This window comes from Protopterus annectens, chromosome 8.part0 (assembly GCF_019279795.1).
Source record: "Protopterus annectens isolate FY-2018-M chromosome 8.part0, PAN1.0, whole genome shotgun sequence".
Lineage (NCBI taxonomy): Eukaryota > Metazoa > Chordata > Ceratodontiformes > Protopteridae > Protopterus > Protopterus annectens.
The window spans coordinates 177,807,938-178,096,295 of record NC_056741.1 but is presented as its reverse complement, the minus strand read 5'-3'; positions in this window follow the sequence as shown (position 1 = coordinate 178,096,295).

The window sequence follows — 288,358 nt, the reverse complement described above, 5'->3', positions numbered from 1 at the left end:
ATCCACATTGGCCACATCTACTAGAGACAATCATTAGGCTTATATCTAGGGAACAGGTTACCAGTGCTCTCTTCAAGGCATAAAATATAGCCTCCACAGGACCCAATAACATCCGAGGCTGCATCCTACATGAATTCAGGATGGAACTTGCAGCACCATTAGGCACCGTATTCAACCAAAGCCTGAGTACTGGCTTTGTCCAAGCTGAGTGGAGGACAGATACCGCCATCCCTTTACACAAAGGTGGAGCATCCACCAATCTGGGAAATTATAGACCCATCAGCCTAACTAGCCTGATCTGCAAGGCCATGCAACAGATTATCATGGACCTCATTAATAAGGACATTGGCAACCTCCAAACACTTGATCCCACACAGTTTGGCTTTGTCAAGGGGAGGTCATGTCTGCTAAATATGCTAAACATCTTTGTGACAATTACCAAAGCCATGGACGAGGGGAAGACGGTACACACCGCCTACCTTGACCTGGCCAAAGCCTTTGACACTATTCCCCACTCAGGCATAGTAGAGAAACTCTCTCAACTAGGCATCAATCCATATGTTACCATATGGGTAGCAGTCTGTCTCACTGATAGAACCCACATAGTCAAATTAGGGGAAGCCACGCCAAGCAGTAGACCCGTAACAAGCGCTGTACCCCAGGGTTTGGTCTTGGGGCCTCTGTTATTTTGAATAAACTTTTCTGAGGTACAGGCCAAAACCAGTGAGCTATGACTGACCAAGTTTGTGGATGACTGCAAGCTGGGTACTGTCATCAGTTCCCCTAGTGATATGGACATCCTCCAAGTGGGTCTCACACAGACAAATGACTGGTGCCAGAAACATGGCCTCAAGCTGAATACCAAAAATGGATCATCATCCCCTTTGTGGAGAGTGATGTCCCCACAAATTATCACATTAATAACAATGTCCTAAGCACTCAATCAGTTGTGAGGGATGTGGGCACCCAGATTGATAGCAACCTGACTTTTGACCACCATGTTACTTCTGTTGTATGGAAAGCCTTCTACATGGCCCACCTCATAAGTAAGGGTATCTCATCCAGGGTCAAGGAGGTCATAACATCCATGTATTCATCCCTTATAAGGCCCATTACTGAGTACAGTGCCCCTTTCGGCATGTACCTCGCAAAGCACATGCAGCAGCTGGTGAGACCACAAAGGTTCCTTACCAGGAGAATCCAGGGCCTGAAACATCTACCATGCACAGATAGGCTAAAAGCCCTATACCTCTACTGAGTTTCATACAGACTCCACAGAGGTGACCTCTGCCTGGCATACAAGTTAATCACTGACCCTGATGAGACTGCTGCATATCTGCAAGTAAAGCTCCACTTGAGTAACCCACATGTGCAGCCTCAATCTGGTCTGTGACAGCAACAAGACTTGACAGCGAGAAAGATTTGTGTCTCAGAGACTCCCCCATCTATGGAATAGACTCCATCTCCACATAAAGCTGAGTACGTTATCCCTTTTTAAGCACAACCTGGATAATTGGATGGGAAACAGAAAACTTATCCCTGAGATTCCACCCATGTCCTTTCTGGGCAGGGCATTGAGTGCTGATTTGTCTAAACATGGGCTAAACTCTTGGCTAGGCTTATAAGAGCATCAGCGCCAATAGCCTAGTAACCTCCTATGATCCTATGATTATGTGTAAACCTGTGTGGCCAAGTCTGTGTGCCCACTTTTCACCCCTGAGTATGTACATTACATGTTATGACTGATGTGCTACTAACTAGATACATAGGTCTGCCTGATGGAAATGATACTACATATATATATATATATATATATATATATTTGCTTGGAGTTTATGGCGATTAGTATGCCACCAGGCATGTGTTTGTAATACCCTCTTGGAGGATACTGACATAACACAGAGACTCTATGAATGATCATAATTAGCAGGCATCAGCGAACATTATTAGCCACAGTCATTCAGTACTCATGTGTATTGTGGGCAAATGCAGTCCAAGCAGTAGAGGACAGGGGACTGCACCCTGTTGAGCAATGCTGCTTACAGATCAGCTATTGGAGTTGGATGTCCCTATGTTGCATATGTGTGCCAACAATGGGCAACTTAGTGACCCCTACGGTGACAGTATCATGGATGCGTAAGTGGGTGCTTTTTAAATGTTGCATTTGTGGGTGGTATAGTCAGACAGCTTTGCTCAGTCTGGGGATTCTACACCCTATCATACCCTCACCCATGTCTTTGCTGACTACATCAGAAATGTCCACCACATGTAACAGTCATGCACCCCCTGTCACACATCCAAAGTGTGTACAGTCAACTGTGTGTAGACCACGTATATGTATGCTGATCAGCTTTGTGATAATTGCCTCTACAGGCATACAGATATGGATACTTAGACAAAGAGTTGTATAGTTATGTTATCAGTGGATGCACTACCTCAGTCCAAGGGTAGAACAGGTGCCATTGTCCACTCAGCTGATGTGTAGGTAGTGGTGTTAATATAATTGCAAGGGCTTCCTAGTGGTGTTAGTACGTTCATCAGATCACATATGGGATTCAGCCTGGAATGTTAACATGTGCAATAGATGCTGTGTGCCTTCCATTGAGAGGCCAGTTATGAACTGCTCTGTAAATATGGCAGTTATGGGACAGGTTGTAGGAATATCATGTGTCACATGTGGTGGGGACAAGAAAGTGTACTTGATGCAGACAGTGTGGGTGTAGAGGTGAGCTGTGACTACAGACCAATCATATGTGGCATCATGACGTCTGCTGTCAGCGACTATCTGGGCCTGTCATTTGGGGTACACATGCAACTACACTGTGTGCTCTGGCTCTGCTTTGTGTGGGTGGCTACTTTTGTCACTTACCATGTCTACACGACATCACAACAACACTATGTTTTGCTCTTACCTGAGGAGGTTGTGCCTCCATGTTAGGGTGGCACCCTCACCCCAACTGTCAAACAGCAATATCCATCTCTTACTGCACAGCCTGCTGATGGCACTTGTCCACCAGTCAGGTGTGCTGAGCCATGATGAGCCTGTGTCCATCCTGTCCTGTACAGCTAAGTTCATGCAGTTGTAATGCTGCTGACATTATGCATGGGTGTAGAGCTCTGCAGACACACCTGCCCCATCTGAAGGGTGAAGTGCAGTCATGCTATGGCAACTATCAGAGAGGAGGTAGTAAATGACTTTCTTGAAATAATTGTCTATATTGTCTGCAAGGGGGAGTACATGCTGGAAGTTCTAAGGAGACTGATCTGTGGGCAGATCCCACCAGGGTGGAACTCACATGGGGGGGCTGTAGTGGTAACTCATATTGCTACAGACATGATGCTATACGTTGGTTCTCTGTGTGGGAATGTCATGGTAGTGTTCCAGGGCAGTGTAGGCAAGGACCTGGACCATCCTTTGGACAAGTGAGCTGCAGCATGAGTAAGCAACACAGTGTGCACATATTACACTTCCCTAATGTGTTTGTTTGTGCTCTGTACAGACACATTGCATGACTCTCTTTTTGCAACATGCTGGAAGTAACTGCAATAATTACTTGCACAGACGTCAACTAGCATGTAGTGCCAAGCCATGTCCCCAGATCTCTGAGTCATGTCACCTGAAATGCCATGATAGAGGTTAGCATGCATACCAGCACTAACACTCTTGTACACTTATTGACACTGGACGAAACATTGAAGGGTGAAGTGCTCAATGCTAGACCATGGCTACTGACTATGACTGGTGGAGCCCTATGACTATTGCACTACACGATGGATGTCAGACAGCAGTTTCACTCCACCAACCTTGGCTTGACAAGGTATTTAGGAATATTTGGGCAGCAGGCTATGCCAAAAATTGTGTACATCATGCACAGAGTGGTAGGTCAGCTGGCATATAGGCAAGTGTTTGAGAGTCATACTCTGGCAACATAGCATTGGGAGACCTATGCTGCACCGATGTCACTCACCAGTGGAGTCCGCCATCTACCATTATTTTCATTACCCTTCTAGCTATTCCCTCTCTGCAGTCACAATCACTGTAATTGACCTCTGACTGGTACATTAGTAGGTGGTTGCATATTAGTAGTCGTCACCGACTCCCACACAGAACCAACAGTTATCCAGGATGGCCTAAGACACAGTCAGTTGTTGTCTGAGCCACTGACACAGACTGCACAATATTATCCTGTGGGAAATCATCCACCCCAGCACAATATTGTAGTGTCCGCACACCACACACACTTGAGCCATGACACATGAAGGTATGGACACACAGTACTGAACCTTTTAACTTTCTCTTTTTGTTAGGAGGTGGGGATGCATTCACTATTGTACCACCTATACCGACAGGTTTCACTCAGACTGTTACAAAACTCAAAAAACCAAACCAACTGTGGAAAAACACACCAGGAAAGCCGCTCTAAAACAAACAACACCTGCTTTAATGACTTTAAACGCACTTTACACAAACGTTTTTCATCTCACTTAATAGTAAAACTTCTTCAGAAAATTACAACAACAAGGGGCTGTTAATAATCATAATAATAGTAGTAATAATAATATACCAAGACAAACTCAAATATTCCAAACAAGCTGGTTTATTTTAACCAACAACTTAGTGCTGCGTTTTCATCAATATTGTGACTTCATCAGTAATAATAATATGGTATCTGTTATACAAAATTTAAGTATTAATAATGAAGCTCCGCTAGATCAGATGAATTTAAGAGAGCTATCGCAGATGCAGAATTTAAAAGATTGGCTTATTTCACCTATAGGTCTGTTTAGATCTAATCAAGAGACAACTGAACAGTCTAACACACAAAATGATCACATTGTGTTGCCAAATGTGCTTAATGAATTAGATGCAAACATGTTGAAATATAAAAAATTGACTTTAGAAATTGAATATTTTCAACAATGTTTGCAGGCGGAAATAGTGCCGAAAGGCCTTAGAAGTTGGCGTTATCCTACAGGCTTAATTCCGGGGTCGCAATTTCATAAAGATTTGTTAAGTTTATTTGATCAGCAAGGATTTCAATTGATGCAAACAATGATCAAACATTATGCTACTTTTACTAAAGACTTGGGGGACACAATAGAGAAACTGGCATCAACTATTAAGCAGCATAATGACTTTATAAGATATAAGTATGATTATATTAGAAGTTTTCAAAGTATAGAACAGCATATAGAAAAAATGAGGAAAACAAAGATTAAAAAACTAGAAAGAGATAGAGCACAATACGAAAAAGGTACAGCTTACCCAGTGCCACCACCCACACAAGTATGGCAAAACAAGCATTTAGATTCTTTAGATGATTTTACAGAGCATAACAATGAAAATGGATTAAACACAATTAGTACTAATAATAACAACTCCAACAATGGGAATGTGCTTAATCCTCATGTACCTGTAGTGCAACCACAACAACAGGAAACTAATGTCATAGAACAAAACCAAGTGAGGCGAAGTGAATGGTTAAAAAGTCATAATAACATTAATAATTCAAGAAATGAAACTGTTAATGGGTCAACAACTAACAGAAATCAGGGTTTTCGGAGATATCCACAGAGAACTCGATGAAACAAGAAGAGAAATCAGAACAACCGGAGATGACCCAAATTAATTTTGAACAAAATTGACCTGATATTATCAAAAACAAAAAGAATGATTTTGTTGTATATAATTTTTCTTCTTTTCAGGCCACACAGAGTTTGGCTGACACGCTTTCCAAAGGCCTTACTTTTGTACCATCGAGTAGGATGAATGTGGCAGAGACAATTTGTGATCTCAAATTGTTCGTTAGAAAACTCAATTTAAAACAATTGTTAGGAGTACAGCAAGAATATGTTAATAATGAATTTAGAATATCTAGTTATTACAATCCTCCTTTACACAATTCTCTGGCTATTTTTGAAAAAATATGTGAGCTAGATTTAAGGAAGTTAAGTCAAAATAACATAAACTTTATTGATAATTTAAAAGAAGAAAGAGACAACTTAGATTGTATGTTAAAAGCTAATATCAGAATAATGAGCCCAGATAAAGATGGGGGTTTAGTTTTTATGGATGTTCCAGATTATATGCAATATATCAGAGACATATTGGCAACTGATGTTTATCAGATGGCATCGATTAATGAATATAATAAAGCAAATTAATTTGTTAAAAGTTTCATAAATGAGCTGTTTATAGAAGCAAGAATAGATATTCAAACATTTCATTTTTTGTCAATGCCAATACCTAGAGTACCATGTATATTTGGAGTGCCAAAAATCCATAAGAATTTACAAAAAACCCCATTTAGACCTATAGTAGATGGGAGAAATTCCTCAACATATGCATGCACAAAATTTATAGATGTTATATTAAAGAAATATGTAGTAGAAGAGGAATGGATTATCAAGGACTCTTGGACTTTCTTAAAAAGATTGGATAAGTTGGAATATAAACACGATTATAATTTTTTAACAATTGATGTCAGAGAATTGTATGCTAGTATTCCACATAGTGAAGGAATAGAATGGGTTGTGGAAAGAATGCGTCAAAAACAGGCATCAGCCTCTGAAATGTCTTTAGTACAAGAAATTTTGGACATAATTTTATTATATAATTTATATTTTTTGATAAACAATATTATGTGCAAAAGAAGGGGTGGTGATGGGATCACCATGTGGCTCAAGTTATGCAAACATGGTGATGTCACATTGGGAGAACACATATGTTTTCCCTAATGCCTTATTCCAGAAAGTAGTGAAATTATATGTCAGATTTATAGATGACATTTTTGTCATAATCCAAGGAATGGAACAAACAGCTGGAGAGCTAGTTTCCATGTTTAATCGGACAACTCATTTTTTAAGTTTTACTCATACATTTGATAATTTGTCTGTGTCATATTTAGATATAAAGCTCATTAAAAATAAGCATTTAAAACAGTACAAAGCTCTTATTTATAGAAAGCCCACATATTCGAAAAAATTCTTGCATTTTTCTAGTGCCCATCTGTTCCACCAGAAATGGTCAGTACTTAAGGGACAATTTGACCGAGCGGCAAAAATGATAACAACAGATAAAGATTTTGAAGAAGAATGCACCAATTTAAAATCCATGTTTCCCAATAGAGCATACCCATCCAGTCTTATTGACGAAATAATGAAAGAAGTAATAAGAAAGACAAGTAATGGGGTATACACACCCATCTGGTATACACACCCATCTTAAGTAAGAGAAATGGAATGGATGCAGAATTTATCAGTGGAGAAATCATGGAAGTAAGGGATAGGATCGATGCATCTCAAGAGAAAAATAATTTCAATTTAGTATGCATCATGAGTTTCAGTTCTGATGCAGCATATATAAAATAAATCATCCTAAAAAATTGGTCTTTATTGAATGATGATGTCACTTTGGGGTATATTTGTAATTTTAAACCTAAAATTGTATTGCGAAGGACAAATAGTTTCAAACATCTTTTTCAAAAACAAAAAGATACCTTCGTAAGGAATCTGGGCATGAAGCAATGTGGTAACTGCTCATTATGTTATCTAATGGACACAGGTTATAGAATTAACATCAATGGATATAAAATTTACCTAAAAGGAAGGTACAACTGTAATTCAAAAGGAGTGGTCTATATAGCAACATGTCAAGAATGTACATCATTTTATGTGGGCAAAATGGACCGTAGATTGAGAGACAGAGTCTCGGAACATGTAAGATGTATTAATCAAGGAAGAGAGGAAAACGCTTTAGCTAGGCACATAAATATGTACCCTGAACATAAATTTAAGTTTAAAGTAATACAACAAGTACATTTGGATAGAAGAGGGGGACCATCTGGTTTATTGTTGGAAAAATTAGAACTTATTTGGCAAATAAGGCTTAACGCATATGTTTTTCCAGGTATCAATGAAAAATGTTCTATTATGTGTTTATTAAAATTGAAAAATTTAGATAGATTAAATATAATGAATCTATAAAAGTACCGATAAAATAATAACAAATTTTATATATATATATATATATATATATATATATATATATATATATATATATTTTTTTTTTATGAATTCATTATGTATTCAAACAGATTTGGGTGAACTAAATTTAAGTTTAAATTTAAATTTTTTAATTTTAAATTTAAACTTATAAGAATTCATATTCATTTATTCTTATTTTTTCATATATATTAATTATATACATGTTTTTTAAAACAGTTTAATTTGTTCATTAATTTTAGGAAAAAGTAGTCTAAGATATTTATATACTTTTGTTATTTTTCATAGTAATAATATAATTTTTTAATATACACATATATTCATAAATTTGTGATGTTGATTTGTTAAATATTGTTTAGTTGTTTGAGCAATTTATTTATTTTATTTTATATAAATATGTGGATATTTTCTAACATTTTAATGCACTTAGAATCCATTCAGGTGTGTTTTACAGTATTTTTTTTATCATATGTCCGTAAGAGGGCTTATTGAATGAGAAATGCAGGCTATGTAGCTTTAAAATTGCGTCATTGATTGAGGCTTTGCCTTTGGCACCAAATTTAATTTCAAGTTTATATAAAGGGTGAATTTTTTGAATGTTGTAATTTTCTGAAGAAGTTTCACTATTAAGTGAAACAAAAAAACGTTTGTGTAAAGTGTGTTTAAAGTCATTAAAGTGGGTGTTGTTTGTTTTAGAGTGGCTTTCCTGGTGTGTTTTTCACTCAGATTGTTACTGCTATACTGAATCTTCCAGTTAGCACATCTATGATTGTGTGCAATGGCACCCTTGCCATGTCACTACACAGGCATATCGAATGATTGTAGCAGCTACACAGGTGCCATGGTACACCAATACACAGTATAGATAACATTTCCTATGGAGCCCGTGTCATGACCATCCATGTGTAGTCTGTCTAATAAATGCTTTGAAAGGGATGTGTATGTCCCCATACTGGGAGTGGTCAGATCCCACTGTGTAACTCCCACATTGCCATGACAGTAGTAATACATGTCTCACCTGTTCTGCACACCTATAACATCACTGTGGTATACCTAGTACATGCTGGGGAGACTGGTATGTAAAACAGACAGTACCCTACATGAAACAGACCCCCCATGCATGTAAAGCACACATCTGCTATGACACACATCATGTGCAGGTTACACAATGAGATGCAGAACAAGACAATCATAACTGTTGTCAGCCAACTCTGGTCTGCTCATGATTGGCAGTGGATTTTACGGTGCTGAGTTGCCAGCCCGACGCCCAACCTTCAACGAAGGCATGCCCATTCACACTCTCACCTACCTGCATGTCTTTAACATCACTCAACTGCGAGGAGGACATGCAGACTCTACACAGAAGGCACTGCAGCCAAGAACTGAATGGGAGAACCTCTTGCTTTTAGGTGACAACACTAACCACTGCACCACCGCGGCTACTGGAACTTGTAGATGTGTAAGTTCCCAAAACCCAAGTGACATGTATCAAGGTTAGCAGACCTTATCACGAATAATGAATGCATGAGTATGCTGAATGTTGCCATTGTCCTTGCTGGATTGTTATACACATATGAGCCTATGGAGCCATGCACCTATAATGCTGTACCTTGCTGAAGACATATTTCTGCTGTGCTGACATGCCATCCTGTGCCGCTTTATTGTCGCTATGTTTCCATAGGTTATCCCCTCAGACTCCCGAAACAGAAACAGGTCCATGACACACATGTCATTGTGTAACTATTCCACCAGTACAACATCATAAAATATAAGTTACACAAAAGTATGTGGCATCGTCATGACAAATGCCAGCACACAGTATCTGTTGGTGACCACTACATGTGGCATGGCAAAACAACACTGCATTACACAAATATATGCAAATACATGTTTCAATGCCTAATTTTTTTATCATCAACCTTTCATTTTTTAAAAGGCATGTTGGGTTAATTGCCTCATGTCAACCAGGATGGTTATTCGCTCTTAACTGTAACTGCAAAAGTGTTTCTTTTCATTCAGCTACAATCCTGTAATTACTGACTCTAAGAAACTTAGGTAACTGTTCCAGAATGGAACATAAAAACATTCTCCTTTGGTTACACATGAAATTAAGTTTAAATAGGACATTATTTTAGCCCTTAACTTTAATATCATATAAATGTTCCAAAACAAAACAGTGTCAAGCTTACCAGGAGCAGGCAGGACACCAGCCTTGGACAATACCTGATGGACCTGTTAAAAGTTGAAGCTGAGGTAATGTCAGTACCACCGCATGTTGCAGCACAACAAGGTAATACATGCACATATCTCACATGTACAGTAGCTACTGTGTTACATGTTGTATTGGCCACATTCTGAATATGAGAGTACAACTGAGGTTAAATCCCACCCCCCCAAAGAACAAAGACCTGACACCCACATAAAAGTATGTACAGCTTGACACAATGACTGCTACAGCATTACAGTTGTGATCAGAGTAAGCTTACCAACATGCTCCTCTGCTGTGGAAATTGTGGCACCCACATCCATGATGTATGGTGTGATGGATGCCTGGGAGCTGTTGTGTGTGCCTAGGTTCACCGGTTATTCCTCAGTGGACAAGAGTGGTTGTTTCACTGCAGGGCCTCCACCAGTGATCACACGATCCCTGGCTACATCTGCTGCCCTTCATCATGCAGTATTCACCATGTCTGTTGTGCAGTGTAGAACCTGCTTATAAGTCCTGTCCTGGCGGCCCATGCCATTCACATCCTGGACAATGCTGCCTACTGTTCCCTGTTATGCCTCTCCCTGGACAGTAGGATGTGATGATGCTGCCTTAGTCCTTCCGGTATTATTCCATTCACCGTAACCGAGAAGGGTGCATGGCATCTACAGTACATTATTCCTGAAAGACACCAACAGGGAACACATTACAGGATCAGACACATGGAAGTAAACTATGTAGACATACAGCAAGGACAAAATGGCCGGCACTATCCACTGCTTGCTTACAAATGTCATACTCCACAGTGTGCAAACATACTACATGTGTGGATACAACCGAGATAGTAGCAATACTCAGGTATTACCCTGTGTGCCATGACAGATATTGCTGTACGATCATACACCCAGCACTCCAGTCTACTGTGCTGTGTCCCTAAGGGCAGCCACTCAATAATATGTCATAAGACCAGTGCCAGCCAAATAGCAGTGTGCTATTACAACCAGTATAAAGGGAAGTCCAACAAGACCAGTGTGCCACAATGACAAAAGACAATGCACCCTTGATATATTGTACATCCCCTGTACGTGTAAGAAAACAGGATATCAATGACATGTCATTACCACAGGTTTAAGGCTTAATGCTGTGATCCCAATTCCCCATACCTATATCCTCCCATCTGCATCCTGTTATACACAAAGAGTTACATACCTTCTGGACTGTATTACTCCTCTGTTGAAATGTGCTTCTAGTAATGTTTTCACAAAGGCATGCACTGTGTGAGGAAAGTCTCATACAGACTGGTTCCCCATAGCCAGCTGCTTGCCTTTTAAACATGCTTTCCATCAGCAGGTGATTGCCTATAAACCAATCTGTGGGTCTGAAATGCTAATTGTAGCCAACACAGCTGATTTGCACTATCATCAGCCAATGACATACAACCAAAGTAGAATATATAAGACCTTCATGTAGATTAGGGCCCCTTTTTGATGTGTTGAGCTGGACATTACTGGGGTGAGGAGACTGCATTATCGCAGAGGGTAGGTTTGCAGCAGACACCTTTACATAGAGATGGGTGTGCTACAGGCTGCAGCTACTGCTGCAGATAATAAACATAGGCAGACAACAAGTTGTAGGAGTAAATGTGTGAGCTGTGTCAGCCTTGTTGTAAGGCCAGGGCCAGAATGAGGGTAGCCTATACAGTCCATCGAAGGCATGTGTTTAAGGTAAGTATGCTAGGCAATTGTATCAATAACAGAGTACTAGGCAACATGTTTGGTGTATCCTTGAGCAAGATGGGGTATATATATATATATATATATATATATATATATATATATATATATATATATATATATATGTGAATATGTCCATAATTTGGTCACCTTCCAGGTGATGTATTACAGTCTGGCAGTTATTTGCATCAGTCCTTGTTACAAGCAGGGACTTGAAATGTGTATGTTCAGCTGTGGTATTCTGCGCTGTGACTTTGAAAGGGTTGTGTGGTGCACTTTGATATGACTGGCCCTCATTCACAGTACCTGAGTTGACAATAAATGTATATTACTGCATGGTGTGACAATTTATTTATTTAGCATTTGTTTACCGGGAAAGTCTGACTGGAAACAGGTCCTTTTTCAGAGGATGCCCAGGGAGAAAAGCTCGACTTATGGGTAGTAAGAATTACATAATAAAGAAACACATATTTGTTTATACAATTAGAGTAAAAATATAAAAATAAAAGCACATTTTATAAATAGTTGTCAATTATACTAGAGCAAATAGATAGTCAAGATATGTAGGTAATATATACATGATGAGATACATAGTAAAATAATTTTGTGGTTAGAGCAAGTAACTATGTTTTGAGACATTCACAATACATATGTAGAGAGTTAAATGCTGGGAACATACTGATGTCTAGAGGTGAGTAATCTTAACTTAAGCATGATTCTGTATGGTTCAGAGAGATAAATTATGCGTAGATGGCACCAAGTTAGTAGAGTTTGGGTAGTCAAAGTTTAGTAATGCTAACAGTGGGGTTAGCCAGGTTGGTTACAAGGGCAAAGCCATGTGTCATATAAATGTTGTTTTAGTAGGGTTTTAAACTGTGTCAGAGAGTTACTATTGGTTATAGTAGATGGAAGGTTGTTCCAGGTTTTAGAAGTATAATAGAAGAAAAGAGATTCACCTGCTGAGTTGTTGGCTTCTGTAACATCTAGGAGGAGTTTACTGTTTGAGTGAAGGGATCTAGTGGAGGTGTATTGTCTTATAAGATTTTGGAGAGCTGGGGTGTTATCTGGTTTGTATAGGAGCTTATATGCAAATGTTAGTTGGTTGAAGTTGAGTAGATGAGGAGGTTCTAGCTAATTTAGTTGTTTAAGTGATATACAGTGGTGAGTTTTGTAAGGGGCATCAGTTGCAAATTTGGCGATTTTATTGTAACATGAGTTTAATTTGGAGAGGTTGGCTTTGCAGAGGTTGTTTAGTACAGGGGAGGCATATAGGAGGGTTGAGAGGAGGTGAGTATGGGCAATAGTAGCTTTAGTGCTGGCAGTTAAAAATGACTTATTCCTGTATAATAGACCTAGCTTTTTGTGGATCTTTTATATGACTTGAGTGAAGTGGATATCATATTTGAGGTTACTGTCAATTTTGACTCCCAAAGGTTTGGTATGAGTGGTTGGGAGGATGGCAGTTTTGTTTTTGGAATGGATCGTGAAGAAAAGTCAGGGAGGGAGGGAGAGGGAGTTCCCTCCATTTAGCTTTTCTATAGGGATATGTGAAGTCCGTTCCTACCTGCAGGCCTGTGACTTGCATTATTTAACTGCAGTCAGTTCATGCATTTTGTGGATAGAGTGCATTGCTCAGTCATTAATTGCTGGCTTCAGAATACTGAAAATTTAGTGCTACACATCATTGGATTTGAAACCAGGACTGTGTGTGGCAAAATGTACTGTTTACTAGGCATTTAACAGACTGAGGTACTGAGTCACTGCTATAGCAGGTGTATTTGCAAGATATATGTGTACACCTACAGGCTGTGACAATCATGTTCTCCATCCATCAGTATGTGCAAAGCTTTGTATGGATGTATTTCTGCACCAGGGTTCCAGCTGCACATGTATTTTGCTATAAATGCCTTAGCAGGTGTCTTTCTACATGTTGCTGATAAAAGGGCACATTTACCTGCTATCAGAGGCCTCACTTACATCCATTATTATGTCCTTGGCTTTCTAGTAGTATACTATTGCACCAGAGTCCCAGCTACACTCTCATTTTTCCATTAATATTTACTCAAGTTTGCTCGATGCAGCACACAGCTCCAATGAAATGTCCTTAATGACTGTAACTGGCAATTACTATGTTTTTTAAAAGCACCTGTTTTAAGTAGGAGTTACATGGCAGGTTAATGCAGTGGTCTGGAGGTGTGGTGGTCATGATTTTGAAACATGGAACAGATGTTTATTTTGTAAATGTATATTAGAATTTTAAAGACACATATAATCAATATAGCTCTATTTAGCTGAGCTTAGTGAAGTTGAGAGATGTGACATTGTGCTAAAAAAATTATAAAGAAAAGAAAAATGGGGAGATAGGAAAATCATGAAATGGGGTGCAAGCAGGAGGGAAAAACATAGTGGAAGGTAGATAGGGATTTGCAGGAAGGGTGTAGGAAAGAACCATAGCTATCCATTTTTTGTATAGCAACAACTGTGCACTTTGACAGAATTTGTACATGGATCTAAACTCTCACCCCCAAAGAGAGGGGTGAGGAAACATAACTGCATTGTCAAGCCAATTGGACCAAATTAGGTGTGTCCAGTGGACACATGGCCGAAATGCAGAGCTATGTATGTGGTGAATTTTTTTTTTTGGGACAGGTGCCCTTTTTTTTAAGGTGTGAGTGGAATATAGGGAAAGGGACATAAGTACATGTGGGGTAGGTAAGTTGGGTAGGTGAGGATGCATTTGCAGACAGACAAGACAGACAATACAGCAGACAGGAGTGGTGTGTGACACATGAGGAGGTTAACATCTTGGAGAGGGAGGGTGTTGTGGAATCCAAGTCCCATGTGCCTCTACAAGGCAGCAGCATGACTCACATCCCCACCCATGGGACTGTTGGCACTGCTCCTTCACTGCCTTGAGGGTGGCAGTGTTGAAGGCTGGGCACCGGGGTGAGGCTGTCCCACCAGGCCAGCCAGCAAGCTCTCAATCTAGTACAGGCATCAGTCAAACCCACGGTAGACTATCCTGCACAATAAGACTGGCAACTCAGCCTGGGTGTCAACTCTCCCTCTGTTACTGTTCCTGGGGGGGCCCATCCTTTTCCTGTGGGGCAGCACTACCCAATGCCACATGTAGTGCAGGGGCAACAGAAAGGGCACCACTGGTCTGGGTCCCAGAAGTGCTGGGACCCAGTGCCATGGCCGGTTAAGGCAAGGTAGGGGGATCAGATGGAACCAGCCTACTTTGACATATTGTGGTAAATAAGGTATAGCAATGAGTTATGGTTAGTAATAAACAAACCATTGGTAGTGTTAACAGAATGGAACATCATGTTAATTAATCCAAGTACATATTCATGTACAAAAACAGGAATGCAGGCAAGAGGGCTTGAGGCACACACACAGTAGTAGTTTCCAAAGTTTATTCTTCAGACTTTGCTTCAAACAAACGATAAAAACAATAAAAAAAAGTAACCATAAAGCGCTTTTCGTCTCACCCCTTAGTGAGACTTCGTCAGACAGTTGCAACAAGAATGTTTCAAACAGTATATAAAAGTTCAAACCACAACAACTTCCTCCAAGCAAAAGGCAAACCCGCCCCCCAAGGTAAGCAGGAAAGAACAATTAACCCATTGTATGGTTCTTTAAAAATCCAGCTTCTTATAAAACAAGTATGCATGCAGTAAATACATTTGTATATGTGTAAATATAAATATAGCTCATCAGTTCGAAAACACTCTTAAAAGACCTTTTAAAAGTATATTCAGAAAAATGCAAAAACCATGCTAACATTAAAACCAATAGTTAAGGTAACAGTAAAAAGTGAGAAGTCAAGAATGAAGTGTAAAATTGAAAACAGTATAAAATAAAATACTTTACCACTGTGTGAAAAAGTATTAAAATCTTAAATAATTTTCAATAGTAGTTAATAATGACAGTTCTAAAAAGTAGGATGAAGAAATATATAACAAAACACTTATATTAGCCCCATGTTGTCTGAATTTAAAACCATCAAGCTAAAAAGCTATAAAGACTGGAGCAGAGAAAACCATCCTGTAAAGGACGTCCGGTGAATATGATAAAAGATGAAATAAGAGTGTACACATTCACATAAACAACTCTAAATGCAAACACATTCATGTATAGATAACAACTAAGTGAATGTGAATAACCATGTATATGTATAAACATGTATATACCTAACTGAACAAATAAGTACATTTTTGACTATTTAGATAAATATTTAAAATACCGTTTAAGCAAAAATATGAAACCTTTCTTGCATGCTGAAGTGAATAAGGTATATATTCACGTCATTAAACTCTTTAGCTTAAGAATGCAAGATATGGAATAAACTTCATTCAGTCCTGGTGGGTAGCTAAAAGAAAGGGTTTACGAACACCTTTACAGCATTAGAACATCAAAGCAGGAAAATGCTCTGGCTAGACATGTGAGTGCTTTCCCATTACTCTCTTTTAAATTTAGAGTGATTGACCCGGTTATGAGTGATGGGAGGGGTGGCCCTAGTTCATTATTCCTAGAAAAACTGGAATTAATATGGCAACTTCGTACCAGGGCCTTCTACCCGCCAGGACTGAATGAAGTTTATTCCATATCTTGCATTCTTAAGCTAAAGAGTTTAATGAGGTGAATATATACCTTATTCACTTCAGCCTGCAAGAAAGGTTTCATATTTTTGCTTAAACAGGGTATGTTAAATATTTATCTAAATAGTCAAAAATGTACTTATTTGTTCAGTTAGGTATATACATGTTTATACATATACATGGTTATTCACATTCACTTAGTTGTTATCTATACATGAATGCATTTGCAATTAGAGTTGTTTATGTGAATGTGTACACTCATTTCATCTTTTATCATATTCACCGGACGTCCTTTACAGGATGGTTTTCTCTGCTCCAGTCTTTATAGCTTTTTCATAGGTTCATAGGTTCAAACTAGGCTATCTGCCCTAGGGCATTTATAAGCCTAGCCAGAATGTGTTTGGCTTTTGCCACCCATTTTAAATTAATTTTGCTATGCCCTTTTTCGAGGTTAGTTTACTGTGCCTCTGTCTAACAGTGACACAGAAGTGATACCCAAGGTAAACCTACGATCTCCCATCCACTCATCAAGATTCCTCTTGAAGAGAGTCAATGAGGGACTCTGCCTAACATGGACTGGGATTTTATTCCAGAGTGAAGGGAGCCTCTGGGTTATGAATCTGTCCCTCCAGCATGTCCTATTTATTTCAGCGCTGAGGTTCAAGTCTCTTGAGCCCGTAGCTCGATGGGATTTGGATTTTCTGAGGTGCAGCATGTCCATTAATTCCAGGTTGGACATGGCTTTATAAGTCAGGCACAGATCGCCTCTGAACAGGTGGTATGCCACTGAGTAGAGCTGGAGTTTCTTTAACCGGGCAGCATATGGCATCTGTTTGAGCCCTTTGATCCTCTTGGTGAGGTACTTTTGGGGTCTTTCCAGTTGCTGCAGGTGTCTGGTAAGGTACATCCCAAAAGGGGCATTGTACTCAATTATGGGCCTGATGAGGGATGAGTAAAGAGGCACGATGACCTCCCCTGATCTAGATGTGAATCCCTTCATGATTAGGTGGGCTATATAAAATGTTTTGCTAGCCACGTAGGCCATGTGGTTGTCAAATGAGAGATTGCTATCAACTTGGGTCCCCAGGTCCCTAATTACTTCTTCTGTACTTAATGGATTACCACCTATGTGGTAATTTGTGGGCACTTTGTTTTTGCCAAAGGGGATGACTATACACTTTTTGGCGTTTAGCTTGAGGCCATGGCTCTGGCACCAGTTGTCTGTTTCTATGAGGCCCTTTTGGAGGATGCTTGTGTCGGTTGGAGAGTCGATTATGGCACCCAGTTTGCAGTCATCTGCGAACTTGGTCAGCCACAGTCCTTCCGTGTTGGCCTGTACCTCCGAGAAATATATACCGAACAAGAGAGGTCCCAGGACTGAGCCTTGTGGGACGCCACTTGTAACTGGTTTGGAGTCTGACATGGCTCCAGCAATTCTAACCATGTGGGTTCTGTCCTTGAGCCACTTTGCAACCCATCTAGTGACATAGGGGTTTATATTTAAGCTGGTGAGCTTATCTATAATGCCCGAGTGGGGTATTGTATCGAAGGCTTTTGTGAGGTCCAGGTAGGCTGTGTGGACAACCTTCCCCTCGTCAATGGCCTTTGTGACTGTTTCAAAGAAATCAACCAGGTTTAAGAGGCAGGATATGCCCTTAACAAAGCCAAACTGGGTAGGATCCAGTGTCTGTAGGTCCCCAATATCTTTATTTATGAGGTCCATGATGATCCTTTCCATAGCTTTGCAGACAAAGCTAGTCAGGCTTATGGGGCGATAGTTTCCAGGATCCGTTGAGGCACCACCTTTGTGAAGAGGGACCACTGTTGCTGTATGCCACTTTTTGGGTACATATCCTGTAGTTAGGCTGAGATTAAACAGTAGTTTTATGTTTGGGTTTAGCTCTTCTTTGAGTTCATGTAGGACGCAGCCTGGGACACCGTCTAGTCCCATTGATGCTGTGTTTTTTGCTTTGGAGAAGGTGGCTCTTACCTGAGCATCTGAGATGTCAGGGGGCCAGCACTCTGCTGGGATAGATATTTGCCCTTTTGGTGGGGGGGGGGAGTTTGCGCTGAACCTGTCAGCTAGGATATTGGCAATGTCTGTGGGTTTGGTGTATTTTTTGTCATTTTGGACTAATTCTGAGCATATCTGGGAATTACCACCCATGTTCCTAACATAACTAAAGAAAGCCTTGTGATTATCCTTAGTGTCCTGTGCAATTTTTCTCTCGAAGCTGGCCTTAGACGATTTTATGAGTGCCCGTAGTTTTTTGCTAATACTGATCAGAGATGCCTTCCCTTTTTGGGATTTTGCTCTATCATTTAGTAGCTTCCTCCTTCTATTGTATAGTTTGTTTATGGCTGGGGTCTACCAGACAGGGCATCTGCCTTTGGAGGATTGGGTCTTGGTTTTATTTCGGATCGCATGATCCATGCATTCCTGAAGGTGTTCATAGAATGCGTTTATAAAGGATTCTGCGGTCTGAGCCGTATTTTCCACAGGCCCGGGGGCTTTGAAGGATTCCACCTCAGTTTTGAGGAGTGTGAAATTTGCTTTAGAGAAGTTTTTCACTGTGGTTTTCTGGGCAGTGGGTGGGGTCGGGATGTGAATATCCAGTGAGATTAGTTTATGGTCTGATCTTACCAGTGAGGGATACACTTCTCGTCTGGAGCATAGAGTCCCCATGTTGGTGATGAAAAGGTCCAGTATGTTTTCCCCTCTTGTGGGAGTGGTAACAAGTTGTTCCATAGCATTTGAGTTTGTAAATTCTAGGAACCTTTGGGCTAGGGTGTCGGAGCTAGAGTAATGCTCCCAGTCTATGTTTGGGTAGTTGAAGTCGCCCAATATAATGGTGTTTGGAGAGACCTTCATATTTTCCAGTGTTCTCAGGAAGGCCGAGTGGGGTTCCTGGGTTTGGGAGGGTGGTCTGTAGCAGGCTATAAACAGGAAGGCCATTTTACCACTGAAGCTGTGATGCTTCATGCTGTGCCATCAACCTGGAGGTGTGGGTATCTTTGACGAATATTGATACTGCCCCTCCTTTTGTGGTTGGGTCCAAGTTTTGGGGCCGAAAATCATGGTATGCAGTATAACCTGGTAGTGCTGGGGTGCTCTTGGGAGCCTTGAACCAGGTTTCTTTTACTGCACAGATATCGATGTTCTCCATGCTAAGGAGAGTTTCGAGTGCGTGCATCTTGAGGTTTAGACTTCTGGCATTGAGTAGCATTACTCTTAGTTTCTTATCCCTTGTGATACCTATGGAGGTGGGTTTGTCTTTTGAGCCTTGCCTAAAAAAGGCACTATGGGGGTAGCAAGAGCCTTTGCCAATATCGGAAAGCACAGGGGTGACAGGTGCAAGCCGTCCCTAGCGAAGCATCGTGGCTTGTCAAGCATGTCATCCCAGGCTGACAGGCATTGGATCCCCTTTGAATGGCACCAATACTTAAGCCAATTGTTGAAATTGATCATCTTGTCTTCATATTGTGGCATCATTCTTGGTGAGGGCAAGATGCTACTCAAGCTCAGGGTCATACCGGCCTGGGCCACATGCTCAGAGAGCTCCTCTATGTCTCTTTTCATGTAGTCCAGGGAGGTACGTCTCAGGTCATTCACACCAGCATGGACAATGACTGAGTCATATTTGTACTTGCCTTGGAGTGACCTGAGTGCTTGTGTTATGTGGCGGATCCTAGCGCCCGACAGACAGCTCACTGTGACCTTCTCCTTGTTCAGCCTGGTGAGTGGGACGTCAGTGTGCCTGATGATAGAGTCACCTATTACAAGTGTATCAGGTGTGTTGTTTAGCCTTAAGGGCTGTGACTGTTTGGCACACTGGCTTTGTGAGCTATGTGTTGCACGTGTTTTGTTTTGGGGTAGCGGTTGCTTGGGTGTCTGCTTTGGAGGTCTCTGCTGCTTAGGCAGATTTTTATTTAGAGCCTCCGAGTATGTTTTTGTGTGTTTATGTGTTTGGTTTGCTGTTGTGGTAGGTCTATGTGAGACTAGAATTGTAGTGAGTGTGGTTTCCTTCTCCTCCTGACTGGGTACACCAGTACTGACTTGAGAGAGCTTAGCCTGCAGTTTGGCTATATGGATGCATCTTTCACATGTGTTGGAATTTGTTGGGAGGAGGAGAGGGTTGTCTGTGTACATGAGGCAGTTGTAACATTGCCTCAAGATTCCCAGATTCACCAGCTGGACCGGAGTGGAGAATGACAACTGATCTTTGGACATGCTAGAATAGTATTGGGAATTCCTTTATAATTGAAAAAAGGGCCAATGGGGAACAAGGTACTCAAGGGGAGTTTGTGAGGGTGTAGTGCTTTTAATTTTATAGTGCTGACTTATATAATTGCTTTAGTGAGCAAGTGCCAGGTAACTTAAATTCAATATGTTACAGGTAACTTAAATGCAAAACGACAAACAGTAACTTTCTTTTAAGTGAAACAAGGAAATAAGTACAGTAAGCAATGGAGATATCACTAGGGATCCACAGAAGCGCTGAAAAGCCACATTTTAGGTGGTATTAGCGTTTCAGGGAAATAACAAGCAAACAAACAACAAGCATGAAAACAAAGCTAGATTCAGCAGGCCTGGATCTAGTCTATGCTACAGCAAACAAGGTGTACCAATTTCAGTAAGAAACAGTTGAAATATGCAAGCACTATAAGCCTGTAACCAGAAATTCCCAGCTCAGAAGGGCAGAGTCCAGCCTCTCCTCCCACAAGAGTGCAGGCCACGAACCTTCTTAATGTAAAATAACTGGCCTGAAGCCCAAGTGCTTAAACCAGAACTAATACACCTTTAGAATAACAGACACTGAGCCCTCCATCAGCAGTTCCCAACTTAGAAGGATGTAAGCTACCTGTCCTGCCACCACAGTGCAGGCCACAAACCTTCCTAATGTAAAACAACTGGTCTGAAGCCCAAGTGCTTAATCCAAAAGACTTAGAATGATAGCTACACATTAATCAAGTTGCTACCAAGCAGTAATAAATACAACTGAATACTTTGAAGAATGCCTGGATTAGTGCTCAAGTTATACAAACAAAGCTAGATTCAGCAGGCCTGGATCTAGTCTACTCTACAGCAAACAAGGTGTACCAATTTCAGTAAGAAGCAGTTGAAATATGCAGGCACTATAAGCCTTTAACCAGAAATTCCCAGCTCAGAAGGGCAGAGTCCAGCCTCTCCTCCCACAGGACTGCAGACCACAAACCCTTTTAATGTAAAATAACTGGCCTGAAGCCCAAGTGCTTAAACCAGAATTAATACACTTTTAGAATAACTGACACTGAGCCCTCAATCAGCAGTTCCCAACTTAGAAGGATGTAAGCTACCTGTCCTGCCACTACAGTGCAGACCACAAACCTTCTTAATGTAAAACAACTGGTCTGAAGCCCAAGTGCTTAAACTAAAAGGCTTAGAATGAGTTACACCAAGCAGTAATAAATACAACTGAGTACTTTTAAGATGACGCAAAAGCAAAATAAAGTAGGAAGAAACACAAATACAGTAAAAGCAGATAATTTTTTTTTTCAGAAAAGTAGCAGAAACAGCAGTAAAAACAATTCACATGCAGTGCAACCTGGCACACTTGAGTATGTAGCAATATTAGTCCACACACAGTTTGAAAAAATGTAATTAAATTAAAAAGGACTAAAAGCAAGTGCAGAAAGGGTTTATTAGGTAGAATGCGGTAAAGAGATGGGACTGGAGGAGTGTCCTAGATCAAATCTACAGTGAGGTGGGCACTGCAAAAGCCACCAAATTTAAACTACAACCAAGGACAGGTAGGGGGGATGGGGAAGACAGTTTCAACAGAGCTAGATATGAGGAATCACAGTGCAAATTATAAAACCACAAAATATATATTCTGATATCTGTATATTTGCAGAACAGTAAGACAACAGATATCTAAGCAACAATTTAGCTCTATAATACAGAATAATACAGAAAAATATACTCAGCTCTATATAATTGTAGATAGTCTTGTAAGGCTGTCTCTCAACAATCCACTTTAAATGCAGGCTGATATTAACAGCAAATTAAGGGAAGCTTGAGTTAACACACAAGCTATAGAAACTAAAATAAGGGGGGGGCAGTTTCAACAGAGCTAGATATGAGGAATCACAGTGCAAATTATAAAACCACAAAATATATATACTGATATCTGTATATTTGCAGAACAGTAAGACAGCAGATATCTAAGCAACAATGTAGCTCTATAATACAGAATAATACAGAAAAATATACTCAGCTCTATATAATTGCAGATAGTCTTGTAAGGCTGTCTCTCAAAAATCCACTTTAAATGCAGGCTGCTATTAACAGCAAATTAAGGGAACCTTGAGTTAACACAGAAGCTATAGAAACTAAAATGAGGGGGCGGGGAAGACAGTTTCAACAGAACTAGATATGAGGAATCACAGTGCAAATTATAAAACCACAAAATATATATACTGATATCTGTATATTTGCAGAACAGTAAGACAACAGATATCTAAGCAACAATTTAACTCTATAATACAGAATAATACAGAAAAATATACTTAGCTCTATATAATTGCAGATAGTCTTGTAAGGCTGTCTCTCAACAATCCACTTTAAATGCAGGCTGCTATTCTTTTAGCTTGATGGTTTTAAATTCTGACAACATGGGGCTAATATAAGTGTTTTGTTATATATTTCTTCATCCTACTTTTTAGAACTGTCATTATTAACTACTATTGAAAGTTATTTAAGATTTTAATACTTTTTCACACAGTGGTAAAGTATTTTATTTTATACTGTTTTCAATTTTACACTTCATTCTTGACTTCTCACTTTTTACTTTTACCTTAACTATTGGTTTTAATGTTAGCATGATTTTTACATTTTTCTGAATATACTTTTAAAAGGTCTTTTAAGAGTGTTTTCAAACTGATGAGCTATATTTATATTTACACATATACAAATATATTTAGTGCATACATACTTGTTTTACAAGAAGCTGGATTTTTAAAGAAGCATACAATGGGTTAATTGTTCTTTCCTGATTTCCTTGGGGGCAGGTTTGCCTTTTGCTTGGAGGAAGTTGATGTGGTTTGAACTTGTATATACTGTTTTAAACATTCTTGTTGCAACTGTCTGATGAAGTCTCACTAAGGGGTGAGACGAAAAGCGCTTTATGGTTACTGTTTTTTATTGTTTTTATCATTTGTTTGAAGCAAAGTCTGAAGAATAAACTTTGGAAACTACTACGGTGTGCATGCCTCAAGCCCTCTTGCCTGCATTCCTGTTTTTGCAGTTATCTGTTACATATTCATGTACATTATGTGTAACACAACATGAAATAACATAACAGTCAGTATGATAAAACATGCCAGTAAGAATTAAAGCATATGACCAACGAAAGAGTTAGTTTAACAAAATAAGTTAATATTGAATCATAATAACACATAACAATAATGAACCACATTTTCCAAAATATAGTTAGTTTAACAAATTATGTTAATATTAAATCATAATAACACATAATGGTAATAAATAAATTAAGATAAGGGGTAGGGAGAGAGAAAAAACATTCCATTAGTGACATTGCAGATTATATCCCTGAAAACACTGATAATATATACTGATAATATATACTCTACAGGCGTGTAGTGTCTGTTTTTGGTACGGTGACTACAATTATCCTATAGCTGATGTTGCAGATACATACCTCTCAAGCTGCTAGCATGGGTCAGTATGGGTCAAGCAATGGCAAATGCAGGTACACAATGACACGGAACTGTTTTACATAGTGTGGACTTATATAACTACCAAGATGCTCTGTAAGCAGATTTAGTAATACATTGCATTGCAGATAGCCTTTCTCTGGTAATCCTGTGACAGGCAGATTATACAGTTTTAATTACACTACGAGAAATTGTGACACTTGAGAGGCATGTTTGTGTACAGTACATAAACTAGACAGCCATGATGGCTTAGTTGGCAGGCATGGGAATAGAACCAAATAGCTGTGACTGCAAGGACATTTGCAAATAATGTAATAATTGACTGCAGCAACTTAGTACAGCCATGCAAGGAATATAGCCATACTAGAAATAGACAGATTAATTTATGAATCAGCAATGCTGGTGAAAACTTTATTGGTATTGATTTAAGTCTGTGACATCTAAACAAATATCTGCTCATAATATGGGCTGCCTCACCCATATACCTTTTGCTTCTGGGGAGTGAGAAAATGTGAGCATTACATGACTGATACTGGCCTGGAGATAGCCTTGAACCATTCTATGAATTGAACAATACAAGTTACAGGACATTCTTTTTTGCATTCTAGAACTATTACAGTGTTATAATTGACTGCAGTGACAGTAGAACACACATGCATGGAATACAGCCATAATGCATATCTAGCGACAGCTTTATTTTAGAATCAACAATGCTGGTGAACACTTTTTATTGGTATTGCTTTGAAATATCTGTGAAGTCCAAACACGGTATCTGCCCATGAAATTGGCTACCTCACCCTTATACCTTTATTACCTGGATTAGGAAGAACAGATAACATTATGTGACTGATACTGGCTTGGAGACAGCCTTGGATAATACTATGAGTTAAGCAATACAGTTTCCAGGCCATTAGTTTTACATTATACAGCTATTACAGTCTTACACTTGACTGTGGCAACCATACCATAGACAATCAATACATACAGCTGTACTGCAATAGTTATAACAACACAATCCTGCTGTACACCATTTTGCATTCTGTTATTGGTATTGTTTATCCTTTATTGAACTACAGTTGTTATTGTTCATTTATTTCACTACAGCTCTAATTTCCCATTTATTGCACTACAGTTCTAGTTGCCCATTTATTGCACTACAGTTTTTCTTGTGTATACTTTATTGCAAATAACTGTTTTACTCTTTTTTGCTTATTGCACTACATTTAGCATTATAAATCTGTACTCACCACTCCCATGGTGCAATGTGGCCAGGCACCTGGCATGGGACTCAACATTGCGAGCCCTCTCAGCTGCAGCTATTGAGAGAGAAGCACACCATTATGCTTACCAGTTTTTCAGACATTCAGCTTGCATTTTGATAAGACACAGGACAAAATACTTACATAGTTGTGGGGCATTCCTGTCCCGTGTCTCTTGAACCCAGGTGTCCAAAGCTCCCTTCTTTCTCCTTTTAAGGTCATCATAATGGTGATGACACTGCTCACCTGTGTGGGGGATACCAGGAGCACTGGTGAATTCCCTAGCCAACCAGTCACAGGCCTCCACCTTACACTCCGAGGTATGGTACCTATCCTACAACAACATGGGTTCATGGTATCTAACTAGAAGCCCAACAAAGACCCTAGACTCCAGAATGCCCCATCTCTGTGCCCGAAAGCATGCACTTTCACCAGAACCACCTGCCATATCCACAGTTGATTGAACTCCATAGACTGATGCAGAATTTCTGCCTTTTGACCTTAATATAGGTTGCTTTTCTACCCCTTCATGTCATTGAGCACTATTTAAAAAAGTGCCACGTTGCTTAGCAGCACACAAACCAGCTAAGCACAGTTAAGTGGCATGAAAACTTGCATAATCATGGTTTTAACACTGCTTAGCAGCATGCAAACAATGGTATCCGTTAGCATGTTTAGGCAGTGCTTAGCATGTTTAATAACTGCTTAGCATGCACAGCATTGTCAAATATAACAATTTTTTCTTTAAATTAAACTAAAAGGTTCATGAAAGTACAAACATGTTATGACTGCTATGGACTCAAACCCAGGACCTACTACATACTATGATGTAACTCTACTCATTTAGCTACTCAGATAATATAAAAACTAATATACCTTCACATATACTGCTAGGCTACCTATGAGCCTTGCTGAGCAATGCTGTGCCGCACAAACATACTTAAACAGACTTAGAATTAAATAATTCATTACATCCGATTTCTATTTTTAGATGTCTACCTGGTGTCTGCTATATCTGTATGAGCACTGCTTGGCTTTGCAGCACACCACGCTGCACTGTGCAAAAAAAAGTACTAAAATTTAAAAAAAATAAAAAAAACACCATTATGATAATTGATTACATCCAGTTTCTATTTTAAGATGTGTAGCAGGTGTCAGCTATCTATATGTAAGCATGGTTTGTCATTGCTGCACTTCGTGATGCACAAACATGCAGGAAAAATAAGACATATTACACATTTGACACACTTCACAACATTTTAACAGTGGTTAGGAGCATTACAGGGAGCCTCACACTCTACATAACATCTGCACAGGCATCTGCAGCCATGAATACCCACTACACTTATCCCTACCCTGATTCAATATCCCTGTTCCTGTGCTCTCCCTCAGTAGAGCATGATCATTAATATGCAAGGTGTGTTGCTGAGGAGTAACTGTGGTTGTGTACATGGATACATTCCGTGTAGGCTCTAAACAGACTCTACACAGATTTTATTAAATCCAAGGGCAAGTCTTTCAGGTTTGTAATACCATGACGGGAATGGTCTCCATTCCTAAGTCAAAGTATTGTTAAAGTTCATAAAATCGGTATTGTTTCAATCTTTGATGTTAGCCAAAAGTGATCTTTGCAGCACCTGAAATGTGCCCAGTATTCATACAGTTACATGAATCAGTAACATATCTAAGTACAACTGTAGATTCTGTTTTTATAACACCCATTGCTCTTACTACTATTGGAAATGTCTGGATATCCTTCTTCCACATTGCCCTCATTTCTGTTTGCAAATCATGATATTTTATGACTTTGTGTGGCTTTACATGTAAGGCAGGTCTATATTACCACGTTGAAAGACATGTTCGCTGAAATCGTCTTAATCAACAAGAAAATATCAACCTGTTAAAATCCTGAATGGCTGTCAGTGATTTTTTTTTCCCAGGAGGAAAACAAATCTCTCAGCTGTACACAAATAAAAACACACTTTTAAACCCTACAAAGTGGGGGGCTTTACCCTCCACGCCCCTGATGTGGGAGGCTATGCCCCTACACACCCCTAAATAAATATACATAGGTTCATAGCTTCATAGGTTAGTACTAGGCTATCAGCCATAGGGCCTATACAAGCCTAGCTATAACAATTCCCCTGGATATTTCTTCCCATAATATTTACTTCTCTGGACCCCTGTCTAGCAGGGTGACTGACATGATCTCCGGGGTGAATTTCCTATCTCCCATCCAATAATCAAGGTTCCTTTTGAAGAGGGCCAAGGAGGCGCTCTGCTTGACATGTATGGGCGGATCCCCTTTGAATAGTCGACATTTCACAATGTCGACATTCATATGGCCAAGACCATATGATCGACATTAGAAATGTCAACCATGGGGAACTGGTGTCTCCCTACAGTGCGGAGTGGAAATATTTCCCTTTCTGCACTGTAGTGCAGTCGCAGAGTTGGTATATTTAAGATCCAAGGGGTGTGGGGGGCTAGCAGCATTAAGGTAAGTTTTTTTTATTTTCTACTTGTATGGTCGACATTTCAAATGATGATCATATGATCTCGGCGATATGAATTTCGACATAGTGAATTGTCAAACATATCAAGTAGACCTGTATTGGCAGTCTATTCCAGAGTATGGGGAGTCTCAGGGTCTGGAACCTATCCCTGCAGCATGTTTTGTTCATTGTGATGACAAGGTTTAGATCCCTGGAGCGTGTGGCTCTGAGGGATTGGGATTTCTTTATATGGAGCATGTCCAACAGCTCAGGGCTTGACATGACCTTGTATGTTAAGCAGAGATAACCTCTGAGTAAACGATATGCCACAGAATATAGCTGGAGTTTTTTTTAGACGGTCAGCGTAGGGCATCTGCTTTAGGCCTGTGATTCTTTTAGTGACATATTTCTGAGGACTTTTCAGCTTTTGCAGATGTCTTGTGAGGTATATACCAAATGGGGTGTTGTACTCTATAATGGGTCTAATGAGGGATGAGTACAGTGGAACACTGATCTCCTTTTTCCTGGATGAAAATCCCTTAGTGATGAGGTGTGCCACATAGAAGGATTTCCTGACTGTTGTTGCAATGTGGTTATTGAAGGTGAGACCACTGTCCATATGTGTCCCTAAGTCTCTCATCACACTTTCAGTGTTTAGTGTACTGCCACCTATGTGGTAATTCATGGGTACATGTTTTTTCCCAAAGGGGATAACTATACATTTCTTGGCATTAAGCTTGAGCCCATGGCTCTGGCACCAAGCATCTGTTTCTATAAGGGCCTTTTGTAGAATATGCACATCATTTGGGGATTGAATAATGGCTCCCAGTTTGCGGTGATCTGCGAACCTTGTTAGCCAGAGTCCCTTAGTGTTGGCCTGTACTTCAGAAAAGTAGATGCCAAACAAGAGAGGTCCCAGGACTGAACCCTGAGGTACTCCTCTTATTACTTGTCTGGAGCTGGATTTGGAGTCAGCTACTTTTACAGTCTGGGTTCTGTCAGTAAGCCAGTTGGCAACTCATCGAGTGATGTAAGGGTTTATGCCCAGCTTAGTAAGTTTATCTATGATTCCAGAGTGGGGGATGGTGTTGAAGGCCTTGGCAAGGTCCAGATATGCTGTGTGGACCGCCTTACCCTCGTCCACAGCTCTGGAGACTGATTCAAAGAAGTCAATCAGGTTCAGGAGACAAGATCAGTACTTCACAAACTCAAACTGTGTGGTGTCCAGTGCCAATGTCTTTGTTTATAAGTTCCATGATAATGCGTTCTATGCCCTTGCAGATCAGGCTTATCAGACTGATGGGATGGTAGTTCCCAGGATCCAAGGTGGATCCCCCTTTGTGGAGTGGGATAACTGTAGCTGTGTGCTACTCAGTGGGCATGAAGTCTGAGGTGAGGCTATGATTAAACATGGCACTTAGGTGAGGTGCCAGTTCATTTTGTAGTTCATGTAGTACACAGCTCGGGATGTCATTTGGTCCCATGCGTGCTGTATTCTTAGCTTTGTAGAGTGCAGTTTCTACCTGTGTGGCTGTGATTACTGGTATTTGGCAATCTTTTGGTATTGAGATGGGCAATTTATGGGGTGACACTGGGTGAAGTTGGCACTAAATCGATTTGCCAGGATATTGGCAATATCCTTGGGATCAGTATATTTAATGATATTCTGTTGTAGCTCAGAGCAGATCTGAACATTGCCATTGATTCTTGCCATAACTATAGAATGCCTTCTGGTTGTCTTTGGAATCTTTGGCAATTTTATTTTTGGAACTAGCTTTGGACTATTTTTTGAGGAATCTCAGCTTCTTAATGAGGCTGGTAAGGGAGTTTTTTGCATCCTGGGATTTTCGTCTTTTCTGCAACAGTTTCTTCCTTCTGTTGTATAGTTTGTTTATCGTAGGGGACAGCCATATAGGCTTCTTTTTTTTGGAGGAGAGGACCTTGGTTATATTTGGGATGGCATGATTCATGCAAGAGTGGATGTGCTCGTACAGTGCCTTAATGTAGGATTCAGCAGTCGAACATTCAGATTCCGTCTGCATGGGTGTCATGACGTTTGTCACTTCTGACTTGAGTAGCATGAAGTTTACTTTGGAGAGTTTTTTACAGAGGTTTCTTTACTGGGGGGTGGGGGTGGGATGTGGATGTCAATGGTGATTTGCTTATGGTCAGACGTGACCAATAAGGGGTTGACCACTGGTGTAGAGCATCTATTTCCCATGTTGGTATTGACCAGGTCTAGGTTATTGGAGCCCCCGGTGGGACAATGGATTATTTGAACCAGGGCTTGGAAATTTATGAATTCCAAGAACCGTTGGGAAAAGGTTTTGGTACCCGAGTAGTTTTCCCAGTTAATGGCAGGGTATTTGAAATCACCCAGTATTAGGGTGTTTGGTTGTATCTTAATATTTTCCAGTATGTTTAGAAAGGTATAGTGAGAATCTTGGGGCATGGTGGGGGATCTGTAGTAAGCTACAATTTGGATTGCAGTCTTACCTAGTGTTATTTGCACCTGGAGAATTTCAGATGCATTGTGTTGGGCAACTAGCCTGGAGATGTGAATATCCTTGGTGAATATGGACACTCCTCCACCTTTAGTGTTTTGGTCTTGGTTTGGTGGCCGAAAAGTGTGGTAAGAGTTGTAGCCTGGTATTGCAGGGGTGTTCTCTGGAGCCTTGCACCAGGTCACAGTTACTGCACAGATATCAATGTTCTCCATATTTAGGAGTGCCTCGAGAGAGTGCATTTTGAGGTTTAGACTTCTAGCATTGAGTAGCATTACCTTCAGATTTTGCATGCTTGTATCTGTTACAGTGGTGGTTTTGTCCTTTGAACCTTCCCTAAAAAAGGCACTATAGAGGTGGCAAGAGCTTTAGCCAGTAACCTGAATCCCAGGGGTGACAGTTGCAGACCATCTATGGCATTGCATCTTGGTTTGTCGATCATGTCTTCCCCTTTGAATGACACCAGAAGCTTAGCTAATTGTTGAAGTCAATCATTTTGTCCTTATACTGTGGCATCATTCTGGGCGAAGGTAGGCTGCTACTCAGGGCTGGAGTCATACCTGCCTGGGCCACATGATCTGAGATCTCTTCCATGTCTCTTTTCATGTAGTCCAAGGAGGTACATCTCAAGTCATTCACTCCAACATGGACAATGACAGAGTCATATTTGTACTTGTTGTGGAGTGACTTGAGTGCATGTGTTATGTGACGGATCCTGACACCCGACTGGCAGCTAACTGTAATTTTCTCCTTGTTCAGCCTGGTGAGTGGGACATCAATGTGCCTGACTATAGAGTCACCTATGACTAAAGTGTAGGTACCATTGCCTTGCATTAGGGGCTGCTGTTGGGTGGCACACTGATGTTGTGAGGTATGTGTCACTTTGGTTGTGACTGGTTGTTTGTGTTTCAGCTTCAGAGGTCCTTGTTGCTTGGGCAGGTTAATGTTAATGGCCTCCACATATGTGGGTTTAGTGTTGCTATGTGTGGGTGTTAAAGGTATGGGTTTTGAAGGGCTATGTGTTGCTTGAGGTGTAGTGCAGGTGTTAACCTTCTCCTCTTGACTGTCTTAGCACAATCTTGGCTGGAGAGAGCTTTGCTTTCAGTTTGGCTATGCAAGTGTATCTCTCGCAGGTTGTAGTGTTGGGTGGTAGGAGGAGAGGGTTGTCTGTGTACATGAGGCAGTTGCTGCATTGCCCCAGTATGCCCAGATTCACCAGGTGGACAGGGAAATCACCGGAAGCTGACCCTTGGACATGCCTGTTTAGGTGCTTTTTGTAAAGTACAAGAGCTGTTTTCCCTTACCTTTGCAAGGTACTTTGCAACTATAGGCTGTTTAGTGCCTATGATTAATTCCCCTTATTGACAAGGAGAGTTGAGTGCTTGTATCTGCTTAAGGCTTCTTAGTGCTTTCCAGCTGGTTCTAGAGCAAGTGCTAGTCACAGGGGTTCAGATTTTAGTGCTACTACTGAGAAACTAACTAGTTCTAAGGGAAAATTTGAAGAGCAGACTTTCTGGTACCTGGAGTAGTTTAACCGTAGCCCCACGGTGCTGCACGATGCAAAAAATGCACAAACATATGCGTTTTTAAGCCAGAAAGTTGAAAGGGATAGGCATCAGCCCAAGAAGGCTAATAAAATTACAATTTCTGAGCTGGAAACCACTCCTCTAGTGTTAGATAGTCAGTACAATGCTCACCACTCCCACAGGTAAGCAGTAGGACTTCCCTCTACCACAGCAAGGTCTGGATAGCTATGAACACAGAAAATAATGTCTTGAGACAAGCAAAGCCTGGGATCTGGACTATACTAGCTAGGAAAGGAGGAAAGGTGGGAAACGAGCAAACAAGATAGTATTTATTTTTTATTAAAACAGGCTAAACAGTGCAATAATGCAGTAAATAAACACAGAAAAGGCTAGCGCACTTGAGTGTGTAGCCCTAAACAGTAAATGCAATTAAAACTTTACAAAATTAGCAATTTAAAACTTTTTAAATGAAGCAAGGCAAGTGCACAACTGAAAAACGATTTAAGAGGCAGTAATACAGTAGATTAAGTAGCTAGTCTACATATACAGAGAAATCTATATATACAGAAAAGCAGCTAAAACACACAAACAATTCAGATGCAGTGCAACCTAGAGCACTTGAATTGTAGCAATATTAAGGCAAATACAGTTTTAATAAATGCACTAAAATATACTCTATATTTCCAAAATGTTTGAGAAGCACAGTCAGAACACAAGGATATTCAGGAAATTTTTGTTTAATGAAAATGAGAAAGGAGGAACAGAAGGAAATAAACTAAGTGGGTTGGCCTTCTCAGATGCTCTCTCTGTATTAGGTAGAATGAGCTAATGACACTAGACTGGGAGGAGTGTCCCAGATCAAATTTACAGTAGGGGGCAAGCAACTGTAAAGCCACTAAGTTTAACAACAAGACACCACAGGGAGGGAGGTTGGGGAACAATACTAAAGCTATTAGCCTACATTCTTTTAGACAGTAAATACTACAGAAATCTTTATAACAGCAGTGAGCCACAAAATGAAAGTTTTACCATCTCTGAACTCACACTACAGTGGGGAAAAAGGCAAATCCCAATGACGGCTGAGCATTTTTTCCCCTGGGAAAAAAATTTGCTGAAGCGGCTATTCGGGATTTTAACAGGTCAGTATTTTTGTGTTGATTAAGACGTGTTTGGTGAACATGTCTTTTGACATGGTAATATAGACCCCCATAAGGCACTGTAGTCACTGGGTGTAGCAATTTCAGTGATTAGTACTACTTTTGTCTTCTTTTAATGGACTACTATATTTGGTTTTCTTTCATCTATGTATTTTTTGAACTGTTAGTAATGAGTGATACCATGTAATATAACCTTCGTCATTTTCTGTAATGCTTTGTGGCTCGTGGTTCTAATGCTTTTCAGCTTCTTCAATATTATAATGATTGCACAATCCCAAATATAACAGTCTTGCCATGTTATTATGCTTTTCAGTATACAGCCCTTCTGCCATAAGTATATCACAACCAGCAACGAGGTGTGCAACTGTTTCCAATTCTGCTTTACAAAACCTGCATTTGTGTGTTTCTCCAACATGTTCACTGGAATTTGTAAACCATTGTGTACATAGCCCACTACTTGAATGGCTAATTTTAATCTTTCATCTTTTGTTTTAAATTTACCTCTCCTTAACTATTCCTGCATTTGATCCTGATCAACATGAGCTTGTTCCAATAGTTTTCTGTACTTGTAACTATATGAATTTTCCACATTCCTTACCTTTTCATCTAATCCTTCACCTTCTTTTGTTTTTTGGCACATTCAGTTGCTGCTTGATTTTTATTTACTTCTAGTTTGATTTCCATTCCCACTTGACACTGAAATGCTTCAGCTAAACTAAGCAGAGAAGTCATCTTAGACTTATACTCCTCATGTTTTAAAACGTTTGTATGTATGTTTGGGTCTTGTGAGGTCAGCAGATATCAATGCAGTCCTACGACTGCAGATCTATACATGTAATCAATTTCAAGGAGGCCCATATCTCCTTCAGAAATGGTATACACAGATTTTTCTAAATCGTTTTCTAATCATGGAGCATCCTCCTTGTTTTCCTGTCTAATTGATCCAACACCTTCTGGGGCCAGTCAATCACTCCATAACTGTAAGTTAGGACAGGAAGAACAAATTGGTTTATAGCTAAGACTTTGTTACTAGGTGTCAGCACTGTTTTTAGCATTAATTTTAGGCTTCTAAAATATTCCTAAGTTTTATTCACATTTGCTCATTTTATTGTTGATTCTTCATCAGTTCCAAAATATTTATACGCTCCCTTTTGCTAAAGTTCTTTTATACCACATTCCTGCCTCGGGCTGCTGTTTTTTGGTGCTGCAGCTTTCCTGCTTTAATTGTTGCTTTTGCACATTTATCAAGACCAAATGACATTCTTATATCATCAGAAAATGTTTTGACCACTTTGCAGTTGCACTTTCAGTTCCTCATCTGATGAACTATACAGTTGTAAATCATTCACAAAAATAAGTTGAGAAATCTTTACACTTTGTTGTTTTCTAAGAGCCAAACTGTAGTCATGCCTAATCTGTTAAGTAGACACTTAATGGGTTAAAGACAAGGCAAAAGGGCAGCAGTGACAAAGAGTCACCTTGGAATATCCCCCTTTGAAATTTTTATCCCTGGAATAATAATTTGTCCTTTATCAAGGCTTAACCGCAAAGTGGTTTGCCACTGTTTCATGGTTGCTTTAATGTAATCGATCAGTGTAGGCTATATCTTATACATTTTTAAGCACTCTTTTATCCATGTATGTGGGATACTGTCAAATGCTTTTTTATAGTTTATCCATACTGTGCCACCCCGGCACTGGCCCAGTAATCGAGGAGCCTCTATTCTCACCACGGGCAACAGTGAAGGATGTACACAATGAAAGGATGACAAGTACACACACTGCAAAGTGCAATTTCCCTTAAGAGCACACAGTGATCACAGTCAGTCTGGGGCTGGTTTTTCTCTCTCTCTCTCTCCAGATCCCCAGTAAGACTCCCCACTGGCACAGCTATAGAGTTGAGTCCTTAGCCAGGGTTCCAAGCCATGTCCTTCCAACACTCTCTTTGTCCAACCAGTGCTTTGTGTCCCTGCCCAAGTAGCTGACACACACACCCACTTTGAGATTTGATTCATATACGAGCACATACACACACACACACACACACACACACACACACACACACACACACACACACACACACACACACACACACACACACACACACACACACACACACACACACACACACACACACACACACACACACACACACACCTGGGGAAGGCTGGCCCAGGTTTACTAGCTATGCCCCCTTCTGCCCAGACTATAAGGTAGTTATTACTGACACTAGAACCCCTTATCAGCTACTTTATGGCCCTTCCCAAAGTGTGACCAATCCTACTGTGCAATGTTACTATTATCCAAATGGTAAGTGCGACCATGACTTGCAAGGCTATTTTAGGAGTGGCTTGTACAATGTCACCAAATACATATGCAAGTACTCAAAGAGCTTAAATATGTCTCACAAATATCAGCCACAAAGACAGGTTTAAATATATTTAATAATTAATAATAAAAGAACAAGACAATACTCAATCAACACAGTAACTGCAGAGTTAAGAATCACAGAAAATAGTTTAAAACAACTTTGCAGGACAGTCTCAAATAAATACAGAAAACATCTAAACTAATCTTTACTATATTCCTATCTATATCTAAGAGACAAGCTATGCCCTCTTACTTACAGACAACATACAGGCAGAAGTGCTGCTGATGGATGTTTCCAGGTCAAAGACAAAAATACAAAATGCCCAGTTTCTCTCTGAGAGTTCTTAAATTAATAATAAACCTTACTGCTGGGACAGCCTGGGTGACATCACTCTTTGTCACCTGCCTTCAGTTCCCAGGCTAACAGAAACTAACATGTTTGTGTTTAAAGTACACATCTCTCAGATGTTTGCCCAGAACTAGAAGTCATAAAACAAACACTTTTACATTTGAAACCTAGTAATTGTTTCTGTTTCAAGACAATACAAATATATCTAGTTCTAGACATTGTGTCTGCTGCTGAGCTGAAACTAAGAGATAACACAATCGTAAAACACTTTAATTTCAACTTATTTTCTTGAAGTTTTGCAAGTGAACTCTGTATGTTCCAGCTTCTACTATTAAAACATACATTTGCACAGGTATATAGTTTATATACATTTCTGTTCTTTTCTAGTAGGGTACACTGTGGAGTCATCCTTGAAGCTCAGTACTGTACAAACCCTGTTCAACCCATACTTCTGCACCAGTAGTTTAATATACACATAAAATTGTTATTCTATTTAAGTTTATATTATTGTATAATTCTTTTTTTTCAAAACATTTTTATTTGAGAAATTTAATATACAATAAAGTTAAATGAAATGAAGTCATTTTTTCATTTTTTTTAAAAAACAAATAAAATAAAATGAATTTTACATGAAGTAATATAACAATAAACAATATATGACTATATGCAATATGTTCACCATAGATCAATACATTTAAAATAATTTATAAATATGTAAATATTTACTATAATATAGAACTACTTTTGTAAAAAATCATATATTTTATTCCAACTGTGAAGAGAAGAAGTATTTTTAGAAATTATATTCCCGATGGCTAGTTTTTCCAAACAAGAAACTTATTAAGAAGATTTTTAAATTCTTGTAAAGATGGAGAGGAATTAGATTTCCAATTTCTAGTGATAATTTTTCTTGCTTTGGCTGTCATAGACCAAATCAAAGGGTAATCAGATATCTTATTGTATAATTCTAGCAGCTATTGAATGTTATTTGTAACTAATTAAATATTACTCTACTAATTCTTGTATGTTCTGGAGCTTTTCTCCCTGGGCATCTGCTGAAAAAGGGCCTTAGCTCAGTCGGACAATCCCAGTCAACAAATGTAAAATAAATAAATTAAATAAACCTATAGTTCTCTTACATTTGTAAGGCATGTATATGAATCATATCAATATTCATAAATGACGCATAATTATTTACAAAATTCCAGATAGCTGGGCTGGCAGTGTCACACATGCAATACTTAGATTCTTTTCCCTTTATTCAATTATCCATTTTGTCTTTATTAAACAACAAATGATCCTTTGTTCTATGTGACTTTCTTTTGTTACCCTTTTTTCTATTGCCATGATTGAGTTTTCTTTTTAAATGACTATAAACTCTGCATTAACTCCAGTGTATAGTTTATACACTGTCAGAAGGCAAGTTATTGGTTTATATATATATTTTTTACTACAGATTCACTCTTAATTAGGAGCATTGTTTTTCCTGTTGTTAACCAGGTTGGCTCCTATTCAGGGTGTGCATAGAAATACTTCTTACTCATGGCTAAATATTTACACAAAAATGTCAATACTTTAGCCAAAAGTTATGTACTGCAACTGGGCATGAGGTTTTCCAGTTAGGAGCTTTTCTTTACTTTCTTTCAATTTCTCTGGCAGTACTCCATCCCATTTAATATCCTGTACATTTGAACTTCTTATTCTTTCTTTTATTTCTTCTATCCATTCAGCATCTTTGTTATGTCCCACAGGATCTTCATAGATGTTTCTCTAAAATACATCTACTTCTTCTTTTAGTGGCATTTCAATTCATTTTGCCTTGTTTCCTAATTCTCTATAAAACTTTTTTGAGTCATCAATAAATTGCTTATTTTGCAATTTTCTTTATATTTATCTGCATATCTTCTAAGTTTTTCTGACTGTGCTGATATTTTTCGTTTATTATTTGCAATAGTGCATAATAGATCCTCATCTGTTCTGACACTGTGCATTGCTTTTGTCACATCTATCTTTCTGAGTATTTTGTTGATCTGTTCCCTCTTCTGTAGTCTTTTATCAGTGACACTTCTTGTCTAAATTGCTTTCTAGTTTTCTCTATTTGATACTTCCATGATGGCATTTCATATCTCCCCTTCCTTTCCCTTACTGCCCTGTGTTTTTGTGGTAACACTTTATTGATTATTAATTTAGTGGCACAGTAATATATCCTATTTACTTCTATTATATCACATTAATTTCTATAAACAGTCCTAATTAGTGTATTTATTTGTTTCATTTTGGGTTTTATTGACTTTCTGTAGTCTATTTCTTTCATTGATTGTAATATGTCCGCCCATCTCTATTAAATCAAGTAACTCATCTCTTAGATCATTTTCTTCTAAACTGAGGACACATTCTTTTTTTCCATTTCCTGCGGGCATTCTACAGAAAATTCTAGAGCATCTTCCTATGCCACATTCTCTTCAGTTTTATCATGTATCATCTGTTGCTCTTTCATATGGGAACTCACTGGTCTGTCACTCCACAGCATTGACTGCATCAGATTTGCCAGAGTTTCCTGTAACTTCCCTTGCTGTGCAACTCCAACAGAACTTTTGTACTGGTTTCCTATGGAAGTTTCCAAAGTATTTTCATATGGCAAATGATTAGATGTTTCCCACTCCACTGGTTTCTCCTTAATTTTGGGCTCCATTGCTCTATCCTGCTGTGGTGTTATCAAAGTTAGATTTTCTGCACTAAATCCTTCACTTTGCATGTAATCCGTAACCTTAATTTCTATTTCTTTAACCTCTCCATTACTAATCTCTTTATTTTCTTTTTTGTTTCCTTATTTTTTGTATTGTAAAATTTTCCATAACCAGGTTACTTTGCTTGTATTGCTCTTCATATATCTTTGGTACTGCTCTTTTTGTATTGATTAGTTTTGTGGTTTCCTTTGCATAAATATTGCACCATATTAATTATCTTTTCTATCCCACTTCATATTTCTTTTTCAGATTTCTCCTGCTCCTCCTGTTTCTCCTTACTTGGGAGACACATTGCTCTATCATGATGTGATATAACCTGTGCTAAACTTTCTACTCTAAATCCGTCACTTCATATTTATTCCATAACTTCAGCTTCTACTTTTTTTAACTCCTGCTTTACTACTCTTCTATTCTCAGTTCCCTTTCTGTGATCTTATTTCTTGTATTGTGAATTTTTCATATTTGTATGCCTTTGCCTATATTTCTCTTGGAATATCTTTGGGGCTGTCTTTTTGTATTGATTAATTTGGTTTTATCCTTTGCATAAACATTGTACCATATCAGATCTTTTTCTTTCTTTCCCATATACATATTTCTTTTTATACCTTTTAAAAATCGTTAGATTTTGTTCTTTATATTTTTACACTTCCACAGTTACTTCTTTTTCCAACTGGTCCTAGGTTTAGGATCATAGGAGGCTACTAGGCTAATGGCCTTGGGACCCTTACAAGTCTAGTCAAGGGTTTTCCCAAAAAAGAAACCTCAGTCAGCACTTGTCGCCCCTACCACGGAGGGACACAGGTGGAACCCCTAGGGCAAATTCATGGTTTCCCATTCACTCATCAAGGTTGCACTTGAAGAGGGTCAGCAAGGTGCTCTGTTTGACATGTAAGGGAAGTCTATTCCAGAGACAAGGCAGACCCTGGGATACAAACTTGTCACTCCAGCAGGTTTTATTGATGTGGCATATTAGATTCAGGCCTTTCAAGTGGGTAATGCATGAGGAGTTAGACTTATGGATATGGAGCATCTCTAGTAGGGCAGGGAACGAGATTGCCTTGTAGGCAAGACACAGATCACCCCTGAGCAATCTGTACAATACCAAATAGAGTGATAGTGATTTGAGCCTGTCTGCATAGGACAGGTGTTGGCGGCCATGGATTCTCTTTGGGAGGTATTTCAATGGCCTTCCCAGTTGGTGCAGATGTTTGGAGAGGTGCATACCAAATGGGGTGTTATACTCAATTATTGGCCTAATGAAGGAGGAGTATAGAGAGGTAATAACCTCCTCTTTTCTGGGTGTAATCCCTTTACTTATGAGGTGAACCAATTAAAAGGCTTTTTTGACCACTGCCACTACATGATGGTCAAATGTGAGGTTGTTATCAACCTGAGTGCCCAGGTCTCTCACCACAGGTTGTGTGCTTAGGGGGTTGTCGTTGATGTGGTAATCAGTAGGTGCCATGTTTTTGCCAAATGGTATGATGATGCATTTTCTATGCATTTAGCTTGAGGCATTGACTTTGTTACCAGTCATTAGCTGCTGTGAGACCCTCTTGCAGTATGTTAACATAATTTGGGGAGTCAGTGACAGCACTGAACTTACAGTCATCCACAAACTTGGTCAGACACAGGCATTTTGCCTTTGGCTGGACCTCTGAGAAGTAGGTGCCAAACAGTAGGGGTTCCAGGACAGATCCCTGGGGAATTCCACTAGTGACAGGTCTGCTATCGGAGGGGGAGGAGCCTATTTTGACTTTGATGGTCCTGCTAGTGAGCCAGTTGGCCACCCACCTGATGAGATAGGGATTTATGCCAAGTTGTGTTAGCATTTCAATGATGCCCGAGTGGGGGATTGTGTAAAAAGCCTTGGCCAGGTCAAGGTAAGCTGTATGCACTGACTTTCTCTCATCCAGGGCCTTGGTGACAGTCTCAAAGAAGTCAACCAGGTTCAACAGGCAAGATCTGCCTTTGACAAGTCTGAACTGGGTGGGGTCAAGTGCTTGGAGATTGCCTATGTCCTTGTTTATGAGATCCATAATAATATGCTCCATGGCTTTACAGATCAGACTTGTCAAGCTAATGGGGGAACAGTTTCCAGGGTCAGTAGTGGCACCACCTTTGTGTAAGGGGATGATAATGGCAGTTCTCCACTCTGCTGGAATGAAGCCTGTACATAGGCTGCGGTTGAATAAGGTGCTCAATGGCAAAACCAATTCTTGTTGGAGGTGGTACAGAATACAGCATGGGATACTATCAGGTCCCATGGAAGCTGTGTTTTGTGCCTTGGATACGGCCTTCACCACTTGATCTACAGAGATGTGAGGTGCAGGACAAGTACTAGGGATGTTGAAAGGTCCTTTAGGGTGGGACATGGGGCTAAAGTATGCAATGAACCTATCTGTTAGCAGGTTGGCTAAGTCAACAGGATCAGTGTAAGTGATACTGTTAAGTACTAATTCAGAACAAACCTGGGCTTTGCCATGGAGGTTTCTGATGTAACTGAAAAAGGCTTTGTGGTTTCCCTTTGTTTCTGAAGCTAATTTCAATTCATAATTGGCTTTGGAGGCTTTCACTAGTGATCTAAATTGTTTGTTGAGGCTAAGGAGGGAGGTTTTCCAATTTGGAATATGTTCCTTTTTACCCCTGGACAACAGTTTCTTCCTTTGTTGTAAAGCCTGTTGGTGGAGGATGTCAACAAAACAAGTTTGTGTTTCCTTGAAGAGCAGGTTTTAGTTCTGTTGGGTATGACTGAGTCCATGCAGTTATAAAAGTGCTTGTATACTACACTGGCGTACTGCTCAGCATTGTTGTCTGCATCCTTTGAGAGGGGCGGTAGTGTGAAGCTATAGATACCCTCCCTTAAGAGGTTGTAGTCAGCTTTTGAGGTGTTTGGGATAGAAACTTCAAATGAGACAGTCCAATGATCTGATATCACCAGGGAAGAACATACTATGGGAGGGGGTGCAGCTGTCGCACATGTTGGTGAGAACCAAGTCCAGAATGTTATCTCTCCTTGTGAAGATGAGATGAGCTGGTCTAGTGTGTTACAATTGATGAAGTCAAGGAATCATTGAGTGAGTGTATTAGTGCAGGAATAGTTCACCCAGTCTATGGTGGGGTACTTGAAGTCACCAAGGATCAGGGTGTTAGGGGGTACCTTAATGGAGTCAAGTAGAGCCAGGTAAGGAGAATGGGTATCCTTCATCATGGAGAGGGTCTATAGCTGGCTATAACTTGGATGGGTGTCTTGCCAACTGCCAGTTGCACCTGGAGTAGTTTTAATGCATCATGCTGGCAAACCAGTCTGCAGGTGTGCCTATTCTTAATGAAAAAAGAGACTCCACCATACTTATTCTTCCCGACTTCATTTTGGGATCAGAATGTGTGGAATGAGGTATAGCCTGATAAGGCAGGGGTGTTCTCCGCAGCCGTGAACCCAGTTTCTGTGACCGCACAGACATCAGCATCTTCCAGCGCAAATAGAACCTCCAGTGAGTGTATTTTCAGGTTAAGGCTCCTAGCATTAATGAGCATGACTTTCAATTTGCTTTTTGACAGATCTTTCATGTTGGAAGATTTGTCTTTGGGACATTGCCTAAAAAAGGCACAATGGGGGAGGTGAGAGCCTTAGCCTGGATCTGGAAAACCAGTGGTGACAGGTGGAGGCCATCTCTGGCAAAGCATTGAGGCCTGTTGACCATGTCATAACAGGTAGACAGATACTGGATCCCCTTGGAATGACACCAGAAACTAAGCCAGTTGTTGAAGTCAATTATTTCTTGTTTGTATCATGGTATCATTCTTGGTGAAGGCAGGATGCTGCTTAGGGCTAGGGTCATACCTGCCAGGGACACCTACTCTGAGACCTCAATCATGTCTCTCTTCATATAGTACAGGGAGGTACATCTCAAGTCATTCACACCAGCATGGGCAATGACCGAGTTGTACTTGTACTTGTTGTGGACAGACTTAAGTGCATGCTTGATGTGGTGGATTCTGGCACCAGACAGACAACTGACTGTTCTTTGTCTATATAATGTTTTTTTATTAATCAGTTGTATTAATGAACACAAATCTGCATTTGAAGCTTTTTACAGTTTTTCGTGTGAAGGTATTTTTCTTTCCTCTAATTTCTCACTTAATCTTTCTGTATATCATCTGTCCATAAATTCTGGCCTTCTTGCATAATAGCAACATTTCATAATTGAGTCCACTCTATCATCTTTATGGATCTTTTTTTTTTTGGCCTATAAGATTTTCTGATTTTTGTGGACTACTACTTCTTTCTACAACATGGTGGCCATCCTCCTCCCTGAAGCTGGCCTATCAATATTGTGGAAATGTTTCCATGTCTTGAGGATTCTACACTATCATTTTGTTTTCCAGTCCTGGCAGCAGTACACCTACCAGGATTAGACACATTTTTTATCCTGGGACTTGTGCACCCAGCTATTTTTATTATTTTTTAACCTGCTTCTATCCATGATATATGCAATTCGAAACACGGTCTATATATCAGTGTCGTCTTGGTGAGATTATTGTGAAAAATAGGGTTTATCTCATGAAGGTACTCGCCAAGATGTGAAGATGAATTCAATTCCAGCAATACTACTCTCCTTTGCTTGCTGATTTATCATTTCTCCATTTGGACCCCGTTTTTACATTGAATTATGTCAGGTAAATCAATTAATTTGGTTCCAGACTGCACACCCTTTAAAGATATTCCAAAAAAACATTCACTACAGAACTGGTAACATTAGTTGAACTATTGTATGTACTTCTTTCATTTGCATTGAAGTCTGTGTCATTTACACTGGTGTTTATTGTATTAGACTGATCTGTTTCTGCAGAATTATTCTTTGCAGTCTGAGTCCCCTTCAGTGTAATATTTGTACCACCTTTTGAAAATAACAAACTTAAATCAATTATATTATGAGCATTATTTGTATGTGAAATCATGCTGATGACATTCACTTGAGGAACTGAAAATATTTCCTCTGTGCTCTGTCCAGAAATTTGCATGTCATGTGAACTGGTTGTATTTATATCTGACTGATCTGTATTTGTAATAAATTAACTCTGAATTGTGATCTACATGTGCTGTAGCATTTACACTGATTTCTAAAGACTGTAAACCAGAATCTGTTACAATATGTATGTTATTTAAATCAGAAACCATACTGATATCATAAGCTGAAAATGCTGTCTTTTCTGTAAACATTGATGTATACTGTAGATTATGAAGTCTCTCTGTAACCTCACTCAATACAGCTTGCTTCTGCTTCTTGACCAATATGTGTCTGTGAATACTTAACATTTCCAAACTGATAACATTAAAATAAGCATTTCTGGAACACATTTTTAGTAGATTCTTCATTTCTGTTTTACCCAATTTACAGCCTTAAACCTCTCATTTACTGGTACCTTTACTGTAGAAGTATTTATATTTGTCAATACTTACTGTCTGATTTATACTGCGGTGGTGGTGCTGCGGTAGCATTGTCGCCTTACAGTTAGACGTTGCCCATTCAATTCTCAGTTAGAGCGTCTTCTGTGTGGTGACATGCATGAATGGGCATTCCTTCATTGAAGGTTGTGTGTTAGGCCCGGCAAGCCAGCACATAAAAATCTACTGCCAATCATTAGCGGACCGGAGTTCCGCTGTAGCGACCCCTAACCGGGAAAAGCCGAAAGACACAAACAAACTTACTGTCTGATTTAGCTATAAAATCCATTGTATTAAAAATGGATGCTTATGTAAGGTAGTGAATAAACACTGAGTTGGTGGCATATGCCTCACAACTTTCAGACTTCATCTTGTAAGGATTTCCTTGCCTCAAACATCACACTGAAGGTTATTCACTAAAATAGCCTTCTGAAAGTGCATTTACTAAAGCCACAAAAAAGGGAATAAAATTAAGATATAGGCCTCCTTTAAAATGGTTGCATTTCAAGGCTATGCAAAGAGAATACTCTGTCAGGAAAGAACATCTTCTTCCTTGGAGATTCTGATATCTATTGCTGCAGGTATACTAAATAATCCTACTGAAGTAACAGTGCTGTTCTTTAAAACAGCCTGCTCATTATCATTGTAGATTTACAACACTGATACTACGTTCTAGTAATTACTTTAACCATACTTCAAACTCCCCCAGCCTGTTTATGTGCTATTGATAAAATCAATCTGCTCTATTTATCTGACCAAAAAAGTGCCAGATCTCACTGCTATACTCTCCTAGCCCTTTTCGTAATAAAAGTAACGGTCTGCTGGTCGTCTAATAAATGTGGTTTAGTATGAAGTAAATACAATGCATGTAGTGAGTAACAAAATGCAAGAAGTTTGGCAAGTGTGTTATAACACTGGAGATGGAATGATGGTTAGCAGCACCGATACGTATCTTATAACTGAACCTATTTAAATCATAATCCAACAGGATCCAAACAAATCAGAAATCAAGACTGAATCTTCAAAATGAACTGGACTGATTTCAGTAACTCTGTAACTGACTTCTGTCTAGAAAGTATCTATCTTAACATCAAAACTCTGAAAATTTCCTTTGTTCATTTTACATGCCATTTTAAAGTTAGTTACCAAGCTTTATACCATCAAAATAAGATTTATTATTGCAGCTGCCTAATCTGCAAACATCTCCTAATTGTCTGTTTTTATCTTTCAGCAAGTACTTTCTAACACATAAAATAATTTCCCTTGACTCTGCACATCTTGTAATGATCCCTTGGAAAGCAGTAAGCTCTATGCATCTCATGATTTTTAGTCTTGTGGCCTGAAGGTTATTCACTAAAACATCCTTTTTTCTGAAACTGCATTTACAAAAGTCACAAAAATGGAAAATATAAAATTAAAATACAGGCCTGCTTTAAAATGGCTGTATTTCCAAGACAATGTAGAGAACACTGTTTTTATATTTTGTTATTATTTATTTAAAATTCATTAACCAGGAAAGACTGACTGGGACAAAGCCCATTTTCAGCAGAAGCCCAGGGATAAATATTCCAGACACATGTCTTTCAAATGTGGGAGGAAACCAGAGCACCCAGCGGAAACCCACACAAGTGCAGGGAGGACAAGCAGACTCCACACAGAAGGCCGCCCACCTAGAATTGAACCAGAGAACCTCCTGCTGTGAGGCAACAACATCAACCGCTGCACCACTGTGTCACTTTAATTATTTAGTCTAATTCAGATTTATTCTAATGAAAGTGTTTTAATTTAAGACCTAACCTTACACTCGACATTGCTCTGAGCTTTTCCTTAATGGAAAGCTTCTATTTTGACCCCTGTGTCATTGCAAATATACTAGCAGATAAGTTCTCTGCTAAATTCACATGCAAAGCACCTATACAAATACCAGTTATCCAAGAATCTTTTATACAACTACCATCACTAAAGGCTATTTTTTAAGCTGTTATCTAAAAAAACAAAAGATACTTCTTCCATGGGTCCTGACAACATATATGGGTGGCTATTAAACAGTGTCAGACAGAGTCTTACTGAACCTCTCCTTAAGTTTTTAACCTCAACCTAGTCACAGGCTTTGTTTCTTAAGCCTGCCACACTGCTCTGCTTATGCCCCTCCATAAGGGTGTCAGTACCATAGACTGTGGTATTTACAACCATCATTCAGACTTACAGGTCTGGTCCATAAAGCTATACAGCTAATCATCAGTCATCTTGTTAACAATAATATCAGCAAACTCATTAGGTCTGATATCCAATAAACTGACTTTATCAAAGGGAGATCATACCTGTTGAATCTTATCAATATTTAAGAGGGTTTTGAAGCTGCAAACAGAGGTCATGCTGTTTATATACCATTAAATACCATAATCCATGCTAGAAATGTAGGGTAACTATCATCCTTAAACATAACTCCTTATCAGGTGAAATGGATGACCAACTACTGGAGAAACATGTCTTATGGAGTTCTTGTAGCAGGTACATCCTTAAATCATGTTAAAGTGACCATTAGGGGTCCCCAGGGATTTGTAAGTGAAACAGCTCTGCTAACACTACAGACAGAGATGTGAACCTTCATCAACAGATAAACATAATGTGATGGAGAGATTCAAAACCTAGTGCTGCCAACTTCTCTGGAATAAACTTCCTCTGCAGGTTAAACAATGCAATTCAATATACTCCTTCAAATATAACCTGAATGAATGGATGGGTACTGTTAAATTTGTCCTAAGACAAATTGGCCTCTCCCTCCTTGAGAAAGGAGGCAAAGCTTGAGGGAGGCTATTAGCAAGCCGTACATAATTAAATTAATCATCGTTTTCATTATCATCATCATCAATCCATTTTTTTCCCATTTCACACACTGGGGTTGGGGTGTTGCTTTAACTGTCATCAGCTCTCTTTATTCAATGCCACTCTCCTACATTCTTCAATAAGTATAACTGACTGTTTCAGGTCTTCTCTCAGACATCCGATTCATTTCTTTTCTAGATGGTCTTGTTTCTTTGTGCTTTATTTTTGTCTCTCCCACATTTTCCTCATTAACTCATCTTCTGTTTTCCCACACATGAGCATGAACCACTGTAATCTGTTGTCTTTTACTTTCTCTGTAATTGAAGCTATCTCAGCTTTTGATCTGATGTTATAATTTCTTTGTCTATCCCACAGTGTGCATCCTATCATTCATCTTACAGACTTCATCTACATCACCTCTAGCTTCCGCAATTGCTCCTCCTTCAGTTCCAGGTTTCTGTATTATAAAAAAAGTACTTGTGACACCACTGTTTTGTATACCTTGCTTTTTAGCTTCTTTAACATTCTTCTGTCACACACTACCCCTGGTAGTTAGCTGTATCCCCTCTGACTCTAGCTTTGACCTCTTCATTCATACTTGCTCCTCCTCAATCATCCCTCTTAACTACTTGAAACTGTTAATTCTGTCTCACTGTTTTCCCTTATATCCAATTTCTAGCTTTGTCCGATTCCCCCATTTTCTGCCATGACAACTGCCTTGTCTGTGCGCAGTTTCTTTACATGAGCTTTACATTTTGCATTCTATGCTTCTATCATTTGCTGAAGCTCCTAATCAGAGTCTGTTTGTAGTGCTTCATCTTTTGCACAAAGCAGCTTTGTTGATCTGTCCTCTACAGCTTGAATGTAGTCTATCACCAATAGAAACAGCAATGGATTCAAAGCTGACTTCTGATGCACACACACATAGCCTTGAAACACCTGTGAGTCTTAGGGATCCTATTTTGGAGATTCTAACAGTTGTACAAAGTCAAATGGCTTTAACGGAAAATTTCAATAAGACTCTGCCATAGACTGCCGTCAGGGAAATGTTAGCTTGTTTTCTGCTTTCTTGTAATTTGTATGGTGTCATTACCCTCTTTTATGTTGAATATTATGGTATATTTTCATTGCACTATGTTTTTATTGTATCCTGTTTTCAGTTGCATATAAACTAGGAATGACACCAGAGATATGTCTCTTGTGAATCACACAGAAATTGGAACTGGTCAGTTAAGGTTAATTACCTGTGAACCGAAGGAGGAGCTAGAAACTAAACTTTGTGTTTAATGGGTAAAATCAGATGTTTCAAGGCTTTACTGGAAAAGTTCATTCAGACTCTGCCAGACTGCTGTAGAGAAAAGTTAGTTTGTATTTCTTATAATTGCATTATTGTAATTTGTACTGCTTCATTGCCTTCTTCTATTTTGTATAGTGTGGTTTATTTTCTTTACATTGCATTTTAGTTATATTCTGCTTTCAATTGTATATTTAAAGTAGGGAAGAGACCAGAACTGTGTCTCTTCTGAGTCACACAGAAATTAGGACAGGATGAATAAAGTTAATTGCCTGTGAACTGAGGGAGGATCTAGAAATTAAACCTTGTATCTAATGGGTAAAATAAAACATTTTAAGGTTTTACTGGAAAACTAAGCCCCTGCACAGACTGTTCTGAGGAAAATGTTAGTTTGCTTTTCTTATATTGCATTCTTGTAATTTGTATTGCTTCATTGCCGTCTTCTGTTTTGTGCACTGTGGTGTATTTTCATTATGCTATGTTATAAATGTATTTGCTTTCAATTGCATATTTAAACTAGGAAAGAAACCAGAGCTGTGTCTCTTGTGAGGCACACAGAACTTTGAACAGGTCAATTAAGGTTAACTACCTGTAAAGTAAGGGAGGAGCTAGAAACTAAATATTATAGTTATGAAGGAAAATAAATAATTTTAAGGCTTTACTGCAAAGCTCACTCAGACTCTGCATAGACCTCTGTGAGGGGAAGCTTAGTTTGTTTTTCTTTTACTGCTTTTTGTAATTTCTATTGCTTCATTGCCTTCTTCTGTTTTGTATATTGCCATATATTTTTGTCACACGGTGTTCTAATTGTATTCTGCTTTCAACTGCTTATTTAAGTGAGGAAAGAAACTACAGCTGTGTCTGTTGTGAGTCACACAGAAATTATATTTTTCACCACACTCCTACCCTGTTGCTGTTGTGTTTTTAAATTCAACTGTTTCTCTAGTTGCCTGCTCCATTATGTTAATTTGACCACATATTTCTTTCCCTCTCCCCTTTCTCTGGCTATTGTCAGAAGCCACAAAAATTATCATTTTGTGAAGTCACTCCCCTTCATCTATTAAAACCTAATGGCCATCCTACTGTATTCCATAGATTCAGAACACGAATTGTGTAACCCCATCCAATCTGTCTTGCTCTTTTAAAATTAGTGGCTCTCCCCCAGGATTGCTAAAACTTGAAGTATTCCCTCTTTCATTTCTAACTGCTTAGTGCACACTGCAACTCTTAGGATATTAACCTATTTTTTCCATCTTACCTTTACAATCTGCAACATCTGGTCCAGGACCACCATTCGGTCTCTTAACAGTCATTTTCAGATTAGTACTTTTATTTTGCTCCTGTTGAGTGACAGAACAGAGGGTATTGATTCCTGATGGTTTCTGATTGGTCTGGTTGCTATTCAAGCCACATATAAGAAAAAGGCTACTGCAAGCCTATAGACATGTGCATCAAGTGTGACAAGACTGTTGATCATCAAAGAGCCAGTGGCCTGCTTCTCATCAAGGGATTGGTGCTACTGTTTTGCTTCTGGTGAAAGAATTAGCAAAGAGGCATTGTATCCCAGCAACTTAAAAAGTGATGAGACCAGCACTAGTTGTAGCCAATTAGGTGAATCCCACTGTTCATTATTCTTGACAAAGTTAATTCTTTCTTTCTCTTTTGTATTTCTTTCTTTATTTCTTTTCAGTAAACACTGCTTGATTAACTGCTGTCATAGGATCATAGGAAGTTACTAGGCTATTGGCCCTGAGGCCCTTACAGGCCTAGTCAAGAATTTAGCCCATGTTCAGACAAGTCAGCACCTGATGTCCCTGTCCAGCAGAGATACAGGTGGAATCCTAGAGATGTATTTTCTGTTCCCCATCCAATTATCCAGGTTGCGCTTAAAAAGGGTTAATGAGGTACTCTATATAGATGTAGGCACTTTGAGTTAACATTTTCCTGTAAAAGCATCCTTAAATTTACACCAATACCATGTTACACACAGGGCAACTTGTTTGCAATGGCAAGTATTGCCCCCAGAGTTGCAAACCAGATTCTTCTGACATTATTTTATATTCTCAGTTCAACCAACTAATCAATAAAAAAGGGCCTGTTGCCATGGAAATCAATGTTGCCACTATCTCCATTACCAATTTAGTAGATATGCAAATCCTGTGGCAATGTAGGAATTGCCTGATGTTTACAGACAACTAGCTAATTCTCGAACAAACTGAAAAGGTATGTGAGAAATGTTATTTACACAATATCACTGAGGTAAAAGTTTTCTCATAAACGCACTCCCCATGTCAATTATATTGTCAGTAGTACACAAGCTGCACCTACCACATACAGTACAAAGCAGGTACTTAGACCCAAATATGTTGAGGCAATTAAATGTAACCTTCCTAAACCCCAAAGACCTCCTAAATGAAGTACACACAACAAATGCACTCAGCCACCCAAAATGCACTCTTTCAAAACAATCTCTAATCAACACATGCAGCCACATCTCATGGAGTCTCTACTTTCAAGCTCAGAAGACAAGCCACCACACAGTCCAACATTTTGTTCACTGGAGACTCCATTGTCAAATACATAGCTGTCCCTCAAGCTAGACTAAGCAATGAGAAAGTGACAGTCAGATATTTAATGGGGCCAGAATATGGTGCAGCGGGTGGCGTTGTTTGCCACAGGCAAGAGGTTCTCCCGTTATACATGAACTTAGGTCAGTGAAACACAAGTACCAGTATAATTCAGTCATAGTCCATGTGGGTGCAAATTACCTGAGACATACCCCCCCCCCTAGACTATATGAAAAGAGAGACCAAGGAGCTTTCAAAATATGCATACCAGGCTGGTATGAGTGTAGCAGTGAGCAGCATTTTACCTTCTCCAAGGATGATGCCACAATACAAATAAAACATGACTGACTTTAATAATTGACTTAGTTCTGGTGTCATTTTAAGGTGGTACAGTATTTCTCAGCATGAAAAAAATGGTAAACTAACACTCTGCTTTGCCAGGGATGGTCTGCACCTCTCCCTTCTAACCTTTTAATTATCAGCTAAAACATTGTTCTCCCCATAGTTCCTTTTTAGGCAATGCCAAACTGAAAGTACTTCTGACATAGGAAATAAAAAACAAGAAAATCTTAAGGTGCTACTGCTCAGTGCAAGGAGTCTAAACAAGAAACTCCACTTACTGGAAGCCCTCCTCACCCTGGAGAATGCTGACATCTGTGCTGTCACTGAAACATGGTTTAAAGCCACAGAAAGCACACTGGCAGTGCAAGGCTTCAATGTCTTCCACACATTTAGAACAGCTATTTCATAGACAGGGACTAAAGGTGGAGGTGTCTCCATTTACTTAAAAATAGTTAGACGTCAAGGCTGCTCCAACAGGGCAACGCACGTAAGCATTTCCACATTCAAATCACCATAGGCAAAATCCCATACCACTTCCTTGCAAGCTATAGGTCACCCTGTATCACCCAACAAACCCACAACATGTAGTTATGCTTACTCTAAACACTCAACATCCAATCCAATAACATAGTCATTGGTGACATTAATTGCCCTACTATTAACTGGGAATCATATATGAAAACAAATGTGCAGGCACAGAGATTCCTGGATTTTGTAATTGCAACCTCTCTGGATAAGAGGGTCAATACCCAACAAGGGGCACAGACATACTGGATCTAATCCTCACCAATATGAGAGAGTATTACACACCCTAGTGTAATACCCTCTCTGTTAAGGTCAGACCACAAAATGGTCTCAATTGAAGTAAAAATAAAACCCAGAACCACAGCTAACACTGGAATGTTCAGGAACTACTCTAAGGCTAACTTTCTACTATTAAGTGACAACCTGGCAAAATTTCAAGCCCCATAAACCCTGAAAACACTGCTGTCTATGTGGAACTGTTCACAGAAACTATACAATCATGTTAATAACTTTATAGAGGCAGCTGTACCCACCAGGAATAAGTACAGAACTAACTCAAAAATAAGCCACCCTGGTGAAATTGCAACATCAATAAACTGTATAGCATAAGGAAGAAAACCATTGCAAAAATTAGGAGATGTAGCACCAAGCAGCATAAAAGAACTCTTGTCAAATTAAACAAACAACTCAGAGGACAAATAAAGTCTACTATAGCCAAATCTGAGGCAAATTTGGCCTCCCATTCCAAGGAAAACCACACAGCATTGCTTAACTATGTCAGCAACATGAGGCACTACACAATGATGTGCAGAACTCGTTGTTAATAGAGCCATGAATACTGAGTCAAGAGATCTAGCAAACCTACTGGCAGATAAATTTAACTCTAACTTTACTTCTCCACACCACTCAACATCCCCTTAGGAAATATCATCAAAAACTCCCCCTCCTGTCACTAGGGAATAGGTCCTCAATGTTCTGTCTAAGGACAAACGCACTGCATCAGTGGGCCCAGACCATATATCAGGATGCCTTCTAAATAGCATGAAACATGACTTATCGGGATGTCTGGAATTGGTATTTAACTGGAACCTCCAAACAGGCTGAGCCTCATGAATGCAGAACAGCTACATTCATCCCTCTGCACAAAGGTAGGTTATCTACAGAGCCTGGAAACTACAGACCCATAAGTCTCACTAGTCTCACTTGCAAAGCCATGGAAAGAATTATCATGGAACTGGGATATTCATGCCTACTCAACCTAGTGAACATCTTTGAGAAGCTCACCAACACAATGGATGAAGGAAAAAATGGTTCACACTGCCAACCATGAGCTGGCCAAAGTATTTAATACAATACCATATTCAGTGATTGTTGATAAACTCAAGAGGTGAGGTATAAACTCGTATGTAACCCAGTGGATAGCCAGCTGGCTTTAAGAAAGGACCCAGGAAGTTAGAACTGGTGAACTTCTCACCAGTCTGAGCAACTGACAGTTTCCTTGCACCATTGGACTCATTTATTTTTAATTTTGCCTCATTGCCTCATTCTGGTACCATGACATGTTCAGTGCTTTATTTCAGGACAACAGACACTTGGGAGACCAAAATGAGTGTGTGTTAGTTTTGTACATTTATTTTCGATATCAGTTAAATGCACACAGTCATAAAGGACAACATGTCTGTTGGTTAAGGTTATAGTCATCTCAGTATTATCTGCTATCTTCAGTTCTGCCCATGTATTATCGATAACATGTTTTTAGGCTTTAGACAGATATAATCAAACATCAACTATCTTGCAATTGTTTACCTAGACAGTTGTTTGCTCTAGATGTGTAAATACAAAACAAATTCAAGTCTCTAGCCATTAGAAGACTGGACCTAAGACATCAGCAGTTTAAGAGGAAAACAGCGGTCCTGTAAAATCTGCATCCACACATCCCAGCTTCTACTAGAACAGAAAAAGTCCTGAACCCTAAACAGAAAACATGCAGCAAGACTTAATAAAACAATATATTACTTCACTATTATATCACAAGCTAGTTAACGGTGATGAGGTCTTTGGTAATTTCCTGTAATTAAGCATCATGTGGTTTTTTGTACTACTCTTTAGGTTTCTTATTTTATAAAAAAATATTAACCAACAGTTAATGGCAAAGACCTAAATACTCCAAATAGGTATTGCATGTTAAGTCCTTGTAAGTTGAAGTATTATCAGTGTAAGAAGTCAAGGTCATCCACAACAGTATTATGAAACAGAGATGTTATAATTACTTTTACAAGTATGAACCAGGTCATGTTTCTATACTGCCAAACTCTCACAATATGAGCAGAAATTAATTCTAGTTAGCTAGTCATATATTACTCAGAGTTTCAGAATACTAGTGATAGTTCTCTGCAATAAAGTTTTTGCCACCCTTAAAAATAATTATTTTCTATTGATGATATTCCTGTTAATTAACATGGTGGCTGGTAATGCAATGTTGACAACTATCTGTCTGAAGAAAAGTTGGACCAGGTTGCCTAGAGACACAAACCATGCTATCTGATCCTTTTATGCGCTGTTATAACATATGTAGACATAAATAAGAAAGAATCACAATTCTCATTTGATGATTTTAATTCTATACAGTTTTCTCTTACAATAAACTTTGATATGGGATGGGTAACGGAAGAGAAATATGCTTTAAATGTATTAACTATTGCTATGTGCATGTTCAAATAGACAGACCCATATATGTTTGAATGTGATTTTCTCATTAGGTTATTAACAGACACCATTAAAAAAGAAATAGGTTTCATACTGTCACATTGTAAATTTGTGTACTAATCATTTATTTCCTGTCTAGTAATGTAATTATTTGTTTAAAACACTGCTACAGACATTTTTCCTGCATTCAACTCCTACAGGTTTATGTGCTTTACACATATTGTTGATTGCTGAAATTTTCTCATAAACAGTCCTAGTTACCCTTGCAGCTTCTTTCAACAAGAATTCTGGACAAAGACAAATCAGTGAGTGACAAAGACAAAAAAATGAAGGACAATTTTTAAATATTACTCTAATTCACATAACATTTCATATAATTGCTGGTTTTAGATAAACATGTATTTTCTGAACAATATGAAACTATTGTTTGGTATCATTGATTCACTTTGAATGACAGTACTTTTGCAGACATTTGATAGGTACAACCTTGAAGGTCGATTGATCTTGGATTCAATACATTTGGGTGGAGCAAAACCTTCTTCTGGCAGTCAGTAAAACAATTAGATGGATATGAGTCTTTCAACAAATTCTTGAAGCTAGCATTGCAATTTACTTACATTTTTCATTGTACAGCTGTTTTATTAAATGCTTAAATATTGAATTATCATGACCTGGTTGACAATTGCTCTACTGAAGTTGTGTGCCACCATCTATAAACATTAAATATATCCTTTCATAATGGGAGTTTTCAGTTGACACTAAAACTGTATGGAATATAGGTTCTGCAACTTTGCTTCTCCATGTACATATTAAAAGATGGATTACTAGATATTTGATATTTCAGTTCCAGAATGATCATAGCAAGAAATGCTGTTATCTATCTTGATTTTGTGATTTCTAACCTGAAGCTGTCTTTTTGTAATCTGTGATGAACCTGGCTCAATTTTCTTTCTCTTAAATATGCCTGAAATTAAAACTGTTGAAAGGACTGGACACAGACAGACCCCAATGATGCCTCAATTATCACTTTCCTTATTATTGGCATATTCCATTGCAAAACAGCCCTGCGTTTCTCAACCTTTATTTCTGCAGCTTTTCAGTTCCTCGGTCTTGGCTTTACACCAACTCTGCAGTGTTGCTAGCAGTTATCTAAGTAGGACCAAGTCAGAGAATGTGATGAAGGCCAAGAAGAAATGTCTATTAGTTCTCCCCTATCAATTATTTCTCTAATCCGACCTTCTGAGTAATACACTTAATGGCCAGAGCCGCCTCTTCCTTATTGTCCTGTACACTGCTGTATTCAAGAAAAGAGCAAGCCTGACCGTCAGGATTATCTGCATGATATTTTTTCCACTTCTCCTAAAACAATAGTTTAATAGTTCCCTGAAAATGTTCTGTTCCATCTTGTATAAAAGTTCAGTTCTTGACTTATTTCAGCTGGCATGCATTTCTATACTGGTCAATGATCTGTAAATGGTTTCCGTTAATTTATTCACTGGCACAATGACTAGATTCTTGAGAATTCTAGGAGGTATCCCGCCTGGTCATGTTGTTAGACTGTATTAAACAATGAATGAAGATTGAAGGTAACTCTACTACAAGTATGCAAAATAAATAAGGTATAAAATAAAGCTTGCTTAAATGTAGAAATAGAGTTTACCAAAGACTTAGCAAAAACGTAAAAAAATAGGATGTATGCATTTCACATTGTCAGCAAGAATGCTAACCTGTTTCCTAAAAGAATGGATATGTTACTAACAGGAAAATAATATGTATGTATTTTTATCATATGACATTGTTAAACAAGGAAGTTTGAATGGACATGCTTTTCTCTACATATTTTCTTGCAAACATCAGCAAACATATGTCTCAATACAGGTCTAAAATAGAACACCAAGAAGAAAAACAGGATGTAAAAACACTATAAAGAGACTATAGCAGATAAAATTGTTAGAGGTATTTGTGTAGGAACACTCTTGTTCAGAGGCAATATTGTATCTCTCATAACATCCATGCTGTTTGAGAAGTAAAGTGGTACAGTATAACTAAAGCTACAACAGTAGTACGTGTGGTCTGTTATAAGAATAAGTTATTTATTAGTTACTGCTCTTAAAGTAACAGAGTGTTGTGCTGCAAAGTATATATTTTCATTGGAGTACATCCTGCAAGTTTCTGTGTGCAACAGACTGTAAATGCAACTATAACTAGACTTTGATTTTAGCAGGACTCAGCCAGCAAGATTTAGTGTCTTGAGAAGACTTCATTCCAGCAGAGTAAGCAGCACCTTGATAATTAATTACTCTAGTTGTATGCAGCTTGCAGCAGTAAAGTTTCTCAGACGTCTGAATCCAGATTGAGCCTGCAGTGCAGGAAAGTCACAGTGCCATAAATTCTCCAAGAAAAGTGAACACCAACTTTTCACAGCAGCTCACTGCCTGCTGTGTTTCACCAGCTTCTCGAGTGACTCCAAAAAATGTCCAGCCATCTACAACAACAGTCTGATTATCTGTTTTCTTGTTAAGTGGTAAGCCTTTTTTCTCTGTTACATTTTTTAGTATGGATGCTATTAGACATAATTCAAGCAGGCATAAGCTAAGCTTTACTCTTAATGTAGCAGAACAACCAGATAAAATATGGAGTAAACTGCAATGTTGGTATACACAGCACATTAGTAAATGTAAAACCTTATCAGGACAAGTTGATAGTAAGGCATTATGAAACTGTATTACAATATTTGACAGGTATCTCAAAGGAAACCATGTGGGGTATGACAAATGTTTATTGTGTAAATCATATGAAACTGCATTCTGTGTAAAATGTCATAAAAATACAGTGCATGACATTATTCAAAGGTCAGATTGTACAGACAAACATTTTAATGGTAAAGAACCAGAAAAAGTTAATATGCTTATATTATATTCAGATGTTGAACACTTATGTCCTGTCACCACATGTGAAAGGTTTATTTCAGAGTTACAACAATAGTCAAATAACTCATTAATAGAACCCCCAGTACATCTTGTTACAAAAGAATTTAATAAACTTCTAAAAGACAGGCACAGTGAGTTCAGGCAGTTTACAAAGGTTATACACACATTTTTCAAAAGTGCATAGGAGTTCTAGATTCAGCAGAACAGGTTGATAAAAATATCATGAAGACCATGCAACATTACAGGAAACTCTTGAACAGCAGTTATGGGATTAAAAAAATTAATTAGCTAAACTGACATTGACTGACTTCGTGCATACAATAGCTGAGCTTAAGAAAACATTGCAAAAGAGCAGGAAACCACAGCTGATCTGTACAAAAGAAATATATTATACAATATACTTATGTTTTGAAAATAGTTAAGCATACATAGCTGGATCTGATGTATGGACAAATCATTCTCAAATGTTTTACTTTCATTCAGTTAAAGCAAGACATTTATCAGTACTACAGTAAAGTAGAACATATGACTGCCATTCTCATAGCACAGTCAAAAGATAAACAAAACAGTTCTAGTGCATAAAAATAAAATGAAAATAGTTAATAACAGTAAAAATCTGAAGTCACAAGACTGACATGCATGCATTTTCTTTTCATCTAAAGCACATCTGTTTATAATGCACAAGAGAAAAGGCAGATGACAAAATGTAAATAATGTAAATATAAACATGTTAGTTAAGCTAATATCTATTTTGTTTTTTATAGTTTTTTTTATTTTTATAGTAACACCACACCAAACAGTTAAAAGCTCTGATATAAAAATTTAAAAAGAAATAAAATCACAGATAGTATTAGTCAAGCAGTCTTGCAGTTAAATAAAATTAAAAAAATGCTGAAATCCAATTTAGAAATATGTAAGCTAATTGTAAGTGTTTTTACAACTGCATTCTAATATCAAGCTGCAAGTATATTAACAGATGATTAAATGAAAAATGCTAAAAGGGTTAACTATAGGTTACAGAGTCTGAAATGTGAGCTCAGACCTTCCTAGACTGGATAAATAGTTACAGGAAAAGCTGAGCAGAGAAAGTAAAAAAAAAAACAAAGCAAGACTGATTGCCAGAAAAGTGGCTTGCATTTTTCTAAAACATTATTGTTATTAAAACATAATTGTTAAATGTTCACATGCAGCACTATTTGCATAAAAATGTGCATACATGTAATTAATAATCTGTCTGCAGGTAAATATTAAAAGTAAAAAAACTCAGTTACATCAAGTACAGCCAGCAAATGGGCCATAGTATACATACAATTCAAATAAATTATGCAGAAGGGTATAATACCTACTAGCAGTGGTAAACAGCAAAAGCTTTATAAAAAATGATCAAATCAGACAAAGGTACATAGTTTGTTAGTAACCTATTAAAGCAAATGTATAACCAAAGTGTTGGGCTTATATACATTCTATTCTCACAGCATAAAATAAATAAATAATACTGCAATACTACAGGGGGAGGGTACTTTCTCAATTTTACATTGACTGTATAAGCAGTACTGCAGAAAGGTCTAAAATAAAGCTACAGGAAAAAAAAAATCTCATTCCTTCTTGACAATACTCTTTTAGGGGTGAGGGGAAAACAGGTATTAGTGCATTATAAATACTGGTAAACAGATTAAACCTGACAGGCCAAGATATTTTACAACTTTCTAATAGCTATTATGCTAATTAATATTGTATTTTTTAATATGTTTTTGGCAAATAAATGTTGGTATGCAAAAAGCATAAATGTTTCTGATTATTGGATATGTAGTTTAATACCTAAAATACTAGGGATTATGCATCTGGTGCCAATTCCACTAGATACTTCTAAAGAGGCATAAACATTTTCAAAAAGATTTTACTTGATGTTAATGTTTCTAAATTTGTAGATTAGACTAAGTGTACTTTGCAGTCTTTGTACAAATTCAAAATAATTCAGTATGAATAAAATGAATGTCTAATAAATATGTGTAAAAAACTATATTTAAAAAATGGGTCTACGGTACCTACTAAATTGGAATGCATGAGTAGCAAACAATCTGTGTAAATATATACTGTATAAAACACATTGTAAAATAACAAGTTCAAAAGTAATTTCTCAATTTGTAATTTTATCACTGCCACCATTTTATTCATACCAATATTGGTTACCCCAGTTAGAGGAAAAGTGTTTTAAAATATTGTATTCATACAGCTAATGGACTAATATTCAACAGTTGCAAAGAGTTAATGAAAGAGTTCTAAGTCATAAATTAAAGTTTGTGATTATGAAAGAATAAATTAATCAAGTTAAAAAAAATAAAACTATAGCAGACACAGCCCATAACTGATGGAATATTTTCACAGAATGGTCTGCAAAATAAAAAGTTGTTAGATGCATTCATTTTTGGTAGTAATACTTGATATCATTCTATTAACTATGTAAAATTGCATTTTGACTTGTTGTATCAAAAGAAGACTAAAGGTTTTGTTTCCTAATGTGTTTTCTATTTGCTCTGATCAAAAATACATATCAGTATAAAGTGCTTTGAGTATGTTTTAAAAATAAAAAGAGGGAATTGTTAGAGTGTATTTAACAATGACTGAAGGTTGAAAGTAATTCTGCTACAAATATGCAAAATAAATAAGGTATAAAATAAAGCTTGTTTAAATGTAGAAATATAGTTTAGGAATATGTAATTAGCATCCATACTAAATGACTGTGCCTTGAAAAATAACAAAAGTGCTTAATGGACATGTTTTCTTACAGACTTAAAAATGTAAAAAAAAAACAGGATGCATGCATTTCACAATGTCAGCAAGAAAGCTAACCTGCTTCCTTAAAGAATGGACATGTTACTAACAGGGAAATAATGTGTACATGTTTTTATCACATGACATTGTTAAGGAAGGAAGTTTGAACTGACATGCTTTTCTCTACATATTTTCTTGCAAACATCAGCAAAGAGATGTGTCAACACAAGTCTAAAATAGAATACCAAGAAGAAAAACAGGATGTAAAAACACTATAAAGAGACTACAGCAGTTAAAATTGTTAGAGGTATTTGTGTAGGAACTTTCTTGTTCTGAGGTAATATTGCATCTCTCACAACATCCATGCTGTTTGAGAAGTAAAGTGGTACAGTATAACTAAATCTGCAACAGTAGTCCATTTGGTCTGTTATAACAATAAGTTATTTATTAGTTACTGCTCTTAAAGTAACAGTGTTGTGCTGCAAAGTATATCTTTTCATCAGACTACATCCTGCAAGTTTCTGTGTGCAACAGAATGTAAATGCAACTTTGATTTCAGCAGGACTCAGCCAGCAAGACTTAGTGTCTTGAGAAGACTGCAGTTCCAGCACAGTAAGCAGCACCTTGATAATTATTTTTTACATGTATTTCATTATCCTTTTACATTCCCAGTCCCACCCCTCTTCCTATCCTATTATGCATTTACATAGGTTCATAGGTTAATAGGTAGGTACAAGGACATCTACCCGAAGCCATTTATAAGCCTAGCCAGAATGTGTTGGCTTTCACCACCCCCTTAGATTAGTTCCCTGTGTCTCTGTCCAGCAGAGCCATTGCAGTGATCCCTGGGGTAAACATTCTGTTTCCCATCCACTAGTCAAGGTTTCTCTTGAAGAGGGTTAGTGAGGAGCTCTGCTTAATGTAGATTTGAATCTTGTTCCAGAGCATGGGAAGTCTCTGGGACAGGAATCTACCCCTCCTGCACATCCTATTTGGTCTGCTGATTCTAATTCCAACCATATGGCCTCCCATTCAAGTCTCTTTAACCCCAGATGGATTTTTAAGTCCTCTGAGGAAAATTTGAACCCTCCATTTTCTGAGAGTTGTACACCCCCAAGGCCTTTCTGGTTGTCTTCTTGGTTGCTGGTCTGTGATGCAGCTGTGACTAAGGCTGCAATCATTTCCACTTTAGTCAGGTTGGGATGCATCAGTCCTTTGGCTTGGCACATCTCAGCCAACTGGCTCCTTGTCAGCTTGCCATAATTCTCTGCTGACATCCTTCCCTCCTCTCCCTGGCTAACTAAGCTAACAAAAAAACAAATAAAGATATTGTGATATGAAACTCTGAATATCTTCCATGTGGCTGCTTGAGAGTACAAACACCTTCTTTAGTGACCACTGTTTACAGGCTACAGAAGTTCAGTATCCACACCACTGAATCCCAATATGTGAAGTGATGATCCCACCACTGCCAGCCAAATGTGATGTGGATATTCCACCACTGCCAACCAGTAAGTGGACATCCCCCCAACAAGTGCCAGTGGTGAGGATTGAGGAACCTTGATTACTTGCCCAGTGGAGGGTCATCACAGATACTTCATCTCAGTCTTTGTAGTATAAAAGTGGAAATGACACATTGAGACAGAGTTAGGTAAGAGTATAGCCTCTGACCCAATCATTGTGAAGCCTGCAGTGTTTAAAGGGGAGCACTACTTGCTTTTGCAGTCAACTCCAATCTGAACTTCAAGAGACACCCCATTCCAAATACCTTTGGCTAGGGTTCACCTTGACTGGGAGGGTTGAAAAGGAAGCAAGAAAGTTGATGCATTTGAGGATATTCCTGCAGGTGTCCAGATAGGGAATTATTTTTGATAATGTAGTACCTTGTCTGCATACAGTTACACACAGTCAGGCTTGGAGACATGCATGTGGGTCTGATTGTTCAGGGGGGGCACAGACAGATCGCACACTAGAAGCCAGGACTGGTGAGATGGTTACTTCAGAGAGGGAGCTACTCTGTAGCAGTGAGACTGAGGGTGAACCACAGCTTTTGGTGGGTACTGATGTTCCCTTGGACAGTGACTACAAGAGCAGAGATGAGTAGTGGTACCCAGGCTGACAATGAGGCACCTCTCTCAGAGGATATCAGACTTCATGTGGAAGAGGAGCTGGGAAGAGTTACAAAGAGAGAGTTGAGACAGGCTTAGCTCTCAAACTCTACATTATAGGGCTTGAGAAAGGTAGCTAGAGAGTCACCTAATTCTCAAGGAAAAGGGGAATCTGTATACTGGGACAAAGGGTTACTGTAAAAGAGTGGACCCCTGAGGGAGGGTTAGAGGGAAAGAGAATATAGCAGTTGGTAATGCCCAGAGCCTACCATCTGGCATTTCCAGCCATAACTCACGACATTCCCTTTGCAGGTCATATGGACATAAATCATACAAAAATATGTATTATGCAGAACTTTTATTGGCCTGGGATTTTTAAGGATATAACAGGGTACTGCAGGACCTGTGAGCAGTGCCAAAAAGTAGGCAAGGTAGGAGACAAGGTCAAGGCTCCTTTGATGCCTTTGCCTGTGACTGACAAATCTCTTCAGAGGGCAGCTATGGATATTGTGGGGTGTCTGAGTATCCCAAGTTCCACAGGGAAGAAGTATATCTTAGTGGTAGTAGATTGTTCTACCAGATACCCTGAAGTGGTGGCCCTGTCCTCCATTGAGGTAGAAAAGGTGGCAAATGCTATGTTAGAGATTTTCTGCAGGGTAGGTATCCCAAAAGAAATATTGACTGTCAAAGGTGGCAATTTCATGTTAGACCTGCTGACTTGTCTGTGGAAGCACTGTGGGGTGAAGCACGTAAAGACCACCCTCTACCATCCTCAGTCTAATGGTCTGGTGGACATGTTAAACTATACACTAAAGATCATGTTACAGGCATTTGCAGACCAGTTTATGAGAGAGTGGGGCAAATATTTGTCCCATCTGTTTGCTTACAGAGCGGTACCCTAGGAATCCACATGTTTCTCACCTTTTGATTTGCTGTATGGGCATAGGGTGAGTGTTTTATTGTTTTATGACTTCCAGCATCTGCCAAAGATCTGAGAAAAAAACCCTTGTATGAGTATTTTTATATGAAGATGCTAAATTCTGCCAGCTTCAGCAGTGGGGGTTTTGCCTGAGAACCTGAAGTCAGAAGACAAGAAGTGATGTCATTCTGCAAGCTATCCCAGCAGCAATATATTAAATATTAGTTTGGGAAGTCTCCAGGCCATTTTGTATTCTGTCTTGGGCCTGACAACAACAAGGGACCATTCACCAAATCATCTGCCTTGCTCCATAGTAAGTAAGTTTCTAGGGAACAGTATAATTCTCAGATTCAGCCAGGAAATATAGAAAAGTTTAGTTTAGATGTTTTTCTTTATTTGTATGAGCCTGTACAGCAATGTTATTTTAAATACTTCCTGTGGTATTGAACTCTGATGTCACTGTGAATATATATTTAGTATTGTCTTGTTATTTTATTATTTATTATTAAATATATTTAAACCTTCACTGTGGCTGATCTGTATAGAGATATTTAAGTTTTGAGAGTACTTGCATATTTATTTGGTGACACTATGAGGGCCACTGCTAATAGCCTTACTCTTGGTCAAACTACCATTTGTGTTAATATTAATATTACACAGTAAGATTGGGTGCCCTTTGTTAATGGCCTTAACGTAGCTGATAAGGAGTGACTGGTGGCAGTGAAAACTATCTTATAGTCTGGGCAGAATGGGGCATAGCTAGTAAACCTGTGCCAACCTTTCCCAGGTGTATATGTCTGTGTGTAAATCAAACCTCAAAGAATGTGTGTGTCAGCTACTTGGGCAGGGACAGAAAGCACTGGTTGGACAGAGAGGGTGCTGGAGACTTTGGCTCAGTCACTTATCTGAGATCTCATCTCTATAGCTGTGCCACTGGGGAGCCTTATTGCTGATCTGGAGGAAGAGAGAGAAACAAGCCCCAGACTGACTGTGATCTCTGTGAGCTCTTAAGGGAAATTACAGTTGATGTAGAGAGTTGTATCTGGAAATACTGTGTATGTGTACCTGTTATCCTCCCAGTGAACGTCCCCCTACAGGTGCCAGTGGTGAGTATTGTGGCTGTTTGATTACTGGTCCAGTGGATGGTCATCACAGTATCCATTCAATGTGTTTGCTATTTCCAGTCCCACAAGACATCTCTTCCATTCTTACTAAGCCTAAATAGGTCTGTACCTCTTTTCTTCCTTTCTAATATGTGTGCATAAAGTTTATGCTCCTCTTTTTGGCCTCTTCCACTAATATGCAATTGAACTGTGCCTTTAGTGGCTTTGTATACATTTCTGACTTTCTGATTCCCTAATGTACTGTGCCAACCCATCACTCCATTCTCTTATTTCAACTTCTTGTTTGCCCTATATTTTATCATGCTTGTTAACCCAATAAGCCACATATTCCTAGAAGCTAAATTGGCCTATCAGTTTCCCTGAGAACATGACCAAAGACACATCCCCATTGATTGTTGCTACCATAATTTATACTCAAGACCTTAAACTCAACTTTGATGCACTACTTTAGCTCAGCATAATCCACTTCTTTAATAATCTTATAACTTTTGCTTTAGTTTTTTATGTTACCTTTCCTTTTTACTCTATGTCTTACAAAGACATGATCACTGCTGGCTAAAGATGACATACCCTCTGTTTTAGTCAGGAAGAAAATGCACAATTAATTAGATTTGAGAATGCATAACCTATGCTTAAAACATTGATATGCCCTTTAAAGTTAATTACCCAGGTCATTTAAATCTGTCAACTGCAACACATGGAGTGTATGTCAGGAAAAAAAACAATGGTCATACAAGGGTTTGTCAGCTGAAGATAGCAGTGAGTACTGCAACCTTCATATAGAAAAGCTGAGATTATACAAGGTATTTTTAATTATGTCTAAATTTAAATGGTTATTATCATTATTTAAAAATGTTTATAGAAACTAATATAGTACTTGCACACATTTAGTTTCTGTGCTTTAGGGGTTACATTTTATATTTTTCTTTACTATGTGTCATGCAATGACATGATATTTGCTGGAAAAAATTACATACCCTCTGCCTTGGTCAGGAAAAAATGCAGAATTAAAACTGCAGATGATTCCTGCATATGGCAGCTACTTGTGACAATATTTATCTTGTATGTTACAAAGCATCTTTTACAGAAAAAGTACAACAGAGGTAATATTGAAATAAATCATGTCTAACTGAATGGTGATGTGACTTTCATTACAATGAATAGACATTTTAACATTTTGACTGTTTTATTTTCTTTGTGGGAAGCAGTGTGTCCCATATATTATGAATAGTGATATATCTACAGTATTAAACTGATTTTGCTAGAAGAGACAGGTGTGTTATTTCTACAAAATGAGCAATTGTGTACCCCGTGCCTGCAAATGTAGATATGGATTGCAAGTACAAAGTTGGATTGCATATGTCTTATCCATTGCATGGAGGTAGCCAGATTGCATGGTCAGGATTAATGGTGTCATAGGGGATACCAGCAATAGATTATCTAGTTACCTGTGCCATATAAGAAAAGGAAGTTATATATAGTTTTAGGGATCCATATTACATATAATAAACTAATAATCATTATTTTGTCAACCTACAGATGTAATGTAAAGTTTATCATATAGCTATCTATTTATTAACCATATGAAAGTCACACTATTATCTCGCTAGTAGACTGCATTAAATAATAAGTAATCAATTGGCAATACTGTTTAATGGTAATTGAATTCAAGCACCCAAATGTATATGACTCTTAAAGATTCATATGAATTTGATTATGAACTATTACACCTGCCATAAAGAAAAATAACTTTTTATCCTTTGTTAGGTATAGGTGCTTCTCAGCTCCATTAAATCTTATCAGGATATTCAAAAATACTAGTACAAACAACCTAAAATTAAATAGCAAACTTAGACTGATACTTGTTTTTCCTTCCTAAAGCTCCAGAAACACAGGAACATCTGGTAAAGAATGGCAGGCAGCCAACAAAACTGTTAATCGCCCTCATTATCACAGTGATCGTCCTGCTGACAGTGATCATAGCCTTGATTATTTGGAGTAAGTCTCTTCCTGCAAATGCAGTTTTAAAGTAGTTATTATTGTGAACATGCTTTAAAGATGTGCGGCATTAGCTGACCATTGTCAAAATGTTTATTACAGTTTTTTTTTTATTTTAGAAATGAATGCAGTTATACTATGAGCAAAGTGACAAATAACATCAAATATATTAATGAAACAGTAAGGATAACTGTTTGCATGATCATGTATTAACAAAGTTGTTATTTTGTTGTCAGTTTATATAATCTTAGTAAAATCATAATATAGAAACAATACAAACTAGCTTTCTGCTTAATGTAGCAACATTAGTTTTCAATGTACATGTATATATAATTACCTTATATTTCCACACAGGCATAATTAGAAATCATGTGGCCTAAAACAAAATTTGAAATGAGCCTTCCATAATTATAGTAAATTTCTGAACCACTCTTAAAGTTACTCGTATTTACCAAGATCTATTCCATCCTCAAGTCCAAATTTCTTTCCTCTGTGTAATGCTACAGTCACACATGAAAGCAACGGAGAATGTACTTTTAGCTCATTCTGTCAAGAAAATAAGATGTTCCCTTATATTGTGTTGAGATGTAATTTTTATAGATACATTTTGCAGATACATGCTTAGAAGCTACACAGCAGGACTTTATTACTGATCATGATGTAAAGAAAATGGAATTTTTAATTTGCCCAACTCCCTGGAAATTCTAAATACTTAGTCAAGACAATCATGCATATAGCATATTCAGTAAACGTCAAAAAATCTATATGCATTGTAAGATGTAAATCCTAAAGTTGATTGATCTGATGTGGCCAATCAATTTCTCTTTTTACCTCTAGTACCAACATTAATGTCTCAGAGACTGTAAGAAAGTGTCTGGTAATATAGTTTGCAAATATACAAGTTAACAATGTACTATAAAATTATATTTATTAAATAATTATTAATTTTAAAACTCCCTGCATGCCATAGCATTCCCCAGGATTCAATAAACTCTGTGTAGGAATGGTGTTATTCCTACACAGAGTGAATGCTGTTCGCATCCACATAGCCTTCTCAGCAGTGTGCCTTTCATATTCATGAAGGTGCACTACTGAGAATGGATCTGCAGACACGAACACTTGATGAGTGCAGGGGGCATGTTTGCAGTAGTGCTCACAGATCCAACATGCCCCCTGCACTCTGAAAGTGCCATACGGCACTTTTTAAGTGCTTTCAGTGTTCACAACACTGAAAGCTACTAATAAAAGTAAAACAGTGCCTGCGGACACTGAAAGAGTTAGTAGAACTGGAAATATATGTAGGGGGTGTGTGACAGGTACTGTCACACACACACTGTATTGTGAAAGTGCCAACACTTTACAGTACAATTTGTCCTCAGACACACAACCATACCTGTAAACCTCTTAGTGGCCAATCTCTGGACAAAGGGCAACCAAATGGGGGGGAGGTCCAAAAATAGGGACATATGTTAAGTACAGCTCTCATAAACTTAGAATGTTGAGAGAGAAGCAGGGTTTGTATTAACATGATATTTTCTGAAGGATTAGAAGTCTGAAACTCAAATGTATGTCATTGTTTAGTGACTTCAATCCTGATATTGCTCATACAGACTTAGAGAGTTGATAGAATGACAGGTAGTACATTACCAAATATGAATTGCTGTTAGTATTAATACATGTAATTAATGTGCTTGTATTGATATTATTTTCCATTATAAGTTAAGTTTAAGTGTAGATGAGTGGGTTAAACATCTCATAGGAGCTAAATACAAATGTATAGCTAAAATCATCAATGGTGAGATAGCACAGTGGTTAGAATTCTGGCCTTTGCAGGCAGGAATTCACAGTTCAAGTACCAAGACAGGCCCCTCATTTTTACATGGGAAAGCATTGTTATAATAATTTTTATTTTAAATTATGTAGTAATTGATATTAGTAATTGATATTTGTTAACCAGGGTAGTGTAGGTGGTCTAAAATGGAAGTGTCAATGGATAAAACGTGAAATCACCCATGTGAATACAAATGTCCCATACAGTATAGTCACACCCTATGGTAATGTAATGAAAGCACATAAGGGGACGTCATGTAAATTAAATCATATACACTTAATAATATGTCAGTAATGATTAATTAATTTGCAATTCTGAAATATTTTCTTAAATGAAAACTGAGCAAAGCTTAGCAGTGGTTAGCTCTGTTCAACCGGTTGCTTATATGTTAATTCTAAGCAGCAGTCAGCTCAGCTAAGCAGATTTGTGCACCACTAAGCACTGCTCAGCATTTGCCTCTTTAAGCCCTGCTCAAGTCGGCTTAACATACTTGTGCACCATTAAACTGTGCTCAACGTTTTCAAAATGGTCCAATGATGGCAAAGGGTGGGAATATGACCTTATTTAAACTGCACTGGTGGGAATACAGCCAGAACCTGTTGTAGTTTTATCTGTGCAGGAACAATGTCTGGTGTTGGAGAGGGAATGCACTCTCGGGTGCAGTGCTGGGGCATTCTGGAGTCCAGGGTCATGGCTGGACTCCTTATTGAACACCATGATGACAGAATGCTGCAGGCCAAGTACCAGGGCTTACAGTACAAAGTGGAGGCCTGGGACTGTCTGGCATGCAATCTCACCAGTGCCACTGTAATCCCCTGAACTGTTGAGCTGGTACGGCATCATTATGCTGACCTAAAGCATAGGAAGAGGACACTCTTGGCCCAGTGGACTCAAGATGTTCAGGCACAGAATACTCCAGTAGTTTGTGAGTATCTCATCCACAGCTGTACCATATTCTAGCCTGAGTGTGTGATAGACAGGTATGCATAATGTTTGCCCCCCCCCCCACAGCTGAAGTGGAGTGGGCTAGAAATATGGAGGCCCATGCGTACAAACTGTCAAGGCTGCAATGACAGGCTGCTGAGTACAGATCTATCTTGCAGTATATAGTGCAATAAATAAGGAGTATATTGTTTACTGCCAGTAGGTATAGTGTGTTCTGTGTCTACTGAATAAAGTTTGCCAGACTAATATTGATCTACAGGATATGAAGTAGTAAAGCACTGTGTCATATTACTAAAATAAAGATTTATACCACAAACTGTTTTGTTTACTCTGGTATGTTGTTGTAGAAATAGAATATGCACAGGTTCTTCACAGCAAATATGGCTTTCACACATTAACTGACGTTGTTCTGAGAACCAGCTGTTATGCAAAACTGTAGATTGTGGAGCTGTAAAACAAGATATAAATGAAATATGAAATATGTTATGCACTAAGATCTGAACCCTGAATAGTAATGTGTAATGTATTATAGTGTGTCACCTGCAGCACTGCCTTGTGTTAAACTTTGCTTTCCAGATTTTATTGTTTCAAAGGATTAATACACAGTGCACTAACTATCTGTCATGCATGAATTTCAGGATTACAAAGACAGACTGTTTAACCAACATACTATTAGGCAGGAATCACTCAAGCAAGAGACAGCAGTTCCCTAGTAGCTCAGTGTAATGAGAAAAAGTTTAGTTTTTCAGTTTTGCACACCCAGACACAATCTGAATCCAGGGAGTGGTACTGAGATGTGTGCATATATATACTCAAGAAATCTTAAATATTTGTATAAACAGTCAGATAGTGTTAACAGATATTTTCTCCACAGGTCTTACAGGTAGAGAAATGTTTGTAGTAGCTGTATGAATGGTATACTAATACACCATGTACAACTGTTCCACTGTCCAGTCCCATGCCTGCGAATGACAGGAGGATAGGTACATACACCATGCACTCTTCCTGATACATGTCTCTCAAATGTCACAATGTCACTGTTAGTGGTCACTGCTGCCAATAACCTTGGACATAAGAATCCAGGTGAAGTATGCCAGTAGCACACTCACACAACATCATTGCAGTGTACCCCTTCTTTGTCAGATATGTAACCTTGACATGTACGAGTCCCCACTAGTCATGTACCCAGAGTTGTCACAGTTTGCCCCATACAATTCCAGGCTGGCAGTTTAACAGGTATGTATGTGCTACAGAAGCTATGGGACATAGGTAAATGTAAAGAGAGGGTAGACATGTAGAGTATTGAGCAGCACTGTTGTGAAAAATAGAAGCCTATACAGTTGTTAATGGACTTTTTTCTCTCCCCTCTTATCTGCATCACTAATTATTATTCATATACTATGGGTGTGTTGTTTTCAAAACCTAATGTTGGGACTTGTGTTCTAGTATTGTTCATATATTTAATTGGTTGCATATTAACATACCTTGTTCAAATACTATTGTTGGTGGTCTGTTGCAGTCAATGTAAGTGGCATGCTGTTACAATCCTTACTGTTGTCCCATTTATGCATGCGTTCTGTTTGCTATGCAACTCTTTCAAATCTGCTGTTTTGGGTTAATTGGAACACCTACTCATGCTGTTATAACTGCCTGGAGCACCACAAGGGGGAGCCTGCCCCTGCTGTCCAGCCCCCAGCACAGACACCTTTGGGGCCATGAAGGTGCAGTAGTGATTGCTCATGGGTGGGGATCTCAGTCCCACTGTATCAATTTGGAGGCTCATGGGCCTCTAATTCCCAGCCACCCTCCCTGTCCAAGTGTTTACCCCATCATGTGTCATATACTACCCCTGTCTGCTGCCATGTGTGCCTTGTCTGTCTGTGAATGCAACCTATCCTACCCAACCTACCTTCCCAAACATACCTACAGCCCTTCCCTAATATCCCACTCTCACCTTTATAAAAAAAGTGCATCTATCCCGCAAAAAAATCATTACCCCATACATAGCTATATATTTTGACCCCATGTGCAGTGACGTAAATCAATCTTCACTCAAATTACTCTACAAATGTATGTTGCCAACACCCCTCCCTGTGGGGTGTGAGGCTGTAAATTCCAAATTTTCCACATCATTCACAGCTGTTACTGCAGATAAAATGTAGAGCTATGGTCCTTTCCTATACCCATCCTGCACATCCCTAGCTGATTTTTGTCATGTTTTACTCCCTGCTTGTCCCCATTTCACCACTTTCCTATCACCTTTTTTTCTTTTTCTTTATTTAAAATTAGCGTGGGTTTAAGCAGGAATAAGTGTGGCTAAGTGAAGCTAAGGGGATGTAACCATTTCTTAGCATCACTTAGCTTCATGCAAAACTGTGCAAACCCACTTACAACTGCTTAAAAGTGCTTTAATAACTGTGTCTCAATCAGCCCTTGTTCTGTCCAGCAACAAAATAATTAGCCATGCTAAGTTTCAAACCCAGGACCCAGTGCACTACAATCACAACAACATACCACTACACCATCTGAGCTGCGAGAATTAATAATGCTTTTACAAACATATGCATTACAGTCATTTAACATATGTGGAAAAACACACATCCCTAGCAAGTCTTAAACCCAGGACCCTGTGCAGTCCAGTCACAGCAGCTACCACTATTGTGAGAAGTAGTAACGTTTCAGTAAATATGTCATGCAGGATGGTCATTCAACATTAGGGAATAACCTGTAGAATTAGTAATGTGATATACAGATATATATATATATATATATATATATATATATATATATATATATATATACTCAACCTCTTAGTGCTAGACATCTGCACAAAACCTGACAAAGTGGGGGGACAAAGGCCAAAAATAGGAACATATTTTAAATATGGAGTTTATAAGCTTAGAAAGTTGCTAGAGTATCACAATTTTTAATATACATTTTATGACATATTTCAGGTCAGAAACACAAGTGATTGTCATTTATTTAGTGGTTTCAATGCTCACATCATCCCAATGATTTGTCAGACATGCACAACAGTTATGGGGAACAGACCAGAAATATGAGCCACACATCTGGACAGTGTATGGAAATCTGAACAGTGGAGAGGTATGAGTGCAGTCATGTAACAGAAGGGAGAGGTATGAGTGCAGTCATGTAACAGAAGGGAAAAAAAATGAGGGCTGCCAACCAGTTCACCCAGCACCTTATGAACTACAGTCAGGCCAACACAACATAAACTAAATCGGTTCTGGGGAATTACTTATGCATTTGCAAATATATCATGCAGTGCAGGGATGTAACTGTAGGGAAAAACAGACATCGGTGAGGAATTGTCTACCCCCAACCATTTGCACCACAGTCACAACAACATACCAGTAAGCCAACTGACCTCTACAGTATAACGACTGTTTGATCAAACATATCCTGATTGCCCATCACACACAGTACTCCTACATATACTGGCCTAATTCACAGTGTACTTGGACTCCTGAGGTGTTATGGGACATGTCTCAGTCTGCCCCTGCAAACATACACAGCTGATAGACCACCAGCAACTGTAGCAGCATGCACAGTCAGATAGAAAAGGGATCTATGACACTCACATCTGCCCCTCTCTCTACTCAGCCCTACAAACATTTACACACTACACTGCTACACAATCTTGACAGTCTGTTAACAATGGCCAGACATGTCTAACTCTCAACTGTACAAATTTCCACAAAATGTCCAGGATGTGGGACCATATTTATGGTCACTGCCTCAGAACATTTCTGGGAATCTGCCAAATCACTGGGATGATATCAGGAGTGAAGTCACTAGATAATGATATACCAAACCTCTGAACCTCTTAGTGCAAGACATCTGGACAAAGCCTGACATATTTGGGGGATAGAGGGCCAGAAATAGGGACATATCTTAAGTTATGGTGTTATAAATTGAAAAAGTTGCTGGAGTTACAAAGTTTGTTGTAACTTAGCATTGCTGAAGGATATGAAGTCTGAAACATGCATGGATGTCATCATTTAATGACTTCAATCCTCAGATTATCCTACTGATTTGCAAAAAAAAAATAACTGTCTGAGGAACAGACCAAACAGAAGAGGCAAACCTCTGGACATTCTGTGGAAATCTGCACGGCTGAGAGGTATGTCACATACATATCACTGTCAGACTTCAACTCATGCAGAAAATGCATGTCCAGACAAACCCTGTCAATCTAGCAATTTCCTAACTGTATAACACTAATACTTACAATCCGTTTCTAATTCTGGAACTTTCTCCCCCATTTTGTTGGGCTTTCTCCACATGTCTTGTTCTAAGAGGTTTTTCCACCTACCCTCCATGATGCTGTAGCCCCCACACCTCCATAATGTCCTTCTCACAGGCAAGGAAAAGGGGCAAGGCCCACATGAAGGACTTAATTATAGCAGTGTGTTGCCATTCCATTGGCTAATGGAAAGACAACACAGCTGTTCTGGATGCAGTTAGCAACTGGGAGACACCAATTGGTGAACAGGCCATCACCTGCTCATAAGCATTACCTACAAAAGGCAAGCTGCTACCTATGCAAAACATATCTGAACCCTTCTATGTAAAGACAGACTGTGACTACAGAACCCATACATCTTCATTAGTAAGAGAAAACTCTGCACCACTATAACAGGTTTGTCAAACAATTAAGCTTGTAATGAAATGCAGAAGGGAAGATGTAAGAATGGGAAATAGGAAGTTAAACAATAGATTTCAACAAGACTTGCTAGACTGACATGTTGCTGTCCAACACCTACGTCAATCCCTGCTGGCTCTGTCTGCAGTGACATAGATCACAGCTCTGGCCCCTGCGCCACCCCAGCAAAGGTCAGCTCACAAATTACTTCTGGAGTGTCTGTTGTACAGTATTGACTGTGACACTGCCAAGCCAGCTACCTCAGATATTATAAATATTCATATGTCACTTGTGAATGCTACTATGATACCTATGCTTGTCTCACACATGTAAGCAACCTATAAAGGGTATGTGCATAGTAAATAACTGATGCAGAGGTGAGTTGAACTGTATGTTATATACTGAGCTCATACCTTTCAACTGTCCAGTGCTTTGCAGACTGACTACATATTTGCTTCATATTTGTAGTCATTTTCTCATACAGTTGTGTTTTGTCTGGCAAATCACTGGCAAATCAGTAAAGACTGAAGTCATAATATAAATAGGATACATTTGAATGTCAGATTTCATATCCGTATATGCTGGGGACATAACTTACTACCTCTTACAACAAGTAATCTTGGGAATGGCTTTATGGATGGTGGGTTAAAACACCCAAAATAGCAACTGGTCTCATACATTGCTCTTACATACCTGGACAATTGATAGAGTAATGGAGTTTGTATCAGCATGATGTTTCAGACAGGTATGAAATCTGATGCTGACATGTCTATCACTATGGTACCTGTGAAATATTTGGCAATGATTACTCATACATGCCCATTGTTAGGGGATATAGATCACATATAGGTTGCAAACATCTGGATATTCCATATACATCTGTACAGATGACTGTTATAGCCTGTACAGTTTAACATGGTGCATGCAAGGCAGATGTCATTAACTGCCTCTTTAAAGTAATGCCATGGGGAGGGAGTCAACAGGCCTTAAAATGGTATACCCAATGCATACAACAGCCACTGGGGATATGCTTCACACACAAACACACACCATACTATAATTGCCAGTATTGAGATTTGAACCCTTATCTATTTAATTATTTGTATTATAGAATTACACAGTTATTGCATGTGCCACAGAGCTTATAGGGTTGAAGAGTGTATATGTGTACTTCTAAAGTGAATAGCATCAGTGGGCCTTATAAAGTAGGGCAATGGGAAGTGTACTGGGTGGAACACACCTCAAAATGGCATAACCCACACCTCCAGCAATATGGTTCACACACTACACACACACACACACACACACACACACACACACACACACACACACACACACACACACACAGATTTACATTTGGCAGGACTGAGATTAGAATCCCTACCTATCTAATTATTTATAATACACAGTTATTACATGCACCATGAAGCTTGTGGGGCTAAGGGTTGTCCAAAGTTACTTCTAAGGTAAATGACACCAGCAGCACTTGTAAAGTAGGGCAATGGGAAGGGTACTGGGTGGGAAAGTCCCCAAAATACTTTAACATCCATACTTGCAAACACTTCTACACACACACACACACACACACACACACACACACACACACACACACACACACACACACACAAACACATTTGTCAGAACTGATATTAGAACCCCTGCTTATCTAGTTATTTCAACAATACTGTTATGTAATTATCACACATGCCACAGAGCTTACAGGGCTAAGGGCTGTCCAAAGGTACTTCTTTGTTGAATGGCATCAGTGTCTCTTGTAAAGTAGGGCAAAGGGAAGTGTACTGGGTGGAACACGCCTGAAAATGGTATAACACCCCCCCAGAGGATATAGTTGTCACCCATACGCACACAGGATGTGGTTCTCACACACACACTATCACAGTTGCCAGTATTGAGTTTAGAATCCTGACCTATATAGTTATTTGTACTACAGTGTTATGCAGGTATTGCAAGTGCCACAGAGCTTATAGGGCTAAGGGCTGTCCAATGGTACTTCTAATGTGAATGACAGCAGCAGCCCTTGTAAAGTAGGGCATTGTGATGTGTACTCATAGGAAAGACCTCGAAATACTTTAACCTACAACATGCACACTTATTCACATGCTTATATGCACACGCACATTTGCCTGAACTGAGATTAGAATTCCTATCTATCTAGTTTTTGTACTACAGTGTTACACAGTTATTGCATGTGCCACAGAGCTTATAGGGTTGAGGGGTGTCCAAACATATTTCTAAGGTGAATGGCAGCAGCAGCCCTTGTAACGTAGGGCAATGGGATGTATACTGGCTGGGAAATGCCTCAAACCATTTAACCTACAAACATACACACTTACAAGCACTTATACACACACACATATCAGCAAGAACTAAGATTAGAACTCCTATCTATCTAGTTATTTATACTACAGTGTTATGCAGTTATTGCACACACCACAAAGTGTATAGGGCTGGGGCTGTCCAAAGGTACTTCTAAGGTGAATGTCATCAGCAGCCCTTGTAAAGTAGGGCAATGGGAAGTGTACTGGGTGGGAAGGCCTAAAAGGTTTTAAGCTACACACACAGACACACACACACACACACACACACACACACACACACACACACACACACACACACACACACACACACACACACACACACACACACACACACACTTGCCAGTATTGAGTTCAGAATCCCTACCTATCACGTTATTTGCACTATAGTATTACACAGTTATCACATGCACCACATAGGTTATAGGACTGTCAGGTGTCCAAAGGTACTTCTAAGATGAATGACATCAACAGATCTTGTACAGTCAGGCCTTTGTATATGTATTGAGAGGGTACTGCCTCATAATACTTTAACCTACAAACACACACGCACACACAAAGGCTGATGATGTGATATTACAATCCCCTACCTCAGTACTATTACACAATGGGGCTCACCTTCATTCTGGCACATTTGACTGGTTACAACTGGTATGTAACTGTTCAGAGCAGGACATCACTCTATGCCTTTCAAGATATCCCTGTCTATGACTCACTCTCTCTGTGTCTCCCTGTGTCTCTCTCTCCATCACTGTCTGTCTCTCTCTCTTCCCCATGTCTATGCATGAGTATGCTTGAAATATTGTTCTACATTGCCCATATATATTTCTTTGTATCACACACAACAGATGCAGATATATCACATATGGGCTACCTACAGCTAGCTGAGGGTACTCCTGTCTGACAGGTGTGGGTAGAAACAGTTAAGGTGTACATAGCTGTATGTATGCAAAGACATCTATGCACAATACAGTTATATACTCTGATGTGGGTTTAGACATGGACTGTAATCCTCTAACTGCATGAGCATGCCCAGTATAACCTTTTATAATAAGAGTGGGACTCCTCTCCAGAGTTAGTTGTACTCCAGTCCGGTGTTTTGTGTGCTACAGCTATATCTGTCAACCTGTTAGTGCAGGAAATATGGAGATAGCCTGCCAAGATCTGGAAGCTTTCTTTGCTAATGTAGACAAATGTGAAGAAGGCCTTATGATTGTCTGTCTTAGATGTGGGCAATTTGGACTTGGAAATGCCTTTAGAGGATTTTAGTGGTGCTCTTATTTGTTTGTTCACTCTAGGGGTAATGACTTCCAATTGTGCACTTGCTCCTTCTCAGTCCTGGACAACAATGTCATCCTTTTGTTACATAGCTCCTTTATTGCAGATGTTTGCAGACTCTCCCTTTTGGACGATGATGTTGTCCTATCAGGTATTCCTGATTCCATGCATCTGTATATATATATATATATATATATATATATATATATATATATATATATATATATATATATATATATATATATATATACCATGTAGACAAAAAGTTTGTTTATGAGACAAATGTCAAAGAATGCAAAATCAAGGGTTAGTACGTTTTGTGGAAACTGTGTTTATTGTAAAGTGGTATCCAGAACTAAATCTTTCTCATTGGTTAACACTATGAAGGTATTTGATATTAAGATTCTGATTATATGTAACACAGATTAGGTAATATACATGGCAGTGTGTAAATGTGGATCATTTTACGTGGGGCAAATGTCAAGGCCATTAAAACAAAGAATGGCTACACACATTAGTGATATTAATTGCAAAAAAGTGCATAGTGCATTATACAAGCATTATTTAGAACATGCTGGGGCACACTTTATTTTTATGGGTATAGATAGAGTTCAGGTGAGTGGACAGGTGATCCGCTGTGGTGACCCCTAACCGAGAAAAGCCAAAAGAAGAAGAAAAAAGAAGAAGATAGAGTTCAGGGTGATGGGTTATTAATAATGAAAAAAACATAAAATCTTAGATAGGAAATAAACAACTTGGGTACTTAAACTAGGGGCACTATATAAACCAGGACTAAATGAAAATGTGCAATTATTAATAATGTTATGTGTTTCTATGGTATTTGGGTTACGTTGAAAAATAAAAAACGGTTACTGTTGGCTTAAATGGAATGTGTATATAACTAAGGGATAATGTCATTTCCTGTATGATTTTACACTGATGACACCTATATGGTGAAACCAGTTTGTGCTTGTTGCTGAGCTTTATTTAGAGCCATTATTTTGTGCACTAAAAAGTGTATTTGCTCACTATCTCATTAAAAGCGAATCCTTAGCTGTATGCAGTGGTTTATTACAACGGAACATTTATCTGAAGCAAACTGGTGCTGGGGAATTTGGTGTGATAACTATTGGCTGTCTGTACACAGCTTACATTTGGACACTGGTGCCTGATCCTCCAGTGGAATAGGGGGCTGTTCAGCTGTTTACACCATCCTTCTGGTGGTTGTGCTCAGGTTGGGGATATTTTAGTTTCACCATGGCTAGAGGGGGGGTCATGAGAGATGGTGATATCGAACAGGGATGCTTTTTTGTCAGATCTTACCAGGGAGGATGATGCAGTGGTTAATCATGATGGTTACTGCCATCCAGATCTAGCAGACTCCAAGCATGTAAATATTGTAATCATCTGAAAAAAAAATTTTTTTCTACTCTGTAACTTTTATTGTATTGTATTACTCATGGAGCTTATTCTCACCTTGCGTTTTAACCTTTATTGTATTGTATGTCACTTTGTAACCTGACTTGTACTTTATCCTCTATTGTATTGAATTGCTGATGGAGCTTTTCTCCCCTTGTATTTTAACCGTTATTGTATTGTATTGCTTATGGAGCTTTTCTCCCTGGGCCTCCACTGAAAATGGGCACTTCTTGGCTAAGTGGACTTCCCCGGTAATCTAACTGATAATAAATAATAAAATAAATAAATAATGTCCAACATATATATCACATCTTGTGGGGGTTTGAAGTAGCTAACCTAAAGATTTAGCATTGATAAGATGCGGGAATCTCTGTGCATTTCTGTTCTGGCATGGTTGGTTTTCCAGTCAGTGGCTGGATAATATAAGTCAGCCAGTATCAGGGTACTGGGTTGAATCTTGATAGATTTGTAAAGGACACCAAAACAGGAGCCAGGATACAGCAAAACGATTTATTGTCTTCTGATACCTCGGCTATAGAATGCCTGTGAAGATTCATGTGAAGGCTTTCTATAGCCGAGGTACCAGAAGACAATAAATCATTTTGCTGTATCCTGGCTCCTGTTTTGGTGTTCTATATTCATATTTTGTGTTTTTGTATAGATTTGTAAAGGGCCAGATATGTGGGGTGGGTACCCTGTGTCAGATATGTTTGCCTGCAGCTACCTATAATTTGCATAGAGGTCTTGTCATCGGTTGACTGCACTTGAGTATCTTGTGTGTGTCAGACTGTTTGACCAGCATGGAGGTGTGTGTTGTTCTAATATATATTTATACTCCACCTCCTTTGGCTTTGCTGCCCACATTTTAGGGTCTGGCTGTGTGATAGGATGAGTGATCAAGTAAGGATGGGTTGCTCCCCGCAGCTGTGGTCCAGGTTTCTGTGAGTGCACAAATGTCACCATCTGCCAGGGTTACAAATGCTTGCAATGAGTGCATTTTCTTGTTTAGACTCCTAGCATTTAGCAGCATGCCCTTTACTTTGCATTTTGTTGAATATTATATGTTGGTAGGATTTATTTATTTATTTTATATTTGTTGACTGGGATAGTCTGACTGGATACCTGTCCATTTTTGACGGAGGCCCGGGGAGAAAAGCTCCACAGATACATACAAAAAAACTGTTACGTTAACCCCCATTGACCCCATGACATTCCATAAAAAGGCACTATGGGGAGGCAAGGGCCTTTGCCAGAGGCCTGAAGGCCAAGTGAGACAGATTCAGGCCATCTCTAACAAAGCAGTGTGGTCTGTCAGTCATATGTTCCAAGGCTGCCAGTCGGTGGATCTCCCTGGGATGAAACCAGTAAGTAAACCAATTTCTACTGACAATAATTTTCCATTTGTATTGAGCCATTATTCCAGGTGACAGTAGAATGCTGCTTAAGGCTAGGGACATACTTGCATGGGAACATATTCTGCAGACTTAATCATGTTTGTCTTCCTATAGTCCAGGGAGGTATATCTGATGTTGTTCCCACCGCCATGGACTAGGCCAGAGTGATAACAGTACCTGTTGTAGAGTGACCTGAGAGCATGTGTTATGTGGTGGATTCTGGCACCTGACAGACAAGTGAGCATGACTTTTTCCATATCCAGCTTGGTGAGGGCATATCAGTGTGTCTCACAATGGAGTCTCCTATGAGTAATATGTTAAGTTTATTGTAAGGATTTAGTGGTTGGGAGATACTGGTGTGTGGATTATGCATGTTCTGTGGTGTGTAGGTTTCTGGAGTTCCCATGTGTTTTTGCCTCTGAGGTTCCTTTGTTTGGGTTTTTGTTTTGTTGTGGACCAACACTTACTTGGGTGTGCATTGCGTAGTTGTGAGTGGTGTTTACTTACTCCATACCCTGCAGGGTACCTATGTTACTGCACAATTTGTTCTGGTCTGCACATTTTCCATTTGTCTGGCCAGTGGTTCTCCTTCCCCTTATGTCTGTCTCTTTGTCCTATTGTAGTCCAGTCACAGGCTTTGTCTACACTGGTTGCTGTTATGTATTTGTATTTCTGGTGGGAGCGGGGTAGATGCCATAACATCACACATAGGGCTATGGGTTTCACACCTCTGACTGTACCAGGTTGTCCATCATTGCACCACTACATCTGCTGTGGTCCTCAGATGGTTTGTGTTGCTATGTAATTATGAGGCTACATATTGGCCCTAGCTGTCAACCTGTCACAGACTGACATCTGGACAGGCCCATATATGATAGTCAGACACAGGCCCACACATGGGGACAGGGTGTTAATAATGCTCTGCCAACCTTAGAAGCTGTGGAACTGGTTTGGTATTTGCTTGCTTTTTCTTATGGGTATGACGCCTGCTTCTCCACTGTCTGACACTGATGTTTTGACATGGACCTTTCTTGTTTTGCAAATAGTTTGACAGGCAAATGCAGTGTTAGGACAAGCATAATGGATATACGTGGCATACCTGTGGTTTGTCTGTAACAGCCTGTCATTCCAGGGATATGAATGGTGGCCAGTGACTTGTCAGTGCTGACACAGTCATGCGGCAGCCATGTATAACCTAGCAGTACACTAATTTTCAGGTACCTGCTGTCCTACTAGACACCGTACCTCTCAACCTCTTAGAGCCAGAAATCTGGTGAACGCCATAAATAATTGGGTGACAATGGGTCAAACATAGAGACAGGTGTTAATTATTGCCCTTACAACAGTAGATAGCTGCTACAATAACAAGTGCTGCATTATCATACATTTTTCTAAAGGGTATGAAGTCTGAAACTAAAATCTGTTCATTTTTTCTGGCTTTAGACTTTCATGATTTGCCAATGACTTGCAAGTAAACTACAATTTCATGATAAACAGCAAACTTATTATGCAAAACTGTGGACATTCTGCAAAAGTCTGTACAGTTGAGAGGTATGCTTGGCACTGTGTAGGTTACTCTGAGCTGTGTACTGTCCATATGAGTGGCCCTGGTCCCTGACTTGTCCATCTTTCCTGCAGCAACTGATATTGACTTCTGGACAATGTGTACAGGTCCTACTGTAGGTGTAGCTGACATGTAAAATAGTTGACACAGAAAGTCTTGGAACATGGACTCTGTCAACCACAGTGCTGTATCTAGGCCATGAAGCAACTACAGCCAAGTGTAAGTGCTGCCCACTTCCTGACAGTATTAATCACGCATACACATGACTCATTGACCTCTGCATATTGTGGATGTGCAACAAGTTATCAAGTTTATTGGAACAGCCCTGGGAATGTGTGCTCTGCTGCTATTACTCTACAAACATACATGTTACTGCATTTCTATGGGGACACAGGTGTGTTGCGGGGGGCATACCTGTCAACTGTACACATTTGTACAGACTGTAAAGATGTTGGCTTTACCTTTTGACTCCATTTAGCATAGTACTGAGCCTGTCTTGGAGAATACTGGCATATCACTAAAGACCAAAGGTTAGGATGTAATTGCAAATATTGGGTTTCAGACTTTCTACCCTTCAGAGACTTCATACAACTGTAAGACCTGCTGTGATATTGCTGTGTAAGTCTGTAAGAGGACTATTTCATCATTGTCCCTATTTGTGGGCCTTTGCCAGACATTTCTTAATGGATTTCTACAGCTGACTTGCTGGGAGAGGCTGAGGGTGAGTATGGGACCCCAACAGTGACATCCATGCATGTGACCTATGACCCCCCCCCAGTTTCATTTTCTCCCACATACAGTGCAGTGAGTTTTGTCAGCTAGTGGACTTTTGGAAGCTAGTATTGGGCAGACATTTTCTGTTGTCCCACATAGCTGTCAGTTGTCTGCTGCTACCTTAGTAGGCCACCCCATTCTCTTGCATACATGCAACAATGCCTGAGATATGCTACCAAAACATACTACTATATTCATCTATTGTTGAGAAGAATGACTTACCTTGTGCCTGCGGCAGTTTTGAGGACAGTGCTTGAGGGCTGACTTTGGAGGAAGCACAAAGTACACTGGCTATACATGGCTAAGGTGCAGGTAGTGTGATGTGTGTGGTATCCATTTTACTGTATGTGTGAGTTGGAGAGAAGTGTCAGTCCCTGGGTCCCTAGGGTGTCAGTGCATGTGCTATGCATTCCTTCTTTGCCAAGGCCAGGGAATACTGGGCATGCCTATGTCTGCCTAAAGTGCAGGCTCAGTGGGTTCATCCTCTGAGTCCCCCTGTGCCTGTCAAGTCCTTGGCAATGGTGGGGGCTGTGTGCCCCTTCTCTGTGATGTTCCTGCCACAGCTGTTTCCACTGGGTCATATTGTGTACCATGGCACATACCATGAACATGTGCACACATGTGGCTTGAGAGTACTGCAAGGCTCCATCAGATATGTCAAGGCAGTGGAACCATGACTTGAGCATCCCAAACACATGCTTTATAATGTTCCTAGTTTGTGAGTGTACCTCATTATGGCTTTCTTCAGTGGGTGTGTGTGCATTTCTGATGGGTGTCATCATCCTTGTTTCCAGTGCATAGCCAGCATCCCCCACAAGATGGCCATATGGGATACCCTCCCGGAAAATGCCTGGTGCACCTGAGAGGCATGCCAGATGTGGGAGTCTTGATATCTGCCAGGGCAGCCAGCACACACATTCATGATAATGCCCTGGGCATTGCATATGACCTGGCAGTTGATGGAGTGCTAGCCCTTGTGGTTGACATACACTCTACTGTCTTCACCGGGTGTGCTTTGATTTAGACGTGAGTGCAGTCTATGGCACCCAGTACCTCTCAGTAGTCTGCTACATGGTGGAAGAGATGCATATTGCTGGTCCTGTCCTCATGGGTGCTGGGGAAATAAATGTGCTTACCAGCATGTGGTAGCGTGGCATCCAGGAAATGGTGGAGTACCCTGGATGCAGATGCCTGTGAGACCCCCATGATGTCCCCAGTAGGTCTTTGGAAAGCATGTGTAGCTAGTATTCTTAAGGCTACATATACCTTGGTTTCAACTGGGATGGGTTCTTTTCTGTTGGCTCTGGGTCTGAGGTGAGGCTGGCAGAGCTTGGTGAGTTGCTGAAGTATGTCCCTGTCCACCACTCTAGTATCGCCAGATCATGTAGCCCCTGGAAAGTTACCCTGTGTCTGAACACTCTTCTCCTCCTTGGTCTAGGCCAGTTGTCAGCATTATCCTCTGCACCACTATCAGTCTGTAGCACATACAGATGTAGCAATCCAGCAGCACCCCCTATCATTTTGTCAGTTAAAATTCCCAAGTGTGTATACACCACTGGTGCAGAGTTTGTGGGAAAAAAAAGGTGTTTGCATATGTTATTCTGGTGTGCTGCAGATGCTGTCTGTGTGATTGGCTAACTATGATGCATTTCACCTACCAGCTATATTATTGAGGATCTTGAATGGGCCATTGTGACTGGCAGAGTCCGTATTAGTGATTTGTAGTTCATTTCCTTTATTCTGTTTTTTTATCTCTATTTCCATTCTGTTTAACCCCTGCGACACACCCCACATGCCCATGGAGCTAGTGCAAACATTGCTGAGCAGAACAGGCCCTCCCCTGGACACAAACACGGTTATCATTTCTTGAACCAGCTAAGCACAGCTAAGCAGCCTCAGACATACTCCATTGCTTAGCTGTGTTTAGCTGACCGCAAATAGGAGCTGTGGAGCTCCAATGTGCTTGCACCAAGCACGACACAAACCCTTCTCATGTCAGTTGCTTCTTCTGCTTACACCACTGCATTATAGCTGCTACACGCTTAGGTACCTGCGGATATAGTCTCCCATTTTGTTATTCAATAAATTTAGCTCATTTGCATATCTCACTGCCTTAGTCCCTAGTTACACCACTAACCCATAGCCTATCTCCTTAGCAACCACTGTTACCTGTTATTGTTATAGGTCTGCATGTTGCCCATTATAATGGCAAAATTCATGTTTCACATTTAATTGACAGTTTACACTTTTTTTAAATTTTCTGCACAATTGCTTTTGCTCGCCTCTACGCTACACTTAAACGGCCGAAATCGGCCAAAAAAATAATTTTATTTTCGCAATTTTTAAACACTTTTGCATGCCAATGGCTATAGTTTTGGCCATTGGCATGCCTTATAAACATAATATATGCTTTACTTTGAGCTGTCATGCCCCCGTTTTGATTTTTACAGAAATGTATATGGTTATTAACTGAACACATTCCTGCTGCACACATGGCTCCAACACAGATGCCTGTCTGCTTGCTGGCTCACTAAGTCACGTCATTTGCATGGTTTTCACCAGCAAATGAGGTGATTTGGATTATTCCATGCTGCCCATGTTGGAAAAGTGCTGGGAGGGTTGTGCACTCCCACAGCCTTATTTACTGGATCACACAGGCTTCGAACACTATCTTCAAGGCATGCCATTATTCTTACATGGAGATTAGCTCAGTGTAAGCTTTATCAACTCCTGGTCATCCTCTATGTTACTCAGATGTAGTTGCAAGGTCATGCATGCTGTGTTCTTTCCCCATAAATCTCTGTTTAAGATATAGTCTAGGTTCTAGTCCTCATCCAGGGGACATTAACACCTGATAAAAGATAACATGGGCTATGACTGAGTCATACTGATACTTAGGGGTAAGTGACCTGAGTACTTGTGTGATCTGGTGAATCCCTGCTCCTGAAAGGAAACTAACTGTAACCTTCTCCTTATCCAGCCTGATAAGGTGGACAACATAGTGCCTCAAAATGGAGTCTCCTATAACCAGAATATTGGGTTGTAGAGTGTTTCACCTTATGGGCTTGGTAGTTGAGACACAATAAGATGTGGCTTTACATATTGTGATGAGAACTGTCTTGTTTTTGTGCATTCAAAGTTTATGAGGGCTGCACTTGACAGGCCTTTGATTTTTGGGTAAGTAACAAGTGAGCACCTCTGCATATGTGGATGTATGAGTGTAGTCCTTTTGTAGGTGAAGTTAGTGATAACTCTGAGTCACTGACAACCTGTTTGCTGCTTTTTGTGTCTACATGTGAGATTCTAGACTCCAATATCAATGTGCAACTACATCTCTCACGTACTGCATGTGTCTGAGAATTAAGTGATTGTCAGTGTACATAAGGTGATTGTTACATTGCCTCAGTATTTCTATGTCCATCAAGCTGGAGCAGAGATAGTAGGAAAGTGCCCATCCATGGTTGCAGGTCCTAATGTGTACTTGCGAGGGATAGCAATGGAGGGTATTTGTAACCAGATGAGGGATGTATTTGTTAATTCTGTTATTTTTAAAGTGCAAATAGTAATTTTGATCTTGTCATGCAACACTGGTCTGACTAATGGAAGCGTTACCATAAAAAACAAGGAAGATGCATTTGTATTGAAGAAATTACATTAATTAACAATTCCATGAAAACATTCCTTATTTGCATGTATGGGCGCACGTGTGTGTGTGTGTGTGTGTGTGTGTGTGTGTGTGTGTGTGTGTGTTTGTTGCGCATGTGTGCTTGTAGGTGTGTGTGTGTGTTTCTGCATATGCGTGCGCACAAGTGCAGGTATGTATATGTGTGTGTGCAGAAAAAAATTCTTAGACAAATTTCAAGTTTTAGTTACTGTTGGTAAGACAGCACTAAAAGACAATGATTTGGAGCAAGGTGGGTAAGATCCTAGGGAGTAATTGTAATGCTTTTGTACCACTGATCAGTGTATAGATTATTTGGGTGTGGCATGCATTGGATTTTACCCAAGACAGCAGTGCAAATTTATCACATGGCCTTAAAGACAGTCATGCTTCTTGTACTCCTCACTGGTTGGTGAGTTAATTCATGAGGTTACAGCCTCTGACCAGCACATATAAATTGATAACAGATTTATAAAGTCTGCACTATAACATTAAGTTTGTGGCAATACATTGAATTGTCTGCCTGTTCATCACAATGGCTCTACAAAGTATGATGAAAATTCATCTTCAGCTCCATCCTAACTACTGATGCCATGGATCGCCATCAACCAGAATTCATTGCAAGACAGGATGTCTTCATTTATATATTTTTTTTATTTATTTATTTGCAGTTGGTTTACCAGGATAGTCCATTGGGCCAAAGTGAACCCATTTTCAGTGGAGTCCTGGGGAGAAAAGCTCCACAACTAAATAGGTTACAGTAGAGTAATTCATACTAGTTACACAATTTATATTATAATACAAAAGTTTTGATGCAAGAAAACAATTTCAAGTAGTACAGCAAAAACAAGAATAATACTACTGATAAAATTAATAGATTGTACATACAAAGAAATATTGCATGAAAAGTATTGCATGAAATATTTAGAATTTGTATCATATTAGGAAGCAGTGTATGACACTACTGAGAAATAATAACATATTGGGAAGCAAACCCTTAGGAGGTGTGGTCTAGTGCATTTTTCCCAATCAGTGGAATGATAATATGCATTAGTTATGGGTAAATAAGGAGAAATGCATTTGGAAACAAGGCAAAGGGGGGAAGATGGGAATTGCAAGTGATTACCTATGTGGGATAGGAGCAAGAGCATTCCCACCTGGATACTAGATGAGAATGAAGAGATCTTTTAAAAATAAAATGGTTAGAGGTGGTGCAGATGGATGGTGGTAGAGTTCCAAAGGCGAGCAAGGCCATAAGATAGAAGATTTTTCCCTGGGGGACGAGTAGGTTTATAGACTTCTAATAGATTGTGACTGTTGGACCTCAATACTCTATCACGAAGGTGCATTTTAAAGGCTGATGAAAGGGAGGGACAGAGAGAGGAGTGGAATATGAGCTTGTGAGCACAAGAGTTAGTTGCGTGTATGTGAGATAGTTGGGTAGCTCTAACCATTTTAGTTTCCGGAGAGAGGAACAGTGGTGGGTGGAGGACTTGTGGTTGGTAGCGAACTTGGCTATTTTGTTATAGCAAGAGGAAAGTTGTGTTTTTAGAGAGGACTGTAGATTAGTTAAGAGTGTAGCTCCATAGAGAAGGGAGGGGATATATAATATATAAATGTCCCTTCTCTGTTATTTTGGGAATGTTTATCGATTAGATTTCACAGGTCATATGTCACATGAAAGGTGGGTAACATATTTGAATGTATTATTGTGATGTCATTGTATATTGCAAAAGTATCCCATGTTAGCAGGGTTGTGTACACTTATCATTTTCACTGTAAGCTTAGAAGGTTGGTGGTGTAACAGGAATTGTTGTGACCATACATTTACTGCTGGTTTGGAGGTCTAACTCTCAAATGTATGTCATTAATCAGTGATGTCACTCATCAGATCATCCCATTTATGTATCATAGAAACACAGGGATTGTGAGAAACAGAGCTAACATATGAGCAAGTCATCTACACAGCCTGTGTGAATCTGTACAGTTGTGAGGTATGTTCTGTAGTACTTGCCACTGTGCTATACAGGTGAACAACAATGATGTGTACATGGGTGCAGTCTGTGCTGGGGAAGGGCCATCACCTACTAACACTATTCACATATCCCAGAGCTCTATATTATTAGTTTACATGTAGTTAAACTGACTGCAATGCATGATGTTGAGGGTCGTGTGTCATGCATGTCACCATTTGGGTAATGTGTGGTCTGTGTAACAGATTTGTACCTCTCACCTGTAAGTGTGTGTGTGTGTGTGTGTGTGTGTGTGTGTGTGTGTGTGTGTGTGTGTGTGTGTGTGTATACCAGCCAATCTCAGAGTGCAGGTGTTAATGTACATATGTTGTCTTCTCCTCACAGGTGATGATGGGGTTTGGGTTCCCTCCCACTTGGAAACTGATGTCATTATCTCTGCAGACTCTGACAATGATGATAGGAATAGTGAGGTACAGGTGGGGTTGTAATGGGCTGAATCTGTGCCATTGGTTGGCATCCCACTCTTATCCACAACATCCCTGCACACAGTGACAATGCCCTCAGATACCCATCACCAGTGACCACAGATGATGGACAGTTGGCAGGTGGTGGCATTGAACAGGCTAGTGTGGTGACTATGGAATGTGTGAGTGTAGACACTGGCCATAGCCAGAGTGCAGGTGAGGTCCCACACAGGCAGATGGACAGGGCTGCTTGCAGGAGGACCACTGCTCGTCAATCCCCTATCACAAAGGGCACAGCAGGAGTCACCAGATGCATGTTTTGGGCTGTCATGGATGCACAGGCATGTAGTGAATGCCACACCAGACAAATACTTAGGGTGGTGGATGCAACTCTTCCTGATTTACATGGCAACATACATGACCTTGTTGAGGTCACAAATCAAAATATTGAGGTCATGAATAGATGGTGGTGTGAGACCTTGGCAATCCTCAACCATGGCATGTCTGTGCTACAGTGTGTGGTGGGAGATGGGCATTGGACACGTGGACATAGGTCAGCATAAACAACAGCTGAGAGTCTATAGGGCCATGCACCTTTACACTCCCATAGTTGCACTGACACCAGTACTACCAAAGGGGATTGCTGTCCACATCACACCGGAGCAGGCCATGGGCACATGGTCCTGTCCGATCCCATCAGGGACACAAATACAGCAAACAGCATTCACCATCAGGAAGCAGTACTGCATCTGGACTTGGGCCCGGTGGTCCACTGATACCCCTGGCAGGACCAGTTCCTGTGTCTGAGGTTGGAGATGGTGAATTGGACACTTTGCCATTTACTGTCCACAGCTGTCCAATCTACCCCTGTGTAGGACAGCCACATGGAGTGACTGTGTGCATACATACACACACACATCTGTATGACAGGCAGGTCACCTCCAGACACACACAGCACCTCTGCACAGGCCATCTATTGGATACCCCACCAAACACTCACACACACACACACACACACACACACACACACACACACACACACACACACACACACATGTTGTCAACCATATGGCGCAGTCTAGGACTTTGGCAAACCCACACCATACCCTGTGCATATGATAATACCTATGCCACATCCCTGTCATCCATACCATTGATGCAAGGACATGCTAATATGGGTCTGATGCTCAGGCTGAATATAGTACCGTGTAGCTATGTAATACTATGTAAGGTGTTGTCTGCTTGCATTTGTTATGGGCACACATGCAGGTATATGTACCTTATTAGTGAGGATGCATTATTGCTGATAGTATTAATGACTGAATGTAGTCTGACATGCTGTATTCTTTTTGTGTTCCAGGTGTCAATGTGTCTGCAGGCTGTGGCCCTGCAGACAGTCCCAAGAGGGAGTATGGCAGAGTAGGAATACACCGACCATGTCATAGGCAAGATACAGCTTTATTTGTACATGTACCAGGTGTGTATGCATGCAGCAGTGTGTGAGGGACACTGTTGTCAGACAGTGTGACCTTGCATACATACCCCTTCTCAAAGACAGGTAGCCTTCAGACATGTCAGCTCAGTGTTGTGTAGTACCACAGGTTCATACATATTGAACAGGTTACTGCAGTACTGTCAGCAGGTCCCTCACAATTGTAGCCATTACATTAACTGCAAGAGATTCATCTGTCAACACTTGTTGGCCCTGCCATTTCTTTCCCATACACTCAACCCTGATGCAGTTGATGATGGCATGTATGATACTGTGTATGACAGGTTTGTGGTATGTATTCCTGAGTTCACTGGGTGGAACAGAGAGACAAAATGGTATATCCTTTGTATACACACAGTAAGGACAGATGCAGGGGATGTGCACACAGTAACATAAACAAAGTTGGCAATAGACAGATTAGTAAATCTATATTTCCATCTTGGTGTACTGTACTACTACATACACATGACATGCCCCACATAGATTATATGCATGGGACATAACACACTACCTCTTACAACAAGTAATGTTTTGAATACCTTCATGGATGGTGAGATAACCCACCAGAAATAGGATGTGGAGTCATGTATTTCTCCTACAAGCCTGGACAAGTAATAGAGTAGCAGACATTGTATCAGCATGATGTTTCAGTCAGCTATGATGCTTGATTCTGGCATGTGTGTCACTACACTCATTGTGGCCAATTTGGCAATGATATTACATACAGGGGCATTGTTAAGGGACACAGGCCACATATAGGTTGCAAACATCTGGATATTCCATAAATATCTGTACAGTGGACTGGTACAATGTGCACAATTGTTTAACATGCTGCATGTAAGGCAGATGCTGTTACCACGCTGTATAAAGTATAAAATTGGGAGGTGGTAAACAGGAGTGGATGGGACACAAATAGGTTCATAGGTTCATAAGGCTAATGGCCCAGGATTCACTGCAAGCCTAGCCCAATAGTGTTCCCAGTCATTTGGCTTCCCAGGTGTTAGTTCCCTGTGCCCCTATCTAGCAATGCTACTGAAGTGACGCCAGGGTGAATTTCCTATTTCCCATCCACTCATCAAGATTCCTCTTGAAGATGGCCATTGAGGTGCTCTACTTGATGTGAATGGGGAGTTTGTTCCAGAGTACTGGAAGTGTCTGGTTTAAGAACCTATTCCCCCAGCAGGTTCTTTTTAATGTAGTGGTAAGGTTGAGGACTTTGGAGTGAGTAGCACTGAGGGATTGGAATTTTTTTCAGGTGAAGCATGTCTAGCAAAACTGGGTCAGACATGGCTCTGTATGTCAAGGAGAGATCGCTTCTAAGTAAATGATATGAGACAAGAGTAAAGTTTATTTTTTTTACATCTATCTGCATAAGGCACATGTTTGAGTCCTAAGATTCTCTTAGTGAGGAACTTCTGTGGCTTCTCCAGTTGTTGGAGGGGTCTAGTGATGTACATGCCAAATGGGGTATTGTACTCTATAATGGTAAAACAAACAAGGCAAAACTGTCTGCACACGGACTTGTTTAATATTAACTACAAAAACACAATTCAGAGCAGACAATATACATAAATAAAATATAATAAGTTACTGAGCGCTTTCACCCCTATACAATAAAGGTATCTTCAGAGTATCAATTGCTTAACGTAGCACATCACTTAAATAGTGTAGCTGGTCTCAATTAACCAATCACAATAAACTATAGAACCAACGCCTCCATAATCAAAAAATGTGTATAAAATTAGTAGTCAAAATCTACAAATTCTTCCAAAAATACCTATCGTAAAACATATATAGCTTAAATGAATGAATTGTAAAATCAGGGTGAAATGTTTATGAAGGAAAACATTGTTAATGTTAAAAATACATGTTTAAATTAATAACACAAAAATTCAATATAAATACTTCATCAATGTTTCACCTTCATATAAAATGTGATTTGTATTTTAAAATACTTAAAATTGAAATTTGTTCATTAATGTCAGGTGAATTGTTAGCATTTAGTCTTAGCTGCCATAAACATTCTTTAACTTCTAAAAGAATATTGTCATCACCTCCTTTACTTGAATTGTAAGGGATCCTGTCGATAACAAAAAATATAAATCTTTTAAAATCTTTACATTTAGTACTGTGAGTATACAGTGAGTTGGTAACAAACTGTTTAAAGGCCATATTCTTTCCCAGCAGAGTGCCCCCCTGACATCTCAGATGTATGGTTGTAATGACAACAATTCAGCTCCAGCATTTCCTGACAGTAGTTCTACCAGTATGGTCCCATTGATGCTGTGTTTTGCTTTGGAGAGGGCAGTTTTTTACCTGAGCATCTGAGATGTCAGGGAAGCACTCTGCTGGGATAGATATTTGCCCTTTGGTGGTGACTATAGATATAGTGAACCTATCAGCTACCACACAAATTGGATGTTGGCAATGTCTGTGGGTTCAGTATTTTTGTCATTTTGGACTAATTCTGAGCATATCTGGGAATTCCCACCCAGGTTCCTAACATAACTAAAGAAAGCCTTGTGATTATCCTTAGTGTCCTGTGCAATTTTTCTCTCGAAGCTGGCCTTAGACGATTTTATGAGTGCCCTTAGTTTTTTGCTAATATTGATCAGAGATGCCATTATTACATAAGGAAAACCATTAGGAGGTTAAGGGATCGCATCATGGAGCATAATAGAGACATACAAACAAAAAATTAACAACTCACTGCATACTCACAGTACTAAATGTAAAGATTTTAAAAGATTTATATTTTTTGTTATCAACAGGATCCCTTACAATTCAAGTAAAGGAGGTGATGACAATATTCTTTTAGAATTCTTTTAGAATTTAGAAGAATGTTTATGGCAGCTAAGACTAAATGCTAACAATTCACCTGGCATTAATGAACAAATTTCAATTTTAAGTACTTTAAAATACAAATCACATTTTATATGAAGGTGAAACATTGATGAAGTATTTATATTGAATTTTTATGTTATTAATTTAAACATGTATTTTTAACATTAACAATGTTTTCCTTCATAAACATTTCACCCTGATTTTACAATTTATTCATTTAAGCTATATATGTTTTATGATAGGTATTTTTTGGAAGAATATGTAGATTTTGACTACTAATTTTATACACATTTTTTTTATTATAGAGGCGTTGGTTCTATAGTTTATTGTGATTGATTAATTGAGACCAGCTACACTATTTAAGTGATGTGTTACGTTAAGCAATTGATACTCTGAAGATACCCTTATTGTATAGGGGTGAAAGTGCTCAGTATCTTATTATATTTTATTTTTGTATATTGTCTGCTCTGAGTTGTATTTTTGTAGTTAATATTAAACAAGTCCACATGGAGACAGATTCGCCTTGTTTGTTTTACCAGTTTACAATTTCTTTTACTTTTGTTACTGTACTCTATAATGGGTCTGATGAAGGATGAGTAGAGAGAGATAATGACTTTTTTTCCTGGATGAGAAACCTTTTGTGACGAGATGTGCCACATAAAAAGACTTCCTAACTACAGTGGTTGTCAGAGAGGTTGCTATCTCCCTGTGTCCCTAGATCCTTTATAACACCTTCAGAGTTAAGTGGGTTCCCTGTGATATGGTAGTTTATGGGCACCATGTTTTTCCTGAAGGGAATGATGATGCATTTTTGGCATTGAGCCTAAGACCAAGGTTTTGCCACCAGTCATTGGTTTCCATTAGGTCTTTTTGTAGGATGTCCACATCAGCTTGAGAATCAATAATAGCTCCCAGTTTGCAGTCATCCATGAATTTGGTTAACCAGTCCCTTGGTGTTTGCTTGAACCTCAGAGAAGTAGATACCAAACAGGAGAGGTCCCAGAACCAATCCTTGTGGGACTCCACTTGTAACTGCCTGGTAGTCAGATTTGGAGTCAGCTACTTTCACCGTGTGGGTTCTGTCAGTGAGCCAGTTGGCAAACCATCTAGTGATGTATGGGTTAATACTCAGATTAGTGAGTCTATCAATGACTCCAGAGTGTGAGATGGTGTCAAAGGCTTTAGCTAGATTGAGGTAGGCTGTGTGAACAACCTTGCCTTCATCCACCGCTCTGGTGACAGCTTCGAAGAAGTCTATCAGATTGAGCAGACATGATCTTCCTTTCACAAATACAAACTGCTTGGGGTCCAGGGATTGAAGGTTCCCTATATCCTTATTTATAAGATCCATAATAATATGTTCCATAGTCTTACAGATCAGGCTTGTCAAGCTGATGGGGCAGTAGATCCCAGGGTCAGTAGTCGCACCTCCTTTGTGGAGTGGGATGAATGTAACAGTGTGCCATTCAGTGGGAACAAAGCCAGAACTGAGGCTGTAGTTGAACAGGGCACTCAGGTGTGGTGCCAGTTCTTTTTGTAAATTAAGACACAACTCGACACAACCCGATGTCTATATCTATATATATATATATATATATATAGATAGATAGATATCACTCAACAGTCCCAAGGTACTTTTAAGGTGAATGACATCAGAAGGCCTAGTAAAATAGGGTGATGGGAAATTTACAGGGTGGTACACAACTCAAGATGGTATAACACACATAGTATATGATCTTCACACAAACACATGCCAGCAGTGAGATTAGAACCCCTTATGTATCTAGTTATTTCTACTATAGTGTTACACAGTTATCAGATGCGCCATGGAGCTCACATTATTTCACCTACTCCTAAGGTACTTTGTAATGTGAATGACATCAGCAGGCCTAGTAAAGTCCTAGTAAAGTAGGGTGATGGGAAGTTTACAGGGTGGTACACAACTCAGAATGGTATAACACACACACTATATGATTCCCACACAAACATACACACACACTTGCAAGTATTGAGATTAGAAGCCCTGCCTATCTAGTTATTTTTACTAAAGTGTTATGCAATTATCACATGGTCTACAGAGCTTACTGGGCTGACAGTTCACCAAAGATGTTGATAACTGCACAGCTGAGATAAACGTTTACAGGTGTCAGAACATCTGCCTTCAGTTTTTCACTTAATCTTGCTAGTTCTTTCTCTCCTGCACTTCAAATAGCTTAATAGCTTTGCACTTCAATGGGTTTTTTTATCAATTATTCTAGCACACCTGAGAGCCATCAACAGTAGTTGTTCCTCATGGAATTAACTCCAGTACTTAGTAGTTATGACCACCCCTCCTGGCATGATTAAAGTGCAGTTTTCTGTGCTTTTGCCTATTAACTTGGTGCACTTGGGCATTCTGAGGCACTGTTGCAACTTCCTCATGTACACAGGCAACCCTCTCCTCTAAACTCCTAACACTCAGACTTGTGAGAGATACCCCTGTATCCCCAAATTGGAAGATATGCACTATCCAGTGAAGACTGGACTAGCTGGTCAAGAGGAGAAGGGTTAACACCTGCAACACACCACATGGAACACATACCCCTCCAGAACACCTACTATCACAGCTCTGACATACAAACAATAACCACACATCCACCTTCACAGAAGCACTCAACAGACATTTAACCAGACAGCGGAGACCACCAACACAGACACCCACTCAACCACCACAACACAGCAGAAACCACAGACACATATCTCACTTACACAGTGTGCCCATCAACCTAAGCCCCAAAGGCCAACCACCTTGCCTGATAAATTAATCATAGGTAAATCAATAGTGAGGCACATAGATGTTCCACTCACTAGGTTGAACATGGAGGAGGTAACAATCAACTGTCTATCAGGTGCCAGAATCCAACACATAACACACCCAGTTAGGTAAATCCACAACTACAAATATCACTCTGTCATTGTCCATGTGTGTGTGAATGAAATGAGATGCACCTCCATGGACTGTATGAAAAGAGACATGGTGGAGCTCTCGGATTATGTGGGCCAGGCAGGTATGACACTAGCCTTGAGCAGTATACTACTGTCACTCAGAATGATACCACAGCACAAACAACAAATGATTGACTTCAACAATTGGCTTAAGTGTCTGGTTTGACTCTCATGGGATCCAGTATATGTCTGCTTGGGTTGACATGATTGACAGACTGTGATGGCTTGCATCTGTCATCCCTGGGCTTCCAGGTATTGGCTAAGTGTCTCAGCATCCCTATAGTGCCTTTTTAAGTGGTGTTCCAGATCAAATTATCACCGTAACAGCTATACATATATGCAGTCTAAGGGTCATGCTGCTCAACACTAGATATCTACATCTCGAGATGCAGCCACTTGAAGCACTCCTCAAAATGAAAAACATTGATATTTGTGCTGTAACAGAGACCTGGTTTATAGCAGCAGACAGCACCCCTGCACTACCAGCCTATAACTCATTCCACACCTGTCATCTCCAAAACATGGGCCACAGCTACAAAGGCGGTGGTGTCTCCATATTAATAATGGATATGCACACATCCAGAGTAGTATCCCAGGATAATGCATCTAATATACTTCAGGTACAACTGACATTTGGTAATAGTGCAATCCAGGTCATAGCCTGCTATAGGTTCACATCCATGTCCCTAGACTCTCAATCCACACCCTGGTAACAATCAAGGTCAAACCCAACACTCTCATACTAGGAGAGTCCAAGTACCCCTCCATCATCTGGGTAAGATACTCAAGCACCAGTACACTGGCCCAACGCTTCCTGGAATTCATCAGCTCCAATGCCCTGGACCAGCTCATTCTGACATCCAGTAGAGGAAGCAACATCCTTGACCTGTGTTGATTACTAACATATAGGACCATTGCATGACAACAGTAGTTAATCGCTACCTGGTCAGATCCAACATAGAGTAATCACCATGGAAATCCAAATCTCACCCACACTCCCCGCAAAGGTAACCACCTTGAAAAACTTCTCCAAAGCTGACTTTGGAGTCATAAGAACAGAGGTGGCTAACTTCACAGAACCCATGCCAATGGAAGATACCTGCATGACTGGTGAATCATACACAAATGCACTGTACAAACATGTACATCAATGCATGGAACTAGCCATAACCAACAGAACTATGATATTCTCCTCCAAGCACTGGAGGCCAATCTGGTGGTCCCCTCCATTAATAACCTGTACAACAGAAGGAAGAAACTGTTGCAGAGAAAGATGGAGTCCCAATAGTGGTACAACTCCCTTATTAGCCTCACTCAACAACAACTTGAGATTCCTCATGAAATCATGTAAATCCACCTATGATGTCAGAATTGCAGTAGACACTGACAACAATAAGAAATCCTTTGTTAGTGATATATCAAGAACCTCCACGCCAATACGCAGAAGTGCTCTAAGTTCCTGCACAATGCTACCTCCTAAACTGAACCAGCAGATATTGCTAACATTTTTGCCAACACATTCAATGCCAGCTTTACCCCTTCCTCCCAGGGGAACAATCAGAATGCCAGAAGAATGACAGGCACCCAGGATTACTGCTGCCCAGGTTACACCTGCATTGTTCACGGGCAAGAATACAGCTTCCATAGGACCCCAAATTATCCCTGGCTGTGTTCTACAAAAATAGCTGGCATCACATCTGTATGCCCTGTTCAGTCACAGCCTGACCTCAGGCTTTGTCCCTCCCAACTGGCACACTGCTACAGTCATCCCTCACCATAAAGGTGGAATTTATTTTAAGGAATTATCAGCCCAGTAGCCTGACGAGTCTGATATGTACAGCTATGAAGTAAGTCAGGGACCTGATCAACAAACATATAGGTAACCTCTTAACTTTGGACCCCACATAGTTTGGCTTTGTGAAAGGGAGATCATGCCTGCTCAACCTGGTTGACTTCATTGAGTCAGTCACCAGGGCTGTGTATGACAGTAAAGCACTGCATACAGCCTACATCAATCTGGCCAAGGCTCTTGATACCATTCCTCAGTCAGTAATAATGGGTGAACCCACTAAACTAGGTATCAACCCCTATATCACTAGGGGGGTTGCAAATTGGCTCATAGATAGAACACGCAGTGTGTAAGCAATGAGCTCCAAGTCAGACTGCCAGCCAGTCATGAGTGGAGTCCCGCAGGGATCAGTCCCGGGTACTGTTTTGTTCAATGTGTACTTCTCAGGAGTCCAGGCCAACACAAAGGAACTCTGGCTTACCAAGTTCACAGACAACTGCAAGCTGGGTGCCATCATTAACTCCACAAGTGATGCAGACATCCTACAGAAAAGCCTCACTGAGAACACTGACTGGTGTGCAAACCATGGCCTGAAGCTTAACAACACAAAATGCATCATCAGCCCCTTTGGTAAAATCTCAGTTCCCACTAAGTACCACATTGATGGGAGCCTACTGAACACTCTAGGTGTTATAAAAGATCTGGGGACACAGGTTGACAGCAACCTCTCCTTTAACCACCACATTGCCACTGTGGCCAGGAAATCCTTCTATGTAGCACATCTCATTACCAAGAGTTTTCAGGAAGAAGGAGGTCATCACCTCTGTGTACTCTTCTCTCATTATACCAATCATCAAGTATAATGGCACATTTGGCATGTACCTCACTACATACCTGCAACAGCTGGAGAGGTCACAGAAGTACCTCACAATGAGGATCCTAGGCATTACACACATGTCCTACACAGACAAACTCAAAAGACTCCAGCTGTTCTCTGTCTCATATCACCTACTTAGAAACAATCTCTGCTTGACTTGCAAAGCCTTTTCTGACCCAGCTCTTTTATAAATGCTACATCTAAAGACATCCTAATCTCTCTGCACCACACACTGCAGGGACCTCAACCTCATTACCACAATCAACACAACATGCTGGAGGGATAGATTCCTCATCCAGAGACTGCACAAGCCCATGGAATAGACTTCCCATACAAGTCAAGCAAAGCACCTAAATGACTCTGTTCCAGAGAGATCTTGATGAGTGGATGAGTAACAGAAAGTTCACCCCAGGAATCACTCCAGTGGCTCTACTTGATGGGATCACTGGGAACTAACGTTACCTAGTACAATGGTAGGGCACTTCTGTGGGCTAGGCTTGTAATGGCTCTAGGGCCATTAGCACAGTAACCACCTATGAACCTATAAGGGGAGTGACATTGGCATGACTGATACAGTAGGCCAGTGGGTGGATAATTTATCAAAATACTTCTTCCTACAAACATACACACTTTCACACACACTTAAACACCCACACACATACATTTGTCAGATATGAGAATAGAACCCCTGCCTATGTAGTTATTTGTACTATAGTGTTATGCAGTTTTCACATGTGCTACAGAGCTTACTGGACTGACAACTGGCCTAAGGGGCTGATAAGGGTAATGACATCAGCAGGACTAATCAAGTATGCCAGTGGGTGGGAAACTTATCAAAATACTTCTTCCTACAAACATACACACTTTCACACACACACATTTGCCAGGTCTGAGAGTAGAACCCCTGCCTATCTAGTTATTTGTGCTATGGTGTTACACAGTTATCAGACATGCTATAGAACTTATGGGCTAACAATTGGCCAAAAGTGCTGATAAGCGGAGTCACATCAGCAGGACTGATAAAGTAGGGCAGTGGGTGGGAGACTTATCAAAGTACTTCTTCTTACAAACATACACACACACACACACACACACACACACACACACACACACACACACACACACACACACTCGTTTGCCACACCTGAGATTAGAACCCCTGTCTAGCTAGTGATCTTTACTATTGTGTTACACAGTTATCACACACACTACAGAGCTTATTGGGCTGATACTTGGCCAAAGGTGCTGATAAGGGGAATGACATCAGCAGGAGTGATAAAGTAGAGCAATGGGTGGGAGACTAATCAAAATTCTTCTTACAAACATACACATACAGTCATTTGCCAGATCTGAGATTAGAACCCCTCTCTAGCTAGTGATTTATACTATAGCATTATGCAGTTATCACACATGCTAAGGAGCTTACTGGGCTAATATCTGGCCAAATGTGCCAATAAGGGGAATGACATGAGCAGGGCTGATAAAGTGGGGCACTGGGTAGTGTTGTGGGTGGGAATGGCCTAAAACTGTTTCACCTACAAACAAACACACACACCCTCACTCTCACATATACAGCTGTCACACACAACACACACACACACACACACACACACACACACACACACACACACACACACACACACACACACACACACACACACACACACACACTTGAAAGTATTGACATTAGAACCCCTACTTATTTAGTTATTTCTACTATAGTGTTACAAAGTTATTGCATGTGCTACAGAGCTTATAGGGGTGATTAGTGTCTAATGATACTTCTAAGGTAAATGAAAGCAGCAGATCTTGTGAAGTAGGGTAATGTGAAGTCTACTGAGTGGGAAGAGTCTCCTAATACTTGGACCTATGGAGACACACACACAGGCAGGTGAGGTGATATTATAAACTCAACCTCAGTACTGTTACACAATGGGTCTCACCTTTCATGCTGTCATGTGCAACTGTTTACAACTGGTATGCCTCTGTCCACAGCAGGACATCACTGTATGCCATTCATGGTATCAGTGTGTGTGACTCACTTTGTTCCCCCCTGTGTTTCAATCTGTATTACTGTCTGGCTCTCTGTTCCCCACATCTATGTGTGTGTATACTTGACATATGTTATCTGTTGCCCATTTATATGTGGGTCTGTATCTCATGCAGCAGCTGCAGATATATCACATATGGGCCACCTACAGCTAGCTGAGGGTAATTCTGTCTGAGGTGTGTGTGGTGTGGGGGGGCAGTTGAGGTGTACATAGCTGCCTGTACGCAAGGACAGATATACACAATGCAGTCATATATTCCGATGTGGGTCCCAACATGTCCTTTGATTCTCTAAGTGTAGGAGTATGCCCAGTGTGACCTTCTATAGCTAGGGTTGAACTCCATTCCAGAGACAGATGCACTCCAGTCCAGGGTTTTGTGTGCTACAGCCATACCACTCAGGTGTACACAGGACTTTCTTCAGGGTACTTGTTTTGTTTAGCAGACATTTTCTGACATATCTGTAGTCTGAAACTGCAATGTATTGTGTCATTACCTAGTGCCAGACATCCTCAGATCATCATAGTGCTTTACCAGAGGAACACTAGTTGTATAATGCATAGACTAATATTATGAGGGCAGCTATGTAAATTCTTGCTCAACAAGGCCATTTGTGAGGTGCAGCTACAGCCAGTGTAGTAATGACACACAGGTGTGTGAGCAGTCCAGCAACTTGGTGATATACTGGCTGGGGATCTCCTGCTTGTGGATCTAACCTGAGATATCATATCCTTGTGTGTTCATACCTCTGACCTCTACATTTTTACCAGGTTGTCCAGGTGTTTGGCTAGAGGTTTCATCCTTTCTACGTAAACTTGTTTTATTTTTTTATTTATTTATTTTTTTTATGGCAAGTTAGTTATATAAAATTGAAGTGTGATGTTACAAAATAATACAGACGTTACTGTTTCCAAATACATAACCTTCAGACAATTCCCGCAACTGCAAACCCCTCACCCTACCAACTTTCTCAGTTATTTTACAATACATGCCTATCTTTGTGACTTTGTTCCACTTTTCTTTCTGCCCTTTTCCAGACATCTTGCTGTCAGAGGCTGGGAGTTATGGGTGTGGGTACAGAGTGCATTCAACTGTGCATGCATGTCCATTATTTGTAAAGGCAAACATAAGAAAAAGGATTCTTGAGAATGACCACTGGCAACAGTACCACAAAGCACTTATATTCACAAAATCCCTGGCACCTCTGCTACACATCCTTCAAGATGTCACTAATATGTGTAGCATATACCACATAGCACTCAGGATTCCATGTATGTCAGTGGCTGAGCAGTGGGTGTTACTGACATGCATAGCACTTGGCACTTCAATTATCTGCACATGGATTGCCCTGTAAAAGGCAGCAATGTACCTGGAATAGTACAAGACGACAGCCAGGAGAACATGCCTGGCAGATCCAGACAGTATTAACCACACATACACATAGCTCATTGACCCCTGCATATTGTGGACAGGCACCATGTTTTCATATCTATTGGTACAGCCCTGCCAATGTGTTTTATGCTTCTAATTCCATACAAACATATATGTTACTGCATTTGTGTGGATATATGGGGGGCACACCTGTCCACTGTACACATTTGCACAGACTGTGGTCATATTTGCTTTAGATTTTGTTTCCATTTACCATGCTATTGTGCCCTGTCTTGGGGATTGGAGGCATATCAGTAAAGAGCCCAGGTCAGATTGTACTGGCATATATTTGAGTTTCAGGTTTCTTACCCTTCATAGCCTTATTGCAACTATGGGTCCTGCTGTGCTATCTCTGTGTGAGTCTGTAGGGAGTTAATCCAACATTGCTGCCATTTGTGTGCCTTTGCCAAACATTTCTCTGTGGTTTTCTACAGCTCACTTGCTGTGTGGGTGTGAGGAGTGGTCATGGGACCCCCACCCTGACCTCCATGCCTGTGACCTATGAACCCCCCCACTTAGTTGTCCCCATACCTATACTGCAGTGGTATTTGCTACCTTGGGTACTACTGCATAGTATGTGGGTGCCAGCTTTGGCCATACATTTCTTGGTGTCCCACATAGCTGTCAGTTGTGTGCTGCTATTCCAGTGGGTCACCCCATTTCCTTGCATGCACGAAGCATTACCATAGATATTCTAGCAGAACATACTATTCCATTCATTTATTGTTAAGAAGACTGACTTACCTTGTGCATGTAGCAGTTATGAGGACAGTGCTTGAGGGCCGCTTATGTTGGATGCACTCAGTACACTGCCTATGCATGGTAAGTTACAGGTAATGTGATATGTGTGTCATCCATTTTACTGTGTGTGCGAGTCAGAGAGGGATGTCAGTTCCTGGGGTCCCTAAAGTGTCAGTGTGTGCGCTATGCATTGCCTCTTTGCCAAGGCATGAGCATACTGGGCACGCCTCTGTCTGCCTATGGAAGCAGGCTCAGGGGCCTCCTCCTGTGAGTCCCACTGTGCCTGTGGGGACCTTGGCAAATGGTTGTGGGCTGTGTGGCCCTTCCCTGTGCTGTTCCTGCTGCAGCTGTTTCCAAAGGCTCATGTGTGCACATGTGGCTGGAGAGTACTGCAAGGCTCCATTAGATATGTCAAGGCAGCAGAACCGTGACTTGAGCATCCCAAACAAATGCTCTATAATGATCCTGGTTTGTGCGTGTGCCTCATTATGGCCTTCTTGTGTGGGTGTGTGTGCATTTCTCATGGGAGTCATCATCCATGTCTCCAGTGCATAGCTTGCATCCCCCAACAGATGGCCCTATGGGATGCCCCCACTGGCAAATGCCTGGTACAGCTGTGATGAATGCCAGATGTGGGAGTAGTGATAGCTTCCAGGGCTGCCAGAACACACATTCATGATAATGCCCTGGGCATTGCACATGACCTGGCAGCTGATGGAGGGGAAGCCCTTGTGGTTTATGTAGACCCTACCCTGTTCACCGAGTGATGCTTTGATGTGGATATGTGTGCAGTCTATGGAACCCAGTACTTCTGGGTATTCTGCTACATGGTGGAAGAGATGCATATTGCTGGTCCTCTCCTCTTGGGTGCTGGGGAAGTAAATGTACTCACTGGCATGTGGCAGCATGGCATCCAGGAAATGGTGGAGTACCTTGGATGCAGATGCCTGTGAGAGTCCCATGATGTTCCCAGTAGGTCTTTGGAAAGTACCTGTAGCTAGAATTCTTAAGGATACACATACCTTGGTATCCACTGGGATGGGTTCCCTTTTGTTGGTTCTAGCTCTGAGTTGAGGCTGGCACAGCTTGGTGATTTGCTGAAATATGTCTCTGTCCACCCTGTAGTGCTCTACTATCTCCAGATCATGTAGCCCCTGGTAGGTTACCCTGGGTCTGAACTCTCTTCTCCTCCTCCTTGGTCTGTGGCGGTTATCAGCATTATCCTCCTCTCCGCCCTCAGCCTCTAGCACATACTGATGGATCAAAGCAATGGCAGCCCCTAACATTTTTTCCAGTTAAATTCCCTCGCATGTATAGACCAATGGTGCAGAGTTTGTGGGAAAAAACAGACTGTAAGGTGTTTCCATACTTTATACTGTTGTGCTGCAGATGCTGCCTGTATGATTGGCTGACTATGATACATTCCAGCTACCACCTATATTACTCATGGCTTTGATTGAGTGTTAGAGGCATTACTGGTAATTTGTGCATGATTGCCTTTATTCTGCTGTTGCCCTTTTCTTAATTATTTTTTACTTACATCTCCTCCCATTTTCAGCTATGCAGCCACCTGCCAGCTGAATTACTGAGTGCTTTCAATGGCCCATTGTGACTTGCAGTATCCCATATTTCCTATAGCCTTCCTGTTTCAGACCCAGTGTGCAGCACAGGCCCATTTAGCTAGTGTAAACAGCAAGAAATGCCCCCTGGGCATGAACACACTCCTCAGTTCAGAGAATAAGTGTATACAGTCTGAGACACACACCCTCGCTTAACTGTGCTTAGCTAAGCACAAATCCGGGCAACGGAGCTCCAGTGTGCTTACAGCAACCATGACACTCCCCTTTTTCATGTTAGTTGCTCCTCCTGGCTACACGATGGTGTTACAGCACCTACATGGTTAGGTATAGTGTGACACTTAGAAGAATTTTGTGATTCAGTATAAGTCCCCTCATTAACATACCCCACCACCTTTATCCATAGTTACTGCACTACACAAGAGCCTTCCCCCCTTAGCAACCACTGTTCCCTGCTATTGTTTTGATTCTGCTTGCCATTAACTATAATAGCAAAATGCAGCTTTCCCCTAAAATGGACAATTCTATTTAATTTTTTTATTTTCCCCCACAATCCTGTGGCGCTTCCCTATGCTTAAACGGCCGAGATTGGCCAGTAAATTATAAACTTTTATTTTTGTAATAATTAAACAGTTTAACATGCCAATGGACAAATATTTGGCCATTGGCATGCCTACAGGTTAGAGTACATGCTTTTAATGGAACTGTCATGGCTCCATTTTCTTTTTGCAGAAACGTATTCGGCTAGTAGCTAGTAGCCAAATACATTTCTGCAGCTTACACTGTTCCCTGCATGGCTATCTCCCTGCTTCCTGGATTGCTATTTTACCTCATTTGCATGTTTTTCACCACAAATGAGGTAATTAGCATCCCACACAGGAACAGCGTTGGCTCGCTCGTGCACATTAATACGGTGTGTTCCTGGATCGCTAAGCAGCTATATTCCATACAGGAGTGGCTACACTGCTCCTGCATGGATGAAACCTATTTGCAAATTCCGGAGAATGACTACTCCATGGATGTCATTGTTGCATACCATATCCTTTCTCTATAAAGACTTCATAATTTGAAGTAAAACATTCCTATTTTAAGTAGAACTTACATATGAATTAAAAATGAATTGGCTATGCTAAAAAAAAGATGTATTAATAGTTTATGTAGCTGTCCCATTTATTGCAAATAATTAGTATACCCAAGAAAATGAAAATATTTTATTTTATATTATCAGTAGTAGTAGTAGTACTAATAGTAGTACTTGTTATATTATCATAAAGTTTAGGTTTTAAAAAATAGAAAGGCTATATTAATAATACATCAAATTATTAAAATACTGTACCTTTTCCTTTTCTATGCAGTTTTCTCTTGGACATGCCACCTTGCTCAATTTCTCTTAATATAAATGATCTAAAATAGCATAACAAATATGCAAGTGTTCTACATAGTGATACTAAAGGTAGCCACTGGTAGACTTCTAAGACAGCTCTTTTGGGTCCCTTCTGGAAGTATTTCATCCAGACTGTGACCACATCATATCCAAAATACAAAGTGTCACTGTCAAATGAATAAAATTAATACTGAATCTCACCATAATGCAATCAGCACACACTTGCTGGACATACTCCTACTAATTATATATGCTAAGACAGAGTTTATTATTTAAATTTTTTATTTAATATTTTTTTACTGGGAAAGTCCAACTTGGAACAAGCCAATTTTCAGTAGAGGCCCAGGGAGACATGCTCCAGACACCTGTCTTTGGAATATGGAAGGAAACCCAAGCAACCAGAGGATACCCACATGAATGCAAGGAGAACATGCTGATTTCACACTGAAGGCACCACAGCCAATAATTGAACCAGATAATCTTTTGCTGTGAGGCAACAACACTAACTGTTGCACCACTGCACCAAGTTCAATGCACTTTGATGTAAAGAAAACCCTCCAAGGTACTACAGCTTTGAACTTATAATATATTACTTTGTTTACACAGTCAGTTTTGCTGTTCTAAAAATCATAACTGTGCTCTTCATGATTTAAAAAAAAAACACATTTTTGTAGGTCTTAGTGCTGGCTGCCATAAACGTTATTAAATAATTATTATTAAATAATAGTGAGAGCTACAACAAATAGCAGCTCTTCCCAAGTGAAATATGAGAGATTACTCATTTGTTTGACTCATTTTTAAGGAAATTATAATCAGTTGGGCCATTTCTAGTAAGTGGGCTTAAATCTTTTTTTTTTAAATTGAGGTTGAGCTTGTGTGGTCTTGCATTAGATTATATAAGTTGAGAACATGTAGGTGGAGTGAGGAACATGCCTTCCACTTCTTCCAAGGGTCAGATTTGAGCTCATTCAATAGAATGTCATCAATGGATATGAACTCATTTATAAAGTGGGCCATCTTTTGATATTACATCCTATTTGAGAAGGGCATTTTTTTATTGGCCAAATACATGTTTTTTTCATGGACATTTAGCCAGAAGCAAGACCTGAAGTAAAACACAATGCATGCTATTTAGTTTTGTATATACACATAATATATATGGAACAGGTGATATGTAATAAATCAAATATCTTACATTGAGGTTTAGGGAACACATTTTGGGATTTGAGTCTTCTCCACTCATCCTAAATGGAGTCTCCAATTGAATAACAATTATTTATGTATTAACTTCCTTGTTTGTTTGTTTGTTTATTTATTTATGTATTTAATTATTGACATTTGATGACCAGGAACATTTGACTTGGTCAGAAACCCATTTTCAGTGGAGGCCCAGGCAGAAAAGCTCCAACAGTGATTGAAAACGTTGACAATAACAGTTAACATATAACATCAAATTATAAACAGCATTGCATAGATACAAGAGATACAGTAGGAGGTAGAGACTGTACATACTAATTTATGTTTTGGATAGAAAGAAGTTAACATCATGTAAGATATATTTTACAAGACATAAATAATAGGCAATAAAAAAACACAAAAACATTTCATGGTTCTGAATAGGAAAGGTTAATCATTTAGGAAAATTAGTGTAAGTGAAAGGAGTAAAGGGTAGAAGTAAAAGTGAATGTTTTAGTAATAAGTTATTAGGGAGACTGTGAGATGTGTTATATGAAGAAAAGGAGATGTACAAAGCAAGGGAAAAGAAAAGTTAGTAGGATGTTAGAAGGGTGGGGAGAAAGATGAGAGGAGAGAGCAAAGACAACATAGGATTAGATGTTGATTGTAGGGCAAAGGCAGATCCGTGAGTTGAAAAGGTGTTTTGTTTAGTGCAAGCTTGAACTTTTTGGCATTATCCATACTGATGATATTGTTTGGCAGGTTGTTCCATAACTTAGCTATGGCATAAGAGCTGAGACACTGGCTGGCTCTTTTATTGGGTTTGTGTATGTCTATGAATTGTCTATCAGCAGAACAGAGGTTCTGGTGGGACTGTATCATGCAGAATAGATTTTAAGGCAGAACAGCTATCAGGTTCATTTGTAAGTTTTTGTGCAACTGAAAGTTGTAGGTAGTCAAGATACTGGGGAAATTCTAGCCAGTTTAGCTGTTTAAGAGCATTGCAGTGATGGGTGCGATATGATGAGCCTCTAGTAAGTTTAGTAATTTTGTAATAACAAGGCTGAAGTTTGCTTTTGTGTGTAACGTGTAGATTAGTAAAAATGGAAGCACCATAGAGTAGGGAGGGGATCAGGTAGATATTTGCTAGTGTCCTTTTGGTATTTGGATCCATAAATATTTGTGTCTATAAAGTATCCCAAGCTTGAAATTATTATTTTTTTTAATAGCATTATGTATGTGTTAGTCAAATGTAAGTTTGTTGTCTATGGTGATACCCAGTAGTTTAGCAGTTGTTACTATTTCAATCTCTGTCTTGTTATGGGAATAGATTTTGAATTCAGATGTGAATGTTTTAGGAGTGAAAAGTAAAAGTTTTGTTTTGTTAGGGTTAAATCTTTATCTTTAAAGCAGGTTTAAGATAGATAGAGCACCAGTTAAATTGATAAATAGATAAAAAAATAAAATTCATCTTACTAGTTGTATTTATTTGAATGAAGATTTCATCTAAAAATTGATCTGAAGAAGAAGAAGTGCAAGCACGCCGAAGCGCTTTATCCCACTCCTGCATTCCTATTCCTAAATAAATCGCCTTTGTTGGGAATTTATGGCTCATGATTTTTTTGATTTGATTTTTTTTTTTGTGGTGGTGAGTCACAGTGTGTTGTTTGCATACGCATTTTTTTTTCTGGGGGACTTTTTTGTGTGCTGCGGTATCTGTTCTGCAATTGCATTTGTTAGGGTTAAGCAGTAATTGTGCACCATTTAGCCATGATTCTATTGAGATAAATACAGTGTGTGTTTTTGCAACAGGTCAGACATGTTGTTAAAGGAGGAGATGATAGTGGAATTGTTGGCATATTGGATTAGTGTGCTTTGATAGCAGGCCTTGTGTAGATTATTGATGAAAATATTGAAGAGCAGGGATCTGAGAATGGACCCCTGTGGTACACCGGTTTTGTTAGTCTGGTATTGAGATAGGCAACTTTGCCACTTTACACATTGTTGCCTATTGGATAGGTAGCTGTTAAACCATAAGTAGTTGTTAAACCATAGCTTGAAAGGTAGTGAACAGCCTAATGACAATACTTACTGAAGAAGTTTACCACATGAGATTGTGTGAGAGGCCTTTGACACATCTAGTAGTATTACGGAGATGTGCAGGCTGGAGTCCCTAGCTTTGTTTATTACATCAGTAAAAGAGATAAGAGCAGTTTTGTCTTACTGTGTGCTGGCCTAAAGCCATGTTGATTGGATGTAAGGAGATTGTTATGGATAAGATGGTTTAGCAATTGTATATGTATACACTTTTGATGCAGTTTGGATAGAGGGGAAAGGATAGAGATGGGTCTATAATTTGTTAGCTAATTAGATTTACCTCCTTTGTGTAAAGGGGTTATGATTGATTTCTTCCAAAGGGTAGGGGCATGTGATTCCATAATGGATTGATTGGTAAGAATGCTGACCAGATAAGCAACTGAGTCAGCAGCAGGTTTTAAGTATTCTGGTGGAAGATTGCCAGAGGAAAAGGAGCAAGGTTTTAGTTTGAGAAAAAGTTTATGAATTAACGTAGTAGATACTGCTTGCAGACAGAATGGAGGTATTGGAGTATTAAATGATGAAGTATTTTGGCAGTGGATAGAAGAGGTATTATTATAGTTATTGGTTGTTTGAGGGGGGTTATTAACAGAGTTAGAATTTGTACTAGAGTTAGAGCCTATGACTAATGTAGTTATGCTGTCGATGAAGTGGGTATTAAACATATTAGCCACTTCAGTTGGTGTCTTGTATGTGCTTGTAAAAGGGTTGTGTGTAGACCTAGGGTTAAGAAGTGATGTGATGGTTTTATAGAAAATGTTTGGGTTGTTTTTTATGGTTTGTTAATTGCTGAGAAAAATAAATTTTTATCTACATTCATTGATTTTTTGCTTTATTACATAGCTGCCTGTAGTTTTGAAAATTTGCATCATTTCTACGTTTTAGCCAATCTTTCCAAACTCTATCTCTGATTTGTAGTCTTTGTTTGGTGGATTTTGTTAGCTAAGGTGCATGATTACTCTTTGTTCTTTTTGTTCTAGGAGGTGCTAAGTTATTGAGGGTATCTAAGAATAGTTTATTGAAATAGCTAACAGCATCATCCAAAGGTAGAGTTTTTAATATAGACCAGATGAACAATTTAATATGTTATTAAACAGGTTTTTGCTGAAGTTTGTGAGGTTTCTGGAGGTTTTATAGGTATGGGCTTTGGGTTATTGGGGGTGCTTCTATAAGTATATGCAGGTAGCTGGTCATTTAATATATTGAGAAGTGTATTTCAGTTAGAGTATTTGAGGGCATCAGAGACAAGGATACTGTCTAGGACAGAACTTAAATTATTGCTGTTTTGTGGTCTAGTAGGAGATGTGATGAATTGTGTAAAGTTGTAGAGATTGATAATATTTGTTGGTGAGTCAATGGATAGGTTTAGCCAATTGATATTGACATCTCCCTTGATTACTGTTTCATTAGAGAGGTTTTTTGACATCTATGAAAGAATGTCTTCCAGTTTAGGGATGTTTTGGCCTGGGGGTATATACACTACTGCAACACAAAGTTGTTTAGTATTGTTTATTTTCAATGAAGCAATGACAACTTCAGCAATACCAAACTTGAGAACAGATTTGAAGACAGGTAGAACTGCATACAATTTGGGATAAATTAATGCTACATCTCCAGTTTTTTTTGTTGATTCTATCATTTCATATATGATATAGCTGGGTGGGAAGAATTCTGTGTATTTGATGTGTGGTGTTAACCAAGTTTCAGTGACAGCTACTATTTCTGGGGAGTATTGTCATAGCCAGGAGTGAAATTTGGTTATTTTGTTACAGATGCTGCGTATATTTAAGGTGACTAGCATTATATGCTTTATGGATGGAGTATGAGGTGGGGTGTGAGAGAGGGGGCCCAGTATTAGGGTAGATGTCACCACATTGGGTTAAGTTATTAAGATGGGAAAATATTTGTTATGATCAGTTAGGGTTTTGTACAAAAGTGAGGCAAGATATAGCTGTGGAGTGGGTTCTAGAGAGAAGTCTAGAATTCTTTGCTTTAAAAAGCATAGTATGTTAGACTCAATAAGGCTAGCTAATATTTTTGAAAAGCTATTTGGATGTTCTTCATGGTAGGTTGAAAAGGTGGGTGATTTTGAAGCTAAGCTTGCTTGTGAGTAATTGAGGGATGTAGCATGGGTTAATAGTATAATAGCTACAATTGTGTGTAACGTGAGAAATGTAGTATAATTACTTGTAATGTTTTGTATTGTACAAGATAAAGAAAGGTTAAGAAGAAAAAAGTTAGGTGTGCTTATAGGGATGGATTTGTGAGGGAAAATAGGGTACGGGAGTATTCAAGTAATGTGAGATAATGTCTGTATGAGGATAAATATGTTAGGTGTAGGTTTGCTAATAAAAAAGCAGGAGATAGTCTGGGATTGGGTAACAAAAGATTAGGGATGAAGCCTTAGAATGAAAAATGTAATTGAAGAGGGGGTGAGTGGGAATGGGGGCAGGGTTAAGGAGTGGAGTGAACTCGAGTGTAGTGAGGCAAATGCAGTGGGTTGAGTTGAGCCGTGAAGAGAAGCAAAAGAAGAAAAACAATCTCCAGCAAAGGTACGTGTTGGATTCTTCCATGCACTGTTACACTGTCTTAAAATAGCATTAAGTGAGTTTAGAGATCCTGTGAAAGGAGGCAGTAGAAAAGAAAAAGACTTAGTAAGCGTGCTTATTTAATGCTGATGCTTATAAATAAACTACCTACTATACCCTTAGGAGTTAAAGTTCAGAAAAATAAAAATTGGGATTTTTTTTTTATTTTACTTTTTCTGATTAATTTTTAGAAAGATAATATCAAATTAATCTATGGGGTGAGTGTGTATTTTTCGCAGCTACTAAGGGATGGTGGGGAACAAACAACCCTTAGGGAGAATCAAGAGACTTCCATCTCAGGCTGTGTGCACACCAATTACTAGTTTGACAATATACTTTAATATTCTTAGTCATTCACAAAAAAGACCTGCACTATTATCCCTGGAGGCTGTTGCTCTTTCAACTAGTCAGCATTTATTCTTTGTGTGCTGATTCTGAGTGTGCTTCTCCTGGTAAAACCGCACTTACAGGAGGTTGGTATCAGTACAGAAGCAAGATTGCTTTAGGTAGCAAACAACTATAAAAGTGTAGTAAAGAGAGAGGTAGTCACTGGGATTTGTCACTATTATGGACAGTCAGTGTAATCCAAGAACAAATGTAATATAATGTCTGTACATATAGCGTTTGAACGAGAGCCTTTCATAGTCATCCAGCAATACAGAACTACTGCATACTAAGATAGCGTTACTATATAAATCCAGTTATTGGTCTGTATTTACTACAACAGACCAAGACCGTATGTTACGGAAATTGCTGCTTCCAATCCTGTAAAGCTTTACATACAGATAGCATGAGTCATTATTTCAGTATACTAACTATAATATAAGTTGCTTATAGATTGATACTGTTCTATGTTCAAATAGTGCTAGATCTTGCAAACAAGAAAACTTTCAGTTGCAGGTAATTATCATGTTACTTTCACAGAAATTCCAGACGAATAACTTAGCAATACAAAAGTATCATAGCTAGAATGGGGTCCCTTTCTCAATAGATGCTCTTAGTATCTATATCTGTCAAGGATCTATTAGTAGACAGTGTTTAAATATAGAGGAGAATTCAGTAAAGCCTACACAGACTTATTTTCTATGTAGGCAAAGTGGCACTGTGCTTGCACGGAAGTAAGCAGATGTGCAATCCAGTAAATGGAGCTGAGGGCCATGCACAAGTGTGTGAACATGGAAGTGTCAGTGGAATGCATCCGTGTGGGCACAAAACCATTATGGTGTCCACAGAAGAGGTAGCTGACATCAAAGGGGGGTGTGTCTGAGTGCTTGTAAGCTCATTGGAGCTCAGCATCTCATGTTTGCGCAACACACCACTGATCTGAGCAGGGGGGTGTGTACACTGACTGCTAAGATGTGCTTACCTCTGAGGTGCGGGTTTCATCCTGTTTGCAAGTGCTTGCATGGCAAGCGGCCATGCTAAGAAGGACATTCCACAGAGGTGTGTCTGTTTATCTTTGTGGCAAGGGTTTGTGTGACTTGCTGCAGTGTTCAGAAAGGAAGGCTGTCAAAAGAAGAAAAATTGGCTAAGACAGCCGGTGACATATTAATTACTGATGAACCCTATTTCACTTAAACTAGGGCCATTAAAACCCCTTAATGATGTACTTGGCAGGTGGAATGCATCATAGGTAGCCAATCACACAGTCAGCACCTACAGCTGAGCACTATACACCCTACATGCATACACCCTACAATATGATTTTCCCCCCATACTCTGCACCATTGGAGTACAGCCTTAGGAATTTTAACTGAGAGAATTCTAGGAAATGCTGCAGGTCTGCTACATAAGTATGTGCTAGATGCCGAGGTCAATGCAGCTGCTGCTGATGCTGACCATAGACCTAGACTGAGAAGGAGAAGAGTGTTCAGGCCCAATGTAACCTACCAGGAACTACATGAGTTGGAGATTGTAGACCACTATAGGGTGGAAAGGAACATACTGTAAGAACTCACGGAATTCTGCCAACCTCAATTCAGACCCAGAGCCAGCAGTGGGAAACCCATCCCAGTGGAAACAAAGGTATATGTACCCTTCAGAATACTAGCTACAGGTATTTTCCAAAGACCAACTGGGGACATGACGGGGGTCTCACAAGACATTTCCTTCCAGGGTACTCCACCATTTCCTGGATGCCATGCTACTGTATGCCAAAGAGCAGACTTATTTTTCCCATAACACTGAAGAGAGAGCCAGCAGTATATGACTCTTCTACTTTCTAGCACACTACCCTCAGGTACTGGGTGCCATAGACTGCACTCATGTACACATAAAGGCACCAGCCAGTGAAGAGGATATAATCTACATCAACCACAAGGCGTACCACTCCATCAACTGCCAGTTCATGTGCAGTGCCTAGAGCATTATCCTGCATGTGTGTGCTGGCAGCCTTGGCAGTTATCACAACTCCCATATCTGGCACACATCACAGCTGTACCAGACGTTTGCTGGGAGGACATCCCACATGACCATTTACTGGGGGATACCAGCTATGTACTGGAACCATGGATGATGGTAGTCATCAGAAATGCACACTCATCCACCAAAGAATGTTACAATAAGGCACACACAAACTAGGAACATCATACAGTGTGTGTTTGGGATGTTGAAGTCACAGTTCCAGTGCCTTGATATATCTGGTGGAGGCTTGCAGTACTCTCCAGCCACATGTGCACAGATGTTCACAGTATGTGCCATGCTGCACAATATGATCCTGTGGAAACAGCTGCAGCAGGATTAGCAAAGGGAAGGAATACACAGCCCCACATCAGTGCTTAGGTCACTGCATCTGCACCCACTGGGGGATGTAAAGGAGGAACACCCTGAGGATGTCCCTGTAGGCAGATGTAACATGCCCAATATGCCCTGGCCTTGGTCAAGAGGCAAGGCATAGCACATGCACTGACAACCTAGTACCCTAGGGACTGGCACCTTACTCTGACTCGCATACATATTAGTACAATGATGCCAGCCAGATCACACAAACTTTACCTCACCCTGTATTGGTTGTGGACTGAGTGCATCATACAGAGTTAGCCCTAAAATACAGGTCTGCCAACTGATGCATTTGCAAGGTAAGGCACTCTCCTAGACACCACTTGTAAGGGATAGTACAATCTGGTAGCATATGTATGGACCTGCCGCATGTATGCAAGGGAATATAGTGGGCTATATAAAGTGCACTACTGGGCTACTTGCAGAGAGCTATAGTGTGCTACTGGGCTACTTTTACAGATCTAACAGCCACTTTGTTCACTAGTATGTGCCCCATAATGTCTACTAGGCCACATCGCTGGAAACTCCATAACATTTTTCAAGAGAGATGCCAAACAGTGGGGGTCACAGGGCAGTCACATGACTGTATGTACCAGCAGAGCATGGGCTGGTCAACCCCCACCCCAAACACATCAGTGTTCCCATGCAACTGCTGTAACAGTAAGTCTGCAATGATATACCAGCAGACCAGACAATTCCTGTATGTTGTTGATTGCATGAGGAATGAAACCTCTGTCTTTGGTGGCCCACTAGGTCAGGGATAGTGGCATGGGTGTTGGTGTTGATGGTTCGAATCTGGCAGCATCCAACATCTTTTGCATGTGAGATACTCATATGGTGGTATTCCCATAGACTGTCATAACCCCTCAGTCTGTTACTGCAACAAAGCTGGACAAAGCCAGAGTGAATGGGGAGAAAGAGCAATGACTACAGACAGATATTATGCATGCCCTGAGGAACATAATAGGTGGCTAGTATAATAGCAGGCAGCAATGGATCAGATTAGCTGCAGGATGTAAAGACCATCACTGAAATGTGTCAATAGTTACAAGTGACTGCTTTTACAGTATAGTACAGGAAAACCGCAAATGTGTGAGGAACAGAGCAGAGAGTAGACATATGAGGTGAAATACTGGACATTCAGCAAAAACATGTACAGGGAGAGGTTTGCAGATTGTCACCCTGTGTGTGGTGTTACATCATGTAGCCCAGTCACATCATACCTGCCAACCTCTTACAGCAGAAAATCTGGCCAAAACCATGAATAAAAGTGGGAGCAAGGCCAACAAATAGGGACATGTTTTAAATATTAGCTGTTACAAATGTAGAATGTCAATAGAATAACAGGTCTTGCCTTAGCATGAATCTCCTGATGTGTGTGGAGTCTGAAACTCTAATGTCTGTCATTATTTATTTACTTCAATCTGCACTGATTTGTCTGAAAAACAGAATTTATGTAAAATGACCAAAATATAAGGCACAATTCTGGACAGTCTGTGAAGCTTTATACAGTTGTGAGTTATGAGTCACATGTTAAGGTCAGCAAACAGCCGGAAAATGCCTTGGACAATATCAGGGAAGTGCAGTACTGTGGTAACAGGTTCAGCAGTTAATGGCTTGCATCACACATAATCCAGTACTGGAGTCCAGGTAGCTCTGGCATGGAGTCACCTTGTAAGTACTGACAGTCATACTGGGCATGCTCCTGCACTTAGCTAACTTGAGCCCAAGTCTGTTGCCTCTTCTGCCCAAAAATCTGCTATGTGGAATTATGTCTGTGCAAACATACAGCTACATTTACATACCTGTCTCTCGCTATCCTACTCACGCTTAATTAGTGTATTTATCAGTATGTCACACACACACACATATATATATATATATACATATATATATATATATATATATATATATACATATATATAATATGATAACAAGTTGTATATATAGCTATATAAAGAAAAATGATACATAGACTCTCCACATATAGCTACATAACACATTTACATAACATACACACACAACATTTAAGGAGACATCCTTGTTATACACATGTATATAGATATGGGTGAGATTGTACGAATGTCCCTATATACCTGGGAATGCTGGGGTTGTCTGCACTTACACATCACAACAGTAGTCTGATAGAACCAGACCAAGGCCACAACAGTACATAATCCACTTACATACAGACCCCTGTGCCTACGAACTGTCACCCTGTAGACAGACACAGGTACTCAGGTGGTATAATGTACAATGGGTGCAATGTATGCCTTGGACAGGCCATATTGTTCCTGACTGAATGTTTGCTTAACAAATTGCAAACAGCCACATATGGCCAGACTGGTAAGTGTACGCACATAGTAGGGATATTACCAGGTATCCCACCACTAGGACATTAGATACAACAACATTGCAATCAGTATCACTCTGCAGGCCAAACATGTTGTGTAACACAAGGCCACTTTGCATCCTTCATAAGTACTGTGCTTGCATCAACATATACAACAGACATAACCAATGTCACATGCAATAAGTACTGTGAGCTGTTGTGTGTACTACTAGATAGGTAGCAGTTTTAATCTCATATAATCTAAGTGTGTGTGTGTGTGTGTGTGTGTGTGTGTGTGTGTGTGTGTGTGTGTGTGTGTGTGTGTGTGTGTGTGTGTGTGTGTGTGTGTGTGTGTGTGTGTGTGTGTGTGTGTGTGTGTATCAATATATCCCCTCACAACACTATGGACATGCCCATATGGGCTATCTCCATGCAATGCATTGTATGGCCCTGTGCCTGGCTGCAGGTCTCTAAATTCCTTCCGCTACAAGGCCTGCTGATATCAACCACCTTAAGAGCACTGGCTGACAAACTAAAAATAGATAAACTCCATGGAGCATGTGACATGTACCACAGATATAGTGTGCATTACTAGATAAGTAAGGGTTCTAATCTCACACCATCTAACTGTGTGTGTGTGTGTGTGTGTGTGTGTGTGTGTGTGTGTGTGTGTGTGTGTGTGTGTGTGTGTGTGTGTATCAATATAACCCCTCACAGCATTATGGACATACAAATATGGGTTATCTCTGTGCAATAGCATGTATTCATGTGTATTACTAGATAGGTAGGGAATCTAATCTCACATAGGTTCATAGGCTGGCATCATGGACATACCCACATGGGCTATCTCTGTGCAATAGCATGCATTTTATGGCCCTGTGACTGGCTGCTGGCCTCTAAATTCCCTCCTCCACAAGGACTGCTGATGTCAAACACCTTAGGAACACTGGCTGAAAATCTAATAACAGATAAATTCCTTGGCACATGCAATAAGTGCTATAAGCTGTAGTGTGCATTACTAGATATATAGAGGTTCTAATCTCACAGCATCTAACTCTGTGTGTGGGTGTAGAGCAATGTACCCCCTCACAGCACTATGGACATATCCACATGTGCTATCTCTGTGTGATGGCATGCATTTTATAGCCCTGTGACTGTCTGCTTGCCTCTAAATTCCCTACTCTGCAAGGCCTGCTGAGTCAACCACCTTAAGAACAATCTAAGAACAGATAAACTCTGTAGCATATGTGATAAGTACTGCAAGCTGTATTGTGTATTATTAGATAGGTAGGGGGTTCTAATCTCATATCATCTAAGTGTGTGTGTGTGTGTGGGGGGCGCAGTATAACCCCACACTGCACTATAAACATACCCACATGGACTTTCTCCATGTAATGGCATGCATTTTATGGCCTTGTGACTGGCTGCTGGCCTCTAACTTCCCTCCGCCAAATGGCCTGCTGATGCCAACCACCTTAGGATCACTGGCTGACAGTCTAAAAACAGCTAAACTCTGTGGTGCATGTGATAACTATGGCAAGCTGTAGTGTGTATTAGATAGGTAGGGGACTCTAATCTCACATCATCCAACTTTCATGGTGCATGTGATAAGTATGGCAAGCTGTATTGTGTATTCATAGATAGGTAGGGGTTCTAATCTCACATCAACCAACTTCTGTATGTGTGTATGTACATATATCCCCTTGTAGCACTACAGATATGCCCATCTGGCTTATCTCTTTTGAATGGATATGCATTTTAAGGCCCTGTAACTAGCTGCTGGCCTCAACATTGTCCTCCTTTACAAAGCCTGCTGATGTCATCCACAGTAAGAGCACTGTCTGTCACTTTGATATCAGATAAACTCTGTGGCACATGCAATAAGTGCTGCAGTGTGCATTACTAGATAGGTAGGAATTCTAACCTCACAGCATCCAACTTGTGTGTGTAAATATATCTCCTTGCAGCACTAAAGACATGCTCATCTGGCCTATTTCTGTACAATGGTTATGCATTGTATTGCCTTGTGACTAGCCACTGGCCCTAAATTTCCCTCATCTACATAAGCATATTTGATGTCCGCCACCATCTAGATTTGTATGTGCAGAATACCCAGGTGACATGTGTCAAGGGTAGCAGATCTTATCACAGGATATGAAAGCATAATGATTCTGACTGTTCCCATTGTCTCTGACAGACTGTTTTCCACATATGCACTTAGGAAACCATGCACATATACTGACATACCTTGATGACATCATATATCTGCTGTACTGCCCTGCCATCCTGTGCCACTGTATTGCTGCCAAGTGTCCATAGTTGAACCACTCAGACTCCTGGGACAAAAACATACACAGGCCTGTGACATACCTGTCATTCTGTAACATGACTGCCATTGTACCATGAGGCAACAAAGATATATAAAGTTTGATGTGTAGTCATGACACATGCAAGCATACAGTACCTGTTGTGGCCCACAACAACTGCCATGGCATAACACTACTGCACTACACAAACACATGTAAAGTAATATAGTAACCCTGTGCATCAGACACATATTTGCAGGTCCCTGCATCAATGGTATGGATGGCAAGGATGTGGCACAGGTATCATCACATGCACAGAGTGTGGTGTGGGGGTGCCAGAGGCCTAGGCTGTGCTAAACAGTTGTCAGCATGTGTGTGAGTCAGGAAGGGGTGCTCATTAGAGGAGCCATGGAGAACTGTCATGTGTGTCTGTTGGTGACCTGCATGTGATAGTGATGTTAGAGTGTAAGCCTGCACATAGTCAAGCCCAGTGCTAGCCCTACACATGTGTATGGGGAACAGCTGTGGACCATATATGTATTAGAGTGGACAGTTCACTATCTCTGGGGATGAACACAGGAACTGGCATCACCAGGAACAGCATGGGAGCCACCATGCCCAAGGTCAGATGCGTTGCTAGTACCTGATAGTGACCGCTGTCTGCTAGGCCTGTGTCCCCCATGTGACAGCCTAGGACTGGACAGTACACTTCCCACTGTAGTACTGGAGGTACTGCCACTATGGGAGCATGGCTGTGCATGGCCATGTGGACTCTCAGCAGATGGTGTTGTTGGCCAACATCCAGGTGTCCGATGGCCAACTCCAACCAGATGCTCCAGCACAGACAACGTGCAGTCAAAGACAGACACTGTCTCAGCCCACAGTCTGTCCACTACATCAGTGAAATGATCCAGGGCATCACCGATGTGGTGGAGGCAGTCATGGATGTCAGACTGTGCTGCATCCATAACCTTAAGCATACATCTGATGTTGCATTCAGAATGTGCTTATGCCTCCATGACAGCCCAAAACATGCAGCGAGTGACCCATGATGTGGTACTTGCATCAGGAGGTGGATGTGCAGCAGTCTTTTTTGAGGACCCCTTTCAATCTGCCTGTGCAGGACCTCACCAGCTCGCTGGCTATGGCTAGTGTCTACACTCACTGTCGTCATAGTTATCACCCTGTCCTGTACTTTGTCACCACCATCTGACTGTCCAATATTTGTGGCCACTGGTGACTCTGTATGTGTGGACATACTGAGTGTATGCAGGGACAATGGTGCACAAGAGGTATGTCAACCTCGGGGCAGATTCAGCCCCCAACAGCCCTACCTCTGCCTCACTATGGTCACCATCATCATCCGAGTCTGATGAGACACTGACATCAGGTTGTGAGGGGTGCAGATTCCAACTCCTTTGTTCACCTGTGAGAAGCAAGACAGAAGCAGTATATTACCACCTGCAGTATTATGTATGGTAATCAACACAGACTCATACAGATGAGGCTCCAAAACTGTATTACATGTCTCAAATCTTCTCATCTCTGATCCCATGCCCAACACATAAACTCACAACATACACAGACAAGTCAGGCCCTGTATAACATGCACATCACTTACATCCGGTTAACATTGCCAATGCAATACACCTATGAGGTATGTGATATGACAGTGTATGTGATAGAACTACACATAAAACCCAGTACACCTATCTTGAGAATGATATGCCAGTTGCAGTATCACTGCCTCAGGTATGTACCATCTCTCTGTTGTGTTTCAATGAGCATCTTGGAGTAATTGCCTCATGCATAACAGGCTGCATAGTTGCTCATAACTATAAGTGCAAACATGTTAATGTTTGTACAAATACACAGATGTCATTCCCTAGACTATGCATTGTAGTTAACTGCTCTGAAATGTAACATACAAGTATTCTACTCTGGCTAAGCACAACAGTTGTGCATAATGCAAAATGGCAGCCCTTAACTTTCATAGGGTATGTATTATCTCTAAAACAACAGTATCACATGTACCATATACAGGACCATGGACTCCAGTCACACCTGACAGACCCATGAAAAGTTGGGGGAGCTATATTGTCAGCATTACCAATTGTTGCAGTGTTATAAGGTAGTATGTGTGTATATCTATATGCATAGTAGCTAATGTAGCCACCAGCTATATTGCTGACATTCTGAGTATGTGTGTAATACTGTGTGTAAAAGCCAAACCCCCCCACTAGTGCAGATAGACCTGACACCCATGTACTGGTATGTAGACCCTGCCACAATCACTGATACAGTATTATACTGGTGAACACAATAAGCTTACCTGGCTGCTCCTCTGATGTGGATGCTATGGCACCCACCTCCAGGACATACGGCATGATGGATGCCTGGGAGCTGTTGGTTGATCCAAGGTTGGCCAGGAATTCCTCTATGGCCAAGAGTGGTTGTTTTGTTGCAGGCCCTCCACTGATGGCAGCATGATCCCTGGCAACAGCAGCTGCCATTTGACATACAGCATTGACTCTATCCATGGCCCAGTGTCAGACCTGTTTGTGGGTCTCATCCTGTTGGCCAATCTAATTAACAGCCCAAACAAAGTCACTCCACAATGTTTGCCACTGTTCATAATTGTGGGTCTCTAGGAAAGCAGGATGTGATGGTGGCGTCTGAGGGCATCCAGTATAGCATCTTTATCTGCAGATGAAAATGGTAGATGTCTACCTTATTACATTGTTCCTACAAGGCAACAAGTAAGGAACACATTACAAGAGCAGATACGTGGATGTCCCCTATGTACAGACCCTACGCATCCATAATGCCCTACACTATCCACTGCTCCCTCACATGTAATACCCCACAGTCTGGTAACACACTATATATGTGGCTATCACCAAGATAGTAGCAATAATGGGTAATGTCCCTGTGTGCCATGGCATATTCTGCTGTATGTCTCTACACTCATCACTTCAGTCTAAAGTGGTGTGGCCTCTAAGGAGAAATCTTCACTAATATGTCATACAGCCACTGTTGGACAAATATCAGTATGGTATTACAACAACTATATGGGGACAGCCAGCAACACCAGTGAGCCACAGTGACAGAAAGCAATGCAAAGCTGCTGTAGTATATGTTCCCTGTAGGCATCATACCTCTCAACTATATAGATGTTTGCTTAATGTCAATATGTTTGCCTCATAGGTGTGGTCCTTTTTTGCACAAACTTGTGGATGTCTGACAAATGGTTGTCCAAAATATTGCTACTATCTTGGTGATAGCCACATATATAGTGTGTTACCAGACTGTGGGGTATTACATGTGAGGGAGCAGTGGATAGTGTAGGGCATTATGGGTGTGTAGGGTCTGTACATAGGGGACATCCACGTATCTGCTCTTGTAATGTGTTCCTCACTTGTTGCCTTGTAGGAACAATGTAATAAGGTAGACATCTACCATTTTCATCTGCAGATAAAGATGCTATACTGGATGCCCTCAGACGCCACCATCACATCCTGCTTTCCTAGGGACCCACAATTATGAACAGTGGCAAACATTGTGGAGTGACTTTGTTTGGGCTGTTAATTAGATTGGCCAACAGGATGAGACCCACAAACAGGTCTGACACTGGGCCATGGATAGAGTCAATGCTGTATGTCAAATGGCAGCTGTTGCCAGGGATCATGCTGCCATCAGTGGAGGGCCTGCAACAAAAAGTACAGTTTTGTACCTACCATAAATGTAGATGTTCGAAGATCCACATTGCTGCAGTCCTAACACTTGGGTAGTCCGCTGTCCCAGTCGGCCCGAATACCAAAGTATAAGGCTGACGTCGGTCAAGGCGCATTTTACTGACATCAGGACATCAGGGTACAAATGCGCATGACCGACGTCATATCCCCAGTCTTTTTTGCCGCATGGTCCGATGCAGAAGCAGTATTGCGAGTGCAGGTTGGTGTTCTGAAATTTTCTGAAGTCGGAGTTTCAGACCGAATCAAAGTTGGCTAAGTACCCCGTTGGGGAATATTTTGGTTTTTTCTTGCCTCAGTATTTAACCGGATGTCAGAAAAAGTGAATAACTGTATTTTGTGGGAAACAGATACCTCATAGAGATTACCATACATTGTGTATACCTTGCTTAGGGCCTGAGCACGACGTTGTTGGCTGTCGCTCTTGTGCTAGATTTAACAAACGCACTATTAAGAGAAGATTAGATTGTGCCAGGTTAGTTTTGGGAAGCTGTAATTACAACATGCCGCCGGATGCTCCGACGCCCGCTTCGCCTAAAAGCGCAAAGACAAAGCAGCGAAGCCTAGGTGGAAGAACCGCCTGTCCCGGACGCCGGTTCTTTAGAGGCTCGGTGGAGCCGGTGGTTCTACCAGAAGTTCCTCTGGATTCTCAGGAGACTTTACTGTTACAAGATGTGTCCTCTCAGGAGGTAGGCCAGGCTGAAGGGGCTTCTCAGGTAGCTGTTCTCCCTCCCTTTCTAAGGTGGTTAGGCCCTCCCTTCTGTTTCCAAGGCTCCTTCTAGAGGCCGCCAGGGTTAACTTCAGTGGGGTCTCCCTAGTTCTTCAGGGTCTCTGCCTAGGAAACATATGCTTAAAATGGCAGAAGATTTGATTACTATGATTAGAGGTCTTTACCCCCTGATAAGAGGCCTAGGGTGGAACCTGAGCTTGAGAGTTTTGAGCAGTGTTCGAGGCTTCTGAGTCTTCGGCTGAAGACTTGCAGGAGTATCCTCCTTATTCTGATTCTGATGTAGATGACTCTACACCTTCGGCTTCTCCTCCTGAGGATTTTTCTTTTCAGAGACTCTTCATTCCATGAGGGAGCATTTTAAATGGGAAGGTCAAGATTTCTCTGATTCTAGGAAAAGGCTTAGGGAATTTTGTTTCTACCCCAGCATAGGCCTTTAGCTATACCTCCTGTTCTGGATGTGGTAGAGGATGTTTTGCAGAGGCTTCCTGAACCCTGATTCTTGGCCTCCTGCCCCGGTTAAACCGGATTGGTACTATACGGTGCCTGAAGCTCATAAGTATCTTTTAAGAGTCCTAGGGCAGACCCAGAAACTGTTTCTCAGGGCCCTAAAGGTGTTAAGGCTTCTGTTGTTAAAAATCCTGTTCCTTCTGATAAAGAGGCAAGGGCTTTGGATAGATGGGGGAAAAAGGTGTATATTTCTTCCACTTTAGCCATGAGGGCTTTGAATTGCCAGTTTCACATGTTGAAATACCAAAATTATCTCCTTTCACAATTGAAGCCTAAGGTGGATGCTCTGGAAGGTATTGAGTGTAAAGAGTTGCAGGATTTGGTTCATGTTTCTGAACAGGTGGGTAAGCATTCCTTGCAATGTGGTTTTGATGCTGTACAGGCCTCTTCGAGGGTGGCAGCCACTGGTTCTGTTCTTCGCAGGCACGCCTGGCTGAGGGATCAGAATTTAGCTGAACATGTAAAGACAAGGATTTTAGATGCTCCTTTACAATCTGATGTGTTATTTGGTGCGCCTGTGGAAGCAGTTTTAAAGAAAATGGAGGACAAGGCTAAGTCTATGCAGACTGTTAAAGAGTTTTTGCAGGTTCAGCCTCCAAAGTTTAGTAGAAATTGGCCTACTAAGGGTTGGACTTATCCTTCTTATGATTCTCAGTCTAGGGGTAGATCTAGACGTGGTAGGGGCAGAGCTCAAGGTTCTTTTAGGCCTAGAACAGGCAGTTCGCCTGCCCAGTCTTCTGGTGAGGGCAGGGGTCAGTCCTTTCGTAAGCAGACCCAATGACTTGCCTTTTCAGCTGCCAGAGCCTTCTCGTCTGGCAGCACCTTTGGGAGGAAGGCTGGCACTTTTCAAAGAAAATTGGAGTGTTATTACCCAAGACAGATGGGTATTGGATATCGTTCACCACGGTTACAGGTTTTATTTCCATACCTTGCCTCCTTTCAAAGGCATGCCAGACATTCCTCCTATACAAAGAAAAGAGGCTCACAAGCAAATTTCTCTGTTGCTCCAGATAGGGGCCATTCAGCCGGTTCCTGTGCCAGAAAGGGGCCTAGGATTTTATTCTCGCCTGTTCCTAGTACCAAAAAAGGGGAACACGTGGAGACCAATTTTGGATTTGTCTGTCCTCAACACTTATTTGGACATTTCCAAGTTCAAAATGTTGACGTTACAACAGCTTTTACCTCTGCTGGGCAAAGATCACTGGATGGTAACTTTAGATCTCAAGGAGGCTTACCTTCATGTGCCTATCAGACTCAGTTGCAGGAAGTATCTGCGCTTCCGAGCTGGAAATTCACATTATCAGTTCTCTGCATTGCCCTTTGGCTTATCTACTGCGCCCAGAGTATTCACAAAAGTTCTGGCTCCAGTTGTAGCTTTTTCAGGCTAAAAGGAATACAAATCTATCCTTACTTGGACGACTGTCTGATTCTGGCTCAAGAAAAGGACGAGCTTCTTCAGCATCTGGAATATGTGATAGCAGTGCTAAGATGCCTGGGGTATTCTGTGAACGAAATAAAGTCCAGTCTAGTACCCTCTCAAGACATGTGCTTTCTGGGTGTGAGACTGAATACAGCAGCCCAGATGGCCTTTTAACCCCGGACAAACAAAAGAGTCTATCCCTTTACTTCCATCAACTATCTCATCAGTCCGTGCTGACTGCAAGGACAGTCCTTCAAGCATTAGGGTTCATGGCATCTTGTATTCTGGTGCTTCCCAATGCCAAACTGCATATGAGGAAGCTGCAATGGTATCTAAAAATGTATGGACACAGCACTGCCAGGATTTGGACACTGTCATTCCAATAATACCTTGCATTCAAAAGGAATTTTTGTGGTGGGCTCAGGAATGTCACCTAAACAAGGGACTCTCTGTGACCCAGCCAGAGGCGAGTCAGATTCTAATGACAGATGCCTCAGACATAGCTTGGGAGCTCATCTGAATGGAAAGTGGATACAAGACAAGTGGCCTGCCAGACTACAGCATCTACATATCAACATGAAGGAGATGTTAGCAGTCCAGTTTGCATTAATGGCTTTCAAGGAGTTACTTCTTCCTGGGCAGGTGTTGATTCTAACAGACAACACAACTGTCATGTGGTACATCAACAAGCAAGGGGGTACACATTCTTATCCTCTATGCAGGCAAGCAATGATTTTGTGGGAGACTGCGCTCAGCTTGCAGCTAAATCTACAGGCAAGGTTTCTGCCAGGAGCACAGAACTCCTTAGCAGATGTGTTAAGCAGGCAAATCATGGATCCCCACGAGTGGAAACTGGATCTTCATGTATTTCGACAATTGACAGTGTCCTGGGGAACTCCAGACATAGATCTGTTCGCTTCTCCACTAAACCACCAACTGCCAAAGTTTTGCACGAAAAGGTTTCATCACACAGCTTGGAAAGTGGATGCTCTTTCGTTCAGTTGGGAAAATCTTCATGTGTATGCCTTTCCACCTCTGCCTCTCCTCCCAAAGGTACTCCCAAAGGTCAGACAAGACAAGCCAAGGATGATTTTGATAGCTCCAGATTGGCCTCGGCAACACTGGTACCCATTACTGAGGACTCTGGTAAGGAAGCCTCCATGGCCTTTACCTTTAATTCCACACCTTTTGTCTCAGAGGGACGGTCATCTTCTCAATGTCAAGCTTCACTCTCTTCATCTAACAGCCTGGCATATTCTGTTTTGAACCACAGCAGGTCTCAACTTCCTCAACAAGTTTTGAATGTGATTATGGAAGCCAGAAGACCTAGTACGCGTAAAGTGTATGCAGAAAAATGGAAGAGATTTTTATTTTGGAGTGCAGCAAAGGATTTGGATGTTTCTGAGCCTAATTTGAGTGTGGCTCTTCAATATCTTACTGAGTTATTGGACAAAGGTTTGTCTTTCTCTTCCATTAAGATTCATGCTGCAGCAATTTCAGCTCACTATGATTGTGACCCACCATTGTTTTCTCATCCTTTGTTCAAGCAATTTCTTAGAGGGGCAAAGAATATAAGACCCCACGTAGAGCTCCTACTCCTGCTTGGGACCTCAATTTTGTGTTGGAGAAACTTACTCTACAACCTTTTGAGCTCAAGTGCTACTGCTGAATTGAAATACTTGTCATGGAAGACTGCTTTTTGTTGGCCATTACTTCTGCAAGAAGGGTTTCTGAATTGCAGGCCCTTATGGCGGTTGAGCCTTTTTGATTTTTCATAAGGATAGGGTATCATTACGCACTAATCCTTCATTTATGCCTAAGGTGGTTTCTAGTGTGGCTTTAAACCAAACTATTCATTTGCCTACTTTTTATGCAGATCCCCAAAATAAGGGAAAAGATTTTGCACACTTTAGATGTACACAGGCAGTTGCTATTATTTAAGCAGGACTAGGGATTTTAGGCAGTCTCAGCAGTTGTTTGTTTCTTTTGCTTTGAGTTCCCAGGGCAAGCCTGTGTCAAAACAAAATATATCTAAGTGGATTGGGTTTTGCATTGCATTCTGTTATTCCCATCATGGCAAGGAGATTCCAGCTGGGATTAGGCCTCATTCCACGAGGGCTACTGCCACTTCAACAGCATTTCTAAGGGGTGGCAACTAAGGATATTTTGGAGGCAGCTACTTGGAGTTCAGTGCATACTTTCTCCAAGCATTACCACCTTCCTCTCTATTCTAAATCCAGGGCTGGTTTTGCCACTGCTGTGTTGCAGGGCATTTTGGCAGCTCCTGCTTCATTATAGTTTAGCCATCCTCCCTTACCTCTGCTTTGGGATTCTACCCAAGTGTTAGGACTGCAGCAATGTGAGATGAAGAACATAGTACAGTTTTGTACCTACCATAAATGTAGATGTTCGAAGATCCACATTTCTGCAGTCCAATTTACCCTCCTCCTTCCCCTCTGTGTTTAGGGGTGGTTGTGTGGGTGGGGTTCTATTTTGAAAATTTGTATATATTGTACATATATTAGGTACAGGAGTGTTTGGTGTTTTTTGGTTTTGGCCTTATCTTTTTAGGGTCTTCTGACATCTGGGGCAAGAAAAGACTGAGGATATGACGTCGGTCATGCGCATTTGTACCCTGACGTCCTGATGTCAGTAAAATGCGCCTTGACCGACGTCAGCCTTATACTTTGGTATTCGGGCCGACTGGGACAGCGGACTACCCAAGTGTTAGGACTGCAGCAATGTGGATCTTCGAACATCTACATTTATGGTAGGTACAAAACTGTACTTTTTGTTGCAGGCCCTCCACTGATGGCAGCATGATCACTGGCAACAGCAGCTGCCATTTGACATACAGCATTGACTCTATCCATGGCCCAGTGTCAGACCTGTTTGTGGGTCTCATCCTGTTGGCCAATCTAATTAACAGCCCAAACAAAGTCACTCCACAATGTTTGCCACTGTTCATAATTGTGGGTCCCTAGGAAAGCAGGATGTGATGGTGGCGTCTGAGGGCATCCAGTATAGCATCTTTATCTGCAGATGAAAATGGTAGATGTCTACCTTATTACATTGTTCCTACAAGGCAACAAGTGAGGAACACATTACAAGAGCAGATACGTGGATGTCCCCTATGTACAGACCCTACACACCCATAATGCCCTACACTATCCACTGCTCCCTCACACGTAATACCCCACAGTCTGGCAACACACTATATATGTGGCTATCACCAAGATAGTAGCATTAATGTGTAATGTCCCTGTGTGCCATGGCATATTCTGCTGTATGTCTCTACACTCATCACTTCAGTCTAAAGTGGTGTGGCCTCTAAGGAGAAATCTTCACTAATATGTCATACAGCCACTGTTGGACAAATATCAGTATGGTATTACAACAACTGTATGGGGACAGCCAGCAACACCAGTGAGCCACAGTGACAGAAAGCAATGCAAAGCTGCTGTAGTATATGTTCCCTGTAGGCATCATACCTCTCAACTATATAGATGTTTGCTTAATGTCAATATGTTTGCCTCATAGGTGTGGTCCTTTTTTGCACAAACTTGTGGATGTCTGACAAATGGTTGTCCAATCATTAATAGCTGCTGTCAGAAAATTAAAACAGAATCTGTCTGTTACATGTCATACCCCTCAGAAAACACTTATGCTTCAGTAATATCTGTTAGTCTGTTCACATTCGTGTTTTGTATGGCCAATATGTATACTCTGTCTCTGAGTTTGGGCCTCTGCCCCCCTATTAATTATAGCTTTGTCCTGATTTCTTACTGTAGGAGGTTGAGAGGTATATTAGGCATAGCTCTTGACCAAATAGGGATGAATGTCCATGAAACAGGGACTTAGCCAGAGTACATCAGGGACATTCAGGGACCTTTTACAATGTTAGAACTATTTGTATGACACTGAAAGATTGAGAGGAGGTGAATTACAGTACATTGTTTGATGTTATAGGGGTGTACACCATTACCTAGTGTCAATATGTCTTAGGTGTAATCCACTATTTTTACTACAACAGCCAACTGTTGTAGGAGAGATTGACAGGGACAGAGCAGAGATGTAATTAAAAGCAGGGACAGTTGAAAGTCATGCCTGTAGGTGTTGGACAACAGAGTATCACTGGCATGTCAATATCATAGATCTAATACAAGCCTACTGTTGTAACCCATATTCCCCATACCTTCATTCTCCCATCTGCATCCCATTTTATGGGGAAATCTAGTACATACTTTGTTGAGTGATGTATTCCTTTTTTAAAACATTGCTCTGCAAATGCTTTGCAGATACACTGTCTGTGTGATTAAAACAACATGCAAACCTGTTCCCCATAAGCAGTTTCTTGCCTTTTGTAGGTAATGCTCATTAACAGATAATTGCCTCTGCACCAATCTGTGGCTCAAAATTGCTAACTGCATCCCAAACAGCTGAATTGCACTATCATTAGCCAATTACATGGCACCACAGTGCAATATATAAGGCCTTCATATAGGCCTTGTGCCCCTTTCTTAGTTTTTGAGATGGACATTACTTAGGTGTTGAGACTACCGCATCACAGAGTATAGGTAAAAATACTGTCCTCTGTAGAGATGCATAAAGTATGCCTACAGTTTTGCCTCATATATTTGGTCAGTGTTGCATGACATTGTGGTCATCTTGCAGTTCACTGGGAAACATTATGGGTTGAGATCAGTAAAGGGAGTGTGACAAGTGAGTGTCACACTTCATACTCATCAGAATATGCATGCTAATGTAATAACTGTTATTCTATTAACTTACTATCTTTGTAGGAGCAAACTGTTACACATGTCCCTATTTGTGGGCCTTTGACCCTCATTAAATATGACTGTGTCCGGATCCCTTGTTTTAGGTGGTTGGGTGGTATGGTAGGTCTGTAGCAGCTACCTTAACATACAGCTGTGTATGCTCCATGCTTCAGCTGCTGCTGCAGCCTAGGACACATAGGGGAAGTGTGAACACTTTGGTGGTCAGCAAGCTGTACGTGTAACTGTAGGAGTAGTGGCAGCCCTGTCATTACAGCAGAGCCAGGGTAAGGGTACCCTTTACAGTCCAACTGAAGCATATGCTTAAGGTACATCTGTTATGCAACAGTGCCAATAGCAGAGTAGTAGGTGACATATAGTTAGGATATATGAATATGTGCAGTGTGTCCCTACCTACAGGCCTTTGACTTGCAAAACTGGGTAGCAGATAATTCAGTAGCAGTAACCTATAGGGATTAAAATTGCATGACTCCGTAATTACTTGCTGTCTTTACAATAACATAATTGAAGTACAAAACACTGGATTTCAACCCAAGACTGTGTGTGGCAAAATGTACGGTATGTAAAGCATTTAATAAACTGAGCTACTGACTTAATCCTGCAGCAGCTGTATTTGCCAGATATATGTGCAGACATACAGGCTGTAAAACACATTGTCTGCATCCCTCAGTATGTGCATGACTTTCAAGGGCAGTTTTTTCTGCAGCAGGGTCCCATTTGAACATATGTGATTTGCCACTGATGCCTTAGGAGGTATGTTTAAAGATATTGCTGATAAAATGGAACCTTTACCATCTACAGGTACATTCCCATTTTTTCCCATTAGGTTTAATTTCAGTCTGTCAGTGGCAATGATTATGTTTTGGTGGAAACAGCTGTTTTAATTAAGTTCTTTGTGGTGCAGTGGCTTGATGCAATAGACTGTAGTTAACAGAGGCCCAGGTTCAAAACATGGCGTGGGTGATTGCTTTGTACGTGTGCCTAACACTGTGAGAAACACATAATATAATTAAGGCTCATTAAAACTCATTCAGGCAGATTTTGTCATGGCGCTTCACTTAGATCCAAGCAAACCGGCACTAAAAAATTAAAAAGAAAAGAAAAAGGGGATGATAGTACAGTGGTAAAATGGGGGCAAAGGAGAAAACATAGTGAAAGGCAGGTAGGGATGTGCAGGAAGGGTGTAGGAAAGAACCATAGCTTTCCATTTCTTGGAGATCAACAGCTGTGCATTTGCACAAAGTTTTGTGGATGAATTTGGACTCTCAAACCCCAGATAGAGGGGTGATGACAACATAAATGTGCTGGCAAGCCAAGTGGACCAAATTAGTTGTGTCCAGTGGACATGTGTGCAAAATGGAGAGCTATGTATGGGGCAATATGTTTCTGTGTGACAGGTGCCCATTTTTTTTTTTAAGAAGAGAGTAGAATTTTGGGAAAGGAATATAAGTATGTGTGGGGAGATATGTTGGGTAACAGAGGATGCAATTGCAGACTGACAAGCCAGACAAGATAAAAGACAGAGGTGGTGTGTGACACATGATGGGGTAAAAACCTTGGATGGGGAAGGTGCTATAGAATCTGAGATGCATGTGCCTCCCGAAGGCAGCAGTGTGACTGACATCCCCATCCATGGGCAGTTGACACTGCTCCATCACTGCCATGAAGGTGGCTGTGCTGGGGGCTGGGCACCAGGGCCAGCCTGCCCCACCAGATTGGCCAGTGTGCCCTCAACATGGCAAAGGTAATGTTCATTGCTCAGATAAATGCTCATGTGTACCATGGGCAGTAGTTGCTGTTGGGTCACTACCGCCCTTCTGCTTCAGCTCCCGGGGGATGCCAGGCCCCATACCCTGAGGCAGTTCCCCCCAAAGGTGGTGCAGGGACAGTGGAGGGGTCACTATCAGCCTGGGTCCCAGATGTGCCTGGACCAGGTGCCACAGTCAGCTGAGGTAGGATAGGTGGATCATCGGGAAGTGGCCTACCTTGTCATGCTGTGGTGATGAAGGTATAGCAATAAGTATAGGTTAGATATGAACAAAACTTTTGTTAGTAATAACAGCATTTCAGAACACTGGAAATAACCCCATTACATTTCAATGCATATTATGTGAAACACAAAAATAAATAAAACAGTCAGTATATTAACAGTATGCTAGTAACAGTTATGGCATAAGGCCAAAAATAGGTAATTCAACAAGATATGTTAATATGTAACCATTTTAATGCATAACAATAATAAAACACATGCCCCAAAATAAACTTTAATGTAACAACATATGTTAATAGTAAATCATTATCAATCAATAACAATAATAAATAAATAAAGATAAGGGGTGGGGAGAGAGAGAAATACAGTCCATTAATGCCATTATAGGCTATATAGTTGATAACAGTGCAACTATCTACGCTATAGGTCTGTCTTTTCTTTATATATACAAGTGCCCTATAGCTGCTGTAGAATGTACATACCTCTCAGGCTCTCTGCATGGGACAGTATGGGCCAAGCAGTAACAACTGCAGGTAGACAACTACACAGACACTTGCACATCAGGTGGACCTATATAACTACCAAGGTATACTGTGGGCTGATATGGTGATACTTTGCTATTTACATAACTGTGTCACTGATAAATCTGTGACAGAGGGATTATGTACTACTAACTGCTTTATGTAACAGCATGACACTTGAGAGACATCTATGTGTACAGTACAGAAAGAAAACAACTATCATACCTTGCTTGGCAGACATGGGGATAGAACCCTACAGCAGTGACTACAGAGGACATCTGCACTGAATGTATTAATCGACTGTAGCAACCTTTAACAGACACTGCAGGCATACAGCCATTCCAAAGATTATACATTTTATTTCTTTTCTTTTATTTTATTATTATACTTGTTACCTTTATTTTATGCTGTCTTTTCACATTCCTGGTAATGACTGTAACAGTCTGTGACATCTAAACACACAGTTATTTACTCATAATATGGGCTACCTTACCCATTTACCTATATTTCTTGGGGAGAGAAAATCTGTATTCATTATGTAGCTGATACTGTAATATTTAGTGCTGCATAGCACTGGATTCTAACCCTGGTCTGTGTGTGGCAAATTTCATAAAGAGCATTTAACAAACTGAGCTATTGAGCCACTGCTGATTACTGACTAACTGATATTTACCTAGAGCTCACTTGGAACAAAAATATGACCTGGTAATAGTAATGCAGTTTTATACTGCACTGCAGTGACAGTTGAACCCACATGCATGAAATTCAAGCATGACTGAGACACTAGGTGACCTATACATTACTACATAGAATGCAGGTGTACACAATATATTGTTAGTGAGTTGAAATATCTGTGAAGTCAACAAGCAATATCTGATTATGGGTTATTATTTGCAATCTACAACTATTACACTGTTACAGGTGACTGCAGCACCATACCGTACAGCCTGAATGCAATGGTGAAACCAAGACAAGCCTGATATACGCAATTTACCTTGGTGTTATTGGTATTTTTTCATGTGTTATTGCAGAACAGTTGGCAAAATTAACTTCTTACAAAACAGCTCTGAATCTACAAGTATTGCACAACAGACTTTATTATATATACATTCATCCAGTTACCGGTATTGTTTCATGTTTATATTGCAGAACAGTTGTCATAATTGATTTCTTGCAAAACAGCCCTAATTGCACACTTATTGCACAAAACACTTGAATAGAGATACCTTCATACAGTTACTGGTATAGTTTCAAGTTTTTATTGCACAACAGTTGTCATTATGTAGGTGTTGCAATATAACTGTAATTCCACAGTTATTGCACTACAAACATTATTGCATATGCTTTATTACAGTTAATGCTTTAGTCTTCCCTGCTTATTGCACTACAGTTGGCAGTATGCACTTATTGCAGTACAGGTGTAATAAATGTTCATTGCAATACAGTCATTACTGTATATACCAAATCACAGTTAATGCTTTACTCTTTCTTGTTATTTGACTATAGATAGCAAAATACATCTGTACTCACCACACTCATGATGCAACATGGCCAAGCGCCTGGCATGCAGCTTGAGGTTGTGAACCTTCTCCTCTGCAGCTGTTTGGAGAGAAGCACACCATTATGCATACCAGTTTATCAGACATTCAGATTAGGTATTGGTGAAACAAAGATAAAATTTGTTTACAAATTTGTGGGACATTCCCTGCCCAAGCTTCTCAGACCTAGGTGTCGAAGAGATCCCCTTCTATGCTTCAGGTCATCATGGTGGTGATAAACCTGCTCACCTGTGTGAGGGATACCTGTCACACTGGTGAATTCACATACCAGCCGTTCCCAGGCCTCCACCTTTCACTCTGAGCCCTGGAACTCTCCCTGCAACAGTCAGTCATCATAGTTTTTCACCAGAAGTCTAACCATGACCCTGGACTCCTGAATGTCTCACCATTGTGGTTGGAAAAACGCACCCTCTCCAATGCCAGCCATAGTCACTACACAGGTAGAACTCCAACAGATTATGCTGTATTTCCCCTAGTGAGCTTAATATAGACTGTTTTCCTGCCCTTAAATGCCATTGGGCAGCATTTAAAAATGTGGTGCATTGCTTAGCAGTGGGCAAAGCAGCACAGCTCAGCTGAGCTGTACGAAAATCTGAAGACCCGTATGCTTAGCAGTGCTTAGCTGTGTACAAAGCAGCTAAGACCATCCGAGCAGTGCATAAATATTTTCAGCCATTGTTTTGTTTATGCAGTGCTTAGCAGGTATTAGCCAGTGTTAGCAGAGCTTAACTGAGAGCAGCAGACCAGAATTTAAAAATAATATGCATAATTTGTATTTCGAAAAGAAATGCTTACTTGCCATTCCATGTATTCAAACCATGTACTTACTGCACATGAGACCATAACTCTACCCATTTAGTTATGTGGATATGTGGAATCCTAGTCTACCTTTACATATATCTCTAAGCTACCTATAAACACTGCTGAGCACAGTGCTGCACCTAGCAAACCCGTTCAGCTACTCTTAAACTTGACTTTTAAATAAATAATTAAATACATCCGGTTTCTATTTTTAGATATCTGGCAGGTGTCTCAGCACCTCTTAGCACTGCTGTACTCAGTGCCACACTGCAGAAACATGCTTCAAAAAAAAACTAAAACAAAATGAAATTACATTGATATAATACAATTGGAAAATAAAGGGAGTGTGTTACGCATCTGCAGACACAGTTTGCAGCACACTCCCTACACTGATTCAGTAACTGTGTTCCATGGCTCTCCCTTGGCAATGTGCCATGATTAATATGCATGGTGGCTGCTGAGGGGGAACAATGTAAGCAGACATGGTAACATTCTGTGTAGGCTCTACACTATGCCCACATGGATTTTATTAAATCTAGGAGATAGTCCTTATTAACTCACTAAACAGATTATTGAATTGCACATAAGAGCAGGACTTCTTTTTGTGGAATAAAATGTAATCACAGATTACTTACTTGGTGTGTACACAACATGTTGAGACAGGGACAATCTAGTTAATCTTTAAAAGTTTTCAGATTTGAGCGGTAATGATTCTGGGTTGCATGCTTTGTTTCCTGTTCTTCTTTTGTTTTTACTTAGGTTTCTGTTAAATTGATGATGACATACCCCAGGATTCAGTAAATGAAAATCCCATATCGGAATAGAGGCACAGCTCAAACACGGAGTTCAGAGCCTGTGCAATTCAGTAAACCAGGCTGGGGACGTACACGAGCCTTGCTGCACTATTCTGGTACAGACACCACTGAATAATGCTAATTACCTTATTTGCTGGTGAAAGCCATGCAAATGAAGTAATTTAGCAATTCAGTAAACAGGCAGGCATCTGTGCATTGGCTTGACATTGTGGTCATCTTGCAGTTCACTGGGAAACATTATGGGTTGAGATCAGTAAAGGGAGTGTGACAAGTGAGTGTCACACTTCATACTCATCAGAATATGCATGCTAATGTAATAACTGTTATTCTATTAACTTACTATCTTTGTAGAAGCAAACTGTTACACATGTCCCTATCTGTGGGCCTTTGACCCTCATTAAATATGACTGTGTCCGGATCCCTTGTTTTAGGTGGTTGGGTGGTATGGTAGGTCTGTAGCAGCTACCTTAACATACAGCTGTGTATGCTCCACAGCCTAGGACACATAGGGGAAGTGTGAACACTTTGGTGGTCAGCAAGCTGTACGTGTAACTGTGGGAGTAGTGGCAGCCCTGTCATTACAGCAGAGCCAGGGTAAGGGTACCCTTTACAGTCCAACTGAAGCATATGCTTAAGGTACATCTGTTATGCAACAGTGCCAATAGCAGAGTAGTAGGTGACATATAGTTAGGATATATGAATATGTGCAGTGTGTCCCTACCTACAGGCCTTTGACTTGCAAAACTGGGTAGCAGATAATTCAGTAGCAGTAACCTATAGGGATTAAAATTGCATGACTCAGTAATTACTTGCTGTCTTTACAATAATATAATTGAAGTACAAAACACTGGATTTCAACCCAGGACTGTGTGTGGCAAAATGTACGGTATGTAAAGCATTTAATAAACTGAGCTACTGACTTAATCCTGCAGCAGCTGTATTTGCCAGATATATGTGCAGACATACAGGCTGTGAAACACATTGTCTGCATCCCTCAGTATGTGCATGACTTTCAAGGGCAGTTTTTTCTGCAGCAGGGTCCCATTTGAACATATGTGATTTGCCACTGATGCCTTAGGAGGTGTGTTTAAAGATGTTGCTGATAAAATGGAACCTTTACCATCTACAGGTACATTCCCATTTTTTCCCATTAGGTTTAATTTCAGTCTGTCAGCGGCAATGATTATGTTTTGGTGGAAACATATGTTTTAATTAAGTTCTTTGTGGTGCAGTGGCTTGATGCAATAGACTGTAGTTAACAGAGGCCCAGGTTCAAAACAAGGCATGGGTGATTGCTTTGTACGTGTGCCTAACACTGTGAGAAACACATAAGATAATTAAGGCTCATTAAAACTCATTCAGGCAGATTTTGTCATGGCGCTTCACTTAGCTCCAAGCAAACCCGCACTAAAAAATTAAAAAGAAAAGAAAAAGGGGATGATAGTACAGTGGTGAAATGGGGGCAAAGGGGAAAACATAGTGAAAGGCAGGTAGGGATGTGCAGGAAGGGTGTAGGAAAGAACCATAGCTTTCCATTTCTTGGAGATCAACAGCTGTGCATTTGTACAAAGTTTTGTGGATGAATTTGGACTCTCAAACCCCAGATAGAGGGGTGATGACAACATAAATGTGCTGGCAAGCCAAGTGGACCAAATTAGTTGTGTCCAGTGGACATGTGTGCAAAATGGAGAGCTATGTATGGGGCAATATTTTTTTGTGTGACAGGTGCCCATTTTTTTTTTAAGAAGAGAGTGGAATTTTGGGAAAGGAATATAAGTATGTGTGGGGAGATATGTTGGGTAACAGAGGATGCAATTGCAGACTGACAAGCCAGACAAGATAACAGACAGAGGTGGTGTGTGACACATGAGGGGGTAAAAACCTTGGATGGGGAAGGTGCTATGGAATCCGAGATGCATGTGCCTCCAGAAGGCAGCAGTGTGACTGACATCCCCATCCATGGGCAGTTGACACTGCTCCGTCACTGCCATGAAGGTGGCTGTGCTGGGGGCTGGGCACCAGGGCCAGCCTGCCCCACCAGATTGGCCAGTGTGCCCTCAACCTGGCAAAGGTAATGTTCATCGCTCAGATAAATGCTCATGTGTACCATGGGCAGTAGTTGCTGTTGGGTCACTACTGCCCTTCTGCTTCAGCTCCCGGGGGATGCCAGGCCCCATACCCTGACGCGGTTCCCCCCAAAGGTGGTGCAGGGACAGTGGAGGGGTCACTATCAGCCTGGGTCCCAGATGTGCCAGGACCAGGTGCCACGGTCAGCTGAGGTAGGATAGGTGGATCATCGGGAAGTGGCCTACCTTGTCATGCTGTGGTGATGAAGGTATAGCAATAAGTATAGGTTAGATATGAACAAAACTTTTGTTAGTAATAACAGCATTTCAGAACACTGGAAATAACCCCATTACATTTCAATGCATATTATGTGAAACACAAAAATAAATAAAACAGTCAGTATATTAACAGTATGCTAGTAACAGTTATGGCATAAGGCCAAAAATAGGTAATTCAACAATATGTTAATATGAAACCATTTTAATGCATAACAGTAATAAAACACATGCCCCCAAATAAACTTTTGGACCCTCCAGGTCACCCTATTGTGTCTTGTTGTGGTGGTTTCCTTGAACACGTTGGTATACTTTTGGATTGTCTCCTTAAAAAAGAATTGAGTAATGTTTCCTCACATATCAGAAACACTAATGATTATTGTGAGAAGGTTAAGAATTTGCAATGGGACAATACTTTTTATTGGGCAACTGTTGATGTAAAGGCTTTATACACCAGCATTAGGACTAAATTTGGCTTAGAGGCTATTTACAACATTTTGGGGGAGGGTCCACGAACTTCTTTTATTATTTCACTTCTGGAATTTGCATTAACTCATAATTATTTTTGCTGTGAAGATTAAATTTTCCTACAAAAGGAAGGGACTGCAATGGGGGCTAATTTTGCCCATACTTATGCTATATTATTTATGTCGTTTTTTGAAATCAGTTTTCTTTATACTTTGGAATTTTTTCGAAAAAATGTTGTACTTTATTATAGGTACATTGATGATTTGATCTTTGTATGTACTGGTAATATTGTGGAATTTTATGAATTCATTACCAGTTTACATTGTAATAGATTTGGTCTTGAATTTACATATGTAGTGAATACCCAAACCATTCAATTTTTGGATATTCTGTTATATGTGGATTCCAGTAATAAAGTGCAATATAGACCGTATAGAAAAGTCACTGCAACCAATAATTTCTTACATGCCACTAGTGCTCACCCCAAACACTTGATTGAGGCACTTCCTTTTGATGAGTTCAAACGAACTTTTGAACATACCTCGGAAATCAATTTGTTGGATTCTGAATTTAGGGAGGTTAGAAACAGGCCTTTAAAAAGAGGTTATTTTGAATCCTTAATAAACAATGGTAGTAATAGGTTATTAAACCCTGATTTATATATAAGGAACAAGGTTAAAACTCATTATAAAAACAATAAGGGGGATAGGTTTCCTTTGAATAATGAGAATAGAATATTTTTAGTTAATAAATATTGACTTTTTTCACCAATTATGAAAAATATTGTGGATTTTTTGTGGCCGATTGTTTGTCAAAATGATGAAATAGGTCACTTATTTCCCAACAGAGTTTGTTTTTCTTATGGTAGATATGCAAATTTAAAGGAAATGTTAAAGTTTAAACCAAAAGTTAAGATCAACATGCTAAATGGGAATTCTACAATAAAAGGTATGTTTAGGTGTGGAAAATGTAGAATTTGTCCAAAAGTTAAGAATTTAACAGGTAGTTGTATAAATGGTGTAAAATATCAAGCTATGGATCTATTTGATTGTAAATCTTGTGGGGTGGTTTATATTATTGGTTGTGGGTGTATTCCACCTAAATATTATATAGGGCAAACAAAACGTCAGCTAAAGATAAGAATTTTGGAACATATGGGTGACATTAGAAATCGTAGGATGGAAAGTCTGATTTCTGAGCATTTTAATAGTTTGCATAATGGTGTGTTGGACTCTTTGTTCTTCTGTGCTCTGGCCAGGCCTGATACTTATAATGCTGGGAATTTTTTACAGAAACTGTTGAAGTTGGAAAGTATGTTTATATTAAATTTTGGTACATTAAAACCTAAAGGTTTGAATTTGGAAATGAATCTGACTATTTGAAATTTTACCTTAGGTACGTGTATATATACACATGGCATTATTTTGTTATGTGTTTATTGTATTTTTGTGCATCAATGTTTCTGCATATTTAGCCTTCCCATTATGTATTAGTATTTAATAGTGTATGGTCCCTTTTATTCTGAAGCCTTGTGATATATCTTGGTAATTATCTAATTATTTAATTATCTAATGATGATTTTTTGTATAAAAGATGCATTAAATTGTGAAAAGGTTATTCCTTTGAAGGCTGTGTAAGCCGAGGTACCAGAATAAACCTGATTGCATCCAGCTCCTGTCTCTTTTTTGGTGGTTGTCGTAATGACTGTAACAGTCTGTGACATCTAAACACACAGTTATTTACTCATAATATGGGCTACCTTACCCATTTACCTATATTTCTTGGGGAGAGAAAATCTGTATTCATTATGTAGCTGATACTGTAATATTTAGTGCTGCATAGCACTGGATTCTAACCCTGGTCTGTGTGTGGCAAATTTCATAAAGAGCATTTAACAAACTGAGCTATTGAGCCACTGCTGATTACTGACTAACTGATATTTACCTAGAGCTCACTTGGAACAAAAATATGACCTGGTAATAGTAATGCAGTTTTATACTGCACTGCAGTGACAGTTGAACCCACATGCATGAAATTCAAGCATGACTGAGACACTAGGTGACCTATACATTACTACATAGAATGCAGGTGTACACAATATATTGTTAGGAGTTGAAATATCTGTGAAGTCAACAAGCAATATCTGATTATGGGTTATTATTTGCAATCTACAACTATTACACTGTTACAGGTGACTGCAGCACCATACCGTACAGCCTGAATGCAATGGTGAAACCAAGACAAGCCTGATATATGCAATTTACCTTGGTGTTATTGGTATTTTTTCATGCGTTATTGCAGAACAGTTGGCAAAATTAACTTCTTACAAAACAGCTCTGAATCTACAAGTATTGCACAACAGACTTTATTATATATACATTCATCTAGTTACCGGTATTGTTTCATATTTATATTGCAGAACAGTTGTCATAACTGATTTCTTGCAAAACAGCCCTAATTGCACACTTATTGCACAAAACACTTGAATAGAGATACCTTCATACAGTTACTGGTATAGTTTCAAGTTTTTATTGCACAACAGTTGTCATTATGTAGGTGTTGCAATATAACTGTAATTCCACAGTTATTGCACTACAAACATTATTGCATATGCTTTATTACAGTTAATGCTTTAGTCTTCCCTGCTTATTGCACTACAGTTGGCAGTATGCACTTATTGCAGTACAGGTGTAATAAATGTTCATTGCAATACAGTCATTACTGTATATACCAAATCACAGTTAATGCTTTACTCTTTCTTGCTTATTTGACTATAGATAGCAAAATACATCTGTACTCACCACACTCATGATGCAACATGGCCAAGCGCCTGGCATGCAGCTCGAGGTTGTGAGCCTTCTCCTCTGCAGCTGTTTGGAGAGAAGCACACCATTATGCATACCAGTTTATCAGACATTCAGATTAGGTATTGGTGAAACAAAGATAAAATTTGTTTACAAATTTGTGGGACATTCCCTGTCCAAGCTTCTCAGACCTAGGTGTCAAAGAGATCCCCTTCTATGCTTCAGGTCATCATGGTGGTGATAAACCTGCTCACCTGTGTGAGGGATACCTGTCACACAGGTAAATTCACATACCAGCCGTTCCCAGGCCTCCACCTTTCACTCTGAGCCCTGGAACTCTCCCTGCAACAGTCAGTCATCATAGTTTTTCACCAGAAGTCTAACCATGACCCTGGACTCCTGAATGTCTCACCATTGTGGTTGGAAAAACGCACCCTCTCCAATGCCAGCCATAGTCACTACACAGGTAGAACTCCAACAGATTATGCTGTATTTCCCCTAGTGAGCTTAATATAGACTGTTTTCCTGCCCTTAAATGCCATTGGGCAGCATTTAAAAATGTGGTGCATTGCTTAGCAGTGGGCAAAGCAGCACAGCTCAGCTGAGCAGTACGAAAATCCGAAGACCCGTATGCTTAGCAGTGCTTAGCTGTGTACAAAGCAGCTAAGACCATCCGAGCAGTGCATAAATATTTTCAGCCATTGTTTTGTTTATGCAGTGCTTAGCAGGTCTTAGCCAGTGTTAGCAGAGCTTAGCTGAGAGCAGCAGACCAGAATTTAAAAATAATATGCATAATTTGTATTTCGAAAAGAAATGCTTACTTGCCATTCCATGTATTCAAACCATGTACTTACTGCATATGAGACCATAACTCTACCCATTTAGTTATGTGGATATGTGGAATCCTAGTCTACCTTTACATATATCTCTAAGCTACCTATAAACACTGCTGAGCACAGTGCTGCACCTAGCAAACCCGTTCAGCTACTCTTAAACTTGACTTTTAAATAAATAATTAAATACATCCGGTTTCTATTTTTAGATATCTGGCAGGTGTCTCAGCACCTCTTAGCACTGCTGTACTCAGTGCCACACTGCAGAAACATGCTTTAAAAAAAAAACTAAAACAAAATGAAATTACATTGATATAATACAATTGGAAAATAAAGGGAGTGTGTTACGCATCTGCAGACATGGTTAGCAGTACACTCCCTACACTGATTCAGTAACTGTGTTCCATGGCTCTCCCTTGGCAATGTGCCATGATTAATATGCATGGTGGCTGCTGAGGGGGAACAATGTAAACAGACATGGTAACATTCTGTGTAGGCTCTACACTATGCCCACATGGATTTTATTAAATCTAGGAGATAGTCCTTATTAACTCACTAAACAGATTATTGAATTGCACAAAAAAGCAGGACTTCTTTTTGTGGAATAAAATGTAATCACAGATTACTTACTTGGTGTGTACACAACATGTTGAGACAGGGACAATCTAGTTAATCTTTAAAAGTTTTCAGATTTGAGCGGTACTGATTCTGGGTTGCATGCTTTGTTTCCTGTTCTTTTGTTTTTACTTAGGTTTCTGTTAAATTGATGATGACATACCCCAGGATTCAGTAAATGAAAATCCCATATCGGAATAGAGGCACAGCTCAAACACGGAGTTCAAAGCCTGTGCAATTCAGTAAACCAGGCTGGGGACGTACACGAGCCTTGCTGCACTATTCTGGTACAGACACCACTGAATAATGCTAATTACCTTATTTGCTAGTGAAAGCCATGCAAATGAAGTAAATTAGCAATTCACTAAACAGGCAGGCATCTGTGCCAGAATAGTATCCACTGCAGAAATGTATTCAGCTACTAGCCAAATACATTTCTGCAAAAATAAAAACAGAGGCTTGACAGCTCAAAGTAAAGCATGTATTATAATCATTATACATGGCGATGGCAAAACTTGTGTCCATTGGCATGGAAAAGAGATGCAAAATTATAAAACTTTTTTTGGCCAGTTTCGGCCATTTAAGCATAGGGCAGCAGTGTGCAAATGGGATAATGCCAAAAATGAAAATAAAATGTGAAAAGACAATTATAAGGAAAATCTGCATTTTTCCATTATAGTCTATGGCATGCAGAATCAAAACAATAGCAGGTAGCACTGGTTGCTAAGAAGGAAGGCTGTGGTGTAGAGTTGTAACCAGGGACTAAAGCAGTGGGGTATGCAAATGGGCAAATTTTACTAAATCACTAAATGAGAGACCATTATTTAGCTGCACCTAACCATGTAAGAGCTATAATTCAGTAGTGTAAGTAGGAAAAGCAGCTGACATGAAAAGGGGCTGTGTCATGCTTGGTGTAAGGACATTGAAGCTCCACGGCTCCCATTTGAGCTTAGCTAAGCACAGCTAACAAGTGGTGCATCTGAGGCTGTATTGACTTATTCCATGAAATGAAGAGTGTGCTTGTTTCCAGGGGAGGGTCATTTCTACTGGAAAGTCTTTAGCTAAATGGGTTCACACAGCATGCACCGGGTCTAAAAAAAAAAAAAAAAATCAGAAATAGCAGGACTGTTAACAGTTGGGCACTGGGTTTGCATGGTGCACCTTGGGGCTTAAAATGGGTGGAAATGGGAAAGGGAAAAAAAGTGAAATAGCAGAATAAAAGCACAAGCAGGTGGAATGTATTATAGCCAGCCAATCATACAGGCAGCATCTGCAGCACAACAGTATAAACTGTACAAATACCTTTCAGTCGTTTTTTTCCCCACAAACTCCTCAACATTGGTGTACACAGTCTGGGGAGGATAATGCTGTCAACCACCCCAGACTGAGAGGAGGTGAAGAGTGTTCAGACCCAGGGTAACCCTCCAGTGGCTACATGATCTGGAGTTAATAGAATGCTGCAGGGTGGACAGGGACATACTTCATCAACTCTGTAAGCTGTGCCAGCCTCAGCTGATACCCAGAGCCAACAGAGGGGAACTCGTCCCAGTGGATACCAAGGTATATGTAGCCTTAAGAATACTAGCTACAGGCACTTTCCATAGACCTACTGGGGACGTCATGGGGGTCTCATAGGCATCTGCATCCAGGGTACTCCACTAGTTCTTGGATGCCATGCTACCACATGCTGGTGAGCACATTTACTTCCCCAGCACCTGTGAGGAGTGGACCAGTAATATGCGCCTATTCCACCATGTAGCAGACTACCCGGAAGTACTGGGTACCATAGACTGCACAGACATCTACATCAAAGCACCACCTGGTGAGCAAGGTAGAGTCTACATAAACTGCAAGAGCTTCTACTCCATCAACTGCCAGGTTGTGTGCAATGCCAAGGGATTATCATGAATGTGTGTGGTGGCAGCCCTGGAAGCTATCATGACTCCCACATCTGGCATTCCTCAGAGCTGTATCAGGGATTTGTCAGGGGTGACATCCCATATGGCCATCTGGTGGGGGATGCTGGCTATGCACTGGAGCCGTGGATGATGGCATCCATCAGAAATGCACACACACCCACTCAAAAATGCCATAATAAGGCACACACACAGACCAGAATCATTAAAGAGCATGTGTTTGGGATGCTCAAGTCACAGTTCTGCTGCCTTGACATATCTGGTTGAGCCTTGCAATACTCTCCAGCCACAAGTGCACACATGTTCATAGTATGTGCCAAGCTACACAATATGATCCTGCTGAAAAAGCTGGAGCAGGAACATCATGGGGAAGGGCCACACAGCCTCCCACCATTGACAAGGTCCCCACAGGTGCAGAGGGACTTGGAAGAAGAACTCCCTGAGTCAGCTCCTGTAGGCAGAGGGAGGTGTGCCAAGCATGGCCTGGCCTTGGCAAAGAGGCAATGCATATCACACACACTGACACTGTAGGCAACCAGGGACTGACATCTCTCTCTGACTCACATACACAGTAAATCGAATGACACACACACCCATCACACTACCTGTAACTTACCATGTATAGGCAGTATACTGCATGCATCTGACTTAGGCAGCCCTCAAGCACTGTATACACAACTGCCACAGGCTCAAGGTAAGTCAATCTTCTTAACAATAAATGGATGTATTAGTATGTTCTGGTAGCATATCTATGGTATTACTGCATGCATGCAAGGGAATGGGGTAGCCTACTGGGATAGCAGCAGACAACTGACAGCTATGTTGGACACAAGGAAATTTTTGCCCAGTACTGGCCTCCACACACTATGCAATAGTACCCAAGGTGACAAATCCAATTGCAGTATATGTGGGGGGGGGCAACTAACTGGGCAGTCATCGGTCACAGGCATAAATGTCAGTGTGGGGGTCCCATACTCACCCCTCAGCCTCACCCAGCAAGTCAGTTGTAGAAAACCATAAAGAAATGTCTGGCAAAGGCCCACAAATGGTGACAATGATGAAATACCCCCTACAGACTTAAACAGTGATAGCACAGTAAGTCTTGCAGTTTCTGTAAGGCTCTGAAGGGTAAGACATCTGAAACTCAAATGTATGCCATTACATTCTGACATGTGGTCTTTAGTGATATGCCTCTAGTCCCCAAGACAGGTCACAATAGTATGCTAAATGGACTCAAAATGTAAAGCAGATATCAGCACAGTCTGTGCAAATGTGTACAGTTGACAGGCGTGCTCCTCCCCCCATATTCCCACAGAAATGCAGTAACATGTATGTCTGCAGGGAAATAGCAGCTAAACACACATTGTCAGCACTGTCCCACTACATGACAATTTGTTGCATGTCTACAATATGCAGGGATCAATGAGCTATGTGTATGTGTGGTTAATACTGTCAGGACTTGACCAGCATTTACTCTCGGCTGTTGTGTTGTAGTGGCCTAGCTACAGTGCTGTTTTTGACAGGGCCATGTTCCGAGAACTGCAGTGTCAACTATTGTGCATGTCAGCTACACCTATGGTAGGAGTTGTACACACTATATAGATGTCAATATCTGTTAATGCATGAAAGCTGTGCAGGTCATGGACAAGGGGCCATGCATATGGACAGTACACAGCTTGGAGTAACCTATACAGTGCCTACCATACCTCTCAATTGTACAGACCTATTGCAGAATGTCCAGAAGTTAGCATCATAATTGTGGTCTGTATAACATGAAATAGTGGTTGCCTGGCAATTCATTAGCAAATCATACAAGACTATGGTCAGAAAATAATGACAGATTGTAGTGTCAGACTGCATACCCATAGAAACATGCATGTTAATGCAAAACCTGTTATTGAATCACATTTCTAGGTTTGTAAGGCCAATGCTTAAAAATGGTCCCTACATTTAGGCCTCTGTCCCCCAATCACTCATGGTGTTGTCCAGATGTCTGGCTCTCAGAAGTTAAGGTACCTGAAGGTCAGTGTACTGCCAGTGTATAAAAGGCTGCCTCCTTTCTGTGTCAGTACTGACAGCATATCAGTGGCCAACAGCCATATCCCTAAAATTACATAGGTTGTCAAAGAAGGAGCACAAGTATGCCTTATATATCTGTTCTGCTTGTCCTAACATTGCTTTTTCCTGCAAGCTATTTTCCAAACAAGAAGGGGTCATGTCAAATCAAAAATGGCAGACAGTGGGGAAGCAGACATCAAACCCATAAAAGCAAACAAGCAACTACCAAAATGGTTTCCCAACTGTCTATGTTTTTCAGAATATGATTAACACCCTGTCCCCATGTGTGGGCCTTTGTCTGACTGTCATATTTTGGCCTGTGCAGATGTCACTCTGTGACAGTATGACAGCTAGGCCCACATGTAGCCTCATAATAACATATAGCAACACAAACCGTCTAAGGACCACAACAAATGGAGTGATGCAATGAAAGACAACCTGCTAAATAGGTACACTCAGAGGTGTGAAGTCCACATCCCTGTGTGAGATGTAATGGCATGTACCCTGCCCACATCAGAATTACAAATACATAGCAGCCACTGCGGCCAAAGCCTGTGAATGGACTACAGAAGGACAAAGAGACACACATGAGGGGAAGGGGAACCACTGGCCAGACCAATGGAGAATGTGCAACTAGAACAGATTGTGCAGTAACATAGGTGCCATGCAGTGTAAGGGGTCAGTAAACATTACCTGCAAATACACAATACACACCCATGTAAGTGGAGGTCCACAACAAAACAAAACCCAAACCTCAAAGGCAAAATCACATGAGAACCCCACAAGCCTACACACCACATACCATGTAGACTCCACATGTAAGGGTCTTGCAAACACTGAGGCCTTACCCGAATCCCCAAACACCTACCCTACACAGATAGCCTAACAGCCCTGTCCCTCTACCCCTTTCCAAACAGACACTGCTGAGGTGACCCCTGTCTGGCATACAACCAATCCAGACCCTGCCTTGATGGGACTGTAGCACATCTGGAACTCAAGGCCCACTCCATCAACCTGTGGGTGCAGCATCAACCTGGGCTGTGATAGCAGTACAGCTTGTTGGTGTGACAGATACATGTACCACAAACTCCCCATCTGTGGAATTCACTCCCTGTCAATAGAAAGCCAAATGCCTCAATACCCCTAGTGATGTGCTCCCTGTTTAAGTGCACGGGAAACACAAAAGACAGTCCTGTGATCCTACCTGTGTCCCTGCTGGACAGGGGCTCTGTGTGCTGACATGTCTTAATATGGGCTACACTCTTATCAGCTTGTGTTATAAGGGCTTCAGGGCCAGTACCCTACTAATGTCATAGCAAACCACCAACCTATACACAACTGTCAGTGGCTCACACATTACTCTGTACTGCTCGGCCACTGACATACCTGGAAGTCATACTGCTATGTGGAATATACTATACATATAATGGACATGGCTGCATAGTAGAATGTACTCTGTACCCACACCCACACCTCCCAACCTCTGACAGCAAGTCATCTGGACAAGGTCATAAATAAAAGTGGGGCAAATGCACAATGATAGGCATGTGTTGTAAATATTGCCCTTACATAGTGAGAAATCTGGTAGGATGAGGGGTTTTGCATTAGCAGGAACTGTCTTAAGGTTATGTTGTCTGAAAAAGTAATGTCTGACATTATTTTGTAACATCAGTTTTTAATTATATGCAACTAAATTGCCATAAAAACACAAGTTTATGTAGACTGGATGAAACCTCTAGGCAAACACCTGGACAATTTAAAAAAAATGTACAGTTGAGAGGTATGGCCACACCAGGCTATGACATCTGAGGTAAGAAAGATACCACACAAGCAAGAGATCCCTAGGCAGTATATCAATGAGTTGCTAGACTGTTTACACAGCATCATCAATCAACTGGCTGTAGCCACACCCCCCAACTGGCCTTGTTGGGCAAGAACATATATAGCCAGGCTCATAATATTGGTCTGTGCATCATACATCTTGTATTCCTCTGGTAAAGTACTGTGATGATCTGGGGATGTCTGTCACTAGGTAATGACACAATACATTGCAGTGTCAGATTACAGATATGTCAGAAAATATCTGCTAAACAAACCCAGTACCCCAGGAAAGTCCTGTTTACTTCTGAGAGGTATGGATGTAGCACACAAAACCTCAGACTGGAGTACACCCATCTCTGGAATGGAGTCCCACTCTCACTATAGAAGGTCATACTGGGCATGCTCATACATTTACAGAATCACAGGCCATGTTAGAACTCACACTGGACTATATAACTGTATTGTGTATATATGTCTCTGCATACAGGCAGCTATGTACACCATAACTGTCCCTACATACACCCATCAGACAGGATTACCCTCAGCTAGTTGTAGGTGGCCCATATGTGATATATCTGCATCTGTTGCATGTGACACACAGATATATATATATGGGCAACAGATAACAACATGTCAAGCATAGACACACATAGATGTGAGGAAGTGAGAGACAGACAGTGATAGAAAGAGGGACTCAGGGACACACACACAGGCAGTGAGTCATACACATGGATACCCTGAATAGCATAGATTGATGTCCTGCTGCAGACAATGGCATACTGGTTGCAACCAGTCACATGGGCCAGCATAAAATGTGAGCCCCATTGTGTAATAGTACTGATGTGGGGATTATAATATCACATCACCTGCCTGTGTGTGTCTGTATGTCTAAGTATTAGGAGACTGTTCTCACTCAGTACATTTCCTATTGCCCTACATCACAAGATCTGCTGCTGTCATTCACCTTAGAAGTACCATTGGACACCTATCAGCCTTATAAGCACTGTAGTGTGTGGGATAACTGCATAACACTGTAATACAAATAACAAGATGGGTAGGGGTTGTAATCTCAGTCCTGGCAAATGTAAGTGTGTGTGAGGCAGTATGTGTTTGTTTTATAGGTGAAACAGTTTTAGGCCATTCCCACCCACACTTTCCAGTGCCCTACTTTAGCATCCCTGCTGATGTCATTCCCCTTATAAGTGTCTTTGTGTACTTGTCATCCATGTAAGCTCTGTAGCATGTGGAATAACTGCATAACACTATATTACAAATATCTAGATAGGCAGGGGTCTACTGTCAGGTCTGTCGTGTGTGTGTGTGTGTGTGTGTGTGTGTGTGTGTGTGTGTGTGTGTGTGTGTGTGTGTGTGTGTGTGTGTGTGTGTGTGTGGATATAAGTGTATGTGCAAGAGTTTGTAAGTGTGTATGTTTGTAGGATGACGTATTTTGAGGCTTTTTCCAGCCAGTGCCCTACTCTAGCAGTCCTGCTGATGTCATTCACCTTAGAAGTACCTTTGGGCACTTGTCAGCCCTGTAAGCTCTGTACTGCATGCAATAACTGTGTAACACTATTGTATGAATAACTAGATAGGCTTTGGTTCTACTCTCAAGTCTGGCAAATGTATGTCTCTGCATGTATAATTGTATGTGCAAGAGTTTGTAGGTGTATATGTTTGTAGGATGAAGTATTCTGAGGACTCTACCACCCACAATACTTCCCAGTGCCCTTCTTTAGCAGTCCTGCTGATGTCATTGCCCTTAAAAGTACTTTGGACAGCACTCACCTGTATAAGCTCCATGGCACATGTAATAACTAAGTAACAGTATAATACAGATAACTAGATAGGCAGGGGTTCAACATTAAGCTGTGGCAAATGTGTGTGTGTGTGTGTGTGTGTGTGTGTGTGTGTGTGTGTGTGTGTGTGTGTGTGTGTGTGTGTGTGTGTGTGTAAAAGTGTGTGTGCATGCTTGCAGGGTTATGTATTTTGATGCCATTTCCACCCAGTACATTTCCCATTGCCATTCTTTACAAGGGCTCTTGATGTAACACCTTAGACATACCTTGTGACACTACAAAATCCTGTAAGCTCAGTGGCACCTGTCATATCTGCGTAACACTGTAGTATATGTAACTAGATAGGTAGGGGATTTAATCTCAATACTGATAAGTGTGAAAATGTGTGTGTGTGTGTGTGTGTGTGTGTGTGTGTGTGTGTGTGAGAGAGAGAGAGAGAGAGAGAGAGACTTTGGATGAGACTCATATCATCTGGGAGTGTGGGTTATGCCATTTTGAGGCATGTAACACCCAGTAGAAGTCCGATTGCCCTACTTTACAAGACCTGCTGATATCATTTATCCTAGATGTACCTGTATGCACTTGTCAGCCTTCTAAGCTCTGTGACATGTACTATAACTGCATACTACTATAGCAAAAACAGCTAAGTAGGGGTACTAATCTCAATACTGAGAACTATAGTAGTGTGTGAAGCTTATCCCCTGTGGCTGTTGTGTGTGTAGGGTATACCATTTTAAGGCCTGTTGACCCCCTACCCATGACATTACTTTAAAGACCCTGTTAATAGCATCTGCCTCACATGAACCATGTAACACTATGCAGACCATACCAGCCTTCTGTAGAGATGTACATGAGATATCCACATGTTTGCATTCTACATGTGACCTGTGTCCCCTGACAATGAGCATTCCTGTGATATCATTCCCAAACATGCCACAGTTACCATACTGACACACATGCCAGCATCAGACATCATACCTGACAGACACATCATGCTGATACAAAGTCTATCACACTATCACTTGTGCAGGAATGTAGGAGCAGTAGATGAGATTCATTGCTATGTCTGGTGGGTTATTCCACCATCCATGAAGGCATTTGCAAGATTACCTGTTGTAAGAGGTTGTGTGTTATGTCCCAGGTATAAAAGGTATGTGGAGCATGACATGTGTATGCAGCACTATAGTACATACAAGTGGATATGTAAGGTAACTAATATGTCTATTGTCAACTGTGTATGTGTTTCTGCATGCACAGCCCCTGTGGCTGTCTTCAGTGTGTGTATATGATGGCTATACCATTTTGTGTGCCTCTTCCACCTTGTCAACTCACCCATTGCCAACCTAGTGTTGGCCCATACAGATGTCATCCACCATACAAGCAGTTACACAGTTTCTAACACCAAGCCACTGTGGTGCAATGGTCATATCACTGTGTATTGTACTTTAATAGATGGATAGGTCATCTACTCTGATAAGCATCACCTCCATGTGCATGCGTGGCTCAATTCATGTCCCCATGCAGTGGTGTGTGTGTGTGTGTGTGTGTGTGTGTGTGTGTGTGTGTGTGTGTGTGTGTGTGTGTGTGTGTGTGTGTGTGTGTATGTGAGATGGCCCTAACATGTTAAGGGCCTTTAAACCCACCATTGCCAATCCTAACAGTCCCTGCAATTGTCACCCACTTCAATAGTAGTGGCAGACGCTGCCATACTACAGTACCGTTGTGCTATCTGTGTTATGTATCTAGCGCTATCATTCATAAGACTGTGCAGGTAGGGGCTGTACTCAGCCCTTCGTCAGCTGCCCCATGTACAGGACTATGACTCTGTGTGCATTTCCAGCATGAGTGGCCAGACATGCATTTGAGATAGTAGACACATATGCTGGTGATTGTCAGGTTAGACTAACACAGGCTGACATGTTTCAGGAATACATACCATAGACCTGTCATGCACAGTACCAAGCAAACCCTCATCAACTGCATGATGGTCGACTGGATGTGACTGAAATGGCAGGGGCAACAGGTGCTGATAGCTGAATCTGTTGCAGTGAATGTAATGGCTAAGCTGATGAGGGACCTAGTGCCAGTACTCAAGTAACCTACTCTGTATGTGTGAGCCTGTGTTCCTATGGAACACCCAGATGACATGTATGCAGGCTAAATGGCTGTGTTGGGGGTATATATGAAAGGTTACACTGTCTGCCACAATTGCCCCTCACACACTGTTGCATGTACACCCACCTGGTAAACATGTACATGTACAACTGTACCTTGGCTATGAAACAATGACTGAGGAGCCACTTTGCCTTACTCATCATTGCTACTCTCAGCAGTCCCACAGCCTGCAGATACACAGACACCTGGAACAAAACCAGAATACAGTATGTGACACTTCGGTCAGTCAGCAGTACTAACAGCAATAGTGCATCATGGCTAGCAAGGAACATACACCTCAATGTGTACCCATAACTATTGCCAGCAGACAGCACCTTACACAGTGTGACATTGCTACACTGTTCCATAGTCACATTGTGCATCAGACCCATATGAACATGTCTGTGCATCAATGGTATGGATAACATGGTTGTGGCACATCATCACATGCACAGGGTGTGATGTTGGACTGAAAGAGGTCTAAGCTGGGCCATATGGCTGACATCATGTGTGTGTGTGTCTGGATGGGTGATGCTCAACTGGGCCATGCAGAGGAGCTGTGCATATTTGGTGGTGACTGGCATGGGATAGGGATGTGGGACTGTTTGTCTGCAGACCTGCAAGCAATGTGGATGCCCGACACAGGGCTATGTTGGACAGCTGTGGACCATACAGGGCAGGATGTATGGTTCGCCGTCTCCTGGCAGGGATGTTGTAACTGGTTCTGCCAGAAGTATCACTGGCACTGCCAGGCCAAGGACAGATGCAGTACTACTCCCTGATGGTGACTGTTGTCTGCTGGACTCATGTCCCTGATGGGACTGGCCAGGACAACTTCCCTATGGCCTGCTCCAGTGTGGTGTGGACAGCACCCTTCCTTCAGTAGTGCTGTTGGTACTGCCACTACAGGACTGTGAATATGCATGGCCATGTGGGCTCACAGCTGATCATATTGCTGACCCACATCCACCTGGCTGATGCCCTACTCCCACCACATGCTCAAGCACAGACATTGCATGGTTGAGCAGTGACAATGCCTGACCCCACTGTCTATCCACAACATTGGCAAGATGACGTATGGCATCACAACTGCCGTGGAGGTCATCATGCATGGCAGGGTGTGCTGCATGCATGACCTTGAGCATCTGTCTGGTGTTGCAGTCAGTACTCACCTGTGCCTCCATGACAGACCACAACATGTGTCTGGTGACACCTGCGGTGGCACTTGCAACAGGAGCTTGATGGGGAGAAGTCCTCTGTTCAACACCCTTGTCCATCTGCCTGCGTGTGACCTCACCTGCTGTCTGCCTATGGCTGGTGTCAACACTCACACTCACCATACTCTACACACTAGCCTGTTCCATGTCACCACCCTTAACGTAACCATTATCCATGGCTGCTGGGCACTGGGCATGTGTGGGCATACTGACTATTGCAGGGACATGGTGGGTGAAAGTGGGATACTAAACAATAGCATGGATCCAGGCACCAAAAACCACACCTGTGCCTCACTATGACCACCATTGTCATGAGAGTCTGCTAAGACACTGATATCAGGTTGGGTGTGCGATGGATGAGAAAGAAAAATTTTGGAGTGAGTTGGATGAAGTGGTGATGACTGTACCCAAGGGTGAGAGACTGGTGATTGGAGCAGATTTCAATGTGCATGTTGGTGAAGGGAACAGAGGGGATGAGGAAGTGATCGGTAGGTATGGTGTTAAGCAAAGGAATGCAGAAGGTCAGATGGTAGTGGATTTTGCAAAAAGGATAAGGTGACATACAAGAGTGGAGGAAGATGCACACAGGTGGATTATATCTTATGTAGAATGGCCAGTCTGAAGGAGATTGAAGACTGTAAAGTGGTAGCAGGGATAAGTGTAGTTAGGCAGCATAGGATGGTGGTTTGTAGGATGACATTGGTGATCAAGAAGAGGAGGATAAGTGTGAGGGCAGCACCAATGATCAAACGATGGAAATTGAAAAAGGGTAATTGTGAGGTGATGTTGAAGGAAGAGTTAAGACAGGCACTGGGTGGCAGTGAAGAGTTACCGAATAGCTGGGTAGCTACAGCAGAGCTAGTAAGAGAGATGGCTAGAAAGGTGCTTGGTGTGACATCTGGAAAGAGGAAGGAAGACAAAGAGACCTGGTGGTGGAATGAAGAAGTACATGAGAGCTTACAGAGAAAGAGGTTGGCGAAGAAGAAGTGGGATTGTCAAAGAGATGAAGAAAGTAGACATAAGTATAAGGAGATGAGGTGCATGGCAAAGAGAGAGGTGGTGAAGGCTAAGGATAAGGAGTATGAAGAGTTGTATAAAAGGTTGGACACTAAGGAGGGAGAAAAGGACCTGTACCGATTGGCTAGACAGAGGGACCAAGCTAGTAAAGATGAGCAGAAGGTAAGGGTGATAAAGGATAATGAGGAAAATGTACTCACACTCGAGGAGAGTGTGTTGAGCAGATGGAAAGAGTACTTTGAGGGGTTGATGATTGAAGAGAATAAGAGGGAGAGGAGGTTGGATGATGTGCAGATAGTGAATCATGAAGTGCAGTGGATTAGCAAGGAGGAAATAAGGATAGCTATGAAGAGGATGAAGAAAAGAAAGGCTGTTGGTCCAGATGACATACCTGTGGAAGAATGGAGGTGTTTAGGTGAAATGGCAGTGGAGTTTTTAACTAGATTGTTTAATGAAATCTTGGAAAGGGAGAGCATGCCTGAGGAATGGAGAAAAAGTGTTTTGGTACCGATTTTTAAGAATAAGGGTGATGTGCAGAGTTGTAGTAACTACAGAGGGATTAAACTGATCAGTCACAGCATGACGTTATGAGAAAGAGTAGTGGAAGCTAGGTTAAGAAGGGAGGTGATGATTAGTGGTCAGCAGTATGGTTTCATGCCAGGAAAGAGCACTACAGATGTGATGTTTGCTCTGAGAGTGTTGATGGAGAAATACAGAGAATGTCAGAAGGAGTTGCATTGTGTCTTTGTGGATTTAGAGAAAGCATATGACAGGGTGCCTAGAAAGGAGTTGTGGTATTGTATGAGGAAGTCAGGAGTGTCAGAGAAGTATGTAAGAGTGGTACAGGATATGTACAAGGGTAGTGTGACAGCAGTGAGGTCTGCGGTGGGAAGTGGAAGTGGGATTACATCATGAATCAGCTCTGAGCCCTTTCTTATTTGCAATGGTGATGGACAGGTTGACAGACAAGATCAGACAGGAGTCCCCGTGGACTATGATGTTTGCAAATGACATTGTGATCTGCAGTGAGAGTAGGGAACAGGTGGAGGAGACCCTGAAGAGGTGAAGATATGCTCTAGAGAGAAGAGGAATGAAGGTCAGCAGGGCTAAGACAGAATATATGTGTGTGAATGAGAGGGAGGATAGAGGAATGGTGAGGATGCAGGGAGTAGAGGTGGCGAAAGTGGATGAGTTTAAGTACTTGGGATCAGCAGTTCAGAGTAGTGGTGAGTGTGGAAGAGAGATAAAGAAGAGATTACAGGCAGGATGGAGTGGGTGGAGAAGAGTGTCAGGAGTGATTTGTGACAGACGAATACCAGTAAGAGTGAAAGGGAAGGTCTACAAGAGCGTAGTGAGACCAGCTATGTTATATGGGTTGGAGACAGTGGCATTGACAAAAAGGCAGGAGTCAGAGCTTGACGTGGCAGAGATGAAGATGTTAAGATTTGCAATGGGTGTGACGAGGATGGACAGGATTAGGAATAAGTATATTAGAGGGTCAGCCCAGGTTGGAAGGTTTGGAGACAAAGCCAGAGAGGAAGATTACATTGGTTTGGACATGTGCTGAGGAGGGATGCAGAGTATATTGGGGAAAAAGATCCTAAGGATGAAGCTGCCAGGTAACAGGAAAAGAGGGAGGCCTAAGATAAGGTTTATGGATGTGGTGAGAGGACATGCAGGTGGTTGGTGTGACAGAACAAAATGCAGAGGACAGGAAGAAATGGAAACAGTTGATCTGCTGTGGCGACCCCTAATGGGAGTAGCTGAAAGAAGAAGATCGGGTTGTGAGGGGGAGGGACACCAACCCCTGTGTTCACCTGCGAGGGGAACACAACATATGTAAATTAAGTAGAAACACAAACCACGGACCTACACCAGAATCTGGATCCACTAAAAAAGAAAATGTACACCATGAAGAGAACACACAAGGATCCAAGGACAGCGAGGAATTCCAGTATAACTTCACTTTAATATAAAAAACAAGTACATTAGCACTTAAAGCGCAAAGCTACTTCATCATATATATATATACATCTGATGAAGTAGCTTTGCTAATGTACTTGTTTTTATATTAAAGTGAAGTTATACTGGAATTCCTGGCTGTCCTTGGATCCTTAAATGTAAATTAAGACCCTGCAGAATTATGTTTGCTGAGATACACACACACACACACACACACACACACACACACACACACACACACACACACACACACTCCTGGTACAGTCTGGCACAGCTGTGATGCCTATGGGCCCTTCAGGGCAGACCTTACTGTAGTTGTAAAAACAAAACAGAGAAAGCGAAAAACACCAACTGCAGAAGCATAAAATCCAAAAGTGTTTAATACTCCAGTGCCTCAGCTAGCAAACCTTTCACAGAGTTAACATCACGGTAGTATAAGCTACACTTAAATAACAACTATCACATCATTAATCAATTAACTAAAACAATTAAACACAAACTAATAATTAACAGTTAGTGCATAAAAGCCTTCCACTCCTGTTCTTTGTTTAAACCTTGAGGCACCGAAGTGCCAAACTTTAAAATACAGACTGCTTCTTTATATGACAGTTTATTTTTAAGTGCAACATCATCAAATACATGCTTTTAAACTGGCACAAGACCCCAAATGTACTGCATGAAAATGTGATGCCACAGGGCTATCCAAATTTTGAATCTTAATGTCTCTAACACGTTCTTGTATTCTTGTTTCCCCTATATAGAAGAAAGCACAAAGGTATGGGAGACAATAAACCACTCCCCTACATATTCAGGAGAAAATAGCTCTAGGCTAAATGAAATTGCCATTTATTTTATCAAATGTCCTGATGACATGAATACAGATAGAGCATTTACCACAGGGAAATGTACCAGAATTTTTTAAAGGAATAGTTAAAATTTCAGTAGGCATAGAGAACAAATTGTGAACAACCATGTCTTTTATATTTCTGGCTCTCTTATAAGAAACAGTAAAGGAGTCAGGTAAATTCTTAATCTCAGACTTCCCCTATGTAAGAATGGCCAGTAATATCTTAATATTTTTACTAACTCAGCACTATAAATATTATAAGTAGTGACAAAATATATCTTTTTATCACTAGTATTCCCTGTGTGACTCCTATATCTATTCACAGACATCATATAATCTGGAACATTAACCACACTAGTGTATCCCTTCTCAAGCACAACAGTTTATTCAAAGAATTAATAATTCATTCTTTACTATATTCCCTTTGTTTAAAGGCTGTACAAGAATGGAAAATCTCTTCCTTGAGAGACTGAATGTTATTACATTGCCTATTTATTCTGAGTAACTCATTATAAGGCAAAGCCTTTTTGAAATATGGGGTGGGGGTGGGGTGTCAGCTGTTACTATCTAAAAAATAAGTACCATCATCAAATTTTTTGTGAATCTTTGTAATAATCATATTATCAACAATATTTAATTCCAAATCTAAAAGAAAACTGGAATGCCTTTTTGTACACCATCAGATTGTAAGTCAAAATGGTTTTCCTGAAGAGAAGGTACAAAAGAATCCACTAGCCATGCACCGCCCTTACATAAAAAATTAAATCATAAATAAATATTATAAAGGACACAAGTGACCTCGCACAGCTGATGTCTGACACTCTCCCTATTAATCTCCGACCTTCAGTAAGCAAGTTTTAGAACTGCTGTAGTAGCATAATAGGACTGGAGTCAGTATTTGTTATGAGAAATTGTAGGATATTGGGATCACCTACTGAGGTAACTCAAGAACCTGTGTCTGTGAAATTTCACTGCTTGTAATCTCTAATTCCTTTACTGTTAGCCTCACTACTTTTTTCTTTCTTTTCTACATGTACCAGCTTTGTGTTCCTGCTTGTCCCTGCACTATTCTACCTGAATGTGCCCTGCTGGATGCCAAAGAATATAGTCCCAAATACTGGCATAACCTACCTGCTCACTGAGAGTCATTTCCCTTTCCCTGAAAGTATGTGTTGTAATGATGCTAACACTTGTTATTACTACATTTACTAGAATACTACTGCTAGGTTAAGCAAGCTTCCCTGCCAGGTTAGCCAGCAGCCAAATCTCCTCCTTTCTAGCATTAAAATAACCCTTACTTCCCCTTTTTACCCTCCTTATTGCTAACTAGGATATCTCGCTCCTCTACCCTAGCCTGATAGCCCCTTTGGGGACCATTTCTCCTGCTGTAATGAAGTGTCTGGCCACCAGGTGGTGCTATACTATTCATAGGTTCATAGTTTCATACTAGGCTATGCGCCCTAGGGCATTTATAAGCCTAGCCAGAGTGCGTTTGGCTTTCGCCACCCATTGTAAATGAATTTTGCTATGCCCTTTTTCGAGGTTAGTATACTGTGCCTCTGTCTAACAGTGACACAGAAGTGATACCCGGGGTAAACCTACAATCTCCCATCCACTCATCAAGATTCCTCTTGAAGAGCGTCAATGAGGGACTCTGCCTAACCTGGACTGGGATTTTATTCCAGAGTGAAGGGAGCCTCTGGGTTATGAATCTGTCCATCCAGCATGTCTTATTTATTTCAGTGCTGAGGTTCAAGTCTCTCAAGCGCATAGCTCGATGGGATTTGGATTTTCTGAGGTGCAGCATATCCATTAATTCCAGATTGGACATGGCTTTATACGTCAGGCACAGATCGCCTGTGAGCAGGCGGTATGCCACTGAGTAGAGCTGGAGTTTCTTTAACCGGGCAGCATATGGCATCTGTTTGAGCCCTTTGATCCTCTTGGTGAGGTACTTTTGGGGTCTTTCCAGTTGCTGCAGGTGTCTGGTAAGGTACATCCCAAAAGGGGCATTGTACTCAATTATGGCCCTGATGAGGGATAAGTAAAGAGGCAGGATGACCTCCCCTGATCTAGATGTGAATCCCTTCATGATTAGGTGGGCTATATAAAATGTTTTTCTAACCACTTTGGCCACGTGGTTGTCAAATGAGAGATTGCTATCAACTTGGGTCCCCAGGTCCCTAATTACTTCTTCCGTACTTAATGGATTACCACCTATGTGGTAATTTGTGGGCACATTGTTTTTGCCAAAGGGGATGACTATACACTTTTTGGCATTTAGCTTGAGGCCATGGCTCTGGCACCAGTTGTCTGTTTCTATGAGGCCCTTTTGTAGGATGCTTGTGTCGGCTGGAGAGTCGATTGTGGTGCCCAGTTAGCAATCATCTGTGAACTTGGTCAGCCACAGTCCTTCCGTGTTGGCCTGTACCTCCGAGAAATATATATACCGAAGAGGTCCCAGGACTGAGCCTTGTGGGATGCCACTTCTAACTGGTTTGGAGTCTGACATGGCTCCAGCAATTCTAACAATGTGAGTTCTGTCCTTGAGTCACTTTGCAACCCATCTAGTGACATAGGGGTTTATATTTAATCTGGTGAGATTATCTATAATGCCCGAGTGGGGTATTGTATAGAAGGCTTTTGCAAGGTCCAGGTAGGCTGTGTGGACCACCTTCCTCTCGTCAATGGTCTTGGTGACTGTTTCAAAGAAATCAACCAGGTTTAAGAGGCAGGATCTGCCCTTAACAAAGCCAAACTGGGTAGGATCCAGTGTCTGTAGGTCCCCAATATCTTTATTTATGAGGTCCATGATGATCCTTTCCATAGCTTTGCAGACCAAGCTAGTCAGGCTTATGGGGCAATAGTTTCCAGGATCCGTTGAGGCACCACCTTTGTGGAGAGGGACCACTGTTGCCGTACACCACTCTTTGAGTACATATCCTGTAGTAAGGCTGAGATTGAACAGTAGTTTTATGTTTGGGTTTAGCTCTTCTTGGAGTTCATATAGGATGCAGGCCGGGACACTGTCTGGTCCCATTGATGCTGTGTTTTTTGCTTTGGAGAGGGCGGCTCTTACCTGAGCATCTGAGATGTCAGGGGGGGGGCAGCACTCTGCTGGGATAAATATTTGCCCTTTTGGTGGGGCGGGGGGGAGAAGTTTGCGCTGAACCTGTCAGCTAGGATGTTGGCAATGTCTGTGGGTTCAGTGTATTTTTTGTCATTTTGGACTAATTCTGAGCTTATCTGGGAATTCCCACCCAGGTTAATAACATAACTAAAGAAAGCCTTGTGATTATCCTTAGTGTCCTGTGCAATTTTTCTCTCGAAGCTGGCCTTAGACGATTTTATGAGTGCCCGTAGTTTTTTGCTAATACTGATCAGAGATGCCTTCCCTTTTTGGGATTTTGCTCTATCATGTAGAAGCTTCCTCATTCTATTGTATAGTTTGTTTATGGCTGGGGTCCACCAGACAGGACGCCTGCCTTTGGAGGATTGGGTCTTGGTTTTATTTGGGATTGCATGATCCATGCATTGCTGAAGGTGTTCATAGAATGCATTTATAAAGGATTCTGCGATCTGGGCCGTATTTTTCACAGGCCCGGGGGCTTTGAAGGATTCCACCTCAGTTTTGAGGAGTGTGAAATTTGCTTTAGAGAGGTTTTTCACTGTGGTTTTATGGGCAGGGGGTGGGGTTGGGATGTGAATATCCAGTGAGATTAGTTTATGGTCTGATCTTACCAGTGAGGGATACACTTCTGGTCTGGAGCATAGAGTCCCCATGTTGGTGATGATCAGGTCCAGTATGTTTCCCCTCTTGTGGGAGTGGTAACAAGTTGTTCCATAGCATTTGAGTTTATAAATTCTAGGAACCTTTGGGCTAGGGTGTTGGAGCTAGAGTAATGCTCCCAGTCTATGTTTGGGTAGTTGAAGTCGCCCAATATAATGGTGTTTGGAGAGACCTTCATATTTTCCAGTGTTCTCAGGAAGGCCGAGTGGGGTTCCTGGGTTTGGGAGGGTGGTCTGTAGCAGGCTATAAACTGGAAGGCAGTTTTACCCACAGTTAGTTGCACATGGATAGTCTCTGATGCTTCGTGCTGTGCCACCAACCTTTATCCAAGAAAGGAAATGGGTAACACAGGAGCTTTCCAAAAGTCCAGAATACAGCAAAGCCTGTATTTGGACTACTCTAGGTCAGGATAGGCGAGAAACAAGGATAATTTTTTTTGTTTTTTTTTTCTTTTTTTGCAACAAACAGCAGGAAAATGCAATAAATATGTAACATAGGCTAGCACACTTGAGTGTGTAGCCTCAACAGGTAAATGCAACAAACAGGACAAACTTTAAATTACAAGCGCAAAAGCGTGCTAAAGCTGGCTTTAAAACAGGGGGTTAGTAAGAGATAGGAAATGGCCCAAAATGGCCAATAAGCTACAATTCACTTGGCTGGAACCACTCCTCAAGGGACCAATAGGCTGCTCAGAGCTCCCCACTCCCACTGGTGAACAAAGAAGCTTCCTCCTATCCAAATAAGGATATGGGCAACACAGGAACTATGACACAGCCCAGAGATCAGCAATACCTGAAGACTGGACTATTCTAGTTCAGTAAAGGCGGGAAACAAGGATATATATATATTTTTTTAAGTAGCAGAAATTAGGTAGAGAAACACAGTAAATGCTTTAATTCGGCTAACGCACTTGAGTGTGTAGCCTACCAGTTGCCTGTAACACTCTGCAGGACACCACGAGGAGCTGTGCAGAGCTGTCTACAATAACAAAACTTTTTAAATCACAGATTCGCTGAAAAAAAGCTGGCGTTTTAGGTAGAATTAGTTAAGACAGCAAGAAGAGCAGAAAAGTGATACTTAATCACTCCAAAGTCACTCTTTTGTCTCTCTGCTGCTGTAGACTCTGCAGAACACCTGGAAGGCACTTGCTGAGCGGAATACAAGTGTAAAAACTGTGCAAATGAGGATTTTATAGCAGGGAAGTGAAAGAGATAGAAATGATCCCAAAATGGCCAATAAACTACTAACTTCTGGGTTGAAACCACTCCTCCAGGGACAGATAGCCTGCTCAAAGCTCCCCTCTCTCACAGGTGAACAGTGAAACTTCCTTCTATCCAAGTAAGGTATGGCAACACAGAAACTTGTAACACAACCCTGGATTCAGCAATAACATGAAAACTGGACTATACTAGTTCAGAAAGGCAAGAAAGAAGTATACATATATATTTCTTACCAGAAAATAGAGCAGATACAATCAAAACAACACTTTACCCAACTGACCAGTTAAAAAGCTTAAAACTGAGCTCTGTTCCAGCAGTCTTCAATCAGACAAGTTCTAACTGCACAGTCCTGCCACTAGGGTACAGAAAAACCTTCTGCAAAAAAGACGGCCTGGGTCAGTGCACAATTCATACAAACAAAGTTAGATCCAGAATCTGCCCTGTAATCCTTTACCTTTTCATCACCTTGTCTCTCTAATAGAGTTACCAGCCTTTTTCTGCATACTACTTCACTCCCTAATTAGTGTCTCAGTAGATATTACTCCACACAGCACTCATCTAACATCCCAAGACTATCCCTGCAAGCCTCTTTACTTTCCTCCACAACTCTACAAACTTACCTTCTGTCTTTCACACTTCACTGACTGTTCTTCTTGACATTTTTTCTCTCTCTGGCTCTACCTGCTCCGTTCGCCCTGCAGGCTCACTCTGCTCCCGTACCCTATCCCCAATTCCCACACACCCCCAGTGCTCCTATATTTATACATCACGGGCAACACCCCTTCCCCTAGTTTTCCAATTACCAAACTAATTTCTCCTTAAACATTACAGCCATACACACCCACACTCTTGCTACTCTTCATACTATTAGCCCTAATATACTCTCTCACTCCAATCTATCTCATTATCAACCCTTATTTTGACTTCACTCTATCTTCTTCCTTACCATGCACTTATCACACCAACCAAGACTTACAAATCTTTTTCTCTTACTTGCTGTAACACCCATTCTATCTATACCCTTTGCCCTTACCTTATATGAAAATGTATATTATACTGGATCCCTCCATCCCCTAAAACAAGCATTACCTTTGAGTCAAACAACCTTCCATAGCCATGCTAACATCACTTCTACCTCAACCTACCTCTCACCAAAGTATCGTAGGTTAGCCCATATTACTTTCCAGCAAACCAGAAAGTCACAAAATATTCTCTGCAAACTTCTGAAGTTCTCATTTACTCTTCAACAACACCCTCTACTTCACGGTGATATTCATCCCAACCCAGGACCATACAACAGCACCCCAATTAATCCCCACCAACCTCATCCCAGCACCCCTTTCACCCCCACTAGAACTCCTAATTCTTTACTCATAGCTCATCTTAACATACAGAGCTTAAATAATAAAATTAGCCAACTCCATGCTCTACTAGACACACATTCTTTTGATGTTTTATATCAAAGTCAGAAACTTGGCTCAAACCAGTAACAAAGGACAATGATGTCATCCCACCAGGTTATAATATAATAAGATTAGACCGCACAACCAAAAAGGGTGGTGGGGTAGCAATTCTGTATAAATCTGAGCTACATGTTTCTGTAGTGGATCTACAACTACCTTTAAATAGTAATGTAGAAATCCTTATCTCTAAGCTTCAGGTCAATGCTAGCAAATCCATTTACATAATATGCTCCAACCTACCTCCAGGCAATAACATCAACATCCTTGAAAGTATCATCTGCTGGCTTTCTTCATCCTTCCCACAAGAAACCATCGTACTTGGTGATTTTAATATAGACTGGAATAGCTGTACCTCTTACAAATCTACAGTCCATATAAATATCTATGGCTTCTCTCAAATAATCACCACCCCAACAAGAATCCATAAGCCCAGTAGAAAAGAAAGTACCTTAGACTGGATCCTAGTAAATAGCCATCCCCTCTCTTATAAAGCAGATACCCTTCCTGATGATATTAGCGACCACTTCCTTACTTATATAATCAGGCAAAAAAAACTTAATTCCCAACCAAACCATCTTTAAGACTACATGAAACAAAACAGATTTTAATCCTTCCAAACTGAGCTGAAAGCCTGTGACTGGTCTCCCTTAAAATAACTCTCCCTTGAGGAAGCAGTATCCTATTTTAACTCCAAATTCCTACAGATCCTGGAATACCATGCCCCTACTCGATATATAAGAACTAGAAGTAGAGCTGCTCCATGGCTCACTAAAAAGACTAGACACAAAATCTTATTAAGAAATAAGATCTGGTCTAAATGGAGAAACACTAAAAACCCAACTGATCACCAGCACTATAAACAGATGAGAAATGCTACTTAAAAATCAATACTCCTTAACAAAAAAACACTACTTTAAACTCCACAAAAGCATCAACAAAACCCACAAACTTTTTGCTCAGCTATAAATAAACTTTTACACCCAGGCCACTCCAAGTCTCCAACCTCATCAGGTCTCTCCCTAAACACTCCCAATGAGATTGCTGACTCTTTCAGTACCTTCTTTACAGAAACTGTCCAATCTCTTGCAAACTCTTTACCACCTGTTAGCTCTACCCTCCCATCCCCCCTGACTAGCACACACCCTACCTTTCATTTAAAGCCAGTTCCTACATCCCTCATCTATACCCTACTTACAAAACGTAAACCATGTACCTCCTCAGCTGATCTCCTACCAGCTGAATACCTGCAAATCGCAGCAAATGTACTTGCCTATCCTATTTCCATACTTGTTAATAGAACCATTACTGATGGCTCCATCCCATCTCTCTGGAAAATCTCTCACATAATCCCACTTCACAAGGGTGGTAACTCAACCAAACTTTCTAACTTTTCGCCCCATAGCCCTACTCTCTCCTCTAGCCAAAATTATGGAAAAATGCATCCACCAACAACTACTTGATCACCTTCTCCAAAATAACCTATTATCAGACTGTCACCATGGTTTTAGGCCTTTCCATAGTACTACTACTACTGCTCTCTTATCCTTCTCTAATTACATTAATAAACATCATAACAATAATAAGCTCTCGGCTGCACTCTTTACTGACCTCTTTAAAGCCTTTGATATGGTGAACCATCAGATACTTCTAGACATACTAAAATCACTCTCACTCAACTCACAGGCACCACAATGGTTCCAGTCCTATTTAGAAAATAGACAGCAAGCTGTCCTTTGGGACAATAACCTTTCCACTCATCTTCCTATTACTCTTGGTGTCCCTCAAGGCTCTTTCCTGGGACCTATCCTTTTCTCTACATTCATTAATGATCTAAATATAAATATTCCTCAAGCCACCTGCATTCAATATGCAGATGATTCTACACTAGTGTGTACTGCCACCTCATCAACTGAGCTCCAAACCATTACTCAGACCGTATTTAACTCAATTGATAAATGGTTCCTACAAGGTTGCCTCCTACTAAATGCCAAAAAACTAAATTATTGCTATTTACTCCAACACTAATGTCCTCCCCAATTGATCTCACTGTTAAGTCCAACAATGGTGCTGTCATTGCTCCTGACCTGACCACCAAATTATTAGGCATAACAATTGATCAAAACCTTAACTTTGACTCACATATTAACACAACTATTAAAACTGTTAACAGAAAAATGTCTCTCTCTACAGGATAAAATCTTTCCTTACCCCTGAAGCCAGAATCAACATTGGCCACACCCACCTAATCTCTGCCCTCCGCTATATCTCACCCATTTATACTAATCTTTCCAAATGTAACCTCATAAACTGGCAACCTCCTATAACAACATTACCAGATTTGACACTGGCTCACCATTTAGAACCCACCATTGTGTAAATCTCAAACAGCTAGGATGGCTAGAACTGCATAACCAGCTACTATTTCAACAACTTACTATCACCCATAATATACTCTATTATCCCAACAATACTCCTATTCTCAGTAGCCTAATGTCCCCTTTAGAAATCTTCTACCCTTCGCTCAGCAAATAAATTATTAGTAACCATCCAGAAATCCTATAATAAAGCAGGAGACTCCCTTTTGTCTAATTCTGTGGGGAATATTTGGAATAGGCTTCCCAGCAACCTAGCATTACTTTCATCATTACCACTCTTCAAGTACCAACTAAAATGGCTCCTTAAAACACAATGGCTATGCCCATGCAGTGACCCAGATTAACACTAACTGTACAGTATTAATGTTTTTCCACCTTCCCACAACCACCTAGTGGGATTACTAAGCCTCCTTTACTCTAATTTCTAGTCTTCCCTTTTCTGTGAACTACCCCGTAGTATGTACATTGGAACCTTACCCCTGCTCCAGGCACTTATATTTCAGCTTTGTATGTATGCCAACTTTTTTACTTGAGTGTATAATTATGAACAAACTTAAAAATTAGTTTGAATCTTTCTTTCTTTCCTACCTTTCTACATGTCAAATGTCAAACCCTAAACCGTAGCTATATGCTTCTAGAACTACTGTATTGCTAAACCTTGCCCACATGATTCTTTTTGATGTTGGTTTCTACAATGTTAGCCTCCAGAAATAATGTATTTTAACGTTTTATTTTTATGTTTCTTTTCTTTTCATTTTTGTACTCCTGTGACATTAACTTAATTTTGGAGCTTATCTCCTCAGGCCTCTACTGAAAATGGACATGTATAAAGTTAGACTAGCCCAGTCAACAAATGTAAAATAAAATAAAATAAAAAATAAATAAATAAAGAAAAACATGCTTATTAAAAAACTCTAACTTATAAAGAAACTCAAACTCAGATAATCCCATTACCAAATTAGCATACATGGGTGCAAAAAGATACACCCATTGCTGTACCTTGCATCTGTTGAGAGATGCAGCTGTTATATTCAAAAAAGTTATGTGTTAAACTAAAATATAACAATTCTATAACAAACATACTAACCGGGCTACTGCCTAGGAAAAACCTTAGAGCTTCAAGTCCCACTTGATGTGTAATACTCGCATAAAGGCTCTTAACATCAAGAACCAGCCAGAAAAAAAAACCTTCTTGACAAATGATGGAGTCAATATTTTTTTTAGAAAATGAAAAGAATCTTTTATATAAGAGTCTAAACCAACAACATACCTAAGCAAATAAGTATGAATAAATAGACCCATATTGTGTAAAAAATAATTCTCAGCTGCCACAATTGGTGTTCCAGGAGGGGGAAAAACTTTCTTGTGGCTTTTTGGCAGGCAGTAAAATTTTGCCAAACAACTGCCTTCCAGTTTAAATTTATCTTCCACATCTTGCTTAGAAAGTAGCCAAGTCTGTAACCCTTATGTAATATGTCTTTAAAGCTATCTATAGCTGCATAATATTCATGTTCACTGGCCACACAATATACATTATTGTCAGAAAGATTATCCATGCACATGTTAAAATATTGCATATAGTGCAACACAACTATTTTTTGACCTATGTCTGAGGGCTTGATAAAAATATCCCTCCTAGTACTAAGACATTGCAGTGCATTTCATTCAGCCTTAGTCATATTATAACATACTTTAGCTTTTTCTTTTTTAAAAGTATTCAGACCAATCTCAATAGCATAATTTACTATAGATGAGAATTCTTGGATGGTATTATTAACAAAAGGAGGAATTAAATTACTACTATGAGGTACCTTAGAAGTATTTAAAGACAGTAAGCATTAATGCCATCATATGAATCCATTGATGAATTTCATGAAAATAAATCACATTCCTCATCCTCTCCATCTGTATCAATGGAGGGGGCATCCGCAGACACAATCTTACTATTTTCAAAATAATCCAACAAATATAATTTCCTAGACAGCTTAAACAATTCAGTTTTACAGACATATAATTGTGGCAAAGGTGTGGGAATAAATTTGAACCCATGCTGTAATACTGATAATTCTGTACAAGACAAAGGGTTACCTGTAAGGTTTACAATCCGGTTGCTACCACTGGTAACACTGGTTGATTTTGTTGCCTCACAGCAAAAGATTCTCCCATTCGATTCTCGGCTGGAGCGCCTTCTGTGTGGAGTCTGCATGTCCTCCCCTCGGTTGAGTGGCATTCAAAAGTCATGTGTAGAATGGGTGTGCCTTCACTGAAGTTTGGGCATCAAGCTGGCACCTCGGCACCCATAAAAAATCTACTGCCAGTCATTAGCGAACCGGAGTTCCGCTGTGGTGACCCCTAACCGGGAAAAGCCGAAAGAAAAATAACAAACAGCAACAAACATTAATGTAGTGAATATCTTCTTTTCTTACTTTTTAAGTGCTGCCCCTCCTTGTTGTTCTGGAAATATCCCCGTTTTCAATTATTATTGTTGGTTTCTGGTCTGTTGTAACTCTGAAAGTTCTCCTGCATATAATTGGACTATTGGGGCAATGGAAGGGGAGGAAAAGCCTTAGTTTCATTGTCAGATTCCCCAGCACTACTGTTGACTTCAGAAGAGGCAAAATAAACATTTACTTGCCATTTCCACTTAGCAGAAGTGGCTCCAGAGCCCCCATATGTGTTTTGTTTAACTGTCTTCTTGAAAATGTACTGTTTTAATGAACCTGTATTAAGTATTGAGAAAGGGTGTATAATCTGAAAGCTTTGTGTTGTTATAAAGGTTTTTGCTCAATGTTGGTGTTTTGTGTTGGACTTTTTGAAACAGCATTTGGTGTTTAGAACACTACACTATCCTGCCAGCAAGTACTATACATGTCACAGATCAGGTGAGGGCCTTGCATGTATGATGCATGAGTGGATTTTATCTTACAGATATGCAGAAATGCCATCAAGGATGGTTTGGACATGGTCTTGTATGCCAGACACAGGTCACCTACGATCAGTCTGTATGAAACTGAGTACAGGGACAGGGCTTTCAGCCTACCTGCATAGGATAGGTGTTTCAGACCCTGGAATTGCCCAGTCAGGAACCTCTGTCATCTCTGCAAGTGCTGTATTTGCTTGGCAAGGTGCATGCCAAAGGAGCCATTATACTTGGCAATGTGTCTGATAAGGGTGGAGTACAGGGATGTTGTGGCCTCCTGGTTCTTGGATGACATATTTATATTTGTGAGGTGGTCCATGGAGTTAGCCTTCCATACAAGGGTGCCCACATGTTGGGAAACGGTCAGGTTGCTACCAACCTTGGTGCACAAGTTGCCTCACACCTGACTGCATGCTCAGTATATTAATATTGTGATACGTACTGTGGACGACATCTGCTGCAGCAAGGAGAATGATGCCTCTCCTGACATTCAGTTTGCGGAAATGCTTCTTGAAGTACTGATTAACTGGGTGAGGGCCTCTTGGGGAATTCTCACATGAGTAGGGGAATGTAAGACAGTGGCCCGCTTACAGCATCTGTACACCTGGTCAGCCACAGACCATTGCTTTTGAACCTGTACCTTAGATACATGTATCTCAAACAGTAGAGCCTCCCAGACCTATCTTTAGGGTACAATGCTTTGGAAGACTCTACTACTATAGGTGGGTTCCACTACTTTGACCTAGTGGGTACTATCACTGGGCCAGTTAGCTACCCATCTGGTAACATACAAGTTGGTTTCTAGCTGTAAATGCGTATGTGTCCTGGCCACCTGGGGATTATTGTGAGAGAATTGGGCTAGGTGAAGTTAGGCATTATTCACCATCTTCCCCTCATCCTTGTGTTTGTTGGCCACTTCAAAGAGGTTGACCAGCTTTTAACAGGCCTGATCTCCCTTTGACAATACTATGCTGTGTGGGATCAGGCATTTCAATGTTGATGATGTTCCTGCTCATAATGTGCTTGATATTGTTATCCATGCCCTTGCAGAGCAGGCAAGTTAGGCCAATGTGCATATGATTGGCTGGATCGGTGGATTGCTCCACCTTCGTGCATAGCGATGACAGTGGCTTTCATCTGTGCAGATGGGATGACAGTGGTTCTCAGGCTGTGGTTTACTACAGTGCGAAATGGATCTGAGAGCCCATGCTTGTGTTCATGTAGGATGCAGCCAGGGATGGTTTCAGGCCTATAGAGACTTCTGTGTGTTGCCTTTGAGAGGGCATTATGAACCTGCTTTCTGATGATGAGGGGAGGGGTCAGGTGCTGTGCATGCACATGTGTACCAATGGGGAGGCAGGGGATGATGTTTACACTTCACCTGTCTGCAGCCAGTTGCCTATATCTATGCTAAATGTGTATGTGGTGTTAAAGACCACCACTACAGAGCAAATTTGTGTGTTGCCTCTGGGATTGCAGATATGTGTGAAAGGCCTACTCATTGGCCTTGGTGGATGTGTCTAATTTGCACTCAAAGATAGCCTTAGGGTAATTCATCTGTGACCTTATTTGCTTATGTAGACCAAAATGAAATTGCTTCCAATAAGGCACCTGTTCCTTCCTGACCCTGTTCTGCAATTATTACCACTTATTATGGTATTTGTGTATTGCTGCTGTCTACCACAGATGTTTACCCTACCTTGAGGGAGATGATAATGTCCCGTCAGGTATTTCTGAGTCCATATAGCTATGTAGGTGCCCACATAGTATTGTGGTGTGGGCCTGGACACTGTTGCTAGTTCCAACTGATGAGACATTGGCTGTATAGCTACTTCTACTTGCTCTGAGGAGATTCATAGTAATTTGTGTAAAGTTAATATTGTTTGACACTGTAAGGGGGGTGGATGGGCAGGGAAAATGGTGACCCGAACAGGGATGGCTATGTAGCCAGATGTTACCATGGAGGATGACATTGTAGGAGTGCTACAGTGGCTACTCATGTTGGTTAGGCCAGGTAGAGGATATTTCTACCTGTCATAGGAGTGCTGACCTGCTGATCCACTGTATTGCCATTGACAAAGCCAAGGAATCTCTGTGCATTCATGTTCAGATGGCATAGGTCATGCACACTATGGCTGGGTAGTTGAAGTCATCCAGGCTCAGGGTAGATGATTGAATCCTGAAAGATTCCAGCAGGTTCCAATAGGTGTGGTGGGTGTCCATAGTCATGGTTGGAGGCCTGTAGCTTGCTATGATTTGAGTAGGTGTTTTGCCAACTGTTAACTGCACTCGGGTTGTCTCCCGTGCATCATACTGTTTGGCCAGGCTGGAGGTGTGTATGTGTATGATAATGTTCAACACTCCACTTCCTGTGACTTTGCAGGCCTCCATTTGGTGTCTAAATGTATAATGGGATGAGTAACTTGGTAAGGTGTGCTCTCCACAGCTACAAAGCAGGTGTCAGTGACTGCACAAATGTCGGCATCCTACAGGACATGGTACGCTTGCAATGGCATGGGTTTCATGGTAAGACACATAGGTCCTGTTAGAGCAAGAGATCTGCACAAAGACACACATTACTGGTGGGCAAAGGCCAGAAAATAGTGTGACTTTATGAATCTAGCTGAAACACACTTAGTTGCCTGTAAAGACGGTGTCACATTCACAGGACTGTTCTGCAGGATATGACATCTGACAATCCAATGTATGCTATTATGTTATGACTTCAGTCTTTAATGGGCTGACAGTGATGTGCCAGATGATGCACAACTGTATGAGGCATTGACTACAAATATGAGGCAAACATGTGGGCAGTCTGCAAAACTTTGGACAGTTGTCAGGTATGGGCTCAATATATCACATACAGTTCAACACACACACACTCCTGCACCTGTTGTGTACTATGCACATACCTTATATAAGTCTCTTACATTTCTAAGACAAGCATATGCATCAGAGTAGCATTCACAGGTGGCATATGAATAATTTCAACATCCCAGGTAGCTATCCCAGCAGTGTCACACTCAGTATTAAACAACAGGCACTCCAGTAGTAGTCATAAATGAGCTGACCTTTGCTGGGTTGACTCAGGGGCCAGAGATCTGATCCATGTCAATGCAGACAGGGCAAGTGGGAATGGCCATAGATGCCAGACAGCAGCATGTGAGTCCAGCAGGTCTTGTTGCAGCCTAGTGTGTAATGTCCTATTTGACTTTATTGCATTCCCCCTTCTGCATTCCATTACAAGCTTACATGACTGACATACCTGTTATTGTGCTGAAGAGCTTTCTCACAACAATGTAAATGGTTATGTTTGTGTAGTCACAGTCTGCCTTTGTGTAGATGGGTTCAGACCTGTGTTGCATAGGCAGCAGCTTGCCTTTTATAAGTAATGCTCATAAGCAGGTGATGGCCTGCGCACCAATCAGTTTCTCCCACTTGCTACTTTGCATCCAGAGCAACTGTGTTGTCTTTCCATTAGCCAATGTCATAGCAACACAGTGATATAATTAAGTCCTTCATGTGGTCCTTGCCCCTTTTTCTTGCCTGTGTGGGGGACATTATGGGGGTGTGGGGACTACACCTTCACAGACAGTAGGTGGGAATACCTCTCAGGACAAGACATGTGGAGACAGCCCAACATCATAGGGGACAAAGCTCCAGAATTGGGTACATATTGTAAGTAAGTATTGCTGTTATACACATAGAGGATTGCTAGATTAGAAGGGTTTGTCTGGACATGCATTTTCTGTGTGACTTGACATTTGACAGGGATATGTCTCTGACATACCTCTCAACTGTCTGGATGTCCACAGACTGCCCAGAGATTTGCCTGTTATGTTTGGTCTGTTCCTCAGACAACTTCTCTTTTTGTGAAATCAGTAGGATAATGTGAAAACTATAGTCAGTAAATGTTGACATCCATTAGTGTTACAGACATCAGTCTTCAGGGATGTTGTGTTTCAACAAAGCCTATAACACCAGCAAATGTTTCAGTTTGCAACACCATTATGTGAGATATGTCCATCTTTCTGGCCTCCTGGCCCCCAAGTCTATCATGGTTTGTCCAGATGTCTTGCAGTAAGAGGTTCAGAGGTATGGTATAGCATTATTTACTGACTGCACTCCAGGTATCATCCCACTGACTTAGCAGTATCCTGGAGGTGGTATGTAGCAGTGACCATAAATATGGTCCCACACCCTGGACATTCTGTGGAAATCTGTACATTTGAGAGTAATGTATGTCTGGCCATTGTTAATAGACTAACAAAACTGTGTAGCAGTGTCGTGTGTAAATATTTGTCGGGCTGAGTAGGGAGAGTAGCAGATGTAAGTGTCATAGATCCTTTTATAGCTGACTGCGCATGCTGCTACAGTTGCTGGTGGTCTATCAGGTGTATATGTTTGTAGGGGCAGACTGAGTAATGTCCTGAAACACCTCAAAATTGCCAGTAGACTGTGAGTTGGGCCAGTATATGCGGATGTAATGTGTGACTGTCAATCAGGATATGTTTGTTCAAACAGCCATTCTACTCCAGAGTTCGTTTGGGGTACTGGTATGTAGTTGTGACTGTGGCTGCAAAATTTTTGCAACAGTATCTGATGTTCCCTACAATTCCATCCCTGTAGTGCATGATATATTTGGAAATACATGGGTAAGTCCCAAGAGCTGATTTGGGGTAGTGTTGTGTTGGTCTTATTGTGGTTCAGAAGGTGCTGGGTTAAATGGTTGGCAGCTGTCACTGTTTTCTTTATTCTGTTACATGACTGCAGTCATACCGCTCCACTGTCCAGATGTCTAGACACTGTCCAGATGCGTGGCTCATATATTTAGTCTGTTACCCATAACTGTTGTGAGTTTCTGACAAATCACTGGGATTATGTAAGCATTGACATCAGCAAATAATGACATTCATTTGTGTTTCAGACCTGGAATCTAGCAGGAATGATATGTTAACTCAAACCATGCTACTCTAGCAGACTTCTATGCTTATAATAGCCATATTTTAAAAATGTCACTATAGTTTGCCCTTTATCCCCCCACTTTGTCAGGCTTTTTGCAGATGGTCTTGCAGTAACAGGTTGGTTTTATATATATGCATATATATATATATATATATATATATATATATATATATATATATATATATACATATATATTTATATGTGTATATATATATATATATATATATATATATATATATATATATTTTTTATTTTACATTTGTTTTGTTGACCGGGCTAGTCTAAGTGGATACATGTCCATTTTCAGTAGAGGCCCAAGTAGAAAATCTCCAAAGTTAAACTAATGTAACAGGAATAAAAAGCAGTAAAGCAACAAAAAACTAAAGCATGTTAAATACACTAATGTTGTAGGCTAACATAGTAGAAACTAGCATCAAAGCAGTAAAGCAACATAAAGCTAACAATGATTAAATACAATATTGCTGTAGGCTAACATAGTAGAAACTAGCATCAAAAGAAAAACGTGTGCAGTTTTTAGCATATATATATATATATATATATATATATATATATATATATATATATATATATATATATATATATATATAGATGTATATATATATATATATATATATATATATCCATATATATATCTATATATATATCTATATATATATATATATATATATATATATTTCTATTCATATATACATATATATATATATAAGACTACTGCTGATATATATTATTCCCATAGGTTAAATGACTGCAGTGCATGATATGTTTGTAAAAAACATGACAATGTCTTGCAGCTTAGATGGTGTAGAGGTACATTGTTGTGATTGTAGTGCACAGGGTCCTGGGTTCAAGTCTTGGAAGTGATGACATTAATGTTAAATGACTAGAATAAATGATATGTTTGTAAAAGTCTTATAGTCTCCCACAGCTCAGATGTTGTAGTGGTATGTTGCTGTGATTATAGTGCACAGAGTCCTGGGTTCGAGACTTAGCCAAGCTGGTTATTTCATTGCTGGGCAAAACAAGGACTGATGGAGACAGAGTAATGATGGAACTTTTAAGCAGTTGCAAATGGGTGTGCACAGTTTTGTGCGAAGCTAAGTGATGATAAGAGATGGTTAAACCCTCTTAGCTTCACTTAGCACAGCTTACTCCCGCTTACACCCACGCTAACTTTAATTAAAGAAAAGAAAACAGGGTGATATGAAAGTGGTGAAATGGGGCAAGCATGGGGTAAAACATGAGGAAAAGCAGTTAGGGATGTGCAGGATGGGTGTAGTAAAGGATCATAGCAATACATTTCTTCTGCAGCAACAGCTGTGAATAATGTTTAGAATTTGGAATTTACAGCCTCACACCCCACTGTGATGGGTATTGGCAACAGACATTTGGAGAATAATTTGTAGGTAGATTGATTAATTTCACTGTACATGGTGGCAAAATGTAGAGCTATTTATGGGGCAATCATTTTTTTTGCAGGACAGGTGCCCCCCTTTTTTAACTGCAAGTTGGATGTTGGGGAAGGGCTATAAGTATATTTGTGGAGGGAGGTTGGGTAGGATAGGTAGCATTTGCAAACAGACAATACACACAAGGCAGCAGACAGGGGCAATATATGACAGATGATGGGGTTAGACTCCTTGGATGGGGAGTGTGGTTGGGAATCAGAGGCCCATGAGCCCCTAAATGGATACAGTGGGACTGAGGTCCCCACCCATGGGCAGTCACCACTGCACCTTCACAGCCCCAAAGGTGGCTGTGCTGGGTGGATGGAGAAGAGGGGCAGCCTGCACCTCAAGGTGCACCAGGTGGCCCTCCATCTGGTGCAGCTGCCCACTCAACTCAGAGCAGATGACGCTGCACACCATACCCTGGAACTGTCAGTGAGTGATGAGCTCCTTTCCATGCCCACGCCCAGAGGCGGACAGGCCCCATCTCCTGAGGCGGTTCCACCCAAAGGTGGTGCAGGGCCAGTGGAGGGGGATGTTCTGGGTTGAATCCCAGATGTGCTGAGGCCTGGTGCCACAGCCAGATGGGGTCGGGAAAGTGGTTCTGCCTGGATCTGCCTTTCCAAACATGCTATTGTGTCATGGTTTTCCAAGAAATATTGGTTAGTCATGAACAACACATTTCAAAATTAGTTATAACAGCATGCATAGGTGTTCCCATTAATCCAAACCAACAGATATGAAACAGTTGCATAGCAAACTAAACACATGCATAAATAGAACAACAGTAAGCAATTTAACAGCATGCAAGTTACATTGATAGCAACATGCCACCAGTAATGGTATTTGAACAAGGTATGTTAATATGCAACCAATGAAATATATGAACAATAATAGAACACATGTCCCAACAATAGGTTTTGAGAACAACATACCCATAGTATATGAATAATAATTATTGATGCATATGACAGGTGTGGGGAGAGAATAAAACATCAATTAACAACTGTATTGGCTTCTATTTTTCACAACAGTACCACTCAATACTCTACAGGTCTGCCCTAACCTTACATCCACCTATGGCCAATAGCTTCTGTGGCACATACTTACCTGTTAGACTCTCAACCCTGTAATGGTATGGGGCAGACTAGGTACACTGTGACTACTTTACTGAAGGGGGCTTGTACATGTCACAGTTACGTACTTGACATAGAAGGGGTACCCTGCACTGATCTTGTGTGAGTCTGCTACTAGCATAGTTCACCTGGATTCCTATCTGTGTCCAAGGTGATTGGCAGCAGTGACTACTAGCCAAGACAGTGTGACACTTGAGAGACATGTATCAGGAAGAGGGCATGAAGTATGTACCTATCCTTCTGACATTTGCAGGCATATGGGGTTGGACAGTGGAACAGTTGTGCATGGTGTATTAGTATACCCTTCATACAGCTACTATACACATTTCTTTACCTGTAAGACTTGCAGAGGAAATATCTCTTAACACATTCTGAATGTTTCTACACATATTCAGGTGTATTAGTGCACCCTTCCTACAGCTACTACACACATTTATTTACCTGTGAGAACTGTGGGGAAAATATCTGTTAACCCTTTTTGATTGTTTCTACAAATATTCAGGGCTTCTATTCTGTGTATATATGCACACATCTCAGTAGCACTCCCTGGATATGAACCATGTCTGGGTGTGCTAAAATGAACAACAGTGCTAGTTTCTATCAGACTGAACTACTTGGGAAATGCTGTTTCTTGTCTGACTGATTTCTGACTAATACTCTCTGGGTTGGACAGTCTGACCTTGTAACCCTGAAATTCATGCATGGCAGATAGTTATTGTACTGCATATTACTCCTTTGAAATAATACAACCTGGAAAGCAAAGGTTAACACAAGACTGCAATGCATACTAGTTGTTTCCTAGAACAGCCTCAGTTACTTAGTGCTGTCAATGCCATATTTGCTGCAAAGAACATGTACACATTCTATTTCTACAATAACATACCAGAGTAAACACAACAGTTTGTTGTATATTTTTATTACAGTGAAATGATACTTTTAATAATTGGCATCCTGTGGATAAGTATTAGTATGGTAAACATGTTTTAGTCATTAGACACTGTACACACTATACCTACTGGCAATAAACAATGTACTGCTTCTACTTTATGGCACTATATACTGCAAGATAGATCTGTACTCACCAGCATGTTGTTGTATCCTTGTCAGTCTGTCATCATGGGCCTCAATGTTCATAGCCCTCTCTTGTGCAGCTGTAGGGGTGAGAAACAAACATTATGCATACTTATCAGATACTCAGGCTAGAATTTGGTACAGTTCTATCTGGGATACTTACAAACTGCTGGGGCATGCCGGTCCCATGCATTTTGGATCCATTGGGCCAAGAGCTTCCCCTTCCTATGTTTAGGTTGGCATAATGATGCTATACCTGCTCACCAGTTTGGGAGATTCCAGTGGCACTGGGGAGGTCATGTGCCAAATGGTCCCAGGCCTCCGCTTTGTACTGAGAGCCCTGGTACTGGACCTGTAGCAATCTGTCATCATAGTGTTCTACAAGGAGTCTACCCATGACCCTGGACTCCAGGATGCCCCAGCACTGCGCCCACAATTGCACTCCCTCTCCAATGCCAGACATGTTCCTGCAGAGATCAAACTAAACAGGTTATGGCTGTATTCCCACCTGCACAGTTTAAATAAAGCCAAATTCCCACCCTTTGCTGTCATCGGACCATTTCAAAAATGCTAAGCACAGCTTAGCAAAGCACAAACCCGCTAAGCTGGGTTTAACAGTGCTTAAAGGGGTAATTGCTGAGTATTGTGTAACAGTGAGCAAATCCATTTAACTCAGCTGACTGCTGCTTAGCATTCATATTTAAGCAATGCTTACACTGGCTAAGCATAGCTGAGGACTGTTAACCATTGCTCAATTTTCATTTTATATAATATCAGGATAATAACTTCATTAATGACATATTAGTAATTGTATATGATTTACTTTACATGGCATCCCCCTATATGCTTTCATTGCATCACCATGAGGTGTGACTATACTGTGCGGGACACTTGTGTGTACATAGGTGATTTCACATGTTATATGCACTCACACTTAGATTTTATACCAGCTGCACTACTCTGATTGACAAATGTCAATTACTACGTAATTTAAAATTAAAATAAAATTTTTAACATTGCTTTCCCATGTAAAAATAAAGTGCCTATCTTGGTACTCAGACTGTGAACACCTGCATGCAAAGCCGGGACTCTATGTATTTTATTTATTTATTTATTTTACATTTGTTTACTGGGATAGTCCGACTGGATACATACACATTTTCAGCCGAGGCCCGGGGAGAAAAGCTCCACATAGACAAACTTACATAGATTACACAGAAGTTAGAAAACAATTATAAAAACAAAGTGATTATATACAATGGGTTAGTAGTGTTCCCTAGTAGGGACTCACAATTCTCATGGACAGACAATTAAAAGTAAGAGACATCAGATTGGAAGCAGAGCTTGTTGATGTAGTTACAAGATATGCAGTTTATAACTTAATCAGGGTACATGGGCATAGCCAATTAACTTTGAAATATTGTTTGAGGTTTTTTTTTAAGAGACTTTTGGAGGATTGTAGGTTCATATAGTTTGGCAATGAATTCCAGGTTTTGCCAATGAACTCTAATCTCTAAACTATCACAACACAAGGATTTCAGCTGTATAGTGTTATTTATCTCTTATGGGATGTTTGAGCAATGCTGAACAGAGGGTCATAATGCACGCACCCACTCAGCTACACTTAAACATACCTTAGAATGGAAAAAAAAATCATAAACCCACTTTATTTACATGCATCTGTACTCCTTGTCAGTCACAGTAAGGAAAATTGTAAAGGGACACATAATGACAGATTTTAATTATTGGTCTTACAAAGTTAGGAAGTGTGACTGTGGTTTCCTAGCAAATCATTGGCAAATCACTCGGGTTTAACTCAGATCATACTGACAGACATTTGGATTTCAGCCTTCATACCCTTCAGGAAATTTTTGCTACTGCAAACCTTTCATTTGATCAACTTTCCAGGTTTGTCAGTGCAATATTTAATAAATGTCCCTTTTTTGTGCCTTTGTTCCCCCATTATTTATGGCTTTGTACAGCTTTACTGCTCTAGGAGGTTGAGAAGTATGTGACACAGGTATCTGGGCATTCTGCAGCAACCCGTACAGTTAATGGCTATGGCTGTATGGCACTTTCAAATAGCAGACATTTGTGAATCAGTCTTTATACTCTTCAGGAAGTCTGTGCTACTGCAAACCTTTTATTCTATCAGCTTTCTGGGTTTGTCAGTGCAATATTTGGAGAATGTCCCTATTTTTGTGTCTTGTCTCCCCATTATTATTTATGGTTTTGCACAGCTTTTTTACTCTAGGCGATTGAGAGGTATGTGAAGCAAGCATCGGGACATTCTGCTGAGACCTGTACAGTTGATGGCTATGGGCGGCTATGGCCGTATGGCACTTTTACAATACAGGGGGATTATGACAGAGCCTGTCACATATCTGCTGCATTGTTTCTTGTTCCCCTATCTATTTCAGTGTCTGCGGACACTGAAATACTCATTTTATTTCATTTCAGTGTCTGCAGACACTGAAATACTTTTAAAAAGTGCCGCATAGCACTTTCTGAGTGCAGGGGGTATGTTTGATGTGCATGCACTGTTTAGACATGCCTCCTTCACTCAGTGTCCACATAGCCATAACAGTAGTGCACCTTCATGAATATGCAAGGTGCGCTACTGTTACGACTGAGCTTGCATGTGTATGATCATCTCCATGTCAGAATAATGCTATTCCGACATGGAGTTTACTGAATCCCAGGGACAGATTGTGCCTAACCATAGGTGCCAAAACCATATGGCAAGGGAATTGCACATCCCTGACTATGAACAGCTGCCTAATATGCCAAAAAGACATTTCTAATAATAAATAATTTCTTTTCAACATACCTGAGCTTACAGTTTAATTGAAAGCACCAGTACAAATATTTGTAGAGGCATCATTTGAATTACATAATTTAACACATTTCTGAAGTCTTTTTCCTCTTGCAGCCACTAAGAAATGGGATTGGGATTTAACACTCTGGAAATTGGCAGTTTAGGATAAAATGTAAAATGGGAAAAGAAAGAAAAAAAAAAATCTTGAATTGAGAGGTACATGTCTGTTTTTATTACATCAGAAGTAAAAGTTACTTTTATGTATATATATATATATATATATATATATATATATATATATATATATATATATATACCTAAACTTTATAGGCTGACAAATATACTACTGTAAATCTGGAATGATACATCCTGAATTCCTTGAAGGTAGAATGGCAATCTTGAATGTGATTTATACCAGAGTATCTTATTATCATTGTCTTAGGGGACCTACTATATGGCATCTTACATTTGGGTAACAATCCAGTGTTTCAGAAGACTTTTGTTGTCACAAATTTGGCATTCTAGCTGATTTCCAATGAGAGCTATTTGACCTCAGATCAAAAGATAGGGTAAAAGCAAAGACCATACTATATGGGCATTAAGTTGTCACAATTTCAAAAACCTTACATAATTTATTGCCTAAGTATTTCATTTGTAACATGTCATAGGTAAAATTCCACAGTTTGAATAAACTAAATCAGTGAAGTAAAAGCCAAAATTATGGACAGAATAGTAGCCTAATGCATTTTATAGGTAACTACAACTCTGTTGATGCCTGAAAGACTTGTAATGAGATTTAAATGGGGATATATGTAGGTACCAGAAGCATTTGTTCATTTTGCTTTTACTGCCACATTCTGACTTTACATTGAACCCTGTTTCCATTGTGTATGCAAGCAATAATGGCCTAGAATTCATAACTGACACGTCATTATGTAGGAATTAAAAATTCATTTATACCTATGTATTAAATATTTTGTTTGTATGTTTGTTTGTTTGTTTGTTTTGTTTGTTTTTATAGTCAATGGAATTACAGACCCTTTTCCATATTTACATTACATGAATTAATTATCTAACTAGCTGTTGGATAATGTAGTGTATTTTTACAGTTATTTTTCCATCAAGAGGTTAGTGGATTTTCCATCTAGTGCACTAGGAGATAACCTGGTCTGTTTAGTTTGGGGAAACACCTGAGAATTCTGCACATAGTTTTATTGGCTGGAGCGCTTATTAATCAGCACATCTTGTTTTTATTCCCTTTATAAATTCTGTACATTTGAGTGGTTCTTGACTCATTTATACAAAGTGAAGTACTTTTATATGCTATTTAAAGTACAATGCTGTATCCATATCTTTAAGTTTGTTTGTGATAGCATTTTGTATCTTTTAAGTTTGTTTGTGGTAGCATTTCACTCCAGACATTCCTTTATTGTGCTTTTACAATAGGAGGACTGGGATTATTTGTCTTATGCAGTAGGTGTTTTCCTTGTCTATCTGAGATGGAAAGCACATAAAAGGACTCTTAAGAACTTTTTGAACTTCTCTTATATACTGTGACTGTACTTTAGCTATTTCAAAAGAAACTGCACTGTCTGCTGCTTCTGCTTTAACTAGTTAATTGTACTGTATTACATTGTATCTGTTAGTTTTAGGGCTGTTGTAGGTTGTTAGTGCAGTCTTACACTTTGGCTCCAAAGCAGGTGGGGTTTTTCTGCTCTTTTGTGCCAGATGTGTGCTGATCTAACCTGAGTTAGAAATTGCTGGTGGAAAGCTTACTGTATGTTTTCCTGATTGGTAGTTAACTTAAAACTTGTTTCTCTTTGCTCATATTTAACCCTCACTTTTGTGTGGTACTGCTCTTCATGCAGCAGCAGTTAGCAGTGACCTGTATAGATGCAAAAGTCTATAAGCTCAGTTTTCACTAAACAGTTGTAAGTGAAACCCTTCCAAGCTTGTTGCACACTGAGCAACATTGCCTTATCAACTAATCTTAGCCTACACAAAGTATAGGTCCCTCTTGTAATTTTGGCGCTATCAGCACAGTCCTGTCAAATGAACCCATTCCCTTCCTTAATAAAATATACAGTAACAGTCTGCTATAATGGATGGAAAGTTCCCCATCATGTCTCTGGCCAACCTGATAGACATGGACATCCTGAGGCAAGATAGCAATTGTCTCATGTATCCTGACAACCACATATTCCTGAAACAAACAAATACTTTATGTGAGAGATGTAGTTACACTATGAAATTTGAGGCAAGAGTCTCACATAAGGAAAAACCAAATGCAAAACAGGTTATCAGTGCGCGCGCACACACACACACACACACACACACACACACACACACACACACACACACACACACACACACACACACACACACACACAGTCAATAAGGACATGACACATAAACCCACATATGCAGAGGCACTCACTAGTAACTTACAAAAAGATCAGAGGCCTCCCAAACGGGAATCACTTACACATATAACAATGCAAAAAAAAACACAACACATAATAACCCTCACACCAATGTCTCAACAAATAAGCCCATAAAGCATAGCACCACAAACCCTAATGTTTTGGCCATAGGTGACTCTCTTGTGAGACACATAGATGTTCCCTTTACCTGGTTGGATAAGGAGCAGGTTACTGTTAGTTGCCTGTCAGGTGCCAGGATCCATCACATCACTCAAGCACTTAAGTTGCTCAACTACAAGTACCAGTATGACTCCATCATAGTCCATGTGGGGATGAATGACTTGAGATGTACATCACTGAACTATATGAAGTAAGGCATAAATGAGCACTCAGATTATGTGTCACAGGTGGGTATAAACCTAGCCTTAAGCAACATTCTACTTTTTCCAAGGATGATGCCAAAATACGAACAAAAATTGATTGACTTTAACAATTGGCTTAGCTTCTGGTGTCAGTCCAAGGGGATCTAATATCTGTCAGCCTGGGAAGACATGGTTGACAGGCTATGTTGCTTTGCCAGAGATGGTCTGCACCTGTCTCCTGTAGGCTTTCAGATACTGGCAAAGGCATTATCCACCCCTATTGTGTTTTCCTTTTTTAGGCGTATTAAAATAAGCTATCTTCTAACATAACAGAATCCTCTCTAGATAAACTTAAGGTACTGCTGCTTAATGCTAGGAGTCGAAACAAGAGTGCAGTCTAAACAAGAAACTGCACTCCCTGGAAGCACTCCTGACTTTGGAAGATGCTGAAATCTGTGTAGTCACCCAGACATGGTTCAAATGCAGAGAAAGCACCTTGGCCATACAGGGTACAAGGCATGCCATATGTTCAGACCACAAACTGAGCATGAAAGAACCAAAGGAGGTGGTGTATGCATCTTCATTAATGATAAGTACACCTTGAGACTGGTCAAACAGTATGACTGTCTTGAGCTACTCCATGTCCAATTTACTCAAGGCAAAGCCCCTTACCACATCATCGCTAGCTATAGGTCCCTCACCATAAAAAAGGAAAAGCATACCACATACCTGGACTTATTGGAGTCACTTAACATACAGCCCAACATCATACTCATGGGTGAATTTAATTATCTACCATTGACTGGGAAACATACATGACCACAAACATGCTGGCTCAGAGGTCCTTTGACTTTGTTAATTCAAATTCTCTGGAACACTGGAACAGCTAGTCAGCACACCCACAAGATGCTCAAATGTCCTGAACATAGTGCTCACTAACTTCCTCAGTGTGTCAGTCTCATTTGATGTAATTATAAGACCAGATACCCCATTAAACTCAAAAACACTTAAGAATTTTTCAAGGAAAAATTACCTCTTACTAAGTGATAATATAAGACGTTTCAACCACCCCCACCTTGAATGCAGGTAATGGACTCCTGTGCAGATGTGTACACCAATGCCCTGTATAACCACTATGCAGTTGTATTGAATTGGCCGAATTGAAACCAGGTCGTACTGAAAACGGAAGCCACCCTGGTGTACCCCTAGCATAAACAGGCTATACAACAAGAGAAATAAACTAATGGCCAAGAACAAGAGGAAACTGGTTCAGCAAAGCAAGAAATTAATCTCTAGCTTAAATAAACAAATGAGAGATCTTGCCAAGTCCTCCAAAGATAATTATGAAGCAAAAATAGCCTTCCTAGCTAAGGATAATTACAAGGCATTATTTAACTATATCTGAAATCTAAAGTGTAATACCTAGCTATTTGCTGAACTGGTTGTGAATAGCACCATCCATATTCAGCTGGAGCTAATAACCAACTTAGTACCTGACAGATTTGGAGCAAACTTCACTCCACTGGTCCCTCCAGTCATAACCCAAAGTATACCCACCAGCATTCCTCAGCTTCTTATCTCAAGAGAGCAGGTAATCCTGGTGCACTCCAAGGTCAAAAACATAGTATCAATGGGACCAGACAATATACCAAGTTGCCTTTTAAACAACTTAAATCATGACCTAGCAACCCACTTGAATCCCGGCATAACCACAGCCTGCAAACTGGCTATGTTCCAGTGGAATGGAGGACAACAACAGTAATCACTCTGCACAAAGGGGTATCATCAACCGACTCTGGGAATTATAGGCCTGTAAGCTTGATTAGCCTCACCTGCAAGGCCATGGAAAGAATCATTATAGACCTTATTAACAAGGACATAGGTAATCTCCATACTATAGACCCAACCCAGTTTAGATTCATTAAAGGTAGATCACACCTATTAAACATGGTTGATGTCTTCAAGAAAGCCACCAAGGCCCTGGACAAGGGAAAGACAGTACATGCTGCCTATCTTGACCTAGCCAAAACATTTGACACAATTCCCTACTTAGGTAATATAGAGAAGCTCTCCAAATTGAGAATTAACCCCTACATTACCAGATGGGTAGCCAAATGGCTCACCAACAGGGCTCATACTGACAAAGTAGGTGACTTCACTTCTAGCAAAAGACCACTCACCAGTGGTGAACTACAGGGATCTGTGCTAGGTCCCTTACTGTTCAGAATTTATTTCTCAGAAGTCCAGGTAAACTTAGACAGCCTGTGGCTGACCAAGTTTTCTCTGACAATTATAAATTCGGAGCAATCACTGAGCTGCCCAATAATGTTAATATAGTACATACAGGGTAACACGGACAAATGATTGGTGTCAAAGCCACAGATTAAAGCTAAATGCAAAAAAATGCATTATTATTCCATATGGAAAAGCTGACATTCCTGCTAATTACATTACAGACTGCACCCCCCTAAGTGTAGATCCAGTGGTACATGATCTGGGTGCTCAGTTTGATAGCAACCTGAACACTGACCACTACGTATCCAGAGTAGTAAGGAAACCCTTCTATGTGGCACATCTTAAAGGTGTTGCATCTAGATCTAAGGATGTTATAATTCCATTATACTTGGCCCTCATCAGACTAATAATTAAGCATAATGCTCCCTTTTGCATGTACCTCAGAGGTCTCTCAACAAGAAATTACAGGGTACACAAAACAAAACAAGTCTTACATGGAAAGCTTGAAATCCTTTTACTGTATTCTGTCTACTACAGATTGCTAAAGGGTGATTCATTCACTCCAGGGATGTTAACCTAACTTCTGACATGAAAAGGTCATGCTGTAGAGATAGATACATCTCCCAGAAACTGCCACTTATCTGGAACAAGCTTCCAATTCACATGAAACAGAATCCCTCCCTGACTCTCTTCAAACACAACCTAAATCAGTTGATCGGTGACCACAAACTCGCTCCTGTGGTGGTGCCCATGTCTATCTTAGACAGAGGAAGTTGATATTAACTACCATAGACCTTTACCTCTGTGAGCTTCACTCACCTAACCACTGACAACAGGGACAACTCAGGATAAAAATGGCTAGGATTATAAAGGCTTTAGGGCCATTAACCTAGTAACCTTGTATGAACCTATAAGATAAAGTTGTATATGTGACCTTCTAATTGTTTTCACTAACTATGTGCTTTCTTTGGCTGAAGTTAATGAATATTGTGATAAATTTGCTTTAATACTCTATATGGTTACAGAGATTTGTTATTATATTGCTATGTAAAACCTGTACTGTTGAATAACCATTTGGGAACTCTGTTTTTCCTACTGAGTTCCAAACAAATGTTTGTATTTTTTGCATGTTGACAAATGCAGTACAAGAACCAAAAATAATAAAAAAGTGATATCTTCTACAATTTTATTTATTGTATCTTGCATGCATATTTTGCAGGTTCTGGCAGGCATGCACAATGTTTGATATTCCCTCTTTTTCTTTAACTGACTACCACCCTGGGATTCTGAAAAACTTATTGCAATGTAAATCCTTAAGTTGGAATGTTTCTTTAAAGTGATGAGACTTTCGAATTCAGGAACTAATCTCCCATTATGGTTTCATGCTGGAAAAGATTGTAGTGTGGACAGTGTTTCTGACAGCTAAGCAATATGTTTATGCAATAATGGGAAGTCTGTGGAGTTGCTAGTGAGAATTAAAGAATGGGCCACCTATACATCAACACCCTGAATGGTCAATGAACGTTTTCCAGCAGGGTGTTAAAATTAGCCATATCTTCTCCCCCAGTAATGGTAGCAGCTGCTAATTAATTAATGAATTAGAGAATCTTTCTGCTGAGTTGTATTTTTTTAATTAAGAAAAAATAAATGCCCTCTTTTGATGGCATTCATGCTTTGCATCTGTGGCCGCAGTTACAGTACAGGAAAGTACAGTGCAGCCATGTGTGTGTGTGTGTGTGTGTGTGTGTGTGTGTGTGTGTGTGTGTGTGTGTGTGTGTGTGTATGAATTAAACATGAGCTCATGGAAATCATGGGCATATGTATGTGTGTGACTGTATGTGTCTGTAGGTGATCTATATTAGAACATTGAATATTTAACAGTTCGAATCACTAATGGTCGACCTTTAGTGATTGAACTGATAAAACATTGTATGTTCAGAAAAAATTAAAAACAACAAAATAAAAACAAAAAAGTAAATGGTGTAGGCGGCAAGCCCCCCTGCACCCCCCACTACTTAAATATACTAACTCTGAGACCGCACTACATTGAAGTAAATGGAAATCTCCCCTTACAGAGATTTCCGTTTACGTGTTCATTGTTCTGCAGTTTCACTACTCTCAATGTCAGATTCAACATTGTCGGCTTTTGAGAATGTAATATAGACCTGTCTGTAGGGACACAAATGCAGGTAAATGAATGTATGTATGTTTGTCTCTCTCAGCGATCACACTACAGGGGTTAGGTAGTGGTTGCCAAACCTGCGTGTGCATGTTTGTGTGCACTGGTCCATGAATGAAAATATTGCTACCAAGCATTTACTGAGGTTAAAAATGGATTTTGATAAATGACATATGGAAACAATCCAATCGGTTTATTAATAATGTAAATTTTATATTGCATACTTTTTTAGTATTATTTTATTCTGAAGAAAACATTAATGATATGAAGCTGAAAGCAGCTGATAAACTGACAAGGCTTTCCTGATAAACTGTATGTTTTTTTTATTTTTAATAACCAAACACAAGAACAGATATAACACTCAGTTTCACCAAAAATGTTGCATACTGCATTGCAACTTATATTAACACCAGGGTCATTATCACGTTGTCGAATTTTTAAAAGTTTGAATACTATATGGTCGACACCATATGTTGAACTTTAAAAGTTTGAAAACGTAACATAAAAAACACACACAAAAAACTTACCTGAAGGTTGTAAGCAGGGGGGCTGTGCCCCCACACTCGCCATTACTAAAATATACCAACTCTGAGATGGCACTACATTGCAGGAAAGGGAAAGCTTCCCTTACGGAGATCTCCATTGAGACATTTGAGGTTTCACAAGTTCAAACATATGGTTTCAACCATATGATGTTCGAACTTGTAAAATGTCGACAATGCGAATGGGACCCTTAACGCCACAGATAAACCACTGTGAATATGGAGTATTTGCAAAATTCATCCAAAAGTCAACCACAGCATATTAGAATTATGCAATACCCAACTGCATTAGCAATCAAGGTAATGTGACAGTTTGCACACAGGTCAACTAAGTAAATATTCAACACTTAATGATACACCTGAAAAGCAAAATGCCATATCACTTTTATTTATACAATGATATCAAACAAAGACACTTTACAGGAATGCAAAACACATAGTTTAACCAAAGAATGCATTGCTGTAAATGCAAACCCCCATTCAATATATATATTATCATTCTCAGATATAGCCTGTGGTTCCTGTAACAACCCTCCACTGAACCAGAAATCAAGGAGCCTCAATCCTCACCACTGGCACCTGTGGGGGAACATTCACTGGGATGATAATAGGTACATACACAGTATTTTTAGATGCAGCTCTCTGCATCAAGTGCAATTAAGTACAATTTCCCTTAAGAGCACACAGGGAACACAGTCATTCTTGGGCTGATTCTTCTCTCTTTCTCTGAAACCCCAATAATACTCCCCACTGACACAGCTATAGAGTTGAGATCTCAGCTGAGTGATCAAGCTAAGGCCTCAAGCACCCTCTCTGTCCAACTAGTGCTTCATGTCCCTGCCCAAATAGCAAGCACTCACACTCTTTGAGATTTGATTTACACACACACACACACACACACACACACACACACACACACACACACACACACACACACACACACACACACACACACACACACACACACACACACACACACACACACACACACACACACACACACACACACACACACACACACACACCTGGGAAAGGCTGGCACAGGTTTACTAACTATGTCCCCTTCTGCCCAGACTATAAGGTAGTTACAACTGCCACCAGTCACTCCTGCCAGCTATCTTAATGCCCTTATAAGGGTATCCTATCCAATATACTCACTGTAATATTATTACTAATACAAATGGTAGTTTGACAAAGAGCAAGGCTATTAGGAGTGGCCCACACAGTGTCACCAAATACATATGCAAGTGCTCTTATAAGTTAAATATCTCTACAAAGATCAGCCACGATGAAAGGTTTAAATATATTTAATAATAAATAATAAAAGAACAAGAATACTAAATATCAATTCATAGTGACAGTAGAGTTTGAAATCACACAAAATATTTAAAACAGCATTGCAGAACAGGCTCAGATAAATAAAGAAAAAATAATTCTGGGGACTCAATAAAATCCATGTAGACACATGGATTGTTTCAGTGTACATGGCCATGGTTCCCCTTTGACAGTGCACCATACATATTAATGATGGCACACTAATACCTGTGGTTGTGGATGGCTGGTACTGCTCCCTGCTACTGTTGAAATGCTTTGAATTGGTTCAAATGTGTAATACTTTATCTTAATTTATTTTTTTTTACCATTTTTTTGCTTGCGAGACATGGTGCAGAGCACAGAGATGCTGACATGACAATGACATATTTTTGTAATTTTAAATATTTTTTGCTTTTTTCTGTGCTTTTTTTATTGTTTGCACTGGGCAGTGCTCATACATACATAGCTGACAGTTGCTAGATATCTAAAAATAGAAACTGGATGCAATTAATGATTTATGTTTAGGTCTATTTAAGGGCATTTGCACAGTGTGTGGTGGTGCTTAGCAATGCTTACAGATAGCCCAGTAGTATATGTGAAGGTATACTAGTTTTCATAATATCCAAGTAGCTAAGTAGGTAGAGATACAGCCTAATGTTTAGTAGTTCTTGGGTTTGAGTCCATAACAGTGATAAAATGTATAGAATTTATTATATATGCTTAATTTTAAAAAGAAAATTTTTGAAAAATGGCACTGCTGCACTGTGCTGAGCATTGCTTAAACATGAAAACAGCTACTTTTGTTTCCGTGGTGCTAAGCTTAGCTAAAACACCGGTTGTGCGAGTTTTCACACTGCTTATCTTTGCTTAGCTGGCTTGCATGATGCTAAGCAATGCAACACTTTTTTTAAGTGTTTCTCAGTGACATGTAAGGGCAGGAAAACAGCCTATATTAGGTGCAATTGGCAGGAATTCTGCAACAGTATTTGGAGTCTGATCATCTGTTGATATGGCAGACAGTGCTGGTGAAGGTGTGTGCTTTTGGGCACAGAGATGGGGTATTCAGGAGTCCCAGGGTCTTTGTTGGGCTCCTAGTTAAAAATCATGAACACAGGCTGCTGCAGGGTGGTTTTCAGAGCCTGGAGTATAAGGCAGAGGCCTGGGACCAGTTTGCCAGGGAACTCACAGTGTTACTGGTATCCCCAGCACAGGTGAGCAGTGTCACTACCTTTATGACAACCTTAAGAGGAGAAGGAGGAGAACATTGGACACTAGAGCTGGGGATGCCCCACAAATATGTAAGTATGTTTTTCTTTGTGTTACCAATATACAAGCTGAATGTATGCAAAACTGGTATGCATAATGGTGCGCTTCTCTCCCAAAAGCTGCAGCTGACAGGGCTTGCAATGTTGAGGTCCATGCTGGGCGCCTGGCCAGGTTGCACTGTGAGTGTGGTATGTATGGATTTATTAAGCTAACTGCAGTGCAATAAGCAAGAAAGAGTAAAGCATTTAGTGCAATAAAGTATACACCATAAAAACTGTAGTGCAATAAATGAACAAGTAGAACTATAATGCAATAAATGGGCAAGTAGAGCTGTAGTGCAATAAATGAACAATAACAACTATATTGCAATAAATAATAAACAATACTAATAACAGTAAGCAAAATGGTGTACAGCAGGATTGCATTGTCATAACCATTGCAGCAGAGTTGTATGCTTTGCTTGTCTATGGTAAGATAGCTACAATCAAGTGTAACACTGTAATATCTGTAGAATGTAAAACTAATGGCCTGTAAACTGTATTGTTTAGCTCATAGTATCATCCAAGGCTGTCTCCAGGCCAGTATCAGTTACATAATGTTCTCTGTTCCTCCTACTTCAGGTAATAAAGGTATATGGGTGAGGTAGCCCAGTCTATGGGCAGATATTTTGTGGACTTCAGACATTTATCAGCAATACCAATAAAGTGTTAAGCAGTGTTGTTAATTTCTGCAGAAATCTGTTTTAATAAATGCATTATGACCATATTCCATGCATGCGTGTTCTACTGTCACTGCAGTCAAGTATGCTACTGTAATAGTTCTGGAATACAAAACAAATTCAATCACATAAGCTGTCTTTTTCTCCCACTGCAGGAGCAAAAGGTATATGGGTGAGGTAGCCCATGTTATGAACAGATATCATTTTGGGGGTTCCCTTTATAATTTCAAAATACTGAAATCCCGACTTTCAGTATTTCAAAATTTTAATACCGAAGCCTTGAAATTCCAAAACACCAGAAGTGCGAAATTCAAAATACCGAAGTTCAGAGCTTCTGGTGTTGCAGTGTGTGAAAGCATAGGTGTAAGTGTAGGTAAGTATGTATGAGTGTGTTGGTTAGGGTCTTTTGTGTATGTCAGTGTGTGTTTTGGCTGTGATGTGTGTGTGCAAGGGGGCTGTGAAATGTGTGTGTGTGTGTGTGTGTGTGTGTGTGTGTGTGTGTGTGTGTGTGTGTGTGTGTGTGTGTGTGTGTGAGTTAACTTTGTGTGTGTGATTGCGCAATCTCGGAGTTAGTATATATAAGTGTGGGGGTGTTGCGGTGTGCAAATGCATAGGTGTAAGTGTAGGTAAGTACATATGCATGTGCTGGTTAGGGGCTTTAGTGTATGTTAGTGTGTGTTTTGGCTGTGATATGTGTGTGTGCAAGGGGCTGTGAAACGTGTGTGTGTGAGTTACCTTTGTGTGTGTGATTGTGCAATCTCAAGTTAGTATATATAAGTATGGTGGTGCAGCCCCCCACATGGGGGGTGTAGGGGGGCTCACCCTCCTGCTTGTCTGTAGTGTAGGATTGTTTGTTTGACTGTGGGGGGAGATTGTATGTGTATGTGTGTGGTGTATTTGCACTGTAGGTTCACGATTTTAAATTTCGCAGTTATGGGGTTTCCGTATTTAAAGGATTCGGCTATAGAATTTCAAAATACTGAAATTCGGGATTTCAGTATTTCGGGGTTCTATAGTGAACCCAATTATGGTTAAATTTCACAGACACTTATTAGCAATGCCAATAACGTGTTAAGCAGCATAGCTGACTCCTAAAGAGATTTGTTTCAATAAATGCAGTATGGCTATGTGCCATGCATGTGTGTTCTACTGTCACTGCAGTCAAGTATAACACTGTAATAGTTCTAGAATGCAAAACAAATTCAGTCACATAATGCTCTCTTTTCTCCCACTGCAGGAACAAATGGTACACGGTATATGGTTGATGTAGCCCATGTTATGAGCAGATATGATTGTACTAACATTTCACAGGCAATTCAGCAATACCAATAAAGTTAAATGTTTTGCAGATGTCCCTTGCAGTCACAGTGATTGGGTTCTATTCCCATGCCTGCCAACTAAACCATGATGAATGTCTAGTTTATGTAATGTACACAAACATGCTTCTCAAGAGTCACAATTTTGTGTAATGTAATTAAAGCTGCCCAATCCTTCTGTCACAGGTTTACCAGAAAAATGATTACCAGGAATGCAATTTACTTCCAAATCTGCTTACAGAACAATTTGGTAGTTATAGAGCCAATAAAAGTATCAGAAAGGTGAAATAAATGATGAAGTGGAGTGCAGCAAAAACAGTTCAAATGGAGAAGAAAAAAGCAAGCTCCACAACGTTGAATGAATTTAATAAGAATAAAACAACAAAGCTTTCAGACCATGAGTCCTTCTTCAGTGTTTGTAAAATTCACAAGAACAAAAGTTTCTTTATACATTAAACATTCACATTACATGACACAGCTCAAACCTATCAAATAACATCAATTAAAAAAACAATTAAGAAATTTAAAGTAACATTTTATTTACATGCAAAATAGTAACAGCACTGAAAAAATGACCTCTCCATTATTCTAATGGCTTTTAATATTGGTTTCAATGTTACCTGTTTATTTAAACCAGAGTAAATAGCCTGCAGTCAAATAATCCATTCATATTCTTTTGTGTCTAGCCTATTAATCAAATCACCATGTCTAATATTCGATGACAATGTATCTATAACTTGAAAAAAGAATTGACGGGAATCATTAGTCTCCTGCACGTGTTGAGCTAAAGAATTTGTAATAACTTTTCTACGTATATCTGACCTATGTTCTGTGATTCTATCAAGTAGCCTTCTTGCAGATTTTCCAACATAGAAACAAGAACATTGTTGGCATGAAGCTAGATAAATCATGTATAAATTATTACAGGTGGCTGTACAATAGAACACAAATTTCTTACCACTCAAAGGTTGAACAAATTCAGTAGACTGAGTAATGCTAGAACAACATGAATAATTATGACAAGGGAAAGTGCTCTTCCTATTATAGGCAATACAACACTTATTATTCAGGGCAAAATCCTGATAACATAAAAGTTTTTTCAAATTATCACAATTCCTGTATGTAAAAGAAAGTTTATCTGGAAGCCATTTTTCATGGCCAGGTATCACCTTTAAAATATGCCAATTATTCTTAATAACTTGCTCAATAGATTTACTTGCCCAACTATAGGTCATTAGGTATCTCAGGGAGGTTTTTTGGTTCACAACAAACTATATTAGAATTATTATTATCATGACTAGAAAAATAAGGTCTGTCTTTTTCATCTCTTACCACCATTGCCTCATTCCTAATTATCTCTAGGTCATTTCGATTATAGCCCCTCATTAAAAACACATCCGTCATATCCTGCAAATATTTACAACAAACTTCAACCTTAGTATTTAGCCCATCAATGCTTTTTTCAAGTTATAGATACATTGTCACTGAATATTAGATGTGGTGATTTGATTAATAGGCTAGACACAAAAGAATATGAATGGATTACTTGATTGCAGGCTGATATTTACCCTGGTTTAAATAAACAGGTAACACTGAAACCAATATTAAAAGCCAAACAACAACAGGTGCATTAGAATAATGGAGAAGTTATTTTATCAGTGCTGTTACTATTTTGCATATATATAAAATGTTGCTTTAAATTTTACATTTCTTAATTGTTTTTTTAATTGATGCTATTTGATAGGTTTGAGCTGTGTCATGTGATGTGAATCTTTAATGGATAAAGGAATTATTGTTCTTCTGAATTTTACAAACACTGAGGAAGGACTTACGGTCTGAAAGCTTTGTTGTTTTATTCTGATTAAATTCATTCAACGTTGTGGAGCCTGCTTTGTTCTTCTCCATTTGGTAGTTATAGAGTCCACATTATGTGAAAATGTTCTATGTAGTTGTGTACCTGCATTTATCGCTTGACCCATACTGACCCATGCTAACAGCTTGACAGGTATGTATGTGGTACATCAGCTATAGGAGAACTGTAGTCACTGTATTCAGAACTGACACTACATGCCTGTAGAGTATTTAGCATCAGTGTTTTCAGGGATATAATCTACATTGTCAGTAATGGATTGTTTTTCTCTCTCTATCCCCACCCCTTATCTTCATTTATTTATTATTGTTATTTATTATTATGGTTTAATATTAACATATGCTGTTAAACTAGCTTTATGTTTGCAAAATGTGATGTAATATTATATGTTATTATGATTCACTATTAACACACTTTTTAAAATAACTATTTTGTTGCCCTTATGGTTTACTTCCTAATGGCATGCTGTTACCATACTGACTTTTATGTTATTTACTGTTGTGTTACACATGCTATACATTAATATGTATTTCAGTGAATTAAAATGATGTTCCATTCTGTTAATACTAACATTGGTTTGGATATTACTAACCTCATTCACCACAGCACGTGAAGGTCAGCCGGTTCCTGCAGATCCCCCTACCATGCCTCAATCAGCCATGGTACCAGGTCCCAGCACATCTGGGATTCAGACTGGTGGTGCCCCCCTTTGCTGCCCCTAAAGTTTTCATGGCTTTTGGTTGTACAGCTCCATGGGACAAGGCCAGGACCCCCACTGGGAGTGTTGGTGGAGGGAGTGTTGTCACCCAGGATGAGCTGCCAGTCTTGGTGTGCAGGATAGTCTTTTGTGACTTTAACTAATGCCTGAGCCAGATTGAGAGCATGCTGGCCAACCTGGTGGGACAGCCTTGCCACAGTGCCCAGCATCCTTCACAGCTACCTTCAGGTCAGTGAAGGAGCAGTGCCAATAATCCCATGGGTAGGGAGGTGAGTCACACTGCTGCCATCTGGAAACACATGGGATTTGGATCCCACAACACCCTTCCTATCCAAGGTGTTCACCCCCCTCACATGTCATACACTGCCCCTGTATGCTGTCTTGTCTGTCTGCAACTACATCCTCACCTACCCATCTTACCTCCAAAAAAAAATGTGTCCCATACATACCTCTCCATTTCACACGTGTCCACTGGACACACGTAATTTGGTCCAATTGGCTTGACAATGCAGTTATGTTGTCCTCACCTCTCTCACTGGGGTTGAGAGTCCAAAGTCATGTACAAATTTTGTCAAAGTGTACAGTTGTTGCAGTACAAGAAGTGGATAGCTATGGTTCTTTCCTACATCCTTCCTGCACTTCCCTACCTGCCTACCACTATGTTTTCCCCCTGCTTGCACTCCATTTCACCACTTTCCTATCTCCCCACTTTTCTTTTCTTTATATTTTTTAGCGCATTACTGAGCGGTGCACTGTACTGCACCATGCAGCTTCACTCAGCTCAGCTAAATAGAGGTATATTAACTATATGTGTTTTTGAAATTGTAATACACACTTACAAAATAAACATCTGTCCCATATTTCAAACCCAAGACCATCACACCTGCAATCATCTGTCCCATATTTCTAACCCAAGACCATCACACCTGTAGACCACTGCATTAACCTGCCACACCACACAATTCTTACTTAGAAACAGGTATTTTAAAGAAAACATAGTAATTGCCAGTTACACTCATTAAGCATGTTCAGTGGAGCTGCCCACCATGCTGCACAAACTTGATTAAAATTTAATTCAATTAATAAGAGTACAAATGGGAGTGTACCTTGGACCCTAGTGCAGTAGTACACCATTAGGAAGCCAAATACATACTAATGGTTGAAAGTGAGGCATGTGATAGCAGGTAAATGTGCCTTTCATCAGCAACATGTAGAAAGACACCTGCTAAGGCACTGTTTGCAAAATATATGTTTAACTGGGAACCCGGTGCACACATACTTCCATATAAAGCCATGCGCATACTAATGGATGCAGAAAATGTATGTCACAGCCTGTATTTGTGCAAACATGTCTTGCAAATACACATACTGCAGCAGTGACTCAGTAGCTCAGCTTAATTGCCTTCCATACTGTACATTTTGCTACACACAGTCCTGGGTTCAAATCCAGTGGTGTGTAGAAGTGAATTTACACTATTGTGAAGGGAGCAATTAATGACTGAGTCATGCACTCTTTATCCACTCAATGTATTTCAAATGAAATGTCTGCTTTTCACTGACTGAAGTCACAGGCCTGTAGGTAGGAGCACACTTCAAATATCCCTATAGCAAAACTGTATGTGCATAAAGTGTCAAGTCATGCATTAATTTACATTCACACAGAACATCAATGCAGGTACTGCAACTGAGGGGCATTAATATCAGAGTATATCACACAATCCTTCCAAAGTCACTGTGCATATTATCGCAGCTGCACAGCTATTATACACATTGGAAGTCCATGCTTGTAAAAAGGCCTACCCTCATACATGTTGCAAATTACTACTACACTGTAACAAATGGCCTGGCAGTTGACCACATAATTATTCTCATATTAAACACCATCTTACCCAAGGGCACACCAAACATGTTGCCTAGTACTCTGTTAGTGATACAGTTGCCTGACATACTTACCTTAAACACATGCCTTATGGAAAGTGGAAAGGTTAGCCTCCCTCTGGCTCTGCCACTGTAACAAGGCTGATACAACTCCCACAGTTACTCCTACTGTTTGTTGTCCTAAAAAGGTTTACACTCTCTGACTGTGTCTAGTAAACACAGCAGCAGCTGCAGCCTGTAGCACACACATCTATATGGTGAGGTTTTTGCTACAGACCTACACTCTGCGATGATATAGTCTCCTCAACCCAGTAATGTCCAGCACAACATATCAGAAAGGAAACCTAACCTATATGTAGGCCTTATATATTTTATAGTGGTTGCATGTCTTTGGCTGATGATAGTGCAAATGGGCTGTTTTAGCTGCAATTTGCATTTCAGACCCACAGATTGGTTTAGAGGCAATCACCTGTTTATGAGAAGCATGTTTAAAAGCCAAGCAGCTGGCTATGGGGAACCAGTCTGTATAAGACTTTCCTCACACAGAGAATGCCTTTGTGAAAACTTTACTATCAGCACATATCAACAGAGAAGTATAGCACTCCATCAGGTATATAACTCATTTTGTGTACAACGGGATGCAGATGGATGAACATATGTACAGAGAATAAGGATTACAACATTAAGCCTGTCGGAGACCTATGATAATGACATGCCATTGATCTCCTGCTGTCTCTTACACCTACACATGATGTACAATACATTAAGGGTGCATTGTTGTCACTGTGGCACACTGTTCTCATTGAACTATCCCTTTATAGTGGTTGTAATAGCACACTGATAATTTTGTGGCACTCTTCCGATGATGTATTATCGGGTGGTTGCCCACAGGGGACACACCACAGTAGACCTGAGTGTTGGGTGTATGATTATACAGCAGTACCTGTCATAGCACATACAGGAATACCTGACTATTGCTACTATCTCAGTTGTATCCACACACTTAGTATGTTTGCACACTGTGGAGTATGACATGTGTGAGCAAGCAGTGGATAATGCCAGCCATTTTGTCCTTGTTGTCTCTCTACATAATGTACTTCCACATATGTGATCCCATAATGTGTTCCCTTTTTGTTGTCTTTCAGGAATTGTGTATCACAGATGCTATGCACTCTTCTCTGATGCAGAAAATGAAATTATACTGGAAGGATTAAGGTGACATCATCACATCCTACTGTCCAGCAGAAGGCATAACAGGGAACAGCGGGCTGCATTGTGGGCAGACCTTATCCATAATGTGAATAGCACGGGCCATCTGGGTAGGACATACAAGCGGGTTTGACACTGTGCAATGGATATAATCAATGCAGCATGATGAAGGCCAGAAGATGTAGCCAGGGTCATGCCATTACCAGTGGGGGGCCTGCAGTGGAATGACAACTTTTGGCCACTGAGGAATTCCTGGCAAACTTCGGAAGCTCCCAGGCATCCATCATACCATTCATCATGGAGGTGGGTGCCACAGTTTCCACAGAAGAGGAATATGCAGGTAGTAGGCTTACTGTGATCAGCATTATAATACTGAAGCAGTCAGTATGCCAGGCTGTACATACTTTTATGTGGGTGTCAGGTCTTTGTTCTTTGGGGTGGGGTTACCTCAGTTGTACTCTCATACTCAGAATGTGACCAATACAACAAGTAACCCAGTAGCTACTGTAAATGTGAGATATATGGATGTATTACCTTGTTGTGCTGCAGCATGCATTGGTACTGACATTACCTCACCATCAACTTTACAGGTCCATCAGGTATTGGCCAAAGTTGTGGTCCTGGTAAGCATGACACTGTTTTTTTAAGGAACATTTATATACTTTTAAAGTTAAGGGCCAGATGAATGCCCTAGTTAAACATGCTTTTGTGTGTAAACAGGATAGAATGCTTTATTTTCCATTCTGGAACATGTACATATGGATCTTAGAGGGGGTAATCACAGGAGTGTAGTTGAACAAATAGAAACACTTTGGCAGTGACAGTAAAGAAAAGATAAGCCTCTTAGTTTAAATGAGACATTTACTCTAAAATGCCTTTTAAAAAACAAAAGGTTGAAAGGATATTAAATTAGCAGTGAAATGTGTATATCATTATATTTGTTAAGATATGTGCACTGGGTTTTTATATCTTGTTTTATCAAGTATAGTATCATATCGTTTAATTAAAAGGTAAATTTTGCCGGTCAAACACACCTGCTCCCTAGATTTCCCTGTGGAACTTGGTGTAAGTACAATAAATTCATGGTCAGAACACGTCAGCCAGGGTCTAATCCAGCACAATCTACTTTTTAGTAAGGGTGCCCCACTGTAATTTTTTCACAAAACTGTCATTATAAAGGTAATACTATATACCAATAGCTATGTATAGCAGGTTGATTGAGCAAATGCATACTTTTCAATGTGTCATATCTATTATGTATGTAACTGGTTTATCATGGCAATGATGATTATAACAAAAAAATGTATGTGCATGTATTTGATGGACTTAATTGTTTACTGACAATCATCTAAAACCCACCTATAACCCAAGTATAATTGCAAAACGTAATGTATTGTGAGGAATATACCAGAAATCAAAAATCTATTACTAAAGTAATGCAAGTTTATTATTTTCCAGTATATTTTCAGACATAAGTCCTGCATCACACCTGAGAGTACATAATCCAGGACCTTGTGACATCACAAACATACAGGCTTAATGGAAGTATAGCAATAGTCAGTATTTAAACTGCATGTCTGTGATGACAGTGATTAGCAAACACTTCTGTGAGGAATAATCACATATGTGGAAATGTATGCATTCTATTTCTTACATACGTTTGAATTGCACATCGTACAGATTATGTTTAACAGTCTGTAAGTCCCTGCAAAATACATGTGAGGTCATCCCAATGATCTCTCCAAAGTCATGGCTTAAAAGTCAATTCATTTAGTATTTCAGTGTTGACCATTAGACAAAGTGTGACCATGTATAGAAGCACGCATACCATAAAACAATGCCAAATGTGACATCATCATTGCTGTTTCATAAACTCCCTTCCTCTTTCTTTAAAATGTTTGTCTTCTCTTACCATCATGCAAATGCAGGTGGCATGGTTGTGCGTGTTTGCACACTGGTTACAAAATGTGATATCACAAATTGGTAGGAAAACAATTCTACTGTAGTTGGTGGACCTTTGCAGACATGGCAGGAGATAGGAAGGATGGTGCCAAATTCAGGGCACAGTGGTGGGGTGTGGAAGAGTCAAAAATCTTTGGTGCACTCTTGTGAAGAGCTACAGCCATAGGCTGCTGCAAGGAGACTATACTGGGTCTCAGTATAAGGCTGAGGCTTGGAACAGCCTAGCCAACACTGTCTCTAGTGCAACTGGCATACTACACACTGGCGTGCAGGCACCATTACAGTGACCTGAAATGGCACAAGCAGGCACAACTTGACCAGTGGCTGGATGAGTTTAGAATTGCTGACATCCCACAGTTGTGTAAGTATACAGATAAAGAAACTTAAAATGATATGGAATGGTGTAGATGGACAAGAATTACATGCATGATGCTTTCATGTCTCTTTTCCACTCATTCTTTATTTTACAGTTGCACAAGAAATCTCAGTGAACAGGGACCCACATGCTGAGGGACTGGAGAGACATAGAGGGCGAGCAATATGTAGGCAGCATAACTGATCCTGATTGTATTAAATATATTGGGATTCTATAGATCAGTAGTAACTTAAAGCATGCATTTCTTAATTGTAACAAGAAGCATGCATGCTTTCTTCTACAGCTGCTGGCAATTATATTAGAAAAGTGTAGTACTGTATTTGAATTAGATGGGTTCAATTCCCAAAAGTAAACTATATATTCACATTCAACAAGTATAATTTTTAAATTTTAATTGCAGCAATATTGACTTTAATGCCATGTTTTTAAGTAAATCTGTTAACTATCTTTAAAAGAATAAATGGAATATATGCATATTCCAAGGATTATTTGTAACAATTCATACTCATTTTGGTATTGTGAAAGTGCTATAGCTAATATAATAATAACATAAATATTTTTATTGTAATAAAGCATGATTGTGACATATAATGGTTCTAAACATCTCTCTTTTTTTTTGAGGGGGGGGTTGCCTGAAATCACACCATTCTGATGTCGTACCTTTCTGACAAAAGATCAAATGCTTTTTAGCCCAGGGAGGTAGGCCAGCCACTGCGGCTCAGCCTGCCACCCTTCTAATGGGTGCTGCACCAATGCCCAGCACATTTCGGATGCAACCTTGCAGTACTGGCTCTGCAGCCCTGCACTACCAGCCCATCCACATCAGTTAGCATTGCCCCAGCTGCTGGTGCACTGGTGCCCTGTAAGACTATTGATGGATGTGGTGATTATGTCACCTGCCAGAAGCTGCCAAGGATGGTGTGGGATCTAACAGAGACTGGCTTTTGTGCCCACATCAACTGCATGGAGGGATTATTTGTTAAAATAGACAAGAGACTCCCATATCAAGCAGTTTCACAGGGAACTAAGAAAGGGGGCGGTGATGACAGTTCTGAGGGTGAGGACTAGATTTTCGTTGTTCCCATACTTGACAGGCATGTGCCTCAATGTCCTCTACCTATTCCCAATCATGGCGTCCCCAAACTTTTGTGTCTATCACTATTCCTGTGTCGGTCTTGTTCGTCCTGTTTCTCTGCACCTGCTTCTTCCCCTACCCAACCTACTTGACCTTCACATTCCTATGCCCCTTCCTCAACATTCGTCTCTTCTTAAAATCCAAAAAGTTGTCCTATATATAGCTCTCCACTTTGCATATGTGTATTCTTCACATAATTCCTTTGGTCCAATTGTCTCTACAACATTATTGCTTTGTTGTCACCCATCTGTGTTGTGGTGACAGTCCAAATTCATAAACTTTTCTCTACATGTTCACATTATGGTGTTGAAGAAATGGATATCCGTGTTTTTTTCCTAATTCCATCCTGCAAATCCCTTTATTGCTTCCCCTTTGTTGTTCCCACTGCTTGGCCCCTCCATTTCACCACTTTCCTATCAACTCCATTTTCACACCTTTAATCTGATCAAAAAATAGAGTCACACACCAAACATATGGCCAGAAATGGCCTATATAAAAGCCTTTACTTTTTGTTCTCTGCATTTGCATGGAGTTTGGCCTCACACACCAATGCTGAGTGGCAGTGAATATATATCCTACGGCAAAAGCTGATGAGTTTTTCTTATCAACTGCATCTCCAGTTATCTCACTGCAATACTGCTTAAAGTTGCTGCACTGTAGGAACACAGATTTGCAAGACAGTAAAGGCACTACTTTGAAACAGTTATGACAGTTTGTTAGACTGTTCTAAGCAGCAAAATGTAACTTTCTATGTAGAGTGTTGACATAAATCACTTGACTGAAGATTTATTTTGGCCATAGCATCAAGGCTTCAATTCCAGATGCATCTGAAATCATTTTGTATAGTGATGGAATATGTGTATGATATGTTTAATCACTCACATCTTAACATTTGCCACATTCATGAGTTTTCATGGAGATATATTGAATAATAGTCAAAAAAGAGTATTTGAATTGACATCCATCCCCACAATTATAGGTTCATAGATTAGTACTAGGCTAACTGCCCTTGCGAGCCATTTTTAAGCCTAGCCAATTATCCCCTGTGAGATTCAAACCCTGTACCTTGTGTTTGTAAGGCAAACACCTTAACCATTAGGCCACCCTCCTAACCCTTATTATTATCACATATGTACCCATTTTTACTCTGCTTGTCATAAGCCTCCTGTCCCTCCTCTAACCCTTCTTTACCCCTACATCAGCCACTTCATGCTACACAGCATGATAGCTTAATAATGAGAACAGACCAAAAGCATCTCCATGAATCTTCCATTGTATGTGTATGTCCATCTCTCCTTGTATTCACCCATTCATTCCCAGCCCTCGTTACATGTGCATAAATATTAGGCTGATGAATGTACATGTCTTCTCAAGGTTTCTACATCCTGACATGACTCTGCTGATATATAATAGAAACATTACCTTGATTCAATAGGTTATCAGTACTCTTGCAGTGTGCAAGGTTTCCAAATTTGCTGTAGGATTTCCTTTTGTCATGTTCATATGATGGATGAAATGTTCATCTGATGTAATGTGGAAACTGTCCTTATTGTGAAGAAGTACACTGCAGTCACTTTTCAGAATATCCTGCCCTACACAAATACTTAGCATATCTGCTCAATCATAACAATCATTTCAAAAGATGTACCACCCCTTGTCATTTGTAGAAATCTGTACACACAATTAACTTGTGATTTGCAGTGAGGCATGCAAACAGCTACTAGTTGTACAAGTGCATTGAGGCAGGCATTACTAATAAAATTTGGAGAAGACACATACTTTAGTACAGTCATTGATCATTGCATTTGCAGTCCTGATCATATTTACTAAGCTAATGCCATCCCAACAGCATTTGTAAAACAAATGAGAATAATCTGGATTTGAACCCTTGCTCACCTGTGCTCTTACAAACTGTGCCAAAGAAAAAGGTAGGCCATAGGTGTATTTTCCACTCTCAGTACTGTCGAGAGTGTTGATGACCAATTATTTTTTTTGTAGAAATGCAATTTCTATATATCTACTTATGTAATATTTTTGTCACTCAATTGAATTTAATAAAAATAATTAAAAAAAAAGAAATATTACAGCATACTAATTACATGGACACTTATGCCTGGGTTCATCCAAATGTTGTAATGCTGTTATATATACAAACACATGCCATGCTCAGATTCATTTGCAAACTTGGGGAATTTACTGTATGTATAATTGTGTTGCTATTCACAAGGATTATTCAGGTATTCACCAGCAGCATTGTGTGACTATCATCATTTGTGTCATTAACTGTTCTGCATGAATTGCATCCACAGAAGTTGTAATGTGTCCATATATGGTGTCAGGGCCATCACTCACACATTGTTACTGATAAACATACAGGCATATGATGTACAACTGATGTAATGACATGAAATAGGTAGAGTTGTATGACTGCATTAACAGTTCCACTGTGCTGCATGTGATTCATACCCAACGTTGTATTTAGATGTGATGTCACAAAGTGTATTGTTACTATATCTGAAATTGTAAGGGAAATACCCAGCCATGCACAGAGCTTGTTGTGGATGGCAATACCCATATTCAAACAGAGGAAATAGACAACCTAGTAGGTGACAGATTTTGGATCAAACTTCAACCCCCTCCCCCCATCAGTCTTCATCCAAAGTATATCTTCCACCATCAGCCTATTATTTCAAGAGATCAAGTCATCTCTTCCCTCTCTATAGCAAAAACACTTCATCAGTGAGCCCTGACCCTATCCCAGGTTGTCTTTGAAATAAATTATAACCTGACCTAGCAGAACCCACTCGGATCTCTGTTTAACCACAGCCTCCAGTCAGACTATGTTGTGGCAGAATAGTGGACATCAACAGTCATCCCTCTGCACAAGGGGGGACGATCAACCTACCCAGGAAATAATGGACACATAAGCATGACTAGCCTCATCAATAAGGCCATGGAAATAACTATGGACCTGATCAACAAAGACTCTGGATCTAACACAGTTTCGATTCATTGAGAGAAGAGCATGTCTATTAAATCTGGTTGACTTCTTTGAGAAGGTCATCAAGGCCTTGGTTGAGGGAATGACTGTGCATCCTGCCTAACGTGACCTGGCCAAGGCATTTCACACAATTCCTCACTCAGATATTATAGAGAAACTCTCTGAACAAGGTATAAAACCCTACGCCACCAAGTTGGTAGCCAAATGGCTCCCTGACAGGACACATACTGTCAAATTGGGTGAATTCACCTCTGGCAAGAGGACAGTCACCAGGGTGTACCACAGGTTTCACTACTGCACACTTTCCTGTTCGGTTTTCAGTCTCAGAAGTCAGTGCATATGTAGAAAGGGTTTGTATGAGCAATTTTGCAGATAACTATGAATTGGGGGCAATCACTGAATCCATGAACCAGACTGGTATAATGCAGAAAGGATTAACACACAGAAATGATTGTTGCCAGAGCCATGGAGAGAAACTAAATGTAAAAAAAAAAAAATCATAATTTATTACCTTTTGGAAACCAAATACCCCAACTAATTACAATATAGGCAGCATCCTCAAGAGCAGACCCAGTGGTATTAGATCTGGATATTCAGGTTGATAGTAATCTGAACTCAACCTCTGTAGATATGTCTTTCAGAGACAATCCCTTCTCTGGATCATGCTTCCCATTCGTGTAAAGCAAAGTTCTTCCCTGACCCTCTTCAAGTGCAACCATGAACAATTGATGGGTAATCGTAAAGTTACTCCTGGGATGGCACAGAGCCACACTTAGACTTTTGCTCCATTTCTTTTGCTTCTAAGCCCTAACTGGGTCATGTGCATAAGCTGACTAGGTCCCTGGTACCAATATTAAGGTCTTACAAACCCAAACCAACTAAGAGAAGAATACCCACTCCCCTTGAGTTCTGAACTTCTGTGGAATCCTCTCCAGCAACTGTGCTATTAAATCAAAGCAAAGTATGTGTTAATTATATTGAATTTATCCAGTCCTCCTAGCCTACTAGTCTGTTATTTTATTGGAAGGTACCTGGTCAGCTGTAACACATCTCTGCGTACCCCCACCCCTCACCTAAGTTCTCTACTTGTCCTCCTACCTCCCTACCCACTTGCCCAGCCACGTTCTCTGTTAGCACGGTATCTCTCCACTAAAGCTACTACTGATTTAGCCCTTACCTCTGTTAGTTCCTTATCTCTCCACTAAAGCTACTACTAGTTTAGCCCTTACCTCTTACTACTTTCTGTACCTTCTCCTCACACTGTCTTCTTCATCCACACAGTCTCTCACTACCTCATACTACTTTCTGTACCTTCTCCTCACACTGTTTGCTTTAGCCACACAGACTCTCACTCACTTAACCCTGACCCAGTAACTCCCTTCTCCCTCCTATATCCCGCCACTCTGCTCCCTAGCCTTACTCACAGCTTAGTGACCAGATTCCCCTCCCTAGTCTTGTGTCCAGCTTCATGTATGCTAAACCCTCCTCCATAACCTTGTGAGTATAAAGAGAAAATAAAAGACTTATTCCTAGATAAAAAATAGCTCTGTTCTGCTGAAAAACCTTTCACTGATTGTTTTATTCTATCACCGTGCCTCTTCCAGGACGGTGCTAGCCTGCTCCATTTGCCCTCGCTACCGCTTGTGCTCACTTCATTTCACACCCACCCCAAGGTCACTCAATCTTCTAGTTAAACACCACACCCACCAGCAATTCACACTTTCCCAATTATCTTATTATACACCACCAATCAAGTATAAAATAAACTATAACCATCACACCCATAATAACACACCCAAGTATATCACCTACTTCACACACACTAGTATACTCTCTAAATAAACATTACCTCACCAAATCTAAAAACATGTACAGCTTACATAAATCCTTTCTACTAAATTTACTACTTTACCCATCAACTATCTCCATCCTACTTCTGCTCTCCATTCTTTCTTCCTACGACACCCAACTACATATCACTTTACCACCCCCATGGCAAACTGAACCCATAGCTAACCCCGCACCACTAAAAAACTTTCCTATAACAACATCCAGCACTACCTCCTTTCAAACCCCATCCCTCTTTTACAAGTTATCAGTAAAAACAAACCCTCACACCTCACACAAGCTATCTAAAATTCTCTATAAACTAGCCAAACTTTATCTAAACCTACTGCAAAAAATCTCCTGCTGTGGAGACATATACCCAAACCCTGGGCCCATTCAGTTACCAAATAATCTCTCCTCTTTCTAAGTATAAATGTAAGAAGTATAATGAACAAAATTCATGACCTGCATGCCTTATTATCCTTGTATAAACCTGACATAGTGGTGTTAACAGAAACATGGCTCATACCTGATCACCACAACAATGAGATCATAGCCCCAAAGTATGATATCATATGTAGAGACAGAACAGGGAAAAAGGGTGGAGGTGTAGCAATACTGTTTCAAAATCACCTCACCCTAGAACTAGTTGATTATAATACCCACAAAATCAATGAGAAAGAACTTATCCTTGCCAAATTTAAACTAAACAACAACAAACAAATAATCATTGCAGGCGCCTACCTCCTACCTGGTAATAACATTCCTATAATGGAAAACCTGTTAAACTGGTTCTCAGACTCCCGCCCTTATGAATCCATATTACTAGGTGACTTTAACATAGATTGGGTCAGCTGCTCTGACCACTATCCCTCAGATCACATCAATCTCCACGGGCTCACCCAAATAATAACTACCCCGACTAGGACTGACAAAACAACCAAATGTCAATCCATTTTGGATTGGATTCTAGTATCCCACCCCACTCTTGTACATCAATCAGTCTGTCTCCCTGACAGTCTAAGTGACCATCAACCTACCTACCTAATCAGGAACAGGACCCACCATCTGCCCAACCTACCAATCCTCAGAGTAATACGCAATAAAATAAACTTCATAGCCAATGGCTTTAATAAGGCACTAAGTTGCTGCAACTGGTCCCCCCTCAAGCAGCTACCTCTCAATGAAGCTGTACATTATTTTAACTCAACATTCCTTCAAATCCTAGACCATCATGCACCCTCTAGAACTATTAGGACACAAAACTACCACACCCCATGGCTTACCAAAGATACAATAAATACAATGAAATACAGGGTCAAAATCTGGAGAGCATCTCAAAAAGATAAAAATCCTACTCTAAGGCAAAAGTACATAGAGCTACATAATAAAGCCAAAAGGCTAAACTTGACAAGTCCAACTACTATAAAAACCTACAAGATAAATATACTCATAACCCCCAAAAATTCTGGGCCTCCATAAATAGATTACTTCATCCTACCCCAATGTTGCCAAATGACCAAGACAATATCCCTACACAATTTAATAAATTCTTTACAGAAACAGTACAAAACCTAGCTAATACCCAAAAAACAACAATGGCAGTCCAACGCAGTCATCCACTACAACCAACAGTAATGCAAAAAACAACACCTCTTGCATTTCCCTGCAGCCAGTGTCCACTAAAATGACTTCAAACCTCCTTAAGAAGCTAAAACCAACCACACTAGCAGCCGATAAACTTCCTGCAGATTTCCTTCAAACATCAGCAGAAGCCATATCATATCCAGTGTCAATTCTCATAAATAGGTTAATTTCAGAACACAAAGTACCTACCTTATAGAAAACATCCCACATTGTTCCTCTGCACAAAGGAGGCAACTCCTTAGAGCTGACCAGCTATCGCCCAATAGCCATACTAGCCCCCTTATCAAAAATTTTAGAAAGAGTTGTTCACTTACAACTAATGCAGTATCTCCAACAAAATAAAGTACTATCCAATTCCCAACATGGCTTTAGACCCTCCCATAGTACCACCATCACTCTTCTGTCTTTCACCAACACAGTCAACCACTACAGAAACAAAGGTCTTTTCGTATCATCCATTTACCTGGACTTATCAAAAGCCTTTGTCATGGTTAATCACAATATGCTTCTCAATAGTCTATCTAGTCTAAATGTATGCTCCTCCACTGTCCAATGGTTCAACAGTTACCTATCAGAACGCCAGCAAGCAGTCCTCTGGCAAGAAAAGCTGTCCCCCCTCTTACCAGGAGTTCCCCAAGGATCAATCCTTGGCCCACTGTTGTTCTCTCTTTTCACTAATGACATCTCTTCTTCACTGCCCACTGCCTCAGTAGTACAATATGCTGATGACACCACCATAATATGTGCTGCCCCCAGCATAATGGAACTACATACCCTTGCCCAAAATAAGTTTACTCTAGCTGAAGCTTGGTTTTCTGACATAAAATTACTTATCAATCCCAAGAAAACAAAACAAATCCTATTTACCCCTGGCAAATCACCTAACTTAAACTATAGCCTCATCATAAACTCCAAAGATAATATTCAAATCTCACCAACCAACCACACAAAACTACTAGGAGTAGAGATTGATAATCACCTGAGATTTGATATCCACATAGCACAAACCATCAAAAAGGTGAACAGAAAATTAGGCCTCCTCTATAGAAACAAACAAACTAAACAGGCCAAAGCCACTATTGCAAGATCCCACCTCCTTTCCATCCTTCTTTATGCCTCCCCTATCCTAACTAATCTTCACCTTACCGAACTTCGCAAACTGGAATCATGTTACAACAAGATTGCCAAGTTTGCTACAGACTCCACGTATAGGTCCCATCACTGTCATTCCCTAATGCAACTCAAGTGGCTGGAGCTTCTTCAGCTACTACAACTTATTTAAGTCTCAGTAGCACATACACTCTACTACTACCCTGAGAAAACACCTGCACTCCAGCAACTAATTCAGCCCTACACCACCACTAGAGCCCTAAGATCTAGCAGCCAAAACCTCATTCATGTAATTAGACATAAAAATGAAGCAGGAAAATCTCTCTTTGCCTGCACAATAGCCCAAAACTGGAACTCACTCTCAAGCCATATAACTACCACTACTTCTAGTACCCAATTCAAACACCTCCTGAAATCCCATTATTCAAACAACTGGCTCTGCTCTTGCTACTCCCCAGGGTAAACAATAACTATGCACAGTTGCAAGGATTCTGCTACTCTCTAACACTTTCCTTACATAGCCTTGCTAATATCCTTGCTTATTCCTCCAAACTCAGCATCAGTATGAAAGGTTAAAACATACTAACACTTGTAAATACTATTAAATCTGTACCTGAGAAAGGATACAATCTGTATCTGAAAAGGTGTAAACCTTATTAGATCTCTTCATCTTCTCATCTTGGTCTTACCTCAATACCTATACTTTCGATGTGTGGGTGTGAGCATATATGTATATATGTCTCTGTAAATGTAAATGTATAAATGTATTGTGAATGAAAATGTATATAAAAAAAATAATTTTTAGCTTTCTACTAATTGCTCATTTTACTAGATGCATTACATGCTGTGTAACTTTTCATTTTGTACTACTTTGACATATTGTAACACCTAAACATGTTATTAAGAATGCTTAGAAATGTATAAATACTAATAGTGTAACATGGAGCTTTTCTCCCCGGGCCTCCACTGAAAATGGACCTGTGTCCAGTCGGACCCTCCCGATTAACAAAGGTAAAATAAAATAAATAAAATAAATACATGTTCATCATGGACAGAGGCAGGTATTAGATACCATAGTATAGGCTCATACCTCTGTGAACTTTGCGCACCTAACTTTTGAAGATTGGGAAACTAGCTGGGCTTGTATTGGCTCTTGGGCCATTAACCTACTACTCTACTAGGACCCTATGAGCCTATGAAGTGCAATTGTAGCATAAGTATAGCTAAAGTGTGACTGCACTACTTCATGGATGTACCACTACATCACATCAGTATTACCACTTGACAGTTTGCATGAACGCATAGGGATGTATGTCAGGATTTCATGGCAGTATATCATTTTTACTGGCAGTGTCATGGGGACAGTGATTGTGTGGCACATGTCTTGAGGTTTGACATGCTTATAGAGTGTGCTCCATGCATTGATTGACGTAAGAACAATATTACAGTGACAGTGACAGCTTCCTTGATCATTAACACTTGACTTTGCACTTTTGCACTTTCTGTGTACATGGACATAGTTGATGCACTGCCATCATTCTCATATACTGCTGTACCATTTATTATAACAGAGTACTTCTTCATTCACACATTGCAGATGCTTCAGACAATATCCATTGATATTACATGAATCAGACACATGCAGTACCCAGCTGTGTGTAGGGAATATAAAATAATATCATAATAGTGTGGTGCTTGTATGTGTTGTTATCCATATGGCCAATACCTATGTCAGTCAGGAATGCTTTGGTCAAGTGTATCACATTTGGCACACTGAGCTCCCACTCATCTGGAAGGCCATACAGAACTATTTTTTGGGATGCATACCTATTATGTTTTGATAGTGCAGACTTCCCTTCAAGGTGTTCTACTAGATGCATGTGCGATATGTCTTTCTGTGTTGCACTCAATTAATACATGGCTCACTGACAGCATTGATGGCATGGGTTTAGTTCATGCAAGTGGTGACTGTAGCTTATGTGTCATGCAAACCCATCAAGTGGCCACGATCAGTCCTGACTTCAACTGCACTTTTGACACTGTCTCTCTTAAACCCTCCAAAAATTAGTCATTTTTTGGGAAGGGGTGCTGAATTCCACTTATAGAATACTGTTTCATTACAGTTGTAGACATCTGTTACTGAAGAATGTGTAAGGTACACTCACATATTCTGTCAATGCTGCAGATTAATGGTTGTAATTTTCTAAGTGCCCATGATTGTGCCTGTTTCTGTCTGCATTTGTCCTGGAGTCTGTTGCTATGTGTCCCTGATTGGTTGAGAGTTATGGTGACATGTCAAGTTATACTCAAGCAAGTAATTTTCCAAATCTTCAGAGCATGCACATATCCCTAATTTATAAACCATCCTTACTAAATGTCCTCTCCAGTTATTATGTCAGCAATGTTTATATCACAACCATTCATCTCCACTGACATGTAACCTTGTGTGACCATCACATATATCCTATTGTGTGTGCTTATATCATACTATACTTGCTCAGGGGGTGTAAACAGCAGTATGTACTGTGCTATCTACATATATGCTTAATGTTATGCTACTGACTTTTGTTAGAATTGTACATACATTGACATATCCTATTTTGGGGACATTGTCATATTTACCATACTCGCTTCCTCTTTTTTCATTCTTATTATTCATGTTTGTGCTAATTTTCATCATCACACTTTCCTTACCCAGTGTACATTTCGTTGTATTTGCCCTTCCTGTTTAACCCCCCCCCCCCATTGTTTTATTCTGCAAATATTTTTTTTTTTGGTATACATTGCAATGAATATACTTTTCTTTACTGTGTTATTACTGCTGGTATTACAGTATTTTCACCCCTGGTAGTCATTGTGGCTGTCCTCGCAATCTTGCCAAGCAAGTTTTCCCATAAATAAACTTGAATGCATCTTCTTTCTGTGCTCTTTCTGGTCTGCATGGCTTCCAGGCTGGTGACAATGTTGCTGGCAAAAAAACTGTGCTTGTAGTCATTTAAGCACAATGACCAGCAGAAGTAACATGTAAACTCTGTGTAGGCTTCTCGCAAAGCCTACATGGACTTTATTGAATCCATGGGAAATTATTTTTTCATTAGGTCCTTAGTTATTTGCACAACCATTTTAAGACAATTTTGCATTAGACATTCCATGAGTAAATCCAAACAATACAAATGTCATCCAGGAACCAAGTATACAGGTTCCAGGAGTTCACAAATTCACAATTAAAGACATATTTTCACTCCCATCTAGCCATCATTATGTTGGTGAACACTGGGGTACAAGCTACTTCCATCCCAACTCCTACCTTCTGATAGTGGTATTCTCCCCTCCAAATGTATGAAATTGGTCTTTAACACAATTTCCATTAGTTCAGTTAAGGTTTTGATTTCGCTAGTAGTAATAGCACTAAATGTTACTAAATATCCATGGAAATACCCCAGCCGTACGTATAGGGAATAAATGTAACTAAATCTGTAAAAATCTAGTTACAAAGGACAGTTGGTCTATATAAATCATTTACAGTGTCTCTTAAAAGCCCAGTGAAACTTTAAGTAAATAGCTGACTTTCTCAATTGCATTCTTTAATTTCACATCAATACACTTAGCAATCAGATGTGTTCTAGAATCCCCTGCATCCACAATGGGCTTCAAAAGTAGATGTAGCAGATTTTTATGGATTTTGGGGATACTAAAAATAGATAGAATCAAGGGCTTTTTTACAGCTAAAACATAGCATTATTGTCCAACTGTCTTTGCATAAGCATGTCATAAAGCAAACTGTAAATTTTCCTGGGTGTTATATTTATTTAATTTAAGACTTGTTGGGATACCTCATCTCTAAGTGCTGTAATACTTTTATCCACATAACCAATATAGTCCATAATCACTTGGCCTCCCCACTTGTCAGATTTCACAATGCCTAAGCCAAAACAATTGAACACACACCCTTATGCCTAATACTGAAACTTTCAATATATCTAAAAGATTCAGCATTACCACATACCTCCATTTACCTTAACTCTTCAACAATATCACATTCAGTAATTCAAATATTTGACAACATATATGTTTGACATAAAACGACATTCAACAGCTAAAGTGCAACATATCTGCATCTATCTCTCTGTATTGATATATATATATATATATATATATATATATATATATATATATATATATATATATATATAGATAGATATATATAGATATATAAAAAATGTATATATACGTGTGCCTCTATTTACCAGGTGGAATCTCTTATTCACACATGAGACCCTTAACATTTAACAGTTACATCTAGAAAAACTCTGGATGGGGAAATTTAAAAATTACAGAAAAATACACTCTCATCCTAAATTTTAAATTTTCCAAGGACATCAAACAATGACCTAAGTTTTTTTTATCAAATCTTTGATAAATAAGCCAGGTTACAAAACTGACTTTCAAAACAATGCTAAAAATGCTTGCATTAAAATAATTGAATTTGTTAAACAAGGTCAATCTTTGCTAATGTAATACATAAGATATTTTTTTTTTTGCATAATGGAGACTTAAGATGGAAGTCCTATAGAATGATTCTATGACAGGTGCTCAAGTCCAAAGATCGTGAAAGAGCTCAAGGCCAAAGAGCTCAAAGACCACAGCCTTGAAGTCAGGGACTTCAGCATCTTGTAGCTCATACATGCAAGGAGCTCCCACACCTTGCACAAGCACATTATTTGAGTTCAGATGAGGTAATTGTGAAAGTCATAGGGAGTGAGTGAGAAGGGGATTTTATGGTTAGTGAGTATGTAGTTATTTTAATGTTTGGGAGTGGGGGAATTTAAAGTTAGCGACTGAGAATGGAGGTGTGGATTATGGAGGGGTGTTGAAGTTTTAAGGGGGAAGGAGTGCAATTTTAAGGATAGGGAATAAAGAATCCAGTTAAGAACTTGGTGGGAGTTTTAGGGTTAGATAAAAGGCTCTGGTAGGGCTATAGGGCTGGGTGTTGGGAGAGCTTAACAGTTAAGTAGGATGAAGCAAGGGGGAGTTAGGGCACTTGCCTTTTCAAACACATGGTAGTAAGCAGGTATTGTATGACAGAAGAATGTCAAAGAGGCTGAAAGGTAAGGTGCACAAAACAGTGGCATGACCAGTACTATTTTATAGGTTCACAGGTAGGTACTAGTCTATAGGCCCTGGGGCCTATATAAGCCTAGCCAAAAAAGTTCCCTGGCTTTCACCACCCAAGAAAGTTATTTTCCTGCGCCCCTGTCTAGCAGAGCCACAGAAGTGATCCCGGGGTGAATTTCCTATTTCTCATCCAATTGTTGGATATTTCTTAAAGAGGGCTAATGAGGACTTTTGCTTGACATGAATGGGTAGTCTGTTCCAGAGCATGGGAAGTCTCTGGGACAGGAATCTATCCCTCCAGCATGTTCTGTTTATTGTGGTGGCAAGGTTTAGGTTCCTGGAGTATGTGACTCGGAGGGATTGGGGTTTCTTTAAGTGTAGCATGTCCAACAGATCTGGGTTTGACATGACTTTGTATGTTAGGCAGAGGTCGCCTTTGAGTAGGTGATAAGCGATGGAGTAGAGCTGGAGTTTTTTTTAGACGGTCTGTGTATGGCATCTGTTTGAGGCTGATAATCCTCTTAGAGAGGTATTTCTGTGGCCTTTCTAGTTGTTGTAGATGTCTTGGGAGTTACATGCCAAATGGGGCACTGTAGTCTATAATGAGTCTGATGATGGAACAGTAGAGAGGAAAAATGACCTCTTTTTTTCTGGATGTGAACCCCTTTGTGATGAGGTGTCGCACATAATGGACTTCCTGACTACTGTGGTGATGTGATTATCAAAGGAGAGACTACTGTCCACCTGTGTCAAAAGTTCTCTTATCACACTTTTGGTGTTTAGTACGCTGCTGCCTATGTGGTAGTTCATGGGTACAGTGTTTTTCCCAAGGGGGGTGACAATGTACTTCTTGGCATTGATCTTGAGGCCATGACTTTGACACCAAACATCAGTCTCAGTCAGGCCCCTTTGTAGAATGTCCACATCATTAGGTGATTCTATTATGGCACCTAGTTTGCAGTCGTCTGCGAACTTCATTAGCCAAAGACCTGCTGTATTAGCTTGGACTTCTGTGAAGTAGATGTCAAACAGGAGAGGACCCAGGACTGAGGCCTGTGGTACTCCACTTGTCACTGGTCTGAAGTTGGATTTGGAGTCGGCTACTTTCACTGTGTAGGTTCTGTCAGTGAGCCAGTTGGCCACCCATCTTGTGACATAGGGATTTATGCCCAGTCTAGTAAGTTTGTCTATAATTCCAGAGTGGGGGATGGTGTTGAAAGCCTTGGCGAGGTCAAGATATGCTGTGTGCACCACCATACCCTCATCCACGGCTCTGGTGACTGCTTCAAAAAAGTCAGTCAGATTTAGGAGACATGATCTACCTTTTACAAACCCAAACTGAGTGGGGTACAGAGTGTGAAGTTATATATGTCCTTGTTTATAAGCTCCAAGATGATACATTCCATGGTCTTGCAGACCAGGCTCATCAGGCTAATGGGGTTGTAGTACCTGGGGTCTGGGGTGGTGCCCCCTTTGTGGAGTGGGATAACCATCACTGTGCCCATTCGGTAGGCACAAAGCCTGAAGTGAGGCTATGATTGAACATGGTACTTAGGTGAGATGCCAGTTCGTTCTGTAGCACATGCAGAACACAGTCTGGGATGTTGTCAGGTCCCATGAATGCTGTGTTTTTGGCTTTGGAGAGTGCAGTCTTTACTTGTGCAGGCGTGATTACAGGGGCTTTGCATTCGTCTGGTATAGTGATGGGCCCTTTGGGGGGGGTGAGGGGGGGGTGAAGTTTGCACTGAACCTATCTGCCAGGATGTTGGCGATATCAGTTGGTTCTGTATATCTAGTGCCATTGTGCTGTAGCTCAGAGCAGATCTGAATGGCGCCATTGTGATTCTTGACATACCTGTAGAATTCTTTGTCGTTGTCTTTAGAATCAGTGGCAATTTTATTTTCATAACTAGCTTTGGAAGATTTTATGAGGGATCTCAGCTTCTTGCTGAGGCTGACCAGCAATCAGGGGATTTTACACTTTTTTGCAACAGTTTCTTCATTCTGTTGTAGAGTTTGTTTATGGCAGGGGACCACCAGAATGGCTTTCTTTTTTTGGAGGATAGCATCTTGGTTCTGTTGGGGATGGCACAATCCATGTACTCATGTATGTGCTTATACAGTGTATTTGTATAGGATTCAGCAGTTGGACCTCTGTTTTCCATCTGAATGGGTGTCGTAAAGCTTGCCACTTCTGTCTTTAGAAGCAAGAAGTTGGCTTTGGAGAATTTTTTTATGGTGGTTTCCTTAATGGGGAGTGGGGGTTGGATATTTATGTCTAGGGGAATAAGCTTGTGGTCAGATCTGACCAGCGAGGAGTTGACCTCTGACATGGAACATCAGTTGCCCATATTGGTAATGACCAGGTCCAGGATATTGCTGCCCCTGGTGGGGTATGCACAAGCTGATCCAGGGTGTTAGAATTTATGAATTCCAGAAAGTGTTAAGCAAATGTTAGTATATGATTAGTTTTCCCAGTTGATGGTGGGGTAGTTGAAATCGTCCATTATTAGGGTACTGGGCTGTACATTAATATTACCCAGTATATCAAGAAATGTGGAGTGGGCATCCTAGGGCATGGTGGGGGATCTGTAACAAGTTACAACCTGGATTGCAGTCTTGTCCAGTGTTAGTTGCACTTGGATAATATCGGATGCATTATGTTGAGCAACTAGCCTGGAGGTATGGATATCCTTAATGAATATGGACGCGCCTCCTCCTTTAGTGTTTCGGTCCAGGTTAGGTGGCCGAAAGGTGTGGTATGAGTTATAGCTTGGTAATGCAGGGGTGCTCTCTGGAGCCTTGAACCTGGTCTCCATCACTGCACAGATGGTGATGTTCTCCATTTTAAGGAGTGCCTCGAGTGAGTGCATTTTGAGGTTTAGACTTCTAGCATTGAGTAGCATTACCCTCAAATTTTGCTTGCTTATACCAGCTATAGTGGTGAGTTTCTCATTTGAACCTTGCCTAAAAAAAGGCACTATAGGGCTGGCAAGAGCCTTATCCAGTATCCAGAATCCCAGGGGTGACAGGTGCAGGCCATCTCTGGCAAATTATCATGGTCTGTCAATCATGTTGTCCCAGGCAGACAGACACTGGATCCCCTTAGAATGACACCAGAGGCTTAGCCAATTGTTGAAGTCAATCATTTTGTCCTTGTTTTATGGTATCATTCTGAGTGATGGCAGGATGCTACTCAGAGTTATGGTCATACCTGCCTGGGCTACATGATCCGAGACCTCCTCCATGTCTCTTTTCATGTAGTTCAGACAATGACAGAGTCATATTTGTACTTATTGTGGAGTGGCCTGAGTGCTTGTGTTATGTGGCAGATCCTGGCACCCGACAGGCAGCGCTCAGTAACTTTCTACATGTTTAATCTGGTGAGCGGGACATCAGTGTGGCTGACTATAGAGTCACTTATGACTAGTGTGTTGGGTACGTTGTTTTGCCTTATGGTCTGAGGGTGAGTGGCACACTGAATTTGTGGGCTATGTGTCATTTGGATAGTGTTGGGCGGTGGTGATTGCTTGCATTTCAGCTTTGGAGGTCTCTGTTGTTTGGGCAGATTTTTATTGAGAGCATCCGCAAATGTAGGTGTGTGTTTTGTGCTACTATGTGTGGGTTTAGGTAGTGTAGGTTTTGATGGAATATTTGTTGAATGTGGTGTGGTGCAGGTGTTTACCTTCTCCTCTTGACTGTCTAGTACAGTCTTGGCTTGAGAGAGCTTGGTTTCCAGTTTGGCTATATAAGTGCATCTCTCACAGGTTGTAGTATTGGGTGGTAGGAGGAGAGGGTTGTCAGTGTACATGAGGCAATTGCTACATTACCCCAAGATGGCCAGATTCATCAGTTGGACAGGGGGAAATACCAGGAGCTGACCCTTAGACATGCCTGGATAGGTGTTTATTAATTTAAGTACTAAAAACTGTTTTCCTCCTAACAAGTGAAGAAAGTTGAGTGCTGCAGTAATTTTTAGATTTAGTGCTTGCAACAAGTTTTGAAAAAGTCCTTAGCACAAGGAAAACTGAGTGCTAAAACTAGAAAACTGGCTAGTTCTAAGGGAAAATTAGAAGAGCAGACTTTCTGGCACTGGGAATAGTGTAACCCTAGTTAAAGGGAGCGAGCAATGTGTAAAACTGCACAAGCACAGGTTTTTAAACAGAAAGATGAAAGGGATAGAAATAGCTCAAAATGGCCAATAAAACTACAGATTATGAGCTGAAACCACTCCTCCAGCGATAGATAGGCTGCTCAAAGCTCAATTATGGTACATAAACCGGGATAGAGAAGGCAGAAGAGGTGAGGAAGCTAAAGGTGATAGAGATAAAATGTCTGAGATAGGGGATGGGGCACACTGTGGGACAGATAAAAAAATGATGATATCAGAGCAGATGCCCACATAGCTCCAATTGCAGAAAAGTCAAAATTAACCAAATATGGTGATTTAGGCACATGTGCAGGAAATCAGAAGATAATCTGACAAAAAAGGTCTGAGACTGACAAGAAATAGAGAAGAAGAAATTAGGGTGCCCAGCAAAAAGATGAATGAATTGTGTGAGAGAACACCTGCAACAGTTAGGAATGACTGTTAAGAAGATAAGAGAGTAGCACTGAATCAAGAGAGATTGTGACAGTTGAGATGACATCCTGACTCCATGCTGAAAATCAAAAAAAAGTTTTTTTTCATTATGAAGATGATGACTTGTGTTAGACCCTTAGATAATCTATAACACTATTTTCTCTATATAATCTTTTTATATTAAGAATATTTTAGCATTAAAGCTGTCTGTATTATTCCATTATTGAAAAACAGTCAAAATAAGTTAGAATAAATTAAAACCAAACTTACATTTGTACATTTTAGATTACTTTCTATTGCCTGCGTACTTCCATGTACATGTACCTCTATCTGCTCAGTGTTGTGAGCGGGTTGCTAGAAGCAGCACAAGCTTGCCTGTTCCATTCTGAGTCATCATTTCCCTTTCAGTAGGTGTTATCAATACAGTGGGCCAAGGTCCTCCATTCCCATCATAACAGGCCAGACAATTTCCACTGATTAAATCAATCCTCGCTGGCCCACTAATTTGCCTGTGCCTTTAGACAAACACTGGTTGCTAGGGCCATTGTCAGGTCCCTGTGTGTCAAGTTGTGTATTTTAAAATAAGAACTATGTTATTTATTTATTTATTTATTTATTTAACATTTGCTAACCGGGAAACTCTGACTTGGAACAAAGCCAATTTTCAGCGGAGGCCCGGGGAGAAAGGCTCCAGATGCATGTCTTTGTATCTACCAATAAGCTATGTATCATTCTTCTGTTATATCTGCAATTTCATTATAAATAGCAAGGATTTACACTGATTTATTTCTGTTGCTATATATGTAATGTTTTCTGTTTCTTAATTATTAGTGAAATCTATCCATGCATCCATCCAGCCATAACCCCTTTTTCCCATTTTCTTGCACAAGAGTCAGGGTGTCACTTCAACAGTGACAATCATCTAGAGGCAAGGTTTACACCACTGGGTGGCTAGCTCTGTCACTGTAGGTCATCCACACCACACACTTGCATGCACCATCACTCCTATGGCCAATTTAGAGTGCCCAGTCCACCTACTGCATGTCTTTGGCATATGGAAGGAAACCAGAGAACCTGGAGGAAAGTCAAACAAACACAGGGAGGACATGCAGACTCTGTACAGACAGAAGTCACCCCAGACGAAACTTAAACTAGGGAACCTTTTACTGTGAGGTGACAAAGCTATCCACCGCACAACTTTGCCACCCCTTATTATAGTATTAGTAACATGTTTGGTAGAATTTTGTCTTGTAGTAAAAGTAATGCTTTATGTTTTAAAGAAACTTCTTATTTATTTATGTATGTATTTATTTATGTAAATTAGTCAGTGGTGGTAGAGTACTGAACACAAATGACCAATTTCAGTCTCAGTTGTTAGGTAAACTAAATACACAAGAAACTCTGACTTATATCATTACATTAATAAAAGACTGGCAATTGAGGTAAAAACTATTTTCACCAGAAAATGCTTTATTGTAAGGGCAAAATGATGTACTTTATATACTTTCATCTGGTAGCATTGTTTGTAATTATTTTTAGATGGATATGTATTATGGTCTAAACTTTAGAATGTAAACCTGCATCTGGTTGAATATATACTGCAATGTGAATTGCATGCTAATTATTTAAACTTTTTTTTTCATTTTGTTGCTTTTTATTATGTATCCCTGTCTGCATTTCTTAATCTGCATATTTCTTAACTTCTTTCCAGATGCTCAGTTGTCAAATAATCTGCATCAGTCAATTCAGAATCTTGCAGAAAAAGATAAGAAATCTGCAGACCTTAACATTAGTTATGAAAACTTCACTAATGAACTGAAAGAAATCAAGGGAAATTTTTACAAACTCATCAACGACATTCAATTTGTGTGTGAAGGAAAAGATCTTCCTGATTTAAAAATACTGGGTAAAGGTTTTCCATTGTTTATCAATTACAATAACTAATTCTGATGTTTCTGAAATTATAATGAAAAGGAATTAGCATAGTCCATCTCTAGAGGAACAAGTACAGGGACATGAATGGATACTGAAATTATACTCTGCTGATGACTTTGAAATTTTAAAGTGCATTTTTAACCTTGGGGATATTTTAAACATGAAATTTAAAACAGATGTGTGGATTCAGTAAACTCTGTGTAGGCTTCATGCAGAGCCTACATGGAGTTTATATGTTACTGAGATGGTGCTCAGGATGCAGCAGCACACAATGCAATTAATGAGGTGCGGCGTGCCTAAGTCAGGTTTCACAGTTCAAAACAGTATTACTGGCAGCATAATCTTGTAAGCCAACATGGATATCAATTCCTTGCATACACCTCTCAACTTCTTCAAGCAAGAAATCTGGACAAAGACACAAATAATAGGGGGACAAAGGCCCCAAAATAGGGACACTTTTAAATATGGCTTGTACAAACTTAAAAAGTTGATAGACTAACATGTTTGCATTAGCATAAATTTTCTGAAGGATATGAATTCTGAAACTCAGATGTCTGCCTTTATTTTCAAATGTCAGTCCTCAATGATTTGCCAGAAAACTATATTTTATGAGAAACATGTCAAAAATATGAGACAAAAATCTACAAGTTCTGCAGAAATCTGGACAGTTGAGAGATATGAGAACACATATGGTCTGTGTAGTTGTGCAGAATGCCACAATGATCACTAGGGCTGCATACCTAAGTTCTCAAACTCAGAGCAAACATATGGACAAAATTCATAAATAATGTGGGGACAAAGGATGAAAGCTAGGGGCAAACTTATTAAATATTGCTGTTACTAACTTAGAAAGTTGATAGAATGACAGGTTTTGCATTTGCATGAATTTTCTGAAGGTATGAAATCTGAGACTCAAATGTCTGTCACATACCTCTCAATCTCTTAGTGCAAAAAATCTGGACACAATCTAACAGAATGGGGGGACAAAGGCCCAAAATAGGGCTATATTTTAAATACTGCTTAGAAAGTTGCTAGAATAACAGGATTTGTCTTAGCACACATTTTTTCTGATGGGTATGAAGTCTGAAACACAAATGTATATCATTATTTTGTGACTCCAGTCCTCAGATCATCCCAGTAATTTTCCAGAAAATCATACCTTTTATGAGAAACAAACCAAAAATATAAATAAAAAATGGACATTCTGCAAAATGTGGACACTTGTGAGGTATGGTCTGTCACTATTTTCTGACTTCAACTCTCAATAATTTACCAGTGATTTGCCAGAAAACTACAATGTTATGAGAAATAGCCCAAAATAAGTGGCAAAATATGGTTATTCTGCAAAAATCTGTGTGTTAAAGTGGCATGGGTATACAAATAGCTGTCATTCTGTTAGTGCAACATATCTGCACAGAGGACAACTTAATGAGAAGAGAAATAACCCAGTAATAGGGACATATATGACAGTATAGATGTCACATGGGAATGTGCTCAAATGTAACACTCTCAGCATCTTACAGAAATGTGGACAAAGCCATAAAAACAGGGGAACAAAGGGCCAGAAATAGCAACAGATTGTTAATATTCCACATTCAAACTTATGAAGTTAATAGAATATGTAGGTTGTACATTAGCATGAACTTTCAGAACAGCATGAAGTTTGAAACTCAAATGTCAGTCATCAGTTATTGACTGCACTCTACAATGACACGCCAATGATTTTCCTGGAAAACAACATATTATGAGGAAAAGGTCACAAATATAAGACAAAAACTGGACACTCTGCATAGATTGGGACAGTTGATAGGTATGCAACCAAATGTGTGCAATATTGAGTCACACCAGTCCACAAATCATCCCAGTGATATAGCAGAAAGCCACATATTTGATAAAGAAAATATCTGAACATCCTGGGAATATCTGGACAGTTGAGAGGTACAAATGGCCCAAACACAATAGAGGACAGTGTACTTAAAGTGCAGAGTATTGTAATATCCTATTCCTGGCATTCTGTACTGAAGCTGTGTTAATGATGTATAAAAAGACATGGTACTGCCATGTAAAATAATCAGTCAGGTGAAGTGTGTGTATTGAATGCTGACACACAGATGAATTGTAGGAATGAATACAGGGAAAGAGTACAGGTGACACTCCCACATGTACAGCAGAGGAGGGAATGTCAATGGAAGATGTTTTTAGCAGCGACATCAAACATGTATCCATGTGGTACAGTATGGACTGTACAGTGAAAATGTGTTGTCTGGGACTGTCACATAAGGTGACATAACAATGGGAAGGATGTGTGTGTGAGATAAGCATCCTTACATGAGTAATGCAGAGGACATCTTTCAGGAATCTGACATACAACTGAGGTAGGGTGTATACTGGGAAGCTGGGCAAACTGATATACCTGAATATGACTGTACTCTCAGTAGAGGTCTCCAGCATGGTGGCCAAAGTATTATAACAAACATTACAAGAAATAACCACAATCATGTACAATATCTAAATAATATCATAACTAATCCCATGCCTCTGATATAACATATTGGATGTGGAGTAAAAACAGATGAGCCTACACACGGGTTCCTATTAGATGACCGAAGATGCATTTTATTGAATGCGTCTTGGTCGAACTTAAAACAACGAAGTGGCAAAATAGCGAAGTGGTTTTTAAGCTAATTCTTTCCCAGGGAAAGAATTTGCTTGGCCGCTTCCGTTACTTTGCTGTTTTCGGCACTGTAGTACGATCTCAGAGTTTGGCATATTTAAGTAGGGGGTGTGGGGGGCAAAGCCCCTCACTTTATGTATTATTTCAATTTTTTTTTTTTGGAACAGCGATTTTTTTCCCTTGGAAAAAAGTCGATGTTCTGAGCTTTCGAGATTGTAAGCATTCGCTTACTTGGGGTCAGTTATTCATTGTTCACTTTTTTAAGTGTTCAATGATATAATATAGTCCCCCTACACACACACTGGGGCAACTAGTATGATACATCCACAGTGTATGAGGGTAAGCATGCACAGCGTCTTGGTACTGTAATATCTGCAGGAGGTTTTAAGAGGTAACACTGATATACCGGTATGTGACATATTGCCAATGCAGGCTTGTGGCCTTGAATCCACATCACATATGGCACAATTCACAATGCCACAAATGATATACATGTCATTAATGTTGTCAAATACCTATATATGCAGTGTGTGTGCATAACGTGAACAGGTAGCACACATGCATCTGGTTTAACAACTTGATTGGTGTTCTGCATGATCGGACAGTCATGTATATTTCCCTGAAAGAATACCCCTAGGTATGAACAATAAGCTCTGTTACAGCACATGGTGTAAAATGTGGTACACATCAGGTCCACATCACTGGAACACATGCAGAAAGGTACATGGAGAAGGGTGCATTGTACTCAGTTATTGGTGTGATCGAGGCTGGGAGCCATGGTGTTAGTCTACCCTCTGATGTGCATGTTCTTCACTTACCTAGTACATGTGTTACAGTCAAAGGAGTAGTCAGCATTGTGACCACATGCTGGTGGATGTACCACTTACTCTCTACCCCAGGAGGACACAGGTCACATGCCTATTGGTCTGATTTTAGGGTGTGATGTCCACATAATAGTTGAGTGTTGTGTCTGTTTCCTGATGCAACACATCCCTCCATGTATCAATGCAGGTGCTGTCATGGCTGTGGCAGCAGTATGTGGTATGCGTTGATACTATGTGTATTATACTAATATCACAGTTAGAGTCAGTGATTGTCCTCAAGCTGTAGTCCTTCAGGCAGCTGTTTGAACACAGCATGTGTATTTCATCTCTGATGGCCATCACTTAACTAAGGGGCAGCCAAAGGCCTAGCAGACATCCCTGATGTAATGACCTGATCACTGGACCTGAGATATATGTCACATCACACATTTCAACAGAGTGAGATGTCACATATGTCATACACTAGTCTAACCATTTGTTGATATAACTGTTTATGGCCGCATGTGACAGGGTGTATTGAATACCACAGAGTGATTTTTGTCAAATGTCTTCACCTGTTCAAGTTCAACAAACTGATACTGTTGTCATCATGCATGCTCTCAATGACCTCTTTGAAGACATCTATCAGATGCAATGGACCTGATGTAGCAGTAACAACTCACACAGGTCAGTTGCACACACCTGGAATATTATTAGTATACATGTAGAAGAGGTCCATGATAACATGTTGGTCTACCTCACAGTCGAGGAGAGTCAGGATGTCCCTATACATGCATGCATCAGGTGCTGTCCCCCCAGCACAGGTGGATGCATGTTGATGTACACCCTTATACAGGAACATAGTCTGTCTGGAGGGTATGTTGAACTGTGTATTCCACCGTATCGGGAAGGGGTATGTGTTGAGTTATGCCATAAGTTATCTGTGATGTTGTCACAGCAAACTGATTCCATGTGATAGGCCTGGAGGAAGGTAAGGCAGTGTATACTGCCTATTGTGATCTGGTCTAGGGTTTTGAAACAATCACACACACAGGTATCATTGAGAAAAAAAACAAGCTAGGGATTAAACCTTACATCAGTTGATAGGTAAATAATTGTCTCACTGACAGAACATATCATGTGACAGTTTGTGAATCAACCTGTACCAGTAGAGCTACCACCCTTGGGAAACCCCAGGGGCCTGTGCTTGGCCTTTCACTGTTTGAACTGTGAACTGTATTTCTCAACAGTGCAGGCTAAAGTATATGGGCTTTGGCTTATCAGATTTGCTGATTCTTGCATATTGTGTGCAATCATTGAGTCCACGAATGGTGATAATATAGTACAGGAGGAGCTAACACACACAACTGAATGGTGACAAAGGCACACTATCTACCTGAAACTACAGAAATGTTTGTTTGCAATGTTGCCCATCTGAAAGGAAGAGTTCCATGTTAATCACAAGATTGACAACAGTCCTGCTATGCAGAAACCCAATAATGCAAGCACTGGGAACACACATAGATAGCAATCTGAAGTTTGACCACCAAGTGTCCACACTGTTATTAAAAGCTTAAGTCACACCATCATGTTGATATTTTAGGACTGTATGACAGCACTGTAGTCAAAACTCATTACAGCACTAATTGAGTATACTGCTCTTTTTTGCATGTATCTCACTAGACACAAGTAGTCGCTGGAGAGAGCACAGGGCTTTCTCAACAAGATAATGCAATGCCTACACACCTTGCCATGATGTATGTGGATAGATTAAAATCCATGTAACTATAAACTTTATTGTATAGGATGATGTGACCTCTGCATGGCCCTAAGCCAGTCTCTGATCCTGCCCTGGTGGGAGTACTGCATATCCAGAAATGTAATATAGCTGAAGATATCAGCAGTGTCTGGTGAGGACAAGATAACAGTGCCACAGGCCAGTGTAAAATGCTGTCTGCAATGTCAAACAGCAGCTTACACACACATATAACAGAGTTGATTGCAGTGAGATTAGAACCCCTACCTATCAAAGTACACAAACTACAGCAGACAGTATTTTAAACAAGTGCCCCAGTTCATATCTGACTTGAAGTGTGTCAGACAACACATTATAGCTGATGACATCAGCAGTGTCTGGTAAGGAGAATATGGTGATAACAGTGTCCCACATACTGGTGTAAAAGGCTGTCTGTAATGTCAAGCAAGAGCACAAACACACACACCCCAGTTGACTGCATTGAGAAAAGAATCCCTACTTATCTAAGTACACAGAATACAGAACTCTGTATTAAAGGCAAGTAACACAGCTCAGGTCTGATTTGGAGTGTGTCAGACAACACTTTATAGCTGATGACATCAGCAGTATCTGTTGAAGACAAGATACGTGTCCCACATGCTGATGTAAAATGCTCTCTGTACTGTCAAGCAACAGCTCTCTCTCTCTCTCTCACACACACACACACACACACACACACACACACACACACACACACACACACACACTCCCTTCCCTAGTTGACAGTAGTGAGAAGAGAACCCCTACCTATCTACTTACTCCAGCTAAAGAACACACTGCTTAATGCAAGTGCCACAACTCAAGTCTATGTTATACAGGATTGCAGGTGATCTTATAGTAGATGACATTGGCAGGCCATGTGGGAGACAACAGGTTGGGAGACTTGTATGAAACAGATGTGCAGGCATGAGCAACTATCAAAATACTGTCATTACATGGCAGTGGAGAAGTAACTGTAGGATACACACATCTGCTCTACTGCCTAGACAGACACACAGACACACACACACACACACACACACACACACACACACACACACACACACACACACACACACACACACACACAGTTGACTGCAGTGAGAACAGGACCCCTACTTATCTAAGTACACAGACTACTGAACACAGCACTTAGCACAAGCATCACATATCAAATCTGATTTATAGAGGATTGCAGGTAAACCTATAGTAGATGACATCAACATGCCATGTTGGGGACAAGAGGTTCAGAAGCCTGCATGAAATGGATGTGTAGACATGAGCAACTATCAAAATACTGTCACTGCATGTCAGTGGAGAAGTAACTGTAGGATACATACATCTGCTCTGCTATTTAGACACACACACATGCACGTGCGTGCGCACACACGCACACAAAATGGACTGTACTAAAAACAGAGCCCTTAAACATGTAACTGTACAAGCAACACAACACAGTGCCTAATGCAAGTGCCACAGCTCCAGTCTGATTTATACACGAGTGCACGTGAACTTATAGTAGATAACATAAGCAAGCCATGTGGGGGAATAACAGGCTGTAAGGCCTGTGTAGGCAGTGGCACATAACTTCATAGGTTCATATGAGGCTACTTGCCTAATAGCACTATGGTGAGTAGAAGCCTAGCTGTGTATAAACACAAGTACACTTTTTGAGCATGGTTGAATGTTTTTAGCAGATTGTGCTTTTAACCAGCTGGTCCTGTCAATAACGAACATAGGTGCCAGCTCACAGGCGAATGTACCTTCACCCAACCAGTAGTCAAGGTTGTGATTGAACAATGTCATTGAGGAACACTACTTCAAATGCAGTGGGGTGGCACCTATGTCCCTCATAAACAGGCCCAGTTGTTGCTGTTAACAAAATCCATTTGCTAACAGTGACCATCTAAATATGCTTAATAAGGGTACTTGTGTTTTTACACAGCTAGGTTTCTATTACCTCATGTATATTGATAACCATGTAGTCCTAAAACTTGCCAATACAATATGCGAGAGATGCAAGTATACAATTAATCTAGAATAAGTGTTGTCTCTCTCTTTCTTTCAGGTAAAAATAGACCAGATATCAGTTTGTCAGTACACACACACTAAACTTCTTAACAAACCAAGTCCACAACACATAAACCCGCATATGCAGATGAACTCATTAGAAGCTTTCTGAAAAAGCAGTGACCTTGCAAATGCAAACCTTCTACACATATGACAGTCCCAATGGACCTTACTACACATAAAAAACAAATGTATCAGTGTCTCGCCCATTAAGCTCTTAAAGCAAAACACCTCAAAACTGATATCATGGTCATAGGCGAATCCATAGTGAGACACACAGATGTCCCCCTCACCAGGTTATACAAGCAGAAAGTCATGGTCAGCTGCCTGTGGGTGCCAGGATCCACAAAGTCATGCCACACTCAAGTCTCTCAACAACAACCACAGTTACACCTCTGTCATACTCCATGTTGGAATAAATGACTTGAGGCATACCTCACTGGACTATATAAAGAGAGATATGACTGACCTATCAGATTGTGTCCCAGACAGGTATGTCTATAGCCCTAAGCAGCATTCTACCTTCACCCAGGATGATGCCTCAATACAATCAAAAGAATTGTCAAATTCAACAACTGACTTAGCTACTGGTGTCACTCCAGGGGAATCCAGAAGTTATCAGACTGGGATGATATGGTTGATAGACCATGCTGCTTTACCAGGGATTGCCTTCATCTGTTACCTCTTGCATTTTGGTTACTGACCAAGGTACTTGCCTCTGCCAGAGTGCCTTTTTTAGCCAATGTCATAAGAACAAAGTTCCTGATGTAAAAAATATCCTCAAAAAACAAATGAAAGGTTATGCTGCTTAATGCTAAGAGTCTAAATCAGAAACTACACTCTATGGAAGCACGTCTTACTTGGTAAGCTGTCAATGTTTGTACAGTCACAGAGACATGGTTTAGGGCTGCAGAGAGTACTCCAGCCATGAAAGGCTATAATACCTTCCACATGTTCAGGCTGCAAAATGAATGTGAAAGAACCAAGGTAGGAGGTGTATCCAGCTTGTTTGCATGTCATGCAGCACTGTCCACTACCACACAATTGTGTGCCAAAACTGGACAGATAAATTCAACACATTTTCCCCTAAAACCCAGGCAGAAATATCCATTCACTGAGCTCTTCCGTGATCTTTTCTGAAAAGTCACCCCTAGTGGCAACAGTCTTAAACCTAGCATTATGGGCAGTTGGACTACCCTTGTTTCTGCAGCCAACCTTGTTGACTTGGGTCTCTTGAGACAGTGCAACAACTGCCTCATGTACACAGACAACCCTCTACTAATAACAGAATCTAGTACACAGTGCAAGAGATGTATTTATACCAAAAATCTAGAATCCATGCTCTGTCTTACTCAAAACAGTAACATGGAGAAGGTTGTCAACCTACACACTACTACACATTCACATAGTACCACTACTCATACACATTCCACTACTCACACACATAGTACGCATCAAATACATTAACCACCTACTTGGAGGTTCTCTCAAAAAACTTACCGAATCACCAGAGACCTCCAAAACACAAGTCTGCTACAGCTAACATAGTTTTCACAGCACCCATGGCACATAGCAACACAAGTGCTCTTCCACCAAGTCCATAAGGCATAACACTCAAAAACCAAGTTTTTTGTCACTGGAGACTCAATAATGAGACACACAGATGTCCCACTCACCAGATTGGACAAGGAGAAAGTCATGGTCAGCTCCTTGTCTTCTGCCAGGATTTGCCAAATCACTCATGCACTCAGGTCACTCAGCAACAAGTACCATTATGACTCTGTCATAGTTCATGTTGGTGTGAATGTCCTGAGACATACCTCACTGGACACTATGAAGAGTGACATGGTCAAGCTTTCTGAGTATGTGTCCCAGGACGATAGGTGTCTAGCTTTGAGCAGCATACTACCCTCACCTAGAATGATGCCACAGTATAAACAAAAAATGATTGATTTCAATAATAGCTTAGTTTTTGGTGTCATTCTAATGGGATCCAGTTCCTGTCTGCCTGGGAAGCCATGGTCAACAAACCTCACAGTTTTGCCAGAAATGATTTGCACCTGGCACCCCTAGGCTTTTGGCTTCTGGCAAAGGTTCTTGCCTCCCCCATTGTGACTTTTTTAGGCAAGGTCTCAAAAACAGCATTACTGAGGTGAAATTAACCAATCAGAACAAAAATAAGGGTCATGCTGCTAAATGCTAGGAGCTTAAGCCAAAAACTGCATATTCTGAAGCACTTCTATCACTAGATGTTGATGTCTGTGCAGGCACAGAAACCTGGTTTAAGGCTTCAAAGAATACCCCGGCACTGCAAGGCTACAATGCCTTCTGCACTTTTAGACCATACAGGAACAAAGAAGGTGGTGTTTCAATCTATAGTAGAAATAAATTCACCTCCTGTCTAGTTAGTCTGGACAACTCCATGGAGTTATTCCAGGTCCAAGTTACAGTGACTAAGACCTTCTGGGTCAGGGCACTCATGAAGCCTATTTAACCAAACTGAAGACAATCCAAATTTTACCAAACACACTGGTTATGGGGGATTTCAATTATCCCACCATCAACTGGGAAACCTACTCTAGCTCAAACTTGTAAGCATAAACGTTCCTTGACTTTGTGAATTCAAGTGTCCGGGAAAAAATTGTCCATACCCCCAAAAAGAAAAACAAACATTCTAGAGCTGGTCCTCACAAACATGTCAAACAGGTGCTCTGCTGCAACTGTTGGACCTTTATTAGTTAAAACTGACCACAAATCAGTCACCTTCGAAATGACAGTAACATCAGAATTCACAAATGGTGAAATCAGACTACAAAACTTCACCAAGGCAAATTATACCCTCTTAAGTGAAGGTATAAATGTATTCCAAGCCCCACACCAAGCTGAAAGTGGAAACTATACTGCATAAGTGTATAAACTCGGCTGTACCAGATAGACTCTAAGCCAGACCCCAAGTAAAATCAAGCTGCCATGGTGGAGTTCCAGCATCAACAAACTCAACAATAAACACAAAAAGTTGCTGTCCAAGAAAACAAAGACAAAGACCCCAACAATGGAAAAGCACCCTCCTCAGCCTTAACAGGCAAATAAGACAACTTGTCAAATCTTGCAAGCGCTCCTTTGAGAGAAACATAGCAAGTACTGCCAAGGATAACCATAAGGCCTTTTACAGCTACATATGTAACTTAAAGAGTCGGACCCAAGCATGTGCAGAACTGGTGGCCAATGGTATCACACACACTGCCCCTACAGAAATAGCAAACTTGCTAGTGAATAGTTCTGGCAAAACTTTCACTTCCTTATTCCGTTCTAACTTACAACAAACCCTCCTCCAAACTTTTCCCCCACCCTATATTTCTGAAGAGCAGATCCTCAAAGCCCGTCCAAGGTAAAGAACACAGCCTCTATGGGACCAGATGACATCCCAGGCTGTCTTCTAAACAGGCCAAAACATGAACTAGCATCACCAGTAAGTACCCTTTTCAGTCATAGTCTAACCACAGGCTTTGCTCCTGTGGAATGGAAAACAGCTGCAGTTATTTCCCTACACAAAGGTGGCCTAGCAACAGACCCAGGGAATTACAGACCCATAAGCCTGACCAGATTCATCTGTAAGACGATGGAACATATCACTATGGACCTTATAATTAAAGACATAAGTGACCTCCAATCCTTAGATCCTATCCAATTCAGCTTCATGAGAGGCAAATCCTGCCTGTTAAATCTGGTGAATTTCTTTGAAAGTGTGTCCAAGGCCATTTATGAGGGCAAATCTGTGTGCACAGCATACCTTGACTTGGCAAAGGCTTTTGACACAATCCCACATTCAGGCATTACTGATAAACTTAGCAAATTGAATGTAAACCCTTTGTTGTAAGATGACTTGCCAATTGGCTTCCAAACCAAGCACACACTATTAAAGTGGGTGGCTCCATATCATCCAGAAGAACTGTTGCCAGTGGGGTGCCACAGTGGTCAGTGCTGGGTCCCTGACTGTTTGGTATATACTTCTAAGAAGTTCAGGTCAAAACGAAAGGGTTGTAACTGACCAAGTTTGCAGATGACTGCAAACTAGGTTCAGTCATTGAATCCCCACCCCAAATGATGTCAATATACTGCAGGAGGGTCTCACATAGACCAACGACTGGCGCATTAGTCACAGTCTCACACTGAATGCAAAGAAATGCATCATCATTCCCTTCGGCACAAACAGTGTCCCTTCACACTATCAAATCAACAACAATACCCTATGTACTCATGAATTAGTAAAGGACCTGGGATCACAGGCAGCATATCTACCACTGTAAGGAAAGCTTTCCACATAGCTCATTTCATTAGTAAAGGCATTTCCTTAGAGCAAAAGAGTTTATAACCCCCCCTAAACTCAGCACTTATCCAGCCCCTAATTGAGTATAATGCCCCATTCGATATGCACCATACTAAGCACCAGCAGCAATTAGAGGGTTCCTATTACCTGATCGAACATTTAGGTTAGCGAATACCTAAATGTCAAACTAGTAATAGCGAAAGCAACAGACTGTGAATGGACGATTTAACACAGGGAAAGAATTCCCTTGGCCATTATGCGGATTTTGCCCCTTTTCCCACTGTAGAGCAATCTCAGAGTTGCTATATTTAGTTATGTGGTGGGGGCGGGGTGTTGAAGCCCCCTGCTTCATTTTGGTTAATTTTTTTTTTTTTTTGCAGCCAAGGGAATTCATTCCCAACATTAAATTGTCCGTTCGCTGTTTTAATTTTTCGATATTACCAGTTCGACATTTTGGTATTCACTAACCTAAATGTTCAATCTAGTAATATAGACCCCAATTAGAGAGACCTTAGAGGTTTCTAACAAAGAAGATCAAGGGCTTCCAGCATGTGCTTTACATGGACCAACTAAAGTTCCTTTCGTTATACTCCATATTGTATAGACTACTTAGGGGATACTTATGCCTGGCCTTCAGAGCAACCCAAGACCCAAACCTAATGAACTTACTGCATACCCAGAAATCATATTGGTCTATGGTCACTGATAACAGGGACTTAAATCTGACCTGTGACTTAAATTGGACTTGCTGGAGGGACAGATTTATCTCCCAGCAACTGCCACATCTTTGGAACAGGCTACCAATTCATGTGAAACACAGCACCTCTATGACACTGTTCAAGAGGAACCTGGACGAGTGGATGGGGCAACATAAATTCTTACCAGGCATAGTGCCCACAACCCTCCTGCACATGGGCAGTCATCACTAAATGCAATCTTGGGTATTGACTAGGACTTCTGTGGTATTACACTGGGTTGAAACTGCTAAGCGTAAAATGACCTCCAGGTTGATAGTCTATAAACCTATGATCCTATGATCTTCATAAAAGACAAGTACACTTCAAGACTGGTTAAGCATTATGACTGCCTAGAGTTACTCCAAGTCCAACTGACTGTAGGATTGCCCCCATCCACATCATTGTAAGCTACAGGTCCATCAACATGAACAATGGAAAGCACACAGTGCCTTCCTGCACCTACTTGTCTCACCCATAATACAGTCAAACACTCTAGGCGTGGGTAACCTTAATTATCTTTCCATCAATTGGGATACATAGATGAGCTCAAACATGCTCACCCTAAGCTTCCTGCACTTTGTAAACATGAATGCTCAGGAACAGTTAGTCAGCATCCCCACAAGGGCTTAGATGTCCTTGACCTAGTACTCACCCATATGGGATATTGCTGTACCACCCCATGTGTGAGACTGTCCCTGGTAAGGTCTGACCATAAACAAGTTACGTTCAATTTAACAATCTTACTTGCCCCCACCCAACAGGAACTAAAAGGTGGAAAAATGTCTGCAAAGCAAACTATAGTCTTCTAAGCAATGGCATATATAGTTTCAAATCTACTGCTACCACTGACATCCTATATGGGAGTGTACACAAATGCTCTGTATAAAGACTTTTACAAGTGTATAGACTTAGTGTATCAGAACAGATCAAAACTTGCTCACAAAAAGCAAGCTGCTTTGGTTGACATCTATCATAAATAGATTATACAAGAGAAGGAAATTGATATCCAGAAATAAGAGGCAATAGTCTCAGAAGAACACCCTCTATAGCTTGAACAAGCAAATTTGACATCATCTTGTAAAGTCCTCTAAAGCTAATTATGAAACTAAATTAGCATTCATAGCTAAAGATAGTCACAAGGCATTCTTTAGCTATGTTTGTAATTTTAAAGGGAAGGCCCAGCTTTTCACCAAATTTAGAGTGGACAGTACCACTCCTACTGAACCTGAGGACATAACCAACCTGTTAACAGACAGATTTGGCAATAATTTCACACCCCTGTCTCCACCAATCATAACCCTCAGCATATCTTTCAACAGTTCATTACCTATTATCTCCAAATAACAGGTCATAACCATACTTGTCAATGACAAAAACACAGCCTCTATGTGACCAGATAAATATCCCAGGTTACTTACTAAACAGTCTAAAGAAAGAGTTAGCATAATAACTAGCATAACCACAGTCTTAAGTACTGGCTTTGTCGTGGCAGAGCAGAACACAGAAACCATAATACCATTGCACATAGGGGCTCCCACAACTGACCTTGGCAACTATACACTCATAAGCCTGACCAGCCTTGTCTGTAAGGCCATGGAGACAACCATCTTGGACCTCATTAAGAAGGACATTAGTGACCTTCAGGCTCTTTACCAAACACAGTTTGGCATCATCAAGGGCAGATCATGCCTGTTAAAACTACTGGAATTCTTCAAGAGTGTCACCAAAGCCCTGGATGTAGGCAAATCAGTACAAACTGGCTATCTTGACTTGGCCAATGGCTTGGACACAATCCTGTACTGAGGCATCATTGGGGAGCTCACCTACCTGGAGAGTAACCCATATGTCATAATATGGGTAGCCAACTGGCTCACCAACAAAATGTATGCAGTCATAGGTGGGGATTCCACCTCTACCAGCAGACCTGTTACTAATGGTGCCCCACAAGGGTCTGTGCTGGGCCCCCTACTGTTTGGAATTTATTTATTTATTTATTTATTGCATTTGTTTACCGGGATAAGTCCACTGGCCCTAAAAGAGCCAATTTTCAGTGGAGGCCCGGGGAGAAAAGCTCCAACGAGATACAGAAAAAATATAAACATTAATTAGTACAGAAGCAGAAGCAGTGTTACAGATAGTAAATATAGTAACATATACAGAATATATACATAAAGGCAGGAATCTAGTTTGTTTGATTACAGCAATATATACAGAAAATATACATTAAAGCAGAATTCAATGAATTTAATCAGACTGGTATAAACAGAGATCAGTATTATTGTACCAGTATCAACAAGTGAAGATAAAAATAAATATGGAGAAAATATCATCAGTTACTAGGAGCAAAAGACATAGGAGTTTAGTAATCATATAAGGAGAGTGACAAGGTTATGTTATAGAGCAGAAACATAGCCAGGAAGAGGTGAGATGATTTTTCAGTATTTGTTTGAAGATGGTGGTGCTGCCTGTGTTTCTTACAGAAGGTGGAAATGAGTTCCATAATTTGGTGACGGTGAAGGCATAGAGGAGTTGACCAGCAGGTAAGGTGGGCTTATCTACTTTTAGAAGTAGATGATTTTCAGATCTTACATGCCTGCTGGAATGGTATTTGTCAAATACAGTTGAGAGAGCAGGACAGTCTGTGGGTCTGTAGACTATTTTGTGCACAGTAGTTAGTTGGGTGAATGAGAGATGGTGGGGAAGTTCCAGCCACCCTAATTGTTTCAGTGACTTACAGTGGTGGGATGATTGTGGCCTTGGTGGCAAATTTTGCTATTCTGTTGTAACACATAGCAAGTTTGGATTTTGTAGAATTTCAGATATTAGTGAGGAGAGGGGCATCATAAAGGAGAGAGGGTAATAAAAAGGTAGTTGCAAGGATTTGTCTAGTAGAGAGGCTAAGAAAGTGTTGGTGCCTGTAGAGCATACCAAGCTTTTGGTGTTTTTTTGATGTTATTGTTTATGTGTAGGTCAAAGTCAAGGTTTTCACCTATAATAATGCCTAGTAGTTTGGTGTGTGGGACAACTGCTACAGTGGTATTGTCTTGGGCTTGAAAAGTGAAGAGTTGTTTTATCAAATGGAGTGGTTTTCCTAGGAGTAGAAATTACTAGTTTTGTTTTTTTTTTCGATTTAGGGCAAGATGATTGTTAAGCATCCAAGATTCTGTAGAAGTCAGGGCATTCTGGGTAATTTGCTGGAGTTCAGAGCTGGAATTTGCAGTGCATATTATTGTAGAGTCATCAGCATACTGGATTACTGAGCATTGTGGGGGAGTGGTGTGAAAGTTGTTAATAAAGATGCTAAATAAGAGAGGACCAAGTATGAAGCCTTGGGGTACCCATGTGGATGTACTGAGGAAGGGAGAGTAAGACTGTTGCCATTTGGTGGATTTCTGCCTATTGGAGAGATAGCTGTTGTACCATTGTAGAGTAGGGGGAGAAATGTGGAGGGTGGATAGTTTAGAGAGTAGGATAGTGTGGGAAATGGTGTCAAAAGCTTTGGAGAGGTCAAGGAAAAGTGAAGCAATTATTTTACCAGAATCCTGTGCCCGGTTAACTGTATCAAGGAAGGATAGGAGGACAGTAGTGGTGCTGTGTCCTTGTCTGAAACCATGCTGAGTGGGTGATAAAATTTGATTTTCATGCAGGTGGTTGAGGAGTTGGGCATGGATGCATCTTTCCAGTATTTTAGAGAGGGGTGAGAGAATTCCTATGGGTCAAAGTTTGTGGTGTCTGTGTTGGTGCCACCTTTGTGTAAGGGAAGAATAAATGACTTTTTCCAGATGTCTGTGACAAGGGATTCTTTAATTGATCTGTTAATGAGTATGCTGATGGAATAAGCTATAGAGTTGGCTGCTAGCTGCAGGAAGTGTGGGGGTAGATTGTCAGGGGCCAGAGTACAGGGTTTTAGCTTAAGTAAAAGTTTTTTTTATTGTGCTGGTGGGTATGGGGGAGAATTTTAGGTTAGGGTTAAGGGTAGACTTGTTTTCTGGGATGATTTGGTCATCAGCTGTCTTGGTAGTGGTGATGTTAACTGTAGGAAAGGTGGTGGTTAGGTTAACTATGGTGTCAATGAAGTAGGAATTGAAGAGGGTAGCAAGTTCACTGGGAGTTTTTTGTGGGTCAGGGGATGGATTGCTTTGAGAGCCTGGGTGTAATAGGTGGCTGATGAAAGACCAGAATATTTGGGGATTATTTTTATGTTGGCTTTGTAGGTGGAAGTAGTGGTCTTTTTTATCAGTGGTTATTAGACGTTTTGCATGGTTACGGAGTTGCTTGTAATGTAGTAGAGTTGAGGGGTCTTTGTTTTTCTGCCATGATTTCCAGATTTTATCCCTTGTGGACATTACTTCTTTGGTGGATTTTGAGAGCCAGCATGCATGGTTATGTTTTATTCATTTTTGGCAGGTGGGTGCTTGCCTATTTAGGATGTCTAGAAATGTTGAGTTAAAGAATTCAACAGCTTCATTAAGTGGTAGGGATTTGAGAGGTTTCAAGTTTACTTTAGCTAAGGTTTCATTAAATTTGGATGATTGGAACTTAGTCAAATTTCTGGTAGATTTGTATCAGTGTTGGCCTGTGGTTGGAGTAGTTTTTTTTTAGTAATTGCAATTTATGTGAGGTCTAGTGATGTCTTCAATTAGTTGGGAGAAGTTGTAAAGATTTATGTTTTTTGAGGGGTTGTTGTGGCCTATATCTAGCCAGTCAATATTTACATCACCTAGAATGATGGTTTCATTATCTATATATTTTGGGAAGTCAAGGCAAGTATGTTTTCTAATATTGGTATGTTGTTTCCTGGGGGAATATAAAGAGCAATTATGCAAATGTTTTTATGGTTGTTAAGTTTTAATATAGAGATTAGTATTTCAGCTGGGGAGAAGTTGAGTGTTGGTTTTGAGTAGGGGATTAATGTGTAATTGCTAGGGAAAAGTATTGCTACTCCTCCTCCTCTCTTGTTGGGTCGATCGACTCTCAGGCATGAGTAGCTCGGGGGGAGAAATTCAGTGTCTTTTATATATGATTTCAACCAGGTTTCAGTAGCTGCTATAATATCTGGGTTGTACTTAGAAATCCAGGCATGGAGTTCAGGTATCTTGTTCCTAAGGCTTTGGAGATTTATGGTTGATAGCATAAGAGATTTTCTAGGTTTGCTGGAGCTGAGGGGAGCTGGACCTGGGTTGGGTTGTGCATCACCACACTGGGAAATAGTGCAGGTTATATTTCTCAGTTTTTTTTCCTAAAAATGATGTAGTTGCTGCTGGTGGTATGATAAGGGGAGTGTCTTTGGAGAGGTAGAATTTTCACTTTGATTGTACAGAGGTATTAGCTGTGAGTAAGCTAGGGTGGATGTCTGAGTAACTTGATAATTGTGGATTATGGGTGCTGGTTGTACAGGTATGTGCAGGAGGTATGTTGGGTTCCAGGAAAGTTGTGATTATTGTTAGGAGAGAGTGTGAGAGAAGCAAGATCAAAGTAATAGTTGTGATGGACATGATGGTGGTTGAGTGCAGTGTGATAAAGAATATGAGCAGGATAGAAGTAGTTTATAGGATGGAGTTCTATATGGGCTTATTTAGAAATGGGTGGGGAGGTAGAGTACAATAATGAGGAGGTATAATAGGGGAATAATTAGCGGGGTTATGGGATAGGTGGAAGAGAAGTATGGGAGGGGTCAGGCTAGGTATAACGTTGATGTTATGGGGGGAGGGTGGGGATGGGGGCATAGTCTGTGGCTCAACAAGTTGCTGATGACGGCAAGCTGAACACAATCACTGGATCCCCAAACAATGTCAACATACTACAGAAAGTGCTTACATACATAAATGATTATTGTCAAAAGCCACAGACTTAAAGTTAACCCAAAACAATGCACTATTATCCCTTTCAGCAAAAGGAGATGCCCCTGCATATTTACAATATTAATAATACCCCCTTGTTCTAACCCAGTGTTGACAGATGTGGGAATGAAGTTTGATGGCAACCTCAGCTTTGATCAACATGTGTCTACAGTGGTAATGAAGTCCCTTTAGGTTGCACACCTCATACGTGAAGGCATAGCATCCAGGACCAAGGATGTTATAATTCCACTGTACTCATCCCTAATCAGACCAATAATAGAGTAGAATGCACTCTTTTGCATGTACCTCACCAGACACCTGCAGGAGCTGTTGACAGCTCAGAAGTTTCTCACTAAGAAAATCCAGGGACTTCCAACACATTACTTACATGGACAGACTAAGGGCCCTGTCACTGTATTCTGTATAGACTGCTGAGAGGTGACTTGTGGCTGGCCTACAGATCAGTCTCAAACCCTGCCTTAATGGAAATGCTGCACCTCTGCAAATCACATGGGACAAGACTCACTCACTCTAGGGACCTTAACCTAGCCTGTGACATCAATAGGACATGCTGGAGAGACAGAAGTGTCTCCCATAGTTTGCTACTCCTATGGAACAAACTCCAAATTCTTGTGAATCTGATCTCCTCAATTACCCTGTTTAAGTGTAACTGGGATAATTGGATGGGAAATTGTAGATTTATTCCAGGGGTTTCACTTATTTCCCTTTTGGACAGGGGCAGTCAGTGCCAGTCATAAATTTGCACACTAATATAGCCTATTTCTCTCTGTCTATGAGGGAATAGAAGGTGAACATGGCTAGGCTTGTAAAGGCCATAGGGCAAATAACCTAGTAACCTCCTATGATCCTGTGATATTTATCAGAGAGAACTGCATTTTCACGTATTACCAGTCATATATACCTGTGAATTAGCTAGACAAACATGCCAATGCCATCAGTACACTTGTAAATAATGCATACAGATGAAAGTGTAAAGGGCTTTGCTTCAGATTTTCTTAAATACATTCCAGCATATATAGTATGTACGCAACAAAAATGGGAGCATAGCTGCTGAGGTTCAGTACTCATCTGTACAGATATATCCTGAAGAAAAAGCATTTTTGCAGTCTTACAAACATATATAACTGTCCTCAACATCAGTTTGGCTAGCTACACATTTACTTTTTTATAATGGTGTAGATTATGAATGGATTGCATCTGTCTTTGTCTGTCCTTCATAGGTGCTAATTACAGCATAAGCAGCTGAATTGCATGTTAATCAACCAATCTGGTGGAGCTATTCAACCAGCTATAAAGCATCCATGTAGACTCCATTCTGGGTTTTCCTGTAGATTTCAAAACTTTTGGAGGACAGATATGAAAAGTCTATATAGACAAAATTTTAGGGGCTGCTGCTGATTTAATCCATTTGTATGTGCTAGAGGCTGAAGCCAATGCTGCTGCTGTTGCTGCCAATAGGTCTAGGCTGAGCAGGAGAAGAGTTTTCATGCCATGTTTAACTTATCACAACCTCTGACATGGAAATTGTACACCACTACAGGGTGGACAAGGACACATTATGGGAACTCTGTGACCTCTGTCACCCTCAAATCAGAACCAGAGCCAACCGAGGGGAACCCATCCCAGTGGAAACAAAGGTCTGTGTGTCCCTTAGAATCTTAGCTACAGGTATCTATCAGAGACCAACAGAGGACATGCTGGGAGTGCAATAGGCATCAACATCCAGGATCCTTCACCAATTCCTAGATACTATGGTGCAACATGCTAGTGAGCACATATTTTTTGCCTGTAGTTCTGAGGAGAGGGCCAGAAATGTGCAACAGTTCTACCAGATAGCTTACTACCCTGAAGTACTGGGTGCCATAGACTTCACTCATGTAGAAATTAAGGCACCACTTGGGGAACAGGGTAGGCTCTACATTAACAGAAAGGGCTACCACTCTATCAACTGCCAAGTTGTTTGTAATGTAAAGGGAATAATCTTTAACAAGTGTGCTGGCAACCCTGGCAGTTAGCATGACTCACAGATCTGGCACACCTCCCAACTGTACCACAAGTTTGCTAGGGGGTTATCCCACACAGTCATTCACTGTGGGATGCAGGCTATGCACTGGAACCATGACTAATGGCACCCATCAGAAATGCACACACACCCATGAAATAATGCCATAATGAAGCACACGCTCAAACCAGAAATGTCATAGAGCATGTGTTTGGGCTGTTGAAGTCATGGTTCCAGTGCTGAGATGCATCTTGGGGAGCTCTGCAGTACAATCCATTGATATGTACTGAACTCTTTACAGTATGGGCCATGCTACACAACATAATCCTGATGAAACAGCTGCAGCATGATAAACAAGAGGAAGGGGCAGACATCACACCACCAATGTCAAGGCCACAACAGCCACAGGCAGATGAGGAGCCAGAGGGGGATCCAGTAGCTGCTGTGGGTGTAAGCAGATACAGGAGTGCTCCATATGCACTTACATTGGCTAAGAGACAATGCCTAGCACATTCACTGATGACCTAGGGACCTAATACCTTCCTACTGCTTACATACATATAGTAACATTGATGACAGGCAACTTACACAACTTTTACCTCCCCATGTATTGGCTGTGGACTGCTTGCATCAAACAGAGTCAGCCCTGGACTAACACTGTGGCAACTGTTGCATTTACAAGGTAAGCCCTGAACCTGCAGTGTATTGTTTAATAAAGTTATAGCATATCCTTGCATTTCATAACTTGTCACAATAAGCAAGTAAAAGATGGGATACTTGTACAAACATTACTGTAACATATGAGAGCAGAGACTTATTTGACTTATATGTGTTCATTACTAAGCAGCTGGCCTCAGGCATTAAAGATTTACAGTGTCATATTTCTCAAAAGTACCAATGATCACTGCATGTCCTCAGTTTATTACCGTATGTTTGTACTGAAAAATCATTGACAAGAGAAGTTAGAAAGTAATGATACACATTGCAGTTTCTGACTTCACAACTCTCACAAGATGAAACAATAGGCAGGATTCAAAATAAGGAAAGTAACAACAGCAACATATCGTTGTTTGTGTCAAAACAGTAACTCACCTTTGCCCCCTCCAAAAGCACAGTCCATTATTGTTTGTGCCATAACAGTAGCTCACCCTTGCTCCTCCCAAAGGAACAATCTATTCTTTTTTTCAAATGTCTTTTGCTTTCAAACACCTTTATTGAATTAATCACTTATGACATAGGCAAATTTACATTCATATAAAAGTAATCAAACTAAATTAACATAAACATTATACTTCAGATATGTTGCTGTACATCATATTACCTAAGCAATATTACATAAATTGTTCAATTTCTGCTTTTTTTTCCAAACAAGAAACATCTTTATTATACCATCACATGCTACATAGGCAATTATATACTTATATAAATGAAAACAAACCACACCAATGCAATCCTGGTCACAAGCATTTTGCATCACAAACCTTACTTGCATACTACTACTTACAAACATAATACATCACTTATAATCTATCCAATCTTTCTCACTCAAACATTACATAGCTCATTTAAGTCCTGCCCTTTTTTAGACCTCATTGATCCCTTGTATGCATTGTTCCCACAATTCCCTTTTTTCCTATGTAGTTTGCTCCTGCCCTTTTCTAAAGATCTCAATTCCAGTTGATGCATTTCTATTACTATATTCATTATTTCCAGTATAGCTCTTTTAGATTTTGATTTCTGTTTTCTAGTAATTGTTTATTTGGCAGCCACCATTACTAGACACAGCAAGGCCTTACCATGTCTAGACAATTCCAATTCTTTATCACAGCTGAGGAAAAATGATCTCCCTCATCAGACCAATCTGCCCACCCAGCATCTCAGACAGTGCATCCCACAGGGAATCCTTCAAGTCCACCAACTCACCGCAGTCCCAGAAAATATGTTCCCAATTACCAAGAACACTCCATTCTTGTTTGTGCCATAATAGTAACTCACCTTTGTCTCCCTCAAAGAACAGTCCATTCTTGTTTGTGCCATAACAGTAACTCACCTTTGCTCTTCCCCCAAAAGAACAGTCCATTCTTGTTTGTGCCATAACAGTAACTCACCTTTGCTCACCCCAGAAGTACTGTCTATGCTTGTGTGTGCCATAACAGTAAATCAGATTTGTTTCCCCCTCAACAGAACAGCTGTGCCCTTGTATGTGCCATAACTCACCTTTGCCCCCCTAAAATGTGCAGTTTATGCTTGTTTGTGCCATCCAACCTGCCCTTCAGTTGTTGGCAAATGTATATCATATCACTGCCAGTCAATAGCTTCACATTTTTTAAGGCCAATCATATAGCAAGGCTTACAGAATGCAGGTCTCACAGTACTGGTCAGATAACCGATGAATGACCAAAAAACAAAGAAAGGTAAGACAGAGCTGTATATTTGCAATCAATAATCATAACAGGTTGTGTGATCACTAAGTGCACTACGTTCAAATATAATAATAAATGTGGAAATAACAGTTGATGGTTTGATATCAGTGCACATTCTGTTGCAGCTGGTTGTGTGAAGAATACCTTCTGTTCTTTGCTGCAAAGCTGCTTGTGTGGCAAACAGGGATAAGGCACCCATCCTGTTTTCTGAAAGTACATTGGAGTGAAAGTTGAAATCCAGACCTATGTTAACATATCTCATGTGTATTAACATTTTCATCTGTGTGTATCATAGATTGCTCTTTCTCATTTCAACTATTTCTACCTTTTTTCTTTTTTTTTTTCTTCTTTTATACTAAATAATACTAAAAACATGATAGAGAAAATACAATTTGCCAATGAATGAATTGGAGGTTTGATATTAATGAAACGGAACCTGTGAAATCTGCAGTGTTAACTTGCATTTCCAACCTTGACAGACCTACATTTAACACGTTGTAAGTCTAGCCTGGCACACCCACCTGATGTAAGCATTGGCCTTCCATAAACACAAACACTGAGGAAGTGCCTCCACTATGTTTACATCCCTACATGGATCCAATTTTTTGGGATTCAGCAATTCTAATGAGTTCAGAACTCATTTGCATCTTCACCATGCTGACAGCCCTGCATCTACACCATTGGCAACCAACTAGCTAGGGAAATTGAAGGGGAGCCAAATGTTGAAAGGAAGATATTATTTTTGAAAAAAATTGCACAGAGGAGCACTGCTTGTTAGATTGATATGCCTGCATTTCATCAGTTACATACTGCATATGCTGACATGTAACTATGAATCGTATATTTACTGTTTTTTATATCTATTTTCACTTAAACCTTTAGCTGTCTGTGTACTGTTTATTTGGGGGTGTGGGAGCAAAGCTGCATTCCTGTCCTGGCACAAATATTACTTTGGGTACTCTCCTTTTGTTGCATCCAGCCTGCTGTTACATATTAGGGGTCAGATCTGTACAAATCTCATACATTTTACAGGTGTGTAGACTCCCTTCCATGGCCGTATTCCAAACGTTTTGGAATACAGATGGAACACCAGCTTGGAGTCTACACAGTTCCTTTCCAGCTTGTTGAACTGCTCCACCATGTTTCCTGGGTAAATTAGCATGCTATTTAGCTGGTTATGCAGCTGATTAGCATGCCATGGTGTTTCAGTTGTTTCTGCAGGGGTGTGAGGATCTACACAGCACTAACTGAATTCAAATTTCATTGTGGCATGTGCGCATCGCACTGTACTATGAACATGGTGAAAACCACCATGTAGGTTTATTGAATCTTGGGGAGAGTTTTTAAGGGCCAGTTTTATAAATACAAAGAAAGGATCATAACTCCATGCAACAGAGTGTGTGTCTTGTGTCATTGCTGATAGTACATACAGAATTTTTTACTCAACTTTGGTTTCCACTTTCATCATTTCTAAACCATCACTAAAGAATCCTTGAGGATCGTTTCATGTATTTTAATATTTTTGACACTGGCAGTATAAAAATGCAAATTATATACACAGGTTTGCTATTATCATCCCCAATCTCTATATATTTTATTTATTTGATGGTTTATATGAGCAAACATCCTTCTGTCTGCCCTATATAGCTACTTAAAATACTATGTAAAACAGCTAAGGGATCTTTTGAACTTATCAGAGTCTAATGATCAGCTGCAGTTCACAACACATATCATGATGCATGATTTTGTCACATTTTGATATATTTTTTATAAAATGTCTAGTAATATGCATTAAACAGCTTAGTTTGTTAGACTCAAAAATCCAATACCAACTCATATCCCCTATATTGCTGCCTTTGTGGGGAGAAAAAAATCCAAATCCAACTTTCCATTTCCTCTTGCTTTTATAATTCTAGCTTTGTGCTATACACATGACCCTGAAAAAATAGAGTTAATTTCTTTACTGGTTGGTCCACTCCCCCTTTTATCCTCTGGGCAGTAATAGGTTTTGCCTTTTGTCATTCTTCATTCTTCAGGGTTACTAAATCTACATACCAGGCTAGTTACGCTCATTTATTGACTACTACATCTATTTGAAATCATGGCCAATTACCTGCTGTGGAATGGTCTCAGGATGTCATGTGTTGCTATTCTTTTTTGACAAGTATGTGCAGACATTCATAAGTTTGGAGAGATGCATCTCCTAAATGATTTATCCTACGCATGTGTCTCCACAAATTATCTATGGTATAATCCAAGTTATTCTCACTATGGCTAATATATAAATATCAACCATGGGATGGATAAGACCAATCTAACACCAAATGGGATAGATTAATTTAAGCACCAAAAAGAAAATTGGCTAGATGTAAAATGGCCAGGAAGGGAAGCTAGCCTTGTACTTATCTAATGAAACTCTAAAGTCAAGATTAAGGTGATTGTAGTCACTATGCAGGGAGACTCTAAAATCTGAACTAGTATTTTTTCTCTATTCTTTTCTCAATAAGCAGAGGTTTGTTCCTGTTATACACACCCATTCCACAGTGCTTCTGAAATAGAGAAAAGTACAGTTTTGTACCTACCATAAATGTAGATGTCCGAGAGGTATGCATCTGCAGTCCTAACAAATGGGTTGTCCTGCCTCAGGCAGCCCTTCGGTCGGCCAGATTCCAAAGTCTGGGTCTGACCTCGGCTGATGTTGCACTTCACCCGACGTCATAGCTGCTGTTAACCGGGTATAAAAGCATCAGCCGACGCCATTTTCCTCAGTGTTTCTTGCCCCAGATGCCAGGTGCCCTCTAAGAAGGCTAAATTTGGATAAATGCAAATGTTTCCAAACAATAGAGAGCAAATAGAAATAAACATGTATATACATATATACAAACAAATACACCATAATAGATTCCCCCAGCTAGCTACGAGATGGGCAAATACCCTAGGAGTACCACAGAGGGGAAGGAGGGTGGGTAATCCTGACTGCAGATGCATACCTCTCGGACATCTACATTTATGGTAGGTACAAAACTGTACTATGTCCTTCAAGGATGCATCTGCAGTCCTAACAAATGGGTAGAATACCATAGCCAAACTTGGGGAGGAGGTACTAAGAAGATTATGGTGTAGTTAAGATCCCTTGCAAAACAGCAGTGGCAAAACCTGCTCGGGATCTGGAGTATAAAGGTAGATTATAATGCTTGGCAAATGTATGCACGGAGCTCCAAGTAGCAGCCTCTAAAATGTCTTTGGTAGCCACTCCTCGTAAAAAAAGCTGTAGTAGTGGCTGTAGCCCTTGTGGAGTGAGGTCTGATGTTTTCTGGAGTTGTCTTTCCATGATAAGAGTAACAAAATCTAATGCAATTTCCTATCCATTTTGAGATTGTCTGTTTTGAAATTGCTTTTCCTTCCATTCCTGTTGCATATGCTACCAGAAGCTGGTCAGTTTTCCTATTGTTCTTGGTTCTGTCCAGGTAGTAGCGCAATTGCCTATGCACATCCAAGGTATGTAGTAGTCTTTCCCCCCTGTTCTGTGGGTTGGGGAAGAATGTAGGTAGGTGGATTGCTTGTTTCAATGATACCCTGGAAACCACCTTTGGCATAAAAGTAGGATTAGTTCTCATGGACACTCTATCCTGATGGAAGATAAGGAAGGGCTGTACTGCCATTAATGCCTGTAATTCAGAAACCCTTCTTGCTGAAGTGATTGCAAGCAGGAAAGCAGTTTTCCATGATAAATACTGTAATTCTGCTGTTGCTGCTGGTTCAAAAGGAGGAAGTGTCAACTTTTCTAACACAAAGTTCAAGTCCCATGTAGGCAATGGTGGCTTCCTTGGTGGCTTTACATTTTTAATTCCTATCAGAAACTGCCTGAGTAGAGGATGAGAGAAGACTGGAGGATCCATGTTGTATTCTGCTGAAATAGCTGATGCATGAATCTTAATGGAGGAGTAGGACAGGCCATTGTGGAAAAGCTCTGCTAAGTATTCCAGGATGTTAGCTATGTTTACCAGTGATACATTTTCTCCTTTTGCTGCACTCCAAATGAGATATCTTTTCCATTTTGCTAAATACGTTTTTCTTGTTGAGGGTCTGCGAGCCTCCAAGATAATGTCTTTAACCCTTTGAGATAAATCTGGGTTATTTTGTCTTATGCAATGTTTCAAGCAGCTAGTTTCAGTGTTTTCAAGTTTGGATGCAGGGTTTTGAAGTTGTTCTGTGTTAGCAGTAAAGGAACCAGTGGTAGAGGCCATGCGTGTTCCCGAGACATACTCCTCAGTAATGGGTACCAATGCTGCCTTGGCCAGTCTGGAGCTATCAGGATGATCCTTGGGTGATCTTCTTTGATCTTCAATAGCACCTTGTGCATCAAAGGAAGAGGTGGGAATGCATATGCTGTCAGGTTTTCCCAACTGAAAGATAGGGAATCCACCTTCCAAGCAAGTGGGTGGTATGTCCTTGTGCAGAATTTTTTCAATTGGTGGTTGTGTGGGGATGCGAATAAGTCTATTTCTGGTAGTCCCCATTTCCTTGTAATGGATTTGAAGATGTCTGGGTGCAGCATCCATTCGTGGGCATCCGTGGTAGTTCTGCTTAGGATGTCTGCGAGTATATTTTCTTTTCCTGGAACAAATATTGCCTGGAGCTGAATGTTGAGGTTCATGGCCACATTCCAGAGGTCCATTGCCATCCGGCATAGAGGATATGAATGTGTGCCTCCCTGTTTGTTGATATACCACATAACTGTGGTGTTGTCCGTCCTTATCAGCAATTGACCCTGTTGAAGAAATGGTCTGAATGTCTGGATTGCCAGTTTTACTGCCAGCATCTCTTTTTGATTTATGTGAAGGTTCAGCTGGTCTTGAGTCCATAAGCCTTGTATGCACTTGTCCAGCATGTGTGCCCCCCAACCAAGGTCTGAGGCATCCGTGGTGATATTCTGGCTTGGTTGAGGGCTGTGGAAGGGCAGTCCTTTGTTCAATTGACAGGCCTGAGCCCACCATCGGAATTCTTGCTTCAGGCATGGAATTATTGGAATTTGGGTTTCTAGGCTGTGCTTGTGCTGAGACCATAAATTCCTTAGGTACCATTGCAACTTCCTCATATGTAGTCTGGCATGTGGAATCAATATTATGCAGGATGCCATGTAACCCAGGGCTTGCAGGACTTTCCTTGCTGTAAGCTGGTTCTGCGTTGTTAATGCCATGAAATAGAGTGGTAGGTGCTTCTGCTTTTCTGCTGTGAGGAATGCCATCTGGTTTAATGTGTACAGTTCTGCACCCAAGAAAGTTATCCTTTGGGATGGTATCAGCCTTGACTTTTTTATGTTGACTGTGTATCCCAGGGCTTGCAGAAGGTGAATGACCTTTCTGAAATCTTTTGTTAATTTGTTTTTGTTGTCCGCTTGTAACAGGCAGTCGTCCAGGTAAGGGTAAATTTGAATTCCCTGAAGCCTGCAATGAGCAATTACTGATGCCAGGCATTTCATGAATACTCTGGGCGCAGTAGATAAGCCAAAAGGCAATGCTGAGAATTGATAATGCTCTGATCCTGCAAGAAATCTGAGGTATCTTCTGCAATTTGGTCGTATGGGGACATGTAGGTATGCCTCCTTGAGATCTAGAGTTTCCAGCCAAGACTCCTTGCCCAGCATGGGAAGAAGCTGCTGTAGGGTCAGCATCTTGAATTTTGGAACAATGAGATATGTGTTCAGAGCGGACAGGTCGAGAATAGGTCTCCATTGGGTTTCCTTTCTTGGCACCAGGAAAAGTCTGGAGTAAAATCCTTGCCCTTGTTCCATAGACGGTACCTTTTCTATAGCTCTCATCCTTAGTAAGTGGTCTATTTGTTCTAGAGCGTTTGTCTTTTGATTTGGAGGTAGGTTTGGCATTCCTCTCTTCCTTGGTAGAGTATGGAAGTGAAACCTGTAACCTTTGTCTATTGTTCTGGAAAGGACCAATTCTTGGAAGGCCAGTTCCTACTAAACCTTGGAGGCTGGACCTGTAAGAAATCCTTGACCGTCTGGACAGATTTTGCTTTCTCTTCCACCTTCTTTAACACTTGCTGTGCAGGGGAGCCAAATAAACTGTGCTTTTCCATGGGAGCATCTAGGAGCTTTGACTTTACATGGTCTGGTAAGGACTGCTCTTTTAACCATGCAAGCCTTCTGATCACTGTACCAGTCATAGCTGATCTAAAGGAATCCTCCAGTGCATCATAGCCGCATTTTAAGGAATGATTACTGACCTGCTGAATGTTATGTACCATTTCCTGAAGGGACTTTCGGTCTAAAGGTTCAGGCGAGGACAGTTTTTTAGTTAACTGATCTAACATAAATTCCTGATACTGAATCATGTGGAATTGACAGATTAAGGCCCTAGCCGAAAGAGTAGCAGAAGTATAAACTTTTTTACCCCATCTCTCTAAGGCCCTAGATTCCCTTTCAGAGGGGAGGGGGTTTTTGGCAGAGGCAGCTGCTACAGCCTTGGGGCCCTGTGAAATAGTTTCAGGATCTGCAATAGGAGCCTTATACAAGTGATAATGTGTGTCCGGGACCCTGTAGTATCTGTCGGGCTTAGCAGGGGTCGGAGGAAGAGAATCAGGAGCAGTACAAGCATCATTAAATGCATCATCCACAACTGTAAGTACTGGAGGAATGGCTAAAGGCCTATGCTGTGGCAAATGCAAAAAGGTCCTAAGCCTTTTCCTAGAGTCTGAGAAATCCTGGCCCTGCCATTGAAATTGTTCCCTCATAGCATGCAAGGTTTCCCCAAAAGAAAATTCTTCAGGAGGAGAGGCAGAAGGAATGGAGTCTTCTGCATCAGAGTCCTCATATGGAGAATAAGGGCCTTCTGGAGGGTTTGTATTTTCTGAATCATCAGAGGAGTAATCTGTAGAAACTGGCTCAGGGGGCTCTGCTCTAGGCCTCTTCTCTGGAGGGGGGTGAGAGGCCCTGTCAGGGTGAGGCTGGGATCCCCTGATCAAAGAAATGAGATCCTCTGCTAGACTAAGCATTTGAGAACTAGAGCTAGGCCTGTGAGAGGGGGTTTTAGCAGGCACGGTCTTTGTTGATTTTGCTGCTTTAGCCCTGGCAAAGGCCTTAATTGACATGGATGCAGGGGACCTAGCAGCTCCACGTGCAGGAGTAGATATATCTAAAGGGATAGTATCTGATAAATCCTGAGAACCTGTATGAGCAGGTGGAATTTCAGTAGCAGATTCAGCCATGCTGGATGAGGCCTCGGTAGGAGGCAAGCTTTCGGCCGAAGGAAGAACCATGGACTCGGTTTCAGCCAAAACCGAGACACTCGCGGTTGACTTAACCGTGGTTTCGGCCGAAACCGCGGACCACGAGTGTCGGTCCTTTTCCTTACGCTTTTTAGCTAATTGCGAAGTCGGAGTCTCCGACGGCATGTTGTAAGCAAAAGTGGAGCCGAAAAACTCCTCTGCAAACTCCGACCGACGTCTAAGTGTCCATCGGTTGAAGGAAGCACAGGCTAGACAAGCTGCTACGTCGTGGTCTGGGCCTAAACAAGGTAGGCAATAAGAGTGGAAATCTTTACGAGGTATTTGTTTCCCACAAGTTAAACAGTTATTCACTTTTTCTGACATCGGCTGAGGCAAGAAAGAGTCCCCAACGGGGTACTTAGCTTTTTAGAAGTCTTCGGTAGTAGCAATCTCTGGTTCTGACCGACCGGCACTTGCGAACAGCTTCTGCTTCGGGCACCACGCGGCAAGAAGACTGAGGAAAATGGCATCGGCTGATGCTTTTATACCCGGTTAACAGCAGCTATGACGTCGGGTGAAGTGCGACATCAGCCGAGGCCAGACCCAGACTTTGGAATCCGGCCGACCGAAGGGCTGCCTGAGGCAGGACAACCCATTTGTTAGGACTGCAGATGCATCCTTGAAGGACATCAGTATATTTTGAGGCCAATGCTATATTTAAAAATGAATGGAAAGAGAGGGTCAAATCTGTAAGGGATGGAGCTTACTAAAACTGTTCATAGGTTCATAGGTTCATACTAGGCTATCTGCCCTAGGGCATTTATAAGCCTAGCCAGAGTGTGTTTGGCTTTCGTCACCCATTTTAAGTTAATTTTGCTATGCCATTTTTCGAGGTTAGTATACTGTGCCTCTGTCTAACAGTGACACAGAAGTGATACCCGGAGTAAACCTACGATCTCCCATCCATTCATCAAGATTCTTCTTGAAGAGAGTCAATGAGGGACTCTGCCTAACCTGGGCTGGGATTGTATTCCAGAGTGAAAGGAGCCTCTGGGTTATGAATCTGTCCCTCCAGCATGTCCTATTTATTTCAGTGCTGAGGTTCAAGTCTCTTGAGTGAGTAGCTCAATGGGATTTGGATTTTTCTGAGGTGCAGCATTCCATTATTTCTGGGTTGGACATGGCTTTATACGTCAGGCACAGATCGCCTCTGAGCAGGCGGTATGCCACTGAGTAGAGCTGGAGTTTCTTTAACCGGGCAGCATATGGCATCTGTTTGAGCCCTTTGATCCTCTTGGTGAGGTACTTTTGGGGTCTTTCCAGTTGCTGCAGGTGTCTGGTAAGGTACATCCCAAAAGGGGCATTGTACTCAATTATGGGCCTGATGAGGGATGAGTAAAGAGGCATGATGAGCTCCCCTGATCTAGATTTGAATCCCTTCATGATTAGGTGGGCTATATAAAATGTTTTTCTAACCACTTTGGCCACATGGTTTTCAAATGAGAGATTGCTATCAACTTGGGTCCCCAGGTCCCTAATTACTTCTTCCGTACTTAATGGATTATCACCTATGTGGTAATTTGTGGGCACTTTGTTTTTGCCAAAAAGGATGACTATACACTTTTTGGCATTTAGCTTGAGGCCATGGCAGTGGAACCAGTTGTCTGTTTCTATGAGGCCCTTTTGTAGGATGCTTGCGTCGGCTGGAGAGTTGATTATGGCGCCTAGTTTGAAGTCATCTGCGAGCTTGGTCAGCCACAGTCCTTCCGTGTTGGCCTGTATCTCCGAGAAATATATACTGAACAAGAGAGGTCCCAGGACTAAGCCTTGTGGGACGCCACTTGTAACTGGTTTGGAGTCTGACATGGCTCCAGCAATTCTAACCATGTCAGTTCTGTCCTTGAGCCAGTTTGCAACCCATTTAGTGACATAGGGGTTTATATTTAAGCTGGTGAGCTTATCTATAATGCCTGAGTGGGGTATTGTACCGAAGGCTTTTGTGAGGTCCAGGTAGGCTGTGTGGACCACCTTCCCCTCGTCAATGGCCTTGGTGACTGTTTCAAAGAAATCGACCAGGTTTAAGAGGCAGGATCTGCCCTTAACAAAGCCAAACTGGGTAGAATCCAGTGTCTGTAGGTCCCCAATATCTTTATTTATGAGGTCCATGATGATCCTTTCCATAGCTTTGCAGATCAAGCTAGTCAGGCTTATGGGGCAATAGTTTCCAGAATCTGTTGAGGCACCACCTTTGTGGAGAGGGACCACTGTTGCTGTACGCCACTCTTTGGGTACATATCCTGTAGTAAGGCTGAGATTGAACAGTTGCTTTATGTTTGGGTTTAGCTCTTCTTGGAGTTCATGTAGGACGCAGCCCGGGACACCATCTGGTCCCATTGATGCTGTGTTTTCTGGTTTGGAGAGGGCGGCTCTTACCTGAGCATCTGAGATGTCAGGGGGGCAGCACTCTGCTGGGATAGATATTTGCCCTTTTGGTGGGGAGGGGGGGGGAGTTTGTGCTGAACCTGTCAGCTAGGATTTGGCAATATCTGTGGGTTCGGTGTATTTTTTTGTCATTGTGGACTAATTCTGAGCATATCTGGGAATTAGAACAAACCAAGTAAAGCAGGAGACAGGATGCAGGATAAAATTTATTCCGGTACCTCGGCCCAACAGCCTTCAAAGGAATAAAATACATACCTCCAAATGCAGTATATATACACTGGTGCTACCAATCAATTAAACACAATTAAATACAATTGAAGGAAATTAAGACAACACTCAAAATTAAAGAGACATACACAATTTTTGAGTTTTCTGTTAACTAAATAACAAATAACAATAAATAACTATCAAAATAGCTATTAAATGTTTAAATTTATTTCTAAGTTCAAACCTCGAGGTTTTAATGTACCATATTTTAAGATAAATCTGCTTTCTAAATTCAATAAACTTTTTAAATAGTTGCCTCCAAAAGAAGCATTAGGTTTTGCCAAGGCACTAAAGAATAGTGAATCCACAGACCCTTTGTGTGTGTTCTGAAAATGTTCACATATTGGACTATTAGTTCTAACATTACGTACATCACCAATATGTTCTAATATGCGTTTTTTTAGTTGTCGTTTTGTCTGACCTATATAATATTTAGGCACTAAACAGTCACAACCAATGATGTAAACTACACCACAAGAACAACAATCAAATTTATTTTCAGCATAATATTTAACCCCATTTATAGCACTGCCTGATAGATTTTTAACCCTCTTACATATCTTACATTTTCCACATTGAAACATGCCTACTTGTTTTTCAGAATTTGACATAATTACATCACTCAAGAGATATCTAGGTTTCAATATTTCCTTTAGATTAGGAAATCTACTAATTCTGAGCATATCTGGGAATTCCCACCCAGGTTCCTAACATAACTAAAGAAAGCCTTGTGATTATCCTTAGTGTCCTGTGCAATTTTTCTCTCGAAGCTGGCCTTAGACGATTTTATGAGTGCCCATAGTTTTTTGCTAATACTAAATAATAAATTGAAGTTAACCAGTTCTTTTTACCCCCCCCCCTTACACCCTAGCCTTAACATTTTTGAGAGTGCTTGTGAGCTTGACCTTAGACACTTGTTTTCCTCTAAACATAACTCTAGAACAACAAGGAATATTTCTCAGGATCAAGTTACGGCCTTAAACAAACTTTGTGATATGGCTGTTAGGGTGATTAAACCGGATAAGGGAGGGGGTCTGGTTATCTTCGACAAGGATGAATACACCAGGAGAATGTTTTTGGTGTTGGATTCACCTGCGTATGAAAGTTCATCCCTTAATGAGTTGACTATTACATATAAAAGAATTAGAGGCTATTTTAGGGACCTTTTCCTTGAAGGTAGAATTGACATGGACACTTACAACTTCATTGACATCTCCATGTCTAGAGTGCCAGTCATGTTTGGGATCCCCAAGATACATAAGAGTCTTTCTGAGCCACCTATGCGGGCACTGGTTGATGGTAGAAGCTCTATCACTCTAAGATGTTGCAGTTGTTTGTATGCAGAATGATTTCATTCTCTGCTGCAAAGCTGTTTGTGTGGCATAGAGGGATAACACACCCTTACTGCGTTTTGAGGGATCACTAGAGAGAGAGTTTAAATCCAGACATGCAAAAATATTTCAGGTGTGTCAACAGAAATTGTTGTTGATTTAATACGTTTATTTTCTTCCTGATTCATAATTTCCCTCTTTCTTTTTAAAAAGCCACTGTATGTCTTGTGTGCAGCTTAACACAAACAGGGGGAACACAAGAAATATGGCTAGCTGTGCTGACTTCATTTGTGCACCATTTAGCAGTGTGCAAACCTGGACTAGTGGCCCATACAGGAAGCAGACAGAACAGAACAGAACACCTGCAGACAGGGTGTAGAAAGTGTGAAGGTCTAATAGGATCATTGTTGCAGTCTTTGCTTTCCATCGTGCAACACCGCTAAGCGACATTGTGCAGCAGTTAACACTGACCTTAAAAATGAATAGAAAAGTATGCAACTCTTAACTATTTTTGTGGCAGCAGGTATAAGTGTAGGACTGGAATACAAATACTTCTGGGTTCTAACACAGGAAGTGTACATTTTACTATTGTGATAGTTCTGTTTTAAGTAATGAACAGAAAAATATCCAATACAATTTCAATATTCCTGTGGCAACAGCTGTAAGTGTATGGCTCCCATACACATGTTCCTGGGCCATAATACAGGGAATACTAGACATGTTTGTTGTTGTTCCATTATGTTAAATATCACGTCTAACACTTTATACTTAATTATACATAGTGGAATTATATGTATGAGGGATAAAGCACCCTTACTGTGTTTTGAATGTTCAGATGTATGACTGAGGGTATTCTGTCTACTGTGTTTCTGTAGGTATAATTCTGCTATCTGGACTTGGATGGCCTTTACACATAAAAAAGTCACATACACAAATGAATGCATATACAAGCACCTTGTCAGGTCACACACAGACATGGTTAACACCTCAATCTGTCTTCAGTCATTCATCATTGATAAATACAATGTGTGAGAAACACTTCTTTTGTAGCAAAGATGGAAAATCACTACTGTAAAAGAAAAATGTTTGTCCCTTGTGTATAGGTTTGTATCCCACAGTGTAAACATCAATTTTAGCAATGTATAAATCCAAATATCTGTCATTTCATGACATGTATGCTCACAGTGCATGTCTCTAAACTTAAATCACCTAACAGTAACAGCAGCAGATACCCCTTAAACTAACATCAGGTGTCACATTAACCTTCCAATTTCAAAAAGTGATTTCCTCTCTGTTTGGCACTATTGCTCAACACTTAACATTGTGCAAATGTGCTTGGCATCATTTCTCAGATTTCTGGACTACCAGTAAACCCGATAACAGGAATTGTCTGGAAATCATCATTCTCCATTGCACTATTTTTGGAAGTAGACATGGCTGGTGTTAGAGGATAAGGTGCCCAATTTAGGGAGCAGAGGTGGGGTGTTCAGGAGTCCATAATGTTTACAGGACTCTTGGTAAATCACCACAAACAAAGGCTCCTGTAGGGGGACTGTTCTAGCTCCCAGTACAAGTCTGACACATGGAATAGTTTGTCTCAGGCTGTATTCCAGTGCATCTGGTATCCCATGCACTGGAGAACAATGTAGGCATCATTTTAACTCATTCACTCCAATGGAGTTCAGGAAATTTGCACTGTAACTTCCAATGGGTGGAGTCTAAGCCTTTTGACAGAATCAAATTATGTCCTCACATTTCAAACAAATGTTCATATTTCTGGAACCATAGGTGTTATTTATTTATTTTTTATTTATTTACTGACATTTTTTACCGGGAAAATCCATTGGGCCACGAAGAGCCCATTTTCAGTGGAGAACCGGGGAGAAAAGCTCCACTACAAAGAAAAACAGCATAACAATATAAGATAACAATATAACATATTAATTTAACAATATAAAATATGAAATAAGCAGGAAAAAGGCAAAAGAGACATCATAAGAGTTTTCATGCATATTTACAATGTATAATGAATATAATCCACAAAATTTAATAGATTAATTTGAGATTAATAGGTTATGAAAGAAGTATAAATGGCAAACCCATCAGCATAAACTATTTTGTATAGTGGTAGTATTCTTTAGGTTCTAGGTATTAAATGGAATTTTAAAATTCACAGTAAACACAGTAACTATTACATTGGTAATACTGTGTAAACAACTTAGAATATCTCAACAACCACTTACGTTACACACATACGGTCAGCAACATTTTATTCATCTAGCTGAGACCTTTCATATGGGGGTAAGGAGTTCCCTCTGGGTTACTTGGTTGTTGATATATTTAGAAAAATGTGAACATTATATCTATATAAATTAATATAATAAAATTGACAGTTAATATTTCTTTACTTGCAGTAGAAAGAGGTAAAATATTATTACAGTTGAGTTTGCCATTGTGTAATCTTTAAGATGAAATATTTTAAAACCTTGTGCATAGCAGGGTTTGGAAATAAGGTACATAAGGAAAGCTGGTGGTGGAATGCAGAAGTCCAGAAAGTCATCAAAAGAAAGAAGGAGTGCAGGAAGAAGTGGGAGATGGAAATGACTGATCAGGCTAGGAAGGACTACTGGTTGGTTAACAAAGAAGTTAAGAAAGAAGTTGCAATAGCAAAGAATAGGGCATCAGAGGCACTCCACCATCTTCTGGAAAGTGACTCAGTAAGGGGCACAAAGAAACTATATCAGGTTGTAAGGCAAAGACAGAAAGATAAAGAAGATAGTCAGACACCCTTCATAAGGGATGCCAGCAACAACCTGCTCACCAGTCCACAGGACATCAAAAGCAGATGGAAGGAGTATTTCCAGCAGCTTCTGAATGAAGAAAACCCCACAGAAGCTCTACTGCCCCAGAAACAGCCAATGACGAGAGAAGAAGAGGAGCCCACCCTAGAAGAAGTAAGAACAGTACTAAGGAAGATGAAGTCAGGGAAAGTAGCAGGCTTGGAAGAGGTTACGGCAGATATGATAAAAATGCTGGGTGAGATAGGGGAGAAATGGCTCCTGAGGGTACTAATAGCAGTGTGGAGAGAAAGGCATATCCCAGATGACTGGAGAAAAAGCCTAGTCATGCCAGTGTACAAGAACAAAGGGGACATCCATGACTGTGGGCAGTTCAAACGCATCAAACTTCTATCACATTGCATGAAAGTTCTGGAGAGGGTGATTGATAAATGGATATGCAGAGTAGTAGAATGTAAGATGGGAGATGAGCAGTTTGGATTCAGACCAGGATGCAGCACAATTGACCCAATGTTTGCATTAAGACAGATACTTGAGAAGAAGCTACAGATGAGGAGAGAGTCCAACTGGGCATTCCTAGACTTGGAGAAAGCATATGACAAGGTCTAAAGAAAGCTGATCTGGGTAGTACTGTGGTGGTTTGAAGTCCCAAATACTTGGTAGAATTAGTGCAGGCTATGTACAAGGACCCAATGACTCAAGTACGGACAATGTTTGACCTCACAGATGGATTCCCAGTGGGTATGCATGTACATCAGGGTTCAGCTCTGAGCCCACTGCTGTTCATACTGGTGATGGACTACATTAGCAAACAGGTTGGAGGGGAGGGATCAACAAATCTGCTGTATGCAGATGATGTGGCAGTGCAGGCAAACTCTGAGCTAGAACTTCAGCAAAGGATAGGAGAATGGAATGCAAATCTGAAGGCACATGGGATGAAACTAAGTACAGATAAGACAGTGGTAATGGCAGCAAATTGGGGAAATCAGAAGAAGCTGAGAATAGAGATAGAAGGGAACATAGTGGAACAGGTAAACAGCTTCAAGTATCTGGGAGTGGTAGCTGAGGAGAAGGGTAGTCTGAATGAAGAGGTCAGAGCTAGAATCAGAGGGGCTACAACCAACTGGCATAGTGTATCAGGTGTAGTCTATGACAGAAGAATGCCAAAGAAGCTGAAAAATAAGGTGTACAAGACACTGGTGTGACCAGTACTACTGTATGGTACAGAAACCTGGGCAGTACAGGCAGAACAGTTGAAGAAGCTAGAGGTGATGGAAATGAAGTGCCTGAGAAAGGTCGTAAGATGCACACTGTGGGACAGGCAAAGAAATGAGAACATAAGAGCAGAAGCCAAAGTAGCTCCAATTGCAGAAAATATCAAAGAGAACAGATTATGATGGTTTGGGTACATGTGTAGAAAAGCAGAAGACAATCTGGCGAGGAAGATTTGGGACAGACAGGAAGAAGTTAAAAAGAAATGAGGACATCCAGCAAAGAGGTGGATGGATTGTGTGAAAAAAGATCTGTGACATTCAGGCATGAGTGTTGAAGAAGGCAGGAGTTTGGCACTGAATCGAGAGTTGGCGACATTTAACATGATATTCTGACCCCATGTAGAAACATTGGGAGAAAGGGGGGCTAATGATGATGATGATGATGTACAAGGAATATTTGATACCTAGAGACATCAGTAGGACTTAACTGCAGATGCACCTGGAGGAATCAATCGGATGTAATGAGTTAATGACTTACATAGGCATAAGAGGGATACACTTAACCAGTGGTTGGCTGAGTTCAGAACTGGAGACATCCCAGAGCTGTGCAAGTATGCTAATGCAGACAATTTATAATACATAGAAAGCTACATATAGGCCAGACTGGTATGCATAATACTCTTCTGCTCTATTCTTTTCTTTCTCCAGCTAATTCTGAGATAGATGTGAATTGTCAAGCTCATTATGAATGTTTGAAGAGGTTGAGGGAAGCTAGAGGTATTTATGGAGCACAAGAGACGTGTTATTGTAGTTTTAAAAGTGTAGGATATTTTTTGTCTTCTATACTGTGGTAGCACATTAAGCATGCATATCCTAACTGTACAAGCAAGTATGCATGCATAACTCTGCAGCACAAACCAACTTCAGGAATCAAGTGTAAGATTATAATCAGAGGTTCTGGGTTCAAATACAACAAGTAACAACTAAACAATACTGCAAATCTTTAATAATATTATAGATTTTAGACTATGTAACACTGATATCAATGTCCTACTGTTAACTGAATTTTTTATAACTAGACCAAGCATATGCACAATATATGCACATTGCAAGTATTAATTTGATCAATCAGTAATTATAGTTTGTAGTTGTTAGAATGTATACTTGAATGTAAAACTTCAGATTAAATAGTGGTATTATTGTAATAATGCATTTTATGTCATGTATGATGGTATTAATGTCATCTCTTTTTTTTCTGTTACCCCAACCCTTATCTCTTTTTTTCTATTATGTGTCACCCAAATGTTTCAGTCATCCATCTGTAACAAATCAATCAATGCTTCACAGCACAGAGAGGTAGTCCAACCACAGTGGGTCAGCCTGTACCCACTCCACCAGTTCAAGCACTGACTTCCAGCACATCTGGGACCCAACCTGTCAGTACTGCCTCTGCTGCCCCTGCACTACCTGGGCCCTCAGGTAGTGGTACCCTGGAAATTGGTGCTGCGGTACCCTCTGTAATTTTTCTTTAACACAATTTCCATTAACCTGTTATGGAGTTAATTACACTAGTAGTAATAGTTCTAAATGTTAAATTTTCATGTACGTACTCGAACCCTAAAGTACTAGGATAGATGTAAATAATTTTTTAGCATATTTGCTGACAAAGCACAATTAATCTATATATAAAACATTTACAAGTAGTGCATTCTTTCTCAAATATCTTTTTATAATTTTTTTTTCATAGTTTGAAATAAAAAAATAATATACAGTACAATATAAGTTGTTGATGTTACAGTCTGCATAACACTAGCAAGTTATTAAGCTAGATGTCCACACACTATGATAAAAAGAAAAAAAAAACTATTTCAAATTAGCTGAAGTTGACAACAAAGGATTACCATGAAGTTAAGATTGTGTTATGATTTAGTCATGAAGCATAAATATAGTAAAGCAATTGACCTATACGTTATGTTACTACAATATGAGTATATCTTGAAGCATAACATCAACCTAATGATACACAGAAAATCTAAACTACTATACATTATATACGTATTTACAAAAATGTCACCTTAGTTAATACTGACTACTTTTAACTAAAGGGAGTGTTTAATAACTTTATGTATATTCACATACTTTGCCCTTCATGATAAAATATCAATTAAAGCTTTACAGTAGTTCTGATAATATGCCTGGTTCTTTTGACTTTTGGTATACAGCTTCTTAGCTAATGCTTGTTTGTTGCCCAATTAAGTTTGGATCTGTCCAGCCAGTGTTTGGCTATATAAAATTTTAATAAGGCACACAGCATTATAGTGATGTGTTTAATGACGCTATTATTATTGCTCTTTAAAATATGTACTATTACTGTTTCCCATGATAATATAGATATTGAGTAGCCTGTTTTTTCTAGGAAAAGTCTTAGTGAGCACCACAGTTTATAAATGTTTTTGCAGCTCCATAAAATATGTAGAATATCTGTTTTTTATTAGGACAAAAAGGACAAGATGACTTAGATGGATTCAATTTGTTAAGATGGACAGGTGTATGGTATGCATTATTGAAGATCATGATCTGAGTGTATATTAGTTTCTTAAATGACATCAGTTTTATGGTGTTTCCAGTGGCTAATCCCTACTGATTTTCTGTCAAGTTACTGCAGCTGTCTTCCCAATACTTTGAAAATCGGATTGTATTTTGATATTTTATTTTAGCTGTTAATTTATACCTATTTGAAAGCGTTTTCTTTTTGTATAAGAGCAACTTTTGAATTTGTTGTGCTACTTTGATATCTTGCTCATTTACAATAATATCCTTAGTTATTTTGTTAACTAAGTATACGATTTGTTTTATTATCACATTGTATTTATAACTTGCTTTAAGAGTGCTCTTGATGTTTTCCATTGATAGGTTTTGTAAATGGTAGAGGTCCCATACTGTATGATTTTTTATTAATGGATATTTATCTAAGTTTAACATAGAGTTTGCTAGTTTTATATTAGGATTGTTGTGTATTGGTTGTAGAAGAGTAATCATATATTTTAGTTTTAATGATATTAACAGTTTCTTGAAAATTTCACATATTAATTAAAACTGGGTGAATTTTTAATGTTTTAAGGGTTTCTTGATTTAGGAAGAAAATCACTTTTGGATTAATTTTAGATGGAATAATATTTTGTTGAAATAATTTAATCCATAATGAGTACCATTCATTACCCAGTGGATCGTAGTTAGCTATTTGAATAACGCTGCTAGCATTAATAATTTCATGGTAGAGTTGGAAGTCTGGAAGGCTTAGACTTCCTTTTTCTTTTGGTAGTATTAGTTTGTTGTAACTAATTCTTGTACTCTTTGGGTATCATATGAATTTTGCTAGTCGAACTTTAATTTTATTAAAGAAGGTAGCTGGAATTTTTATGAAAGTGGCATTCATTTGGTATAACATTTTCAGGAGTATGTTCATTTTGACAATTAAAGTTTAAGCTTTTCCCATTTGGTAATGCTGCAGACTATATTAGTCCAAGTTTTAAATATGTTGATATTAATAATATCTGATTGTGTATGACTAAAGATTATACCTAAATATTTCAATGTATATTCCACTTTTATATTAGTCTCCAGAAAGTAAAATTTGTTATGGCCTAGAGAGTCTAGTGGATAGATAATTGACTTATTGGGATTAATTGCATAGTTAGATACTTGGGAGAAATTGTCTATGGAAATTAAGATTTTACTAAGATCAGTATTAGCGTATTGAAAGTAAATATTTAGGTCACTTGCAAAGGCTGTGTATTTTATTTGGGTTTTGATACTGAAATAAAGTGAGGGTATGTTCTTTGACTAATTAGTAGAAGTAGTGCTTCTATATAGAAGTTGAACAAATTTGGTGAGAGTGAATATCCCTGTCTGGTGCCATTAATAATCTTTATAAGGTTAGATGTTTTCTTATTAATATAAAGTGTTTTAGTTGCCTTACTATATAGCATTGTGATCATTGTTATGTATTCTTGTGGGAATCCAAATTGTCAAAGTATAAAAAAGAGGAATTTTTGATTGACTCTGTCAAAGGCTTTTGTTGCATCCACTGATAAGGCATATTTAGGGGATTTGTCCTTAGCGCATTGGTGGGTTAGTGCATCAGTGGTTAGCGTATTATCCCATACTTGTCTCTGACTCATAAAGCCTAGTTTCTCAGGTGAAATTATATGTGGAGCTATTTTTCTATATTCTGTATGTTAGAATTGTTAAACGTATCTTCAACTCTATATTTATCAGAGCAATGGGTCTGTAGTTGTTCGGATTTTTGGAGTTAGTGTTTGGTTTGGGATAAATATGGTCTTGGAATTGTTAATATATAGGTCTGATATCCCAAATTCTTTTATATGTTTGTATATTTTTAAAAGTATTGGTGCTAATTGTTATTGGACGTGTTTATAGATCTCTGCCACATACCCATCAGGACCAGGAGCCTTCCCTAGTTTTAGCTTTTCAGTAGCCTTTTATACTTCCTCCACTCTTAATGGACTTTTTAGGTTGTTAGATTGAGTATCCATAATCTGAGGGAACTCTAAGTTGTCTGCAAAATTTTGGAAAAGGCAGTCATGTATATGGTCTTGTGGACCATAGATGCTTTGAAATATTTCTTCAAAAGCCTGTATTATTTCAGTAACTGAGTTAAGCATTTTATTTTTATATTTTATTTCTTTTATTTTACAAGGTGGGTTTCTGACATTAATAAGTCTCGCTAGCTTTTTGGAGGGGGTCTGCACCCATTCTGCATATTTATATAGCATTCTTAGTTCTATGAATGTATATTGTTGTGTTAGAATCTCATTTAGTTATTTTTGTAACCTTGCCATTTGTTTCTCAAGGGTAGGTGAGTAATTTTTTTTGTAGTTCGAGTTCGATTAATTTTAGATTACCCTCTATGTTAATTATTTTTTCTCTATTTAGTTTTTTATAGAATGATGCTTTTTGAATCAAGATACCCCTCACAATGGCTTTAAAGGCTGCCCATTGAATATCTAAAGGAGTATTATTGTTTGCAAGGTTTACATTTAATTGATTAAGAGAGTCAATAATTTCTTACTGCACTTCTTTGATTTTCAACAGGTTTGAGTTTTGGGTCCAATTTGAAGTATTATATGTACTAATATAAAATAAAAAGGCGTTGTGGCTGGAGAGTAAAAAACACACTTTAATTACAATAAAATAGCAGAATAGGTAAGCGCTTTCGAGGTTGCCCTCTTCTTCAGACCTTAATAAAAACACTTACATGTTAAAATATTAAATACAGATGACAGCCAATAAAAACACACATATTTACAAATGAGGCAAACCTCTTTTTCTTAAAAGAGGTTTTAAGGAGAAAGAACTGTTCAGGCCAGGTGGAGCATAGGCTTTAAAATCAACAATCCATCTTAGCTCGATGTATTCTGTTTTATTACATAAGTCTTCCTCTCTATGGCTCTCATTAAGTTTTTGTAAATCCAAAAACTTAAAATTATGATCCATACTACACTCGGATACATGTTTGGCCATTGCATTTGTCAATTTATTATTACATATGTCATTCAGATATTCCATAACCCTCTCCTTCAGCATACGGTTCATCTTGCCTATATAGAATTCACTACACAAATTGCACTTAGCCAAATATACTATGTTTTTGGTGCAACAGTCTGCATAAAAAGAAAACTCTATTGGCTTAGAAGATAGTGGGTGCATAACCATGCACGTTGACCATATGTTGCAGCAGGCTTTACAAGCCCTGCAGGCATATGTCCCCTTCTGTTGTGAGGCAAATCGTTCATTTGTTCTATTATGCTTATAACATAGACGTTGTTTCAAGTTCCTAATATTCTTAAAACTGAATTTGGGGACAGGCTCTATGACGCTACTAATTTGGGGCTCTGTCAGTAAAATGGGCCAGTTTTTTTTTCACTATCTCACAAATTCTGTTGACACTCCAGAAAAAGCTAAACATAGCCTGTTCACCATCTCAGTACTCACACTTCCATTATCATGTGCAGTCATAGGGGACTTATCAGAGAAATAGGGTCCTGTTTTATTATGGTCTAACAAATTCACTTCCTTCATTGCATTATCGATCTCATCAGTTCTGTATTCTTAACATCTACACATAGACAATCTAGCACCTCTTCAATATTTACATCAGTGTGCAATCTCATGCAATGGAGTACTTGATTCTTAACTAAATTTCTAGTAACATGCCTAGGGTGCATACTAGAGCGATGAAGAAAATTATTTTTCCTACAGCTTTTTCTGAATAACCTGGTTTATATCTTCCCAAACATGTTCTTACTCACACTAATATCCAAGAAGTCAATCTTAGCTTGAGAATAGTGTAGAGAAAAACAGAGATAGGAAATGGTATTCCCTAAGAATCATACAAAACTCTCTAGTTCTGCCTTGTTGCCATGCCATATGAAAAAGATATCATCCATGAAATGTTTGTAAAAAGTAACGTGCTGCTTAAACATATCACAACAAAGGACCAACTCTTTTTCCCAGTTGGCCAGCACAATATTGGCATTTGTATTGGCACACGCTGTGCCCATGGCAACCCCTGCTGTCTGGAGAAAATATTCATGCTCAAAAAGGAACATATTATTCTCTAAAATCAAACCCAGTAGGGCACAAGTCATGTTGACCTTAGTAGTAGAAAACCTACTCTCTTTGGTTAGGAAGTGTCTCACATTCTCAATTCCTTCATCATTAGGGATCACAGTGAATAAGGAATTCACATCCAGCGTAATAAAGAACACATTGCAAATCTCAACATCATTCCTAGAACTGGCCCACACATAGAGTTTTTCTAAAAACTGTTTACTATCTCTCAATACATTCTCTTCAGTGTTCAAAACATTTCTAAACTGCTTCTCCACATATATAGACATAAGGTCAGTGAGCCACCCTCTTCCAGATACAATGGGTCAGAAGGGGGGGTTCAGCAGATCTTTGTGGACTTTGGGTAGGCCATATATAACTGATATAGTGGGATGTTGCACAGAAAAATATGTATAGAGTGAATAGTCAGTGTTATCAGTCATCAATACATCATATACATAAAAGTTTAACCTGTCCATAATGCCAGTGACCTGGTATTTCTATAGCATGACATAAACAGTATTATCATAGAGCATCTCACGCATTTTCCTAAAGTACTCCATGGTATCAAGAATGACTATCCCACCACCTTTGTCAGCAGGCCTAATAGCCAAGTGCTCAGCCCTGGCCAATGCCCCTAATGCTTTAATTTCTTTCAGTGTAAGATTATAGAAACCATTTTTAGATTTCTCATTAACTTGATTTCCTTAGATCATCTTCACACATTTTAATAAATGCCTCCATAGCAGGAGAATTATTAGGTACGTAACAACTTGGTTTCTTGAAATCATGTGTATTAGTAGTATTTACATCCCCATTCACAAAAATGGTTTTAAGCATAATATTTCTAGCAAACATGTTTAATTCTAGAATTGTATCAACCAAGTTCAACTTACTAGCTGGAACAAATGATAAACCTTTATTTAGTACAGAAATCTGTTCCTTGGTAAGTTCTACAGATGAAAGATTGAAAACAAAGTTATTTACTTCTGATTGGGTGTAATTGGACCCTTGTTGTAAGCTGAGGAGTTGGATTGCACCCTTCTCCTTCTCATGCAGCTTTGAGATCTCCCCATCCATTTGTCCTGCCTTATGGGGAGAGCTTTCTCCAAAAAAACTGCCGAATGGCATGTACTATCTGAGCCTTGTTTGATTGTTGTACAAACATCACTATTGCTGTTAACTGCTGTTAAGACCTTAAGTCTAACAGGCTCATTATTTGGGACAATCAGACTACCATCATGAACACAACCAGGTACAGGGGAATCAGAATCTCCATTAAGGATGTTACAGTTTGCAGTAGGGGTATCTAGTATACATACAGCCCTTAAATCACTGCCCAAATTAACATTTTCAAGAATATTTACATTATTCACAGCATTTATAGTACTTATATCAGCAGTGAGTCCATTCTGACAGCCAAAAGGCATAGAAAGTCATTTTCATGTTCTACTAGTTCTGCCGACCTACAGAGTGAGTCTTGCCCTTTGGAATCCAACAACACAGGGAATTCATTGTTGAAGTTTTGAAAACTCAATGATACTGCTGCTGGCGGTATTTTATCTGAGTTACAAGTTGTATTGTGATTTAAATTTGTAATACAATTACCAGAAGCAGTTTTATCAGAGGAATGCCGTAAGCTGGAGCATCCATTGCCTTCACTAGCAAATTCACAAGATGGTAAAGCCATTAAAGGTGTTCCACCACAATTACGGCTTGTAATGTGATTCTGTTCAGCAATTCCCTTGTTACTAGCAGCATTACTAAAAGAATTCCACATACCTGCATGCACATTGCTTCCATTAACAGAGCTGCTCATACCAGCCTGTTGCTCCGCCTCCAAAGAGCTACTAGGCAAACCAATTGGTTGAGCAGTTCTGGGCCAGGAAAAGACATTGCTGGCTCGAAAATCGGCAAAGCCTCTATGAAGTTTTTTTTACTTTCTCTTTCTCAAGTTTCCTCTCATACATATTTGCTTAGTTCAAAGGGATCCACTAGGTTACAAAGACATGCATCTGGAGAATTTCTCCCCGGGCCTCCACTGAAAAATGTCTCGTTCCAATTTGGATTTTCCCGGTTAACAAATGTAAAATAAAATAATAAATAAATAATAAAGTCTTCAATTAATTCTGATAGAAAGGTTATGGCTTGGGGTGACTGATTATTATTTTTATTCCATCTATCTTTAGATGGATTTATTGTTATATTCCAGTCTCCACCAATTATAATCAGATGGTCTGGGTGTTTTAGTAACAAGTTATAGATTTCAATTAGAAAGTCAAGCTGTTAGCTGCAAGGACCATAGACATTACATAATAGTAAGGGTTTTTTGTAAGCTGGATGTGAGCATGTGAAGTAGCACCACCTGCCATTTGTATCAATGTTATGTTTGATAATTCTTCCTTTAAATCTTCTTTCAGCTTTTTCCTGGTTAGGGGTTGCCACAGTGGATCATCTATCCACTCATGATTGACAGTGAAGTTTTATGGTGTCAAGTTGCCAGCCTGGCACCCAACCTTCCACAGAAGGCACACACATGCACACACTCACACCTAGGGCCAATTTAGAGTGTCCATTCCACCTACTACATGTCTTTGGGATGTGGGAGGAAACCGGAGAACCCAGAGGAAACCCAAGCGACCACAGGGAGGACATGCAGACTCCGCACAGAAGGCATACCAGCAGAGAATCAAACCAGAGAACCTCTTGCTGTGAGGCAGCAATGCTAACCGCTGCACCACCATGGCTGCCCATAAATAATTCTCCCTTTAAATGATTTTTTAATTATTATAGCTGTCCCTCTTGATGCAGAACTGTCTCCGGCTGCTATTATTTGTTGAATTCACTTGATATTTTTATCTATATCATTGCCATATTGTTCCTTAGTCATGTGAGTTTCTTGTAAAAAGGTTACTTCTGAGTCAGACTGATATATGAGGTACAAAATTAGCTTTTTTCTTTTTAATGTCTTACAAGCTGTTTATGTTCCATGAGGCTACACTAATCATCTTGGATAATGATGAGGTTAAATACCCCTGTTACTGAAGTAACTGTGAATGCTGTGAGGGGAGTGTTTGGCAACATATGCTTAGTAGTATATGACATGTGTTGAAAGAAAGAAAAGGTGACATTGCACTCTTTCAGAAACTCCCTAGTGCCTGATCACTTACCACTATCCTCTGAAAGATTAAAGTTAAACCAGTAAACAAATACTATATTCATAATACTAGAATTTAAACTTCTAAAAACACAAAAAATGCCAACTATCTTACAGTAAATATTTTGTCTTCCAAGGAACATCACAACTCTGCCAGGATATTCCCCACACAACCAGCAGCTTTAAGTTATGGTTAGCATAAGCATTGCTAACCCAGTCAGGAGTTAAGGGTAGCTGTTACCCTGTAACTTCCATACTTTAGCTTAATATAAGACCCTGAGAGGTTCCCTATCAGAAGCCTGAAACACTATAAGCCTGAAAATCAAAATCCTGAAACCAAAAGCCTGAAAATTCAAAATCCCGAAAACCCAAAATCCTGAAAACACAAATAATGCTAATATGTCATTATGAAGACACTAATATCTACCAACTGACCCTGACCCTAACCCTAACCCTAAGGTCCGTCAATATCGCACACTCACCTGACCCGCGCCCTAACCCTAACTCACTTAAACTGCCCCTAACCCCAATATTTGTCACTATTGCATACATGCCTAACCTGCGCCCTAACCCTAACTCACTTAAACCGCCCCTAACCCTAACATAACACCAACCACACACTCACCTGAACCCAACGCATGACCTAACACCACAGGGCTAACAATAGCAAAGCCACAATGACGTCAGTATGTCCATTTTGTGTTTTCAGGATTTTGAGTTTCAGGATTTTGGGTTTTTGGGATTTTGAATTTTCAGGCTTTTGGTTTCAGGATTTTGATTTTCAGGCTTATAGTGTTTCAGGCTTCTGTAGGGAACCCCCTGAGATTATAAGTGTCTAGAGGTGCTATGTAGACAGAAAATATCACTCAGGTAGTTAGATATGACAGGATTTGTCTGTTGTTGCTATAAAGTGCAGCGTAGAGTGTTTTTCTCAATTGGTAATCTATAATTTAACAATCTTGATAAAGCAGTAGATTCTGTTACTGTAGAATATGTGAAGCAATGTAATATGATCATATGCTATATACTACAGTTCTATATGACCTGCCTATATTAAACAGAGATATACCACTATAGGCATCATATTACAAATGCATTGCAACAAGTAAATTATATCATTTGTGACCTTCTAAGATTCTCTGTCTGCTACTAAGGCAAAAAAAAAATGTTGGATACACAAGTACATGAAGCAATATTCTTTGCAAGGATATATTGTCCAGGTCCCCATAGCATGATGCTTATTCCTGCATGGGCAGTTTGTTGTGAATGGAACACATTTGCAGTAGCTTTTTCCTATCCTTTTCTCTTCCTTTCTCTCTCTCTTCCTCTTATCTTCCAGGCTTTCAGTTATTTAAATATTGTTTCCTCTTCTACAACTGTGTTCCAAGATCTACCACTGGTTATTTGCAATAAAATTAACAGTACCTGTAAGTTCTTAGTACTGGGAGCCATCCAGTTCATTAAATGCAGTTACCACTCGATTTCTCAGCCTTGTTTTGTTACATTTTACTTCCTGGATGTCATTCTGCTCATTCTATTGGCTCTTTTAGTTTAGTCACACAGTTGTTTTACTTCTTTTGGAACATCTTGGTTACCCTAGACTTGAATTGGCTTTGACATCACACTGTGAGTGAGTTCAGAGGTCAAGGGACTTTAGACAAGGCTCAACTTCCTGGAAAATGGCTTTAGAATGATGCAACAGAAAGGAAAGCCTATAGAGACTTTTTCATGCAATAAACAGGTAATTGGCTTCAATAACTTTAAAAAAATAAGTAAAAAGACTAGCAACACCTGTACTAGCTAGATTTAAGGTCATGTGTAGTATAATTATGTTTTAAATGCTGATGCATACAGTTTTAGTTGTTACTTACTTTTTATTACTTATTTTAGAGGGATCTCATTGAATTCCTTTAAAAAGGCAGAAATTGCTTCATCTTTTCTGTTTGCTTGGTATGTGGACCCCTTGTATTGAAAATGTAAGGAAGCAGGATACTTCATTTGGAATTTTGCTTTATGTTTTATTAAGTATGCACAGAAGGGTGAAAGAACTTGTCTTTGTTGCTTAATGGCTAAGGGTAGGTCCTGTGCAATTGTTATTTTATTGCCTTTCCATAGTACTTGTTTTTTAGTTTTGCCAACTTGTATGATCATATTAGCATATGTTGCATTTAAAAGTCTCACATAACCTTGTCTTGGAGCTTCAGGAGTTTGTGATTTTCTTAATGTACAGTGAAATCTTTCTATGATAACAAGCTGGACTGAAGCACTGTTGTCCAAGAATAGCTCAATTATTTATTTTATTACATTTTGTAGCGAAGCTTGCTCATAGGTTTCAGGGATACCTCTAATGAGCACATTGTTACACCTTGATCTAGCTTCTAAGTCTATTATTTTTTGTTGGATTTCAGACATTGTTTTTCTGTGGATTTAGTTCTTCTCTGCATCTCTTCTATTTTTATTTCATTTTCCACAGCTTTCACTTCATTTTTCCCCAGTCTGGTTAGTATTTGATCCAGATTGCTTCCGAAGGTATTTAATTTTGTATAAAAGGAATGGATTTCTTCTTGCAGGGGTGTTAAAGCTGCTCTGAGCTCTTCCATAAAGAGTAGTTGTTCTGAATTCATGTTGGCAGTTTATTTTTGCAAGTCAGGTTGCTGTTTTATAGTTTTTTTACTCTTTGAACAAACTTCTTTCTCAGGCGTAGTTATTTGAGAGAATATTGTTTATGACGTTTGAGCGTCCATTGAATCCATAGTTCAATATTTATCAAAAGCTTATTTCTTTGTGTAGCTTCCTGTGAATTGCTGTTGAGGCCTGTATTGCTTGAGAGAAACCCAGATCAACACATGTTGTTCTTGCAGATAAGTATACATTCTTTATATTTTTTATGAAATTTGCAGCAGAGATGACTCAGTATCTCTTATATAGTAATATTATCTGTTTTTTGATGAGTTAGCTGGAGTGCTGATTCCCTGATTTGGTCAGATTGTAGATTTTTGTCAGGAGCTGATTGAGAAATGTGCTTCCTAGCTGGTGACCATCTCTGAATCCCCTACAGGGAGTCTTTAAAAAATGCCATGAATTTTCAAATAAATAGTTGACTTTCTCATTTACATTCTTTCATTTTGCATCAATGTACTTAGCATCTGATGTGTTCTAGAATGCCCTTTATCCACAAGTGGCTTCATGGGTGCATATAGAACATCTTTATGGACCTTGAGGAGACCAAAATAGTTGGAATCAAGGGCTTTTTTACAACCAAAAACTTATGAGCATTATTGTCCAACTGTCTTTGCATAAGCCTGCCATAAACCATGCTGTCAATATTACTGCATGCTATATTTATTTCATTTAAGGAGACTTCCTGGCATACCTCATCTCTAAGAACTATCGTTTTACCCTCATAATCAATGTAGTTCATAATCACTTGGCCTCCATGCTTGTCCAATTTCATAACATCTAACTTGAAGCCATTAAACATACACCCTTACACCTATTGCTGAAACTTTTGATATATCTGAAAGCTTTAGCATTAGCACACACCTCTACTTACCTTAACACTTCAACAATATCTAATTCAGTATTCCACACATTTGCCAACATATATGTTTGATGTAAAACAACATTCAACAGCAAACATATATCTGTATCTATATCTACATGTATTGATATATATCTATAATATATGTGCATATCTATATACAGCTATATATCTCCATATCTCTATCTCTCTCCATATATATATATATATATATATATATATATATATATATATATATATATATATATCATGTATATGTACAGGTGCCTCTATTTACCATGTAGAAGATCATATTCATGCATGAAAGCCTAAATTAACTGATATATCTGGAAAAACTCCAAATGGGGACATTTAAAAAATACAGAAAATATACTACCATAATGAATTTTAAATTACCAAGGACTTCAAAAATGAACAAAGAAGGTATTATAAAATGTTTGATAGATAAAGCCAGATGATGAGGCTGACTTTCAAAAGAATGCTTAAAAAAACTGGCATTAATTTAACTTAATTAATGTAATAACAAAGTTAGTCCTTGCCAACGTAAATCCTAAAATAGCTTTTATTGCATAAAAGAGACCTAAGACACATTACAAGATAGGATCTAATTTTCTTTATTATTTTGCACAGATTATGACTCATAAAGTAAAGCTGATATTTTCATCTAGTAAAGATTATTGTACTGCAAGACCTGCTTCACTCCTTATATAGAGTGATAGTTTTCTAGAATTTCATCTTCATGATGAAAATCCTCCAGAATGGTTCAATGACATGTGCTCAAGTCCAAAGAACTCAAAGAGCTCAAAGTCAAAGAGCTCAAAGAAGTTATATATGTTGTTGTCTTTCGGTTTTTCCCAGTTAGGGGTCGCCACAGCAGAACTCCGGTCCACTAATGATTGGCAATAGATTTTTACGAATGTCGAGATGCCAGCTTGATGTTCAACCTTCTGCAAAGGCACATCCATTTCCGCATGTCTTTCGAACGCCCACCCAACTGTGGGCAGGACATGCAGACTCCACACAGAAGGCACTCCCGGCACTCCAGCCAAGAATCGAATGGGAGAACCTCTTGCTGTGAGGAAACAATGCTACCACTGCACCACCACAGCTATCTTCAAAGAAGTTATATGTAGCAGACAAAATAAAATGTGTAGAATTTGGATATGGCAAATCTTTGATGTTTGGTCATATAAGTCATCCATTGATGCTGGAGATGTAAGTTAAATATCAAAGCAGATTAGCAACATATGATTTATGAATGGATTGTAATAAAACCATCTTGGAATGATATTACTGCCCTTTTACAGGCACTCTTCAATGATAATTTTGCATTAAATAAATCATTAGTCTTAGTCAGTTCCCAATTCCTTCGTGTATTAAAAAATGAATTATTCTCTCATGGAATTTACTATTAATGGCAAGTAAAGTGATCACAAAAAAATTGGAAAAGTGAATCGACTCCATCAATAAAATAATTTCTCACCTTTGCAACCGAAGTCTGTCATCTAGAGTTATCATCAATTAAGGAAAGAACAACTAGAACCACTACTTCTTACAACTCATGGTTGAAACTCAAAAACTGTTAAGCAAGCAAAAATTAAATAAATAGAAATGAAAGATTGCCTCTTAAACTCATTAGAATTGTTCAACCTCTTTACCTTAGTAAACACCTTCTAAATAGATATATTTATTATTTTTTTCTTATATTATTTATTTTATTGTTCACCTATTCGATTTTTAAATATATTATAGGTTCATAGGTTCATACTAGGCTATCTGCCCTAGGGCATTTACAAGCCTAGCCAGAGTGTGTTTGGCTTTTGCCACCCATTTTAAAATGAATTTTGCTATGCCCTTTTTTGAGGTTAGTATACTGTGCATCTGTCTAACAGTGACACAGAAGTGATACCAGGAGTAAATCTACGATCTCCCATCCACTCATCAAGATTCCTCTTGAAGAGAGTCAATGAGGGACTCTGCCTAACCTGGACTGGGATTTTATTCCAGTGAAGGGAGCCTCTGGGTTATGAATCTGTCCCTCCAGCATGTCCTATTTATTTCAGTGCTGAGGTTCAAGTCTCTCGAGTGCATAGTTTGATGGGATTTGGATTTTCTGAGGTGCAGCATGTCCATTAATTCCAGGTTGGACATGGCTTTATACATCAGGTACAGATCGCCTCTGAGCAGGCGGTATGCCACTGAGTAGAGCTGGAGTTTCTTTAACCGGGCAGCATATGGCATCTGTTTGAGACCTTTGATCCTCTTGGTGAAGTACTTTTGGGGGTCTTTCCAGTTGCTGCAGGTATCTGGTAAGGTACATCCCAAAAGGGGCATTGTACTCAATTATGGGCCTGATGAGGGATGAGTAAAAAGGCACAATGACGTCACCTGATCTAGATGTGAATTCCTTCATGATTAGGTGGGCTATATAAAATGATTTTCTAACCACTTTGGCCATGTGGTTGTCAAATGAGAGATTGCTATCAACTTGGGTCCCCAGGTCCCTAATTACTTCTTCCGTACTTAATGGATTACCATCTATGTGGTAATTTGTGGGCTCTTTGTTTTTGCTGAAGGGGATGAATATACACTTTTTGGCGTTTAGCTTGAGGCCATGGCTCTGGCACCAGTTGTCTGTTTCTATGAGGCCCTTTTGTAGGATGCTTGTGTCAGCTGGAGAGTCGATTATGGCACCCAGTTTGCAGTCATCTGCGAACTTGGTCAGCCACAGTCCTTCCGTGTTGGCCTGTACCTCCGAGAAATATATACCAAACAAGAGAGGTCTCAGGACTGAGCCTTGTGGGACGCCACTTTTAACTGGTTTGGAGTCTGACATGGCTTCAGCAATTCTAACCATGTGGGTTCTGTCCTTGAGCCAGTTTGCAACCCATCTAGTGACATAGGGGTTTATGTTTAAGCTGGTGAGCTTATCTATAATGCCCGAGTGGGGTATTGTATCGAAGGCTTTTGCGAGGTCCAGGTAGGCTGTGTGGACCACCTTCCCCTCATCAATGGCCTTGTTGACTGTTTCAAAGAAATCAACCAGGTTTAAGAGGCAGGATCTGCCCTTAACAAAGCCGATCTGGGTAGGATCCAGTGTCTGTAGGTCCCCAATATCTTTATTTATGAGGTCCATGATGATCCTTTCCATAGCTTTGCAGACCAAGTTTGTCAGGTTTATGGGGCGATAGTTTCCAGGATCCATTGAGGCGCCACTTTTGTGGAGAGGGACCACTGTTGCTGTACGCCACTCTTTGGGTACATATCCTGTAGTAAGGCTGAGACTGAACAGTAGTTTTATGTTTGGGTTTAGTTCTTCTTGGAGTTCATGTAGGATGCAGCCCGGGACACTGTCTGGTCCCATTGATGCTGTGTTTTTTGCTTTGGAGAGGGCGGCTCTTACCTGAGCATCTGAGATGTCAGGGGGGCAGCACTCTGCTGGGATAGATATTTGCCCTTTTGGTGGGGGGGGAGAAGTTTGCGCTGAACCTGTCAGCTAGGATGTTGGCAATGTCTGTGGGTTCGGTGTATTTTTTTGTCATTTTGGACTAATTCTGAGCATATCTGGGAATTCCCACCCAGGTTTCTAACATAACTAAAGAAAGCCTTGTGAATCTTTAGTGCCCTGTGCAATTTTTCTCTCAAAGCTGGCCTTAAACGATTTTATGAGTGCCCATAGTTTTTTGATAATACTGATCAGAGATGCCTTCCCTTTTTGGGATTTTGCTCTATCATGTAGTAGCTTCCTCCTTCTATTGTATTGTTGGGAGGGTGGCCTAATGGTTAAGGTATTTGCCTTACAAACACAAGGTACAGCATTTGAGTCTCACAAGGAATAATTGGCTAAGCTTAAAATGGCTCAAAAGGGCAGTTAGCTTAGTACTAACATCTGAATCATCTGAATCTATAGTTTGTTTATGGCTGGGGTCCACCAGACAGGACGCCTGCCTTTGGAGGACTGGGTCTTGGTTTTCTTTGGGATTGCATGATCCATGCATTCCTGAAGGTGTTTATAGAATGCATTTATAAAGGATTCTGCGGTCTGGGCCATATTTTCCACAGGCTTTGAAGGATTCCACCTCGGTTTTGAGGACTGTGAAATTTGCTTTAGAGAAGTTTTTCACTGTGGTTTTCTGGGCAGGGGCTGGGGTTGGGATGTGAATATCTAGTGAGATTAGTTTATGGTCTGATCTTACCAGTGAGGGATACACTTCTGGTCTGGAGCATAGAGTCCCCATGTTGATGATGATCAGTTCCAGTATGTTTTCCCCTCTTGTGGGAGTGGTAGCAAGCTATTCCATAGCATTTGAGTTTATAAATTCTAGGAACCTTTGGGTTAGGATGTTGGAGCTAGAGTAATGCTCCCAGTCTATGTTTGGGTAGATGAAGTCGCCCAATATAGTGGTGTTTGGAGAGACCTTCATATTTTCCAGTGTTCTCAGGAAGGCCGAGTGGGGTTCCTGGTTTTGGGAGGGTGGTCTGTAGCAGGCTATAAACTGGAAGGCAGTTTTACCCACTGTTAGTTGCACATGGATAGTCTCTGATGCTTCGTGCTGTACCACCAACCTGGACGTGTGGGTATCTTTGATGAATATTGATACTCCCCCTCCTTTTGAGGTTCAGTCCAAGTTTTGGGGCCGAAAAACATGGTATGAGGTATAACCTGGTAGTGCTGGGGTGCTCTCGGGAGCCTTGAACCAGGTTTCTGTTACTGCACAGATATCGATGTTCTCCATGCTAAGGAGAGTTTCGAGTGCGTGCATCTTGAGGTTTAGACTTCTGGCATTGAGTATCATTACTCTTAGTTTCTTATCCCTTGTGATACCTATGGAGGTGGGTTTGTCTTTTGAGCCTTGCCTAAAAAAGGCACTATGGGGGTGGAAAGAGCCTTTGCCAATATCCAAAAGCCCAGGGGTGACAGGTGCAAGCCATCCCTAATGAAGCATTGTGGCTTGTTGAGTATGTTATCCCAGGCTGACAGGCATTGGATCCCCTTTGAATGACACCAATACTTAAGCCAGTTGTTGAAATTGATCATCTTGTCTTCATATTGTGCATCATTCTTGGTGAGGGTAAGATGCTACTCAAGGTGAGGGTAATACCGGCCTGGGCTACATGCTCAGAGAGCTCCTCTATGTCTCTTTTCATGTAGTCCAGGAAGGTACATCTCAGGTCATTCACACCAGCATGGACAATGACTGAGTCATATTTGTACTTGCCTTGGAGTGACCTGAGTGCTTGTGTTATGTGGCGGATCCTAGCGCCCGACAGGCAGTTCACCGTGACCTTCTCCTTGTTCAGCCTGGTGAGCGGGACATCAGTGTGCCCGACGATAGAGTCACCTATTACAAGTGTATCAGGTGTATTGTTTAGCCTTAAAGGCTGTGACTGTTCGGCACACTGGCTTTGTGAGCTATGTGTTGCACGTGTTTTGTTTTGGGGTAGCGGTTGCTTGGGTGTCTGCTTTGGAGGTCTCTGTTGCTTAGGCAGATTTTTATTTAGAGCCTCCGAGTATGTTTTTGTGTGTTTATGTGTTTGGTTTGCTGTCGTGGTAGGTCTATGTGAGACTGGAATTGTAGTGAGTGTGGTTTCCTTCTCCTCCTGACTGGTTACGCCAGTACTGAGTTGAGAGAGCTTAGCCTCCAGTTTGGCTATATGGTTGCATCCCTCGCATGTGTTGGAATTTGTTGGGAGGAGGAGAGGGTTGTCTGTGTACATGAGGCAGTTGTAATATTGCCTCAAGATTCCCAGATTCACCAGCTGGACTGGAGAGGAGATTGACAACTGACATTTGGACATGCTAGAATAGTATTGGGAATTCATTTATAATTAAAAAAAGGGCCAATGAGGAACAAGGTACTCAAGGGGAGTTTGTGAGGTAGTAGTGCTTTTAATTTTTTAGTGCTGACTTATATAATTGCTTTAGTGAGCAAGTGCCAGGCTTTAGAGTAGGAATAGGGTGTTTATTATGAGAACTAGATCAGTTCTAAGGGAAAAGGTGAAGAGCAGACTTTGTGGAGTCGAGAATGGTTTAAACCCAATTAAGCGGCGTTACCTGATGCTGTGCTATGCGCAAAATTGCGCAAAGCCACGCTAAAGTGGGTTTTATACAGGAGGGACTTGAAATAGCTAGAAATTGGCCCAAAAACGGCCAATAGACTACCAGATTATTGTGCTGGGAACACTCCTCCAGGGATAGATAGGCTGCTCTAAGCTCCCCACTACCACTGGTGAACAAAGAAGTCTCCCTTTATCCAAGAAAGGAAATGGGCAACACAGGAACTTTCCAAAAGTCCAGAATACAGGAAAGCCTTTATTTGGACTACTCTAGGTCAGGAAACAAGGATAATTTTTTTTTTTTTTTCTTTTTTTGCAACAAACAGCAGGGAAATGCAATAAATATGTAACACAGGCTAGCACACTTGAGTGTGTAGCCTCAACAGGTAAATGCAACAAACAGGGCAAACTTTAAAAGTGCAGGTGCAAAAACAACTTTAAACAGTTTAAAACAGTTCAAGATGCAGAAATACTTGCAGTTTAGCTAGATCGGACAGTCGCCCATGTAGTAGCAGCAAAAAAAAACACTTTTTTCAGGTTAGCAGTCACTCTTTTAGCCTTTCCGCTGCTAGCACCACTCTGCAGAACCACGAGGAGCTTGGCTGAGTAGTAACAAGTGCAAAAAACGCGCCAAAGTGGGTTTTATACAGGGGAGACTTGAAAGAGCTAGAAATTGGCCCAAAAGGCCAATAGACTACCATATTCTTGTGCTGGGAACACTCCTCCAGGGATAGATAGGCTGCTCTAAGCTCCCCACTGCCACTGGTCAGCAAAGAAGCCTCCCTTTATTCAAGAAAGGAAATGGGCAACACAGGAACTTTCCAAAAGTGCAGAATACAGCAAAGCCTGTATTTGGACTACTCTAGGTTAGGAAAGACGGGAAACAAGGATAATTTATTTTTTTATTTTTTTTTTTTTGCAGCAAAGAGCAGGAAAATGCAATAAATATGTAACACAGGCTAGCGCACTTGAGTGTGTAGCCTCAACAGGTAAATGCAACAAACAGGACAAACTTTAAAAGTGCAGGTGCAAAAACAACTTTAAACAGTTTAAAACAGTTCAAGAATGCAGAAATACTTGCAGTTTAGCTAGATCAGACAGTCGCCCAGGTAGTAGCAGGAAAACATTTTTATCAGGTTAGCAGTCGCTCTTTTAGCCTCTCTGCTGCTAGCACCACTCTGCAGGACCACAAGGAGCTTGGCTGAGTAGTAACAAGCGCAAACAACGCACCAAAGCGGGTTTTATACAGGGGGACTTGAAAGAGCTAGAAATTGGCCCGAAACAGCCAATAGACTACCAGATTCTTAGAAATTGGCTCAAAATGGCCAATAGACTACCAGAGTCTTGTGCTGGGAACACTCCACCAGGGATAGATAGGCTGCTCTAAGCTCCCCACTGCCACTGGTGAACAAAGAAGCCTCCCTTTATCCAAGAAAGGAAACGGGCAACACAGGAACTTTCCAAAAAGTCCAGAATACAGCAAAGCCTGTATTTGGACTACTCTTGATCAGGAAAGATGGGAAACAATGATAATTTTTTTTTTCTTTTTTGCAGCAAACAGCAGGAAAATGCAATAAATATGTAACACAGGCTAGCGCACTTGAGTGTGTAGCCTCAACAGGTAAACGCAGCAAACAGGACAAACTTTAAATTACAAGCACAAAAGCTCTCTAAAGCTGGCTTTAAAGCAGGGGATTAGAAAGAGATAGGAAATGGTCCAAAACAGCCAATAAGCTACAAGTTACTGGGCTGGAACCACTCCTCAAGGGACAGATAGGCTGCTCAGAGCTCCCCACTCTCACTGGTGAACAAAGAGGCTTCCTCCTATCCAAATAAGGATATGGGCAACACAGGAACTATGACACAGCCCAGAGATTAGCAATACCTGAAGACTGGACTATTCTAGTTCAGTAAAGGTGGGAAACAAGGATATATATATATTTTTTTTTTAAGTAGCAGAAATTAGGTACAGAAACACAGTAAATGCTTTAATTTGGCTAGCGCACTTGAGTGTGTAGCCTACCAGTTGCCTGTATCACTCTGCAGGACACCACGAGGAGCTGTGCGGAGTTGTATACAATAACAAACTTTTTAAATCACAGATTCGCTAAGAAAAAAAAATGGCGTTTTAGGCAGAATTAGTTAAGACAGCAAGAAAAGCAGAAAACTGATACTTAATCACTCCAAAGTCACTCTTTTGTCTCTCTGCTGCTGTAGACACTGCAGGACACGTGGAAGGCACTTGCTGAGCGGAATACAAGTGTAAAAACTGTGCAAATGAGGTTTTTATAGCAGGGAAGTAAAAGAGATAGAAATTATCCCAAAATGGCCAATAAACTACTAACTTCTGGGCTGAAACCACTCCTCCAGGGACAGATAGATTGTACAAAGCCCCACTCTCTCACAGGTGAACAGACAAATTCCTTCTATCCAAGTAAGGTAATGGCAACACAGAAACTTGTAACACAGCCCTGGATTCAGCAATAACCTGAAAACTGGACTATACTAGTTCAGAAAGGTGGGAAACAAGTAGATATTTTTTTTTTCAGAAAATAGAGCAGATACAATCAAAATTAGCCCCAAAAGGCCAATAAACTACCAACTTCTGGGCTGAAATATAATGTGATATTCTGTTATTTAGTTGTGAATTTTAATAAATACGTTTAAAAAAATAAAGAAAAAATATATCTATGTAGGCACACATGGCTCCACCATCTTTTCCATAAAATATACTTCCTTGGGCCAGTTGTCATTCTTCTACCTTTCCATATTCTCCTGATTTTCTCATTGTACCTCTGTCCTATACACTTGACTCTGAAAAAAGTAGAGCTCATTTTTTTTACAGACCAGTCTCCCAATCCATTTTTCCCACTAGGCAGTACCGGGTTTTGCCTTTTGTCGTTCTTCATTCTTCAGGTTCCTAAATTTACATATCATGTTAGTCATCCTCATTTAGAAACAACTACATCATTCTGAAACCATGACCCCTTACCTGCTGTTCTTTCGGTCTTAGGCAATCATGTGTTGCTATTCCTTTTCTGACAAGTAGGTGAAATAAGAATCCTCGTCCTCTCAAAATCCAAAACCAGAGACATAAAGAAACAGGAATTTTTTGCAGACAGTCATAGTTTGGACAGATGCATAACACAAATGCTTTATCCCATGCATGAATCCCCTCAAATTATCAGTGATATAATCCCAGTTATTCTCAATATGGCTAATATATAAATATCAGTCATGGGATGGTTAAGGCCAATATAACACCAAACAGGATTGTGTAATTCAAGCAGCAAAAAGGAAACTGGCCATACTTAAAATGGCCCAAAAGGAAAGCTTGCCTAGTACTTACCTACAAACCTAGTGATTGTAGTAACTATGCAGGGAGACTCTAAAAGCTGAACTAAGAATTTTTCCCTATCTGTCCATTTCTAAGCAGAGTTAATATTAAAGACATCCATTCCACTGTGTTTCTGAAATAGAGAAACAATTTGTTTTCAGTCTAATGCTGTCTTTAAAAATCAATGGAAAGAGAAGGTCAAAACTGGCTTTTAATAAAACTATTCTTTTTAAATGTTCATATGCCACGACCCTGGAAAAAAACACAATGAAGCTTACGGACAGGGCGACTTAGTCAAGCCTTGTAGTTATTGATTTAACAGTGTAGTCCACAGAAATCCACAGGATAAAAACGCCAAGGAACAAAGCTTTTCAGCTGTTAAAATAGTTTAATCCAGCAATCCAATTTAACAGCTGAAAAGCTTTGTTCCTTGGCGTTTTTATGCTGTGGATTTCTGTGGACTACACTGTTAAATCAACAACTAAAAGGCTTGACTAAGTCGCCCTGTCCGTAAGCTTCATTGTATTTTCTTACAGGGTCTTGGCATATGTTTTTTTAGTTACTTTTTGATCTGTTGGCAGTTTTTGGTGATTTACTCTTTTTAAAATGTTATTACACTGTAAGAGTACCCCCCCCCCCACCGGGAGAAAGTTTTTTGCTATCTGTATATATATGATCATATCCTAAAATAAAGTATGCTGAAAGGAATGAACAGATGATCATTTTCTAGTGAATTTAAAATAATTGTAAACAAGGAAAAGTAAAACTGATCCAAGCACAAAAACTGGAGACATAATGAAGGTCGGTATAACAATAAAAATGACAAACAGAAAAAAGAAATACTGAACCAGGCAAGGTGCAAAATAATTTAATATATAGCTAGAAAATAAAATAGTAAGCGCTTTCATGGTAGACATGCCGCTTCGTCAGACAACTGTTAAATGAAATGACTAACATTTAAATATAAAGTTTATCCAATGAAGAAGCAGTAAAAGTATGATGTCATTAAATGTACATATTTATGTTAAAAACATGTAAACATAACAAGTTATAGTATTGCCATCAAAAGTTCTCAATATATCCAAATGTCTATACTAGAATAAATACATATGTATAAATAATGTCTATAAAAATAGTGCACTAGAATAAAAGCAGTAAAATAGTATGAAATATAAAAAATATGTAAAATTTACTTATGCATCAATCTGTGCCTTTTTAAAAAAGGTTTTAATGAAGAACTCCCATTTAAGTCATGTGGTTTTCAACATTTAATAAAAGGATCCATTTTTGTTCTAAACTTTCTGAGCAATTCTTAACATCTGCACCTCTTAAGCTGATATCTAATATTTGTAAAACAAAAAAACTTAAAATAATGTGTAGTGTCAAACTTCATAATGTGTGTTGCTAGAGCATTAGTGTCTTTTTTGTTCTTTATGTCTCTTAGATGCTCTAAAATTCTATCCTTGAGTGGTCTATTAGTCTTACCGACATAAAAAGCATGGCATTTTTGGCAAAAACTAAAATAAACAACATTCATCATTTTGCAATCAGCATAAAAGTCAGCATTTAAGGTAAAGCCTAAATTGGGATGTTTATATGAAAGACAAGTGTGAATAGATTTAAATGCAGAACAACTACATGGAACAGTGCCTATTCTGTTTGAACTAATTATTCTCTTCTCATGTGTATTTGTTTTGTAACATAAGTGTTGTATAAGAGATTTTTTGTTTCTAAAAGAAAAATCTGGAAGCTCTCATGTCTTGTTTGTTAGCTCTGGTGTGGTTGTCAATATTTTCCAATTATGTTTTATCACATCACAATATTGACTAATGCCACTAGAAAACTGTAAGGGTATTCTAAAAATGACATTAGTAGCTTCTTGTTGTCCTTCTGTAGTGTTGGCAGATGTTCTAAAATAAGGCTTACATCTATCATGTCTTTGGAGCCATGCCTCAAAGATGCAGGCATCTATCTCTTGTTCATGATAGCCTCTTTCCAGAAATTCTATTTTTAAAGACTCAAGGGCTATTGTTGCAGAAGAATCATCATTGTGAAGTCTGAGTATTCTATAGACTTGTCCTTTGAGCATGTTTTTCATAATATGTATAGGATGCATACTATTTTTATATAAAAATGTATTACGTCTTGTGGGTTTCCTATATAATCTAGTGGAAACAGAATTGAAACTGTCAGATGAATGTATGCATATAAATTAAAAAGAAATAGTTGTACTATGTATATATAACTTAAAATTATTCAGCTCTTCTATAGTTCCACTCCATAACATAAAAATATCATCAACAAAATGAACATACCATATAATAAACTGTGCAAATGCATTATGTGAAAACAAGAATTCATGTTCCCAATTCACTAATGCTAGGTTGGCATAGCTATTTGTACAAGCAGTGCCCATAGCCACGCCAACGTTTTGCAAATAGAACTGTTGATCAAATATAAATACAGTGTTCTCTAAAACAATTTCTAATAATGTGCATAGAAGCTTAATTTTGTCATTAGAAAAAACATCCTTGCCATTTAAAAATCCTCTCACATTATTAATACCCCAATCATTAAGAATAACAATAAATAATGACTCAGTGTCTAGTGCTGCAAACATATAATCTACATTTATAATTCCAACTTTAACATATAGGGCAGGATTCACGAAGGCTTGCACGGAGTCTAAGAGTAGTGTAAGAATCCATGCAGCTTTTGCGATCCAGGAACAGCCCGAAGTCCGAGTAAGAGACCAGCTAAAATGTCTCCTACATGGAGTGGGCGTGGATAAGCTAATCACCTCACTTGCAGCCGAATACCATGCAAATGAGGTTGATTAGCGATCCAGGAAGCCCAAAGCAGCTCGTGTAAGAGCTGTTTTAGCTGCAGAAATGTACTCAGTTGACAACTGAGTACGTTTCTGCAAAAACCACAATGGAGCCATGTCAGCTCCAAATAAAGGGTGCATATGTGTCAGGCAGCAAAGTATGTGGCCATTGGCAAGGTAACCTGATGCAAAATTAATAAAAATATAATTTTTTTTTTCAGCGATCGCCGATGTTTAAACCCAGTGCAGCCCCACGCAAATGGGCTCCGCTGTATAAAACATAAAAATGAAGGTTATAAACCCACAAATGTGGGTTTTATGCAATACATGGATTAACAATGCAGGGATCAGCAGACCAAAAACAACATGGCCACCGTGTAGTGGTTGCTAAGGGGGGAAGCTGAGTCTAAGACATGTAACTAAGCATTAGTAGGCAATCTGATGCAAATGAGTGTTAGGATACTGAATTCCACTGTCACATTGTAAATGAGCACATTCTGAGTAGTGTAAGAGTTACAGAAAGGGGAGGAACAGAGTAGGAGATAGGTGACATCACAGGGGGGAATGGCAGAAAGAAATGCAGTTCATTGGAGGTCAGAGTTACATGACAGATGTCAGACACATATCATGGAAAGAGGAGTGCCACAACATAAGCATGGCAAAGTCAAGAAATGGAAGGTGTACACTGTTGCCTACACCAAAGTTTCTTGCTGGGTGTGCATGCGCACGTGTGCGCGCCATGAAGTGCGAGTAGGACAGTGTGCACACGTGTAAGGCAGACTGAGCATGTGGGAGCCTGTTGGCAGACTTGTAAGACTGTTTGCACGGGTGTGCGCGCGTTTTAACCCGAATAAGCAGATTCTGAACCGTGTAAGCATGTGTGCACACGTGTAAGCCACTGTGAGCGTGTTTCTGCTGGTATACATGCAGCTCCCCCCCTGAGGAAACAGAAAGGAAAAAGGAAACAACTGAATTAGTAGGAAGATACCAGGGAATACTGCTGGAGCTAGCAGGTGAAAACAATTAGAAGCAGGCAATTACACAGGCAGAATAGTAGCCCAGCCCAGCACTTAAAACTCTGCAAACAGCAGTGCAGGATGTTTCTCTCAAGAGATACTGCAAGACAGGATTAAGCTATTAGAAGTGAAAACTGAAAAAGCTGAACTCAGAGCAGAAATGTTAGGGGCTGCCATAGCTGTCATAATGAGACATAGGCGACTTGCTGAGGGTGGTGACAATGCAGATGGTGCCAGACAACACACAGTGAGGAGACGGAGAACAGTGTACAGGCCCAGGGTCACCTACCACGGGTTACATGAGCTGGAGATAGTAGAGCGCTATAGAGTGGAAAGAGGACTCTTGCAGCAAATAGTGGAGCTGTGTAGGCCACGTCTCACACACAGAACCAACAGAGGGGAACCCATCCCAGTGGAAACCAAGGTATGTGTTGGCCTAAGAATACTAGCAACAGGTACCTTCCAGAGACCAACTGGTGATATGATGGGGATATCACAGGCATCAGCCTCCAGGGTACTGCACCAGTTCCTGGATGCCATGCCAGCACATGTCGGTGATTATGTATATTTCCCCAATGCCCGTGAGGTATTGGCCAGCAATATGCATCTCTTCCAGCAAATAGCGGAATACCCTGAGGTAGTGGGTGCAATAGACTGCATGCACATACACATCAAAGCACCAGCCGGTGAGCGGGGTAGGGCCTACATTAACTGCAAGGGCCTCCCCTCCATCAACTGCCAGGTCATGTGTGATGCCCAGGGCATAATAATGAATGTGTGTGCTCGTTGCCCTGGGAGCTACCATGATTCCCACATCTGGCATTTGACGCAGCTGTATCAGACATTTGCCAATGGGGACATCCCACACGGACACCTAGTGGGGGATGCAGGTTATGCACTGGAGCCGTGGCTGATGACACCCATCAGAAATGCACACACACCTGAACAGGAATGCCATAACGAGGCACACGCACAAACACGTAATGTAATAGAGCGTGTGTTTGGGCTGCTCATGTCATGGTTCCAGTGTCTGGACACATCTGGTGGAGCCTTGCAGTACACACCTACTACATGTATCCAAATTGTCATGGTATGTGCTATGCTACATAATATGATCTTGCAAAAACAGCTGCAGCAGGACCAGCATAGGGCTGGGCCAAACAGCCCCCCACCATTGCCAAGGCCATCACAGGCAGAGCGTGACTCGGAGGAGGAACAACCTGAGCCTGCCCCAGTAGGCCGAAGGAGGCGTGCCCAGTATGCCCTGGCCTTGGCAAAGAGGCAACGCATAGCACATACACTGGCTCAGTAGAACCCTGGGAATGATACCCCCTCTGACTCACTCAAATAATAACAGGGATGCCTAAAATGACATGACCTGCTCACAAACATGTACAGGGAGTGTAATATGTGCATCCGACAGAGGCAGCCCTGCAGCACCACCTGAGGCATGAATGCCATGTGTTAAGTAATGTAACACCATGTACTATATGCACACCTGAGGACCGTGACTAACATCCTACCCTCACCAAGCATCATGCCACAATATGACAATGAGATGATCAAGTGCAATAATTGGCTGAAGTATCGCAGTTAGTCAAAGGGGATCCAATGTGTGCCAGCCTGGGATGACATGCTAAGCATGACATGATGTCCCACCTGCTAGGACTGGCGTGCACCTATCAGTGCAGGCCATATGGATACTGGCAAAGGCTGTTGTTACCCACAGCGTGCCCTGAATAGGTAAGGCTCAAAACACAAAACTACCTAAATAGGTATCAGAAAGGATAAGAACCTAGATGTAATGCTACCCAATGCCAGAAGTCTAAACAGCAAGATGCATGCAGTCTAAACACACCCAGTATGGAGAATGTTGATATCTGTGCTGTAACAGAAAACTGGGTCAAGGCTCACAACAGCACCCTAACACTTACCAGGTTACACCTCATACTGTGCTGTACAGCCTCAAAACATGGAACAAGCTACAAAAGGAGGGTGACTAGCAATAATTGTCAAGGATAATCACACCCCCATGTTGGTACCACAACAAGAAGCAGCATGGACTAGCCATGGTCAAGTAACAGTGGCTAAAACTGCCCCACAGTTTATAGCCTGCTACAGACTACCATCCCAACACCAGGAACTGCACCTGGCCTATGCTGGAATACATGAATATATCAA